This window comes from Stenella coeruleoalba (assembly GCF_951394435.1).
Source record: "Stenella coeruleoalba genome assembly, chromosome: 16".
Lineage (NCBI taxonomy): Eukaryota > Metazoa > Chordata > Mammalia > Artiodactyla > Delphinidae > Stenella > Stenella coeruleoalba.
This window is the reverse complement of record NC_137162.1, coordinates 15,292,293-15,536,085: the sequence shown is the minus strand read 5'-3', so window position 1 is coordinate 15,536,085 and position 243,793 is coordinate 15,292,293. Positions and strand designations below refer to the sequence as shown.

At 39.6% G+C, this 243,793-nt stretch overlaps 3 protein-coding genes across 17 annotated transcripts in view; all 3 read left to right on the top strand.

Moving 5' to 3' along the window:
- Positions 1–1,455: 1,455 nt before the first annotated feature.
- On the top strand, positions 1,456–55,914 carry FHIP2A (FHF complex subunit HOOK interacting protein 2A). 2 transcript variants are annotated; one of them, XM_079899547.1, is made up of 17 exons: positions 1,460–1,881; positions 9,160–9,238; positions 13,561–13,730; positions 15,433–15,537; positions 15,978–16,100; positions 20,673–20,966; positions 21,142–21,338; positions 22,712–22,826; positions 23,455–23,531; positions 23,612–23,804; positions 23,988–24,157; positions 24,537–24,680; positions 25,570–25,660; positions 27,703–27,846; positions 33,571–33,711; positions 34,058–34,161; positions 34,266–37,585. In XM_079899547.1, exons 1-17 carry the CDS (start codon positions 1,837–1,839, stop codon positions 34,369–34,371), a joined length of 2,298 nt encoding a protein of 765 aa, XP_079755673.1. In that variant the 5' UTR covers positions 1,460–1,836; the 3' UTR covers positions 34,372–37,585. The 2 variants fall into 2 exon arrangements, with proteins under 2 accessions (XP_079755674.1, XP_079755673.1); XM_079899548.1 differs by lacking the exons at positions 33,571–33,711; positions 34,058–34,161; positions 34,266–37,585 and adding an exon at positions 55,701–55,914 and having other exon boundaries at positions 1,456–1,881.
- A 43,578-nt stretch (positions 55,915–99,492) lies between these two features.
- Positions 99,493–211,440, top strand: TRUB1 (TruB pseudouridine synthase family member 1). Of its 7 annotated transcripts, none has more exons than XR_013824403.1 (13): positions 99,493–99,801; positions 103,011–103,109; positions 109,375–109,430; positions 115,817–115,898; positions 122,916–122,988; positions 124,303–124,442; positions 126,355–126,411; positions 127,213–127,413; positions 152,131–152,205; positions 154,254–154,525; positions 158,431–158,651; positions 169,504–169,632; positions 211,155–211,440. XR_013824403.1 is itself a non-coding variant. In XM_079901004.1 (9 exons), the coding sequence occupies exons 1-9, from the start codon at positions 99,522–99,524 to the stop codon at positions 211,163–211,165; spliced, it is 999 nt and encodes a 332-aa protein (XP_079757130.1). In that variant the 5' UTR covers positions 99,493–99,521; the 3' UTR covers positions 211,166–211,367. The 7 variants fall into 7 exon arrangements, 2 of the variants coding, with proteins under 2 accessions (XP_079757130.1, XP_079757129.1); XR_013824404.1 differs by having other exon boundaries at positions 169,522–169,632; positions 211,155–211,439; XR_013824405.1 differs by lacking the exon at positions 152,131–152,205 and having other exon boundaries at positions 211,155–211,438.
- Positions 211,441–228,239: 16,799 nt separating this feature from the next.
- ATRNL1 (attractin like 1) overlaps positions 228,240–243,793 on the top strand; it is a 696,391-nt gene continuing 680,837 nt past the window's right edge. For 7 of the 8 annotated variants that reach the window (XR_013824302.1, XR_013824303.1, XR_013824304.1 and 4 more), the window contains exon 1: positions 230,442–230,854. Coding sequence is in view for 3 of the 8 variants with exons in the window: in XM_079900307.1 (XP_079756433.1) it covers positions 230,562–230,854 (293 nt within the window). In the remaining 5 variants the exon portion in view is untranslated. Of the gene's footprint in view, positions 228,675–230,441; positions 230,855–243,793 lie in introns of those variants that run through there. The other variant, XR_013824301.1, reaches the window with a different exon arrangement.

The window sequence follows — 243,793 nt, the reverse complement described above, 5'->3', positions numbered from 1 at the left end:
AACTGCTGAATAATAATAATGATAATAAACAGTATGTACTCTTGGTTGAAGCAGACACAACTACCTACACTTTGATAAGGAGCACATTTCGATCTTTAGCAAATGACAGAATTTGCCTCCAGCATTCTGGGGACTACTATACAGGGAATTAAGGTCAAATTTACCTGCTATCCAAGGACAGAGGTAGCAAAAACAGGAGAGAAAAGAACACAAGACTAGTTAAAGTCTCCTCCTTAAATCTTGATTTCTGGCCCTATTATTTTGTTAAATACTACTATTACTAATAACAACAACAATAATAACAATTGTCCATGCATCGCTTACTATGGACTGGGCATGTTAAAGCATTTTACGTATATTAAGGAATTTACATACAACTTCATGAGGTAGGTGCTACTCCCATTTTACAGATGAGGAAACTAAAAGCACAAAGAGGTTAAACAACTTGCCACAGTGAGTGGCAGAACTGGGATTTAAATCTAGGCTGCCCAGCTCCAGAGACTGGCCCTAAATACACTCTGCACTGATGCTACTTTTTCTGCCTTTTTCCTCTGTTCAACTAATTCAGTTACAAATACATGTTTTCATCACCAGTTATGCAACACTTACTTCACCCTCATCTTATCAAGAATTTAGTAGTTCTTTTGATAAAATGCCAATACAAGCAAAAACAAAGTTCTCCAGGATATGAACATTTTCATAATTTGTATCAACCCAACCTAAACTTTACCAGCCCGAATCTTGTTTCTTCAAGGCTTGACAAATATACTGTTGCATCGTATTTTAAGAAGCCTCCATCCGAGCGCTTACATTGTAGCTCCACTTATCTGTCCTGTGCATTTCCTAGAAACCCTTCTGATTCTTTTCCCTCACTGATGTTTCCCAGTATCAACTGATAAGCTGAATAGAAAATGCTATACTGAATGCATTTTCTAACTATCAAACATGTTACAAATTAATAACTGAATCATCTTACCATTTGTCCATCTGGGGCTTCCTGTTTTAATGTTGAATAAATAAATAACTAAATAAAATAATAACAACGACAACAACAATAAAAATAATAATAAAGATTTACAGTTAGCAAAGCCATTTCATCTGCATTAGTGGATTTGTTCTAATTCTTAGCATTTAAACCCACGGTTCCTGTTTGCCTTGGGAATACTGTGCTTTTTCTTACCGGTCTTGCAAATCTGCCCTTAAAAGAAGAACCTCTGAATTTTATATACATACATGTCTACGGTTTCATACAAAATCGGCATGTTAACTTCCATCGGAGAAACAAAGTGAATGAGAACGGCCGAATTTTTAAGACGTAAGAATGACCGCCTCGCCGTAAGAGGGAGGCGGCTGCGCCCAGGCCCGACTCCCGCCCCAGGCAGGCCGCGGCCTCTCTGTGCCTCTCCCGCCCCCGCGGCGTGTGGCCCCCGTGGCGCAGGGCCGGCCTGGCCTGGCTGGGCGCCCCACCCCCGGGCCGCGGCGGCGCCCCCTGGAGGCCGCGGCGGGCAGAGCGGGCGGAAGGAACCCGAGCCGAGCTGCCACCGTGTCCGAGCGAGAGCCGCCGCCGCAGCCGCCGCCGGAGTGTCGCGGGCCCGGAGTCCGCCTGGAACGCCCTTCTCACCGCCCGCCACGTCGCAGCGCCCGCCGGAGCCGCCTCGCCGCCCGCGCACACCCGAAGCGGCCGGGCCGGGCCCGCCTCGGCCCTCTGCTCGTCCTCCCCGCCCCGCACCGGCCTTCACTCTGGAGCGGCCCCGGCAGCCGCAGCAGGGGCGGCGGCGGCGGATCGAGGAGCTCTCCAGGTCGTCCCGGGAGAGGCTGCTGCAGTCCCGGGACAGGATGTTCTCCAAGTTCACCTCCATCCTGCAGCACGCCGTGGAGGCGGTAAGGCCTCGGGCTGCGGGCGCACGACAGGCCGGGGATGGCGGCCGGCCTACGCTCCCCCGCCGGCCCCGGGAGAGCCCGGCGGCCTCGGCCCGGCCCTCGGCGTCCCCGGCCCCGCGGAGGGGCGAGGCCCGGGGCGGGCGCCGCGGGGTCGTGCGGGCGCCGGGGCCTCGGGCCTGGCTCCGAGCGGACCCCCTGCTCTCCTTCCTGCTCCGGGCCGGCGTGGAGCCCTTTCCTTCGCTCAGGAGGGTGGGCGGGGGTCCCCGGCAGGACTGGCCCCCCGGCCCGGGTCGGGGGTCGCCCGATTCCTCCGGTGGGGACAGGGGAGTCGGGGAGCACCTGACAGGGCCACAGGGCTCTCCCCCGGACTCCCTGGCCGTTAACCTCAAGTGGTCAGCGTTGACCAAGACAAAAGAAACGGCCTAACACTGCTTAGGTTTGTTTTGTTTTGGGGGGTGGGGAGGCAGGCAGGGGTGCTCTTGCCGGGGGCGCGGCTCTGGCGAGGAAGCAGCCCACCCGACCCAGTTTCGTAGTCTGGCCAACTCTTGCTTTCACAGGCCTTGCGGCCGAACTCAGCTGGACCTTACTGATTGATGTGAAATAGGCGTTTGGAGGGTCTCGTCGAGGGCGCTTTAGACAGCTTCCAAGCCCTCACACAGCACCGGGACCATCTGTTTCCTTTCACCTCTTCCTTTCCTGGACGCTCGTCGTTTTTCCTGCAATTGTACCCTCCTCTGAGGATTTTAGACACAAGCATAGGGAGACATTACTCAAATATCTTAACACTAATAAAAGAGAAGTAACTAACAGGAAAATGTCTTCCTGCTGTTTCAGTGAAAGGGGTCGAGTTGCTTTACTCTGGTTGTTTTGCTTTATTTTATGCTGGCAGAATTGCCCAAATTGAAAAATGCACCCTGTGAAGTTCATAACAAGTGCAGTTTTGCTAGTGTTACTTTGCTAGTTTTAAAAATGTCATTCTCTTTCTATGTTCGGTTTGAGTGATACAGCACATTCAAATCTACACAACTTTAAGGAAAAAACAAAACAAAACCCAATTACAATAGAACAGTTTTTATGGCCAGATAAAAATAAAATGGATTTTTAAAACTCAGTAATGGAAACAAAACTTCGATACAATTTTTATTTTAAGTGCTGTGTGGGAAATGTTTAAGAGTCATTTTAGCTCTACTACAAGTTCTTGAGAAAATGAGTGTATCAAATCAAGCAAGACAGGGTTTTTCATAGATGAAGAGCAGTATTACTCATGAGGGAGATGACAGTTTTAGACTTTAAGGCAACTTTTAATTTTCCTTTCTTGGCTTCTACACAATCAGTCTACAGCACCTTATTGTAAGAATTTAACTGAAATTTATAAAAAACAGCGATATTTACATTTTATATTATTCCTTAACTTAAAGTACCAAGAATCATTTAATTTTTAACACTCACTACAGCTAAATACTGAGATAATTGGAAATAAAAGTTTATTAATTATTTATATTCTTTACTAATTCAGGCTGATATTTACAGAAATAAGCAGTTAGAGAAAGAAAGATGGCTTTCATGCTCTCCCAGTAAAGACTCATTTTTGTCCAGAGGCCTGTGTTCTCTGTCTGCGTTATCTTTTTATAACTGTATGTGTTAGCATCTATCAGATTATCCATGTAAATTGTCTGACTCTGGCTCTGTAATATCCAGGTTCTCTACTTTGCTGAGGTTAGTGAGCAAAAGTTAAGAATGGATTATATACACCTGGTCTTAGGAGTTAATGCACTGCATTTAGAAAAGTAATGTTTTTATTTGCTTAGCATTAATGTTTTCAGCTGTGATACTTCCCAGTTTACCTTGATACGAGGTTAAATCTTATGAAAAAATTTTGGCATACTTTTTTTTTCCCCCTTTTAACATTCTCTTGGGAATGAACTCATATGTAATGCTGAATAAGCCACCTTTGTGGTATTTGAAGAATATATTTTTTTCCTAGCCCAAGATTGGTTTACATTTATTCAGTTCTCTTTCTTTATTTGCTTGACATTTTTTTCTGTGTACTAATCTTACCATTCCTCAGTTTCATTGGCTTTTCTCTGTACTCCTTTTAGTTTGTATACCCAATTAGCATTTTCTGATACAGTATTGCAATTATCATAATTATCAGGATTCTACAGAGATGGGAGATAATCCTATATGCAGATGCTGACATGACCTTTTTTCAGTTGTGTCATTATGTGAATCTCTAATGTTTTCTCAACCGTTTTGGTATTATTACTTCCTAGGTTTCTTTCTTTCTTTTTTAAAAATTAATTAATTTATTTTTGGTTGCCTCAGGTCTTCAATGCTGCGTGCGGGCTTTCTCTAGTTGCAGCGAGCTGGAGCTACTCTTTGTTGTGGTGCGCGGGCTTCTCATTGCCGTGGCTTCTCTTGCTGTGGAGCACGGGCTCTAGGCACAGGGGCTTCAGTAGTTGTGGCTCGTGGGCTCTAGAGCGCGCAGGCTCAGTAATTGTGGCGCACGGGCTTAGTTGCTCCGCAGCATGTGGGATCATCCTGGACCAGGGATCAAACCCGTGTCCCCTGCATTGGCAGGTGGATTCTTACCCACTGTGTCACCAGGGAAGTCCCTCCCTAGGTTTCTTGATTTAATTGGATCAGCCTTCAAATGGTTTTTTAGGGTCAACCAGGTACATATTCATTTAAATGCAGTTTAAGTGTAGAGTTTTCCTTATTGTTTAATTAATGGTTTCTTCACATTTCCTGTTAACTACTTAAAAAGGATGAAATACAACTAAGATGTTTTCAAAGATCAGTATTTGAAGATGTGTTATTAAGCTGATAGACTGCATTTTGAATTTAGGAGAGAAATTCACACCTTGATCAAAAACAAAAACTGTAATGTAACTCTTGCCTCCTGTTTCAGAAATGACAGTTTTCCCTCAGCATACAAATGATTGGCCAGTAAGAGTTATGAAATGAATCTGTTCTTTTAGCCAGTTGCCACATGTCACACGTCTGAAATCAGGCCTCCCATGTAGTTCTGAGGTGGATTATTTTAGTACAGCTTCTCCAAAGGATAAATAAAACACCTTCCATACAATTCAACATTTGTTGAGGGCCTTTGTCTATGTGAGGTTATCTGCCAGGGACTAATACCTTTTAAATTCCAGTCAGTTCCATCCTTGAGGGCAGATTTATTCCAAGAGGATAAAGGGCAGTGTCAGGAAAGAAAGTTTCATCTACCTTAACTAATTAATTCAATGGACGTCATCTTTCAGAATTTGAATGCAACATTTTCTTTTTAAATTATAGTTTGAGTTAATGATGATTGTTGGGACCAGCAATTCCTTAAAAATCTACTCTGCACTAGGAATTAAAACATAAGATGAGGACTTCCCTGGTGGCGCAGTGGTTGAGAGTCCGCCTGCCGATGCAGGGGACACGGGTTCATGCCCCAGTCCGGGAAGATCCCACATGCCGCGGAGCGGCTGGGCCCGGGAGTCATGGCCGCTGAGCCTGCGCGTCTGGAGCCTGTGCTCCGCAATGGGAGAGGCCACAACAGTGAGAGGCCCGCGTACCGCAAAAAAAAAAAGCAAAAAAACCAAAACATCAGATGGAACATATGTAGTGTTTTCTTAAGTGTATTCTTTTCCAACAAGTGATCTTTAACTTTAGTCCTTTAGTCATTCAGTAAATATTTTATGAGCCCACCAAGAAAGCATGGCACAGTGTGAGTTCACAGTGAGAATACATTGGGAGACAAAACAAAACACTGGTTAAAGTACAAGCAGTGCACAAGAGTGTGGCCTAGCCCCTAGAGCCAGTCAGAGCAGGGTTCCAGGCTTGCCTGTGTCCCTTGCTTTTTCACTAGACAAGTTACTTAGTCTTTGTACATTTCAATTTCTCACTGTAAAATGGAAATAATTGTATCTATCTGTTAGAATTGTTGTGAAAATTAGAATGAGATTGTATATATGAAGTGCTTAATGCAGTGCCTGGCACATAGTAAGTGCTTAGTAAATGTGAATCATTATTATTATTATTATCTGGATGATTGTTCAGCCAGTGAGTTCTATAGGAGGAGGGGAGTAAACACTTAGGGTTGGAGTAGTTGCAGAAGGCTCCCTGGAGGAAGTGAGACTTGAGCTGGACTTTGGAGAGGAAGAGAAGATAGGATGGGCGTCTGGAAAGTTGCTACAGAGAAGAAGCATTTTAAAAGATCTGGGCATGGAATGTTCATGATACATGTGAGACTGCAGATGTGGCTTTGAGAACACTAGTTCTCATCTGAGTTATCAATGTAGGTAGGTCCTTTTGTGTGGTAGGCATTTTGGAGAAAGAGAGTCCAGGTTTCTAATTACAAGTAGTGTTTCTTTGGGCAGGTCAGTTAATGACTCAGGGTCTTAGAGTTTATTGTGAGAATTTAAGAGCATATGGTAAGTGTAAACTTTGTAGCACTGTGCCTGGCACATAACTACTCATTAAATGGTAGCAACTGCTGTTTGTTCACTCAATAAATGGTACTGAATGCTTACTATTTGCCATCATTGACTAGGAAACGGGATTCAGTGATGAGAAAGATGATATAATCTTTGTAAACTCATTGAGTTTACAATCTAGTGGAGAAGATGGGTAACTCGACAGTTACAAACATGGGATAAGGGCTGGGAGAGTGAGCGGTCAGTCAGGGAGTGGGTGCCACAAAGTGTTTGGAAAGGACTATAACCTCGGCAGGAAGTCTGGCAAGACTTCTCAGAGAAAGTAATATCCAAGTTAGATATTCAGGTCAGTTTTTGGTTGAGATAGTGATCGATCGCATGAATTTTCAAAAATTTAATCTCTGTATTGTAAGAAGTTAACTCAAATTAGAATCCCCTCATCCTGATTCACACATCTTTTTTTTTTAACCCAGAGCGTAAATGTTTTTATGTAATGATAAAGCATATATTTTGCATGTTATAATTTGAAATGAAAGAGGCAAGTTTACTAGGAAGTTTTACTTAAATAAAAAAATTTATTCATGTTTGAACAAGATTGTTACTAAATTATTAGCAACTTAGAACTGTTTCACTGTCTCCGTAAATAGGTTTCTTATTTAAAGCAAATTTCTGCAAGAGATTCACAAGTAAGCAACACCATCCTGCTTTGAATTTGACTGTAACAGCAAAGGCCCCGACACAAATCATTTAAGACCTCTGATTTAGTAACTTTCCTTGTAAATAGAGTTAAATCCCATGGGAGAAATAATGTGGAACAAGGATGCTTTAATTCCATATATGCCCTGGAAATTCCCTTGGAAAAATTTAACAAGTCATAATATTTACACATAAGAAAGTAGGTACATTTTTTGAAACACCAAATTTCATTTGGGTTTGTCCCAATTGTTAATACATAATTAATTAATAATAATTGTCAACACTACATAAAGTTGGTGTGTAAAAAACCAGGCCCAAAAAACAAGAGAAATTTTATGTGTTTTGAGGAAGATTCTAAAAATAAGTAGCTGATTAAAACAGACTTTTTAATCTAAAAATTTCAGGAAGATTATTTTCCCAAGTTAATTCTTTCTTTCCTATTTTTCTTTTTAATTGTCTTCTCAATCTCCTACAAGTTATTTCTTTCCCCATGTTCTTGAAGTGTATAATCCCAAAGGTTTTAACTCCTTTGTTAAAGATCTTAAAGTCTTTTAAAATTTTTCATAGCATTCTATTTGGAAATGAGATGAATATTTATATTTTCTTAATTCAGTACTCTTCAGAGTGGTATGAATATGCACATATGAAAAAGCTAGCATTACGATGTTGATGGTTGCTGAAAATTTTTCAGGTCCATTTTCTTCCTAAGTACAGTTCATCTTCTGGATTGAAACACTTAAGACGTCATGACCAATGTTTATAATTTGCTCAAGAGTTTGGAAATTGTTTTGACGGGTTTCGAACTTTGAGGTCCCTGCAGGAGACTCCAAGAAATCAAAATGGAACAAGTAGAAGTATAGGAGTGACATGGCCTCTTAGGTCGTCTGTTTAGATGAATATATGAAAATGGACGATTACGCTGCCATGGTTTAGGTTCCCGAAATAGAAACCTATTTGTTCTTTTTTTTAAATAAATTTATTTATTTTATTTTTGGCTGTGTTGGGTCTTCTTTGCTGCACGTGGGCTTTCTCTTGTGGCAAGCAGGGACTAATCTTCGTTGCATTGCACAGGCTTCTTGTTGTGGTGGCTTCTCTTGTTGCGGAGCATAGGCTCTTGACGCATGGGCTTCAGTAGTTGTGGCTCGCAGGCTCTAGAGTGCAGGCTCAGTAGTTGTGGCGCACGGGCTTAATTGCTCTGCGGCATGTGGGATCTTCCCGGACCAGGGCTCAAACCCGTGTCCCCTGCTTTGGCAGGCAGATTCTTAACCACTGCGCCACCAGGGAAGCCCGAAACCTATTTGTTCTTAAGAAAACTGGGTCAACTCTGTACTTTCTGACCAGAATTTATTGATGATACTAGGACTGAGAGAGAGTTCTCTCTCTCTTTCTTTCACTCTTTTTAAGGACAAGAAAATGTTTTAGAAGGTACATCAAGTCTTTTTCTATCCATTTAACACCCATTTGAAATACTTGTAAATTTGCTATGAGATGGCTGAAGGGATATAATTTTGGTCTTAAAACTTCTGAAGTAAATTTCAAAATTAAAATGTAAAACATTTTTGACTTTGTGGAATTTAAATTGGTAGTGTCTTGTTCATGTAGTTATTTTGCTAAAAATATGCACTGCCTAATCTAGGCTTAAAAAGAAAAGATTCACTTCTGTATGTCATTGAAAATACGGAACAGTTTTAATCTGATTACAGGGTTGACTTTGGTGATGTGTAACTAATTACATAGCAACCTTTTTACTGTCTTGCATTTCAAAGTCCTAGGTACAAAGATCCCTGGTTATCGATAATTCCATTTTACTGATACTTTAGTAATAGAATATTGTGTTGTCATGTAACGCTGTTACTTTTGAAGCCATATATATAGTAACTAGTGTCGGGGAGTAGAAAAAATACCCAATACTATAATATAATAATAATGCTGATAAATGTGTTTGTCCTATTTCTTAATAAATCATTTTTACTTTCTTGGATGTGACTCATTTTGTTTCTCTTTGATATTGACATAAAGAATCAAATTAAAGCTCACCCCTTACTCTTATGCTGCTTTTGCATCATTAGTAGACAAATACAGAGTTATACTTAATGGGAAACTTTCAATGCCATTCTCTTAATTGCTGTGGTCTTTTTTGTTTGTGTTTGTGTAGCTTGCACCTTCTCTTCCTTTACAAGAAGATTTTGTTTATCACTGGAAGGCAATTACCCATTACTACATAGAGACTTCGGGTAAGAAACAATGCTAATATTAATTAAAAAGAAAATTTGTGAAATGCTAAAATACATTTCAAACTAGTTTTCAAAATTATTTTATATTAAACTTACAAACAGTTTATTTTACTTTTAATTACTCTCATAGATTCATTCAAAAGTATATCTGTTGAACACCTACTACGTGTAAGCATTGTTCTAGGCACTGGGACATATAACAATCAAAGAGACAAAAATCTGTCCTAGCAGAGCTTATGTATTGATTGGGAGGAAGCGAACGATAAATAGACAAGTATACATAGTGTGTCAGATGGTAAGTGCTAAGGAGACGATGAAGCAGGCTAAAAGGGAGAGAGGTGTGTGTTCGGGAGTGGGGGTCAGGGGCAGATGGCTCTTTAAGATTAGAGAAAGCCTTGTTGCCCCAGGTGACTGCTGAGCTGAAGTCTGAAGGAGGAGGAAGCAAGCCTGGGGGCACCTGGGGTAGAAGTTCCAGGAGAGCGCCCAGCGCACAAACCCTGAAGCTGGAGCGTGCAGCACTTGGCTTGTACTAGGAACCACAAGGAAGTGTGGCTAGAGCGAGTGGACGAGGAGGGAAATGGGAGGAGGTGACAAAAGACAGGTGAGGGTGCAGATTCACACAAGGCCTTGTAAGCCATTGTAAGGGCTTTGGCTTTTACTCTAAGACAGGAAGCCGTCAGAGGGTTTTGAGCGGAGGTGTAACGTAATCTGTTTTAAAGGAATCACTTTGGCTTCTGTGAGAAAATTAGATGGAAAGTATGCAGAGGTGAAGCTGGCAGAACAGTTAGGGGACTATTGCAATGGTCTGAGAGATGGCGGTGGCTCAGACTAGGGTGGAGGTGTAAGAAGCGACTGTCCTCTGGGTATACTTTGAAGAAAGCTTTGTTGGTGCATTGAATATTGGGTATCAGGGTAAGAGTCATGGATAACTCCGAATGTTGGGGCTTAGGCAGTTGGAAAACTAGGAGGGCCACTCGCTGAGAATGGGGAGACTGCTGGAGGAGCAGGTTTGTGAGGCACTGTGGACATGTTTAGTCTGAGACGCCCATTATATATGCAATTGGATATGTCAAGTAGACAGTAGGAAATAGGAATCTGGAATTTAGGGTAGAGGCCTAAACTAGACATAGGGAATTGAGACTCATCGGCATGTAAGTAGGATTTAAAGCCTTGAGACTGGGTGAGATTATCTAGGGTTAGCTAAGGATAGGCGGAAGAGGGAAAGTGTTCAGGAACTAAGGCCCTGCAACTCAGTGTTTAGGGATTGGGAAAACGAGAATGATAGCAAAGGAGATTTTGCTTTTGCCAGTTCAGTAGCAGACAGCCAAGAGAGAATGGTGTCCTAGAAGCTGGAGGAGGAGAGAAGGAACCAAGTGTCAAATGATGTCACGCTGATGGAGGCTGGGAACCGGTCATTGGATTCAGCCATGAGGAGCTCATTAGTGGTCTTGATAAGAGCTCTTTTAATAGCAAGGAAGAGAGAGGAGACCTGATTGGAGGAAGTTTCAGAGAAAATGGACAGAGAGCGTATAGAGACAGTGTGTGAAGACTGCTGTCTTGAGGAGTGTTAGTGGAAAGGGGGGCCGAGAAATGGAGCAGCAGCCACGGGGGAGATGTGGCATTGAGGGGGTTTTAAAGTTTTTGTAAAGATGGAACATACTAGAACGATGTACTGGAGAAGGACAGGTGGGTACGAGAGTCATATGAGATCGTCTCCGAGCCATATCCTTAAGTTGGCAAGTGGGGTTTGGGATCCTAGTGCATTAATGGAGGCTTCGCCTTCATAGACGTGTGGACAGTTCGTCCATAACATTAAGGCAGAAAGAAGAACATACGGGTGTAAATTCAGGAAAGGGGTAGACATGGTATAGGGAGTCTTTGGAAGTTGTTTTCCAGTTGCTTCAATTTTTCTTAGTGAGTAGACTGAAGAGTGAATATGGGGAAATGTGAATAAATTAGGTCAAAGGTTGGCAAAATTTTTCTGTGAAGCGTCAGATAGTAAATATTTTAGGCTTTGTAGTCCATGCAGTCTCTGTCGCAACTATTCAATTCTGCTGTTATCGTGCAAAAGCAGCCATCGACAATAAATAAAAGAAGGGCATTCTTTTGTTCCAGTACAACTTTATTAAAACAGATGGCAAGCCTGGGTTTGTCCCATGAGCTGAAGTTTGGCAACCTCTGAAGTAAGGAAACAGAGTAGCCTTGCTACATAGCACTATGGGCTCCTTTGAGGAATGTATAGGTAAATGCTAGTGGGTGTGCAGATTGGACACATGTTTTTTAACTGAAAGGAAACATGAAAAAAAAATAGTTGATCTGATAAGCTGATGGGGTCATAGATAATTCTTTAAAAGAAAGGAATTCTTCATATTTGTATAGTAAGTGAAAATGAGACTATCTATATCTATATATACACCTTTAAGTGTAAAATATAATTTCTACCTTAATTTGGATGTTTAGACCGCAGATCTACAGAAAAGCTTTTTGAGAGGAGCTGCCTTTTCAAATGACTATTCTTAGCCCTTGTGAATTTCTCATCCCTCCACGGTCTTAAGGAAATGCTTTACAGGAAAGCCTGTGAGTTCTTGCTTTCAATGATTTTTTTGCAGTCTCGTAGCAAAAACAAGTGTGTACACTACAATAAAGTATGGACAAAAAGGTGCATCAGGCACAGAGAGAGAAGGAAGAAGGGAGAAATAGGAGGCAGTGTCTGACCTGGGCATTAAAGGATGAGCAGTAGGTTTTGAGGTAGATAAGGAGGGCAAAGGCATTTCAGATAGAAGGAATAGCTTATGCAAAGGCACAGGGATCTAAACATGGTTTGGGATGAGAGTGGATGGCAGAAACTAGATCTTCTTGAGAGCTAGGATTTTAATCCTGTCAAGTTGAATTTACAGTTTGTTTATTTCTCAAAAAAAACAGTCTTTTTGATTATTTTTCTCCATAAATAAGTGTAATCAGACCATGCTTAAATATTCATTCTTTCCTGGGATGTTTATATAAAGTCTGCAGTAAAACAGGTGAAAAAACATTTTTAAAAAGCAGATTTCAAATAAAATTACACACTATTTTTTATTAGTCCTAGGCTACTCATTTTAGAAGAATATGAAGTTATAAGTTAACATTTCTTGAATTCTTACTATGTTCTAAGGCACTGGGCTTTACACAGAGTATTTCGTTGAAATCATGCGACAGCACTTACTGGTGTTGATTAACTCCATTTTATAGATGTTGGTGCTAAGGCTTAAACAGTTTGCCCAGGTCATCCAGCTAAAAGTGACAGAGCCAAGATTTGAATTCAAGTTGTCCAACTCCAGGTCTCATGCTCTTAACAACTGTCCCGTACTATATAAATTTGGTACATATATGTCCTCCTGGGGAACAAGAGTGACTATTCTCTTTCCATTGTTTTCTCCATAAGCCTTTAGTATTATCGTTTGGTCTGTGTGTGTATATATAATACATACATGTGCATATGCACAGACACAGCTTTAAATCATCAGATACATAGTATACCAGGATTGTGTAGTATGAACTGTAGCAGTACTAAGTGAAGGAGAATAGAGACGTAAAAAAGAACTTGTCACTCCCTAATATATTTTGTATTCAGACATTCTATAAAACTTCACATTTTATTGAGAGTAATTTAACCCTTATGTAATAAAGATAGGTTAATAAAACCATGTGTTTTCGATATATAAAAAGTATTCATGAATTTTTATTTTGAAAAATCAATATTTTATAAGAATTCTCCTGAGAAGCAGCTTTTACTTTGGGAGTAGGTATCTGCTAATGAGAGGAGATGTCAGAAATTTTTAATAGAGGGATTTTCTTTGGGGTCCTCATGTTTTCAAATCTGGAGATGAATTGGGGACAGTAAGTGCATTGTTACAAAGCAGTGTAGCAGTGATCAAAAACAGAACCTGTCCTCTCCTCATATCCTACGTTATTCAGCTTAACATTCACGGCCAACCTGTTTCTATATAAAGAGACCTAAAGTTTAGATCTTCTGAACTGGCTAATTGAAAAAAAATTTTTTAATTATAAGTGGGTACAAAATTCTGATGTTACTTATATTTTTTCTGATCGTGTTCCCATTCCGCATATAAATGGCTCCTTTTCTGAATTACTTTGCATGAATATTAGCTTATAGACCATCTTTCAGAATATAGATTGTTTTTGAGTAAGATGTAAGCCTCACTTAAGTATGTGTAGTTCCGATTTTTCTGTTTGAATAGGAACAGGGAAATATAAAGAGTATTTTACGTGCAAATGTGCAGATAAAAATGTTTGAAAATTTGATGAATGTTTTTATTATTTAGATGATAAAGCCCCGGTGACAGATACAAATATTCCATCTCATCTGGAACAGATGTTGGTTATCTTGATACAAGAAGAAAGTGAACGGGAATTTGGAGAGACGGGGCCATGTATGGAATATTTACTTCATCACAAGATCTTGGAAACATTATATACCTTAGGGAAAGCTGATGTAAGTTCCTAATCCACGTGGCGTTCTTGGGCATGTAATATATGTGTTCATGTCTTAGAGATAAGGAAGCTGCCAAGCACTAAATTTAATTGTAGAGTTGTGTGTTAAGTATGGCAGGATTCAAGTCAGTATGTGGAAAAAAAAGAAAATTGTATGGCCTCTGTGAACATGGCTTTGCATAGATAGAGCGAAGCTCCCAAATGCTCTCGACAACAACTGGTACTTAGGCTGCTTAGAATTACATGTAAACATTTGTGAAAATAAACTCAAGTGCAGACGCTCAGAATCAAAGGAAATGAGTAGGAACCCAGTGCAAATTGGGTTACAAAACTAGGAAGTATTTTTCATAATCCTGAAAGAAAATGTCACTGATTATTCTGACATTAACTCTACTGACGAGTGGAGCCAGTTTCAAGTAAGTCTCTTTGGTTAATCTTCCTCCTCTTTAAAAACTAGGAGGTGATCACCAAGGGGCCTCCCCCAGCTCTAAAAATCTGTGGTTCTGTTCTGTGAATTATTATAATACATGATGTGAAAATCAAACTAGAAAAACCCCAAACTAATAGACATGTTTAAACACCAAATAGAATTATGAAGTAGTATTGAAGACAGTTTCCTTTTAACTAAATCTGTAATACTCCATTTCATTTCTAGGTTAAATTCATTCTATTTATATTTTCTAGGCTACGTGTTTGCTCCCTAACATCCTCCGATTCATTCCCCTCCTGCCTTCTTTTTCCTGTTCTGTGGAGAGAGGGGTTATGCAACATTATATTGAACAAATATTAATTGACTTTTGAGCAAATATTAGTAATTATACTACTAGGAAATTTAGTTTGATATTGGTGATTGTAAGTATTGTGTTTCACCTGAATAATTGAAGGTATTTGCTATCTTAAGATATTATTGTGCTTAAGATTATAGCTTATGCTATTTCCAGATAACATGTCTATGATGATGTTTTGGAAATACTTCTTTTGTGACTATATTTTAAATCTGAGGCAGAATAAGCAGGTTAACTATAGAACGTATAACCTTGTTAACTCATATTCTCTTAATCTACAACATGAGTAATCGTCATGTTTACCTACTTTTCAGCAAATATTTAAAACAATTGGCATGTTATCAAAACTTATTTATTAAATATTCATTGCCTATAATAATCATAATGTAAATAATTTTGCAACTAATTTAGAACAACATTGTTAGAATAAATCACAGCAGTTTATACATAGGATTCCTTTATTTACATCATATGTGTTAGAAGGCTTTATTACTGCTACACGTGTATGATGGAAGGTTATTGATTACCTGTCATTAGCGTAAGCGGTAAGATTCTGCCTTTGCTTTGGCTGGGGAGTTTCCTGTTACCCTAGCGTTTAGACTACAAACAGGTTGGCATTGCCTGAACCAAACTCCAGTCTCCATGGCACATTATCACCAGGCTATTTGTAATTACATCAGCCTGTGGTCTCATACACTATATTATAGTCCCAGATGTGGTTTTATTTATACAATACCAGTCAGTAATAATATGGTGGAGAATTTTATTCTGATAAAGTCATTAACTGGCTAATTGCATTGATTTTTGAAGGGGGAATATGTTCACGTACATTGCCTCTCCTATTTTTTAAGCTTTTGAGTAAGTATGTTTGCGTTGTCTGTTTTTTTCTTGTTTGCTTTTCTTTTCTCCTACCCCTAGTGTCCTCCGGGGATGAAACAGCAGGTTTTGGTGTTCTATACCAAACTTCTGGGGAAAATCCGGCAGCCACTACTTCCACATATTAACGTGCATAGGCCAGTGCAGGTATTTTGTTCCCTTTACACAAAACTTTTTAGTTTGCTTCTTTTCGTGTAGAAATAATTTTATATGGTTTTTCTAAAATAACATGCAAATTAGCAAATACTTGAGCTTTCTTTATGCATGACGATGTATTAAATGCACTTCATGTCTTTATATTTCTCTTTTAAAATTTTATACATTAATTTTACCATTTACCTATTTCCATGACATCTCAAGGAGAGTTTATTATATAACCCCTTAATTTTTTAGAGTAACATATTTGAAAGACCTACGACTAGCAAATGTATTTTGATAGAGGTGATTGTAAATAGTGTTCTTTCTGAAAAATGCAAGGTATTTGCATTATTTGAAAATTTTAAATATCCTGAAGGTAAATGAATGGCTGTTTACATGTTTATAAAAAGTAACCTAAGTTTAAACATTTGTTTTAAATTTTTTGACAGAAATTAATTCGACTGTGTGGTGAAGTCCTTGCAACGCCAACAGAAAATGAAGAAATTCAGTTTCTCTGCATTGTGTGTGCAAAGCTGAAACAAGATCCCTACTTGGTTAATTTTTTTCTGGAGGTATGGTATCCTTCTTGTCAACCTTCAAAGTATGTGCGTATTAAAATTATTATGAGAATTGAATTCTGTGAATAATATTAGAAGGAATTACTTCTTTGGGAATCAGATAGCTTGTTTTACTTCCCAGAATTTTCATTTAAGAGCACTGTCTTATTTTAACCTGAAATCTCCTGAGAAAAACGATTCTCAAAGAATGTGATTGAGCCAGATGTATGGGGCGGTATAGGGGCTGGACAAATACAAAGCCAAGGCTTAGTACAGCTTGAAGGGCAAATCAGGGAGAGAGAAGTCACGGGAATTTATAAGCTATCATATTTTCAGCCAGGCTTGCTCAAGTGCAGAGTGTGGGTAACTTGACCTGGGGTAAGGATGGTGTGTGCAGATTTGGACATGATGCGAAGCGTCATGAGTTACCTCCCCACCCTCGTGTAGCAGTTGGAATTGCTCTACTATCTTGTACTATCTTTTCATAGCTGTAGTCACCGAATCATAGTTTATGTAAATCAATTGACATTTAGATTTTATTTCCAGTTTTAAATTAGAAAATAACTTTTATGTATTTCCTGCTTTCATTTAATTTTTTTCAGCAGTGAAGTCATTTAGGAATATATTAGAAAAAATGTGTTTTTTTAGTTAAAAAAAAAGTTTTTTCTTCTTTTTTTTTGTTTTTTCAGATTGAGGTATAAGTTAGAGTACAATTCAGTCTTTCTGATCCACCATTCTATGAGTTTGACAAACACAGTCGTGTAACCACCAACACAATCAAGATATGCAGTATCTCCATCATCTCACCATATGTCCTTTCCTGGTCATCCTGTTTCCACCTCTGCCCCAAGCAGTCATTGATCTGTTTTCTGTCCCAAGTTTTCTCTGTTTCAGAAAGTCATAAAAATATAATCAGGCTTTTGAGTCTGGCTTTTTTTACTTCATATAATGCATTTGAGAGTCATCCATGAGTTTGGTCCTTTACACTGCTGAGTAGTATTCCACTGTATGGATGTACCACAGTTGTTTATCCATTCACCAGTTGAAGGACTTATGGGTTGTTTCCAGGTTGGGGCAATTATGGTTGAGGCCACTGTAAACATTCACAGATTTTTGTATGGATTTAGATTTTCATTTCACTTGAGTAAATACCTCAGAGTAGGATTTCCATATCATGTAGTAAGTGTATATTTGCAAAACTCGTCCCAAGTGGGTTTTTCATTTTGCATCCCATGGACACTGTATGAGAGTTCTGTTGTTCCGTGTTCTTGTCAGAGTGGGTGTTGTCAAGTTTTTTTGTTTTGTTTTTAAAACTTTTAGCCGTTTAATAGATGGGCTCATTTTTAATTCACTTTATTTAATGAGTAATTCAGGATCTTATTCTGCATTCTTATTGGAGGTAGGTAAGCAATGAAGCTGCAAAATTGCATAAATTTAAATTTCTAGGTTAGTGTTAAGGACTCTGAATGCCTGATGTTCATGGTATGCATCATATTTTGAAAGTTTGCTTCAACATGGCTGGAATAGCTTTATGATATAAATGTATCAAATATCTTGATTTGGCTAAGTGTGAGATTTTTCTTCTCAAAGTTTTTTACTAAAGTTTTCTTAGATACCTAAGTTACTTTATTTTTTTTTAATTTTCATTTATTATATTTTGGCTGCATTGGGTCTTCATCACTGCGTGCGGTCTTTCTCTAGTTGTGGCAAGCGGGGGCTACTCTTCGTTGTGGTACGCGGGCTTCTCATCGCGGTGGCTTCTCTTGTTGCGGAGCACAGGCTCTAGGCATGTGGGTGTCAGTAGTTATGGCACGCGGGCTCTAGAGTGCAGGCTCAATGGTTGCGGTGCACAGGCTTAGTTGCTCCTGCGGCATGTGGGATCCTCCTGGACCAGGGCTCCAACCCGTGTCCCCCGCGTTGGCAGGCGGATTCTTAACCACTGAGCCACCAAGGAAGTCCTGATACCTAAGTTACTTTAGATGCAGTAGATTTTTTTCCAAGCTTAAGCTTTAAGGAGTTTTTCTCAGAATCTCCGAAACTTGTTTCAAAAGTACACAGCCATAGACCAGAAGCAGAGAAAATTTGCAAGCATATGTATGCCTGCCTGTTTTCAGAGGAACATTTACATTTAGACCTCAATACCAAGAACACCTTTCTGATAGTGTCATGACTGCTGTAATGCAGCGTGTTTATAGCACATACTTCTCCAAAGCATGAGGTGGTAGGTATCTCCATTTTCTGAACTGATCGGACTACTTATACGCTTTTAATGTCAGTTATTATAATCTCCCTAGCATTAGAGTTATTTATATGCATTTTATTTTTTCTTCCTGGTCAGTAAGCTCCTTGAGGACAGGGACTCTATCTCATTAATCTTTAGGTCCCCACAGCTTCTCTGGTATCTAGCACAATGCATAGTAACTTTAATTAACTCTTATTGAATGAATGAATCTTTAGAGAAATGCAGCTTTATTACTGGTAAGTAACAGATAGTAATAGAAGTACTTTGCAGTTCTTGAGCATGTATCCCCTGAAATCTAATCTCTCTGTTCATTTATATCAGCTAATAGATACATTTGCTGTGAATTAAGTGCAGATAGTAGATAAGTTAGAAACATTTTTGCCCTAAAGGAGTTTGTAGTCTGGTGATGAGGGTAAGACTAATGTTCAGATACTGTAATCTAAGGTAGAGTAAGGTGAGTATCATAAGAAAGATACCCCCTAATGCCCCCTAAATGTTCATAGGTTGAAGAGATTACATTGGCCCTGGTCATTAGGAAAGGCAGCATGGAAGAGGTTGTCTTTGAAATGAGCCTTGACAGTTGTTTAGATAGGAAGGAGTGAGCATAAGTAAAGGAGTGAAGGAAGATATGAAAGTTTGTGGTGTGTTCACATAGTTTAATTAGGCCATGTGGTAAGAAAAGGGCCTAGACAGATAGGTTGGAATCGTCAGAGGCTTTGAATGGCAGGATGAAGAGTTTGTACTTGCTTGCAGAGCTTTTTCAAAATGCAGATTCCTTGGAGGTTCCACCTCCAGATATTCTCATTCTGCAGGTCTAGGTGAGACCCAGGAATCTGCCTTTTTATCAAGCCCCACAGAAGACCACATGGCCGACAGTCCTGAGTCACACTTTGAGGAACACTAGGGAGTGAGTGCCGTTCTAGGGTTATTCTTCCTCTTGCCATTCTCATCCCAGATGCCACTCCCAACAATAGTATTAACATTTTAGACGGAATAAAATATTTTACATTCATAAAGACTATGATATGCAATTGACTTTATAGAAAATACGGAAGTTGTTTGGGATATTCATGGAGTTCCTCAGCATTGTTTCCTTTTAATGTATGTGCTCTGAGCTCAATTTCTCAAGATTGGTCTAAACTCTACTTTTAATAGTAATAAAAGTGATTTATAATAACTGTCATATAACTTTGGAAGTAGAACTTTGAGTTCATTCAGCATTTAATGCACTTCTGTGATGGGTGCAACACTCTGATAGGCCCTGCAGAGAAGCGGGTTTATGATGAATTCTAACTTGTGTGAGTGATTTGACTTTTGCTCTTATGTTTTTTTTTTTTTGTTTTTTTTTTTTTTGCTCTTATGTTTAAATGCAAAGCAAGATACTTTTACCTGGAAACTAAAGATTTGCTTCAGTTTAGATTCTTTTTGTGTTTGGGTGTATGTGGTGGGAGGAACGGTCACAATATTTCAAGCAAATCTTAGTTTTATCCTCAAAAACACGAGTAAGGATGCCCTCAGAGTGTTGATTTATATTTACAGAGCAGAAGTATAAGGAAAAACCAGAAAAATCATCTTAGAAAACTGGTTTTAGAAGAGTCAACATTGGGGCAATATATTTTTAGTAGCCCAGTGATTAGAAAACAGTTAACTGCAATTGAAACTTCTTGAATCTTTTTTTTCCTCACTAACATCAGTTGTTTTCAGTAGTAGTCAAATAGTTATCGCTAATATTGTTCATTGTTTATAGTCGGTGTAAAACAGTTGTTTGTCGTCGGTGTAAAACAGTTTGTAGATCGTGTTCTGAAGAGTATCAGAAACGCCTATGTAATTTTTTTTTTAACATCTTTATTGGGGTATAATTGCTTTACACTGGTGTGTTAGTTTCTGCTGTACAACAAAGTGAATCAGCTATACATATACATATATCCCCGTAGCCCCTCCCTCTTGCGTCTCCCTCCCTCCCACCCACCCTCCCTATCCCACCCCTCTAGGTGGTCACAAAGCACCGAGCTGATCTCCCTGTGCTATGAGGCTGCTTCCCACTAGCTATCTATTTTACGTTTGGTAATGTGTATATGTCCATGCCACTGTCTCACTTCGTCCCGGTCTCCCCTTCCCCCTCCCCACGTCCTCAAGTCCATTGTCTACGTCTGAAACACCTGTGCCATTTTAAAATATCTAAAGCACAGTTTGTTTAAGTCTGGGTATTTTCATTTGTCACAACACGTATCCATTGCTACAGTGGCTAGGTATTGAGTGTTAATTATAGAAAAACTCATTAAAGTATGATTTCTGTTCCATGAGGCTTTTGACGTGAATCTTACAAAACATGTATTCCTTTTCAGAACAAGTTTAAATCACTGGCTTCTAAAGGAGCACCAAACGCAACTTCAGAAGATGTATTAAAAGGTCAAGATTCCTTGTCAACAGATACAGGACAGTCCTGTCGGCCAGAGGAGCCGTCTGGTGCCTCTGGAATGGAGCACACGGAGTTAGAAGACGAGCCTCACGCTCAGATGGATGATCTGTCCACAGGCTTGGACAGCCTCAGCATCGCTGCACTGCCAGAGGCCACGGTTGTTCGTCCTAACCAGGATTACAACTTAGTGAATTCTTTGTTAAATCTTACGAGAAGTCCTGTGAGTCATCTGCTTTACCTTCTTTCCCTCTAACATAATCTCAGTTATTTGCATAGAGAAAAAAATCTATTTTCATTTTGGTGTAAAACTTTAAATCCGTTTAAGTTGAATTTTTCCAAACAAACTGATGTATGTCTAATTCAAGCATTGAAGAGGTATGTGTCTTTCCCCTTAGGATGGCCGAATAGCTGTGAAAGCCTGCGAGGGCTTGATGCTGTTAGTGAGTTTGCCAGAGCCAGCGGCCGTCAAGTGCCTCACGCAGAGCACCTGCTTGTGCGAACTGCTCACAGACAGGCTGGCCTCCCTGTACAAGGCCCTACCTCAGTCAGTGGACCCCTTAGATATTGAAACAGTGGAAGCAATTAACTGGGGGTAAGAGCTGCTATATCTGTTTTCCCATAAAAGTGACTTCTTAAACCTACGCTTTTAAATCCATTTCCATTTTGCAATGATAGAAATCTTTAGTTTTGAAAAATACAGCATTGCTTGTGAACATTAAACAAGATTGTGTTTTGAGGCTTGTTTTAAAATTTGTTATCAGGAATGAATTGGCATGGGAACAGTCCATCTGTTACATAGTTAAGCTATTTTCCCTCTGTCTGTTAATAGTGATCAATTACGACCTTAACTGTGTTAAGATCAGTAACTTTATCTGACTATATATATATATATATATATATATATATATATTTTTTTTTTTTTTTTTTTTTTTTTTTTTTTTTTTTTGCGGTACGCGGGCCTCTCACTGCTGTGGCCTTTCCCGTTGTGGAGTACAGGCTCCGGACGCGCAGGCTCAGCGGCCATGGCTCACGGGCCCAGCCGCTCCGCGGCATGTGGGATCCTCCCGGACCGGGGCACGAACCCGTGTCCCCTGCATCGGCAGGCGGACTCTCAACCACTGCGCCACCAGGGAAGCCCATCTGACTATATTTTTTAAAAAACAAAAAACCCTGAGAGAAGGAATCTTCTCTTTTATAAATCAGCTCCACTGCCCCTGGGGCAGTCTCATAGTTCATGGCCTGCCTGTGTGGAACCTTGCCTCCTACCTCTTTGTTTCACCCCTTCCCCCCAGCTTTTAGGGCTCCCCCCTTGATTCTCATATGAAAATATGATTATTGAGGAACATTTATAAGTTATTAAAAACTGTAAAGCAGCATAAATAAAATTACCCATAATCCCACCACCTGTAAGCAGTCTAACATTTTGACATAATAACCTGTTATTGTTTCTCTGTGCATTTTTAACCGTGCTTTGGTTCTTACTTGTTTTTTTCCACCCTGTATTCTGTTAACATCTGCCAGACTCACTTGTTAACTTTACTACTGGGTGGTACTTTAAGGCAGGAAGAGAAGCAAACCATTTATTTCTTCTTGCAGTCCCTTCTTTATGTTTCTTTCCTTCCATCCTAGTGGCTGAGAACCTCCGACTTTTCATTTCTGTTACTTGGTCAAATTCATGGTGGAAATATGAGGACCTGTCTCAATGGTTTTTCTGCTGCAGCTCCATTCTGCTTCAGTCTCTCTCCACTTAATGAGTGAAAATTATTCACAACTTTCATTTAAAAGGTTTTCTCTTATCTGTGGCTTTTATTTATAAAACCCTCTTCTGATTGACATCCAGCGTCGCCTGTGTAAATGTATCATATACCGTGTGTTCATTCACATGCCTTCATCTCCCCTTTTGTACTGAACTGGATTAATGCTTTCGGATAACTTTGGACTTCAAATTTCTTCTGTGTCCTGTAGCTTGGACTCATATAGTCATAAAGAAGATGCTTCCGCATTTCCAGGAAAACGAGCCTTAATTTCATTTCTGTCCTGGTTTGATTATTGTGATCAACTCATAAAGGAAGCACAAAAGGTTTGAATATTTGTTGTTTTTTACTGATAACTTAAAACTGTAAATATCAACTAAGTAAAATTTGAATCCTCAATTTATATTTTTGAATACGTCTTAATTGTCTTAGGATAGCACAGTTAGTAGTTTATATCCCTAAGTATTATCTTAATTGTCTTAGGATAGCACAGTTAAATAAATAAAATGAAATAAACCCCCAAAAAGTGTATATATACGTCTGTGTGTGCGTGTGTGTGTGTGTGTGTGTGTGTGTGTGTGTGTGTATTACAGCTCTGGAATGAATCGGAGTTCAAGTTCTGCCCATATGTTTCTTTAAGTATTATAGCATAACCCCTCACAAGGTAACATTGGCCTCCCTCCATTTCTCCTCTTTGGGGAGATGTTAATACAATAAGTGATTGGGATAATATTTTTATCCTGTTTGTCTTTGTTCTTGGAAATTTAGATAACATGTAAAGGACCCAATAGCTAATGTCTAATCTAGGTTTATATGCCATCAACAAGATGGTCAGTAGGCAAGTTTTTTTTTCACATTAATTCAGATGGAGAGTGCAAACTGGCTTAACTGATGTTATAAATTAATCTCTTTCGCATTTTAAAAAAAGATGATGATACTTATACTATGTTCTAGACTGCTGCTGTTGCTCTTGCCAAAGCTGTTCATGAAAGATTTTTTATTGGTGTTATGGAACCTCAATTAATGCAAACGTGAGTGGCCTCTTTACTTAAAAAAAAAATCACTGTGTTCATGTTATTTTTGCCCACTAATTACTTGTTTGTTTTGCCAGTTCTGAGATGGGTATTCTGACATCAACTGCTCTGCTTCATCGCATTGTTCGGCAAGTAACCTCTGACATTTTGCTTCAAGAAATGGTGTTTTTCATCCTTGGAGAACAGAGGGAACCAGAAACTCTGGCAGAAATCAGCAGACATCCTTTAAGACATAGGTTAATTGAACATTGTGATCACATATCTGATGAGGTAAGCTATGTAAGGATTTAGAATTGGACTTAGATTCTTTGACATACTGACTTTGATGTACTTGTGATGTTTTGAATATAGCCTCTTTTTTTATGTGGCTTTTTATTTTGAAAATTGCAAGCGTGAAGAAGAATAGTTTGTTTAAACTATTTTTCAGTTACCCTTTATCATTTTGGGTTTCAGATAAGCATAATGACATTAAGAATGTTTGAACATCTTTTGCAAAAGCCCAATGAGCACATTCTTTACAACTTGGTCCTAAGAAATCTTGAAGAAAGAAACTATACAGAATATAAACCTGTGTGCCCAGAAGATAAAGATGTAGTGGAGAATGGGTTAATAGCAGGAGCAGTGTAAGTTTCATCCAACTCTGTGAGTTTAGCATTTCATATAGAATCATAATTTTCTCCCCTCTTATTTCCCTTCCTTATTCTTAAAAAAAATACCTCTAACAGTTTAAAAGTTTTTTAAAAATAAAATTTAGATGTCCTGATTTTATTGTCCCTTTAAATTACAAGTGTCAGTATATAGTCATTAAACCTAACAAAATCATATAGCCTTGAGTTTGATGTTAGTATAAAATGTTAATTTCTCTAAGAAATGTAAATACATTCATTCCTTAATTCTTGTATTAGCAAAATCATGTAATGTTTTCTAAGAACATAGCAGAGAATCTTTTGGTTTAGAAACTATAATAAAATTTTTTTTTATACATCGTTAAATTAAACTTAGAGATCTGGAAGAAGATCCTTTGTTTACTGACATTTCACCAGATAACACTTTGTCAAACCAAGAGTGGCTTAGTTCTTCACCTCCTGCTTCTCCAGACCACCCCAAAAATGATGGGAAAACTGAAGTCCATAAAATTGTAAATAGGTGAGTTGCTATATTAATTTGACTTACATCTCTTTTACTTATTTTTATAACAATGTAATAGCTCTGCTCCTTGATCATTATAGAGATATGTTATGAATTCAGTCTTCCCTCCTTTAAAATCTTTAATGTCAGCTTTTTGAAATGCTTATGTAGCTAGTGACGGCCTAGGGGCAACGATCCATACAAAAGAGAAAAGCTGCAGCGTAGTAGTGGTTAAATAAATCTTCAAGGTCCTCTACTTATTTTTAATGTAAAATATTTTAAGTAATTCCCAGTGGGAACAGCGCTGAGAATTTCCAGTTTGGCAAATTGAACTTATCAGCCGTGTACTCACATGTGTTAAGCTGAGGGCTATTCCTTTTTTTTTTTTTTTTTCTTTTTTAGCGTTTTTATGTTGTTGTTTCTTTTTAAGTGCCCTTTCCCGGCAATTTTCTTCTTTTCCTTCCTTTGCAATCCTGTCGCTGATATGCCTGGTGCTGGGAGGTGACTTTAGAGAAGACTGCATGTGGTGTAAGATGCACGGTTTAGGGTGCATGAAAATCGAAGTTTCAGTTACTTAAAAGCCAGGTTCCTGAGACTAACAAATTTCAAGGCAATCGATCATTGTCCTGTAATGTAAAAAGAGTCGGGTTTTCTTGTGCTTGATTCTACTTTTAGTGGAATGAGTAATTTTTAAATAAAACCTTCAAAATAATGACAGAGTATTTAACAGTGAATTGTAGTGCTGATTCAAGATTAAGTACTTACGAATATACAATTTTACTTTTCAAGTTTCCATTTGCATTAATACTTGGCTAAACTGAAGATATTGCTAGGTATTTTAACACATATAGAGATGTTGAATTGTGAGAGTATTCGTATTATTGATTATGGCATTTTTTCATTTAAGTTTCCTCTGTCTGGTACCGGATGAAGCAAAATCATCCTACCATGTTGAGGGCACTGGATATGACACCTACCTCCGAGATGCTCATAGGCAGGTAAGAGAAGTAACTAGTTTTTGACATGCAGTCTAATAAGAATGCACACACATTGTCACATTGCCCACAGTCGTTTCTCCAAAGGTTTCCCTTTCTCTGCAAGACCTGAACTCCACTCTCACCACTTGAACTTTTTGCCGGTGACCTGACTTTGCATTTCACTAACTGTGTGTCTCTATCTCAAGATTTCTTTATGGTCCCTTCCCCACCACCCCACTCCTTTTCTTCCCTTTCTTCCTGCTCTTGAAATTATATGTCCCCCACATCCTTTCCCCTGCTAATCTAAAACATGATTTTTAAATAATTCTACCCACCGCCCACCATGGCCCCCAGCCCACAGGCTATACCCTTTCCTCTTCACTGTTCATACTCATCAGTAATTCACAAGTGCTGGCTCTTCATCCCCTGCATCCCAGCTTTCCACCTCACTGAAAGTACTTTCTCAAAGGTCTCCTCTTAGTTATTAAATTAAATGGCCTTCTCTCAGTCATCTTTCCCCTCTGTAGCATTTTACATTTTTACCAAATTCCAAATTTTGAAATGTCTCAAGTCAGAAAAATATACATTTAATTTTCATTTAAATCCTTTGGGTTGAAGAGTGCTCTTATTGATAATTAACTTGCATGCGCTTATCGTTAATTCATGATGCTTTAAGCCTGAATTCAAGTCCACATTACTATGTGAATAACTAGAGTAATGCAAATACATTCATGTAACAATAAAATAGAGGCAATAAAAGTAGTACCAACCTCAGTAGTACTGATTGGATTTTTAAACTGCTTTGATTCTTTCTGTAATGTTTCATTTCCATATTCTGATTACAGTTATGATTGTTTCAGAAATATTTGACAAGACACAAAAAGAATAGAAAAAATTTACACTATTACTTTCTAGCTCAGAATTTCGGAAGTGTTAATATAAAAATGCTTTATTAAATATTGGGGTGTGGTTTTATAAAGAAAATTTTCTATTGAAAGACAAATAGTTTAAAACTCACAAAATATTGAAGAAGTTTGTTTTTTAATCATTTTTAATATGTTTTTCTTTTAAAAGTTGAAGTTAGTGCTTTGTGTAAGAATATGTTTTAATCTCAGTTAATTTGTAAACTAGAGATGATAAGGTAATTTTGCTTTATTGAATAAGGAAAATCTGAAAAGGGAGAAAATATGGAAGAAAACTATGCTCTAAATTTCTTTTGTTTAAATTCAAGTAAATTACATGTCAGGGAAGACTTTAAATTTTTCTTTTTATTATAAGAGATATTCTTGTGCTTATAAAAATCCATATTGTGTATCCTGCTGATAAACTGTGTAGTGAGGACCAGTTTCCACTTATTTCCAATCTGTCACTGACCAATGCTTTTGTAAAACATAAAAAAATGAAAAGAAAAAACACAAAATACAAGCCCTGATTATTTTATAGATTGAACAGATGTAAAATGTACTCAGTGAAATTGCAAGAGAAGTTTCTAAACTTGCTCTTAGTTTTTGTACTCGTCTCAAGAGCAGTGGTAGGGGACAGTTTTCGGACCACACTTAGAGCAGCCCTGTTTCCTCCTGGCAGTCATGGCAACGTGCCTGGGTTAAACACATCGTAGCAAAGTCAAGTTTGCCTTCTCAGGTGCTGTGTATCTGTTCACCTATTTTATATATGATATATATTTTAGAATAGATTTGAAAATGTGGCTAAGACTTGCTTTGCTTTTTAAATACTCGCTAAATCTGTGACAAGAATAAGTAAAAGTTTGAACTCCTCTAAAGGAAAGAGCATAAGCTCAGCAGTGAAGGGGGTACTTTGGTAAAGTTAAAATCTGCCTGCTTTCGCATCAAGGTGCTGGGACTGGTGGTTGTGACCTGACCTTGTGCCTCTCTCCAGTCAGTGTGTTATCCGGGTCATCCTTTTCCCCTCTTCCACGGCACCTCACACTAGCAGACACTTAGCATTCAAGCGGATTTCTATGCCTGTTTGGGAAAATTATTTCTATTTAATCTCCATTTGTTTTTGTTCAGTTCTTCTTTAATGATCCAAATATTTCTCCCTAGTTCCGGGACTACTGTGCTATCTGCTTAAGATGGGAGTGGCCTGGGTCTCCAAAAGCATTGGAAAAGTGCAATTTAGAAGCAGCTTTCTTTGAAGGTCATTTTTTGAAAGTTTTATTTGACAGAATGGGAAGAATTCTTGATCAGGTAATAAGTTTTTTTTTGTTTGTTTTAAAATTTATTTATTTATTTTTGGCTGTGTTGGGTCTTCGTTTCTGTGCGAGGGCTCTCTCTAGTTGCGGCAAGCGGGGGCCACTCTTCATCGCGGTGCGCAGGCCTCTCACTGTCGCGGCCTCTCTTGTTGCGGAGCACAGGCTCCAGACGCGCAGGCTCAGTAGTTGTGGCTCTCGGGCCTAGTTGCTCCGCGGCATGTGGGATCTTCCCAGACCAGGGCTCGAACCCGTGTCCCCTGCATTGGCAGGCAGATTCTTAACCACTGCGCCACTAGGGAAGCCTAGTAATAAGTTTTAAAATATTAATTTCCATATTATTTTGTTACCATTCACCATGAATTCTACTCACATCTTAGTTTACATCTTCAGTCAAGTAGTTTTATTGTTTTCTTTTTCCACTAGATGACTTTTTCATAAAGCTAGATTGCCAACAGCTGGTGGGTTTCTGATGCATTCATTATGTTAAAACTTTTATTTGGCCTGACAGCTGTTACAGAGTTGTATGTTTACTTCTCATTGTAGGTCATTGTCTTAATAACCTTAACGCCTTTCGGCAGTGCCTAGAGTGCTTTCTTAGAAAGGCTTTTAGTTAGTACAGTTAGTACAGATACAGGTAGAGTGAAACTTGTTAGGTTTAATTCAGAAGACCTTAAATGTCATTTCAAATCGAATCTTGAGAGCTCTGGTCTCACTAAAGTTATGGAACAGTATCAGATGAACCTGCTTCTTCAGACAAAGAACTTGTGAATATACTCATTTTCAAATGGGGAGATGCAATTTAAAAAAGGTTAATTTACTTATTCCAGGGTAAATAAAAATCACCATTGGCCGGTATGTTGCTCTGTCTCCATTGATTGTCAGGAGAACTGAATTTGGGATTATATCAATAGAATCCCTCTCTCCGTCTCTCCTTGACATACAAAGTGACGATAGAGTTTTGAAATGTTTTATGCACTGGGATGGACACTTGAAATAAAACAATCTGGCATTAAACTTGCCTCAACATGGAAACTGAGTTAGCCAATTTAGAATTAATTTAAAACTGTATATTAAAGTACTTGTTCATTTTAGCATTTTAGTTAAATATTTATGTGACTGTAGGGAGTTATAAAAGAAATTTACTCCACAAGCAGGCTGTCTTCAATAACCAGAAAGCCAAATAAAGAAATGATAAGAAGTGTTTCACTGTGTTGGACTTCAGTCAGCACTGTTTCTGATAGTAATCAATAAAGACACAGAGTAAAGTCCTTTTTTTCTTTTAACCTCTTAACAACATGTGCTGAATTTCTAGTGTTTCATTGTTTGCTGATTTGTTGGTTGGTTTTTAATACTTAACAACCAAAGTATTTAAATCCAGCTACTGAATGTATTATGCTGTAATACATCACGGCTGTGTAAACCTCCCAGGTAATGGGGCTCATCAGTATGTTGTGTTTTTGTGCTGGTTCTCTTGGCATAGTTTGGATCTGATTAAACTAACACAGAAGAGACATTAACAATCAGTATTAAGTCAGTAATCTTTAGAAATTTTGACCGAAAGCACTAACAAGGAATCTAAATTTTAAAAAGTAGTTTCTTTTTTCTTCTTGCGGTACGCGGGCCTGTCACTGCTGCGGCCTCTCCCGCCGCGGAGCACAGGCTCCGGACGCGCAGGCCCAGCGGCCACGGCCCACGGGCCCAGCCGCTCCGCGGCATATGGGATCCTCCCGGACCGGGGCACGGACCTGTGTCCCCTGCATCGGCAGGCGGACTCTCAACCACTGCGCCACCAGGGAAGTCCTAAAAAGTAGTTTCTGAATTGAGTGGAAAGATCCTCTCTGAATCCTCATCACACTTGAGCATTTTTCCCTTCAGTCTGTAGAGTACTGACACAAAAGGATTCTGTCGGAGACAGAATATCCCGAAATGCTTACAGTTCTTTTTCGTTCACCAGATAGCTCTTCACAGGGCAGAAGCGATTCATACACAGTGTCTCACTTATTCTTCCTAGAATCCTGAATGATAGGCAAGACAGTTCCTTGTATTATTGTATAAATGAGGAATCCTTAGTTTCAGTTCATGTGACTTAGTGAGCTGTGGAGCCTAGCCTCAAACCTTCTGTCTTTAAAACCCTTGATTTTCTAAGCCTTTTTGGATAAGGACATTATAATCAGATCTCAAAGATAATCATGAGTCCTGGTGTGCCTAGCGTGCTTGGTTTAATTTCATTTTCTTTCTTTTCTAAATGTTTTTGCTGAAGGTGATGTTTGCTTGTATTTTCTTGGTACATATATACCCCTAATAGGATCAGGGTAACCAGGCTGGGATTAAACATTACTATGGATAATTAATAAAGTAGCTAATTTCTGCATGTATAATTGAGAAGTTATGACATCAGGTATTCATGATACTATTGTGTTGTCACAATGTTAATTTTTGAAAAATATAGTGTGTTTAGTATTGTTTTTAACCTTAGTGATTTTAAAAAGATAGTAAAAACGAAAGTCCATAGCAGAATGTAAGGAATACCAGGGAGAATATAGGGAAGCCCAAGTTCTTGTCCCTGTTCTGACGGTGAAAAATCTGAATTTGGGCAACTAAACTTAGCTGTTTGTCACATTTTCTTATTGTTAAAGTGAAGTTGATATTACTTGATTTGCTTGTAAGAATTATCTGAAAAACAATTTAAAATACTTTAAAAAATATAAAATCTTGTTAAATGCAGGTGTTATAAGAAATCTCCGAGACTATCAAGTTGTTGAGATTTTTAAAAATTTGACTTATTTCTTATTATTTTGACCATCTACATACTTGGCCTTTAATAAAAGGGTTGCGACTGAGTTTGCAGGTGACATCCGTATGCTTTTTTTTTTGGCTGCATTGGGTCTTCATCGCTGCGCGTGGGCTTTCTCTAGTTGTGGCAAGCGGGGGCTCCTCTTTTTGTGGAGCATGGGCTCTAGGCACACAGCCTCAGTAGTTGTGGCGCACGGGCTCTAGAGCACAGCCTCAGTAGTTGTGGTGCATGGGCTTAGTTGCTCCGCGGCATGTGGGATCTTCCTGGACCAGGGCTCGAACCCGTGTCCCCTGCGTTGGCAGGCAGATTCTTAACGACTGCGCCACCAGGGAAGTCCGACATCAGTATGCTTTTTTTTTTTTTTTAATTTTTTTTTTATTTTTGGCTGCGTTGGGTCTTCGTTGCTGCACGTGGACTTTTCTCTAGTTGCTGTTGTCTTCGTCATGGTGCTCGGGCTTCTCATTGCGGTGGCTTCTCTTGTAGTGGAGCACGGGCTCTAGGCACGTGGGCTTCAGTAGTTGTGGCACACGGGCTTAGTTGCTCCACGGCATGTGGGATCTTCCCGGACCAGGGCTCGCACCCACGTCGCCTGCATTGGCAGGCGGATTCTTAACCACTGGACCACCAGGAAAGCCCTCAGTATACTTTTAAGTCAAAGTTTATTGTTCCAAAATTCATATCTTGTATTTAGGGTGAGCTCAATCAAAAATGGGCCAAGTGCACTTTAACGTGTCAGAAAAATCTGGTTAACTTTTATTTCAGGTGAATACTGTATAAAGTACAAATGGGAGGGATTCAAAATAATAGATACAAACAGTTGCTGTTTGCAACCCTCTAAAAGGCCAGCTTGTTTTAAAGTTACTACTTTAAAGTAGGAGAAAGAGACTAGTGAAGTAAAGACCAGTTCAGAGTATGGTGGAACAGTTTCTATCTAGCTGAAATTTATCTTCATTTTCACAACATTAAAATATAATCTGGGACTTCCCTGGTGGTCCAGTGGTTAAGACTTTGCCTTCCAGCGCAGGTGGTGCTGGTTTGATCCCTGGTTGAGGAGCTAAGATCCCACATGCCTCCGGGCCAAAAAAAACAAAACATAAAACAGAAGCAATATTGTAACAAATTCAATAAAGACTCTAAAACAAATTTTTTAAAATATAATCTGAGTCAGCCTTAAGTTTCTTAAACAACCAAAGATATAGATTCTTGTTCAAAAAAGCTTAAAACCAAACTAACAAACACCATATAGAGAAAATACAGAGTTTAAGTGGCAATATATAGTTGTTTGAAGCCAAATTTTCTCAATTTATTTAAGTACCTGTAAATGGCAGAATTTAGTGACCTAAAACTCTGAACCATCTGAAATGAAGTCACATACAATACTGTACTTACGTTGTATTTTAAATGATTTTGTCCACATTTTACCAATTGCATTCTTCTTAAAGATTTTTTTAAATGTTTTCCTTTGTGCCTAAAATACAATTTAATGTGAATTCATTGTTTTGAACTGAGTCTTGGAGAAGGCTGTTCTCTTGCAAATATTATCAAGTAGGAAAAGATGCCCTTCAGACTATGTTTAATGTGAATCGTATCTCCTTTCATTTATCTTGCTTAAGGCTAGATTGTGAATAAGAGTGACTTAGGGGTAGTTTTTCTTCTTTCAGAAAATCTGTGTTCATGTATCTAGTAGTAAGCAGAAAAGACTAAAATTGGACCTTAGCACAGGACTTGAGTTTTTGTTCAAATAACAGTATCTTTGATATCTTCTGGCACGTGCTCAAGCATTTGCTGTCCTTTAAATGTCAAATATTCACTTCTGGATTGGTATTCATTATGATCAAGGGCTTAAAAGCTGCTCAGTGAATGAGGGTAAAACATTCAGATTCTGTTGTCAATATCAACTTGGTCCTGAATCACTTTTCCCTTGCTCCTGCTGCAGCATCTGTTTCTCACTCATCCAGTCACCTAGGTTCTTTCCAACCTTCTCACTGAAGTCGGTTTTGTTTCAGCCACTCAGTTGCCTTTAGCTGCTTAGAAGAAGAAAACTGGAAGGGATGAGAGATTTCTGTTGAAAGTTCTAGGCACAATAATAGCAAGTCTTTTTGTACATTATGCATTTTGCTTGGATTTTGACACATACTCCGTAAAGCACCTCCAAGCTGCTTCCTACGAGGAATAAACAGATTAAATATTAAAAAAACAGAATTCAAGTAAAATTGTGATACATACAAAAAGGTATACACAGATGTACACAGACATTGTTTTGGAAGAGTTAATGCTCTTGCACAGTAAAGGAGGTGATCCCTGTCTGTAATCATGATTTTGAATCTTCTCGTTCACTTTTGAGGCATATGGTAGTTATTTCCACCCCCAAGTACTTTCATTCTGTTGACAGGGTCCTGTGATGTATATGACTTTGTTGTATACATGCTTTTGGTAATTGGCAGTAGTTGAATAATTTAAGAGACGAGGATTATCATTTCTAAAACTAGACTACTATAAAAGATTTTAATACCTTCCCTTCTATCTTTGGTCTTACATGTAATGTCTTCTATTGTTTGTAATTAATATTACATATGACTCTTCGGTGAGTTTTGATGACCTCTTGAACTATTTTACTACATAAAACCACCTGCATAAAACAGAGACATTCTGACTTTGTTATACATTTACTTTATTCTGTATGTTTATGTGCATACCTTTTATTTTAAGTTTTAGGACTGTGATATATGCACTTTGACTAAGGTGGTGCGAGCTAGAGCTAATTTAGTTATAGATATTTTCATTGTAGAAGAGCATGTAGCAGGAGGAATGAGATGGTAGATTTTCCTTTTTCTTAAGAAGACAAATGGAAATGGTAAATTAAGTGCTCAGGTATATACATTATACATAATGTCAAATATCTTTTTGGTTTTTCCCTCTCCGTAGCCATATGATGTCAATTTACAAGTAACATCAGTGTTATCTAGACTTTCTCTCTTCCCTCATCCACACATACACGAGTACCTTTTGGACCCGTACGTGAACCTTGCTTCTGGCTGTAGATCTCTCTTCTCTGTAATCGTCAGGGTGAGTTATCAGTTTTGTCATATTCTCTAGGATTGATAAATCCGACCAATTAACATCTTAATATCATTGTGTGTAATTAGTGTCACATAATAAAAAATGTTACATATTTACTGTTCAGAAATAATTATTTTACTACAGAATGTGGAGAATAAAGATTCATTCTTTTAAGTGGTATATATAATTTCTGTATTTTAAGGTATAGCTATGAGTCCTTTGTCAAAGATTGTTATGTGAATAGTGAAAAGTGACAGTCTTCATTTAGTAATAGGAAATGGAGTATTTTTTTATCCTGAAAATCCCCATGGAGGTGTTTAGGGACTGAGCTCCTTTTGTCCCTGTGACACAGGTTGTTGGAGACCTCATGGTTCGAATCCAGCGTATTCAAGATTTTACTCCCAAGCTTCTATTAGTCAGAAAGCGATTACTTGGTCTGGAACCTGAAGGCCCTATGTAAGTCAGCGTTTTACATGTTGTTTATCTAAAACTTTTGCCAAAACTTGATGATCTGCTAATACCCTGCGTCGATTGATTGATTGCCTGCTTTCCCTTTCCAGTATCGAGCACATCACGTTGCTGGAGGGTGTGATTGTGCTGGAAGAGTTCTGTAAGGAGCTGGCGGCCATCGCCTTTGTGAAATACCATGCTGCCTCCACACCATAAACGGCATCTTGCAAGTAACCAAGGGAACAGAACTGTTGTATGCATTTCATCAAAAAAGCCTCAGTTCCACCCAGCCACAAGAGGATAAAAAGGCTTTTTAAATGAAGCATTGCTGTAAACTGGACAGAACCATTCAGAACCCACTGAGTGGACACTCAGTGCAATGTTGTGTGATGTTGACTTTATCGTAATGGTTCTAGATATAAAGTTGCACATCCTTGAGTCCAGGATACAATCAAAGGAACTTCAGGAAATAAGCATTTCTAATGCCTGTATGAAAAGCTGCAAAATTTCTGATGTCATGACTTTGATGATATTTCTGTTAATTTAACATCCTTTTAGGTAGCAAGGCATTTTGACATTCTCTGGGACTCAAATGCTTATATTCTTTTGGATTAATAAGTAGCAGAAAAAAAAAAAACACCTAATTTTATAACTTTTTAAGGTCAATTCTTATCAAACAAAATATTGAAAAAAACTGTAAGTGAGAAAAAAATACAATTTAGGAACCATCAAATGAATTAATAATGGAAGATAAAAATGTGTAGCGCACCGTTAACTTTCTTCAGCTTTTCTAAGAAAAACAATTTAATATGATAATGAAATTCTTGATTAATATAATATATATTTTTTAAAGAAACCTTCTTTTACTCTCTTGTGCACATAGCCTCGTTAGTGATTGATTTTCATGTATGGGTCCCAGTTTATTTAAACTTTGTCATTTTTGCAACAATGTTGAATATGTGCCCACTGTTGGTAGTGTTTACTAAAATAGTATTTTTTAAGCTAATTAACATGTATTGGGTTGAGACCCTTTTTTTTCTCTCTCTCCCTCCCTCTCTGAAAATCGCTTTATCATTTGATTTTCTTATTGAAATGCATGGTAGCGTGTAGGTGGCAGCAATCAAAATGCCAATGGCCTCCTGAATGTTTACATTTTTTTTTCCATTTTGTTCAGTCTTTTGTTTTAAATCATTCTGAAGAGATTTTAAAACAAACCAGCAAGTCTGACCCGTTTACATATGAAAGGACTTGGGTAAATTGGTCTATGTGTGGATGGGTGCGTGTGTAGGAGCGTGTGATGTGGGTAGCTGGCAGGGCTGCACTGTGCACGGCATGCTGGTACTTGATTTACAAAATGGCGTTTGCTAATCCACTTTCTCTTCTTCCTTTAAGTGATACTTATCACTCAAATATTGCTCTTAAGCTTCCTTGGGTTTTTGTTTTATTTTTTCAGTTGGAATGTTAAGCAGCAGCACTTTCCTCTTTACCTTTTCATTTACTGATATTCGGGGGAGCAGACTAGGCAAACCTTCCAGCCTGAAAGGAACTGTAGCTGCCCATTCTAAGAAGTTGTTTTGTGTAGCATGTTTGTATCTATACATCGTGTAGCGTGTGTATGGAAGCATATTTTACACCTACTGCTAATTTTGTTGTATTCGTTTTCTGATTTATTTTATAGTTAGTTGTTGCTATTTATTAACAACAAAATGTTGAAAATTATGAATATTCTTGGCTCTAGAATGCTTACCACTGTTAAAACAGCAACAAAAAAACTAAATTTCTAATTTAATGCAAATCTCTGTTAGCTCACTCTAGGAAATTTATTGAGCGAAACAATGAAAAAACAGGTGGGAGATAGTTACTTTGTGCATGATTTTCTTTAAATGATTTTTAACGATAGGAAAGCATTATTCTGTTTGCTGTATTTATTGATGAAGGAATGCTGCAACATCTTCATTTTTAGATGTAGTTGTCGTCTACTTTGATGTAGGTGTACTTAAAATAGACCATTAAGAGATTAGATATTTCTTAATGTTTTTGCAGCATTCGATAGGTGTAATGGCAATGATGTTACCTCTCGAACCAAATACGATTTTATTCTTGCTTTCACCGTAGGACCTTTTGGCTAATCCATGAAACCAAGCTCAGAGAAGCTTTAATTCATATTTGTGTGTTTGTATGCTGCTTCTTAAAAGATAATTATTTTCCTAAGTTATTGTAATGACTTTGATTTGTAATCAGCTAAAGCTTAAGATATAATTTGTTTCTCTTCTAAGTTTGCTACTGTCTTTCCTTCCTTTCTTCTTCGTATTTAGTTCAGACCTAGAGCCAGCACAAGTTCTCACAGTGAGTTGGATTTGTTGGTGAAACATTGTCCTCCATGACTAGCCATTTGTGTACTGTCTTTCAGAAGCTATTTCTGTTCCTCAGTATTTGCAAAACAGTGACTGATGTGCACTGTGTTGAGTGGGCAGTACCACCCTAGCAATCGATTGCCATGACAAATTCCAAACTGAATTTTAGCCTTGCTTCACATTGGTGTAAATGGGCATGCACATTCTTTTTTTTAACTTTCTAACAGTATAGTCTTTGGGTTTATTTTTTTTAGTAATGAGCCACATTCTTTACGTGATAGAACTCAAAATGTGTCCTTAGCCAGCCAGTTATCATTGTAGTACTCACATTGACTATGTAAGGTACTCATAATGTATCTGTCTGTGCAATATATAAGCTATGAGTCGATTCATAGCTTTTTGGTTTAATTGTACATTATTGTGTGTGTACATGTGTGTATATATATGTGTATATATCTGTAAGGACCAAAATCCTTAGCTTGCTTACACTGTTGCTAGTGTAAAGATTATTACACTTAATTTTACGGGGCACAAATTATGGAATTACTTCATAATTCATGGTAACATATTTCCATAAATTATTGCATTAATATACAATTACCATTTAATTATGAAGTTTATAGGTATTGACAGAAGTTACAGTGAAGTGCTGAAATCACAATTTATATGGTAATTATATTTTGGGTTGTACAATTAATGAAAATATGCATGTCATTGTGACACTTGTTGTGTTGAAACATGATAGATAATCATATTTCTGGGCCCTGTAAAATAGTGTTACTATAATACTCTGTTTTGCCTCCTGCCTTGTTTACATTAAACAAAGGATATTTGGTAAATTTTTCTATTGTACATTGTATAGGTTACTGACAGTGTTACCAAGGCCTGGAAATCTTGGGCCATCTGTGAAGAAACTCTTCAGATGGTGATTATGTACCTAATATCTCTTCAAAGGAGGTTGTGATCAAGTTCAACTTTTTGTGCTAACAATGCATGCAGGACTAAGAGGGATGATCTAAAAATAAATAACGTAATTTAAACAAAATGTTGTCTTGTATTTTTGTAGAATTGTAATTGGAAACATTTCATTCCCTGATAAATCTAAAATAATAATTCATAACATACAAAAGGATATGACACACAGCAGTCAGTGGTTCATTATAGCATTGATTCCAGAGAGAGAACAAAAAGGAATATATCAGAATATTTGTGGAGGGGGAGTGTATAGCTTGAAAAATCCCTCTGGGTGAGCCTTACATGTATTGATATTTTCCACCCTACCATAATAACCATTTCCCTAAAGGAAGGAATGGTTATATAAGTCTTAGAAATATAATTCACTGTAAGCATTATTTCTTTTTTTTATATAAGTTTATGTAATTTATTTATTTATTTTTGGCTGCATTTGGGTCTTTGCTGCTGTGTGCGGGCTTTCTCTAGTTGCAGCGAGCGGGGGCTACTCTTTGTTGTGGTGCGTAGGCTTCTCATTGCGGTGGCTTCTCTTGTTGCGGAGCACGGGCTCCAGGCACGCGGGCTTCAGGAGTTGTGGTTCACGGGCTCTAGAGCGCAGGCTCAGTAGTTGTGGTGCACGGGCTTTATTGCTCCGCGGCATGTGGGATATTCCCGGACCAGGGCTCGAACCCATGTCCCCTGTATCGGCAGGCGTATTCCCAACCACTGCACAACCAGGGAAGCCCTAAGCATTATTTCTTAATAGATTTATAACACATAAAAACTTCTCTCTTTAACTGACATTTAAAACAATTTGACTCTAGGCTTATTCCATTCACTTGAGTATTTGCCAAAGTCCCTTAGTTGGAAACTGAAAGAAACATGTACTGCATGGCACAACGAGAAAGAGAAAAATCTAGTTACTAATCCCTCCTACCCATGATTCTTTTCAGCCAGTGTTCCTCAAAATAGTTTTAGAAGGAAATAAAGAAGGTAACAGGTTTAAGGATGCAAGGGAGGTAAGGTTTAGGCATTGAAGAGTTAAAATTACCTCCTTATCTTGAGCTCCTTCGAAAGAAAACTGCATTTTAGGAATGCATAATCAGATCCCCAGTCCAAAAACCTGGTTCAGAATTCTGCACTCTTCCATCTAGAAAACTAGTTATCTCAAGGGAATTTAAAGAATAAAGTTGTTAAGGTTGAAATTTTGTTAAAGTCTTTCAGGTAAAAGCTGTACCTCTTTATCAAAAAAAAGACAAAAACACTCTGTGACTGTTTGATGCTGAAGTTTCCATGGAAGAAATAGGTTTTAGTTGGTCTAAAGCCAGTTAGGAAAGTTATTGCCTATGGGCCTCGCCTCATAGGAGACCGGTTTTTAAATTTACTTGATCTACACCCTACCACCCACATTAGAAAGATTGCATCTAAGCCTGTCTGACATACTCTTACGGTTTGACTGTTGTGCGCATTCGGGGTTTTATTTGTGTTATAATGGCATTTCTAAAAATGTATCAGAAATAGGATACTAACATGTCATCTAAAACCAAACCAAAACAATAATTTGGTCTCCTCGACAAATATTGGGGACTTCTTATGAACCAAGTTTTAAGATGCTAGGAAAACAAATAAGAAGCTTTTCTGCCCTCACCAAGTCACAGTCTCGGTTCAGTGTGCTGACAAAAATAAGGAACGCTGCACACCGGAATACTGTTAGAGAGACGGCGCCGAAGCATTGTGAGAGCACAGGGAGAGGAAGTCGCGTTGCAGGTCATCAAAAGAGAAAATCTAAAACTCAAGTCTTGACTGAATTATATCCTTACTTGTGAGTGCAGATAGGCCAGATACTCTGAGAAGTCGTAATGATAAAGTCAACTCAGCGATAAATAGACAACTGTTCTGTATCCTCTTATATTTACCATGATTAACCGTTGCCTTTCACCTTCTTCATTCTGAGATTGGTATAAAGCACCAGCCTAAATAATTGTGCCTTTGGGCCCACATTTTCTCAATTGCTGAGAAGTAATTAACTGTTCTGATTTAAATGATCTCTTTCTAGAACTATTATATAGAGAGAAGGCAAAAAGTCAATTGAAATAGTAAAACCAAAAGATTTAAGAAGGCTTAAAAAAATGATCGGAACATGAGGGTAAGATTTGGTTTAGTAAATCTGCAGAACCAAACCTTGCTCCCGGCTTGAACTCAATGCTCCTTTGACCGCATTCTTTATTCTCTGCCGGATTGGGGCACAGGTCGCTGCGCATCCAATTAAGAGAGAACGAAATGGGCTGATGGAGACAGAAAAGGTGAATTTGGAAGCCACATGCTGGATGTGTGTGAAGATGGAATGTGTAAACTTCCACTGTTTCTCATAACTCCATCCGTTCCTGAAATTGAAGGCAGGGGTCAGGCTAGAAGGCAGGTGGACAGGCTGGGGGTCACACCTGCCAGGACAAGATGAGGAAACCTGACTTCTGTTTCCTTTCCTAACCTCAGCCTTCTTGAGGTAACCTCAAGGAATTACCTGATCTCCCAGGAGTGAGTCTGAGGAATTAAAGGAAATGCAGTGTGCCTTATAATTTTATATGACCTTACTCTTCCCTCTAGTTAGACTAATCAGTATATGAAGGAATTAACAGAGATCCTCTTATAAAGGGCCTTAAGGTATTGATTCTCTTGACTAAGTAGCCAAATCCTGACATGAATGTAGGACCCAGTAGGAGCATCAGGAATTCAAATACTACCATGGGTTACTTTGCTCTCATTGCAAAGGTGAGGAGAAAAGACATCCTTTGAGTTTTGTAGCTTAGTTTCATAATGGTACCCATGTTATATACATTCATTTGCATGGTGATCATTCTATTAATTCTTAACAAAATATTTAATACCAATGATGTGCTAAAGTTTTCAGGGGAGATATCCAGGTTGGAAGATCTAAATAAGCCAAGAACACATTCTGGGTCTAACAGATCAGTCTTTCTCAAAACACATTTTTCGGTTGAGAACTATATCCAGAATTGCAGGCTTGAGGAGCTATCTGTGGCTCAGAAAAAAAAAAAAAAGAAGAAAAAAAGAGCAAGTGACGTGCGCAGCCCCTGAGACTCGAGGAGACAAAGCAAAAGCATCTCCAAGTCTGTTACTGCCTCAGTCCTGTAATTTATGAGTAAGGAATCATAAAATCAATTTCACTGTTATGCAGAAAGATGAGATGGCACCCAAATTCGCTATAGTCTGGGTAAAGTTATATTTCAAAGCCCTGAAGATGAGATTCATTTATGTAATAACACGAGAAATGTATTCCTCATTCCACTCATAAATAGAATAGCACGTAGGGCTTTAATTGATCAGACTTCCCAAGAGAACCATGTACAAGATTTCTAGAGGGAAACAAATTGGCCATTCCTTAAACATTATTCTTCCATGTTTAAAATATGCTTTCCTTCTTAAATCTCTTTATCCTGTTGCTATTATCAACAGTGTAGCAAGTCACAGAGCATTTTATGGTTCTGTAATCTTTGTTGGCCGCTTCAATTATTTGGGTGTCCTGCGATCATTATTTCAGTTCCGTTTTAGAAATGATTAGGAATAGAACATCTTTTTCTTAAGTCGAATTGCTTTTGGGCTCCAACAGAAATGGAAGTCGGGAAGGTAACGACTACTTTTAGGATATAAATATTATCCCAATAGTCTGTATACCCTGGACTCCTTGACAATAGGTTCTGTTTTACGAAGACGTGCATTTTCCTTAAAATGAGTCAGTGTGATGCAGCTTCAGGAAAGCCTTTCCCTGAAAATACTGTCAGCAAGAGCACATGACTCATTGGAGTCTGGGTTCAAAACCACATCCTAAAAAGAAAAGCTGTAAGTGCAAATGTGCATAGCAATTTCTAGGTGTTTTTCTTTGGAATTTGACACTGAAATAAAATTTGCACAGTTTTTCTTTTTTCTTTTTTTTACATCTTTATTGGAGTATAATTGCTTTACAATGGTGTGTTAGTTTCTGCTTTATAACAAAGTGAATCAGTTATACATATACATATGTTCCCATATCTCTTCCCTCTTGCGTCTCCCTCCCTCCCACCCTCCCTATCCCACCCCTCTAGGCGGTCACAAACAACGGAGCTGATCTCCCTGTGCTATGCGGCTGCTTCCCGCTAGCTATCTATTTTACGTTTGGTAGTGTATATATATATGTCCATGCCACTCTCTCACTTTGTCACAGCTTACCCTTCCCGCTCCCCGTGTCCTCAAGTCCATTCTCTAGTAGGTCTGCGTCTTTATTCCCATCTTACCCTAGGTTCTTCATGACATTTTTTTTTCTTAGATTCCATATATATGTGTTAGCATACGGTATTTGTCTTTCTCTTTGTGACTTACTTCACTCTGTATGACAGACTCTAGATCCATCCACCTCACTACAAATAACTCAATTTCGTTTCTTTTTATGGCTGAGTAATATTCCATTGTATATATGTGCCACATCTTCTTTATCCATTCATCCGATGATGGACACTTTGGTTGCTTCCATGTCCTGGCTATTGTAAATAGAGCTGCAGTGAACCTTCTGGTACATGACTATTTTTGAATAATGGTTTTCTCAGGGTGTATACCCAGTAGTGGGATTGCTGGGTCATATGGTAGTTCTATTCGTAGTTTTTTAAGGAACCTCCATACTGTTCTCCATAGTGGCTGTACCAATTCACATTCCCACCAGCAGTGCAAGAGTGTTCCCTTTTCTCCACACCCTCTCCAGCATTTATTGTTTCTAGATTTTTTTTTTTCTTTTTGCAGTACGCAGGCCTTTCACTGTTGTGGCCTCTCCCATTGCGGAGCACAGGCTCCGGATGCGCAGGCCCAGCGGCCATGGCTTACGAGCCCAGCTGCTCCGCAGCACGTGGCATCTTTCCGGACCGGGGCACGAAGCCGTGTCCCCTGCATCGGCAGGTGGACTCTCAACCACTGCGCCACCAGGGAAGCCCGTTTCTAGATTTTTTGACGATGGCCATTCTGACCAGTGTGAGATGATATCTCCTTGTAGTCTTGATTTGCATTTCTCTAACGATTAATGATGTTGAGCATTCTTTCATGTGTTTGTTGGCAATCTGTATATCTTCTTTGGGGAAATGTCTGTTTAGATCTGCCCATTTTTGGATTGGGTTGTTTGTTTTTTTGTTATTGAGCTGCGTGAACTACTTGTAAATTTTGGACATTAATCCTTTGTCAGTTGCTTCATTTGCAAATATTTTCTCCCATTCTGAGGGTTGTCTTTTCGTCTTGTTTATGGTTTCCTTTGCTGTGCAAAAGCTTTTAAGTTTCATTAGGTCCCATTTGTTTATTTTTGTTTTTATTTCCATTTCTTTAGGAAGTGGGTCAAAAAAGGATCTTGCTGTGATGTATGTCATAGAGTGTTCTGCCTATGTTTTCCTCTAATGATAGTTTCTGGCCTTACACTTAGGTCTTTAATCCATTTTGAGCTTATTTCTGTGTATGGTGTTAGGGAGTGTTCTAATCTCATACTTTTACATGTACCTGTCCAGTTTTCCCAGCACCACTTATTAAAGAGGCTGTCCTTTCTCCACTGTACATTTCTGCCTCCTTTATTAAAGATAAGGTGACCATATGTGCGTGGGTTTATCTCTGGGCTTTCTATCCTGTTCCATTGATCTATCTTTTGTTTTTGTGCCAGTACCATACTGTCTTGATTACTGTAGCTTTGTAGTATACTCTGAAGTCAGAGAGCCTGATTCCTCCAGCTCCGTTTTTCTTTCTCAAGATTGCTTTGGCTATTCGGGGTCTTTTGTGTTTCCATACAAATTGTGAAATTTTTTGTTCTAGTTCTGTGAAAAATGCCAGTGGTAGTTTGATAGGGATTGCATTGAATCTGTAGATTGCTTTGGGTAGTAGAGTCATTTTCACAATGTTGATTCTTCCAATCCAAGAACATGGTATATCTCTCCATCTATTTGTATCATCTTTAATTTCTTTCATCAGTGTCTTATAATTTTCTGCATACAGGTCTTTTGTCTCCTTAGGTAAGTTTATTCCTAGATATTTTATTCTTTTTGTTGAAGTGGTAAATGGGAGTGTTTTCTTAATTTCACTTTCAGATTTTTCATCATTAGTGTATAGGAATGCCAGAGATTTCTGTGCATTAATTTTGTATCCTGCTACTTTACCAAATTCATTGATTAGCTCTAGTAGTTTTCTGGTAGCATCTTTAGGATTCTCTATGTATAGTATCATGTCATCTGCAAACAGTGACAGCTTTACTTCTTCTTTTCCAATTTGGATTCCTTTTATTTCCTTTTCTTCTCTGATTGTTGTGGCTAAAACTTCCGAAACTATGTTGAATAAGAGTAGTGAGAGTGGGCAACCTTGTCTTGTTCCTGATCTTAGTGTAAATGGTTTCAGTTTTTCACCATTGAGGACAATGTTGGCTGTGGGTTTGTTATATATGGCCTTTATTATGGTGAGGTAAGTTCCCTCTATGCCTACTTTCTCTCAAGTTTTTAGCATAAATGGGTGTTGAATTTTGTCGAAAGCTTTCTCTGCATCTATTGAGATGTTCATATGGTTTTTCTCCTTCAATTTGTTAATATGGTGTATCACGTTGATTGATTTGCATATATTGAAGAATCCTTGCGTTCCTGGGATAAACCCCACTTGATCATGGTGTATGATCCTTTTAATGTGCTGTTGGATTCTGTTTGCTAGTATTTTGTTGAGGATTTTTGCATCTATGTTCATCAGTGATACTGGTCTGTAGTTTTCTTTCTTTGTGGCATCCTTGTCTGGTTTTGGTATCAGGGTGATGGTGGCCTCATAGAATGAGTTTGGGAGTGTTCCTCCCTCTGCTATGTTTTGGAGGAGTTTGAGAAGGATAGGTGTTAGCTGTTCTCTAAATGTTTGATAGAATTCGCCTGTGAAGCCATCTGGTCCTGGGCTTTTGTTTGTTGGAAGATTTTTAATCACAGTTTCAATTTCAGTGCTTGTAATTGGTCTGTTCATATTTTCTATTTCTTCCTGATTCAGTCTTGGCAGGTTGTGCATTTCTAAGAATTTGTCCATTTCTTCCAGGTTGTCCATTTTATTGGCATAGAGTTGCTTGTAGTAATCTCTCATGATCTTTTGTATTTCTGCAGTGTCAGTTGTTACTTCTCCTTTTTCATTTCTAATTCTATTGATTTGAGTCTTCTCCCTTCTTTTCTTGATGAGTCTGGCTAATGGTTTATCAGTTTTGTTTATCTTCTCAAAGAACCAGCCTTTAGTTTTATTGATCTTTGCTATCATTTCCTTCATTTCTTTTTCATTTATTTCTGATCTGATCTTTATGATTTCTTTCCTTCTGCTAACATTGGGGTTTTTTTTGTTCTTCTATCTCTAATTGCTTTAGGTGCAAGGTTAGGTTATTTGTTCGAGATGTTTCCTGTTTCTTAAGGTAGGACTGTATTGCTATAAACTTCCCTCTTAGAACTGCTCTTGCTGCATCCTGTAGGTTTTGTGTCATCGTATTTTCATTTTCATTTGTTTCTAGGTATTTTTGATTTTCTCTTTGATTTCTCCAGTGACTTCTTGGTTATTTAGTAGCATACTGTTTACCCTCCATATGTTTGTATTTTTTAGTTTGTTTCCTGTAATTGATATCTAGTCTCATAGCGTTGTGGTTGGAAAAGATACTTGATACAATTTCAATTTTCTTAAATATACCAAGGCTTGATTTGTGACCCAAGATGTGATCTATCCTGGAGAATGTTCCATGAGCACTTGAGAAAAATGTGTATTCTGTTGTTTTTGGATGGAATGTCCTATAAATATCAATTAAGTCCATCTTGTTTAATGTATCATTTAAAGCTTGTGTTTCCTTATTTATTTTCATTTTGGACGATCTGTCCATTGGTGGAAGTGGGGTGTTAAAGCCCCCTACTATGAATGTGTTACTGTCGATTTCCCCTTTTATGGCTGTTAGTATTTGCCTTATGTATTGAGATGCTGCTACGTTGGGTGCATAAATATTTACAATTGTTATATGTTCTTCTTGGATCGATCCCTTGATCATTATGTAGTGTCCTTCTTTGTCTCTTGTAATAGTCTTTATTTTAAAATCTATTTTGTCTGATATGAGAATTGCTGCTCCAGCTTTCTTTTGGTTTCCATTTGCATGGAATATCTTTTTCCATCCCCTCACCTTCAGTCTGTTTGTGTCCCTAGGTCAGAAGTGGGTCTCTTGGAGACAGCATATATATGGGTCGTGTTTTTGTATCCATTCAGCCAGTCTGTGTCTTTTGGTGGGAGCATTTAATCCATTTACATTTAGGTAATTATTGATATGTATATTCCTATTCCCATTTTCTCAATTGTTTTGGGTTTGTTATTGTAGGTCTTTTCCTTCTCTTGTGTTTTTTGCCTAGAGAAGTTCCTTTAGCATTTGTTGCAAAGCTGGTTTGGTGGTTCTGAACTCTCTCAGCTTTTTCTTATCTGTAAAGGTTTTAATTTCTCTGTCAAATCTGAATGAGATCCTTGCCGGGTAGAATAATCTTGGTTGTAGGTTTTTCTCCTTCATCACTTTAAGTATGTCCACCGGTCCCTTCTGGCTTGCAGAATTTCTGCTGAAAGATCAGCTGTTAACCTTATGGGGATTCCCTTGTGTGTTATTTGTTGTTTTTCCCTTGCTGCTTTTAATATGCTTTCTTTGTATTTAATTTTTGACAGTTTGATTAATATGTGTCTTGGCGTGTTTCTCCTTGGATTTATCCTGTATGGGACTCTCTGTGCCTCCTGGACTTGATTGACTATTTCCTTTCCCATATTAGGGAAGTTTTCAACTATAATCTCTTCAAATATTTTCTCAGTCCCTTTCTTTTTCTCTTCTTCTTCTGGAACCCCTATAATTCGAATGTTGGTGCGTTTAATGTTGTCCCAGAGGTCTCTGAGACTGTCCTCAGTTCTTTTCATTTTTTTCTTTATTCTGCTCTGCAGTAGTTATTTCCACTATTTTATCTTCCAGGTCACTTATCCATTCTTCTGCCCCAGTTATTCTGCTATTGATCCCATCTAGAGTATTTTTAATTTCATTTATTGTGTTGTTCATCGTTGCTTGTTTCCTCTTTAGTTCTTCTAGGTCCTTGTTAAATGTTTCTTGAATTTTCTCTATTCTATTTCAAGATTTTGGATCATCTTTACTATCATTATTCTGAATTCTTTTTCAGGTAGACTGCCTATTTCCTCTTCATTTGTTAGGTCTGGTGCATTTTTATCTTGCTCCTTCATCTGCTGTGTGTTTTTCTGTCTTCTCATTTTGCTTATCTTACTGTATTTGGGGTTTCCTTTTTGCAGGCTGAAGGTTCGTAGTTCCTGTGGTTTTTGGTGTCTGTCCCCAGTGGCTAAGGTTGGTTCAGTGGGTTGTGTAGGCTTCCTGGTGGAGGGGACTAGTGCCTGTGTTCTGGTGGATGAGGCTGGATCTTGTCTTTCTGGTGGGCAGGTCCACGTCTGGTGGTGTGTTTTGGGGTGTCTGTGGCCTTGTTATGATTTTAGGCAGCCTCTCTGCTAATGGGTGAGGTTGTGTTCCTGTCTTGCTAGTTGTTTGGCGTAGGATGTCCAGCACTGTAGCTTGCTGGTTGTTGAGTGAAGCTGGGTGTTGGTGTTGAGATGGAGATCTCTGGGAGATTTTCGCCATTTGATATTACATGGAGCTGGGACGTCTCTTGTGGACCAGTGTCCTGAAGTTGGCTCTCCTACCTCAGAGGCACAGCACTGACTCCTGGCTGTAGCACCAAGAGCCTTTCATCCACATGACCAGGTACATGGGAAGTTTCTTGCCTTTTGGCAGGTCTAAGGTCTTCTGCCAGCGTTCAGTGGGTGTTCTGTAGGAGTTGTTCCACATGCAGATGTATTTCTGATATATCTGTGGGGAGGAAGGTGATCTCCACATCTTACTCTTCCGCCGTCTTCTGCACAGTTCTTAATGGTTGGAATCTTTATATGCATAGCTTATAATATAATTGATATTCATTGAGTTCTGAGTCTTTCAAAGAAAAAGCTGATATATATCTTGCCAAGTAGTGTTTTGCTCATTTATTATCATTTTTATTTCAATAGAAAGAAAAAGACTAGAGAAGTGTAATTAATTTGACGTAGATAATTCTGGGCTGAGCATTTCAATATCAACACCATTTTAAGGCCATTATGAAAAGTTCTTTGTCCTCATGATGCAGCCTGCCTTTGCTATACTTTCTGATCCAAGACTATTGTATTTTGGCCCTTCCTCCATTGATCTGTGTGATCAATCACTCAACTGATGCCATAATGCCTTAAAACAGAAATCCTCACTCTCAGCCTTTTTTGGATAAGAAAGATGTTGGGTAGATGTAGATGCTGAGCTTTTCTGCTGGTTCTAGGATTATATGTAGAAAGACCTTACAAGTTTCTCAGACCCTGCATTACATTTTTTTTAATCTGCAAACTCTTCAGAAATCCCCACATCACCATGGAAACTGAGCTGATCCCTGTTCCTTACAATGATTTAAAAAAAAAAAGAAGAAGAAAAAGGTATTTTACAGGAGTAGTTAAACTACTTTCAGCATCTCTGTGCATAAAGACCACTGACATCAAGAGGCTGTGCCACTTATCAGAAAGGCAGGGCTCTGCTCTCCTGATGTGACTTTCTAAAATGATCCTGAATAGAGTGGAAAAAACCTTTCTCGCTAAATACATAAAACACTGTCATTGAGTGCTGTGTCCATAAGTATTGAGATCTGAGATCCTGAATGGATTGTGCTGTGTTGCAGGATTATAGTCATATCGTCCGTGATGCTCAACCAATATTTACCAAAACCCTGTCTGGCTATGGCAAGGGGAGGGCAGTCCAAGAAAGTGTGTGTCTTTGAGAGGTTTGCTTTTTAAAGTAGAGGGGATGAGGGGAGTCTCTTGCAGGTTATGAAGTTCTTGTCCTTCTGTTCCAAATCCACTCTTCTCTGTTCTTTATGATGTAGGGCTGGGATTCCACACATTAGATTTCTTCTTTACTAGCTAGCTTTCTAGCTTTTGTCAATAAGGGGTTCCAGAGGAGAAGGGGAAACCAGAGGAGAAAAGGAACTTCTCTGTGTTTACTTGCTGTTCCTGACATACCAGCTCAGCAATGGGTTCTCAGCAGTTGGTTTTGGCCTCTATATTACTTAAGCTCTCCCAGAAACAGCATCAGTCCTTCCAGAGGCAGCAACTGCAGCATGCGGCACCCCCTGTCAGAGGCCTGAGCCCCAGCTTCCCAGGGCGCATCCTGGGTTATTACTTCCGGATGACCACAGAGAATGATCCTCTTCCTCACTCAGCCCTCCAACTAATTCCCGTATTAAATTCCCTCTGCTGAAATCTCTACGATATGGTTCCTATTGTCCTGACAGGACCTATCTCAATGGCAGCATCTTCCCCCATGAACCTCAGCCTAGGGAGCATAGCCCCACAGAACTTTCCGAGGATACTGATATATTTCTTCATACCTTGGTGAGGACATTGCCAAATGGATTCCACCCGGAGATACGGTTGGGTATTCATGGCCTACGTAAATCTACGTTCCCGTCTCCCTAAGTCTTTGGATGAGTTTTCTACATCACACTAGGAAGTTCTAGCATCTCACCTCATCGGATGTAGGCACCAATGAGTACACACATCATTAAATCAACCACGAAAACTGCTAGAGCCACGTCCAGCTGGGTGAGCTGACACATTAAATCTAGACTCAGATAAACGCACCCAAGTGCATACATTTGGCCTGGTTTAATATTATATTTTATCTTCCCTTGACTGCATTCCCACATGAAGTTACTCCCCACCTCCTTCCACACTGCCCTCTTTGGAACCAAGTTGCTATGCGTAGCCCACACTTAAGAACTGGGAGTTGCATGCTATCTTGTTGAGGGTGGAGTGTCTACATAAATTATTTGCAATTCTCCAAGGAAAATGTATGTCCCCCTCCCCCTTTATTTATTCAATCATTGGTATCAATATAGACTCATGGATATTTATTTTCTACTTTGGGTTATAAGCCAATTCTGCTTCCTTGATTTTACTGCTCAAATTGCTCCAGCTTTGGCCACTGGGAGCTCTTTCAGTTGGTTCCTATGTCCTGTTGACAGTCCAATCAATGTAGGGGTTTCTTTTGGTTGGTTTTTGATCATTTCCTTACTTTCTGGCACTGCAAGATGCTCCAGGCTCATCTCCTGTATTTCCTACCCTAATCCTAGAATCAGCAGTTTCATCAAGGAGCACCAGGGCCATTAAAAAAAAAAAAAAAAAAGAGTTCTGCAGCAATGCATTGAGTTGGCATGCTGCTTTGGATTCAAATAGGCTAAGAAAGGCTGTTGGACTAAATATATGGTATTTATAAAGCCCTTCCAATTTGAGCATTCTTAAGACAGGCTAGAGGACGCTAATATAGTAACAGAACGATTCCGAATGGGTGACACAGTAGGAAGAGCGGTAGGACTTACTCAAAGACAAGAGTGTCCGTGTTAACAGAAGGGAAACCTCCACGGTCACCAATATCGTTAGCTTGAACATGGCCACGCAAAAGTTTTCCATTTTAGACTTTTTATGTTATTTCCAAAGGAATGATACACTGACAGGATTGAAAGAAGTTTTTCAACATACAGCTTTACCCCATGTCCTGTTACCTAAGGTGCACTATGAATTATTACTTTCTACAAATCCAGTAATTAGCTTGTAACTAGAACAATTACATTGCATTATATCTTTTGCGTTAAAAATATTAACTTGCTAAGGAAGCATTTACAATCCACTGCAATTTTTACAACCCAATTTGGGCATTTCTTCATTTTAAAAGTACTTGGGAGACTCAAAAAGTGGAGGGGACCTAGACCTCTCTGGCCCACAGAGGCCCTTGGGCATATTGATTTTCCTTTTTTCTGACAGAACTGGTTTGCTTAAATCTGTACAGATGAGAACACAATTATTCTAAACTAGGAAAACCCACACTGGTTGTGTATACTTCTGTTTGCTCTGTAAAGGGCAGCATTTAGGTATCTCAAGCTGTATCTTGAAAGCCTTCCTGTCTCAGAAGCTCACTTGCATTAAACATGAGATGCTGCTAAGTGCTGTTGCCACAGGGAACTGCAGGCAGCTCTTCTCAGCCCTGGATGATCTCAGCTCTGTGGGAAGGCGCCACCGAGGAGGGCTTTGGGCCAGCTGAGGATGTACGCGCTGTGGGAAGAAGACGGGTGGGGATTTTGATTGCAAAGAGATCGGATTTTGATGTTTTCCTTTACTTAAGCAATTGATTGTTCTCTTTGACATCCTGTGAGGAGTATGTGACATGCTGGGAGGACACGCCTTGGATCTCTGAGGGAAGCTAAAAACCTTCCTCTAACGGGGAAGACAAGAAACAGGAAGAAAGGAGAAGTAAGAAAGGAACATGAAAAGATCCAGAGGAAGAAAGAAGCTCAAGGAGAAAGGACTGCAGGAGGGCAGGGGTGCAGAGGAGTCCCCAGCCCCCTCCTCCAGCGGACCAGTGCTTGGCCTCCATCACCACCTCCCCCTGTGCTTTCTGCAGCCTCTGGTCTGACTGGTTTCTGGGCCCGGCCTCCTCTTCCTCTCTCTACCTTTTGGTCCTCCCTCCTTACATCCCTACCTCACCCCAAGATTTCCTTCACTACTGAGCATAGGTTTGGCACCATCCCAGCTCTGGGACCACACCTGTGGTCTGTCATATCTCTGGTCCTGCTCTGACATTTGGCACCAGGCCTAGTAATGAAGGATTTGACTTGTTCTCGTGTCTTGTTCCTGTGAGCAGCTCCCTGCCACCAACTCCCTGCTACCTGCCATTGCCATCCAGGCCCCATCACTGCCCAGCTGTGAGGCTTCAGGCACCTATTGCCACCTCCCTGAGCCTCAGTTTCCTCATCTGTAAAATGGGAAGAGATCTACCTTAGAGAGATGTTGTAAGGACTCGATAAGGGAATAATGCGGTAATGCTGTGCCCGGGACCAAGTAGGCATCAGACAAATGGTGGGTCCCTGCCCTGCTTCTCAATCCCCTCAGATTCCTAGACCGATTGAATCAAACTGGTGGAAAAGGCCTTCACAGAAGCTTGCTGAACAAGCTTCCCAGGTGGTTTGGATGTGTGATAAAGTTTTCTTCACTGAGATTAATCTTTCCCCCCAGGCCCGCTCCAGGACCTAGGTGGGCACTATGGCCCGTTGTCCCTGTTCACCCTGGTGACACTTCCTCTCCTCAACTGTCCCCCCAACCTGCTAGTGTACCCCACTACCTTGGACTTCTGCCCCCCACACAAGGGACAGTGTTAAACTGAACCTTCTAAAGAGTTTGTTTTGCTAAATATTTACACTTTCTGTCCTTCCCAGACCGTATGACTGTTGATGTGATATTATTTTTCCCCCCAGTAAACTGACAGGAACAATTCTGGCTCAGTTTAGCATTCCCGGTGTCAATAAGCAACTCTGCAGCTCTTATCACCAACTGTTACTCCTGACAATTAAGAACCAGTCTGGAAACTTTGTCGCAGGTTTATGGCTCCAAGTCTGCTGCTGACATGTCAGGAAAGGGAAAACCTATTACTAATTCAAGGGAACTTTCAAAGTCAGGCCCACGCCCAGCCGGTCAGTGGCTGAAATGGAGGCAGACTCCATGGGAGGCTCGGTCAGGCAAGGTTCAGAGCCCGATTTGGGACCGTTTCTAGAGAAACAAGGGGAAGAGTGAACCCAGGCCTGGCTAAACAGTTACCAAGTGTCGCCACAGGAGGGCGATGTCTCCAAACAGTCTCTCTGGCCACCTGGCATGGCAGTGCGGGGGTCGGGCGTGGGTGGGGGGGGGGGGGAGTTCCAGCCTGAATTTCCAATTCCCTCAGTCAATAGGACGTCTGGAAATTGTGAAGCTCTTTCTGAAATCCTAACAAATATGTATATATATAGCTTCAGACAACGAAATAAATGAATGCAGAATTTTTCATTCAACCAGATAGACTGGGTCAGTGGTTCTCAATTCTGCCTGAAGATTAGAATCACTTAAAGAGATTTAAAAACTATCGCTGTCTGGACCCCAGAAAAGACCAATTAAGTCAAAGTTTCTGGAAGATGGAGCAGTGGTATTTGCATATTTTTAAAGCTCCCCAGTGATTGTAATGTTCACTTTTTAAGATTCTAGTTCGAACATCAGTGGCAGGCATCAAAGGAAAATTTACGGGAGAGAATTTTAATTTTGGAAAATTCTATCATGTTTTCTCCTACAAACTAGGAAATCACTGTTGATATTTGCTTTTAGAGGTAGAACTGCTTACCTCTCACAGAAGGGATCCTCTGGAAGGGATCAGTGGTTGAGAACTTCTGCATCCTGCCTATGGAAGTCCATTTTCAATAACACCTTTCCAGAGCTAACACCCAGGTGCAAATGACTTCCTCTGAGATCCAAATATCTAGGATTCTGACAAAACTGAGGCCAGAGGAGTTTAATTTTTTAAAGAGAAGGGGGAAGAAAACTTACACTGGCTTTTCTTACCCCTGTATATAGGCTTTTCTTGAAAAGTCAGAAAGTATTAAAAAATAAAATCATCTACAACCTCTCTATTGCTATTGATATTTTTATATATTTCCAGTGTTTTATGAATATATGTATACTTTTTAATCTGTGAGGTCTACATAATTTTGTTCCATCCTTTTTGCCTTACCTCACCTTTATAATATGTACATTTCCCGTGCTTTAAAACATGCTTTAGAAGCCTTATGAATAGCTGCCTAGAATAAACCTTATGAATATACTTCAAATCGCGCAGTGACGGTGGAACGGGAGAGCATCTGTTTTATGCCCACACCCCACTGTAGGCCTTGGAATTATGCTTCTAGTAGAAAATAGCTGCTACATATTGTTGTAGGTTTACATAGTCTGTTTCAAAGAGACCTGGAGACACCTGCTGGAATCTCTTGGACCCAATTACAAATTCCCAGGAAAGAGACTCATTGGCCAAGCTTGGGTTGGGAGTCCTTACCTAATGCAATCAGCTGTGGCATAGGAGGAATGGGGGTGAGTTCACACTGTTACAGAAGCTGCTGGGAGCTCACGGCTATAACCTTGTGGGTGGCGGGGTCAGGATAACCCTAGGAGAGCAGAGCCTGGGCTGGTAGCCCATGGGTGTTTTCCACAACCTGCCCTTCCTTAACCCTCTCTTGGCTCTTGCATATGAGATGCTACGATAGGAGTTGTGTGGGAACCAAAGGACTGTCCTCAAAGAAGCTTAGAATCCAAATGAGGAAACACAGGAAGCATGAAATGAGAAGTAACATAACAGTAATATTTGTTACTTTTTACTGAGCAGATATTTTGTACCATCTTGTATACGTTTATTATGTCATTTACTCTTCAGAATCATTCTGTGAGCAAGGTACCAATAGTCCAAATCTACAGGCTGAAAGGGATAAAGTAACAGTTATTAAAGGTAGAGCAGGGCAGCCACAGCCCTATTTCCACAATGCCAGGCAATCTCGAGTAGCCCATAATTATGTAGTGATGTGATCTTAATGTAGGATCAGACTACTGAAGGACTCTTATAAAGTTGGATATTGTTTTAAAATGTCTCAAAAAACCCTCCAGCAAGCGCTTTAATCCGCATTTTACCTCCTTCCCTTGGGACTTGGCTTAGGCAAGCCCCAAAATTGGATTAGAGAAAGGAACTGATCTCATATATAAAATGCAGAGTTATACCAGAGCCAGACTAAAGCACATGTGAATAAATCCATATGGAATGCTAACACACACACACACACACACACACACACACACACACACTCACACACACTGGGGCACTTTTTTTCAAGAAAGGCAGTGATACGGGAAAAATTGTCTCTGCAATAGAGCCTTTTATAGCAGTTCCCAAATACCTGTGTGTATTCTCACTGTATCAGAGTCACCAGAGGCACTCGTTTAAAATACAGGTATTTGAGCCCCACATATGATTGACTGAATCTTTGGGAAGGGGCCTTTCCTCTCCCCCAAATATCAACAGATGGGTACTCAACTACCGGATAAGGAGAAGTGGGCATGGCTCACTGCAGGGTTTTGGTTTTTCCTAGTAAACTTTTGTTTGTTTTTAAACAGTTTTCTTAAGATGTAATTCACATACCATACAATTTACTCATTTAAAGCGTACAGTTCAGCAGTTTTCAGTATGTTCACAGAGCTGTGCTTCCACCTCCCCAGTCAATTTTAGAACATTTTTGCTGATCCCCCAAAGAAACCCTCCTTGCCTTAGCCATCACCCCAACTCCCCCACCCCAACTCCCAGCCCTAGACAGCCACAAATCTGCTTCCTGGCTCGATGGATTTGTCTATTCTGGACGTTTCGTGTAAGTGGAATCATACGGCATGTGGTTACCGAGCGAAGTTGGCAAGTTTGGGGCAAGAGCAGATTCGCTGCAGACAGCAGAGGATTCGTCCCCACTTAACACCAGGTGTCTCTCCTCTAAATAGGTGTCGAGTACACATTTAAAGAACACTGGCGGACTCCCCTGGTGGTGCAGTGGTTAAGAATCCCCCTGCCAATGCAGGGGACACGGGTTCGAGCCCTGGTCCGGGAAGATCCCACATGCTGCGGAGCAACTAAGCCTGTGCGCCACAACTACTGAGTCTGCGCTCTAGAGCCCATGTGCCACAACTACTGAAGCCTGCGCGCCTAGAGCCCGTGCTCTGCAACAAGTGAAGCCACCGCAATGAGAAGCCCAGGCACTGCAACAAAGAGCAGCCCCTGCTCACCACAACTAGAGAAAGCCTGTGTGCAGCAACGAAGACCAAAATAAAATTAAAAAACGCAGCCAAAAATAAATAAGTTTATTAAGAAAGAAAGAAAGAACATTGGCTTGAAGGAGGTCAAAGAGTCAGTCTTCCCGGGACCCCTGCAGGGTCAGCCCTGGATCACAGCAAGCAGTCACCAGGGCCGTCCGTGCACTGAACAGGGGGGAAAGCTTCTGCCCACTGTTTCTCGGGCCCAGCTGGGCAACTGAATCACCTAAAGGGCTTGTTTAAAACACAGAATCCAGGACCCCTTCTCTGGGATTAATGTGTTTTGGGTGAGGCCCAGGTATCTGTATTTTAAGGAAGTGCTCTGGTGATTCTATATGGAGGGCATCAGACAGGCATTCAGGAATCCCTCTAAAAGGCCCTGCTTCCTCTGCAGACAAAAGCTTCCTCTGCTCATACACCTTTTTATCCATCTTCCTTTCTTTGCAGTAGCTGCAACAGGGACTTTGCTTCTGCACAGGCCAGTCCAGTTATTATATGGAAATTCCATTCTTCCAGAGACCAGGGGAAATATTCAAGTATAAAACTTTCAAGTATAAAAATAACTTCCAAGTATAACTGTTTGCCTGGAAACAATTGCAAACTGCTGACCCGCTGGACATTGCTGACCTTGAGGAGGATGGCTCCGGGACTTCAGATAATCACTGTGCCTGAACCAGCGTGGGTGTTAGTGAGGTAAACACGCCTGAAATCTCTCCTCAGCCTCCCAGTTCCCCTTCCTGGGCCTGAAACTCATTTTCTCAGTGAGAGGAAGTACTTCCTTATCTGAGTCCCTCTTTCTAACTTTGATTTACAGAAGCTTCCCAGCAAATAAATACGAGTTGATTCCTAGGTCACAACCTCTGGAGAGCTTCCCAAAAGCCTTCCAAGGTAAGGCAGAGAAACTGGAACAATATTTGGAGAAGAATCCCTGTGGCTTGTTTATCATTTTACTAGGGGCTGAGACCCTGCTTATGTCATGCCTCCTCACGGTAACCCTGTGGGGTAGACAGGGATTTTGAAGCTTAACTTTTTGCAGGTAAAGAGAGCAGATTCAGAGAAGTTAAGAGGTTTGCCCAACATTATCCAGCTGGCTTCGTTCTGGGCCCTCGTGGTAGATTTCCAGGCCTCGGGGCTTTACCATGTTGCCTCCCGGCCATAAATATTTTAGAGAAGACTAAAGGATGGAAGAGACTTCAGAGAATTTTGTCCCAGCTGTTTAGCCACAGAGGCTGGGTTTACAGAGCCACTAATTCAGCCTGACAGTTCCTTGTCTGCAAAGCCTCAGAAGAATGAGGAAGATCTGCACATTTCAAGGATGTCTAGCCCAGTACCCATTCTAGGGTATCACACACACACACACACACACACACCACACACACACACACCACACACACACACACACACACACACACACATACATACACACACACGCACGCACACAGTGTCTCTTTCTCTCCCTCCCTCCTGGAAAAACCAAACCTGACCTGGTTTATTTGTAGCTTTACTTAGCCCAGGTGGCCAATCTATTTCAAAGACAGTCGAGACCTAGTCATTAAATCATATTTTTGAGCACAGGCATGTGCGTGTGTGTGTGTCTGCACATGTAATTTGCTTATTTGTCATGTCTTTCCTTTAATGAGGCCGCGTACGGTTCTTCCTGTTTGGCCTGACATGAGCAGTGGGCTCGGGCTTGCTGACCCGAATCAGCACTGTGTGCGGCCACGTGTACGTGTCTGATCACCAGGGAACCGAACAGATGCTCATGGGCTTTTTCTGAGCAGCCTCAGCCAGGCGGCAATTGCTCATCACCTTCCAGGAGCCTGCAAACCTCCAGCAGGAACCTCAGGCAGGCACCTCTAAGTGAAGGATGGAGCAGAACCTGGCCCCTGGCATTTCGGTTTCTTTTACACGACAGGAGGAGCTCTAGTGGTTGAAGAACCTAGTCTGTGCCATGGGCTTTGCTGGCATTAGCTCCATCCTCCTAACGACCCCACATGGTGCATACCCCATCATGCAGATGAGGACACAGGCTCAGAGAGAGCAGACGGACATTAAATAAACTCCTACGAATACAGTAAGGACTACAAAGGATCTCCCAGGAGGAGCTGTGGTAGCGTCAGGGTGTAGAAGGAAGATTTGGTCTGCGGGTCAGGAGACACCTCCGAAGTTGTACTTAAGCCGGGTCCTGAAGGATAAAGGGGTAGTGAAGGTGTGAGGTGGGGGTGAGATGAAAGAGCAGTCCAGGAGGACGAGGTAGTGTGAAAGGCTTGCGACAGAGTGGAGCATGGGAGGCACTTAAAGAAGGCCAGTGTCACACAGTTAGTGGGCAAAGTAAGGAGGAGAGTTGAGAGACTGGGAAGGAGAGCAGGAGCCAGACTGGGAAAGGCCTTGGAGGCTAAGGGGTCATTTTGTGATAGTACAGGGTTAAATAGTTTTTATAGATGACCCCTGGAATTGCAGGACCTTATATCACATTCTTCCTATGGGGAAATATTCCAGGTTTCACAAGTCAATTTTCCAAGGGACTTTAGGAACACATCCAACTAACTGATAAGATATGGTGGGGCTCTACTGATTGTTTTAATTCTCATTTTTTTCATATCTGTGTATATTCTTATCTACATCGTAAATTCCTCGAATTCAAAGATATCATGCTTTTTAGAACACCCTCACCCCAACACATACCCCTACAACCCTAATTATTGGCTGTTAGAAGAAACAACTTTTGATTCTGCCTTTATTTGAGAGTAAAAACAATTAAGAATCCGATTGGTTTGTACTGGAAGAACATAAATGCAATATTCCATCCCAGCTTAACATAGTACACAATAGATTTTCTTTTTTTTATGTTTATTTTTTGTTATTTTGGGTAAACTTTATTTTTATTTTTTCACACACACACACACACACACACACACACTGTATTTTATTTTTACAAGAGAGAAATAAACTGACACCAAGCATTGTAAATGGATGATCGCAACAAAAGCAGCAATGATTGCAACTACCGAACACGAAACACACTCATACTATGTCATGATATTGACATTCAGTCCAGGAATCCTCCACTGCAACAGCTCCTTTGCAGTGCACAATAGATTTTCTTATACTACAGACCAAATCATGCTTCCCTCAGAAAAGGTGTGACTGATAGTAAAGAGTCTGGTTGCCATCCTTCACACGCAAAGATCCACTTGATTTCAGTTACAACATGTACAGAGTAATACATCCATCTCACTATGTAATCTACCAGAAATGGATTAATGCCCTGCCACGTCATTAAAATTGCAGTGGGGATTGAATTGGATACATTGGGTTGCAAGTGTCAGGCACTCAACTTGAATTAGCTTACAAAAAAAGCCGATTTATGAGAAGGTTCATGATACAATGAGGAGAGCCAAATGAGTAGGATCTGAATAAAGATGATACCTCCCATGCAAGTAGAATGATCCCTTCCCAAGAGAAAGGAGATGTTTCCTGGACAAAAAGTTAATGTTAACGAAAGACATCTACTGTTTGAACTTTGAAACTTGTTCTATAATGTTATAAGAATACAGTTATTGTGGTTAAAAAAAAAAAAACATGACATTTTGGGGTCGGGAAAAACTGAATTGAACCACTAATCTACAACTTATCAGTGCTGAGACGTTAGCAGATAACATAAACTCTCTGAACTTGTTTTTCTTCAGCTGAACAAAAATGACCATTTAAGGATTTAATGAGAATGTGTATAAAAGAACATAGCACCGTGCCAGACACTTAACGAAGCACTTAACAGATGGTAGACCTATTCTCTCTCCATTCATTAGGGAATGAGGATTAACCACCTGCATTAAATGACCCAGTATGTGTAAAGTACTAGGACAGCACCTGATGCGTAGCAAGAGCTCAGTAAGTATAGCTGCAATTATCATCATTTTGATTATTGTTTCCATTTCCCTATAAGAATATCCCTAAATGAGTCCAGTGGCTTCCCAGTACTGCTTACCTTCCTGGGGGAAATAAACATGAAAAGATAGTTACTTTTTTTCTCTATGCTCTTTTTATCTTAATGCTAGCCGTTGTTCTTGCTCTGCAGTACCCAACAGACTTTGGACACTTAGTCAATATTAATTCATAATGTTGGTGTTTGGTGTGCCAGCTCGTTGACACTAAAAATTTTTGTGCCAACCAAGCTAAGGTAGAATTAAGCAGCTGTGCTGCAAGCTTGTCTCAGATGTAATCACCATGTGCTTTGTTCATATTTCCCATGCTGTTTATGCCACTTAATTAGTCAAGTTTTGTTGGCTTTACTGATTGTATTGACATAGCTTCAGAAGCCCCTTCAGGAATAATCCTCCCTCATTTTTCTCTTCTGTAGCTGTGGGTACTACAAGACCAGCCTCTCTCTCAGCTGGGGCCAGAATATAACCTGTGGCAAAGAGGGTATAGAGGAAGCACCAGGTTTTGCTATCATGCTGCATTAGGCATGTCAGAGTTTCGTCTATCCTCATAGTTTACCTGTCATTATTTGTTGTTGAAGGAAGCCTTCCTAGCAACATGAAAGGATGGCATGGACACGGTTCCATGACAGAGGCTTCTCGGGTTGAAGACCACAGTCTTCTTGACGGCAGTGGCATTGTGTAAAGCTTCTTAGTATCTCTTCTAATGATCCGATAATAACAGCAACGATAATGGAAGGAATAGCCAACGCTTATTAAGTGCTTACGGATGAGAGGCGTTCTTCTAAGCACTTCACACATTATCAGTTATTTAATTTTCAAAACGACTCAGAGGGAGGGTTATTATTCTTCTTCTCACTTTACAGATGAGGAGACTGAAACACAAAGAGGTTAAGTAACTCACTGATGGTAACCCGACTATTACGGGGTGGTCCTGGTTCTTGAACGTCAGCAGAACACTTTAGAGTTTGTGAGAGTAAATGCTCAGTAAACACTTACTGACTAATTACTTTTATTTTTTATTTTGTTCTTATCAGTAAAGTGTCCTTTAAAGTTTTCTCAGAAAGAAAAGAAACATTTATTGAATGTCTGCAGTGGGCCACATACAGTATTAGGTGCTATCACGTGTATTATCTCATTCAATTTTCCAATAATCCTGCAAAGTAGATGCTATTTTCTCTGTTTGTACACGTGAGGACTCCAAGGGTGAGAAAAGTAAAGAATTGTCTTAAGATTATACAGTTAGTAAGTGGGGAAGATGGGACTTGAGTCCTCATAAATCTGTCTGACCCGAAGGCCATAATTCCGTGCATTTCCTATAGCTGCCAGCTTTGCACCACAGATGGAAGCCACGGAGGCATTTTCTGTACATTTTCCCACCGCACTGTCCTTTTGACGTATATTTAACAGATTAAGTAGAAACTTTTATGTATGTGCACATTTGCCACGATTACTCTACTGTATGAATATTGTCCAAAAGACCCAGGGGTACCACAATACTAGAAAAGCAGCTCCTTTGCAAGATGGTCCACAACTGTAGCCATAAATAGCGAGACCAATAATTGCAATATTTTACATTTTTACGTTAAAATTTCATTAATAATAAGCACCTTACAATTTTACGATGCTTACTATGCATCTGATATTATTCTAAGCATTTCACATGTATAAAATTGTTTAATCCTCACCAAAACCCTATGAAGTAGGTCTGCTATTACCTCTGTTTTATAATGGGAAACTGAGGCACAGAAAGTCAAACCACTTGCCGAAAGTCACCCAGTTAGGAAGTGATGGAACCAGACCTAGACCTCGGTAGTGGGGCTTCGAAGCCTGGGCCCTCCCTCTCGTTAATTAATTATTTCAGAAATGGTAGTTCCATTCCTCTCTTCCTACGTTAAGCAATGGGGTTAATAGGAGAATTAATCATGTGTATTGCATGACCTAATATGTGTGCTGAATTTGCTAAATATTTATTTATTGAGCATTTACATATACGAGCCATAGTGCTAGGCCCTGAGAATGTAGCACCTGCCTCCAAGGATTTGAAATAAACAAATCAGCAAATATACACTATGTGTTAAAGGACTACAATAGGACTATAGTAGCTGTTGTCCATTTTCCATCTATTCTCTACACGACTCTGTCAAACCTGATGCCCAGGAGACTGACCCGGGCTTTCTTGCCCTTTGACTTCTGGTTAGGTAATGCCTCTGGGCAGACATTGGAGTGAGGGAGGAAGGAGAGAGAAGTCAGTGTATTATTCGCCAGCCCCCCAGCCTTGCCTAGTCTCAGTTCTAGCAGAGGTGATGATTCTTCTATGGCTATAATTTCTGTCAGGTGACCCCTCTTCTGTTGCCCAGCTCTTGCAAGGGTGTCTTAAACACCATTCCCTCCCTTTGCTTCTTTAGGTTTAGGAGCCGGAGTGGTCCCCAGATGCTTCATCATCCCTTGTGGGTTCTCTTGACTCTTGAGTGTATGTTTGTTTCCTGCAGGGAGCCTGACTGATATAAGGTGTAAGCAGAGTAGGCTGTGAGAGTAGCATCAGGAAGGGTGTCTCACCTAGACTTGCAGGGACAGGGGAGGCTCCTCAAAGGAAGTGAAATCTAAGATGACTTCCAAAGGACGAGTAGGAATTATCCAGATTGGGAAAGGGGATATAGGGAGAATATTCTAGAAAGAAAAAATCGCAAGTGACAAGATAAGAAATCTAGAGCATAGAAACTTCTAAGAACCGCAGGTGCTACCACATGCTGTTCAAGGTGGAGAGTAGTGAAGAGGGAGCCCAAGAAAGCAGATTCCAGAAGGTGGGGATTCTGATATAGCTTTGCTGTGTAGTTTGTCATGTAACTTCCTTTCCATTTCCTTATGAAGCATTTGGCAAGATCTATGTGACTTACTATAAGTTCTGGAAATGGGCTTTGAGGGAGCTGAGTGAGACGAAGTGCTGAGTCTGGTTTCAAGGAGAGCATGGGAGTGATCTGGCAGTAGAGTTTAGATTGCTCTGTCAGGTTTTGAAATTGATGAGGCCACACATACCATTGCTAATGTGCAGCTGTGATGGGGGGAGAATAGGTGAGGCCAGCAAGGTTCATTTAGGACAAATAATTTGGTGATGGAGAATCGTCAAGGGAAAGCTCAAAGGAAAACAGAGCAGCTAGTGCTCACATGCTATAAAAGAAAGCTTGCTCTCTGCCTCTGCTTGCATACTTCTTAGTAAAATACACCTGAATTATTTAATTATTTAAAATACTATTTTAAATAATACTATTATTTATAATAAATAAATAAATAATACTATTACTTAATTATTTAAAATACTATTTTAAAAATTATGTACAAAACAAAAACAGACTCATAGACTTAGAGAACAAACTTATGGTCACCAGGGGGAAGCGGGGGGAGGGATATTTAGGGAGTTTGGGATTGACATGTACTCACTGCTATATTTAAAATGGATAGCTGATGCGATGAAAGCCAAAAATCTGTCTTCATATCCCCTGGATAGAGATACAAAACTTATGTTTCAATTTCAAAAAAGTTAAAAAAAAAAGTAAAATGGATAGCGAACAAGGACCTACTGTATAACACAGGGAACTCTGCTCAATATTCTGCAACAACCTAATTGGGAAAAGAATTTGAAAAAGAATAGATACATGTATATGTATAACTGAATCACTTTGTTGTACACCAGAAAGTAATACAACATTGTTAATCAACTATACTCCAACATAAAATAAAAAGTTTAAAAAAATAAAATGCATAAAAAATAACACTCAATACTGATGAGAGCCACGCACTTTCTTATACTGTGTCTCTATTCCTGCCCCTTTTGTGGTTACAGATGTTAAGCACCACCCTTGCTGGCTTCCTGTCTATTTTGTACCAAGAGATGCCATTCTCTATCTGTTATCTCCATACCTCCTTGTGGGTCAAGCCCCCTTTGCTGCCCCTTCTATAGTGCTAGTCATTACAGTAATTATGGCCTGGCTTCTTTGAGGCCCCATCATCCCTGTGGATATTAACGAGCCCCACTTTGAGACCATCTTTCGACCATCAGAGAAGGACCATCCCTGAACTTGCTAGCAATGCTGGCATCCTCTCACCAGCACATGCCTAAAGGCCTCAGTAAATGGCATGTCACTGGGCTCTCCGAGGATCAGAAAGCTCTGACGGGTCTTCCAGCCTTATATTAAAAATCCATTCCAGCATGCCTACTCCCCTTAGCCTCTGCCCCTTAGCAGTCCTTCCTCCAGCATCTGTCAGGGCCCCTCAGGCATTTCCACTCTCCTGAGAGTTGGCTGTTGCTTTTGCCAGGCTTCCGAGAGCCACTCTGGCAGTGATTTTGTTCTACTCCCTAAGGTTTTTGCTAGGTATTGTGAAATAATTGAAAATATATATAAACTTAGTCTCTGCCCCCATTCCCTGGCAGAGAGCTTCTCAAACCCTTGTAACTTCCTAAGTGATAAGAGCATTAGGAGCACCTTTTGTTCTAATATTTGGTGTTTGACTCTGGTTCTGAATATAGAGCTCTTAAATCTCTTGGAATTTCCTGGGTGATAGGAGCATCTTCTGTTCTAATGAGGTGATGCTTGGTGGGCTCCTGGATGGCTTCAGGTGGGTCCTGGTCATCAGAAAGATCAAGCCATGATTAGAAGCTTAGAACTCTCAGCCCTACCCCAATCTTCCAGGGAGGGCAGAAAGTCTGGAGATTGAGTTAATGATTGATCATGCCTACATGAGGAAGCTTCCATAAAATCCCAAAAGCACTGGGTTCAAAGATCTTCCAGATTGGTGAACACTTCTATGTTCCTGAAAGTTGGCATATACCCCAACTCCACAGGGACAGAAGCTCCTACGCTCGGGATCCTTCCGGACCTAACCCTATGCATCTCTTCATCTGTCTGTTCATCTATATCCTTATCGTCCTTTATTACATAATAAGCCAATAAATGTAAGTAAGTGTTGCCCTGAGTTCTGTGAGCCATTCTAGAAAATTACCAAACCCAAGGAGGGGATCCAGGGAACCTCAGTTTTTGCTCCACTGGTCAGAAGTATATGTGACATTCTGAGACTTGGTGATTGGTATCAGAAGAGAAGCAATTCTGAGGGACTGAGCCCTTAACTTGTGAGATCTGATGTTAACTCCAGCTAGATAGTGTCATAACTGAATTGAATCGTAGGCCACCCAGCGGGTGTCACAGAATTGCTTTGTGTGGAAAACCTACATACCTGGTGTCAAAAGTGTTGTGAGCATGTAATAGTATGAAAGGAAAGGAAAACAGAGTGGTTTCCCAATAGAGGTGTTAAATCCTACCTCCTGAGAAAATGCCCCTAAACCAATGAATTCTTGTTTTTTCAGTCAAACATTTCTGTCCCTTTCATCAATCACCCTCAAAATTCATTTCTTTTACCAGGACATTTTTCCAAGTGAAATCTTTAGTAACTGAGCTGCCACCTGTGCAATAGACTGTCCATGCCCCACTTACCAGTGAGGATGACATTTTCTTTGTCTCTTGGGTGACTGTTTTCTCAGATCACTTCCATTAGCACTTGTGTTAGTACAGGTCCTCCAAGAAGCATATGCCAAAATGGGATTAGATATGCAAGTATTTATTAGGGGGAATGTCTATGAAGGAAAATGAGGAGAGAGCCAAGGGAAGCTGGAAGAGACATCAGGCCATGACGCAGGTCTCACGCTGGTGGAAGGAGAACCGAAAGGAAGGAGGTTGGGTGAAAGAGCCTAAGACTGCAGTGCAGTTCTAAGAAAGTTTGACACGCCCAATGTAGTGTCCAAAGTTGCCCATCAGAGGAGTCCCATGACTCTTAGGAACAGGCCTGCCTTGGTATTCCTGCTGTACTCAGTCATTGGCTGGAAGTAGACCGCATATGGGGAAGGTGGCCTTTATCTATGGAATGTTCTTAACTGTCCCTGGTTTAAGTATTGCTTATAGTAAATAAACCTAGAATCCATGGATTTATGGGGTATGGCTTCCTGGACAATGTCATGTAAACTGAAAACGGATGTTTCATATTCTAAACACTCCCTGGGGTGCAAATCTTTATGCTTAGCTTTGAGACTTTGTTCTCTCTAGGCCAGAGATCGTGTCTATTCTAGGAGTGAAGGACCTAAGGAAGCTTCCCCTGCTGTCCCTTTGTCTGAGTCTCTTGTAATTATTCTTGTAGTTATTTGTGGAGTTTGAATACTGGGTAAGACCTTTGATTGTGTGAGTCTAACTTGACAATCCAATGCTTTGTGGTGTTTTATGTACATACGTACATTCATATCTATATCTATCTATCTATATATATATAGTGTTATGCATGTAAAATATGAATACTGACTGGATATTTAAAAATATTAAGGAAACACTGTAGTACTTTTTGATGTGGTAGTGGTTTTGTTATGCTTTAAAATAAATACACATACAGAAATATTTACAGATGAAATCATTTGATGTCTGGGATTCACTTTAAAATAATCAAGAGTTTGAGAGGGAGAATGGGGAGTACAGAAAACATAAAATGGACCGTGACAATCATTGAAACTGAGTAGTGAGTTCATAGAAGTTCCTTATACTATTCTGTCTAGTGTTGAATACAGAATATGATAAATTTGAAATTGTCCATAATGAAGAGATTTTTAAAACGCTAAAAACAAAATTTAAAGCAAATCATAAGATGGCTGAAATACCACAAGGGTGGATATATTTTATATAAAGTATTCTATTGCTTATAATAGCATTTAAAATAATAAAATAATAATTATAATAAAATAATAAAAGGAAAAAGAAAGCAGGAAGCTAGGCGGGCAGGCAGGCAGGCATGAACAAAAAGAAGGAGGAAAGGAGACTTGAAGATCCAACAATAGAAAAAAGCTAAATAAATTGTATTATATATGGATATAGATACACACATTATTATTCAGCCCTTAAATGACACTATATGATGACAGGGAAAGATATCCATAACAATTCATTAGGTGAAGAAAGCAAGCTGAAAACAAGTACTATCGATATTTCTTATTTGTGTTTATTTGTGTAGATCTAAACAAACACAGAAAATGGATGAGAAAGATAAAGATTAAACAGTGATTATATGGTGGGGAGAGGGTGGCTTATAGATGATTTTAATTTTCTTCCTTTTATGCATCTATATTTCCTAAATGTTCTATAATGAACCTGTATTACTATTATAAAATTTTTTTGAATCCTCTGTTGAATCAACAATCCATTCAGGAATCTTTTTTAAGAAAATAACCAGATATATGCTCAAAGACTGCTTAGGACAGTCACTGCAGCATTATTTATAATAGTAGAAAAACTATAAATAATCCAATTATCCCACAGTAAGAGAATGATTAAATAAATTATGGTATTGAGATGACAAAAATTTCTCATATTCCTAGGAAAATGCTGATTGTTCTGTAATCATGGTAACAAGTACCACTATAACCTGGTTTTAAACCCTTTCTACCCATCAGTGCAACTTGCTTCGGTGAACATGCTTTGGCAAACCAACCAATAAGTGACAGTCTTACATCCCAAAGTCAGCCAATCAGGAATGACGTTAGTCCAATAAATATGCTTCTCAATGCCAACCAATCAACAGAAGTCTCACTAGAATAACCGCATTTCTAGAGTTGCTGTCAACCTACTTTTGCCCTTGAAAGTCTGCCAATCCCTGAACTCCACACTCTCCCAAACTGTGCGTGCAGTGATCAGTCTGTTCTCTTGGTGAGATTGGTTGACCAGCATACTGCTCCCTTACTACAATCACCAATACATTCAGCTTCGCTGTGAGCAGTATTGGTGTGTGTATCTGTGTACACACTGAGGGAGCACACATAAGCACATATGTACAAACCTATTATGAAATAACATGCATTTATTAAAATTTTTATTTTCAAAGACTATAATGGCAAGTAAGATGTTCAAAATACATAATGTGAGAAAGCTGAATACTGAACTGTGTATTATATAATCCTAATCAGAGAGACAGAGAGATAGAGGGAGGAAGGGGGGCTAAGAGAGACAGAGAAAGTGGAAAGAAAATGTTGAAAGTAGTTCCATCTGGATTTTGAGACGATGGGTGATTTTTATCTTCTTTATTTTGTTATTTTATTTTCAAAAAAACCTACAATGACCAGTTACCACTTTAATAATGACGGGGGAAGACTGTTTCTAAACAAAACCTTAATTTAGCATTATAGAACTAAACCGGTTAATTTTTTTTTTTTTTTCCGTACGTGGGCCTCTCACTGTTGTGGCCTCTCCTGCCGCGGAGCACAGGCTCGGGACGCGCAGGTCCAACGGCCATGGCCCACGGGCCCAGCTGCTCCGCAGCATGCAGGATCCTCCCAGACCGGGGCACGAAGCCCTGTCCCCTGCATCGGCAGGCGGACCCCCAACCACTGCGCCACCAGGGAAGCCCTAAACCGGTTAATTTTAAACGCTATCTGAGACCTCCTATGAGTCTCATAAGATTCTTTCATTGATGAAGTAGGCCATGATAGAAATCCAAAAGCCTACATTCAACACATATTTATTGTGTGCTTCTATGAACCAGACACTAAATTAGGTTCTCAGACAGGTGTAAGAGAGTGGTCCCACTTTACTGATGTAACAATTCCCTGAAAACCAGGTGGAAAAGGGCATTTTCATAAATTGCACTGAGCTTCTGAAGTTATGCTTCTCCCTTCAAACACATTCACGTTCTTATGATTAGTGGGGACCATCAATATAGGAAGTAAAGGCGAGAAGCAAACTATAGGTGTTTGTGGCAGGACTGTGAATAATGATCTATGAAATGTGGGACAATTAAAACATAGACGCAGCCAGGACTGGGTATTAGAGAGCAGAAAATACATTTTACATCTCCTACTATCTTTTTCTTTATTTTGGAGGGAGAGAAGCTTTAACTTCTCCTTTTCTTAATAAAAGTTGTGTCATGTTCTAATTACATTTAATTAAGCTGTATTTCTCGTGCTGAAAATATGGAAAGAAGCACTGGAGCCTGCTGGGTCTCCACTTCCTAATTCATGCAAGCAGCTCTTAAATGGGTAGGAAATGATGATTGAATATTGTGAACCGGCACAATAGTTAATCTTGTATGAATAGGCAGTAGGAGGGGAATGTGTTTGTCTTGGGTTTGTTAGAAAGGTTTTCATGATCAAACACTGAATGAGGATTTTCCCCATTTTCTGCCTGCTGACAGTGCATTGCTGATAGTTTGACTTAATGAGGTTCTTAGATTTAATAAAATAGAAAAAGGCAGTGAGCCATTTCCCAAAATGACTTGAAAGAAATATTTGGCAAAAATAATGGAGATTCAGAGATTACTGGTACAAAGAGCTCTATCAATTTCTTCCACCAGACTATGCTCACTTGCTCTGTGTTTCCTGCTGATTTTAGAATTTACTCCATTTGCTGCCCAGATAGCAGCAACTCCCCTTAATAGAGACCATTCTTCATAAACTATGAGGTGCTAAGGAATTAATCAAACTTTTCAGTGGGTAAGCAGTAAATGGAGAGTCTGTACAATCCTTAATAATGATACCTTCGTGAAGTCAGCTGAGTATACATAGTGCTTTCACAGACTGTTAACTCATTCAATTCTCGTTCTAATCCTGTGATTTGGGGACTATCATTATCCCAGCTTTACAGCTGAGAAAACTGAGGCTTAGAATAGTTAAGTGATTTGCCCAAGGTCTCTCAGTGAGTAAATGCTAGAGTTCAGACCCAGGTCTGGGACTTGATCCAGTCTACCTGAACCACCACGTTTAAAAGAGCAGAAAGGAACATTCAGATCTGAGGTCCGAGGATCTGGGACACTGCCTCTTGTTAACAGGTGACATGAGGCACACCAATCAACCTCTCTGAACCATAGTTTTCTCGTTGGAAAAACAGAGATAATTATGCCAGTTATCAATTTATTATTATCTCTCAGCTTCACATCCACCCTTCACGGCCGTGGTTTGTGATCCTGCAGCTTACTGGAAGATGAGACTGCCATCTGGCCATTTTGGGCTTCTTATGCCACTGGGTCAATAAGCAGATAAAGATGTTAAGCTAATGGCTAGAATGACTGATCCCAATCACCCAGGAGAAATTAAGTTCCTGCTACACATTAGAGGTAGGAAAGACTATGTCTGGAACACAGAGGATTCTCCAGAGTTCCTCTTAGTACTTTCCTGCCAATAGTAAAGATTAATAGAAAACTGTGGAAGCAAAAACACGAAAAGCAGGATGACGGAGGACTCAGAACCTTGGGGAATGAAAGTTTGGGTCATCTCACCAATGGTCAGCAGGGCAGCATTCCTTCTGGAGGCTCTAGGGGAGAATCTGCTCCCTTGCCTTTTCCAATTACTAAAAACTATGGGTATTCGTTGACTCATGGCCACCTTCCAGAAATGTCATCACTCCAACCTCTGCTTTCATCATCTATCATCTTTTTAGACACTGACTTTCCTCTTACAAGGACCTTTGTAATTACATTGTTCCCACCCAGATAATCCAAAATAATCTCCCCATCTCAAACTCCTTAGTTTAGTCACACCTGCAAAATCCCTTTCCCACGTAAGGTAGCAAGTTCACAGATTCCAGGGTTTAGGACATAGGCATCTTTAGGGAGGCCATTATTTAGCCTACAGTTGAACCAGTGTATTCATTCATTAAAACAAAAAAAACAAAAAACCCAACCTGTGTTGCCCAAATAATCTTGTAATAAAAATAATGAGAATTTTGAAGTCACCCATTTAAAGGAAATGTTTGTCTTCTAAGCAAAAGTATCTCTAATTCAGATGTTTGTCATCTGCTTTACCTTTGGGTGAAGAGCAGTGGGGTTTCAAGAACTCTTGCTTCCTCTGCAGAAATGATACTGCTCATAGTTTTCTTAAAATATACTCATTTTAATTTTTAAATGAGAAAAATAAAGATGAGGAAAAGAAAAGAAAAAAAAGGTTTGAGCAAGATGCAGAGTAGAAGGTAGACAAAAACTCAGAAGCAACTTCTTAGCACCACTTCAGAAAGGGAGAAAAATAAAAGAAAGAAAAAAGCAAAGCATACCAGAAATATTTGCCATTCTCATGAAATGGAACTCAAGTGAGAGGAAGGTATAAACTCTGACTTGGAGGACGCTGAAGGCCAGGGGAAAATCTTCTTTCATTTGACCATACTTCAAAACAATACAGAACAAATGAGTGTCTCTTAGAGAAAATGGCAGAAGGGATTGATTTCTAAATTGCTTTTAAATCATAAAATCCCACGATTGTAAAGCATTTTGGGTAGTCATCCAGCAGTATACCAGGAACTTTGTTGGAGAAGAAAATCCAGGAAGACATTTAATGAGAAGCACTAATAAATGCATGTCTCTGTTTTACTGAAGCTGTCTATTCTTCTTAGCAGTTGAGTTTTCATCCTAGAGAAGAATTATTTATGAAAGGTGAGCATTGGAACAGTCTGTCCTGAAAGTCTAGCAGAAAATATGACATTTTATAAGTTTCATAAAAATCGTATGTAAAGAGATGCCTGGCTGAGAGTGGGTTAAAATATTTTCTGCAACTTTGATGTTTGTAATATTTAAAAAGTACCAATTCATTTCTCTAAGCAGGTTGTGTTTCTCTCAAAAGGTAGAGGCTTGAATTCAACATACATTTTCCACAGTTATGTCAGTGTTCTTTATTCTCTAATGGAAATTGAATCACTTCTGGGTGAATTATCTGAAAATCAATTTGCCTAATGCCAGTTTACAGAAATTCAATTCATCCAGTGACAATTTACCAAATGAACAAGTCTCCAAATTTATTGAATGTACTGATTTATTAAAAAAACTTTAAAAAATTATTTTAATATTATTTCTGACTTTTCAAACATTAAAGAGTATCCCAAACAGATGAGAAGTACATTATACAATCCTGTCATGTATTAAACGCTAAAAAATTTATTTCTAACCAGGAGAAATTCTATACATAGACTGTAGCAGTTTGCAGAAAGACTTAACGTGAAAAAGGGAAATTATTAAACTGAGTGGAAAGAATGCCTGGGAGGGGTTAGCATAATGTACTATAGGATTAATACTTCAAACTTAGGTTACCTTGACAATAAACATGAAATTGTAAAGGAATAATTTTTTTTTTACATCTTTATTGGAGTATAATTGGTTTACAATGGTGTGTTAGTTTCTGCTTTATAACAAAGTGAATCAGTTATACATATACATATGTTCCCATATCTCTTCCCTCTTGCGTCTCCCTCCCAAAGAATTTTTTTTAAAGTTTTAAAAATCCTTAAAAGTTTAAGTCAAGAAATGAACCCGAAAGTGACAAGGACAATCACATCGCATAATAAATTCAAGCTACAAATAGCTAAAAGTAACAAACATTGATTTGTTACTTGGAAAAATAAAGTGTCCTAAAAGTGCTAAAATATTAGAAAAACACAGGTAATTCCCTGGAGGTCCAGTGGTTAGGACTCTGAGCTTTCACTGTTGAGGTCCGAGGTCGGGGAACTAGGATCCCACAAGCCGCAAGGCAGGCCAAAAAAATTAAAAATAAAAATAAAATATTAGAAAAACAGAAAATCATACTTTTAAAGTGACATTTAAAGAATTAGAAATCAATGTAAACATAAAAATTCCTAACTGAAATGTTAAGGTGTCAGTTACAGTTGAATTTTGATATAAAATATATACATAGAAGACTGAACCACTCTACAGTCCGGAGTGGTTGGCTACCTGATTGTTCCTTAAAGTGCTGTTATGGAGACAAAAGAGAATCAGTCAACTAAAACATCACAGGAATATTCAAATGCTGTTAAAACTGTTGCATTCAATTCTAAGTAACCATAATGATTATAAATGATTATAAAAACAAGATTTTTGTTAATGGGTAAATTTATTGAACAGGTCACCTTTCAGTTGGACCACATGACACATAATTGAAATCCCAGATGGCTCCTCATTGTGTTACAAAAACCCAAACTCTTGACCTTAATGTACCAGGTCTCTCATAGTAAAGCTCCTGCCTACTTTTCTGTTCTCATCTAACTTCAATTAGTCATGTTGGCTGCTTTTTGTTCTAAAATGCTACTTCTGCTCTTTCTGGCTTTGTGACCTTTGCTCTCAATAGTCCCTCTGCCTGGAAGACTCTTCTCATGACTGTCTCCTTCTCTTGTCTTTGCATGCTTATTATCGATCTTCCTCTCTAGAATGTAAGCTCTATGAGAATTAAAGTTATACTTTAAACCAAGCATCTTCTCCTGACACACAGAGTAGGCACAATGTAAATGTTTGTTGAATAAATCAGAGGATAAATAAATTTATCTTTGAGAACACACCTCTTTTTTATTTAAAAAAAGAAATCACTTGACTGGGTCTTTTAGCAATGTGAAAATAGAGCAAAGAACTTCTTTTGGAATGAAGACTTTTGAGACAATGAATCTTCTGCCAGTTATCCTTACCCCACATCCAAATAAATGGAAGCTTCTCTTTCCACTTGAGGAACATTTCCCCACCTAATGGGAAAGTGCTTGACTCCAGAATGTACTGACTGCAGGGATTTGGAAGGATCTCAAACTGTCTATGAAGAGTCCATGTAAGAATGACTCATCTAGTAAGAGCTGCCATTGAAGATGATTCTGTGACAGTGTAGGTGCATAGATCAGTATAAGTCAACCAATGGCCCATGTGGGAATTGTATCTGCTTGTATATATCAATACCTTCTTTGGGAGGCTTGGTTCCAAAGCATGCTTTAAAAACAACAGTATTAATTCCTGAAATTGCTTCAGAGGAAGAGATGAAAGAGTTGTATTACTTTTGTAACCTGTGGCCCCAGGTAACCTCTGTGATTTTTCACTTCCCACTGAACTCTTGTTATTGAAAAAAAGCTAATTAGAAGTCAGAGGAGGTTAAAGTTCCCCCAAAGACAGACTTTCAAAGAGAAAAATTGGGGAAAGTTTTCCAAGCTTGATAATAAGAAGAATTTTGATAGCTATTAAGGTGACCTCAAGTTCACCTTCAAGCAAAATTTTGAGGAAACAGATATAAGCCTCAATCTTTTTTACTCAGTGAACTGAAAGAAAAAGGGAAAGAATCTAGACATTGTCTCGCCTGTCCTAGGTAAATCAATAAGGAGGCTGCTCTTTTTTTGAAGGCTTGTGTAGACTTAATGATCCTCAAATCCTGAGTTCAGAATTCAAAATTTATATGTATGTAATTATTGCAAATCTTACTCAGAAGCACAAGTTCAAAATACAAGACACAATGAAAATGCATGTGGAATGCTGACTACAAATTATCATATATATTGTCATTCTCTATTCAAATATTTATCTTTTCTGGGGACTCTGTGCTCACGGGGATTGGTAATGAGATATTGAACCTTTTGCTGTTAATATTCTGTTTCAAATTGAGCCCGGCTTTACAAGGAAAAAAACACTTGTCATCTTCGTTTTCACTGGCTGCCTTCTGTAAAGACATAGGAGGATACTGTCAGAACTGGCTCTGGGGGAAAATTGCAAAGTTGAGGTTGGCTTTCACTCTCATTTCCTCAGAGTCGTCCGTTTATTTCCCCCCAACCCCCCATTCCTGAGAGTTTGCAGTGTATTGCCCTAAAAAGGGAGCCCCTTTGCTGGGACCTCTATCTTCCTTCTCTCCCTCCTTCCATCAGAATATGCTCTCTGATATTTTTTTTGTTTTTTTCTTAAATTGCTAATGTTCAGCAGGAGAAACCAAGGCTTCGCAATGAGTACCAGGCCACCTCTTAGCAACAAGAAGACATCTCGTAATACCAGGCCACCTGGATGTCAGGAGCTCCTAGCTAGCTAGCTATCATCTGTTTGTCTATGGTCCTATCTATATCTGTCTATATATAATCGTAATTTGCATATATAACATCTTAGATATATATGTATATAATCTTACACATATACATGTATATGTGTATGTGTGTTTTTTGGTATCTATGTTTTTATGACATATGATGTAGATATATGATATAGGTATAAATATGACATGGATATATGATTGATAGATAGATAGATAAATAGATAGATACAAAGTACCAGTGATTCCTAACTGGGGGTGATTCTGCCCCCACTCTCCCATTGGCCAGGGATGTTGCTAAATATACTATAAGGCACACAATAAATCTATACAACAAAAAATTATCTGGTCCAAAAATGTCAAGCTCTGTTCTTTTTGAGAAAAGCAGAGAAACTGAAGAAAAACAAAATCTCTTCAGTGTGGCTGTCACTGTGTTCCTCAAAACCTTGGATATGAAGTTGCCGTCTCAGAGTTAAACTAAAAATGAATTCCTAATGGATGGGAGCAGAGATTACTAAGTACCTTAATGGGACCAAATGGTTCCCAAGGCAGTAAGAATGGACATTAATCAGATTGAAACCAGTAATACACATCTAAATAATGAGGACAGGGGAGGAATTGGCCAGCCAAGGAGGTAGAAATCACTTGTCAGAGACAAGGCTATGAGTGCCCATCTAAGCACTGGTCGCAGATGGGGGCCCTTCCGGTTGTCTTCTTACGGTGGTCCTGTGTGGATGCCACCAGATGTCCAAATTGCAAAACTCCTGCCTCCTACTCCGACACCTCCAGCTTATTCCATCCTTCCCAAACAGTGTCTGATAAATTGTTTCCCCACGTGGCTTGCCTACATGGAGAAAAAGCATTGATCAGGCTTACACAAACATTCAGCATGTCTAATGATTATTTTTCATATTAAAAATTATAAGCAGGGACCCTGATTATATGACAATGCAGGGTGAGCTATCCAGGTGCATCACCTAGGGAACCCCATGAGGTTTCTGACGCTACCAGGCTAATATGGAAGGGATGCCCCAACGGGACATGTCCACATGGTCACATGGTCTGGAGTTAAAAGAAATCCAGATTGCACACTGTTACAGGTTGAATTGTGTCCCCAAAAAAGATATGTTGAAGCCCTAGCCCCCCAGTACCTCAAAATGTGATCTTATTTAAAAGAGGCTCATTGCAGATGGAATTAAGTTAAAATGAGGAATAGGGCTGGCCTTTAATCCAACATGACTGGAGGCAAGATTGGAGTGATGCTAACAGAAGCCAAAAAGCACCTGGGGCTATCGGAAGCTGAAGAAGCAAGGAAGGATTCTCCCCCGGAGACTTTGGAGGAAACACGGACCTTGATTTCAGATGTCTAGACTTCAGAACTGTGAGAGAAAAAGTTTCTTTGTATGTAAAGCCACCCAGTTTGTGGTCACTTGTTATGGCAGCCCTAGGAAATAATACACCTGTTGAAGAGGGGAGGACACCTAACGGTCTCACAAGCCCGCGGTGCCAGCAGTAACGTGTTCAAGGAGGAAAGAGTCTATGAGACCTAGAGCTGGGTCCAAGAGGAAGTTTGAGAACAAGAGGGTTTGAGATAGAGAAGCGGGTGAAGTCCCCTCTTAGAAGTATAATCTCAAAGCATGGAATTCATCTGGGCTTCCATTTACCATGACTGAATACAAGAAGGGAACCAGGAATGGAAACTTTAGAAGTCCTTAATATCTGTCTGTTTTCCCTATATGATTATCAGTAAAATCCTTAAGGGCTACAGAAGTAGCAAGAAAAGTAGAAGGAGGGGCTGTGGTCTTGAGAGTTAGGTAACTGGAAAGAAGATTGCACCCTGTAGCCTGGTGTGGGGAGAAGAATTCCAAACGAAAGAGATCATGGAAATAGAAACAGAAAATCGGGTATCGGTCTCACAGTCTCCCCCTTGACCAGCTTCCTTAGAGGGGGATCCTGGAAAACCACTCAGGAATCACCACTTCATTTGCCTCATAGGCAATCTTTCCTTTACTTCACAGATCTTACTCAGGCCTGTAAATTATATAACTATTCCCTCCATTGCTCAGAAATCTAGGAGTCTTGATTCTTGATCCTTGATTCTTCCCTTTCCTTCCCTCTCTCATCCCCATTTATCAGGAAATCCCAGAAAGTTTACCTCCAAATGTGTTCCCTTTACTTATCATCTGTCCTTTAATCACCATCTCCATAACCCCACTGTAGTCTAATTTTGTAACATCATTTGCCTGGACACCACGATAACCTTCTCCCCTTTTCTAGTCTTCCTCCTCTAATTCCTTCTGCACTCAGCAGCAAAAGCGATCTGCTTAAAACAAAAATCTGGTTATATAACTCCCCTGCTTAAAACCATCCATTTAATTGAGAATAAAATTCCACCTTTTTACAATGGATTACAAAGCATTTTACTATTGAATCCTGCCTTTCTATGCACTGTTCCCTTGGTTCTAGCTGTACTGTTCTTTCTTCAGTTGCTCTGCCTGAAACTCTTTTCCACCCCAGGGCCTTTGCACAGGCAATTTCCTTTAGCTGGAATGTTCTACCACAGCAGCATGGCTAGTTACTCCCTATCCTCAGTTTTAGCTTAAATGTCTCCTTGGGGAGGCTTTCCTTGGTGATCACGCATGTCTATTGATCTTTATCTGTCTCAGCATCCCCTTTGTTCCTTCATAGTAGGTGTTATAACTTGTAATTACTTTCTCTCTCTCTCTCTCCTTCTCTCTCTTCGTTGTCTCTCTCAAAAAATGTAAACTCCATAAAATTAGGGATTATGATTTTTTTTGTCCACCACTGTATTCCCATTGCCTAGCACAGAGCTATAGTAGGTGCCCACAAACTGGAGGGTGAAAGTGAGGTGGGAGGGGGATGGTTAGAACCATTTGCTGGGAAGAGGATTTTTTTACCATGTGCATGTGATAATTAATTTTATATGTCAATTTGACTGGATCAGAGAATGCCCAGATATCTGGTTAAATATTATTTCTGGGTGTGTTTATGAGGGTGTTTCTGGATGAGATTGGCATTTGAATCAGTAGACTGAGTCAAGCAGATGACCCTCCCTTGTGTGGCTGGGTATCATCCGTCCAATCTGTTGAAGACCTGAATAGAATAAACGTTGAAGGAAAGAAGAATTTGTCCCTTTTTTCTGCCTCGTTGCTTGAGCTAGAATCTCCTACCCTCAGACTGGAATTTACATCATCAGCTCCCCTAGTTCTCAAGCCTTCAGACTCAGATTGAATTACTCCACTGGCTTTCCTGGGCCCAGCTTGCAGACGGCAGATCTTGGGACTTTTCAGCCTCTGTAACTGCATGAGCCAATTCCTCTTAATAAATCTCCTTTACATCCTATTGGTTCTGTTCCTCTGGAGAACCCAGGCTAATAAAGTGCATGAAATGTAATTTCACTCAATGTGACAATAACTATATTTGCAGTCCAAAATTCTGGAAAAAAATATTATACCTAAATATATTCATTGAGGCATTATTTATTATAGCAAAAAGTTAAATAGTCTCTTGGCTACAGTGTAGAAAAGGGCATATTTACTAATAGTCACCATATGGAACTTTTAAAACTATCAAAGAAGATATATAGAAGCAAATCTCAATGTGATCTTTATTTATGATATTAATTTGTCAAATAAAAGGTCAAGTTTTGTGGGGGTTTTTTAATATTTATAGCTTAATAGAATATAACAAATTTGCTGTTGGTTAACAACAATATTGTTCATTAATCCTGATGAAACCTAAAGAGTGGACATGTCTCTCACAAAAAATACAAGTGAGTTCAGAAGTTTTCAAACGATACAGAGGCACAAAGTCATTACAACTGGTTTATAAGAGGGAGAGCCTCGTGGTTCCCCACGAGGTGCATTCTCAGAGTGGTCCCCAGACCAGCAGAAAGGGTAAATTGTCAGGCCCCCTTTCACACATTCCCTCCAAGTCATTCTGATGCCTGCTAAAATTTGAGAACCACTGCTTAAGCATCAGTCTAATTACTAATTCTCTGTTTACTGAGGTCTGACAAAGGAGTGAAGTTCTGTTCTTGAACAAAGAATGGGCCAGTTTCCCTGTGGACCCTGGATGAGTAGAACAGCCCCAAGAGCCCTTCACCTTGGGCATGCCCCAAGTCCACCAAGAGTGGGAAGATTCTGTACCCCTTAAACCCCCTCTTTAGCCAGGGATCCACTTCTTTCTTCCCCCCTGGGTCTTAGGAGGATGAGACTTAGCAATGAAGCTAACTTTGCTTTATCCTTGCTCTGCGAATCTGTGTCTCTGAGTAAAAAGACACTTATTAAGGGGGAAAGTCTACTTTTAGCACCTCTTCTGGAATTAGAAAACAAGTTCTTAATCTAACACATACTCTACACACGTACTTGGATTAAATTGAACAAAACCAGGTCTAGAGCTCCCCAGAGCTGAAACAGAGACTCAACACGCTCCCATTATGCTTCTTAACAAAGGAGGACATGGAGACTCAGAGAGCCCAAGTCTCTGAGATCACACAGCTTCTAAGTGACAGACCTCAGACTAGCTCCTGGGGCTGCTGCTTCTAATTGAGTACTTTCATAGCTCTACTCAATCCAGTTCCCCTTCTATTTCCAGACTTGACACCTCAGGGCTTACTTTCTATGTCTGTGGAGCAGGGCCACTGTGAACATGCATACAGTTCTGTACTGAGCCAGAAAGGCCCTGCAAAGGCCCCGGCAGCACAGCACAACCTGAGCTGAGCCCTGACCCCTGGCTTGAGGCTGCATCTGCCCGAAGGAAAGACTCTTTTACACATTTGGAGGCCTTGCTCGTGCTTCTTCAAATACCGATGTCTGAGTCACACCTTAGACCAGTAGATCAAAACCTCTGGAAATGGGGACCACCAGTCACATATGTAGTATTCAGAGCTCATCAGGTGATTCTAATGTGCAGCCAGAGCTGAGAACCACTGTCCAAAATGATTTCCAAGCTTCCTTTACCACACTGTTTTTTAAGTGTCTAATCTTGACCTTGTCATCAAAGGCAAGAGACACTGGAGATTTACTCAATAAGTCAAGTTAGTATAATCTGGTGATCGCCACAAAAAAAAGCACTGGTTGATGAAGTTAAATATTTCATGCAATCCTGTCTGAGCCATCAAATCAATAATGTATTTGGAAGGATCTTAAAAGTAAGGTCTGTTTTAAGCATAAGGACGGTTTCTATTTTTATACCTAAAGACTGAAAACTGAAATATTAAGTTCCTTGTTTTGAAAAGCAATGAGACTTTTGGGTACGTGGGCTCGTGTTCTCCTTCTCCCAGCTTCCCAGCCTTGACTGACAAAGTGGGAACTTCCAGGTTCTTGGAGTTATTAGATAGAAGCTTCTGCCTTCCTTCTTTTTTTTTTTTTTTTTTTGTGGTACGCGGGCCTCTCACTGTTGTGGCCTCTCCCGTTGCGGAGCACAGGCTCCAGATGCACAGGCTCAGCGGCCATGGCTCACAGGCCCAGCCACTCCGCGGCATGTGGGATCCTCCCGGACCGGGGCACGAACCCGTGTCCCCTACACCGGCAGGCAGACTCTCAACCACTACGCCACCAGGGAAGTCCTGCCTTCCTTCTTTTGCTGGCTCCTTCCCACGGTGGGATTTCTAGAAGAGTACTGAGCTGTTGGCATCCATCTTTTCTCAGTGAGCCTGTCTGCTGGACACACATGTTCTTCACTTCAGATGACAAGCGTAAGGGCAAGCCCTACCCTGCAGAGAGCATCGGTTTGCATCTCAGGAAGGAAGACCAGGGAGTCTGGTTTTGTCATAGGTTCCAGCAGCTTATTCTAGTCCAGCTTTACTAGCAATAAATTTCATATTATGATCTTCATTTGGCTTCTGGGTCTACTGCTGAACTAATTCAGCAAAAGGATGTGACTAATTAGCCCCCTTGAATCCTAACAGTTTCATCTACATGACCAAAATGACCCGTTCGACAGCCTTATTGGTTGTGTTTCCACGAAAGCCATGCTGTGAAGTGGCACTGCAAAGCACTTGCTGCAACTTTATTACTCCAGCTTGCAGTCAAACCAGTTGGTTGTGGCTGAGAGAAATGATGGCTGGATTAGTAGAGGCTGGGAAGTATTGGTCACCCACATTGTACTCCTGTGCTGATGACCTGGGGTTGATTAATTCAGTGGAATGTTTCTTTTTCCATGTTTTGTAATGATTCTAGACTGAATACATGAACACAGCCTGAATTGATTTATAGCTCCCACGAATTGACAGAATAGTTTGCTGTTGCTTTTTGGCATGGGGTAGTTAGAACTGGTAGAGTGAGGATTATATAGGAGTCTTCATAACTTTTATGGTCTGACTTTCATTATTATTCTTGCTCTATTGGAAAGAAATAATTGCTACCATTCTTAGAAAAGGGCTGGGATACAGAAATTTTAGGTTGACTGACTAGAACAACTAATTTAACCTTTTTTGTACTGAGATGTTTGCAATTGTAGAATAAACTTTTACTGGCCAAGTAATCTTATAATCATTGCTACCATGGGACTTACATTGCTCATAGCTGCAAAACTAGTAGAATATTAATAAAACTTTGTGCCCCAAATCCATAAGACAAGAATTTTAAAACAATGTGTAATAAACTTAGATGCTCTAGGTACAGAAACAGATTGAGCTGAAATTACTACCTGGATTCTAGAAGCCACAGATTGATATTTAAAATAACAATTCCCTTTCCTTTCTAAGAAACTGATGTGATTACAATGTTTCTTAAAGGTAGGCTCAAGTTTGAATCTTACAATGAAGCTCAATTTCTCAGATTTTGAATTCTGAGGATTTCACTCCAGAGAAAATTGTATGTTTTCAGCCACAATAACTGATCAAAAGAAATTTCTGGGAAGAGAATATATTATAGAAATCATGTAGCCAAATGTTTATGTAAATTAATTGGCAAAAGACTCTTTAATGTCCCCAGCCTACATGATTAATAATTTAGAGCCAAATTTAGGGGCACTCCACCCGGAAAGAATTACATTACCCAATATCTGTTATGTTACCCTGAAGTGTAAGCAGCAAAAAGCTCATTAAAAATTAATGAGGTAATCAGACAAATTCTATGACTATGCGTGAGCTTCTCATTAATGTTTCACTAGACAGCATTAAGAAAGACTAAATAGACTGCACTAGATTTAGAAGTAATAAATGGACTTCAAAAGCAAAGCAACTTAATGACCTTCCAGTAAACACAGAGACCTGAAACAGAAAGGATGAAGGATTTTAGAAACCTATCCGCTATGCTTTCCGGCTGAATCTACAACGGAAAAAGGGAAATAGAGCGTGATCAATTACCTGCTAAATTTGATGAATCAAGAGGCCAGGTTTAACTATTACTTTGGAGCCTGAAATAACTGATTGGACTGTCATCAACTGTTTAAAGTGCCCAATTCTCCCTTCACTAAGTACTGTTTGACTAGAGCATGGTTCCTCAACAGCAACACAATTGACATTTGGTCTGGATAATTCTTTGCTGTGGAGAGCTGTCCTGTGCATTGCAGGATGTTCAGCAGCATCCTGGCTTCTATCCACTAGATGCCAATAAAAACACCCGATGTGATAACCAAAAATGTCCCCAGAGATTGCCAAATGTCCCCTGGCATTCGTATTCCAGGCTGGTCAAGGGAGTCATACCTGTTAGAGGCTGAGAACTCTAAGAAGACAAATACCACATTCCCAATCAGAGTGGGAGGACCTATACAGCATTAAATGAAAGGATTAACTTGCAATTATTTGGTCAATTTGGATTTCGCAGACAATTAAACTAGTTAATTCAGATCAAAATTTCTTCTTCGGGATCTGACTTATCAGTATTGGCCTCTACATTAATTCAATTAGTGGACTAATGGCTCGGCATATTTTTTATTTGGGCTTCAGGTTTCAAGCTCAGAAATACTTCAAGTGCAACGATCAGGGCTAAAAAGCAAACAGAGCAGTACTCATCAGCATGATACTATTACATACCCCTCCAAGAGTTCCTCCCCTGGCTTCTGGTCACCTGGTTCTTACTGTCCCTCCCCAAACCCCACTCCTTCCCAACCTTGTCTATCCCAGCTTGAATTACCAAATAGCATGAAAATTGAAAGTATGCGCTTTAGAGCCACACAAAACCGTGTTTGAATTCTGACTCCATGATTTGTCAGTCCCTCATCATGTAAAAACTGGGATCAGTCATAATAATAATTCCAAGGTTGTTGTGACAGTTACATAAATTGATTAGGAGGTCAATGCTTCTGCCAATAAGAGACCCGACTACAGTGTTAAAGTAGGTAAGGGTTGTCATGTAGAATTCTGATGGAGGCAGCCTGAGATGGCATGGATGCTCCAGGAAGTTGCCAGGAACCAAGCTGCTTCCTGTATTTCTGCGCTGCAACCTTTAGTAACCTTCTGGGTCAAAAGATAGCTGTTGGATTTCCAGACATGTTTTCTTCATTCCCAGAAGGAGGAAAGAAAACTCCAAAGAGCAAAGGACCTTCTTCAGAAGTGCTTCTCAACTTCTTTTTATTTTCATCAGCCACATACGAGGGAGAAAGACTAGGTAATGTATTTTTGTAAGGCAAGTACAGTTGCCTCCAATAACTTAGCAGTTTTGCTAGTGAGAAGGAATGCATATTGGGTAGACATGGTCATACTGTGTCACTCAGAGACTCTCTCCCTCTCGCCATTGGGTCATAAGAGTCCAAGAACTTATATGACTCTGGGAACACAATCAGGGCCCTGATTTTATGATAATTGCCATCTTTCCTGATGCTTCTTTAACTACATTCTCTGCTACCAAGCACCAGTGTTTTGGATGGAATCCAAGAATGCTGTCACAGAAATCCATTGGCCATAGGTTGTCCTCTAGACCACAGCGCTAGAAGTTCAGTCTCCGTAGGGGCATCCATCAGATGACCAGTCACCCTCAGAGTGCTGGGTAGGACTGGATGTCATACCTGGTCGAACTTGCCCAATGTCCTACCACCCTACTCAGTCTGACGGAATTTAACGCTCCCGTGTAGGTTCACGTGTCTCTCCCTGAACCCCCAGAAACCCCTCTTTCCCCAATCCGGGATAATCTGTCTGAAACCCCTATAAGCTTAGGTTTTGAGAATTCAGCTTAGATTTTGAGAATCCAGGTCAAATATTTCTTCTTGAAGCTAAGGAAATTCAAATCTTCAACACAGAAGGCTTAATTGCTTTATTTGGGGCAAGAGAGGGAGGATGCATACAATAGGGCACACAGATTTTATGATTGGGGGAAAAATAAAGGATAATTTTACATTGACCCATTAATGTCCTTAGCAGTTTAAATGGAACAACCAATAAAAATGTATTTTCATCTATGTGGGAGAAATGCAAATTATTTTACGATTATTTGAATTTTAGAATAATTGGGATTTTTGGTCCTTTGTAATGTACGCCAATTGTAATGCGAAAAGTCTAACGCTTAAAGAGTACTGATACTATTCATCAAAAGGTAACTATTCTTGGGCTTCCCTGGTGGCTCTGCGGTTAAGAATCCACCTGCCAATGCAGGGGAAATGGGTTTGAGCCCTGATCCAGGAAGATCCCACATGCCACGGAGCAACTAAGCCCATGTGCCCCAACTACTGAGCCTGTGCCCTAGAGCCTGTGAGCCACAACTTCTGAGCCCACGTGCCACAACTACTGAAGCCCACGCACCTAGAGGCCGTGCTCCGCAACAAGAGAAGTCACTGCAATGAGAAGCCTGCGCACCGCAACGAAGAGTAGCCCCCGCTCACCGCAACTAGAGAGAGCCCGCACGCAGCAACGAAAAACCAATGTAGCCAAAAAAAAAAAAAAAAAAAGGTAACTATCCTTTAATATTTCTACAGCTGTAGAAATAGAAATCTGTGTGTTAATGCTTGATGATTCACTGTCTGATCTCAGGCTTGTCTTTTGCCCTTTAGAAAGAAAATGCTATTTAAGTAATGAGCAAGGTATCATGGCATTTCCTAAGTGTTCACAACTCAGGAGAGCAGTTGTAAATCACTGTGTTTTGTAAAACAGATGAAGTGTGACAGACATAAACCTTTATCTATCCAATAGCCATTTTCCCCACTGCCTACCTCCTTTCTTCCTTGGTAGGGGAGCCCTGATCTTGTTCAGGTAATTACCTTCCCGCACACTCAGCCCCAGGAGGGAATCGCTGATTCATCACTTTAAACCAATTGTTGTAATTCCATTACCCTTGCTAATGATTGGTTTAAGCATGGACACATGACACCCCATGAGTCAGTTGGGCGGTTTCTACCCTGAAGGGACACAAATGAGAATTTACCCTTCCAATGTTTGGATGTTGTAATGTGAAGGCATGATGCAGCCATCTTTTGAAGAAAAAAAAAGATACTGTTGATATATTATGAATGGCATAGCAGAAAGATGGAAGGTACCTGGGTCTTGACAACATCCTTGAGCTTCTCAACCACCCTGACTTAGTCTGTAGGATAAAATTTACTGTTTAAGCCACTTATTGTTAGATATTTTGTTATTTGTAGCCACAAGCATAACTGTTAAATGACATAAGAGACTATGCTGTGGAAGAGAGACTGCTAGCTGCCTTGTACGGGATCTGTTGTCCATTTTTTTTCTTGTTAAGAGACCCCTGATTATATTCTTAGTAACAACTGCATACATTTTCCAGCTTCTCTTGAGGGCTTAACTGAGAGTCAACAAAAATTGATGGGTGTGTCTTTTGGGCTTGCTCCCTAAAGGGCTCTAATTTGGCTAAAATGCTCTCTCTTTCCCCTTCCCTCTTTCTTCTCATTACTTGCCTGGAATATAGATGTAAATCGTGGTACTCCGAAGGCCATATTTGACTGTGAGTAGCCTTTAAGGATGGAAGCCACTCACAAAGATGGTAGAGCAGAAAGAAGGAGCTTCCGTCTCTGATTGACCATGGAACCACCATGCCGGCACTGGACTATCTATCCCTTGACTTTCTCTTGTTTAAACCACTATTATTTGGCGTTACTGATGCATGTCACCGAACCTAATTCTGACTGTTGCAGCTGCTGAATGGCATTAAAAGTGATACTTTTTGGAAGAAATTAAGTTAGGAGCAGAAGCCTTATTTCTTAGGAGACAGATTCTTTTCAAATTTAAATATTGTCATTGAGTTATTCTGAAAGAGCAAGGAGCTACTCAAATTGTATTTAATAATTCTATTTTGCATTTTTTACACAATCATCCTAAAAAATTATCTTTTGAAGCTGATTGAGAAAGCAAGGAATAGAAATCATTATAATTTGTTACCATCTTCCTGTGAATGCCAAGAAAGGAGTCCCAAATTGGGTCTCTGAATTCATTCATTCTGCACAGACTTATTGAGAACATAAGGTATTACAGGCAGTATATGTTAGGCACTGTGCGTGTGTGCGTGTGTGTGTGTGTGTGAGAGAGAGAGGGAATATCAGATATAGATCCTACATTCATCAAACAAAATGACTGTTTCCTGGCAGGAAACAATATGAAAAAGATAATGCCAATTTCATAAAAAGCAAAAATAGAAAAATACAAATAATTGCCTAAGGAATAGAAGGAAATAAGCTAAAATATTAACAGTTTATATCTTATGAATATAGCTTTTTCTCCTTTATATATTTTTCATGTTTCCTGTAAAGAATATGCAGGTTTTAGTCAGAAAAAAAACTTGATTAAAAAATTTTATTCTTAAAAAAAAGATGTAGTTGTTACAGGCAACGAATTTGCAGGCAAAGCCCCCCACTCATTGTGTCCTGGGAATTCTTGGCTTTCTGCAGTTCACTTCCACAGCTGCTTAAAATTCTTCAGTTGATCATAGTGACTTTAGCTGCAGGTTTTGAACCTATTAAAGGGAAGGTCCAATGGGAGGCCAGTATTTCTTAATCAGGAATGCTTAGAGCTTTTACAAAATAAAAATTCCTGGTTCCCATTCCTAGTGATTCTGATTCACTAAGCCTGGAGTAGAACCAAACCACGTGAAACTTTACTTCCCATGTGATTCTGATGGGCACTCTGGGTTGAGAACCATTGCTTTAGGTTGTTATCTGTTATTTGAACCTTAGTATAAATGAGAATCCAAAGAAAAGTTTGATAGGGAATGAGGGGGCATAAAAGGATAGTGGCGCCTAAAACTGAGTGGATGTGAGGCAGTCAGCATTGGGGAGAGCGCAAAAGCCTGCAACCTCACCATTCTCCCAGGACCCTGCATGCAGAGATTATAAAGGAACAAAATGTATGAAAATATACGCTCTATAGTATTTCAGCTTATTGCAACAATGAAACAGCCAGGCTTAGAGAGGTAGGATGCAATAAAGAGGAAGAGAGAAACAGTTTGGATCTTCTGATGAACAATATGAAATCATCTCTACTGTGTCTCAGTTTTGAAAGCTTAAATCAGGACCAAAGATCAGGAGAGGGTCACTGGAGACACATGGAGAGGGAGGGTGTGATCTGGGTATCTCCAGATATCACTAAAAATTGGGAGATGATGTTTAACACAGGACACTGCTTCCTCAGGCTATTTAGGGGACCTAGCTGGGGTTCACCACAGTTTCAATACAGAGCCACATTCTGCCCCATGGTTTTTGTAAATGACTCTTTTCGTAAATGACTGGTGTGTATGCATGCCAGGATGGGTCCTAATCTTCATCTTTATTTATCACTGACAAAGGATGAAAACTATAGAAATAATTTTTCTCTCATATCTTGCCAGAACAAAAGAAGATCCATCATCGGCCCTAAATAACCAGTTGTTTTTTTTTTTTTTTTTTTGTGGTACGCGGGCCTCTCACTGTTGTGGCCTCTCCCGTTGCGGAGCACAGGCTCCGGACACGCAGGCTCAGCGGCCATGGCTCACGGGCCCAGCCACTCCGCAGTATGTGGGATCTTCCCAGACCGGGTCACGAACCCGTGTCCTCTGCATCGGCAGGCGGACTCTCAACCACTGCGCCACCAGGGAAGCCCTAACCAGTTGTTTATATTGAAGCTCTATAAAGCTCTAAATAAATATAGAGCTCTTAAAGCTCTATATTCCATTGTGTTACAGTAATTTCTTCCTCAACTCTTAAAGTATTACTATTTGAAAAATGAGCATATCTTTATTGCAAGTAGAATGATCATAAATCTTATAAATTTAAACCAGGAATGAATGCCCCCCCTGAGTTAGGAAGAAATCAAAGGACTGTAAAATATATTTCATTCATTTTTCCCTGAGCAGTCTGATTCTTCCAATGTCAGGATCTGCCTGCTATCTTTTCATAATAGGCTGAGCTATGCAGAAATTCAAGATGAGATATTACATTGTACATTACTAATTATATACATAGACCCTGATGCTCACAAATGTTTAATGCATTGAAGGGAAAAAGGCCTTTATTAAAGACCTTGCTGTTTATCAGCTTCTAGAGCTTATCATTTTGGATTTAGTTTGGAAGGATTTATCCAATTGAAGAATTATTTTTAAAAAAATAAATTTAAAGGAAACTAACGAACTTTGTAAACTCAATATGATGAAACTTAGAATTCCTTGTAGGAATGGAGACTGATTCCTTAGTGCCCTGGAAGGCCTACATATTTTCCTTTACTCATCCCTAGAAATAAAAGAGAATTATTTCAGAACAAAGCAGCCATTATCAATTCTATCAGAAGTAATTACCATACTAAATATTCTCACAGCATAGAGCATTGCAGTATTACTGATAAGTGAATATTTTAGTTTAGTCTCAGTAAAAACTAAAATCTTTCTCTTACCAGAAGTACCAAGTTAAGTACTGAATCACAGAAAAGCTTGTCTTGTATGTACAAGAAAATGTACATTGTGTTATAGACTTCTAGGGAAACACTGAAAACGGTGACTCTTTCTTTGGAGGAACAAAATGTAGTTTCTCCAAAGGCAACTCTTCCCTACAAAAGAAGAGCGAAGAAAAGGCTGTAGTCTTAAAATGAATCATGGAACACTAATACCCAGTTGCAGGTTTTATTACTGTAATCGCGAAAGGCCAAAGACCAATATCATTCCTGTCACAGCTGAGGCCAGTTACAACCTTTTAGAAAAGACCACGTTACAAGAACACACACCCAAATAATTGACGTCATCTGCAAAACGAAATAGTACTCTGCAGCTTCCATCAGCAGCGCTGAAATGGTGGCAGGTTATAAATAACCTCAGCCTACACTGCCACTTCTGTCTGTGAAGCACACTCTGCTCCACTAGATCAACCTTCTGAATAATGATACCCAATTTCACTTACATTAAAAACCACTGAGACACTTTATTTGTTCATAAAAAACTGCTACATATGTCTTTTTGGAGCTATGGACAATTTCTAATTTTCAATATGATATCGAGTTATGTAATTGTCCCCCCACCCCCAATTAAATAGGTGTGTCCCAAGGTCATCCAACCTCATGCTCTGTATGCCTAGCAGAATGCTGGGTACCTTGCCCAATAAATACCACTGACTGATGGATTGTTCCAGGGCTGCATGTGGATTAGCCCAAGTGCGTGTCCAATGCCGGATTAAAAATAGTGACCCTACTTTGAACCCTCATTGGCAGCTAACCAAGGAATTTACGTCTCATCCATTCCAATTTCTGCAAATTATAAGGAAGCACTTTCTGAAACGCATTAAAGGAAGAAAATCTTTGATTTACCGCTACTAGCATTCCCGTCCTCCTTTGCTTTCTTGTTTCTTCCCTTTTCCTTCTTTCCCTTGAGCTCACTTTCCTTTCCTTTCCCTTTCTATTCATACCCAGAAGCATTTCTTGCTGGCTACCGAGCTAGGAGCTGTGCTTTTTCCTCCAACCTGCTTCAAAGGAGCTCCCAGTTTAGTGAGCAACCATTTATAATAATGTTAGCTTCGTTTATTGCACATTTGCTTCCTTCCAGATGCATTCTATCCATTGTTTTATTTAATCTTTACAACAATCTCGAGAGGAAGTCATTTGCCCACCGCATTTGACAGATAGAAAAGAAGCTTAGAACAGTTAATTAGTTTTCCAAAGGTCACACAGCTAGTAAATGATAGATTTGGGATTCAAACCCAGACCCATTTGGATCCAAAACCAATCTTTATTCCATAATAATATTCTGTTCCTAGAAAACAAAAGATAAGCTCCACATTGGAAGATATTTACCACTGCACTGAAGAGCGATTTCTACTCTTCTGAGGTTTCTCTGAAAATGCTTACGTCTCATTTGATTATAATTCATAAAGTCTCACACTTAAAACTCGTAAGGATATTTAAAGCACAAAGGCTATGATTTAGGTCAGTGATACTTCAAGCCTGATTCACAGACCAGTGCAAGCAGGTGATGTAAATATTATCAGTCTGTGATGAGCTAAATACAGAAATTGAAACTAAGCATTTAGGAACTTTTATAGCAATTTGACAGAGTAATTAAATAATATAATAATACACAATAACATAATAATTATAATAAAAAATAATAAACCACATGGCATTATATTGGGGGATTTTTAAAATTTAATTTTTCTAGTAGTTCCTTTTTATTATATTTTACAAAAATATCAGTCCACATGAATTGGGCATTTAAAAAAACTAGTCCACAAATAGTTTGAGAAGCACTGCTGTAGGTCATTCTGAATATGTAAAATTTAAGTCATGTTAGCTGGCTATCAATATGATTTTTCTGGAAACGCCACTAGGACACCCAGAAATAGATTTTTTCTCTTCCTGCACCGATAGACTGCTAACTGATTACTGGATCTGTTTCTGGGGGATATGGGAGCACTGGGCCACTCGAGGGAGCACATCTGCTCCGAGCTTCTCTGGCTTGGTGCCTGGAACAAAGGGAGTTTCAGGAGGTGCTTGATGAATGTTAAATGGAACAATTAGTGACCAGTGACCCATGAGGTAAAGTTTCTCCTGAGTTTTAATTCATAGTGCTTGGTGAAAAAAGAATTAAGTGTGGATATATCAGTGAACCTTCCAGTAATTTTGATCACAGGACTTAGTGACAGATGTCGAAGATGCTTTTAAATGGTGCGATTTACAGACTGTGTTGATTGAGAGCGGTGCTCTTTACCCTACCTCGCTGGAGCATTTCAGTGAATAATACAAGGCTGTAAGATAAGCTCAGGGCTCTTCTGTGGGCAGAAGATAGACATATAATTTGGTACTTGGAAGAAACATCCTGGACAATTTATGTACCCAGGAATCAGAATTGGCTTATTCATGACTTCCAAGGGAAGACATGCATTTAAGGAACTGGTTATTGCAACTGGTGATAAAATGCTGCTGGTGGCAGAAAATGTTATTTTATGAAAGCTTTTAAAAGATATCTTTCCCCACACCCTGAATGAAAATATATTTAAGATTTCAACTGCATGTGTCATTTCCTTATTTTCAGAGCTGTGTCCTGGCCATGAAAACATCTTCTGCTTATAGTGACACCTTAACTGAAGTTGATAGGGTTGGTTTTTTGCTGGTTGGTGGCAAGCATGAATCCTTCATGGAAAAATCTAAAGAATAGAGCTCTGTGGCTTTCTCTGCCCCCAGAGATTTGCTGTGAGAGCACAAGACTGCTCTTTTATCTGTGACTGCAGAAGCTAACAGGATGTCTGGGAGGCCAGGGGAAAACATGCTCTAGGGATCTCTCCTTTCAGACCCTAAAACGGGAGAAAGATTAATGGCTGGCAAAGTCACACTGCAGATTATAATTCTCTTCAGGCAGGTTATAAAGGTGCACCGACAAACTCTGTGAGGTGGGGGAGATGAGGGAAGGGGGAGGCTCACAGCTGCTTTCAAAGCCATTTATCAGGAAAGAAAGTATCTCTCAATAAAATGACACCATGTCTAAAAATTCTTGCCTGGCATCCCTATCTGTTATATGTTGGAGTGTGAATGAAATATGCCTTCATAGGGACTTCCCTGGTGGTCCAGTGGTTAAGACTCTGCACTACCAAAGCAGGGGGCCCAGGTTCGATCCCTGGTGAGGGGACTAGATCCCACATGCATGCCGCAACTAAGAGTTTGCATGCCACAGCAAAGGAGACTGCGAGCTGCAACTAAGGAGCCTGCCTGCTGCAACTAAGATGCAGCACAACCAAATAAATAAGTAAAATAAAAAAGTCTTTAAAAAAATATATTCCTTCATAGTAATAAGAAAATAGAATTTAGGCACATGAAATACATAAATATTAGATACATATGTTTAATAAAACAAGCTGGCTTGTTCTAAACGCTGAAATGAATCAAAATTAAAATTTCATATATGTGGTTGCTCATCTATTTGATGAATTACACAGACTGGCAGCTTTATGAATACCGTAAGTGCCCCAGCTTTCTGATATAATATGGAATATTTATTTTGTAAGATAGAGAGCAGGATCTCAATATTATTCTAAAAACTATATATATTAGAGAGAAAGAGAAAGATAGAGGGAGATGTTTCCCTGGAAGAGTTATTTATTATCAAAGATAAATTTGTTGGGTGTAATGGGATTCAGGACATGCTACTCCAAAATATGCCCCCTTGGCATATTGAATATCTTAAGCTGAAGGAATTGGAGAAAACAGCAGAAGCAGGAAGGTCACTCTGACCTTCCTGCCTTGTTTTTCTTCCCTGAAAGCAGGAGATAAAATCTCCCAGGTGAAAGGTACCCTCCCTGTATCAGGAGGAAGGAAGACTTTCTTATCGCTAGATCCTAGAATTTGGGGCCTAGAAATCTGTACAAAACAAACCTGGTTAAACTAATCCTTACTAGTTACCTCTTCACCATTTGCCACCCCAAGCCCAAATCCCTTTGCCTTGTCAATTCTTCATAAATACATTGCTTCTTTGTCTAAAATGTATAAAAGCTTCCTGCTCTGGTCACTTCTTCAGGTCTTCACTCTCTTGTGAAGGCTCCCACATACATGTAAAAATTTAATAAAATTTGTACGCTTTTCACCTGTTAATCTGTCTTTGTCAGTTTAATTTCCAGGGTCATCCAGGGAACCTAAGAGAGTGAAGAAAAACTTTTTCCTCCCCTACAGGGGAGATATAACCTTTAGCAAGATAGGCTAAAATAAGTCAGTTCGACCATTACCTGAGATGTCAGGGTTAATTCACAAGCCATTTATAAACTTGAAGTTCCCATCCTATAGTTTAAGAAACAGATCAAGGCCCAGCCGCATTGAGTTTGAGTATGATCTTAACTAAACTGAGAGAAAATTGTTTTCTTCCCTTTTGTTACTGACCCTCCAGAGTCAGCCTCCAGGAACAGTCCTGCTACCCGGTGTCGTTCAGCTCAGAACAAGACCAAGTAGTACCAGAAGCAAAGGAAAGTTTTATTCTTTGATCAAAAAATGGAGAGATGCAAGCCCTAGTTCCAGAGCACACCCTCTCCTGGACAGGCCTTGGGTGGGGCTGCTTTTTGGGGATCTCACCTGTGGAGTAAGGGACAGGGCTCTTGTTGGTAGGAGCAGGTATGTTGCTTAGGGCTCCAGGTTGCACGCCAGGGGCAGCATCTCTGCACACCGCATGCTGTTGTCATGGTGAATTGAGGTGTCGGGTGCACCGCTTCTGCACACGGCCCACCAAGTCACGTGCCAGGTGCAGCGGTTCTGCGTTGAGAAGGCTGATTCCACGTGTTAGGTGCAAGGCCTCTGCACGTGCCCCCGGTAGGCAAGTGAAACTAGACTAAGCACAAAAGAAGAGGTTAGACCTTATCTTATAACCTAGATTCCATCTTATTCTCCACCCCAGTGGGCTTTGCCAGTGACACTTTCAGAAACTCTGTGAAGTAGACATTAATTTTATTTCTGGGGAAAATGACCAGAGTATTCATGGTGAATTAGTGCTTACTCAAAGTGGGAGAGTAGAATAGAAAATAGAGAAAAGAAAAAAAAATTATGTTCATTATGGATTTAGATGCATGTCAGAGCTTATTTTTGTGATCCCTACCATAAAGTCTGTAGGGTATTGTCAATGAAAAATTAATCAGTCGATCTTAGAAAGAAATGGAAAAAAACTTTTTAGAAGTGCAAATTTTTCCAGTTTTATTGAAAAATAGTCGACTTCCATCACTGTATAAGTTCAAGGCATACAGCATGATGGTTTGATTTATATATACTGTGAAATGATTACCACAATAGTTTCAGCTGGCATATATCTTCTCATATAGACACAATAAAAAAAGAAGAGAAGAATAAAGAAAAAAATTTTCTCCTTGTGATAAGAGCTCTTAGGATTTACTGTCTTTTATTTATTTTTATTGAAGTATAGTTGATTTACAATGTTGTGTTAGTTTCAGGTGTACAGCTAAGTGATCCATATATATATGTATATATGAATATATATATACTTTTTCAGATTCTTTCCCATATAGGTTATTACAAAATATTAAGTATACTTCCCTGTGTTTCGCAGTAGGTCTTTGTAGGTTGTCTATTTTATGTGCGATAGTGTATATATGTTACTCCCAAATTCCTAATTTATCCCTCCCCCCGACCTTTTCCCTTTGGTAACCCCAAGTTTGTTTTCTATGTCTGTGAGCCTGTTTCTGTTTTGAAAATAAGTTCATGAAATGGATTTTTTTTTTTTTTTTTTTTTTTTTTTTTTTGCGGTACGCGGGCCTCTCACTGCTGTGGCCTCTCTCGTTGCGGAGCGTTGCGGAGCACAGGCTCCGGACGCGCAGGCTCAGCGGCCATGGCTCACGGGCCCAGCCACTCCGCGGCATGTGGGATCTTCCCGGACCGGGGCACAAACCCGTGTCCCCTGCATCGGCAGGCATACTCTCAACCACTGCGCCACCAGGGAAGCCCGGAATATTTTATTTGAGCCAAATTGAGGACTATAACCCGGGAACAGTCTCTCAGACAGTTCTGAGAACATTTCCACCGGTTAGGGGCCAAGGCACAGTTATATAAGTTTTTGAGACAGAGGGCTGTACGTTAAATGATGTATTATTGACTGTTTACACAGTCTAGTGAGTAGTGGGTCATGGGTCATCATGGCCCCTTACAAGATCAAGAAGGAATGTTCTCTTTTAAGGAGTTGCCTTGTTGATGCTAGGAATATATTTCTCTTTATGGTGGAGCAAGCATTTTTGCTGATTGGAAGGTTGGTCAATACATAATGCAGATACACAATGTACAATAGTGGGAAAAGAGGTCAAAAGGAAGAGAACATTTTTTCATGTTTAAATTTTTCTTGTCTTGTCATAAAATATGAATTTTATTTCACAATAATAAATGTATAATATACTATATGTTATCCAATGTGAAGTAGTAAAAAGTAATTTTGGAATTTCATACTCAAGCTTTGCTTTTTCCAAAATAGCTTTTCCTACTTAAGGCTAACCGCAAGAATCAGACATTTTTGGAGCCAAGGTATATCTACATAATCAAGAACTTATGCAGATGTGCCTTGGCTCCAAAATATGAGAGCATACTTTTATTTTCTAACGTAGCCAAAACATTCAGATGTTTTTCAAATTGTGGAATAGATAGCAAATCACAGATTAGAATGAACACACCCAAACATTCTCCAGCCCCCAAAAAAAAGAAAAAAATCAATCGTACATTTAAAAACCTGTAAAATATTCAAAAGGAAGATCATAATTTTCTAAATTCAATTAAGTAGTAATAGAATAGGTTGAAATCTTCAGGAGTTTTGAGATAACTGATGACCGGGCAAAGCTTTCTTCTTCTGCTAGCCTCTAGGCATAGTCCACGCTAAGTAAGAAGCTTTTCTTTCAACCTGGTAATGGGAAACATCCATCACCTCTGTCTCTGAGTCCAGCCTTAAACCCTTCCTCAAGTGGAGAACATTATTAAACGTTTAAAGAAAACTGAAGTCACAGAATGACATTTCCCCCGCTTATGATAGCATAGATTAATCAATGAAGACAATTTGTACATTATCTTTGGAATGTGAATATAGAACGGTTTTAAATATTCCAAATCCTCAGAGCCTACTTAAAAACAGATACTGATAACACTTTCTCCAGGCTGTTTATAAATGACTTTATTTGCAGCAGTGGTCAATATGAAAGTTATTTCACGTGCCTATCACAGAGCATGTGCCTGATAAATATTTGTTGTACAAATGAATGCTAAATAAAATAAAAGCAATCAGATCTACTGTGTCGCTTTGGCAGCATTAAAGGCAACATTTGACCAATCACAGAGTAATTTGTTCTTTTGTATTTGTAATTTACCTAATATATATAATCACGTATATGTAGTTTGTATTAAACTATCAATATTTATATTATTCATGCCCTTTAATACAAATTTAATATTTATACTTGTATATATTGATTTAATTTCAGAGTTTATTAAATGTCCTTAATGTATCTCGACAACATTGTGTACATTGTAGGGAATCAATTGTGCTCTTTGAATAAACATTCTGAGAGCTCAGGAGTAATTACAATCATCTCTTTATAGACCTAAAAACACAAAATGTCAAGCACTCTTATTTTATACATTGTAAAACGTCTGTATTGTTCCAGGTCTTTCTTCATTGTATCTCCTCTTTTCCATCTCTTTGCCCCTTAAAACTTTTCACATTTGTTTAACCTGAGCTACTACATTGGGCAAGGGAGGGCATACTGCTCCTTTTAGCTTATTACTGTGAAAATGTGCTTTTTTTCATAGAGAGGTCATGTGAGCCAGCTAATGCATTGGCATGTGAACTAGCTTTTACTGCCAAATGAGTCAGCTGAGATGGGAACATTAATTTATTTGAATGGGTACGAGTTGACAATGCCATAAAGAGATATTGGTACAGCTTAATGGAACAAACTGTCAAGAAAGTGTAGGTTGGGTATGGTATAATTCGGCAAGCATCTGAATGTTTCCAAGTTCACAAGTATCTGCCTTTCCTGATCTGAAATGTTGTCTCTTGTCTCTTGGATTCCTCCACTAAAATGGAAATACCCCTAGAGAAATGACACGTAAAATTATTATCAGGTGTTAATATTAGATTGAAATTGCTGATATTCAAACATTTTGACCTACACAAGTAGTAGTTTTATTTGATTCAACATCATACCTTCATAGGGATAGTTTATCAGATTGCCTTGTTATTTTGTTTTAATTAATTAATTTATTTTTGGCTGCAATGGGTCTTTGTTGCTGCACGCAGGCTTTCTCTAGTTGTGGTGAGTAGGGGGCTACTCTTGGTTGTGGTGCACAGGCTTCTCATTTCGGTGGCTTCTCCTGTTGTGGAGCACAAGCTCTAGGTGCCTGGACTTCAGTAGTTGTGGCTTGCAGGCTCTAGAGTGCACGCTCAGTAGTTGTGGTGCATGGGCTTAGTTGCTCCGTGGCATGTGGGATCTTCCCGGACCAGGGCTCGAACCTGTGTCCCCTGCATTGCCACGTGGATTCTTAACTACTGTGCCACCAGAGAAGTCCGCATCAAGCACTATTTTCTATGATTCTGTCATCTATAGAAAGTTGCACAGATGAGCAACAGTTGGAGAAGCCTTTGTAAAGAGTAAGCTCTCCCAGGCACACATACCTATAGCAAGGACCAGAGAAGTGCCCCAGTGATACAACCATGGGAGAGCCAGTGACAGATTTGGAATAAAACCTGAAAGTCTTATCAATTTTTGATTCCCATTAATTAACGATCTTTGGAGGCACATGGGTAGTTGAGGACAGCATGGAAGCTAGTCTAGAAAGCCGAAGTTTTACATAGCAGTAGGTAGTCTTATTTTTTCTTTGCTTCAGTTCCATACAAATAAAATGGAGATAAAAACATTTGAGGCCACATGAGATAAGCTACACTGGGACTATACATATTTTACGTGTCCAGCACTCTACTTTTCTGGGAACTGGCGCTATTCCCCTCTATCTACGTGGTTTCTGCTGGAGCTGCCATGTTTATTCATTCCTTTATTCAACTACTATTTATTGAGTGCTATACCTGACACCATTCCAGGTCCTGGAGATATAGCAGCGACTAAAGCATACAAAAGTTCCTCACAGAGCTTACATTCTGATGGAGGAAATAAGACATTAAGCAAAATAAGTAAATATTTGGTATGTCACATGAAACACGCTATGGAGAAAAATCAAGCAGGAAAATAATCAAGGAAAGTGCTGTGGTTGAGGAATGAAATCAGTGAAGTGCTATGTTCATTAGGTGGCCAGGAGTGGCTTCATCCAGGATATTTTTGGAATTGGATCAAAACAGGATGGTCTAAACCAAGAATGTGGAGTAAGGAGTAAGTAGAAAAAAAGCCTGTTAGAAGCAAAAGAGAAAAATGAAAAAAACACAAGAGAGTAGCATGAAAGGAGGATGTGGGGAGAGAGGGAGAAAAAGAGAGAACTTCCCAGGTTCTGCATAATATTCCAGTACACTTCTGATAAACCCTTTTTAAAAAGAATCCTTCTGATAAATTCTAAGCTGATATGAATCAGTTTTGGTCACTCCCAACCAAAGAATCCTAACTCACACATATATTAAGATAACTTATAAATGCAAGGCTTGCCCAATGTGGGAGATGTTGGTTACCTCAGAAAATTAGAACTTGATGCTTCTGATGCCAATAATATAGATTTGATAGCAGAGTTGAATTAATTTTGCTGTTCCCTAGCATCCAGGAAATAAAATGTACAAGAAATACTTATTTCTTTGTTTTCTATTAATCAGATGAGCTCTGATTCTGCAATGGGCTTGTGGAAAATTCAAATGAAAGCGTTATTTTTTCACCCCTAGCTATGCCCTCCCTCCACTCCCCCATCGGAGTCACAGCAGAATTAGGGAAGCTTACTGATGTCTGGACAACTGGGAAAAGGCTCTCTAATTTCCAAGTCATCACTGTTCAAGCCTGCTTTAAACTTTCTCTGCCAAGAGGAGAGCACAGAAATCTTACCGAGGCTAATGGACGCTTTGCTCCCTAGGGTGTAGCCATCCCCTCTGAAGCCGAGCCACCTTCCTGGAGAAGGGAAAATCCTGAAGCAGGCTCAGGTATTCACTAATCATGGGACCTGTCAATCTTTCAGTTTCTCTCTCCTGATTCTCAAAACAATTCTCTTCTCTTCTGGCCTCCAAGGCATCCTGTGCATAATGTTTTCAGTTAGCTTAGGTTTTTATAATAGACCACAAGAGTAAGTAAACTGCTTCTAGGAATTTCAGCTTTCCACCCTACAAAAACTCTCCCTCCCTTTCTCACCCCTCCACAGATGCTGGGTTTTTTGTTTTTTGTGGTATATTATACATCACATAAAATTTTAACCGTTTTAAAGTGTACAGTTATGTTGCATTAAGTACATTTACGTTGTTGTGCACCCCATAGATTTCATAAGAGTCCGGTGATCTGACTGAGGCAGAGAAGGGTGGAAATATAGGAAGAAATAATAATTGTATTTAAAAGGTTTTTTCGTTTTTCTTGAATGCATGGGGCAAGTTCAAATGGGATACCATAATTGGTGATTGTGAGTAGCTAAGAGGCATCATTAGGATAATAGATATAAACGTGAGAAAGGATGATGAGGAGAAAGGGTGGCTGTAAGGAAATTTGTAGGAACAATGAAGACAAACTTTATCTGTCTCACAACACTTGTGATACCATTTAATATATCTGATGCAGAAGTAAGATGAAGAATTTTTCTCCACTTTGCCTTGTGCCAGGATCAGAACAGTGTTGCTGAATTTTGTTGGGAACAAAACAAATAACTTCCAGAGAGGTCTCAAATCTAAAGTAAAGTTTAATTTTATGAACTGCAATAATGCCTAAGCAATGTGTTACTAAAGGATGCAATCCACAGAAGACTTAGTATTAAATATCTTAGAATCCTTAAGAATTACATGTGAGTTGTGTGGTTTGGGGGGTGGAAAGGAGTGCATGAAGGGCATCAAAATAAGCCTACGTGATTTAGCACTGGCTTGGCCTAGAGGTTTCTTTCAGGAATTTGAAGAACTCGTATCCATTTATCTGTTCCCAAATATTTAAGTGCCTGCTATGTGTGAGGCACTGGAATACAGCAGTGAACAAGGTAAACATGTTCTTTGCTCTGAGATTACATTCAGGTGTATTTTAATTCTGAACGATGAATCCAAGAGCACAATAAATTGAATAAAGCAGTGAACCACGGGAGCCGTGGTTCTTCACAAGCTGCAGCGGAAGTCAGCATCTTAAGTTTTCTATTCTTGGTTGCTGACTTCTGCTTAATTCTTGAAGGGGGCGGGGGGAGAGATGTGAAGAGATTTCTCGCCGAAAATATACACAGACTTGGTGTTTGGGTTCGGCAACCCCAAATTACACCTGCGGCACCGAACTAACCCCACCTAAGAAGCAGGCAGTATTATACGGGAAAAACTACTCCGTCAGAGCCCTCGGAAGACTCAGCGACTTTCGGCCAGCACGGGAAAGCCATGGACTACAATCCCCACAAGCCCTTGCGATCCCACCCCGCCCGGGCAGCTTCGAAGCAAGGGGAAAGACTGGGGGTTGTTGGGTGCACTCCTTTTGCGTCATTAGTGTGCGACTCCACGAAACAAAACAGGTCTGGGCTGCAAAAGTATGGCAGCTGCTGAGGCGGCGGTGGTATCGTCGTCATCCTTGAAACCAGATACAACCCCAGTCCCCGAAAGTGCAGGAATGGCTGCAGCCACGGCCGCCACATCCTCAGCGATGGCTGCAGCCGCGGCGGTTGCGGCCAGGACCGGATCCGAAGCCAGGGTCTCCAAGCCCGCGTTGGCTACTAAGCTGCTGTCTCTGAGCGGCGTGTTCGCCGTGCACAAGCCTAAAGGGCCCACTTCAGCCGAGCTGCTGAATCGGCTGAAGGAGAAGCTGCTGGCAGGTACTGCAGCCGGGTGGGGACCAGGCCGAGGCGAGGCGGTCGCCGTGAGAGCGGAAGCCGCACAGAGCACACTGGGCTTTTCGCGCTCTCGTGGCTCAAGAGATAAGAGGAAGGGAAAGGGAGAACGGCCACAGTGTAAGCTCTGGACAGAAATCTGGGGCATCTCCGGCTTGGACTTGTCCTCACGTGAACTCCTGTAGCCTAATTGGCAGTTGTCGTTCTCAAGGGAAAAAAAACGAAAAGCAAAACCCACACATCCACATAATAAACCTCTGCTCTTGGGCCTGCAGACGAGTTTTCTACAATCTGATCCCTCAGAAGCCTTTTGTTTGGCTCACGTAGATAAACTCTACCCAACGGAATCACTGGCTTTCTACACCCCAAAGTTGCATTCCTAAAAATATGTTGGAAATGCGGATGTTAACCAAGACTCAACACAGTGGTTTTCATAGAGTGGGCAAGAGTCCCTTGTACAAATGCAGATTCCTAATCCTTGCCCCCCTCAGAGACTGTGATTCTGAGGATATGGGGGTATTTTTAGGAAACTGCATTTTTAAACTGTTGCTCCGGGTGATTCTGGTGTAAGTAGTTAATGGACCACATTTTGACGAGCACTAAATATAGTGCTAAATATATTTGTTTGTTTCCTCATATACACTGGGAGAATATTAGAAAAGCCTGAAGGATCTCTCAGTTCATCAGTCCAGTAGATCATTTCAGACAATGGAATCAAGGAACCTTGGATTTTTTTGGATCTTGCAATAAGCCAGACCTGTGCTAACCTATGGAGAGGTGAGGGTGAAAGACACTGTGTCTTGCTAAGCTCATAGCAGTAATTTCTGCAAACTTTGGTGATAAAACTATTTAACTGGGTTTTCAAGGCCCTCCAGAGTTTGGCCCTGGCTTATTTTTCCATGAAATCAGTACAGGAAGTTTCTTATTTGTTTAGTGTCCCCTGGCAAATGTTACCACCTCCCCCCGCCCTTTTTACTGCAAAAGCAAATATTCTGGTAGGAATTTGTTAATTAAAACTGACACAATACAGATTCAAATGTTTATTGGCAAAGGTACATTCCTGAAGATGTTTAATACCTATGTTATATCTGCTTATTCTTTTGTTATACTTTCATTATACTTTGTTAGGATAATGTAAGGATGGGTCATATACGGGATGCTGAAGGAAGGAATTACATCAAGGACAAGCTTTGTGGTGTCATCATGGAGTTGTTTCCGTCATAGAATTGCTTTCATTTGGCCTGATTTGTTAGCTAAGCTAAGGCTTTTTTGATCCTCAAGGTAATGATTATCATTCTTTCTTTCAGACAAGTTTCTGATAGGATTAAAGCCATATCCTGGCCTTCTGGTTAATCTGCCTATCAAGAACTGAAATTCCTCTTGAAACTTAGTTAAAATTGATTGTTTCAAGGCGATTGCTGGACCATCTTCTGGAAGCCACTCACTCAGAAGTAGACATTCTCATTACTCTCCATTTCTATATTGCTTGTGATTGGCCTATTCTATATTTATGTTAGCCAGACCAGGGCTTCCCAAATGCCATTCTAACTGGCTGGCAGAATTGTCTGGGAAGGTTCTCTTAAAGTTACAGATTCCAGGGCAAGACATTCTAATGCCAGCCAGGTGTGACAACCGCTGATTTAGGCCACAGTCAGTTGTCATGCTCTCTACTAACATTCCTTGCCTTTCCTTACATTGATTCATGTCGTACTAAAATCTCTGCTCTTCCGTCTTTTTGAATCCTTCAAGGACTAAAACATATCAGAATTTTATAGCTAGAAAAGGTCTTAATAAATATTCATCCATGAATGGTACCAATGGGGTGAACCAAATTCCAATATAGTAGAGACGGTGTGTCTTCAGACTTGAAAGAAGTAAATTTGGACACAAAGGGAAGACAGTAAATTTTAGGGCCTCCACACTCCAAGGACCATCAAGTTAAAAATACAAAGAGTTCCCCAAAATATTTCTATGAATACAGGACGAGATCCATAATGGGTTGCAAGTGAAAGTGAAGGGTTTGAAGCCTAGGCCTCCCCTCACAGATTTATGTTAAAGCATATGGTCATGTCCTTCCAAGCAGGGTGATGTTGTAATCACAGAGTGACAATAGGACTGTGTTCCAGACGGAGTTCTGACTCAGTAAGACGGTAATTACAACCCAACTTATCCTTTGGGCCATTTAACCTGGCTTCTTCACTGTTACTCTGCCTTCCCTCCTTTCCTGTCTCTGTCTTCTCTTTTCATTTTCTTTTACTCTATTTTCCATCTTCTCTGTGTCAGTGGTAATAAGGAAGGTTTGATGGGTTTGGAGGGGTACAGATCAATAGAGCTCTTCCTGCTGTTCTCTCCTTTCCCATTTGAAGCCTAGTAGCCAATATTCTCTCATTACAATGTTATATGCCATGATGATGAGGATGATGATGATAACAGCATATTGTTATAGTGCTTTGAGTTTCCAAAGCACATTCAGATCGCATTATTTCATTTTATTTTTTACAATAGGAATATGAGATAGGCCAGGTTGGCTTTTTTTTTTCTTTCTTTTTTAATATCTAAATGCTTTGGAGTATAAGTGGCAACTTAAACTGTTACCCTCTTCCCACATAACCTTTTGTTGAGATTAGCTTCTTTAAGGAATTGAGAGTTTTGATTAGGAGAGGAGGACAGACCTACAGATAGTTTGGGTACTTAGTGTTCTCAGAAGTAACCCTGTATGAGATGTACTCCCAACATTTAGGTAGCTGGAGAGACCAGCAAAGAGCACCAGGGAACAAAAGAGATTTTAGAAATGAAATTGAGGACTTTGAAAACTAGCTGCCTATGTAAAAACCAACTTCTTCTCATCATTCTCTGTCTCCCAGCCCACTGCTACCGGGAATTTACTAGATCTCTGTGGGTTCGTGTGGATATTGACCCACTTTAAAAAAAAATTTTTTTTCCCTTGGAAAATGAATTCTAGTTTCTAGACAACTAATTTGGGAATACTATTTCTTTGTAATTTAGGGAGCGTCTGTACATTTTAAAGTCTGTTCTTTGTTAGTAATATCGTCCTAATCTTAACATATTAGGTTTGTACAGTACTTTTTATTTGTCTTGAGTACTCCATCCACACTGCCTCATCCCGTATTTATGGAGATTCTGCTTCGTCTGTCTCAGTACTTACCTTTTTTTCATCCCAATTACTCTTACAGAAGCTGGAATGCCTTCTCCAGAATGGACCAAGAGGAAAAAGCAGACTTTGAAAATTGGGCATGGAGGGACTCTAGACAGTGCAGCCCGAGGAGTCCTGGGTAAGAGATACGAATGGAAGTTTGATGTAACTGCCACTTACATCAGAAAGAAATATTGATTAAGAACAGATAAAATTAACTAAGGCCATGCCATTTTCAGTCTACCTTGGAATATTTCAAAATATCCAACCTTAGGATGGATTTATAGTGCCATCTTCTCAAGAAGCCCTTGTATCATTTGGCACGAGGTATCGAAGGCTGTTAGAAATAGCCACTTTTATGTCTGGATGGACTTTGAGAAAGGGTTTGTATCTGTGCAGAAAAGAGTTAACACAACAGGCCTGAAATCACTGTCTTTAGAAAGGCCTGCTTGCATCTGGGGAGTTGGATTTGGTTGTGTTCCCACCCTTCCCCATCCAATAAGGATGGGTTTACTGTCCCTTGACTGTTTGTGTGAACAGTGTGGTTTATGCTAAACGCCTGCTTTCTATCTTGGAATCTGGGATTTTGTCCCACCATGCAGGCAGAGGGTGTCTGGGTGACCATTCCTCTCGTCCCCTCCAATAAAAACTTTGGGTGCTGAGTTTCTAATGGGCTCCCTTGAGCAGGAACATTGTACACATGTTATTCCTTGTTGGATTGTTGGAGGAAGGAGCGTGCTCAAGTGTCCCCCCTTATAAGAGGGAGAGAGAATAAGGAACCTGAGCATGGATTTTCTCCAGTGTCTTTACCCTTAGGATACAGCTGTGTAACCTTAGGATGTCACGGTAGGTAAATCTTAGCCATGGATGAATCTTCCAGGGTGGGGTAGTCTTGGGGACTCCTGACAAGGTATATGGCTCTTTGTTCTGCCTGTATCGAATCTAACTCTGACATTAGCTCTCTTGAGAAGGCGAACCTTATAGTTCTTCAGAGGCAGTCACTCTGTCTTGGGGACATTAGTTGAATGTCTTATTGCATGTGGAGGAAAGTTGATAGAATTGATTGAGGGGAGAGGAGTGATTTATCCTTTTTTCTTCCATCCTTTTTTTTTTTTTTTTTGCATCTAGTAGAGGTTCTGAAGTCTTATCTTTATAGACTGCTAAAGTGTGTATCCACAGGACAGGGTATGTTCTTAGAAATTTTTTGTAACTGTATCCACAGTCACAGAAATACATATGTTGGGATTCTCCCTATCTCCCCCTTCCCCACATACTAGAAAAAAACTTTTATGGAACAATCCTTACCTTTTTACATGCCCTGGTGTTTTATATTTTATTGTATTCCATTTTTTAAAAATGTTGATCATAATCCAGTAAATTGATTTCATGCTGCCCTAATGGATTGTGACTCATGCTTTAAAAAATACTGTGCTACGTGATCCAGTCCATTTTATTAGAGCTAAAATTAGATACAAATAAAAACAAACCTGATCTAAGCCAGCCAAAGGAAATGAATGCTTACTTAGAAGAAAAGGATAAAATTGGTGAATAAAATTGTATTTTTCAAGGAAATTAGAAGCAGTTTATGATTTTGCATTTTCTGAAATTACAGATTTTATTTGATGCATGTTGACAAAAACATCTTTACCTGAGGTTAAAATAGAAAAAAAACACATGGAAATTCATTTTCCTGAATTAGAGAACTTGAATAGGCAAATTCTGATACCTTAATTACTGTTTCTTACCATAACTAATAATAATCATTATTGAGCACTTATTGTATGTGAGGTCCGTCCCATGGTTAGTGGCAAGGTCAGGAGCTGAACCTGGACCTGCTCAGTTTTAAAGTCTCTGTCCTAACCTGGGATGGCAAATACCTGGCACTCCTGCCTTTGTTCCCTGCTCTCCATGTCCATAGCAGAAATTACCAATCAATCACAGCACTCTTTGCCATTGGTTCTAGAAGTGGCTTCAGGATTCTTATCAGTTCAGCTCTTCTAGAGTTGAAGCCTATTTATTATAACCTTCTGTTTTCTAAGGCACAGCACCGTAAATCCAAGAAGAAAGAGGATAAAATGTGCTACTGTGATAGGCAGAATAATGGCCCCCTGAAGATGTCCGTGTCCTAATCTCCAGAACCTATGAGTATGTTAGGTTATGTGACAAGGGGGCATTAAAGTTGCACGTGGAATTAATGTTGTTCATTAGTTGACTTTAAGAGATATCCTGAAATATCCTGGTGGATCCAGCATAATCAGAAGGGTCTTTAAAAGTGGAAGAGGAGGCAGAAGACTGTCAAAAAAGATGTGGCAATGGAAGCAGAGTTTGTAGTGATGAGATTGCTGGCCTTGATGAGGAAGGGGGCCATGAACCAAGGAAGATGAACAGCTTCTAGAAGCTGGAAAAGGCAAGAAAACTCCTCTAAGAAGGCTCCAGAGAAAGATTCTCCCCTAGGGCCTCCAGAAAAGAATGCAGTTGTGCTGACACCTTGATTTTTACCATAGTAAAACCCACCTCAGACTCCTGACCCCTAGAACTGTAGGATAATAAGTTTGTTTTGTTTTAAACCACTAGGTTGGTAATTTATTACAGCAGCAATAGGAAACTAATATACCCATCTATTATAAATCGCTTAAAATGGAAATTGAGTTTTTATACACCATTTTATTTGTTTTTTGTTTTTTTGTGGTACGCGGGCCTCTCACTGTTGTGGCCTCTCCCGTTGCGGAGTACAGGCTCCAGATGCGTAGGCTCAGCGGCCATGGCTCACGGGCCCAGCCACTCCGCGGCATGTGGGATCTTCCCGGACTGGGGCATGAACCCGTGTCCCCTGCATTGGCAGGCGGACTCTCAACCACTGTGCCACTAGGGAAGCCCTATACACCATTTTAGAAGTTATTTTTTAACTTTAGAGGTTAGAAAATCACAGTGAAAAAATTTAGAAAATACAAAAAAAGTTGAAAATAAAACTTATACATTTTCTACCTTGCAGCAATAGTCACTGTTAACATTTTTGTTATATTTCTTCCTAGCTTTTTGTCGATGCAGAATTTTTAAGTTGAGCTGTTTTACTGTATGTATGTACATTGTATCCTTTTTTTACTTAACATCATAACATAGCATTTTTTTCATGTTAATTAAAAATATTTGTAAACATGATTTTTTCTTTTTTTAGACTTTATTGAGGAATAATTGACCAATATAATTTTGTATGTTTAAAGTGTTGAAATCATATCAAGTATCTTCTCCAACCACAATGATATGAAACTAGAAATCAATTACAGGAGGAAAACGATATTAAATAACACACTTCTGAATAATCAGTGGGTCAAGGAAGAAATCAAAAGGGAAGTCAAAAAATATCTTGAGACAAATGAAATGCAAATACAACATATTAAAATTTATGGGATGTGGCAAAAGCAGTTCTAAGAGGGAAATAAACATTATTTTTAATGGCAATATCATGTGATGTCATATTGATTTAACCATTTCCTTATTTGAGGTCATTGGAGATTATTACCAGTTTTGTTAGTAGGACTGATTTTGTAAGGATCATCTTTATGAATAAAACTTCCTCTTTGTTTTGGATTATTAAGATAGATTCCTGGAAGTGGAAAGATACTGGTCTTTTCAAGTGATTGCAAGGGTCTTGGAGAGTTAGATAAATGGCAGTAGAAACTTCCAACTGCAAAATGCTTTGGAATTACATGTGTAATAGACTTGCCGGCCTTAAAGTGACTCTCATCATAAACAAGTTCAATGATTTGAGAATAGAGTATTAAGACGTTTGTATAGGTTTGGAGACAGTGGCTTTATTTTTTTATAGAGAAACATCTGAGCACAGAAAACTTGGGAGATCATAGAGTAGTAATTGCGAGACAGTACTTGGAAAATCCTGGTTTTCATTCATTCTTCTGATTCTTTACACTTTTTCAAACTGTTGCGTATTTGCTTATGCTTTTCCTCTCAGATAAACTGCTCATCTCTGTCTTCTTTAGTTGTAGAAATCCTACTAACCTTTCCTGATTTGGTTGAAATGCTGTCTCCTACATGTGAATCCTGCCCACTTGCTTTTTTATATTGCCAATGTAAAACTTCACGGTATTCTTTGGTTTTGTTAACTCACTGAGGGCTAAAACAAGGTCTTATTTATTTCTGTACCTATACAACAAAATTTTGAATGGTTGAATGGGAAAAAGCTGAATAAAAATTCTGTCCTATAAACTGTCCCTTGAATGAAAAGCTGCTGGTTGGCTAGGTCTCAACTCTAGTTAATTTTTCTATATACCACTTCTGTATTAGTCTTCCTAAAATTCTGCTTTCACTAATCACCGAACTTCAATGGACCTTGGTCTTCTTGGGTATAAAATGAGAGCGTTAAGCTGGGTAACTCTAAGATGCCTTGTTGTTTCATTCTGGATCACTGAACTAGCAGAGAAATCATCATCAGTCCAGCATTTAAACCATGATAGAATCAAACACATCAGCCTGCTCTTAAGACGCCCTGCACTCTGGTTGAGAAACCCACTGTGCTCATCCTTGTATCTGAGAATTTGTCAGTTTGTTCCTTCTTTAGAACATGCTTCTCTCTTGTCTGCATCTTCATATCCTGTACATCCTTTAATCCCTAACTCACACTAAATGTTTGAATGAAGCATTCTCGGGCCTCTGTAGCCATTTAGAGTGCTCCCTCCTTTGACCTCCTACAGCAGTTATTCTCTCTGTGTTCATTTTGACACAATCATATACCGTTGTATTGTTATTTAGAGTTATTCACTCATTAATTCAGGCAACAGGTTTTTGAGCACTTGCAGTTTCCCTTATCTGTATTGTATTTTCCCCATGAGATTATAAGCTCTTTCAAAGTCAGGAAATGTGCTGTTCCATTAAAAGTGTTCTTCTTGGCATTGAGTGCATGGTAGCTCCTTGCAAAATATTGATTGGGGATTCTTGAATGGAATAAAATTGAATTGAATCTTTTATTATTGTACAAAGTTTTTGCCTCAGCAGCAGCTGCTGTTATTTGAAGGGTGCTATGCTCAACAGAGGATCCTGAAGGCAGACAGTTTCTATGTTGGTCCTTGAACCAATATGCCTGTCAGAGAAGCCGAGAGGGGTGGGGGTTTGGGATGGACTTGATGAAGGAGTTGGGATGCGAGCTGTGTTTCAAAGGATGGACTTTGAATACTTTACTAAGGAGTTGGTACTGTAGGCATTGGGACCCTATTGAGGATTGTTTGGGGGCTTTGTGCAGTATAGGTTTTCAGAAATGGTATGAATTGGGAGAGGAAGGGATAAGATGTAGAATAGCTAGGTTTACAGTATATAGGCTGCTTTAGGCTGGCGGCAGTGGGAAGAATGCCTAGATGAGTAAGGTGGCAGGGAGGATGAGAGGAAGGGGGTCTGCTGTTAGTCTGGTTTGAACTTTAACTCCACCATTTACTAGTTGTGAGATGCTGGGCAAAGTTCTTAGTCTCTCTATGCCTTAGTTTCCTCACCTATCAAATAGGGATAATTGTATTATCTTTCAGGGTTGTTATAAGGATTAAATGAGCTAATGAATGGAAAACATCTAGAGTAGAATTTGATTCATAGTAAACTCAGTGAATCTGCTATAAATATTCATGATAATTCTTTTAGCTTGCCAATTGTTTCTCCTTGTTGCTTATAATTCTGAATTGTGGTGGTTATATTGTGTTCTTTTACAAAATTGTATCCATTAATGAGAAATACTTCAATTCTTACAAAAATTTGCGTGCTATTAGGTGAAGAAATGATTATGTCCTCTCATCCTCGGCTGGTGAAATGTGTTGTCATAAGGATAATGTTTGAAATTGAGGAGACGTGAGCCATTGTACTTTGTGTACGGCCTACACGAACATACACTCTCCCGGCTCTCATTTTACCCTGTATTCTTTTTTGTGTTGGGTTGATTTGTTGTTTCTGTTTTCTTGATTGTATGCTACTGGGCACTAATCATCTTTAAATGGTTCATTAGTTATGATGATGGCTTTTGCTTTGTTTAATAATGAACTCTGTCAAATATTTTATCATACCAAGATTAATTGTACCATGTATTTTCACTGATGCCCATATAAAATTCCAGTGAGTCCTTTGAGGTTTTTCCAAAACTTTTTGTTATCTGATTGTCTGGACTGAGGTTTCTAGTATGTTTCACACTTCGGAAAAGGAAAAAAAGTCTCCCACCTGCACTTCAGAATTTCTTACTTGCAGGACAAGTTCAACCAATTGGAGTAATAGGAGCCCTCACATTATGCTAAATAAATGGTTCTCCAACTTTACATTACATATGCCAAGAAATTATGACCAATGTATGTCATAAAACATTTTTAAAACCTAGGTTTACAATAGAGTGTCATGATATTTCTTTCTTTGATTTGTAGTGGTTGGAATTGGAAGGGGAACAAAACTGTTGACCAGTATGTTGTCAGGGTCCAAGGTAAGAATACTGGAATGGTTCTGTTTTTCTTCAATGTTTTCTTAATGACCTATGTGTTGGATTTTATCAATTCAAAAATAAGCTGTATAAATTGCATGAATGTCAACACTGAGTATTAAACACAATGTCTATAATCATGATATCTGAGATTCAAAATATTGAGACTATAAATTAGTGATTTAAAAACAAATTTGACTCATAGAAGCAAAACTTTTGTGATGCCCATAATTTAAACATACATGTATTTAGGTTCTTTTGGGTTTTTTTGTTTTGTATAATCGTATTTCTTAAGTGAAAGGGAACTTACAGATCATAAATTCTACCAGAAGATTTTTTTTTTTTTTTTTGTGGTGCGCAGTCCTCTCACTGCCGTGGCCTCTCCCGTTGTGGAGCACAGGCTCCGGATGCGCAGGCTCAGTGGCCATGGCTCACGGGCCCAGCCACTCCGCGGCATGTGGGATCCTCCCGGACCGGGGCACGAACCCGTGTCCGCTGCATCGGCAGGCGGACTCTCAACCACTGTGCCACCAGGGAAGCCCGACCAGAAGATTTTTTTAAACCTTGGAATTTTTGTAGAAGCAATACCATTTTGTAAACCATGCAATTTCCAACAAAAGATATGCTTTTTTCAATGGTTATAAAATGTTTACTAAATAAAAGAATGGGGCCTCTTTAAGATGATGTTACATCATTCCTTGACTAAATCCGAAAGCATCTTTCCTGGTATTTGCTAGGAGAGGGAGGAGGGGTTAGGAAGAGGCAGGAGAGGCTCTAAACCTGTTGAGTGAGAACCCTCATCGAAATAGCAGGGGAGCCCTAAGACAAGTCTAGATGTCAGTATTTGACCTCTCCGGGCCTCTCAGTTTTTCCTTAGGACAAATGGTTTTGATTCTCTCAAGGGTCTCTTCTAGCATTAAAAGAGATAATAATATCTGTATTCCAATTAGCAACTAGGTGCTGGTTATGATAGTTGGGGCCAGGGGCCAGTGAAAATGCCTGTGGAAGGAAGATTAATATGCCACTAGTTAGGGAAGAATTTCAGCAATTTCCTGGACTAAACTTTTTATTTGTTTTAAAACCCTTGCTCCAAGCAGGATATAAATAGTTTGGATAAAGTGGTTTTGTCTAAATTGTTTCTTTAAAAAAAAAAAAAAAAGTGGTCAAAGACCATTTAAAAAACTTCCCATTTCATTGCAGACTGATTGATGACTTTTATAAAATACAGTTAAACTGTTATGGCAATGTCAAATTGCTAAAGAAGTTTCTAAGCACCTTCATTTTCTGAACTTATCTCATGGTGGATACCGGCCCTTGGGCCATACTCTGAGTGCCAGGGGTCTAAGTAAGCTTTTCTTAAAATAAAAAGCCCTGGAGAGCCTGTTGCCTTTGACATCCCATTTTAGTTATTAACTGGCATAAAAACCTGTGTCTTTCAGTTGGGAAGGATCTTAATACCTTAGATAAATGGAAAAATTTCCATGCAGCTTGCTCTGCAGTCTTCAAAATATTGGTGTTGAAAAATCACAGAGTATAAAAATTGTGTTAGAGTGGAGGAGTTTGACAGTTTTACAGTAAATTTGAACATTGTACTGACCCATGGAGTTTAGAATCTGTTTCTGTTACAGGATTTGCCAGTTGCTTGATATATGTTCCTTAATTCTAAAATATAAACAGTGGTTACCTTGATACAGGATTATGGATGATTTTATTTTCTTTTTTCACATTATTTGGTGTTCTCCAAAATCTTTACAATGAAAAGTCACTTTTATAATAATAGCAAAAAGATATATTTGCATTAAGGAATGTGTTTGTTTTCTTTTTCCTCCCAAGATAACATACGTGAAGTTCACTGGAATATTCATTATCCAGCCCTCCCCTCCAAAACCACAAGTACATGTAACACACTATATGTTGTTGAAAGGTTTTACATGTAAATTCCAGGCATATTTCCAGAAATATGATGACTGGAAATATAAATACATCATTGGCTCTGGCTTAAGTTTATTTATCACAAACCATTTTGGTATTCAGCTAGGAAAGCTGAATGTCATACAGTGAAATCACCGATCCTCAGATGACTGTAAAGTAAATAGAAAATCCCAGGTGCATCTTATTATAGAGACCTAGTTCTTGGGTGTTTCATGTTTCAAAAATAAGCGTTATTGGGCTTCCCTGGTGGCGCAGTGGTAGAGAGTTCCCCTGCTGATGCAGGGGACACGGGTTCGTGCCCCGCCCCGGGAAAATCCCACATGCCGCAGAGCGGCTGGGCCCGTGAGCCATGGCCGCTGGGCCTGCGCGTCCGGGGCCTGTGCTCCGCAACGGGAGAGGCCCCAACAGTGAGAGGCCCGCGTACCACAAAGTAAGTAAAAAATAAGCGTTATTATCTTGTTAGCTATTTGTGTTTCTTATACTTTTAATTTTAGATTATGTACTTGTTGAAAAATTAAATCTTTTAAATTTTACCTTTAAGTATGTTGGACATTACACTTTTATCAAAAGTAGTTAAAAGCTGTTAATGAATTTTTTAAAAATTTATTTATTTTATTTATTTTTGGCTGTGTTGGGTCTTCGTTGCTGCGCTTGGGCTTTCTGTCGTTGCGGCGAGCGGGCGCTGCTCTTCGTTCCAGTGTGCGGGCTTCTCACTGCGGTGGCTTCTCTTGTTGCGGAGCACGGGCTCTAGGTGCGCGGGCTTCAGTAGTTACAGCACCTGGGCTCAGTAGTTGTGGCTTACGAACTCTAGAGTGCAGGCTCAGTAGTTTTGGCACATGGGCTGAGTTGCTCTGCATGTGGGATCTTCCCGGACCAGGGATCGAACCCGTGCCCCCTGCATTGGCTGGTGGATTCCCAACCACTGTGCCACTAGGGAAGCCCTGTTAATGAATTTTTAAAAATAGATTTTGTTTCTGGCACTGGCTGTAATCTTGGAGATCTTATACAGTGACTTACAAAAATTTTTTGAGGAAGACCCATAATAAGAATTTCATTTTACACATGACTCTATATATCCATTCATGTATAAGAACCAAAAATTTTATCAAACAACTTTAACCCTATGTACAGTGTACTCTTGATATCTTTCTTTCATTTAAAAAATTGTCTGCAGCCTTCTAATGGGGCACAGGCCTGCTGTTTGACCTCATATTTACTTTTTCCACTTTTACAGATGAATTTTTTTTTTTTTTTTTGCGGTACGCGGGCCTCTCACTGTTGTGGCCTCTCCCGTTGCGGAGCACAGGCTCCGGACACGCAGGCTCAGCGGCCATGGCTCACGGGCCCAGCCGCTCCGTGGCATGTGGGATCTTCCCGGACTGGGGCACGAACCTGTGTCCGCTGCATCGGCAGGCGGACTCTCAACCACTGCGCCACCAGGGAAGCCCTACAGATGAATTTTTATTTGCATCACAGTGCTACTAGAAAAATTAGCCTTTTAGTATGTGTAGAGTGGGGTTACCTCAAGAGTAGAAATACTTAGTTCTAGGATGGCAGATACTCGCTGTTCATGTTATAGCCATATCGTAATACACCGTTGCCTCACCATCCAGTCCTAAGGAGAGACATTGTTGATTGAATGTGACCTAACACTCTTTTCTGCTGAACCAAGAAATATCCTTAGAATCCTATTCAATGTAATAAATACCAGTTCATACAACACTATCAATTAATGGGTGGAGTGCTGACCTTTACCTAAAATCTTTAGGCCATGAGATTAATTTGCCTCCATTTTGTGAAGACCACAGATTATTTAGACCACCCCACTCCTTTCATGCATTCCTTCCCAATCAGATTGGAGTAAGATTTAAGAAAAGAGCCCTTCCTTGTCTTCGTCATTAGCTTTCTCTTTGTCATATGGTAAGCCTTGCTCTGCCAATGATCAACTTTCTCTTGAGCCATTTTTTTCTCACTGCATTCTCTTTTGGGATTATGAGTGTAATGTGTGCATAAAGCATGTAGGTTTTCTGTACAGTGCCTGTTACACAAAAGTTGCTCAACAGATACTGTTATTACTATTCTCAAGTGTTTCACTATCCCCAAATCTCTCTCTCCTGAGTTTCAGGCCTCTTGGGTCCCTCTGGCTACATGTTCCATAGACGTTAATTTTATTCAAGCAATTTCTGTTGGAAATCTTGAATACAGTTAATTTCGTTGCTTTTATTTCTATCTGTGATTTTTGGTGGCCTAGGCAAAAATATGACATTCATTAGAAAGAGAAAGCATGCCAGTTTTTTAATGAAGAGACTTTACCCTGGGCATTATAGTCAGAAAGAAATTTCTTACAGTAAGGAATATTGAGTGACAGATAGTGGATCTCAAAATAGTTTACAACAGGTGAAGAAGTGGATCTGCATGAAATATAACTTTGGTAAAAGGATTCTAAGGGGGTTAGGCTAATACATCCCTTTGACCTAACTTGATCTAATTATGGAATATAGATTACCTAGAAGAAGGCAATAGATGCATAGTCCCTTTACTCTCTTCCCTAAATTATACTTTCTTTGAACCAGTCATTCAGCAGAATCTGGATGGCAGATGTACTTTGAAGTAACAGACTTTGATGAGGTTTTGGAGTATTATCTTTATTAGCTTTCTATATTGCTGATTAAAAGTTGGTTACTTATATGTGCTTTTGAAACCAGTGAGCGATGGAAGGGTTGATGTTCTATTAGGAAATCATTGATGCCATATAAAGACTCTTACCTAGCAATTTACAGGTATATAAGGTATATATATATATATGCAGAGATAAACCATAATAGTACCTGTAGGCAAAGCCAACATTTCGTCAGAAAGCTGCTTTGTATCCCCCTCCAACCCTTGAACAAGTGTTATCATTGGGATATACAAACTTTTCCCCTGGGATATTTCAGAGGGCAGTAATTTCCCCCAGGTATACAGTAGCATTTTTAGGTTAACCAGTCAATGTCAATTCTGAAGTGTGACTTGAATAATGTTCCTCTGAAACTTAGCAACTCTCGGAGATTAGAGCATCTCTAATCTACTTTCTCCAGAGGTAGTCTAATTTGTACCTTTTCTTTACACTCTATTAATATTCATACATTTCATAAGTACTATATTGAAAATTTTGAAGGACTTACATTTATGAACTGTATAGAGCTATTGCTTTTTAATGAAGATATTCAAAACCACATGTTTTCGGTGTGGTAGCGTAATAAGCTTATCATTAATAAACATAATTCTGCAAAGTTCTCCAGCTTAAATTACTCAGCGTAACTACATATTCTTTTCAGTGGGAATTATATTCCTTGCATTTTTCTCACTACTTCATGTGAACCTCCAAATAAAATTTGAATTTGATCAAAAGAGAGGAATACAAAGAATATGTAGTATAAGTGTGGCCTGAGATGGGAAGCAGAACAATCCTCAGTTAACTCAGTGATCTACTTCTTCATTTGTGAATAATGAGCAGTTCTGAGAAGTGACTTTTATCCTTTCAGAGAGCTTAAGAAGTAGATTTTCTCTTTATTAAGAAACACATATGTACATTACTTATGCTATACTAGTTTTGCCTTATTTTCTACATATTTAGCTTTTGTTTAAATGCATAAACAAGTTACTAAGATTACTCTTGGTATTTTATGTAAGAAGTAATAAATTGATTAATTAAAAATTAATTTTACTTTTAAGTATGGTAAAATCATTGAATCTTGAGATGACTAGGTAGGGGATTATTGTACCATTCTCTCTACTCATAGGTGTATTTGAAAATTTTCCTTCAAAATCAAAACTGCCTAGTAGAAAACTCGTTAAAAAAATTTTTTTTTACAGTAACAGTATATTTATAAGCCATGATTATCAATAAAATCAGGCTTTTCCTTGTCATGTTGGCTGGTGTGGGAAGTTTGTGAATGTTCCTCAATCTGTACAATACTTCCCACATATCAGAAACTAACAAAGCGGGGCTTCCCTGGTGGCGCAGTGGTTAAAAACCCGCCTGCCAACGCAGGAGACACGGGTTCGAGCCCTGGTCCGGGAAGATCCCACATGTCGTGGAGCAACTAAGCCTGTGCACCACAACGGCTGATCTTGCAGTCTAGAGCCCGTGAGCCACAGCTACTGAGCCCGTGTGCCACAACTACTGAAGCCCGCCCGCCTAGAGCCCGTGCTCCCAACAAAAGAATCCACCACAATGAGAAGCCCACTCACTGCAACTAGAGAAAAAAGCACGTACGGAGACCCAATGCAGCCAAAAATAAATAGATAAATAAATAAATTTATAAAAAAACTAACAAAGCAATTGCAGTCTATTGATTTTTGCCTTTATTTTGTATCAGGTAGTATTAGTAAGGTTCTGTATAAACTTTAAGACATGCATAACAGTTCTTCTTTACCTTATGGCCTATTTCTCTCCCTTGTTTCTCTTCCTCTAGAGGTATATTGCCACTGGTGAACTGGGGAAAGCTACTGACACGCTAGATTCTACAGGGAAAGTAACAGAAGAAAAACCTTACGGTATGAAGTTCATCTTAGGTAGTCCTTGTTTTTAATATTTAGAGAAAGTTTCTCTGAATTCAGAATTTAAAATAAATCTCATATTCCCAGTGATTTTAATTGTCAGTACATTTCTTTGGGTTAAGAAGGTTGGAAAAACATATTTGCTTATTTGGTATGTCTGTTAATAAAGATTTATAATAATTACCTCTTTTCCTATAATCAGTTTTTCTTTAATGTGCAGAATTCTTCCAACTAACTCCCTTGCCAAAAACCATTTATAGCTGGGATTTAGGACATTTTTCCTAATGAATGTGAAACAAAGCAGAGAAACTCTCTTGCTAGATTTTACCTGCATCTTGCCATTGTTGTTGTTTTGTTTTTGTTTTTTATAATTATCTCTTAGCTGTTGAGATAAATGTACTAGGTTTAGTACTTTTAAATTGATCATATTTCTATGCTTTTGGAGTATGTAAAAAGATAAGACAAAAGGAAAGCTGTTTCTCTAGCAGTAAAGCAGAACTCATTGGGGCCCACCTTAATTTTTCTACCATTCCTTCTTGCGCTACTTTAAGAAAGGATAGATAAATGGTTTCCTAGCAATTCTCATAGTGCTTATGCTATTTATAATGCAGCAGTTGTGGTTTTTGTACAGTCAGTTCACCCACATTATTGTGTCATCAATTGTGAATTATTTGTAAGCTTCCTGGGTTTCTTTTCTGCCTGGACTTAATGTTATCTTTTTTTAATGTACCTATAGGCAGTCTAGCATCTGCTTCCCTATGTTTTTGTGTTGAGTGGTCTTAATATATATTACATATTACCCTAGTAGTGAGACCAACCTTCTTGTTCATAATAGCTTCACTTGTCCTGTTAACATTTATATGTGGCTTAGTATCTTGCATGATTAATCAAGCACCAAAATGAAAAGAAAAATCACTGATTTATTTCAAATCTTTTAAAAAATAGATGTTGAATTAGCCTTGAAATTATTATTATTATGGAATAATAGCAGATGCTCACTTAATGGAAACCCAACTGCAATCTTCAGCCAGAATGCTTTTAAGATTCAGGCGGCCTAGGAGGATGTCAGCGATTTCCAGAGTATCCTACAGTATATGTCAGTACACATATAATTAGAAGAATGGTGAGGAAGTGAAATTGGTGAGACTTGGTTGGATGAGGTAATGACAGAGAGGAGGTTGTTAACTACGACCTAGGTTTCTGGGTTGTAAAACTGGTTACATGATGGTGCAGTTCGTTGAGTAGGTGGTATTAAAAGAGGACCAGGGTGATGAAACTACTTAAACATACTCTTCCTTCCTGCCCTTAAGCATTTTGGAATTTTTACAAACTCTACTTTGTATTGTATCATTTATAACCTTATTTACTTACCTTAAAGAAAGCGTATTAGTTTGTTAAAATCATCTCATTATAATCTTGAAAAGCAACTTTCTTTAGGCCCTGAAAGGGAGAGCTCCCTATAGTTTATTGAATAGTATTTGTAGGCCCAGAAAATGAGAGCTCAGAGAATTTTGCTGATTGACATGATTTTTCTGTATGATTTCTGTAAATCAGTAAATGTTTGTCATCTGTTTAAGCTGTACAGCAGGGTACCAGGGGGAAGATAAATATAAGACCTACCCTGTTTCCTTAAGGAACTTGTGTCATATAGAGAACTGGGACCTATGTTCTCAACCCTCTGTGAACTAATACTAAGACCTATAACTTATATTTTCTAATGGCTTCTTTATTATCCTGAAATAAAAGTCAGAGGTATTCTCCACTACCTACACGTTAAAAAAAAAACAATGTTAATACAGTAAGTGGACTATAAAGAAGAAATAAAGGTAATTTATAGTAAAATAGACATATCATTATGTAAATACACAGATATTACTACATGCAAAGTCTTCATGAAGTAGTCATATATATACTATATATAACAGATACTTATACGTAAATCACTGTGAATGCCACAAGTCAAATGCGGACTGACAGGAATGTGGTATTGATGACTCAGTACTGGAAAGTTCAGTGTACGTAAGACTGTACAAAAAATTCTGCGTTTAAATGGGAAATGGAGTTATGTTCTAGCCTAAGGTAATTATAAACAGACTTTCACCCACATGAACATCTGGCAGACCTCCAGAAGTCATGAAGGGCATAGGACAGTTCTTCACTGTGCTGTACCACTGCACATTGCAGGAAATCCAGCATCCCTGGTCCTCGCCTATTAAGTGCTGCTGATGTCGCCACCCTACCCAATCATTATAACAATCAAAAGTACGGTTCTTAATTAACCTGTTGAGAACAACTGACATCTGGTTAAAGTAAGGCAGTATGCAGTAAATGGCAAGTGAATGATCTTAGGTCATTTTATCCTATCTAGACAAATAATATTTTTAGCCATAGAAAATGAGTCTGTAGCTCAGTAGACGCAACGTTCAAACCATATTAATAGGGCCCTTTCTTTTATTCTCTATCCTGACACCTTCTGTTATTTCTAAACAGTGTTTTTCACCATTTATTAAAAATCAGTCTTTGTGCTAATACCAAACTATCTTAATTGCTATAGTTTTAGAATGAGTCTTGTTATCTGAAAGAGCAAGTTTTCCTACCTTTTCTATTTATTTATTTATTTTTGGCTGCGTTGGGTCTTTGTTGCTGTGTGCAGGCTTCCTCTAGTTCGGTGAGCGGGGGCTGCTCTTGTTGCGGTGCGCGGGCTCCTCATTGCAGTGGCTTCTCTTATTGTGGATCACGGGCTCTAGGTGCTTGGGCTTCAGTAGTTGTGGGACACGGGCTCAGTAGCTGTGGCTCACGGGCTCTAGAGCGCAGGCTCAATAGTTGTGGTGCATGGGCTTAGTTGCTCTGCAGCATGTGGTATCTTCCCGGTCCAGGGCTCGAACCCGTGTCCCCTGCATTGGCAGGTGGATTCTTAACCACTGTGCCCCAGGGAGGCCCTGCTACCTTACTTTTATAGATTTTCTTTTATAGGTTTTTTTATAGCTTTCTTATCAAAGTAAGGAAATTGTTTTCTATTCCTAATTTGCCATTTGTTTGTTTTTTTAATCATGAGCAGCCATTGAATTTTATCAAATTTTTTTTGTATCTGTTGATTTTCCTTCTTAGTCAAATATTAAACTAACTTTACATTTGCAGAATAATCCCAACCTGATCGTAATATGCTATCCTTTACCTAAATTGTTGGATTTAGTTTGCTAATATTTAGTTTAGAATTTTTGCATTTTTGTCTATGAGTGAGATTACCCTGTATTTTTCCTTTCTCTTAATGTCCTTGACTGGTTTTGATATCAAGGTTATACCAACCTCATAAAATGGGGTGGGGAGTATTCTCTCTCTCTTTTTTTTATTCTCTGGAAGAATTTATGTGAGATTGGCATTATTTCTTTTTCTACTGTTTGGTAGAATTTACTGGTAGACATCTGATTCTGGAGTTTTCTTTATTAGGAAACCTTTTAATCATGGATTAGATTCCTTTACTAGCTATCAAACTTAATATTTTTTATTTCTTGTGTCATTCTAGATAATTTTTCCCCTAGGAATTTGTCCATTGCATCTCAAATTTCCAAGTTATTGGTATAAAGTTGTTCATTGTATTCCTTTAAGACTTTTCTTTTTATGTTGAAATAATATCAAACTTAGAGAAAAGTTGCAAAAATAAAGCCATATTTTTGTAGATTTCAGTGTACAGATCTTTCACTTCTTTTGTATATGAAATCTCTAAGTACTTCTTTTTTTTAACGCTATTATAAATTGGATTTTTAAAATATCAATTTCTGATAGTTCATTGCTAGATATACATAGATGGAGATGACTTTTGTGTATTAATCTTATGCCTTTCAGCCTTGCTAAACTCACTTATTAATTCTAGTCGCTTTTGTATAGATTCCTTGTTAGGATGGGTCTAAAGTAGACTTTTTTTTCAGGTCTGCATTAGCCCTACTCCAAAGGCATGGCTTTTCTTGGGTGTCTATCGAGTGCTGGGGTATTCAGCAAAGTTTCTTCATTCTGAGGGGTTGGAATTTGGACATCTTCCAGCCTTGTAAGAGGTTTGGTAGTAGCTCTTTTTTTAACTTTGTTAAGACTCACTTATATATGCACAGCTTGGAATTTAACCAGTTTCAAGTGGACCCCTATAGACATCACTTTCTCTGTGTAATGCTCTCAAATTCCAGCTGCTGCCGCTTCCCCAAATTCTGATCTTTGCTCAGAGCTTTGTTTGTTATTCCCCTCCCTGCAGTACAGTTCAGAAAGCACCCCCAAGCAAAAGCAAGTGACTGTGGGCCTTACCTTGTTTTTTTCCTCTTCTCTCAGGGATGATAGTCCTTGCTATGTGTTGTCTAATGTTTGAAAACAATTGTTTGCTGTATTTTTTCCAGTTTAACAGCTGCTTTTGGTGACAAGGCTTGTCCAGTAACCATTTAACTCTATCCTGGGTGAATTTTTTTTTTTAAGTCTTTACTGAATTTGTTTACAGTAACGCTTCTGTTGTTCATGTTCTGGTTTTTTGGTCATGAGGCATGTGGAATCTCAGTTCCCCGACCAGGGATCGAACCCACACCCCCTGCATTGGGAGGCAAAGTCTCAACCACTGGACTGCCAGGGGAGTCCCTGAATATCGTTTTTAAATCCATCATCCTGCTTTTAACTCCATAGTTCAGTTAAGTACCAGCTTTCATGTTGGAAGTTCACTGGAAGAGCCAATAAATTTTAAGCAAATAATAACATGTAACATGGTCTTGTATATATTAATTTTATGGGAGTGACTTAAAAAAATTAATTTCAAATGAATACTATCACATTGATGATTTATTAATTTGCTAAACAAAGAATAATTACTCAAGTTCTATGGTACTTCTGTCGTACCTATCATCTTCTACCAAAGGTCCTTCTTTTGGCCAGTTATTGGATATACTTGCTTTAGAGATTTTATTCTTGATTTCTTTTTAAATCCTTTGGAGGTAGAGTCTTTATTCTTACAGGGACAATTATTATTATTTGGATCAGACTAGTATCATGTTTCAGATACAGCCAGCATGCTTCACTACGTATTAAAAATATCTAAAATATTATATGTGCTTTTATTGTAAAATAACTTGCTGCACAGGCTTTCTGTCTGGTGATTTGAACATCAAATGAATGATTCCTTGGTGACTTTTAAATGCTCTTTTAACCTTGAGATTCTATTATTCATCAGCAAATTAAATTCAGCAAAAATGTCTTTAGTACCATCTTAATTGTGTGCATTATGTAAGAGGAAAAGCTATCTTTGCCTTTAAGGAGATAAGAATTCCATTGGTGAGGTAATACCTACATATATATAGTAGGTAACAGTTAAAAATTGTGAACGATTAATTTCAGAATGAACAGCAAAACCATAAATGCCTAGGATGCATGGCAGAAGTAGAATGAGAAAGAGTACATCTTGTCACCTTGTGGGAGGGAATATCAGTAAAAGAGAGCCACTGAAGCAGGACAAAGGAGTACACATTGGCAGGAATGTCGGTAAAGAGACCAATTTGGCGGAAGTAGAAAGCTGTTTGGTCTTATTTTTAAAATGTGTGGCAGACTAGATTGTGAACTATAGCAATTTTATCAACAGTGGCATTTCTTTCATCAGTTGCCAGCATGGTGGTAATGTTGGCTGTCCAGATTTGGAAGTTTTGCATAACTAAGGTGCCACCAGTAATTATGTTTTAATGTTTCAGTAGAGTAAAAAATTTTCATGGAAAAATCCATTCATATCATGAGATACATCTGTTTGAAAAGCAGTTTGAACAGAATAGGCTTTTCAGATCTGCCTTTTTGGAGCTAGGTGTTAGAGAAATTCTTTTGAGTTCCGTAGCTCTCCTCTGAGTCTAGTAGATTCTGGTCTTTTGTTCATGTTTAGCTTGTAAGGATCAAGGTCACACTGAAGTTAAGACTCTCTTGCTGCATTGATGTTGAAATCTGGACATGTTCCATGCTGTCTTTTAATTTTTATTCTGGTGTTCGAACAGTAATTCAAAGCACATTAGTTAGTTTTTGTTTAATATTGTTCAAATAAAATCAAATCCTTTGACATGTATACACCAGAATAAAAAAGTTTAAATAAATTTCCTACAAAGTGAAAAAGAAGACTGTAATTTCTTTCCATTGCTATAACCTAAACAAGTTATAGAATATTTCTGTAACTTAGTTTATTAGTGAATATGAAATACGGATAGTCATCTATCTATATGTGAAAATCCCAAATATTGAATTTCAGTGTGTTATAGTTTTCAGTTGTTAAAATTATAGAACAGTGCTTTAATATTGCATCATTTTGTTTGAAAGAGTATCAAATACAAGCTGAAAAGCTTTATCTGACTAAGACAGATAAAATCTTTGCTATGTATATTCTCTTTTTGCACTGGCTTATTTTTGAGGCAAAAGTCAGACTCCTGACTGCAATTCCAAGAGCAGTGAAGGAGACATAAATACAACTTTACTTAGGGACAAAGTTAATGTGAGTGTGGAAAATGTATACCATACAACAGTTTTGAAATCTATCAGGTCAGATTTTAAATGTTGTTAGTACTTGATAATCTTCAATAATTTATTCAGTTATTTATAATATTTGATGCCTGGAAAACCTTAGAAATGAACTTTACAGGTATTTTTCTACTTACTTTCTGATCACTGCAGGACCATTCCGATAGCTTTATGCAACATTTTTCTCAGGTCTTCTGAAGGCCATAGTAAGTATGTAGTAAATGCATATAAGATGATTGGATCATTTTTAATGGAGAAAAAGTGAAGCAAAGGAAATTAAATTTAGTCTTAATATTGGACGATATAAGACTTTCCCCCTTTTATCTCATTAGCATGTATTTTATCCATCTCAACAAGGTAGAATTTGACCTGCAAAACGTACATTGTAATAAATGCTTTGTTGGAAACTTTTTTTAACTTTCAGAGTTGTCAGTGCTGTAAAAATAGCACATGTACTTCTGTGGTTGTTTTAGTGTCACTTTTTTGGTTCATTTTTGGCAGATAAAATAACACAGGAAGATATTGAAGGCATTCTACAGAAATTTACTGGGAATATAATGCAAGTACCTCCTCTGTAAGTTCAATTAATGAATTTGAATAAATGTTTAATTTTATTTTCCAGTGGCTAACATCACTTTAATGAAAAAAGAAAAGAGGAGGGACTTCCTTTTACTATATGGTGAGGCAGGTTTGATGAAGTAAGGTGAACCTGATTCAGACAGGATGCAGAGCTTCTGACACTCTCTAAGAGGTAGTGGGATGTAGTCTCCTCTGTCTCTGGATATTGCCACAGCCTGACATCTGTGCTCTTCCAGGATTTATTGGTTCTTCTGATTCCATCTGTAGACATCAGGGCAGTTCTGGAGAGCAGAGATGTCACTTTTCCCAGAATTGCTGTGAAGGGACCAGTCCAGTCTGGTACAGGCATCAGAGCTGTGATTCAGAGTCCAGTTGGCACTTCCTGTCAGGTGTTGGACCCATTCCTTTTGGACCCAGAATCTTATACTTCACAATTCTCGGCAATAAATGAAACAGATGAGAATTATAACTTATTAAAAGTATAATGATATTGATTTACCATTTCGCCATATTTTTGTGTATGTTACCATTTCAAGCAAATTGCTTCTTTTTTTTTTAATGGCTTATAGGATGTGTCAGGATATGTTACTAACAGTTCTTTTAGAATTTAGAATATATTTTGTGTTTTAAAAACATCTTAAGTTTTTTCAAGAACACTGAAATATCTATGGAGAAATGTTTCTTCATAATTTTGGCTCAAATGTGAAGACTTAAAAATTGTAGCAGGATCTGAATAAACATTATTTTGGATCATTATTGTTAAGATAGAGTAAACATTTATAAGAATCGTTTTAGAATTTTCTTCTCTGTGATTGTTCCAAGGATTTTGTGGTCTAGTAAAATTTAATCACACAAAGATAAGATCTGTTATTTGTTTATTTGCTCTTTGTAAACATTCTGGTAACATATTTGAAAATGAATATTATTATAATGGAAATATATTGTTTCAAGGAAATATAGCTGAGATCATTGTGACTGGAGACCCTTAACCCAGAATGAGGACTAGTGAAGACATGAATAGACCATCTCCAGGAAGATGGTTAAAGAGAAATATTGACAACATTGCTCACTGAGTGCCAGAATGAGCTGTATTAGCCTCAAAGATATTTAGGAGCTCTATATGTGACACCATTGTGAAGTAGATTAGAAGAAAAAATTAGTTCATTCTTAGAAGGATTTTCAGTTTAAAGAGCTGCTAATCATCCTTTCTTTCCATACTGTAATCTGGAATTATTCTCTCTTTCTTTCTCAATCTCTCTCTATTCTTCCTCCCTCCTTCTCTTCCTGTCTCCCTCTTGTACCTTGCAAGCTATTCTGCATTAAAGAAAGATGGACAGAGACTTTCAACTTTGATGAAGAGAGGTGAAGTAGTAGAAGCAAAACCTGCCAGGCCAGTTACCGTGTACAGTCTTTCCCTACAAAAATTCCAGCCACCATTTTTCACATTAGGTAAGATGGAGAAATTTGAAAACATTTGTATTTACATGTGCCTTTATTTTATATTTGGCTACTTTTGTGTAATGTTAATGGATCCCTAGGATATTGGAGATTTTTAAAAATTTGAGTTTAAAGAAGGTTAGAATTTGTTAATACCTTTTTGACAGCACAAATAATGAGAATACCTATAGCTATATGGAGGTTCAGAAATGTCCTAAATAGTGTGAGTTTTTCATATATTATATTATCTTACTATAAAGTTGGAAGTAACATACTTTGGATCTCTATGGGGAAGAATAGGTAAGGAGTACCTGTTTTCAAAATTTTGTATTTTATTATCTTATGGATACTTGTTCTCCATTTTGGCTAGTACCTGATAATTTACACTCAGTTTTTTATTGACATTAATTTGTCCTTTTAAAACGATGCATTTTCAGTTTTTGGACGAGAAATTCTAAGAGTGGAGTGACCCCCCCCCCTTCTTTGTCACCAATAAATCACTGCTAAAGATCATGAAAATATAGGAGTAATGGGTAAGGCAGAAGTGTATTCCTAGACGTGTGGTAAATTTTAACTCAAGTTATCGATTTGAATTTATCTATAATCCATATTTGAAATAAATTTAAAACCGAAAAAGTTTTTTTCTATTGTTTGGAAATTTTATGATCTCCTAGCTAAAGCCCTGAACGTACAAGAGCTGTGGAGAATCAAAAGCTGTATTTCTTATTAATCCTCAGGCTCCCTGAAATTGACCCTGCTCCCAATTTCATGGTGCATACTGAATGGGATTCCTTGTAGACATAATTTCCCAAAACCTTTTTTCCTGAACTTCATTGCTTTTTTTCCCATTGACATTATTATTTAGTGTGTATTAAGTTCCTGTAGATTGTGGGTTTTGTACAATTTTCTTAAAAAGTCACTCCTTAAGTTTCCTGATTCTAAAATATTAGGCGAACAATGAAACAAACATACTCAAAAATGTTTCACTCCATTCCATGAAAATGCGGCCTCTGTGTTGGCACAATAGATATTATCTATGAAAGTAAAAAAAACCTCAAATTTTTCCAGTTGCATTTGTTCACTGGAATTTGTAGTAGTCCAAATTTGACTCTTTTCACCAAAGTCAAATATACTGCAAGGATATAGAAATTCCCTCAAATAGCTTTATTTGTATGCTAAGCTAGAAACAGAAAGTAGTCCGTTTGTGTGAAAATACGGTTCTTTTCAGGATGTCTTCTGGATGAATAAAAATAATCCAGAGCCCTGCTCTTAACCAATAAACTTGTATTATACTGCGTTAAGAAGATGTTTAGTTATGCATTCAGTTCTGGAACATTGTGTAATTTTAAGTTATTTCATGATTTTTTCAGGAATATTTCCAAGAGAACATTTAAATATGCGGAGTTCTCCATGTAGTATATCACCCCAAACATAATTCCTGTCACTGAAAAGGGTTTTTTTGTTTGTTGTGTTTTTTTGAGTGTACAAATCTGAAAATATTTTAAAAATCTACAGCTCATGATAGCAAGGCTGAGATGTCTAAGCATTTAAAGCCTATTAAATGAAAAAGATGTACAAATCTGAAAATAGTTTTTTAAATCTGCAGCTCATAATAGCAAAGCTGAGATTTCTAACTATTTAAAATCTATTAAATGAACAAGGCTGAAGTATTAAAGTGGTATGACTTGCCATGTAATTTAAAATGTGTTCAAGAGTTTCTGCTGTTTGCTTTCTCCACACTCTGACTTTGCAGTCTCACAAACACATATGCTACTGGATGAATAATTTATATTTTAGCGCATAAATGTTTTATCACTCGATTGTTTGCATAGTGCATTTTTACATTTGTTTAGGGGCATCATTTCTATGTAAAGTGGATTTCATAGGCGGTTAGCAATTTACCATGTCACTGTTAACATTCCAGATGTTGAATGTGGAGGAGGTTTTTATATCAGAAGCTTGGTCAGTGACATTGGCAGAGGTAAGCATAAAGATGAATTATGAATTATCATTTAGAGAATAATATTCCTTTTTGATGGGAGGAAGGAATTTTCCGTTTTCCATGTCTCTGAGTACTGGCCTTAGGAACTGGATTCTTGCTGCCCTTCCACCTTCGAAGCGTTATAGGTTTATGGAAGACAGTTATCAGCGTAAGCAGCTGCAGTGAAATGCTTGTAATGGGAGAGAGGAGAAAAAGAGGAATAGAAAATAAAGATGTGAATAATGAATCTCAGGACCAACATTTTTTTCAAGTATAAAATATTTTAACTCAAAGTAAGGATAAGAAGAAAAGATTAAGCCTTCTAAAAGTTATTTTTATCGCTACAAGTCAAATGTTTTTTGAAAACTGGAAGCCATAGTCTTAGAAACAGCCAGGAAGTTGCAGTTCTGGCCCTGCCATTTTCTGGCAGTCGTGACACTGGACAGGTCACATTACCTCATCCTCAAAGTGAGACGAATAGTAACCTCATGGGGTTGTTTCATGGGTTAAATAAGAAGAGTGTGCAACTTCCTTGTAGACTTTAAAGCAGTTTATTAGGTCAGTTATTAAATGTTATTTTGCTCCTTAATCATTTCTTAATCTCAAGGCTCTTGGCTATTATAATGGATAATTACAGTTTTACGTTTGAGGTGGTTTTGAGAGGTCTGAATCGAGTTCTGTCATTTGCAAAATTATAGCCGATGAAATACTGAATTACTGGATCATTTATGTTGCTTCAGTATTTGAATGAAATGCTGAATCATTTATCTTTTGTTTTCCTTTCACCTTTTGTTGCCATAGAACTGTCTTCCTGTGCCAATGTGCTAGAGCTGACCCGCACCAAACAGGGACCCTTTACACTGGAGGAGCACGCCCTTCCCGAAGACAAATGGACAATTGACGACATTGCACAGTCTCTTGAGCAGTGCTCATCCCTTCTCCCAGCAGAGACGGCACTTAAAAAATCAAAACCTGAGGAGTCTAATGAGCCAGTTTTGAGCTGTGAGTACATAACTCTAAATGAGATAAAGGGAGAAGATGATGTGATTAAGACATTTTAAGTTTGGCTTGGGGTTGTCTTCATTTCCTGGTTGACATTTGCATCCTGTGTGCAGAATGACAAGCTGTGTGTGTGCCAAGACAAACGATTCTTTTTTTTTTTTGCATGAGGAAAAATGTCCATCATTTATGGTTTCTACGGTGCATAGTTTATCTGCTGTACATTATAAATAGCCTTGCAGTTGTTCAGTTCTTGCTGTACTATAGAATGTTCTTCTAGGATGTTATTATGTTGTTAGATTGGATTCAGGAAAATCAACTTTCTGATTTTGATCTCTCATCAAAGTCTTTTCCTGTGAAAAAGTTGACCACATTTTCTAATCAGAGGAAAAAAAAATATGAGCTAAATGTTTCTTTGGTGTGACAAAGTGAATGTATATTAGTTTCTTTGACTTTATTTTGGCTTCCTCGTGACTCTGGTTATTGAAATTCCTTAACTATGTTTGAAAAAGCCATTATTTAACTCATGTTTTGGAGAGTTTATGATTATTAAGAACATTTCTTTGATAAGGCTGCACTTATCTTGGTAATAGCTGTGTTTGTTTAGATCTTAGAAGCTAATAAACTTCTATCGTAAATATTTGTAGAAGAATCAAATTATTGCTGCTACCACTAATGGAATGTAAATAGAAGACTAAATGTTTAATTAAATTCACCTCTACTCTCCCATTAGCACAGAACAGCTCCTATGGCTTATGTTTTGGCAGCTATGAGATAGTTTCCTGGTAATTTAATCAGTACAGTCGACCACCCTGTACCAGTTTACTAAATAACCTAATTAAAATTAAGCTAAAGAATGCCTTCAATGAAAAACTTCTTTTCTTTATTCTTTAGTACTTGTTCATACATCTTTATAGGGTATTAATTCCCATGATACTTTGCTTTCAATTTGCTCTTTCAAGTGATGTTTATATATGCTGAGATTGCTGCCCTGCATTTCCAGTTAATCCCTTCTGCTCTAAATGTTTAAAAACAGTTATTCTCAAACGTTTTCATTCAGGTAGCCTACTGAAAGTTCCCTGTCCCTCTCTACCATAGTTTTGAAAACAGTCACATTCTGAAATAGTAAATTTCATATGTAATGAGTACGTCATATTTTTGTTATAGGAAAGCAATATATAGTGCAGCATCTGTAGAAATTTTCAAATCCCCCTGCGTTTATCCAAATAAATAGTTTCAAAAGGAAGACTTGTTAAATTTTTCATCATATAAGAGTTTTTACATTTTTATGGATTGTCTTTCTTTTAAAGGTGGTTGCTTTGCAACCTCTAACTTATAAATTTTAAATATGTAAAGAAACGTGATCTTATTTGTGGTTAACCTAATATAAACTCAATATAAAAAGTTATATGCTTCAATAGAACACTTTCAGCGTATTGGCAACATTTTTCAAGTGGAAATGGAAATATTAAAACATTCTTAGTATGACACAGAAAATTATAAGGAAGATTTAATTATCATAATGCCTTAAATAAAACACCAAACACACAAAGTTGTAAATTGAAGCTTTTACAGTTTTACATATTCATATCTAGTGCCCTGCAGTTTGTGTAACCAAAGGTGGCAGTGGCTGCCTCTTTCTGTTGGAGTGGTACAGGTTACAGTATGTCTTCATACACTGCCAGCTAAGGTCCAAATATAAAACAACTAGGGCCTCTCTGCTCTATTTCTCAACTTAAAATTTAAAATGTATAATTTACTAATGGAGAAGAGTATAAATTTTTTGAAAAGACAAGTGACTTTTTAAAATGGTAACCAATCTTTTTCTTTTATCGAAAACATTGAAGAAAATGTTGCCAAATGGAAAAATTACCAAATCCTCACCATCCTGATACAGTGACTTCAGAACTTTAATTTCGTATTATTCTTTTCCCTTCTTTTGTTCACATAATTACAGTCTGAAGACACCTATACTTTTTATTGACTATTTTTTAAATTTCATATTCTTTTACTATTTGTATTTAGTTTTGACAATGATTATCTTAATCATATTACTTCAGTTTGTTTAAACCATTTCTCTATTGCTGAATACTTAGGTTATTTTCAATTTTATTAGGGCAAGTTCCTGGGAGTGGGATTATTAGATGGAATAATATGAACAATTTAATTTTCCTCAATGAGTTTGCCTTATTGCTTTCCCAAAGAGTTGTAACATTTTACAGTGTCATCATTTGAGTATGTCAGTTCACTAAAAGTCGACAGCTTTGGGTGGGGGATTTATATGTCGTTGCTCATTTAGTAACTTATACGGGTTCAGAGTTGCTCTGATTTGCCTTTGTGTGACTTTTTCACATACTTTGTTCACTTATGTAAATAAATGTCTTAATGGTTTCTTTATACATTTGTGTGAGTTATTTGTGCAGTAAATACTTGTAGAAGCATTTTCATGGCCTGTTCTTTCTTATTTTAGTTTCATTTTCCATTTTTACTAACCACATTTGCTAATATTAAGAATTCTTCCCCTTTTAGAGTCACCAGATTTATGAGTATGAATAGTTAATATTTATTGAAAACTAAAGATATTATTCTTAACTTTCATAAGCAGCTGTAACTGATCAAGATTCTCTAAAAAGTTTAAGACTCATCCATAAACAAATTAGTTTTCTCTTGAGTCTAGTATTTGAATACCAACTGCTTTGTTTTTTTCATTTTAATCAAAATATTAAAGAAATAGCTGTGCCTTATATGTTTCTAGGCCTAATTCTTTATGTAATAATAAAGTTGTTTTACTTGTAAGAAAACGTGTTAGAAATTTCTGGAAATGTTTCAACCTGGAACATACAAATGACTTCATATTGACACTTAGTTTTTTATATTTCTGGAAAATATTGTCTTAAAAGTCATCAAAAGTGGTCATAGAATTATTTACAGTTTTAAGATCCATGAGCATTAAAATAATATAATTTTTTTCTTTGATAATTCAAAATTATAAAATTTGCAAGGGCTAAACTCACATTTTCCTATACTGACTAGGTCTTTTCTTCTTAAATACTTGAATTAATACAAGCTACTGATCCATCATCAGAAATGATTCATTGTACTACATAAGAAAAGAATGCTTCAGTACGTTAAAAGGTCTTCGGTACATTTTATGCCGCTCTGATCAGTTAGAAATTTGTATCAGACTTACAATGAACATTTAAAGGTTTAATTAGTTCTATTTCAAAAGAAGAAAGTAATTTACCTCATATCATGATGTATATAATAGAAAAATTATAATTCAAAAAGCACTCTAAAATATTGAAACATTTAAATAGAGGAATATGATAAATATAAGCTTTATGGCTTGAAATGATTGTAATGGTCTTGTAATTAAATTGAAATAGAAGACTTGTCTTGAAGCTGTTTCTTTAAGGTATGTGTGGGCAGCTGTAGCCTGGCCTAATCATTTATTAAATGTCACTTGTTAAACACTTATTACATGGCACTTGAATCAGTAGTGCCTTCATAGTTTCAACCTGAGTTAAAATTCTCTCTTTGAACAGGAATATTGCTGTTCATATTGCTGTTCATGTTCATCTTGCTGTGTTACATAATCATACCAGTAGGAAAGTTGAAGTCAGAAACTATATTTTGCTCCTCTTATTCGTAACTCTTAAAATATAACATATTAAGATGATTTCCGTCTCCGCTAACAGTCAGTTTCTTGATCCAGGCAAATCACTTAATCTTTTTAGGCCTCAGCTTTCTTATATTTAAAACAAAGGAGACAGACTAGTCTATCTCTAAGAACTTTTGCAGAACTAAAATAGGCTGGTGAGCGTAGGTGATTTGTATTTATTCTGTTCAGAGCTTGTTCTTTTTAAGCCTGAATTTTCACGTTCATCAGTTTTGGAAAATTCTCATCCCTTACCTCTTTGAATATCACATCTTTTCCATCTAGTACTTCTGTTAGATTTATGTCTTCTCATTTTATTGTGTCTAATTACTCTTTCATATTTTCCAGTGCTTTATCTCAGTGCTTCTTCTTGGGGAATTTCCTTGAACCTTTTTCCCAGATATGAATTCATTCTTCTGCTATTTTAATTTACTGTTTATGCATGTATTTATTTCAGTGATTACTGTGTTTTTTTTTGTTTTTTGTTTTTTGTTTTTTTTTGCGGCACACCGGCCTCTCACTGTTGTGGCCTCTCCTGCGCAGAGCACAGGCTCCAGACACGCAGGCCCAGCGGCCATGGCTCACAGGCCCAGCCGCTCCACGGCACGTGGGATCCTCCCGGACCGGGGCACGAACCCGCGTCCCCTGCATCGGCAGGCGGATTCCCAATCTCTGCGCCACCAGAGAAGCCCTACTGTGGTTTCTTAAAGTTTATAGAACATCAACTTTTTTTTTTTTCAAAATCCTTCTTTTTGTGTGTGTTGTCTTTCATCAGGGCTTTAGTTTAAATATATATCATATATATATATAAGTATCAATAAAAGTTTTATATGTGTGTGTATATAATTTTTACTGATATTTAATATCTATACAGAAACTTGTACATATCATAAATGTATCATCTGAATTTTTACAAAGCAAACATGTGCAACCAACAACCAAATAAAAAAAAATACAACAGATCATTACTAGTCCACTAGAGGCCCTCTAGAGGTTCCCCTCCAGTTACTAGCTCCCAGCCCCACCCCACTGCCAAGGGTAACTATATCTAACATTATAGATTGTTAATTTTGTCTGCTTTTGTGCTTTATATAAATAAAGCATACAGTATATACTCTTTCCATGTTCGGCTTCTTTTGCTCAAAATTACGTTAGTGAGGTTCTTCCATGTTGTTGCACACGTTCATAGGCCATTCATTCTCATTATTGTTTAGTATTCCATTGTGTGAATATACCTATATTTGTCCAAAATTATGTTAGTGAGGTTCTTCCATGTTGTTGCACACGTTCATAGGTCATTCATTCTCATCATTGTTTAGTATTCCATTGTGTGAATATACCTACATTTGTCCATTTTACTGAATGATGGGCACTTGATTAGCTTTCAATTTTGAGTATTTTTAGCATTCTATTACATCTTACTCATTATTTCTCACTCTTGGCTTGTTAATGTTACCTCTTTAAAATTTTTTCTTACTGTTTTCTGTAGAATTTATGATACATGTCTTTAACTTATCACAGATTACCTTCAAATAATACTGTACCACCTCATGTATATTGTAGAAATCTTACAAGAGTATATTTCCATATCTTCTATTGTTTGTGCTGTTTTCATACTTTTTACTTTTACATATATTATAAACTCTGTAATATATTGGGTTTTTTCTGTTGTTGATGATCTTTATTTTTACTTTATTGCTTTAGACCAGGGGTCAGCAAACATTTTCATTGTTTTGTGAAAGTAGCCCTTGACAAGACACATAAATGAGTGGATGTGGTTATGTTCCAATAAAACTGTATTTACCTTCATGTTGTAGCTTGCTGGCCCCTGACTGTCAGTTATCTCCTAAAAAGATTTGTAAAACTTTTATATTTATGTACATTCTGCTGTTCTTCATTTTTTAATGTAGATCCAAATTTCTATCTGGTATCATACTCCTTTCTGAGTAATTTCCTTTAACATTTCTTATAACACAAGTCTGAGAGCAATGAATTTTCTCAGCTTTTGTCTGTCTGAAAAGTGTTTTTTTTTTACCTTTGTCTTTTGAAAGATATTTTTGCTGGATATATAAATCTGGATTGTTAACTTTTTTTTTTCTTTCCATTCAGCACTTTAATGTTGTTAATTATCTTCTGGCTTGTTTAGTTTCTCTGGCTACCTTCAAGGTTTTATCTTTGGTTCAAGGTTTTTATCTGTGGTTTTTGGCTGTTTGACTCTGATGTGTCTAGGTGTGTTTTCCTTTGTATTTATCCTTGTGAGGGCTTCTCAATTTCTTGCATTTTCAGTTTATTTTCATCAATTTTGAAAAATTCTCAGCCGTTATCTTTTCAAATATTTATTCTACTCCTTGCTCTTGCTTTTCTCCTGAGACTCAAATTATTATGTTCAACCTTTCGATATTGGTGCATACCTCCTGGATGCTCTGCTCTTTTTTTAAAAACTTGTATTTCAGTTTGGACAATTTCTGTTGACCTGTCTTCAAGTTCACTGATTCTTTTCTCAGCCATATCTAGTGTGCTGATACACTTGCTAAAAAAATTCTTCATCTCTGATATCACGTTTTTTAATTCAGTGTTTTTTTCCGGTTTCCATCTCTCTACTGAAATTCCCTATTTCTTCATGCATGTTGTCTACCTTTTCCACTATATAGGTCCATTATATTAATCAAAGTTATTTTAAAGTCTTTGATATTTCTGACACCTGGGTCATGCCTATTTCTGTTGATTGCTTTGTTACATACAGTCTTTTTTATTACTTATGTGTATGTTTCATATTTCTTGATTGAATGCCAAATATTGTGTATAAATATACATTGAAATAAATAAATTCAGAGATGGGCACACATCTTCTGTCAGGCCATTAGTGTGGGGATTGGGGCAGTCTAGTCAGTAGTTGAAAAAGGTTTGGGTTTATTGTTGTTATATTTGCTGTCAGTGTACCAGACTTCCAATCACTGTAGGAGTGGTCTGCTGCTACTTTGTATTCAGTGGGAGTCTGGATTGTGGAAGGATTTTTCGCAGTGTTCCTCTCCATGCTCAGATTTCAGCAAGTCCATCATACCTATGGAATGGAAGGAATCTGACCCATGCTTTTTCACCTCTCCCGGTGGTAAACTGCTATTGCTTGTTACAATAGTGAGGTTCAAGGGGGTGTTTCCTCAGTTCTCTCACTCCAGCCTCAGTCTTAGGCCCTGCAGCCCTGGACTTCAGGGGTGGAGTCTCTGAGCAATTCTGCCCCTTCCCCAGTGGTAGCAGATCACTGCTTTGTATCAGTGCAGGATCCTGAGCTGAACTTACTTTCTCCCCTTCCTCCAGTAGTGGGCAGTTTTTTCTTCCACCCTTTCACCAGAGGCAGTGCATCTTTGCTTGGATCTCTCCTCTCCCCCAGCACTTGTAGCTTTTCCTTCATATAAGAGAAAGGTTCATGTAGCAGGTGGGTTTCATGACTTGGTGCCACCTACAGGGTCTTTCTCAGGTCTCCTGTCCTGCCCCTAATCTTTCTTACGAGCGACTAGTGGAAACCCTTGGAGAAGAACTAGGAAGTGACTTCTTTTATGTGTGGGGCTCCCAAAGTTTCTAAACTGTCACTCTTGGCCTTTAAGAATTCATTTCAAATTTCAGCTGTTGTCTCACCTGCTTTTATGATGACTGGCTCTTCCTTCTGTATTATGCCCAAAGTGAAACAGTTCGTTTCCCATCTCTCCTCTGAGGAGTGTGTCACCCGTTTGAACTCGTTTTACCTCCCAACCGTAGCTCCCTGGTGGGCTCAAGAAGTTACACAGTTTTTTCTTGCTGTTAGGGTGTGATTGACATTCTCTTAAAGCTTTTTATGTCTAAGTGAAAGAAGAACCTTAAAAATTGCTTACATGTAATTTCCCCAGGATTTATAGTCGTGCGGATTTTGAGGTTATTTTATCTTTTGTTTTTGCTAGAAATGAAACTCTCCATATCCAAAGAGCGATTAAGACAGATAAAGTTAATGACTTGCAACACCATTACATTGTAGTTAATTTTATATCCTCAGAAAATAATCTGTCAAGCCCTTGACAAATGGCAAAGCATTTAATAAGTTAGCATTCATCTATTCAGGGTGCTTTGAAATTATTTGACTTTTAATTCTTCTATTATAGGTGAGAAAATTAGGACATAGAAAAATAACTTTTCCCAACTCCAGGTTAAGGCATTAGTAAGGATAGGACTTAGAGGCCAGATATCTTAAGTCATGACTATTCTTTTGGCTTGTAGAATTGACTATATTATCTAAAGGTGTTGACTAGGTGATTTTATTCCATATTATTTAAATATGTCAATAGTCAGATATTCACCAGTGCCTTTGCATGGGGAAACAATGTATGGCATACAAAAGAAGTCTTGAAGACATGGTTCAGGCCTTTAAGAAGCTTTCACTTTACTTCAAATAGGAACTCAAGAAATGTACATATAAGAATGTAAGTAGCACCATAAGACAATGCATAAGTATCAGTGAGTGATATTGCCAAAAAATGCTGTTGATGTTTAATGGAGCAATAATTTCTGCAAACATTTGTTGAGCTCCTACTGAGAACAGAGGAAGGAGAACATGGATGTTCAGTACAGCTACATTGAGAAGGAAGACCTGATTTGAGCCTTGAACAATAGATACTATTCAAAGAAGAGAAAAGTCAGACAGAGGGGAGAAGAGTTCCAGTGAAGATGGCAGTGTACAAGGCATATTCAGTCAGGAAAGAGGAGAATGGTCTGGGTGGAGAGGAGGATTTATGCTGATATGTGGTTGGAAAAGCAGATTGGCATTACATCGTTCGGAGCCTTGAAAGGCAGAATTGAGTAAAGCTTCAGAGGAGGGACTAGTTCATATGGAAGCTTTGTGTTAAGGAGGTTAATCTGGCAGTGGTGCATGGCAAGAGCTAAAGAGGTGGGAACAGGAGGCAGAAAAGTCCAGCTGGAACTGAATCTAGTACAGTAATCCAGGACTGAGGTAATGAAAAAACTCTGAACTAGAGTATTCTCAGATAATAGATCTTTGAATGGACAGTTTAAAGGAAAATAGATGATATTCAGTGATTTATTAGATAATTGACAGCCAGGGAATTGGAGGAAAAATGATTAGCAATAGTCATCAAATAGTTTTTCTTAAAAGAAACAAATCTGAGTTTTTGCATAGGCGTAAGCATTTTCTTAGGCATCGGATAGTTGGTACAGCTGCCTATGATAACGATGACCACTTGCTTATTCCTTTTTAATAGCCATGTGTTCCGTGGCCAAACAGTGAGCCTCCTGGAGAGAACTACGCCGTTTCACTTCTCCTCTAAGCGTCTGGCTTATAGTAGGTTTGTTGAATTTTATCTGTAATTAGGGGTTCCTGATTATTATTTGAAATATTATATAAATCATGCCCGTGGTTGAAAGCACGGGCTCTGGAGTTGTTAGGTTTTCCAAGTTCTACTGCTTACTCAGCTAGTAACCTTAAGAAAGTTAATTAACTTTCTTGAGCCCCAGTTTCCTCATATGTAAATTGGGGATATTAATAGCGACTACTTCATGAAATTAGGAAGTCTAAATTAGGACATTCAGGTAAAGTGGTTAGCATACTTCTTAGACCTCAGTAAATAGTAAACAGAAGCAAATGCCATATACCTGATTTACATTTAAGTGAAGGATAAATCTGAAATTCTCACGGCTTATGGATTCCAGGTATGTATGTCTAAGAGGCTTTCTAAGATATTGCTTTGGTGGGAAGAACTGAGCTGAAATAAAGAATTTCCTGACAGCAAAGATTATTAAATGGTACAGTAGGCTATTGGTGCAAGTAGAAAAATCTTTAGAGAACGTAGATGTTCACCTTTTGTATATTTAGTGTACTAATGTAGATATACACACACACACATATAAACATACATGCCATTAAAGTTAGTGAACCTTTTTCATTTACATCCCCTCATTTGACCCTCCAACAATCCAGTGAAGTAGGAAGAATTAGTCTTTATCTGTTATTTAGGTGAAGGACTCGAAGTGGCTCTGAGTGCTAGGGGACTTGCAGGGTCACATCGCCAGAGTGGCAGAGCTGGGTGCCTGTACTCTTTTGATTCCCAAATGCTGTCATATTACATCTGGAGAAAAGTGATCTGAAGCACAGATATTTTGTGGGAAGAATGAAACACATGCTGTAATGCCAAAAAATAACTGGGAATAAAAGCAGATAACAAGACATTTGTTTCTGTTATAATGTGACAGAAAGCAAGGCTCTTGTGGTTTGGGATTGAGCATTCAGAGGAGAAATGGGCAGCAGTTGAATTTGGGTGCGACTACTCTGGGAACACTGCATCTGGTTCTGGCCTCCTCATCGCTGGGCTTATGGAAACCAGCTGGACAAGGTTCAAAGCAAAGCACCAAAATGATTAGGAGCTGAGGGCACTGTTGAGTAAGGGAAGATTAAAAGAATTAAATATGTATAGTTCAGCTAGGTACAGACTACGGAAAGAGAAGCTAACTATGTACAAATATCTGAAATGTGTAGACATTAAAAAGGTAGATTAATTATTTAGCGTGATACATGGGGGGTGTAATATGCAGTAATAGGATGTAAATTTAAGCTGAACGTAAGGAGAAATTTCCTGATAATCTAGGAAAGCGCTCTGTGGCATAGTCTTTCCCTAGAGAAGCAATAGAGATTGCAAGCCTTCTGACTTCTAAAACTTTCCTGTGAGCTAGGTATTAGACGATGTTAGAGACTTATTAACATGGTCAGGTGTGATAGTGATACTGTGTTTATATAAGAAAATGTCATTTTTTAGTGTTACTCTGAAATCTAGAGGTAGAACAACATGATGTAAAAGATTTGCTTAAAAGTACTACTACACAAAAGAAAGGAGGGAGGAAGGGAGGGAAAGAAAGAAAGAAAAAAGGAAAGGCAAAGAAGGAAGAGAGGGAGGGAGAAAGAAAAAGGATGAAAGAAAGGGACAGATGAAGCAAGAGTGATAGAATGTTGATAATGTTGAATCTGAAGGGAGGACATATGTGAGTTCGTTTTACTCTTTTATGTCTATTTGAAAACTTTCATAATAAAAAATCTAAATTTTCCTGAACAAAACTCAGTAGTGTCTTATTACTCGCTGGCCTCCCTGAATAGAAAAGCCTTACGGCCCCACACACAGACTTCTGGTTGACCCGGGCCTCTGCTCACCGCCTTAATCTGAGAGATAGATGGGGCTGGGCTGAAGGACTCTTTGTAAAACTGTAGAGGGATATCCAAGGAAATTCTTAGAATTGTAGGCCTCTAGTGGTAGCTTCAGGAGGTTGAATTTCTAGTGAAAGAGCAGAGAGCAGGGTTGTTGAACCATTAACTGACCTCTCCTGCTCTCCTGTCCCTTGTTCATGGAAAGTACTGGCCATTGAGCAGAGAACCAGGTGCCTTCAGAATGGCCATATCCTATTCTCTTGAATGAAGAAACATTGCCCCCTTGTTTGTAGAGTTTGTGAAGCAAGAAGTGGGGTAACTCACGAAGTGAATGATTTCAAAACCCAGCAAACATCTATGAAGCTGAAGCTTTTAAAAACTTCTTACAAAACCATCGTCCCTTCTTTAGCCTCACAGGGCAGATCTCACCTTACCTTGCAGGTGAATGTTTAGGGCAAGAGATTTAGGGAACATTTGAAATGTGTATCCCAACTTTGCTCTTTTGTTTGTTAGAGGAGTATAAATATTTTATCTGAATTTCACTAATGGCAATCCAGCATGAATACAGACCCAGCATTTGAGGACCTGTCGTGTCTGAATTTCTCCAGAGTGCACCACTAGGCCAGCAAACGTGAGGCGGATTCCAGCTCAGTGTAAGAATGGATCTGGGAGCCACTGGAGCTGTCTGGAAATGTCGCAGAGACTGAATGGTGGACAGGTTTGTCTGAGTCTCTCTCGTGTCCAGACGTCCTTCCTCCAGCCCCAACATCACTCGATTAGCTCAGGCCCTTATCATCTCTCACCTGGGCTATTGCAGTCACCGTATTTAGACTTCCTCACCGCTAGCCTCTTCCCTCTGCCATTATCCTCCACTTTGCCTCCAGCGTGGCTGTTCTGCAACACAGCTGATCGATCATGTCATGCCTCTGTTTAAACTCTTAGCACCTATACCCAGCGATTTTTCAAGACTCCAAGTGTATAGTAATGAAATCTTTCATCAGGGCTCAGTCAGAATCAATCCATCCTCATCTCAGTTGCCATGGTACCTCGTATACACGTTCATTACCATACTTAGCACCCCATTTTAATCATATCTTTACTTGTCTTCCCCACCAGACTGAGGGCTCTTTGAGGGCAATTACTATGTTTTCATCTAATTTCCCCAGTGCCTGGCGCATTCTAGGCACTCCGTGTCATCAGATAAGCCTTAGGAGCCAGAATATGCCAAGTATAGGAAGACAGTGGACACTCAACAATTTTAAGGGCATGAATAAAGTATAAAATAAATAATTATTTTATAAATAAAATACATTTTATTTTTTATATTTTAAAATAAATATAAAGTATATTTTATTTTTTATATTTAATAAAATAAATATTAAAAAATACATTTTTATAAATAAAAATGTCCTGAATAAAGGACATTCATTCAGCCCTTATTTATTGACCAGAGATCTAGCTGATCTCTCAATTAACCTTTAGCCTATCAGTGGTCCTTGAAGGCGGAAGCGTTTCCCCCCATTTCCGGTGTAGTTGGGACAGGAATATGAGTAATGCAGTGAATGATACAGTCTAGAAATATTTATTCCTCTACACTAAGCTGTCTTTCAACTTTCAGATTCTATGAAAGAAACAAGATGATATATAGCTTATTCTAATTTGTGGTAACATTGTTTATTTGTTTCCTTTTTAAAAATATTTATTTATTTTTGATGCGTCGGGTCTTTGTTGCTGCAGGCGGGCTTTCTCTAGTTGTGGCGAGCGGGGGCTACTCTTGGTTGCGGTCGGTGTGTGGGCTTCTCATTGCGGTGGCTTCTCTTGTGGCAGAGCACAGGCTCTAGGTGCACGGGCTTCAGTAGTTACAGCACATGGGCTCAGTAGTTGTGGCCCGCGGGCTCTAGAGCGCAGGCTCAGTAGTTGTGGCGCATGGGCTTAGTTGCTCCGTGGCATGTGGGATCTTCCCGGATCAAGGCTCGAACCTGTGTCCCCTGCACTGGCAGGCGGATTCTTAACCACTGCGCCACCAGCGAAGCTCCTATTTGTTTCCTTCTTAAGGAGGAGGTGGAATTGGATTGTTTGTTTGGTTTCTTCTTCAGTAAGAAGCATCTTAATATAACTAGTCTGGACATCTGTCCCATTTTCAAAAATTACAAGTTTCGATCATTGCTAAACTGTACAGATCCCAATCTGTCTGCTCTGCATATATTTGCATTTATAAAAGCAGAAGCAGCCTAAAAGTTTTTCTAATGCAATCCCCTAAATGCATGAAGTGTTAGATTGCTTTCCCCCATTGGTTCATGCATTGCTAAGGGCTTAAAAGGATCATTGATTTGAATTATTGAATGTGAACAGCAGGTTGAGTTTCTTTTTTTTTTTTTTATAAGGACCTTTGGGACATTGCCTTAGTTTTTTTGTTTTTAAGTTAAATCTCATTTTTCTCTGAAAATAAGAAGTTAAAGCTGTATTCGCATAAGCTCCCAAAGTGCCAGATTTTCATTGTGTTTTTAAACCATATAGGAAATGTTTGATTCTGACGGAACACTGCTGCTGAAAATTGGGCTGAAATTTCTAGGCTGAAAATATAGTTATAACTACTGTTATTCAAGTGTTGTTTTATTTTTCTTTCTTTTTAAAAAATTTTATTTATTTATTTATTTATTTTTGGCTGCGTCGGGTCTCCGTTGCTGCATGCGGGTTTTCTCTAGTTGCAGCGAGTGGGGGCTACTCTTCGTTGCTGTGGGCGGGCTTCTCATTGCGGTGCCTTCTCTTGTGGAGCACCAGCTCTAGGAGCGCGGACTTCAGTAGTTGTGGCTCGCGGGCTCTAGAGCGCAGGCTCAGTAGTTGTGGTGCACGGGCTTCATCGCTCCGCGGCATGTGGGATCTTGCCGGTGCAGGACTCGAACCCGAGTCCCCTACATTGGCAGGCGGGTTCTTAACCGCTGCGCCGTCAGGGAAGTCCTATTTTTCCTTTCCTGAAGTTGATGCAGAAGAAATAAAAGAGAGAGGGAGAGATCCTATCTATAATAAAAAGCCATCCTCGATTTTTGCTGTCTTGAAATTTAAGCTCGTTTTGACTTAAATTCAGTAAACACAGTTCTAGACTTTAAATGTTGAACATTTTTATTGTGTAATTTAAATTTTAGTTCCTATTGCTTTTTGATGGTTTACTCTTTCCCTGTGGAAAGGCAGTTGTGCCGTGTCAGCACAATTTGTGATGGTAACATCTGGGTGAATGGATTTATTTCAGTTTGTGTTCTGTTCAGAAAGCTTGCCAAAAATAGAGACTTGTTTGTGATGTCTAGTGTGGCTTCCTAAAACATAGCAAAGAGTCTTACTTAATTCATTTGTCAGGACACTACACAAATAAAAAAATGGAAGTCTCATTCACATAAGGCAGTCATGTGATATAAAAAGTTTAGGTAAGGGGATTGATAGGGTGACCATATAATTTAGTATCTCAACCCCGATGCTTGTGAGAGTGAAATGGGAGTCCTAAAATAATTGAGACATTATTGATCCACAGCAGGTCTAAACTGGGGTTATCCAGGACAACCAGATGCCATTGTCACCCTAACTACTTGCAACTACTATTTAAAGTCTCATTTACCATGGTATATAGCAAGTTCTTCTGGGAATTCTCGTACGTCATTGATGTAGCCGTGTCAAGGAGTGATGTGGTAGGCATTCTAATATATCAGGCAGTGTAACACTTTCCTGGATTTCTAGTAGGTAAAAGGCGTGTTAGGGCAGAAGACAGAGCAACTGGGACTTGACAAAGGCTTGAACGCTGCCTAATGAAAAACCTGCTATAGCTAATGGTTAATTGTTATTGGCTAAACATCTTTCTTAGTAAATCAAATATATTTAGCACTTGTAGGAGGGCACAGAAATTGATAGCCTACAGGGGAAAGTTGTGATTTGGGTTGCCTGTGGCTTTGATTCCAGAATCAGAAATATTAGCCAAGGATGTCAGCAAATGAAATACGTTTTCTTTGTCACATGTCATGAGATGCAGCTACTGCCCTATTTTCACTTACAGTCTTCCTTCTGAATTAATATACCTTAAAAATAGCTGCGGATTCTCAAATCTGTAAGAATAGTATATGTGGCCTGCCACAATTTCTTTTCTCCTGAAGATCTCTTCAAGGTCTTTCAAGAATGCAGTTTAACTTAGCAAATATTAGGGGACCTACTCTGTGTGTTAGATGCCTCTGAGATACAAAGAGGAGGGTGAGTCTCTGCCCTCAAGGCATTTTCTATAATACAAGAAAATAAAGTGAATGCATAGCAATGCAATACTACAGAGGCAGTTGCCATTAAAAAGATACATACGTTACAGCGGGGTGGTGGGTATAAGGATATTTACAGCACAAGTCTATAATTTTCTGCATGTTTGAAATATCACTTAAAAAAATTTTAAAGCTGTATATCGCTATATCTATATAGTACCAGGAGAATTCAGGGAACTGGGCAGTTACATCCGGTTATGAGGATCTGTGTTGGGTTTATCTACCCTTTCCTGCAACATTCCATTTCCTTTAATTGTCACTTAGCTTCCCTAAAAACTCTCTCATGAAAAGAGTCTTCTTTCTCCCACACCTATTCAGTGGTAGGCAGCACAACACACATTCTTTCGGGTGCCCAGAACATCCCCCATGGTTTGCCGCTAAGAGTCTTTGATGTGAGGTTCACTCTGTCTTTCTCTCTTAACCTTGCCCATCTCACATACACTGTGTGTTGGCACCTGCCCCCAAGACTGCCTCTCTCCTCACCCCATCCCTTGCCAAGGCAATCTGGTATATGCCCACTACTCACCTTCCCCAGAGCACAGCTCCAATCCAAGCCACACACAGCTCTTGACAGGACTCTGCAGTGGATTCCTTTGTCTCCCCGTACAGGTCTTGTTCTCTGAGCACCTGAAGGAGGTGAGACTGGGGGAGAAGCAGGTCTGGAAATCCGGAGGATGTTGAGAAGTGCCTGTGCTGGCTTGAGAAGTGTTATATTCAGGAGTTGCGGTTGGGTTGGTCTCAAAGGAGAGATGGAGGCTGAAGAGCTGAGATTCTTCAATGTGTGACGGATGTTCTAGGGAGAGTGTAGATGGAGAAGCTGAATGACTTCTGAGTCCTTAGTCATCCCAAATCAGGCCGATGTGGTAGAAGGAAGCCTGGGGAGAATGAAGGGGGTACTGGTCAGTGCTAATGAGAGAACTGGTCAGGTCGGAGCCAGTGATCACCGAACCTGGAGAACTTGAGTTTGTTGGTCATCTTGAAAAGAGTAGGTTCAGAGACCATTTGAAATTATTTGTAATTGCATTATTCTGGGCCAAATGACCAGAAAAACAACCAATACTTACTGAGCAGTTACTGCATGCCCCGCTCTGTATTATTCCCACTGAGGTCTCCCAGCAGCCCTCTAAGATAAGTACCATATCCCCATCTTACAGATGACAACACTGAGGCACAGAGAAATTAAGTCGTTTGCCTAAGGTTACACCAGCTGATTAGTGCAGAGCGAAGATTTGAACCCAGGCACCGTGACCCCAGAGCCCATGCTCTTAATTACTAGGCTGATGCTCACAGAAGATTGTGTGGGGGCTAGGGGGAGAAGGGGAGGAGAGGGGAGAGGCGGGGAGAGGCGGGGAGGGGAGGGAGCACCTCTGGACTAGAGAATTAGGAGTTGTTTACACAGAAGTAAAAATGAAAGCTGTAGTTGTGCATGAGATCAGTGAGGAGAGTGAACTTAAGTGTGTGGAAGAGAGAGACACCCAGTAATCACAGGGACAGTGAGCTGATCACTAGCTGAGGATTAGACCCTTGAAAATATCTACGGATAGACCCAGGTTTCTTAGACTCTGAAGAACTCACATCGCCTTTGATGAGCGCAAGAACTTCATATCCTCCTGTAATGTTATTTATAATGCAAGTCACATTAAATGCTGTGAAGGAAATCAAAGCAATGGACAAAATGCCACTTTGTTTTTGAACTCAACCCTTACTCCCAGATTCTGATATGTGTCTATACGGGGGCTGACAACACACACACAGGAGCAGCCCTGGCTTGGCAGGTGGGAGGAGAAAGTTGAACAGGATGAGCCATTTGAGAGAGGGTCAGTCAGAGGCCAAGAGAGGAGACCGGGACAGGGTTTCGTAGTGGAGCCCAGGGGATGAGGCCTCTCATCTAAGAAGAGAATGGCAGCGCCGCTGGATGCGCAGGGCAGGGTTCCTTCGGGGCTGCTGAGATCTGTTCACCTTGGTAATGACACTGGTGCATATGCAGTAGTGTAAGGAAATGGATATTGTGTTTACAAGCAGACAACGTGGTGGGAAAACATATTTTCAGACCTATAATGGATAATAGAACAACAAGCTGAAACCCTCCAATCCATTTTCTTGCTTTCCTGAGAGAACTGATCATTAGAATTGCGGGTAACCTTGAGAAAGGAAGAAAAAAAGCTCCACTGGAGCTGGGCTCATTTTCAGCTGTCAGCGGAAAAATACAATCCCGTACCAGCCTCCAGCAAAGCTCTCAGTCTTGGCCAGCCAGTAGTTGTTTTCCAACTTCTCTCTGTTACCTTTAAAATCCAAACATTTTTCCATCCGTTCTTTTCTGCTGTGCCAGCACTGATCAAGCTAAGTGCGAGCATTTGCAACATCAAGATACCAAGATTACTCACTATGTCACTGGACATGCAGATGCGGACGGCCCACCTCCTGCAGCTGCCGGATCAGGCTGTGCTTTTTTTTTTTTTTGGTAGAAGTTCTTTACATATTTGCATTGTTAACCCCTTGTCAAATATATGGTTTGCAATTATTTTCTCCCATTCCATAGGCTGTCTTTTCTTTTATTAAAAAAATTGTTTTATTGAATTAATTCAACATGTAACGTTGTGTAAGATTAAGGTATACAGTATGTTAATTTGATACATTTATGCATTGTAAGATTGTAATATGATGTTTTAGCGGTATTTATCACATTACATAATTATAGTACAATATTATTGTCTGTATTCATTATACTGTGCATTAGATCTCTATGGCTTATTTACTACTTGTTACACATTTGTACCCTTAAACACCATAGATCTTATCCACACCCCATCTCCCTGGTCACCAGCATTTTTACTCTACTTTTTACAGGTTGACTTTTTTAGATTCCATGTATAAGTGACATACAGTACTTGTCTTTGTCTGACTTGCTTAGCATAATATACTCAAAGTCCATCCATGTTGTCACAAATGGCAGGATATCCTCCCTTCTCATGACTAAATAATATTCTGTTATGTATATGTACCACGTGGTTGTTTTTCCATTCATCTGTTGATGGGCATTTGAGTTGTTTCCATGTTTTGGCTCATGTGAATGTGCACTCCCATATTTACTGAAGCATTATTCACAGGCCGTGCTTTTGAAGCGATATGGTAACAGCCACGTTCAGTCAATCTTGCCTTGAACTAATGGACGAAAAGAGGCAGCTGACCCTCCACTGTAAGGGATAGCAACACTATAAGAAATCATTTTTTTTTCTGTGTCAGTTTCCTACCTTTCCCTCATTTCATAGATGAAATCACATGTGTAGAACCAACTTTGCAGTTTAGCTCTGAAGTCCAGAATGGCTACATGGGAGTGCCGTGCCTTTTCAGATACTTATTCCCTTATGTGTTAAATCACCCAGAAAGCTGGAGGAAGATGCTTTCCTGCTTGAGCAGGTGCAAGAAGGGTGCTCTCTGAAGGATATTCCAACATTTTACAGTTGAAAGGATGTGGAAGGTCTGGGAGTATTAATAATAACTATTACTTTTTATTTTTTTAAATAAATTTATTTATTTTTGGCTACATTGGGTCTTCGTTGCTGCGTGCGGGCTTTCTCTAACTGCAGCGAGCGAGGGCTACTCTTCATTTTGGTGAGCGGGCTTCTCATTGCGGTGGCTTCTCTAGTTGCGGAGCATGGGCTCTAGGCACGTGGGCTTCAGTAGTTGTGGCTCGCGGGCTTAGTTGCTCCGCGGCATGTGGGATCCTCCCGGACCAGGGCTTGAACCTGTGTCCCCTGCATTGGCAGGCGGATTCTTAACCACTGCGCCACCAGAGAAGCCCCTATCTTTTTATTTTTAACCTCAGAGGCAGGGAGTGGAGTCAGTTATACTGCTCAGTTCATGGCACACTTTTATTGCCATGCCTTACAATGCCTGCTCTTCTTTCATGTATTTATTCCCCATTCCTGTTCTCTCACTGACCACGCCCCCTTACCCCCATAGGTGATTTGCTCTAATGTGTTTACTGTGTATTTGTTTATTTGTGTGCATTCTTACAAATTGTGTACTATCAACCTACATAATGCTGCTTACTGTGTTACGTATCTTTCTCTTTCTTTTTTCACTCAACTAGGTTTTTAAGATTTATCCTTGTTGCTATGTGCATATCAAGTCTATTGATTCTAAGTGCCGCAGAATATTCCACAATTCTTATCTCTTCATTGGGTGCTTAGTATATGCTAGGTTCTATATTAAAGTGCTTTAGATGCGTCATCTCACTTGATCTTACCGACAACCCAGGAGCAGGGTACTGTGATTTTGGCCGGATTCCCAAACCGAGTGAAACAAATCAGAATCATGACAGGGGATTCAACAGAGTGAAACCAGTGTGCCAGGAGCCAGGTACTATTTGCTCAGCATAACTCAGGGGCTGCTCTAGCAGCCCCTTCCTGCTTCATTTCTTCTCTTGGACTCTAAGCACGGCTGATTTCAACTCATGAGTTCAGCAAATGATTCTTGGGAATCACCTAATACCCAAAGACAAAGGAGCTGCAGCAAGCATTGGGATCCATGTAAATTCTCTCGAAAGAATAATTTTATAGAAGCTAAGGTGGCCTCAGTGCCCCTTGAACATAGTGTGCTCAGCCCAGACTCAAGCCTAGTGGTTCCAATAGGAAATTACAGAAATTTTGAGCTTCATAGCAGGATCTACATCTTCAGTGGCACAACCAGTTGGGTAAAGAGACAATTGCCTGTGATCTCAGTTGCCTCCTTTTCTCCGGTGGAATGGAGAGATGGTGGGATGTGTCACTTGAGTGTTGCCTAACAATCTCATGCAAGAGGCTGGAAACTGTGACTGCAGATCATAAGTATGTAAAAATTAATAGACTCTTTATGCAGAATATGAACTCCTGTATGGATATAGTTAAAGGGTTGTCCTTTATGTCTTGATTCCCACCTGAATCTGGTAGAATAACATATACCCCTTAAAAACTTTTTGTCAACAATTGCACTATATCCAGTGTAACTCCCAAATCAAACTCCACGAAAATGCTTCAAAACCCAGTATAGGGAGATTTTTAACCATGTGTGACAAAAGAGAGCTTACTTCAGTGTTGAAATTCTTCAGAGAAGTATTTAATTATGTTCTCTCAGATCTTGTATTTTGTTTCTCAAGCCTTCATTTCTATCTTATTCATTTTGGAAGTAATGCATTTAAGTAAAACTTTCAATGATCGAGTATCTTTGGAAAATTCTCTGGTTCCTTTCATATTTCTGTAAAAAATAATGCTGATATTACATTTCTTTCAAATTGTTTATTTCTCTAAGGATTTAAAGCATATGTCTAATTTGTATCGACTAGTTTTCACTTCTGGTCATCAAGCTTCTGTTCTCTTATTACCCAGTAAATCCAACTGGCTAATCTAATAAAGAGCTTCTAACAGATTCTTTTTTCCAGTATGTCTTATCTTTTGACTGAATGCCAGTAACAAACTTAACTGTTAGGATTCTTTGCAATATTTCCCAGAGCACACTGACTACTTCCCTCTTCTGAGAGTAATGCCAAAGTATGATGCAATAAGATAATGTGAACCCAGCATGGACATAGCAAAAATTGGAAGGAAAGGAACCTCTCTGGGCTTGAGCCATAGATGATAGGCTCACTGAATCTAGGCTCTGAAAGGTCCCCAGGTGAAACAGACATAGTCTGTGCCCATGAAGTACAGAGGAGGGATGGAAGAGTCATGCCTGATGAAGCTTGATACACACCAGGGAGGAACTCAGAGCTGCCCTGTGCAGCCCAGGGGTCAGGGAGGGCCTCCCATAGGGAGCAGCCTCGGAGCTGCCAGGTGATGGGGAAACTCTAGGTGAGCTCTTCTGACTTCCCAGAGCTGCTTTTTCATATCCACTCATTGGCATTGGAGTGTGACCACCTTCAGGGACCCACAAGTCTGCTGGGTCCTCTTCTCTGCAGAGTAGTAACACTAACATGGAACCAGGCCCTAGGAAAGGGCTGTCACCATATCCTACTCAGAAACTAGTTCACTGGAAGGACCTATGGGCCACTCACTTTCTGACTGCAGAAGCCCATGGACATTTCCATTGCTAGGTCTCCTTTTCTCCTTCTCTTCCTTAGAATCAGAATTTAGAGAACACAATGTGCCAGAAAGTCATCCCTTCCTTGCAGGCCAAGACCTAAGGGCCTTTCCCAGCAGGAATAAGAGTGGATGCAAGTTTCCTCTTCTTCCTGTGGTGGATAGGCTCTCTGACAGCCCAGAAAATTTTAATTACTTGGGTTTTTTTTTTGCCACACCCCAGGGCTTTCGGGACCTTAGTTCCCCGACCAGGGAGTGAACCTGGGCCGTGGCAGTGAAATCACCGTGTCCTAACCATTGGACCGCCAGGGAATTCCCAGCCTGGAAAAATTTGACACCAACCTGGCAGGCAGCCCAAAGTGGTGGGGCGGGGTGGTGGTGGGATGAATTGGGAGATTGGGATTGACATGTATACACTAATATGTATAAAATGGATAATTAATAAGAACCTGCTGTATAAAAAATAAAATAAAATTCAAAAATTGAAAAAAAATTTGGGTCTTTGTGTTGGGTCTTTGTTGCGGCGCGGGGCTTCTCATTGTGGTGGCTTCTCTTGTTGTGGAGCACGGGCTCGAGGTGCGCAGGCTTCAATAGTTGTGGCGTATAGGCTCAGTAGTTGTGGCTTGCGGGCTTTGTTGCTTCGCAGCATGTGGCATCTTCCTGGACCAGGGCTTGAACCCGTGTCCCCTGCATTGGCAGGCGGATTCTTAACCACTGCATCACCAGGGAAGTCCCTTCTTCCTTATTCTGAGCTCTATGCCTTCAGAGCCTATTCTGATTATCCTATGATGTCTGCCTCTCCCTCTTCTCTGTTAGAAATGGAAAGACATGGAAGCCACTTGCCTTTTACTGAATGAAGAATTAGTTAAAGAAATAAAAATTGATAGGAAAAATGAAAATATAAATTAGGCAGTATACTAACAGGAATGAGAAGATAGTTGACTCAATTAAAAACTGACAGGAAGGAAAAGAGAAAAGAGGGAAGAGAGGACCAAAATAATAACCTGAATGACCTATTTGTTAGAAAAATAACATCAGAGAAAGTAGATATTGTTTATACTCATGTATATTTCTATAGAGTAAAATTTATAGATATCATATCTGATCCTTTCTGAGTAAAGAGAGCTGCAGGTAGAATTAAGAAGAGATTCAAAGAAATGTAAAACCCTAGCACATGCTATGTCTACCTGGAATGGTTACTCATCTGCTCTAAACTATGAAGTGTTTAAGACTCAGCTTTAATGTAATTAAGATACATAAACTGTATTCACATGTAAGTTTGTACACTATGTAAATTGTAAAATGTAAATTGGTACAGCCTCTATGGAAAACAGTAGGGGGGTTCCTCAAAAAATTAAAAATAGAAAAAAAAAATTAAAAATAGAACTGCCATATGATCCAGCAATCCCACTTTGGTGTGTATACCCAAAGGAAATTAAATCTCTATCTCAAAGAGATATCTGCACCCCCATGTTTACTGCAACATTATCTATAATATTCAAGCCATGGAAACAACCCAAGTGTCCATCGATGGGTGAATGGACAAAGAAGATGTGGTATGTATACAATGAAGTATTATTCAGCCGTAAAAAGAAGAAAATCCTGCCTTTTGCAACAACATGGATGGACTCTGAGAACATTAGGCTAAGTGAAATAAGTCAGACAGAGAAAGACAAATACTGTATGACCTCACTTATATGTGGAACCTTAAAAAACCGAAATATACAAACAGAGAAAGGATTAGTGGTTGCCAGAAGCAGGTGTGAAAGGCAGAAGAGATGGGTGAAGGTAATCAAAAGGTACAAAATTCTAGTTAGAAGATAAGTTTTGGGGATGTAATATGCAGCATGGTGACTGTAGTTAACAATACTGTATATTTGAATGTCACTAAGTGAGTAAATCTTAAAAGTTCTCATCACAAGAAGAAACATTTGTAACTGTGTGAGGTGATGGGTGTTAACTTACTGTTGTAATTATCTTGCAAAATATACAAATATCGAATCATTATGTTGTACACCTTAAATGAATACAATGTTAAATGTCGATTATATCTCCATAAAACGGAAGAAAAGGAGACTATACAGAGAGAATGAAAGAACGAGGCAGGAGAACACTCAGGATTTCTTACTTCTCAGTCTCCAAAATCACAAGTGTCTCAGACAAAAGAGGAAAAAAGCAACTCTGTGAAAGAAAAGCTTGGTGCTGTAAGGTTTAAAATGTACTCCTGACCCAACTCCACTGTTGAAATCCTCCCCAGTGTTGCACAGCAAAGGATCCCAATCCTAGGAAGTGTTAAATTGAATTTCTGCAACATAAAATACAAAATATCAAAAAGTACTGTGAAGCAACAGTTACTAAATCTGAACTGGTGCAGGAATAAATCAACAGATCAATGAGGCAGATCAAGCAACAGATCAGTGAGGCAGAAATCAAGTCCAGGAATAGACTCAAATGCGTAAAGTAATTTAATATAAAATAAAGGTAACATGGTGAACCAGTGGAAGAAAATTGATCACGCAATAATTGATATTGAGGTAGTTGGCTTGTCACTGGGAGAGAAGTAAGCTTATTCCCTACACTAAATGAATTGGAGATGGATAAAAGACATCTGTGTGTGCTAAATACATTGAAAATATAGTTTTTAGAATATCTGTTGGAACCAGCCATGCCACTGATCAAATAAAGATGCAGAACTGTAAAACAGACCCAGTTTATCAAAGCATTTTATTTAAAAAGTTTGTTTACTTTTTAAAAAATTTATTGAGGTATAGTTGATTTACAATATTATATAGGTTTCAGGTATACAACATAGTAATTCACAATTTTTAAAGCTTATACTCCATTTATAGTTATTATAAAATATTAGCTATATTTTCTGTGCTGTACAATATATCCTTGTAGCTTATTTATTTTATACATAGTAGGTTGTATCTCTTAATCCCCTACCCCTATCTTGCCTTTCCTCCCTTCCCTCTCCCTAAAAAGCATTTTATTTTTAACATTCTGCACTGACTCGCTGAATGAGGATTAATATGGAAGTTGCCTTTTCCAATGATGAACTCAATCTTCCCATTCAATGTAGGAACCTCTAATATTTAAAAAATAACTGGATCAGTTTTTTTTAGGCCCGGTGAGAGCTAAACGTTATACCTGAGGACCAGGAGATTGGTAGTTCTTTGCATAGAGGGTCAGAGTTAAAGTTGAGCTAATTCTGACATCTATTAACACGAAGCAAAATTAGTAGAGTATACCTGCTTGGACGCTTTTATGGTTAAATTTGTTTATTGAACCAACAGATGCAGTTTATATTGGGAATTTTTAACATATCAACATGATCTTGGCTTAGCCTAGCAAAATAATATATTTTGTTTATGTTAACTATTTTCCTCAACAGGCTGATTTTAGCTGCTTGAAGAAAAGACATACACACAAACACATACATTTAGAAATTATATAATATCAAAATTCAGTCCTAAACGTCAGGGCGCAGAACTACATCCTAACAACAGAGATGCATATAAAATTTGTATTTTTGTGTTTCAGAAATTACTCATAGGAATTTGATAATGATTTCTTGGATATGATACCAAAGGCACAGGCAACAGAAGAAATAAGAAGGCAAGTAGGACTTCATTAAATTTTGTGCAACAATACACTTTCAACAGAATAAAAAGTCATCCCACAGAATGGGAAAGAATATTTGAAAATCATACACTTGATAGGGAACTAATATCCAGAATATATAAAGAACTCCTAAAACTCAACAACAACAAAAACAAATAACCCAATTCAAAAATGGGCAAAGGACTTGAATAGACATTTCTCCAAAGAAGACACACAAATGACCAATAAGTGCATGAAAAAGATGCTCAGCATCACTAATCATAAGGGAAATGCAAATCAGAACTACAATGGAATGCCATCTCATGCACATTAGGATAGACACAATTAAAACAAAACAAAACAAGACAGAAAACAGCAAGTGTTGGCCAGGATATGGAGAAATTGTATCCCTTGTGCACTGCTGGATGGGAATGTAAAATGTAAAATGGTACAGCTGCTGTGGAAAAGTGTGGTGATTCCTCAGAAAATTGAAACTAGAGCTACTATATGATCCAGCAATGCCACATCTAGGTATATACTCAAAAGAATTGAAAACAGAGTCTTGAAGAGATATCTGTATACCCATGTTCATAACAGCATGATTCACAATCATAGCTAAAACGTGGAAGCAATCCAAGTGTCGACAGATGAACAGATAAGGAAAATGTGGTTATACGTACAAGGGAACATTTTTCAGGAAATAAAAAGTAAGGAAATTCTGATATATGCTACCACATGGATGAGCCTTGAGGACATTATGCTAAGTGAAATAAGCCAGTCACAAAATACAAGTACCATATGATTCCACTTACTTGAGGGACTTGGAGTAGTTGAAATCATAAGAGACAGAAAGTGCATGGTGGTCACCCGGGGCTGCAGGGAGGGGAAAAGGGGAAATTATTGTTTAATGGGTACAGAGTTTCAGTTTTACAAGATGAAAAAAGTTCTGAAGATGGATGGTGGTAATGATTGTACAACATATGAATGTACTTAATACCATTGAACTGGACACTTAAAACCCATCAAGATAGTATATTTTATGTTATGTGTATTTTACAATTTTTAAAATTATTTAAAAAAATTTCTAGTAAGCAAAATATCAGTAGTTCCACAATCAACCCTCAGTTACCTGAGGGAAAATTAATGTGGTTAAAGACTCAAAATGGCATAATGAAATATACCCAAAAGGACGGAAAAAAGGAATGAAGAGTAATAAATGAGGACATTAGGGCACAGGCACCATGAGGGCTGGGAAATGAACTTGCTTTTGAATGAAAGCAAAAGGTCAGACTAACACGCAGAAGTACCACAAATTGATAGCTGAGCTCTTATGATGTAACTGTTCTAATCACTTGACATCCATTAACTCATTTCATCCACACAGCAGCCCTCTGAGGCAGACGTTATCATCCCCATTTTACAGATGAGGAACACACCCAAAGAGACTGAGCAACTGGCCCAGGTTCATAGCTGACACGTGGTGGAGGTAGAATTTGAACCTGAAATTGACTCTGATCCATGTTCTCAGTCGCTGCACGAAGTGAATATCAACGTTGGCAGAAGTGGGCCCCACATCTGCCTCTGTGTTTTCCAGTAGCCAAAACAGAAAGTGTGATCAGATCTCACTTTAATAAAAAAAAAAAAATCTCAAGGCAGAGAAATAGTGTCTTGATGAACACACCCTGCTGTGTGTGTTTGTGTATATACCAACCTCACTGATACTTTCCAGGTGGCCCACGCATTTATGCTCTAATGTCTTACAGAATAAAAATGGCCAGAGTTAAGGTGTGGTTTCTAGGCCCTGAGGTTCGGACTGAGCTTTTGTTTTTATTTTTCCTTGTAGACTTTATTTTTTAGAACAGCTTTGGGTTACAGAAAAACTGAGAAAACAGTACAGAGTTCCCGTATACCCCACACCCAGAGTCCATGATTATTAGCATTTTACGTTAGTATGGTACATTTGTTACGATTGATGAACCAATACTAATACATTATTATTAACTCAGGTCCATCCTTCATTCAGATTTCCTTACTTTTTACCTAATGTCCTTATTTTCTTCCAGGAATCCACGTGACGTTTGATTTTCATGGCCCCGTAGGCTCCTCTTGGCTAGGACTGAGTTTTCATCTGCCTTAGGCAGAAAATGAGGATGTCAGCTTAGTTCCTTTGAAGCATCACAGCTCCATATTTTCAAGCGCTGTACAAACAGCCTAATGTTATGATGGCTCATAACAGTGTTTCAAGGTGGTGAGCATCTCTGTTTTCTGTGCCAACCGAAAAATCTGCTGCTTAGTCTCCTGCCAGATGACTGGGTATGCAAGAGCATTTTTCCAGGTAAAGTATCTTTCCTGGGATTTCTTAAAATGCAGGCTTATATGCAATAATTGTCCAGTTACAAGACTTATGTTCACATTTCATCCATTCTATTTTCACTATATCTCCAACTCTGAAAAGTATGGTTTTAATCACTCAGAAAATTTAACATGACTGTAATTATATTTTCGCCATCAGCTTCCCCTCCATCAACTCTTTCCCTTTTGCCAATTTGCTTATAAACACACTCAGGATTCCCCAAGCTTTAAAAAGCAAAGTAAAAGTTTCTTAGTATCCAGTTACTGTCTGATTCCATTGTTCCATTCATTGCTGGAATTCTTGAAAGTCTGGCCTGTATCATTATTTCTGTTTCGTTTCCATCTTTTAATTTCTTAATCCAGGATAGTCAGGCCTCCTTCACTGCTTGAAACTTCTCCCTGAGGGTGACTCATAAGCTCCAAATCTAGTCACCTTTTCTTGCTTCTCTTCCTTCTTATGCTCTTAGAGCATCTGACTGTGTTGTTTATTTCCTCCTTTAGAGCGTCTCTCATTTGGTTTTCAGAACATGAAGTGATGAGGTTTTCTCTTCCCTTTCCAACCATGCCGTTATCTTTTCAGCTTCCCTTCCCCTCTCGTGTCCTCGATGTCATTGTTTCCCAGGATTGGCCTCACCTCTTTGCCTTCCCCAGGCCATCCTGTCCACACACGTGTTTATGACATTGTTATATCTATGTCAATAACTCCCGTCTTTCTCTAAAGCCCCAGTTTCCCATTTACAAAAGTCCGTAGACATTTCCAATTGAATATCTCTCTAATATATTTAACCTGCTGAATATCTAACAGATAGTCTTTCCCACCAAATCAGTTCTGCTTCAGCTTTTCCTGTTTCCTCTTGGTGATACCACACTTCTCCCAGGAGGCCAGACTTGAAACCTTGAATTTTTTCACAACTTCCCTCTTGTCTCGCATAATTAATCAACAACTGCTATCAATTTTTCCTTGATAAAATCTTTCTATACTTCCTTTTCTGCTATTATAATTCATTCATTCATTCAGCAAATATTTATTGAGTGCTTACTATACACCAAACATTTTTGTTTTGTTTTCCTGTCTCTAGTTGGTCCCCTGCCAATCAATTCAAAAGTACTGCCAGGTGTATATTCAGAATATTCTATTCTGATTATGTCATCTCCATGCTTAGAAACATGCAACGGCTGCCCTTTGCCTACTGCAAAATACAGAAGCACTCTGCAGAGTCCTAAGGGTTCCGTGGAGCTCCTTAAAGGTACCAAAGTATGTGAGATTAATGGGAGGAAGCACTTCAGCTACAGCAGCTCTGTCTGCTCCCATTTAATAATTGTCTTTAAAAGCTAAAAAAATGTTTTCAACACTACTGTTTTAGCCTTAGCCTAATACTTAATGCCATCTTCAATCAAACTCTAAATGACTTTCCAGACAGACAATCCACTTTTTAACCAAATGAGACTACTGGTTGTCACCTATGGAAATCAAGTAATCCACCACCCCTTCAAGCCTTCGCTCCACCATCACCTTTTCCTGGAATGTCCTGTGCTCATCTAACCGTGTTGAATTCCATACCCTAACTTTTATTTTATTTTTTAAATTAACTAATTTTTTTTTTTTGGTGGTACGCGGGCCTCTCACTGTTGTGGCTTCTCCCGTTGCGGAGCACAGGCTCCAGATGCGCAGGCTCAGCGGCCATGGCTCACGGGCCCAGCCGCTCCGTGGCATGTGGGATCTTTCTGGACCGGGGCACGAACTCGTGTACCCTGCATTAGCAGGCGGACTCTCTACCACTGCGCCACCAGGGAAGCCCCATACCCTAACTTTTAAATGCTGGCTCAAATTCCAAGAAGAGTGTTCCTTTTTCTGAAAGTCTATGAACTTGGTTTCACAAATCTTTTTGGCACTTATTACAATACTTGATTTTGTTATTTGTAAGTTCATTCCTTATATGCCCTTAGATGATCTCAAAGCGTTTTAGGCTCCTTGAAGGCAAAAGTGATGTTCTAAATAACTTTCTATCTTCCATAGTAGCTAACATAGTACCTCATCTGTCAAAAGCAAGGGATAGACATTTGTTGAATGAACAAATCTGTTTCCCTGTGGTCTTGCCATGAAAGATCCTGTCAAAAAGAAAAAAAAAATTTGTACAGTCAGTCTTTTGTGTGTATTCGTGTAAAGGAGAGCAAGAGAAAAGAAAATGAGGAACCATGAAAACGAGGGGCAAGTAAGAATAATATGTAGAAAAACCATATTTTCTTATTCAGGAGCACCCATGAAGGTAAATTGGGTAAGCAGTAATCTTTCTTCACTTTGTATTTAGTTCACTTTTTTTTCACCTTAGTTTTGATGAATTCACATAGGAGACAGTAAATTATTAAAGTTTTCAGTATCCCTGGAGATAAGAAGGGCTGCTATGTTCATTAGATAGATAGGGAAGCTCAAATTATCAGTGACTTAAACAAGGACACGTGGCATAGAAATGAAGCATAAACCTCCAGGTGCGGGTTATAGAATTTGGATTCCCAGCTTGTGACTCTTCACCTTTCGTCTCTCTCCCCAGAGTTCTGATCTTTTCTTGTGCATAGGAAAATCATGTTTTTTCTCACCATCCTTAGGATTACAACAGCCCCTTTAAAGCCTCCTTTATACATTCAATAACATCACCAGTCAGTGTTCTTTGAGACGCTGACTGTATATCATTATGTACACACACGGTTCCCACTTTAACACAGAAAGTCCGCAGCACTGTACTCTCAGCAGGTCCCACCAAGACCCTGCTGAAGCAGGTGGCATAAATAGCTAAGCGCGCCATGCTGACCTTGAGTACTCAGGGGATGCAAATGATGTCTTTCATCACCTTTTGCTGGCTTATTTATTTTGCCCATGGGGGAGTGGCTATTGCATCCATGTTATATCCATGTAATGTTGGACGGTGAGCCTCACTTGGCTTTTTCCAAGCAGAACTTATAGCTGATGACAAGCTGTTGCTGAGAAGATGAAAATTTTTCTGAATTCAGTTCTGCATGGAAACAGCTGACGAATTTTCATTGCTGCAATGTAGCTCTTTTGCTCTTGGTTGAGTTTGAGTAATAGCTTCACTTGTGTAGCAAAGAGATTTTATTTGAAGTCCATTCAGAGATTTGGTTCAACAAACTGGACTACAGGTTTCAGAAAATCTCTTTTGAACCTTCCAATAATAGACTTTTTCATCTATTATTCCTGGAACACTTTATCCTTCACAGCCAAGCATGTGGATAGCTTTGTTGTTCACTGTGTTCTGTTTGCCGTTATGACCTACATTTTCAACTTGGGATAAAGAATAAAATTTCTTTTATTTTTCTGATTAATTACTTGAATTCCCACTTTCCTTCATCAGCAGGAAGCCCAATATCTTCTTGAAAATTTCCTTTTCTCAGTCCAGGAACTTACCTGGTCTGTAAGGGGTCAGTCTTCTTTCTTAATATCAGAGAAAAAAAGAACTGTAGCTATTGTCATCTGCAAAGTATCACTTTGGAAAACTGGTCCTATGTAGATCTTTAGACCCTTGTCCACTTGGTAATGGTACACTGGCCAGGCCAGCTTCCTGTTCAGGCTGCAATCGTGTTCCATGTTTAACTTGTAAGTTACAGCAGGTACTGAGTAATCAACTATACACAGCTGGTAGAGCAGTAGAGACTACCAGCTGGTTATTAGTCCTGGTAACAGTCCTTTTCAGTTCCTCTGCAGATGGTCAGCCCTTTTCCACCAGAGAACTCCCACCATGCTGAAGTGGCTGAATCTGGGGGCACCTCCAGCCCGGACCACATGCTGTACTAGAACCAGCCTACCTCCAGAGCTGTGGAAGAGCTAGATCACCATTCTATTTTTTTTTTTTTTTTTTTTTTTTTTTTTTTTTGCAGTACGCAGGCCTCTCACTGTTGCGGCCTCTCCCATTGCGGAGCACAGGCTCCGGACGCGCAGGCTCAGCGGCCATGGCTCACGGGCCCAGCCGCTCCACGGCATGTGGGATCCTCCCGGAACGGGGCACGAACCCACGTCCCCTGCATCGGCAGGTGGACTCCCAACCACTGCGCCACCAAGGAAGCCCCTGGATCACCATTCTTGACACCCTTTCTTCAAGGTATTTTATTTCGGGGATATTTTTACTTTCAACAGCCACGGGGATTATTTAGACTCTTGGGGCGCAGGAGTAGAGTGCCTTTACTTCCAGAATGCCCCCGTATTAGTGTCCTAGGGCTGCCATAACAAAGTACCACTAGGTGGCTTAAAACAACTGACATTTATTCTCTCACGGTTGTGGAGGCTAGAAGTCTAAAGTCAAGGTGTCGGCAGGGCCATGCTCCGTCTGAGACACGTAGAGGAGGATCCTTCCTGGCGCCTGGCAGTTTGCTGGCAATCCTTGGAATTTCTTGTGTTCTCCCCTCCTGTGTCTCTGTGTCTCTCCTAAACTTCTTATAAGAACAACAGTTATTTTGGATTAAGGGCCCTGCCTTACCCCCGTTTGACTTCATTTTAACTAATTCCATCTGCAATAACCCTATTTCCAAATAAGGTCACATTCTGAGGTACTGGAGTTAGGACTTCAGCATATCTTTTGGGGAGACGCAATTCAACCCATAACAGCCCCTGTGCTATTTTGCAAATACATACACCTCCCCTTCCCAAAGTTCTTCACAGCTGAAAGCAACTCTTATACCAAGAAACAAAATACCATGTTATGTAAGCTTCACCTAGGATAATAGGTCCCTGCTTGCCTGCACTTTCATAAGCCTCAGAACCACCCAGGAAACTCAGTATTAAGACAAAGAAGGTCCTCTCCAAGGAGACTTTCTGTTACTGCCTGTCCAGTGAATTTCTCTTGGGAGAAAAAAATCAAAGTAAATTTTACCCCGCTATGTATCATATTAGACTTGGTTGGTCAAAGAAATTAGCTACATGAATGCAAGGACTCCCATACCAAATGGAAGCTTTCCTCTGCTTTTCTGCCCCAATAGAATCTAGGGAAATTGTCAGAACTCTTGTTTTAATTAAGAAAATTAAGATTCAGAGAAGTGAAGTGGCTGTCCAGGTCACTCAAATGGTAAGTGACAGAACCGTGATTAAGAATCTTCACATCTTCATAGCTCTGAACACCAGACCATGCTAAATTCCGTCCATCTTTTCCAAAACCCAGCTGAAGACCCTCAACTTTGAAGACAGTATTTTTTGCTTCCATTGATGGATCATTGATCTAGGAAAGTGAGGTTAGCATGAGATCATAAAAGGCTTGAATGAGAGCCAGAGGAGTTTAGATCTTATTTAGCAGGAAGTGAAGACTTTTCTAAAGAGAAGAATGACATGATTGGGATTGAAGTTTTGGAAGATTAATCTGTAGGGTATATTCAAGTATGATAGAGGAGAATCAAGGGGGCGCATTAGAAAACCAGTAAGAAAGTTCAGGAAAGAGTAAGTACACAATGAGATAAGGGCATTGGCAGAAGTCAAAGATGGTTCCAAGGTTTGAGCCTTTCGGAGACAGAGCTTCTTTAAAAATAGGGAACACAGGGCTTCCCTGGTGGCATAGTGGTTGAGAGGCCGCCTGCCGATGCAGGGGATGCGGGTTCGTGCCCCGGTCCGGAAAGATCCCACGTGCCGCGGAGCGGCCGGACCCGTGAGCCATGGCCGCTGGGCCTGCGCGTCCGGAGCCTGTGCTCCGCAATGGGAGAGGCCACAACAGTGAGAGGCCCGCGTACCACACAAAAATAAATAAATAAATAGATAACAGAATTTCAGTCTTAGAGAACATAAAGTTTTCATGCTTATAGGAACCATCAAAGGCCGTTCTCCTCCAGCCACCTCAATTTACAGTTAAACAAATAAAGCCCAGAAAGCTTAGATGGTTTGCTCAAGGTCACACAGATAAGCTAGGACTAAAGCTCCCAGATTAATGTCCGAGCTCCTGTCTCCCCAGTGAAGAAAACTAAGACTCAGAAAAAGAGAATGACTTGCTCCAGTCACCCAGTCCATTAGCAGCACTTTTGGGTTCTTAGCCCGGTGCTCTTTCCTCCACCCCATAGCTCAGTGCTATAGACTGAGTGCATCCCCCCAGTAAACCTAATCCTCAGGGTGATGGCATTTGGAGGCTGGGCCTTTGGGAGATGATTAGGTCATGAGGGCACAGCCGTCATGAATGGATCTGGGCCTTTGTAAGAGAGACCCCAGAGTGTTCCTTCACCCCTTCTGCCACAGGAGGACTGTGAGGTCTTAGTCGTCTATGAACCAGGGAATGGGCTCTCATCAGACACCAAATCTGCAGGCACTTTGATCTTAGACTTCTGAGCTTCCAGAACTGTGAGAAATAAATGTCTGTTGTTTATAAGCCTGTGGTATCCTGTTATAGCAGCCCAAGCAGACTAACAAAATCACAGAGGTGAAGCAACTGTGAGAAATCACGAGAGCAATGCCCCAGTCATGCCTGTGATGTGACTGAGAGGAGGCCAAGACAAAGGTGCTGAAAAATAAGAGTTTGACGAGCTGTGAGCCCAGCATGTGGGGAACACGATTAGCAGGGATGTTGGAAAGTCTTCCGGAATAACAGCAGAGAAAAAGACCGTGAGCCGTGTTCTAGAATCATCCAGGAAGCTGAGAAAGTGTTCCAGAGGTAGAAGAGAATGGAGAATGGGTGGAGTGTGCAAACAATGAGGGCTACCTAAGAGCAGCCATTATTGCAAAACAGAGGTGGGAGGACAGCCTGGAAGGGGTGGTGGGAAGCTAGGTCCCCTGAGGTCTCCTAAGGAGATACTGACAAAGTGGTCATAGAGAGGAGTTAGAAACAGAGAGAGGGAAAATCTCAGGACATAGAGTATAAGATTAGAAGCTCTAACTAGGAGAGCACGAGAAAAGGTGCTGTTGAGCCCCAAAGGAAGGAGAATGTAGCTGGAGCTGGGGGGGGAGAGGGGGTTGAAGGTAGGATGGTACTTTTTTGAAAGCAGAGTTAGAAGAAGGCAGAATTCGAGGAGTCACTCGATGCCTGTGCTTGTGATCAGTGTGACACCGTTTTATGTCAGTTATTAGCCAGTTACTGGGCTAAGTGCCTGAGATGCTTGTCTATTACCCCTTGCCAGATCCCTCTGAGGCAGGTACAGTTATCCTCATTTTTCAGATGAGGAAATTGAGGCACAGAGAGGTTAAATAACTCACCCAATATTACAGAGCTCGTAAGAGATAAAGCCAGGATTTGAACTCTATTTGACTCCAGAGTCCAAGCTTGTGACTACTGTGCTTTACATCCTCTACAAAAGGGGTCAGCACAAGAAGAACTGAGGTGATGGCAATGACCAGCCCTAAAATTATGATAGGGTGTTAAGTGTCTGTAAAACTTATTCCTTAGGACTTGAAAGGATAACATGGGTTTGCATCCCGTCTCTGCTATTAGTAGCTTAGTGACAGGATAAATTACTTAAACTAACCGAACTGACCTTAGCTTTCTATAGAGATGCTGTAATGAAAGTAATAATCAAGGTACCAGTTTTAGCAGAGCACCTGTAGTGTTTCTATTAAAATATAAATCACATCCTATCATTGCTCTGCTCAAAACCATCCAGTAGCTTCTCAACTCAGTAAAAACTGGTCTTTACCATGGCCTGCAAGATCCTAGTCTATCTGGTCTTTGACCTCACCTGCTCTTTCTAGTTCCCTCCCTTACTTGTTCCAGTCACATTTGGGTCTCCTTTGTGTTCCTTGAAGACACCACGTGCTTTCTTTGCCTGGGATACTTCCCCTCAGATATCTTAGTTCATTCCCTAACTCCCAATTCATGGATCAAATGTCTCAGTGAAGTCTTCTCTCTCACCCCTAAGTGAAAATGTACTCTATTCCTTTCTCCACCACTCCAGTTATCTTTTGCCATGTAACAAGTCTCCCCCAAAATTTAGTAGGTTAAAATGTCAACACACATTTTATTCTCATGGTTTCTGAGGGTTAGGAATTCTGGAAGGGCTCAGCTGGGAGGTTCTGGTTTTTGGATCTCTTATATAGTTGTAGTCAAATGGTGGCTAGAACTGGAACAAAGCAGGGTTCAAGTAGCTGGGGCCATCTGCATATGTCTGTCTTTGTCTCTATCTCTTCATACAGACTCAGGGTCCCTCCATTCAGTCTCTCCACTTAGGCTAGTTTGAGCGACCTTGCAACATGGTGACCTCAGGGCAGTGAGCTGTTTATATGGGGGTGGAGGCTTTGTAGGTGAGCATTCCAGCAAGTAAGGTGGGAGCTACATTGTCTCATGATCTAGCCTGTAGCCTTGGAATTCACATGGCATCACTGCCACATATTCTATTGGTTGAAAAGGCACAAAACCCCATCCAGTTTCAAGGGGAGGAAACAAAGAACCCATCTCTTAATTGGAGAGGGGTCAAAGTCCCATTGTAATTAGAGCCTGTAGGATGGGAGATATTGTTGACGCCACCTGTGAACAATTCAACCAGCCACACCTCTTTTACTTTCTTTTTCTCACCTAACGGCTATTTAATTGACTTGTCTTCTATGTTGCCTGTCTTCCTACACTAAAATGCCAGCCTGTTTTGTTCACAGCTCTAGCCCCAGAGCCAAGAACAGAGCCTGGCACACAGTACTCAATAAGTGCTTATCGAATGAATGAATTATGTCTACCAATCCTAACAGCAGGTGTCTAAATTAGATGTTAATGCAACCATTTTACAGATGAGGGAAATGAAGGTCAGGCAGGTTCAGTAACTTCTACAGGTTCACTCAGCTACAAAAGGGAAGAGCTGGCATTTAAATGATGTCTTGCTCTTTCAACTGTTCCAGGCTGCCCATCACATAATGGCATCTCTTTGGACTCCCCTCCACCCTCTACCCCCACCCCTGCAGGAGACACACGGCCACAGTCCACCACTGAAATTCAGTTTGTCCCCAGTTGGGTGCTCTCAAGCTGAGAGCAAAGCAATTGCACTTTAAATCCCCTTATAGCAGATATTTTGGAGCGTGTTCGGGGTAACCAGCACATTTTGCGTTCAACTCTTATGTCTGGTTTGCTGCAAAAAGGCAATTAAATGAAAGGTTAGGAGGCTTTTTAAATAGCCAACTCAAACTTTTGGCTTATTTTCTGCCTTGCTGTCTTTATAGGCATTTTACCAATATCTATCACTATTTCCCTTAGGGAGCCCTCAGATCTGTGATATTTGAGATAATAAAGGCCCTCCATTGGCCCTTTAAAAGGTTTGTGGTAAAACTGCACCATTAACATTCACAGTTCCTCATTTATGAGGCCGAATTGCACTTATTTCCATATTCCTCACTGTTTCTCCAACAAGGATTTCACATAATAGTGTTTGAAGGCTAAAGACTTCAAAGCAAATTCTTTACCATTTTTGTCTTGAAAAATATTCAATATTTTTATAATTAAAGTTAAGTCTTCTTAGAGAAATGACAACTCAAATAATCTTAAATGTACCTCCAAGAAAAAAGCTGTCAAAATGACAGTTAGCTGTACAGTCACATTCTCTAAGGCCTTTTCTTCTCCTCCTGATTTCCTGTAATCTTTGAAGGTTATGTCATGGCTGACTTCAGATCACTTTCTAAATTATTATGACCTCCTTTCAGTGTGAGTTCTGAGGGTGAGGAGTTCTGTCTTCCCTTTGCTCCAGATTTCGTCTGTTGCACTGTTTCCAAGCAGTTAAAACAAAAGCCAAAAACAAACAAAATCTTCCTCCGTCCCGATTTTCCCACTATCTAACCATCCTATTTCTCTTTTCCTTGGCACTAAAGGTTTTTAGCAAGTCTGTCTCCATTTTCTCATCTCCTAAATTATATGGCAAAGATTTGCCGATGACCTCCAATCTCATTGGCAAATTTAAAAGAATTTTTCAAGTTTTCTTTCTTTTTTTATTTTTTTAACATCTTTATTGAGTATAATTGCTTTACAATGGTGTGTTAGTTTCTGCTGTATAACAAAGTGAATCGGCTATATGCATATATATATATATATATATATATATATATATATATATATATATATCTCCCCATATCCCCTCCCTCTTGCGTCTCCCTCCTACCCTCCCTTTCCCAACCCTCTAGGTGGTCACAAAGCACCCAGCTGATCTCCCTGTGCTATGAGGCTGCTTCCCACTGGCTATCAGTTTTACTTTTGGTAGTGTATATATGTCCATGCCACTCTCTCACTTCACCCCAGCTTACCCTTCCCCCTTCCCATGTCCTCAAGTCCATTCTCTCCATCTGCATCTTTATTCCTATCCTGCCCCTAGGTTCTTCAGAACCTTTTTTTTTTTTTAGATTCCATATATATGTGTTAGTGTACAGTATTTGTTTTTCTCCTTCTGACTTACTTCACTCTGTATGACAGACTCTAGGTCCATCCACCTCACTACAAATAACTCAATTTCGTTTCTTTTCATGGCTGAGTAATATTCCATTGCATATATGCACCACACCTTCTTTATCCATTATCTGTCAATGGACACTTAGGTTGCTTCCATGTCCTGGCTATTGCAAATAGAGCTGCCATGAACATTGTGGTACATGACTCTTTGAATTATGGTTTTCTCAGTGTATATGCCCAGTAGTGGATTGCTGGGTTGTATGGTACTTCTATTTTTTAAGGAACCTCCATACTGTTCTCCATAGTGGCTGTATCAATTTACATTCACCCCAACAGTGCAAGAAGGTTCCCTTTTCTCCACACCCTCTCCAGCATTTATCGTTTGTAGATTTTTTGATGATGGCCGTTCTGACTGGTGTGAGATGATACCTCATTGTAGTTTTGATTTGCATTTCTCTAATGATTAGTGATGTTGGGCATCCTTTCATGTGTTTGTTGGCAATCTGTATATCTTCTTTGGAGAAATGTCTGTTTAGGTCTTCTGCCCATTTTTGGATTGGGTTGTTTGTTTTTTTGATATTGAGCTGCATGAGCTGCTTGTAAATTTTGGAGATTAATCCTTTGTCAGCTGCTTCGTTTGCAAATACTTTCTCCCATTCTGAGGGTTGTCTTTTCGTCTTGTTTATGGTTTCCTTTGCAAAAGCTTTGAAGTTTCATTAGGTCCCATTTGTTTATTTTTGTTTTTACTTCCATTTCTCTAGGAGGTGGGTCAAAAAGGATCTTGCTGTGATTTATGTCATAGAGTGTTCTGCCTATGTTTTCCTCTAAGAGTTTTATAGTGTCTGGCCTTACATTTAGGTCTTTAATCCATTTTGAGTTCCAGTTTTCTTTTTAATTGAGTGTCCCCTGTCTACATTTCCAGTTTTTACTTCATGCTTCTCACTTTGCACTCTCCTCAGTGCTTGAGCATCCCCTCATCTAGGATGTTTTCAGATCAGTTGCACAGTTAGTATCGTAGTGTGTGTATTCTTGTACACGGGCTTGCTAAGACATTGATGGAGAAGAAGAGGAAGCTGGAAGTAGGTCAAACCAAAGCTAGGGAAATTGACCCATCTCCAGGTGGGGGACCTGGCAGCGTAACACTTGGTATGCAAAAGGGCTTGGAAAACTTGTGCTAGACCTGGACCAGTACTAGTTCTTAGGGTCCAATCCAGTCAGTGTTCAGTAGGGATTTCCAGGCAATACCTCTATTCATTCAATGAGAATTTGCCATGTGTCTATTCTGTATTAGGCATTGTGCTAGGCACAGGGGATGCTAGGATAAGTAAACACAGTAACTGTCCCAAAGTTGCTAACAGGGGAAGTAAAGAGACAGAAAAGTGAGCAGGCAAGTGCAAAAAAATATACAGAAAAATATATATGCCCATGGAGGTAAACATTATTAACTTTTTTTAATCAGATGCTCACTCGAGGGTTTGATATGGGACTTGTTGAGTATTTTATTGGAGAAGTATGATATTTATTGGTTTTCATAGTTAAACACACGAATAAATAAATTAAATGCATTGGTATTTTTATAAATAGCTGTTAAGAGCTACTAGAAACCTGGGAACTCAAAATCTTGCCACGCTACTTCCTCTAAGACCTTTTATTTTATTTTGCACATTTCTTTACCTATACAAACACCACTGTTGTCTTACTGCTTAGTCTTTTTAAACCTCACGTCCTTCCATCATCTCTTAATTATTCATTCCCATCCATTAATTCTCCTGACCAGAATGAGACAAAAATGGTAGAATGTCTAATTAGGGAGAGTAGTTTTTTTTTTAATTTATTTAAATTAATTTATTTATTTTGGTTGTGCTGGGTCTTAGTTGCAGCATGCATGCGGGTTCTAGTTCCCTGACCAGGGATCGAACCCGAGGCCCCTGCGTTGGGAGTGTGGAGTCTCACCCACTGGACCACTAGGGAAGTCCCGACAGTAGATTTTTGATAGGCAGTATTCAGAAGTAGAAGGAAATAGTTAAGACAGATTTGATGAACAACAACAAAAAGCTAATAATTTTATAGTATAACAACTTCTAGCCATACGTTTAAAAACATTTTACGACATCAAGAGATGTGTCTGAAAAGGAAGAAACAAAAACTGTCATAAACAATTTAGAAAATAACGAGAACAGTGAAGTTTTAAACTTATGGGGTGTGGTCAAAGCTGTGCTTATTGTCAAATTCATAATCTTAAATGCTTTTATGATGTAAAGCATAGGTGTTAGGCTTAGTTAGACCTGGATGCAAATCCCAGTAATGTCACTTATTGGATGACCTCAAATGACTTTGCCTCTCTCAGCCTCTGTTTCTCCACATATAAGACAGAATAATAATGGCTTGCATTAAGGAATAAACTTATGAAGTGTCAAGAATAGTGTCTAATATGAAATAGGTACTTAACAAGTAGTAGCTGCTACTGAAGATTTATTTGCGTTATAGTTTTGTACTACAAATTATTAAATAAAAATTTAAGGGCTTCTCTGGTGGCACAGTGGTTGAGAGTCCGCCTGCCGATGCAGGGGACACGGGTTCGTGCCCCGGTCCGGGAAGATCCCACATGCCGCGGAGCGGCTGGGCCCGTGAGCCATGGCCGCTGAGCCTGCGCGTCCGGAGCCTGTGCTCCGCAACGGGAGAGGCCACAACAGTGAGAGGCCCGCATACCGCCAAAAAAAAAAAAAATTTAAAAACTAAAACTCGTAAATATTCTTAATGATTCAAAAGCTCTGCTCTGATCTAAATGTGTTTTCATTTAAGAAATTCATCTTTGTTCATTTATTCTGACTTGATATGAGTGCTTCTGGCAGCTCTTAAGCTCTCACAGATTTTATATCATTGGTTATGTGATAAACACATTATTTAATAAAATAATATTCTTGCTTCCTTTTGGGGAATTTCCTCCATTGAAACAGTTTGGACACAGCAATATTAAGCGTCAAATCTGATTGGCAACAGTTTCAGATGTTTTCAAAGGATTTTTAATTTGAGCAGGGGTCCACTTGGGTTATTTAGATTCTGAGAACTGAAACTGCTTTGTTAGTTCTGTTTTTCTGGCTTCTGGGAGAGGAGGAGATATGAATTCAATTAGCACCTTGGTGTTTTCTTTATCCTTCATTTCAGTAGCAGAGATGCTTCACATGCACAGTGGTGTCAGGTTACATCAAAACAGGGGGGAACAGTTTCTTGGTTTTTAATTTTCTACCGAAAAGGAAAGGCACCCATTTTGTTCTGCTCTAATTAGTATGAGAGCTAGTGCATGACTTTTGAGAGCAGGCAGATGCTTTGAAGGCGGTGTGACACAGGTCTTCGTTAATCTCTGTGCAGGATTTTTGCTGCAAACTGTCGAGACTGGAGGTAACAGATCAGGAAGACAAGCAATCACAGAGCCTTAACCAACCCAAGCCAAGATTTATAAAGAACAAGTCAAGAGGGTTAGAAAATAGAATTCTCATAACCTCCCACTTTCTTATACATCAGAAAGACAAAGTTGATTATTTTAATTGGAATTTAGAAATTAAAAAAAAAAAAACTATTTTAAAATAAAGTCAGTAACAAGCTTAATTATAAAGACATTTACTGTGAAAGCGCTGGGATTAACTCTAGTTCACCAACCCCTCTTCTGGAGGAAGCCAGAAATGGAACCATGTCGAATGTTCACTCCACCATCAAATCTTTGCTTCTCTAATGAGGAAGCAGGCCCACAATGGTAAACTGTGGATTAAATGACTAATTAGTGCTCTGGTTCTTTTATTAAGCACTGAAATCTTGACTCAGTAATAAATTTGTCCAATGAAAGGAGTATCCCTAACATGCTGGTTCTAACTGGTGTTCTCCAAAGGGCCTGCACATCCTATACACATATCTGGAGGGGACTTCACTTCCACAGCTGAGAGAGCAAAGCCTAAAATGTTGTGAGTGACATTCTGAGGCTCCTGTCTTAGTAGCACTCATGTGCCTGAGCTTCAGCAAGGCCACCTGGGGTCTGTCTCGCTCAGATGTTCCATCCATCTAATTCACTGGGCACTTCATTCTAGTTACCTGAACACCTACTTTGTCTATAAGGCGCTATGGAGGTGCATGAAGATTCATCCGAGATGAATGAAATTCTGATATTCCACCATATCCTGTAAACCAACACTTTGGGAAATTTTTTACATGTGCATAAGTTCCAGGGCTTCCTTTAGGCTAGAAGTCACAAACTCACACGCCTGCAGAGGCCTAGCTGACAACATAAGTGAATGATTTTGGCTGGATGTAAAACAATTATGGCCGAGTGGGTGGGAGCGAGGGCTGCTGCCAGCTGGAGAGCTCACACTTGTTTTAAAGGGGCAGCTGCTACTCATTTTCCAGCCAATTGTGTTCCCATGTAGAAATGCAGGCTGAGTATGGCCAGTACTGAAGCTTTCTCAGGAAAAGCCAGAAATCTCGATTTTTGTGTAAAATCTCTCAGATTTCCAAAAGGACTGTACAGGCCAAATGTACCCCGCTCAGTTTGCAGCCTCTCACTTAGCCACGTGCAGGAGGGTCACAGAGAGCCGTGAGCAAAGCCCTTGTAATGGTTTTTTCCTTCCTCCTTCCTGCCTTCCTGTAGCCTTTCTTCTCCCTGCAGCCCCCTTGGGGCCCCAGGCCCAGGTGCAGTGAACATTCCAGAGAGGAACACTGGGTGTCAACTGCGGATGCGGTAGCGGTATAAACAACGTTGAGATCCATTACTCTTGTGGTAAGCACCGTGCTGTAGGTTTTTAATTTTATAAAGGGCAATATTGATGATTTGCTTCTTTCAGGGAAGAGCTCTATCAGTTTTGGTAAACACTTCGAGGCTGAGACGCCTTGAGAGAGTTGTGCAGGGATGCACGGTAATGAATCCCATTTTGATATGAGTGAAAAAAACATCAAATGTCACATGAAACTCACTGCCTGAAGGGTTACATTAGTATTAAAACTGAGTTTAAAAAATTCTAAAGGGACCGATGGGCCAGCCATTAAAAGACCTGCGTGTGACCTTTCTCCTCTCTCTCTCTCTCTAAGAGATAATGGGACTGTAAGAACAAATAAGTACATACAGACAGTTGTCTATTGTATTTAAAATACTGCCTATTATACAGGCATTAGGTGGTGATGGTTAAGAATCCACTGTGGGGAGCACATTAGGAGTCAGTGAGAGATGGTAACAGGAGGAATGAAAGGAATCAGAGGAAGAGAACGGTCCAGATGCCCATAGAGACTAGAAAAGTAGAATCAGCAGAGCATCAAAGGGCATGGGATTGAAGGGTAGTGTTACATATATTATTGTGAGAGCTGACTTTGGGTACAAAATAGGAAGGTAAATGAAATCAATAGGGGATGATGGAGAATAGTTAGGTGTGAAGGGATTCTGGATAATAATGTAAACATATGTAAACGCACACAGCGTTATACTGGAAGATGGTTAGCACCTGGCTCTCCTGGGGTGGAGGGAAGTCCTAACTTGTAGCATTTGCTTATTTTTGCCATGTAAATATTCCCGCTATGACTGGTTTCAAGCTATCAACGTGAAGTTACTGAAAGCAGAGTTGGGAAGAGATGTGCACGACTGGTCCCCAGCCAAGGAGGAAAGTAAGGAATGTGAAATCAACAAGGTCAAAGGAAACTCGAGATCTTGAGGTGCCTCAGGTCTGAGGGGTGATAAGCCCCTAAAGAGCGGCTGTACTGAGGGTGGCTGTAGGAGTGACTGCAGGGGTCATGAAGCTGAAGAGCTGGAAACAGAGGTTAGGAAGCACCCGAAATCTATGAGGGTGAGCATAGGTGGGGTGGAGGGTGGCATTTTTGATCCAGGTCCAGAAGCCGCAGAAGGAAGTGTGACATTGTGCTCGAGGCCAGCAGACATTGGAGTCAGATCTCATGTGATGTTGTGGGCTGTCATTCGTCACCCATTATAGAGCCTCTTCTATGGGCCTGACACCGTGTGGATTATAAAGATGCAGACGACAATAGCCCTGTCCATTTACTAGGGAAATGAGGCCAGTACACCGGTATTATGGAGTATCTTGAGACTGGTACAGATAAGGTATGCTATAGGTTAAAAGATGAGCCTCTTCATATTAATGATAGATGCTACTTATCAGAGCCTTTAGAATGTGCCTAGCATTGTGTTAAGTTTCCCTGCATTCCATTTAACCTTTAGAACAACCCATTTCATAGATGAGGAAATTGAGTCCAAGGTCACACATTTTTGGCAAGTGGCAGAACCAAGCCTGGAACACAGGTCTTTCTAATGCCAAAAAGTCTGTCCCACAACCACTGAGCATACTGCCCTTCCCCACCCTTAAAGATAATACTCTGATGGAGAGGAAGGATGGTGTAATAGGAGATTTGGAGTTCCTTTTTAAAAAATTACTCAGCTTGCATATTCCTAAAGAGTCGATTCATGTTAAGAAATAATTTCCCTTGTGCTCGCATGTGACATGTATTTTTAGGATCTGCTGTGAGCAAGTGTATTTTTGTGTGATTGAGTGGGAGGGTGGGAAAAGTTTTGCAGAGCTGTTTAAGCCAGAATGCAGGGGGCACAGCAGAGACTGTAAAATCTCTACCACCTAAGGTCTCGGAAAAATCAAGGAGAGACGTGTTCTCAATTTATTATTCTATGTACATCCCCAGATGAATGACTAGCTAAAGGTATTGTTAAAGCGTTTTAAATGACCCACTTCCAGCAGTGAACAAAATCACTTACCGTGCCAAGCCAACTGGCGTTTCTGAGATTATAAAACCACAAAGTGAGGAAAACATTAAAACTGCTAAATCAAAAATGATACACAGTAGTGGAGAAGGATAAAAATTGAGCTCCATTGTCTGCATAGACAGATGGCTGACCACTAGGTGGGCCTCGGTGTAACGTCCAGGGTAATTGGCTGCTGGGGTTTTTCTGGCGAGGGCGATTCAGACTTCAGCTTGGTGCACGGGTCCTGGCTCATTCTCTGCTACGTCTTGCTGCCTTCCTTCTCCCCACAACTAGATCTGATGGTTGATCCAAGCAGGCAATCGAAAACAGAAAGTGACCTTTACCTTAAAACGCTTTTCTGGAAAAAACGACATGAAAAGTAATGAAGGACCGGATTTCCTACCCGTCATTCTCTTCTGCATGTACAATTATCTGCAGATATAAAATTGCCTGCTTTGATAATTACACCCTCCAATTGAGGGGCAAGTGGCTAATTATGCCCACATGTGGCCGATTGCACTCTCCATTAGCCAATTATGGGCACTATTATTTGTGCACATAAATAATTGTACTCATGGAAAATAGCAGCCCTCCTTTCAGATCCTCCTGCTTGGAAAGGCTGATGGAGTAATCGTCAGACTGAAAATGTACTTGGTGGGTAGTGAAAGAGTATCAGATCCCAGGAGGCGCCTAAGTGACCAGAGCTCGCAGATGTGCACTGAAACAAATGGCGTGAGGAGCCAAAGAGCCTGAAGGACCCCAGGACGGGACAGGGCCAGCCTGTGAGTTAGGAAACCTACTTCTGAGGTTAGCTGAGCTTCTCACATGTGGTGATCTTGGGCTAGTCATTAACCTTCCTTTAGTTGTTCTGATTCTGCACACACAGTGAAGATGATAATAAAGCCCAATTCCCAGCACTACTGTAGGACGGATCAGACAATCCAGAAGGATTTGCAATCTAGTTCTGTGTAAATGTACTACATAAATATGGGGCATTCTCGTGTCAAATAAGCTCATTTCCAATTGCTACAGAAAGGTAAGGGTCCTCCATAGTAAAGCAGGGTCACTGGGTTGGAGAGGGTAAGGTTTGATAAGGACAGGAAATGTTCCCTGGGCACTGATATTTCTACTGATGAGGTAACAGAAAGTGATACGTGGTCATACTGAATCCATTCATTCATTTAACAGACACCTATAGAAGTCTTGCACTGTCCTGGGCATTTGAAAACATGATGTAAGCCTTGGTCCTGCCTTAGGAGGTCACTGGTATGTTAGCCCGTGTCAGCCTTTTAGTAAATGCTGCTCTGATTAGTAAATGAGGGGGACTTTCACCTCACATCTGGAAATCTGGCATGGATTTTCATGGTCTGATTAACGAGTAAACTCAGTGCCAGTGAATCTTATTGGGTACGGTTACTTTTATTAACCTAAGAACTGTGGTTTTAATGCCAATGCTAACAAGTAGTAGATGTCACAGTGTTACTGGAAGGGGGACACCTTCCAGGGCCCGAAAGTGGGCTGTTTTCTAACACTTGGAAATGAATTGTCTGAGGAGACACAGATACTGACAAAGGAAAAGACTTTATTATGAAGGGGCACCCGGGCGGAGAGCAGCAGGGTAAGGGAACCCAGGAGGACTGCTCTGCCACGTGGCTCGCAGTCTAGGGTTTTATGGTAATGGGGTTAGTTTCTGGGTTGTCTCTGGACAGTCATCTTGCTTGTGCCAATATCTGGTCCAAGTCAAGGCCCTTCCTGGCAGCACGCGAAGCTTTCAGCCAAGATGGATTCCAGTGGGAGGGTTTCTGGCAGGTTGGCAGGACATATTATGGGCTGGCATCTCTCCCCTCCTTTTGGCTGCTCTCGAATTCTCCCAGTTAGTTTTCTGTGGCAGCACTGTACTCCTCATCAGGACCTTCTGTTGTGAGACAACTCATGCAAGTGGCTATTATCGTGCCTGGCCAAGGCAGGGAGTTTCGGTCAATGGTTCCCTAACAACGGTGTCGGGGTCGGGGGGGACGGCCAAGAGGCAAGACTACAGCTTTGCCACTTGCCTGTGCCCCTGTCTCTCCTCTTACACACAGTGAAAGGAGGCATTCTACTTCATGGGGGTAAGGAAAGGGTTCATGGAAGCAGGAATGCTAAGCTAGCCTTGAAAGAAGAGGTGTTTGCTAAATGAATGGGACATGAAGGCTGTGGTCACATTATAGAAAGCCAAGGTATGAAATAGTCTCATCTAGGATTAAGAGTGTGAACTCTGAAACCAGACTGTGCCTGAATTTGAATCCTGGCTGTGTGATGTTGGGCAAGTTCCTTAACCTCTCTGTGCTTTTGTCCACTCTTCTATAAAATGGGGCTTATAAAATACTTGTGTCATAAAGTTGTTATAAGGGTCGAATTAGTAAATATATAAATAGAAGTATTTAGAATGATGACTAGCACAGAGTAAGCACTGATTGCCATTATTTTTATTACTTGACTGAAAATACACCAAAAAGTCCATCCAGAAAACAATACCAGTGGTTCTCAAACTTTAGTAAATCTAACAGTCACATGGATAACACCTCAAATAAAGCAAATTCCTGGGTTCCATCCTGAGAGATTCTCATCCACTAGGTTGGACTAGAGCCCAGGAATCTTCACTCTAAACAAGCATCTCCCCACCCCCACCCCACGTGATTCTGAGCACTAGGCTTTGAGAAACAGAATTACACGGAAGCATCCCATTTCTTACCTGGCATATCTATAACAGGAGACAAGGAGGTTCTAAGCCCTTTTGTCAAAGGTCTTCTTCTGTACTTTCTGCTCTTTTAGTTGGGCCTCTTCTGGGACAGGCAGTGAGAATCTTGAGAAGTACTAGCAGTCTCCTCCTAGGCAGAGCTGTGTCTCACTGTCATGGTTGGATCTTGTGTTGGGCACACTTAGCAGTTTCCTTCTCCAACTCTTCTGTATTCTCAGGAGACGATTTTTTTTTTTAACACTAACATTTTTATTATGAGATGAATCCCATTTCACTAATTCTGAAAATAAGAAAAATTCTGAACGCTGCGCTTAGAGGAACAAGTTACCAAAGCTGAACGTTTTCAGCTCCAGGGGATTCACAGTAGTGGAGATGGAGGTGGACTGCAGTCACAGTGGAAAAATATTGGTCAGTTGTTGGATGCTCTGCATTTTCCAAAAAGAATTGGTTCTGCCTTTGTGCTTCAATGCTTAAGGTAAGTAGTTCACCAAAACACTAGATTTCTAAGCCTAGCTTCCTTAAGTAGGAACACTCTAATAGTGGCAAAAATAAAAACTGCACCTAGGTTAAAAAGGGACTCAGTGCAGGAAGGTTGTCACACACCTTTCCCCTTAGATGATGAGGATGACGAGTGGATTGAGGGCCTCATGTATTCCATAATATCTCCCAGGGTCCAAATGATGAAGCAATTGCTGAAAAGATACGGTGCGTACTTGACACCTTTGGAAGCATTTTGTTGGCATTAAAAGAAGCATTGATCAGTTATAATAAGAATTGTACTTACATACTATCAAAAAACGAAATTTGCTTTCCCCAGATCTACATCCTAAATTTTCATGAAGCCAAGTTCCCCTAAATACCCAGTAACACGAGAAAGTGTGCTATGCTTTGTAATGTATTCACACAGATCCCATAAGCTCTCAGGAATAACAGAGATAGTAAAGGTCATCTACTCCCCATCTAAGGGGTATCCCCTACATTAAATTCCTAAGAATGGCTTCTAGCCACTGCTGGCAGGCAGGTTTAGCAGCCAGCTGGGGATGACCACGTCCTCAGTCTGATCCTAGTCAATTTCTATCCATGGTTTTTAAATGAGAACACTGGGGGCATAGTTATCTGAAAAGAGCTCCTCAGGCTGGAGTGGGGGATTGAACCTAATAAGATGATATGTGATATGGATAACTGTGAAACCAAACTCCAGACCCACAAAAGCTAGCATCATACTTTTGAGAACAGCAGAGTTGAGCTTTGGTTGATGGGAACTTTTCCTGCTAAAGCAGCCCACTCCATTTAGACAGCTAGAAGTGTTGGAAAGTTCTTCACAAAGCACTCACCTGGAAAGTTCTTCACAAGGCACTTATCTGGCCTCCATTCCTTTTTTAAAATTTTGGCTGCATCAGGTCTTCGTTGCGGTGCGCGGGCTTTTCATTGCGGTGTTGTCTTGTTGCGGAGCGTGGGCTCTAGGCGTGCGGCTTCAGTAGTTGTGGCTCGCGGGCTCTAGAACGCAGGCTCAGTAGTTGTGGTGCATGGGCTTAGTTGCTCCACGGCATTTGGGATCTTCCCGGACCAGGGCTCGAACCTGTGTCGCCTGCACTGGCAGGAGGATTCTTAACCACTGCGCCACCAGGGACGTCCCGTGGCATCCATGCTTGCCGTGGTCTGGAAGGCTTGCATGCCCTGCTCCTCTCCCTCTCCCTCCCAGTTTTAGTTTGTGTTACCTTCATGTCTTACCTCCCTCCCCCTGGTCACTGCGTGCCAGCCACACTGGGGCCTCTTCTCTGGTCCTTAACAGACCAAGCAGTTCCCTGCCTCCACTGCTGTCCCACCTCCTCCCAAAGCTGCCTTCCTCTCATCCTGCAGGACTCAGCTCAGATGTCTTCTCGCCCTGCCTCAAGTGACCCCCTTCCAGGCACTCTCCCTCTTTTTACCCTGTAAATCTCCTTCTAGCACCCACCATAACTTATATTTATTTTAACTTTTAAAGTATATTGCTTGGTTATTTGTTTACTGACTCTCCGTGTCTTCCTTGTTCACCGTATGTCTTTGTTAAGCCAGTAATTTAAAGTCAGTTAATATTTATCTGACACGTTCCTGCAAATAATTGTATATAACTTTTGGTCCATCCTGAGTTGATACATTTATTTTAATTGTATTATGGTATGAAGAGAGCAAGAGTATTTGTTCACCTATTCTTACCTATTGATGCATCTAAATGATGCAAAGTACACATTTTGGGGGCCTGATATATGTGATGACCGGGCAGTCTGATATTCCGGAATATCCAACTCTGTGGCACACACTACAGCCTAGGCGCGTCAGGCCATGGGTCCTGTTCAGACTGTGTGGTCTCGGAAGCTGTGGCTCTGCAGGGGTGGCCATGTGGATCGGGACTTGCCTGGTCACCTTTGCTGCCCATTGCACAGTGGCCAGCTCAGTCCTGACTTGGTCAGTGGGCCGGAGCTGTCAGGAGACCAAGGGGTGCGTAGCTGTTTCTGTGAACTGCTTTCGCCAGGACTGCCAAGTAGCCATCAGACAGTGTTAGAGACTTTTGATTTAGGTTTGAACAGAGCAGTCCCCTGGGCCATTTACTGTGCTGCATCATCCTTTTTGGAAAATGCTCTTCAAGTAACTGCCCAGCAGACTGAGGAAATGAAATGCCCACAGAGGAGAAAAACACAGAAAGTCTAACTTCTCATGACACGGTATTTCAATGTGGAACTGCATTGTGAAAAGACGCTTACATTTTCTATATGCAGGGCAGGGAACGCACTTATCCCCTCCCTCCCCTCCCACCTGCCTGTCTCTGTCTCTCTGTCACACACACACTTATTCATTGCCAACAGTAATAGAGTTGCTTCTCTACCTCTTGGAAACCTTATTCGGATGAAAACTGTGCTGACTAACTTTGCTCTTAATCGAGGAAACAATGCTTTACGCCTTTATCTTTGCACAGCTAGAAGACCTGGTAGCAGGTCCTCTATATGATATAAAATAGAAGGATTCCTGCCAAGAGTTGGCAAAGCTGCAGTCTTCTCTCCCCTCACCCCACACTCATGGCTTCTGAAGCGGAGGGAATTTGGGTGAGGGTCACTCATGGGCAGGGCCACTTGAAGAGAAGATGGGTGATGAAATGTGTGTGTAGGTCGGGCTGGCGGTGCTGACCATGAAATAAAGGATCTACCCCTCTAGTAACTTTATCACTTTGGTAACTGCTGTGAAAGAACTTGGCAAAATTCACAAGGACCTATTGCAGCTATTAGAGGAAATTCTTAAGGCCGAGGTATTTATTTCTGCATAGACACACGGAACGTACCTTGTGTATTGGTCAGCATTCTTGCTCTGACAATGGTGAAGGGAAAGACTGAAGGACATGGCTATCCTCCCAGAATTATAATAGAAGGTTACATCTCCTGGGTGTTCATTGTGTGCCAACCGCTATGCTAAGTGCTTTACTGTATAATCACATCTAGTCCTCACAGCTATCAGAAGGGAGTGGGCATGGAGCAAAAAGCAATCAGGAGGTTCTAGAATAGCTACCCTCTTCGGACCCCTACAAAAGTAGGAATATGTATTCTCTTCTCCAAACCCCACCTATTGCTTCTATCTCGGAGGTATTCATTGTAGAATGGAGACTTAGAAAGTAATCATGTATCAGGGTGCTAGTCAAGACAGTCAGTGATCAAATGATCAAACGTGGTGCTCGTTGAAGGCTGGACTAAAAGTTCCAGCTTCTCCATTATCCCAGAGTGCAGATTGCCTGACTCAAGGAAAAGCCAGGTAAGTGGCTGCTCCTCGTTATATAAATGTTGGATAAGCAGCCTTCAAGAAAAGTGTAAAGAGATCTTTGTACTCAAAAAGCTGCCTCACTCTTTGGGTGAAGTGTGGCCAGGTAACAGTCGTCCAGGTAAAGGGGGCCCACTACATCTGGTTCTGTGAAGTGGCAGACACTGACATGAGGTCCACACTTGGAGCCCATAAGCCCCTGACTCTGAACTGTAAGAGCTAATCACAAGCAGCTGTAACTTTCAGGACGAGCGCGCACATTGCTGGCTAAGGTGAGCCCTGGCAGAGAGGGCTGTCCTGCAGAGAACCATTGCATTTGTGCTTTCGTCTAGGCTAGAAAGGGCATGATCAGACTAGTAAAAAGACTAGTAAAGGGACTGTGACATCTTATAGAAGTGGTGTCCCAAAGAACCTCCATTTTCTTTTGGTGTTGGAAGAAGACTGACCCATCTCTGTGCTCAGCAAATCCCAACAACGCTTGGGAGAAGGAAGCCTATGAGGAATATATTGCATTCTCTGGGATGTTGGTGGTGGGAGAGAAAGGGTGTGTGCTGCTTCAGGATGTCATTCAGGAACCCAGGCTGACAGCAAACCTGCCATTTTTGACATTTGGTTTCAAGGTTACTCTGGTCATCGACGCCCCTACTGCAGCCCAGATGAAAGAGAAGATGGCTTGGAGGAGCAAATGTGGGAATTTCTATGGGCCAGACTTGAAATGCACATACACTGTTCTGATCATCCTTAGCTGGGAGGGAAGTTTGGAAATGTGGTCCACAGAAGACAGATTTTGTGGACAGCTAGTAGTTACTGCTACCTAAGATATGGGGATCTCAAGCAATTAATTAGAAAAATATAATGAAAAATGGTGATAGCTAACATTTATTCAAAACTTACTATATACAGTTGACCCTTGAACAACATGGGTTTGAACCGCACAGTTCTACTTACAGGCGGATTTTTTTCAATAGCAAATACTACATTACTACACGATCCAAGGTTGGTTGAATCCAACCGATGTGAATTCCGATGTGAATTGGGAATCATGGATGTGCAGGAAACGCGGATACAGAAGAACTGGACCAATGGACCATAAATTACGGGCAAATTTTTGACTGTGAAGAGGGTCTGTGCCCCTAACCTCGATGTTGTTCAAGGATCATCTGTAACAGGCATGGATTAACTCATTTAATCCTTACACCAAACCTATAAAGTCAGTGCTGTCATGATCCCCATTTCATAGATGAGGAGACTGAAGTGCAGAGAGGTTAGGAGAGAAGAGGCCATATTTGTACTCTCAGTTTTTGAGCAGTTCCTACAATATCATCTGGAATCTGGGGTGAGAAATGCTCTAACAAGGTGTGAGCAAGAGGCTGAAGAGAACTAAGTTGGGCAGTTGGGGATGGATGGATGGATGGATGGATGGGTTGGGCTTAAAGTTTGATGGAGAAGCTGATGCTTGACTTCTGTGGGGCCTTGAAGAGTGAGAGGGACTTCACCACAGAAACTGGTGGGCAGGGGGGAGAGGGGGTGGAGGAGGCAAGGAGGCAGAGGAAACCATCCCACAACGGAGACACTGAAGATACTAGAGCATGTTCAGAGGGTTAAAGCATACTTTTTAAAGGTCAAATCATGACCTCATACAAATATAAAATGAACACATGCCAAAGATTTTATTTATTCATTTATTAACGAGGGAACCAGTAAGATGTTACAACCAGTTCAAAGGAGCATTCAAAGGACTATGCATATATAGGCAATGAGGAGAGCTGAAGTGAACTTGCAAATGGATGCGCAGTAGGTTTATCCATAGAGCGGTAATCAATTATTTTCCACCAGACGTGACTCTGTTGCATTTCTACGGACAGGGATAGTTTGCATCGTTATCAATTTTCTACACCTGACAGAGCTGTAGAATAGCTTGAAACCGGTGAAAGGCTGAGATAACACAGAAGGGTATGCTAGACAGGACACCCAGTATCTTTTCTCTCATTCCAAAGTCTTTCACAATTTTTCAGTTGTAGCAGTGATTTTGTGTGGCGGGAAGTAAGACTGGGAAAATAGGCCAAGTTTTAAGGAAAAAAAGGCACACAAAGGTTTGTGGACACTATCCTACAGGTCGGTGAGTCTCGAATTATTAATTATTAATACATTATTATTATAATATATATATTATATATAATATATATTATATTATATATAATATATATATTATATATATATAATATATATAATATATAATATATTATTAATATAGTGTATAAGAAACACCTGTTGAGCTTGTTATACATCCACATTCCCAGGCTCGACTCCCAAAGTGTCTGATACAGTAATTTTTAGATGAAATACGCAAGTCTGCAATTGTATAAAAAGCAGCCCAAACTGATGCTGATGCACTTTGAGAAACACTCAAAGTGTTAGAGAGACATTGAAGGCTTTTAAGCAGGGTGGAAACCAGAGGACATCCAGGTTGGAGCAGAGGAAACGATAAGATGTGGTCTTAAAAGACTGGAAAGCAATAGCAACAACAGTTAACATCTGAGCACTTATGATGGGCCAGGGAATGAGCTAGGTGTTAGACCCGGTGGAAGCCTGAACTAGTTCAGTGTCAGTGGGGTGAAAGGAGGGGCTGAACTGAGAGAGATTGAATCCTGACAACTCAGCCTCCTCCGAAATTCACACTCAGCGCTGTACCTATGGATGTGCTTCCAGGCTCTTTCTGGGCCTCCAGGGACTGGCCCAAGGTCCTAACAAATGGGGAGCCTTGCCAGCAGTGTAATGCCTGGGCTCTGGAACTCCCTGGATGTCGCTCATAAAAAGAATCCAAGTTCCTCAACTCATAAAGCCGCTCATCACTTGGAAGTGGTAAAGCACCCGCAGTACAATGCACGTCATTATTTTCAGTCATCCGTGAAGTGAACATTCTGGGAGATACAGTGAGTTGCTGCATCACCCTCAAGTAGGGAAAAATGAGGAATTCCTCACCAGGAATGAATTCCTCACCAGGAATTCCTATGAATTCCTCACTATGAATTCCTCACCAGGAATACATAGTATTTTCAAAGGATGGCCAAGGGAAGAAGAGCGGAGGCTAGGCAAACACTTTAAATAGGTTTCCCCCAATCATATATTGCAATTGAAGATAATTAAGTTATAATTTTAATTAAGCACTCATGGAGCTATTATTATTTGAGAATGAATTGCCTCCTAATTGTTCGTGTGCGAATCCGATACATTCGACTTAAGCTCTTTTAATAAAGCATCAGTTTTCAGAAGCTATACTAGGTTCTCCCAGGTTAGATTTGATAAGCCATAAAGAACAAATATCAACTCATATTTTTTTCCATGATAATGGGAAATAAAGAGAAATGGGTAATTCAAACCAGTGGTTTAACTTTAGCCAGTAGCTTGACTCTCCGCCTCTCCTGTCCTTCTTCCCTAAGCCATTACCAAGTAACCACGCTGGCTGGCTTGAGTCTCACCTTTGTGTTCACAGTCTCCCGACCCTCCTGTGCAGAGACTTGTCATCTGTTAAAGAATGGTTATGTGAGTGGGCTCTCCTGAGTTAGGATTTCCAAGGTCTGGGTTCTGGTTTGCCCTTTACTGCTAAGTCTGTGAATGACCTTCAGCAAGACATCTGAGGTGTGTGCAGAACTGCAGGCTTGTCATCTCTAAGATGGCATTGAAAATTCTCTACCTATCTTGAGCCCACACTGAGAAAAAGATTACATGACTGTATGTAGTTATTGCAGGGCCTCATGGAAAGATGTCTTATAAATATTGTAATTAATGTTATCCTTAAGTGTTGCTTCAATGCAGATCTTCCAAGTATAAATATCAGCTGAGTAAGAAGTCAGTTTTCCCTGAAGCAAAAATGAAATTTGAAAATGCAAATTTGGGGAGCTGATTTTGCCTTATATGATTACAAGTGTTCTGCAACACATACGTAATTTTTTTCTACATGGACTATTTCTTTAACATCTTTATTGGAGTATAATTGCTTTACAATGTTGTGTTAGATTCTGCTGTATAACAAAGTGAATCGGCTATATGTATACATATATCCCCCTATCCCCTCCCTCTTGCGTCTCCCTCCCACCCTCCTGATCTCACCCCTCTAGATGGTCACAAAGCACCGAGCTGATCTCCTTGTGCTATGCGGCTGCTTCCCACTAGCTATCTATTTTATGTTTGGTAGTGTATATATGTCCATGCCACTCTCTCATTTCGTCCCAGCTTACCCTTCCTCCTCCCCGTGTCCTCAAGTCCATTCTCTATGTCTGTGTCTTTATTCCTGTCCTGCCCCTTGGTTCATCAGAACCATTTTTTTTTTTTTTTTTAGATTCCGTATATATATGTTAGCATATGGTATTTGTTTTTCTCTTTGTGACTTACTTCACTCTGTATGACAGACTCTAGGTCCATCCACTTCACTACAAATAACTCAATTTCATTTCTTTTTATGGCTGAGTAATATTCCATTGTATACATATACCACACCTTCTTTATCCATTCATGTGTCGATGGACATTTAGGTTGCTTCCATGTCCTGGCTATTGTAAATAGTGCTACAATAAACATTGTGGTACATGTCTCTTTTTGAATTATGGTTTTCTCAGGGTATATGGCCAGTAGTGGGATTTCTGGGTCATATGGTAGTTCTATTTTTAGTTTTCTGAGGAACCTCCATACTGTTCTCCATAGTGGCTGTATCAACTTACATTCCCACCAACAGTGCAAGGGGGTTCCCTTTTCTCCACACCCTCTCCAGCATTTATTGTTTGTAGATTTTTTGATGATGGCCATGCCGACTGGTATGAAGTGATACCTCATTGTGGTTTTGACTTGCATTTCTCTAATAATTAGTGATGTTGAGCATCCTTTCATGTGTTTGTTGGCAATCTGTATTCTACATGGACTATTGACAACAAAATCTGACTTAAAATGTTTTATTTCCAGGAATGTTCAGAACCTTAATAATAAACCCCAATGAGAGGTTTTTTAAAATGTTTTTATCTAATGGTTTTCATGACAATTAAATTTTCTATATAATATCAGTTCATACAAATGCTCAGAACTACCACATGTTAGATTGATTAAATATATGTCTATATTAATGAGAACATTAATTTATTATATGTAATAAATATTTACAAATATATACACAATATCACCTTTTGTCTGGTCAATTTAGAGGTCAGAATAAACTATTGCAATATACAGTGGACGTTACTGCAGTGGACAGAGTACAGAACTAGAAGTCAGGACACCTGGGTCCCCAGGAATTAATAGGCTGCATGGTACACTTAGGGCTATTCAAAGAGTGGTGCTCAGACAAGCATCAGAGTCTCCCCAGGGAGCTTGTTAGAAATACAAATTCTTGGGTCTGACCCTAAACCCAGTGAATCAGCATCTCTAGGTGTGAGCCCTGAAATCTGTATTTTCACAGGCTCTCCTGTGCTTCTGAGGAGCATTAGAGTTTAAGAAGCGCTGTGTAGTTGATCCTCACTTAGACACACCAGGGACATGATCTTGAAAAAATTACATAATCACACTGAGTTCAGTTTCCTCGTATTTAAAATAGGCCCAAGTATATTTATTTCATAGGATTGTTTTAAGGGTTAGCCAAGATGTTAATGTTTAGTCTACAGTTGACATTCAATAAATGGTAGTTTCCTTGTTTCTCTGCTCTGCCGTATCCTAGCTGGTTAACTGTGAGCAAGTAATTTAGCTGTTCTCAGTTTAGTTTCTTCATCTGTAAGTGAGGGAAATAACTGTTACTCTCCATGCATGAAATGGTTATAAAAATCAGTTGAAATTATATGCATGACAGATCTTTGTACACTATAAAAAGAAGGGATTAATGAGACCAGGTTGATGATTTTTAAGCTCAAGTGGGTAGTAAGATTGACCCTGTTCTATGTCCACATAGAAACTCTAAAAAATATGCACATTTGGAACAGAGGGGCCATCTGGGGAAGGGGATCTGCTCACCCAAACTAGTCCATAGAAGTTAGTCCTCCAGTGGTGTGCCGGAGCCAGCTTGTAGCAGCTCACGAGAGCCAATTGTTCAATTTTCAGGAATTTTGTAAACTGGCTGTTAAAAACAGTTACTATTTTAAATTAACATATGAATAAACTTATTATACTATTAAATAAAACAAATTAAAACCAAGGCAATAGTTACTCCATATTCTTCCCTTCGTAATTATTTTACTGTCTATGCCTCAAGATTATTTATATTTATTGTATACATATGGTGACAATACTTTACAATGAGGTGCTCGCTCCCTAACTCCACATAAACTGCCATTGGGCTAGTAGCTTGACATTGACCCTGGTGGAAATGTGAATATTTGCACCATGGAGACTGGTGCTTTTTTTTTTTTTTTTCTTCTGGAGTGCTGTCTGTTAAAATTTGCCAACACACTGTTAGCGATTAACTTGTAATGGAATACAAAGGATTTTCCCTATTACAAGTATACATATAGTCGTAAAAATTTACCCCAATTTAGGAAAATGAAGTTCTAACCCTGACTCCAGGTCAGTAGTCACCTTTTCAGTCATTTCCAAGAAGGGTCCACCCATTACGATTGTTACCCCTGGTGATGGAGGTAGAAACACAGGAGTGGAATTTGCTTTACATGAAATCTCAGTGTACACAAGTTGAAGTGCATAGCTTTTGCTATCATCTCTAAGAATGAAAAGAATAAACTTGTGAGTAGAGACTGGCATTTTATCAGAGGGAGAGTCATTCTAGCTCAGTGGTTGTTAACTAGGGGTGAATTTGTCTCCAGGGAACAGTTGGCAATGTTTGGAGACATTTTTGGTTGTCACTGGGGGTTGCTACTGGCATCTGGTGGGTAGACACCAGGGATGCTGTTAAACATCCTACATGCACAGGACAGTCTCACACAACAAACAATTATCCAGCCCAAAATGTCAATAGTTCCTAAGTTAAGAAACCCTATTCTAGCTTCCTTTTCCCTTTTATTACATTCTAGTCAATTGTTTCAGCATTAGGATCCATCCAACAATCTCTTGCCCCAGCAGTTTCTGAAGAATTTTTAAAGGTTTGAATTATTTTAATATCACAAGAAAAGAATAAATTCCCATGAAAGGATGGGTCATTTCGCTTAATGATGTTTTTGCCTTTCACATAGCAGGAGCTCGATAAGTATTTTTTTTAATTAAATGGATGAATAAATTAAAACATTACTTTTATATGTATTTTAATAAATAACAGGAGGATGACTTCTTATATGTTTAACTTGTTCTTGTATTTGTCTTGAGTGGATCGTTAAACGTAGGCTACATGCATTTCACTTTGAATGGATCCAATAATAATGCTCTTTAAAAAAGAAAGCCAAGTGGCTATTATTTGCTGAGAGTGCGGTGCTAATAAAAGCCAGCCGTGAATCCAACTCCCCAGATCTATTTAAAGAATTCAAAGAATGTCAGAAAAGCATGTGGCTTCAAGGTTAATTTGTAAGATTTACAGAAACTGGAAAAATCACTATGACTAAAAAGGAAGTATGATCTCTCTGCATGCCTTTAAATTAGAATGACAGCCAAAACCAGTTAATTATAAAAACAGCTAATTTAAAAGGTTTTTGTATTTGCCTCCTGCCCTACCTAGCGTTTAATCAATAAGCCTTAAAGAGAAATAATGAAGAAAGGGAAGCTCTGAACCAAATTTGCTTTATTGTGTACACGCAAAACATTGAGTTTTCCATCTGCAAATTGGGTGCTTCCATAGTTTAATAGTCACAAAGAAACGGGAATAGAGGCAGAGGTATAACTGCAAACTGGATTTAGTTATAGAGAATTACAACAGTCATGAGTGATTAGGGGGACTAGAAAAAGAAGTTAAAAGAAGCACTAGATAAAGGATCTCGTCATTGTCATAACATAAAATCATGGACCCTTAAAAAACAACTGATACGATTAGACATTTTAACAACCCAATTTCTTTAGTTTTCAGCTGGGAAAATGGATGGCCAGAGAGGCTAAATAAGTGGTCTAAGGACACAAAGCACAGATCACCCTACAATGCAAACCCCTTAACATAAACATGCAAGGCCTTTGATCTTCCCAGTCAGAATTAGCTCATACTTGACAGGGTCTCATTTCTGCCTCGGTTTAGCACAGTTGCCAGTCTGAGTAGTTTTGGAGTTGTTTAAATATCTGTCCCCTCTACTATACTGTACTCTTCTCATTCATTTTCATTTTCCAATGCTTTGGCCTCAATAAATATCGGTTAAACCAAACTGAGTTGAGCCCAGATTTCTTGATCATAGATCATAGTCTGGTGCACTGGGAACTAGGATCACATGTGATTTGTCCTTAAGCTTTTTTTCTTTTTTTTTACTCATATACTTTTTCCATGTATAGATGTTCTACAATTGTTATTAAAATCTGATACAATGCTACATTTATTTATTTATTTATTTTTTAATTTTTGTTTTTGCGGTACGCTGGCCTCTCACTGTTGTGGCCTCTCCCATTGCGGAGCACAGGCTCCGGACGCGCAGGCTCAGCGGCCATGGCTCAAGGGCCCAGCCGCTCTGCGGCATGTGGGATCTTCCCGGACCGAGGCACGAACCCATGTCCCCTGCATCGGCAGGCGGACTCTCAACCACTGTGCCACCAGGGAAGCCCTACAATGCTACATTTAAACTCCCGTGGTTAGATTCCTCAAATGTATCATAGTGATCTCTATACATCAAGTTGTTTTAAATTTTAAAATGTAGCTGGGTGAGGCTTGGGGATGTGTAAGATACCAAAATATATTTTTGTTAATTTTTATTTTAATTTTAGATAACTTTGTCTTATTATAAAAATAATTCCTGTTCATTGTGGAAACCTTAAAAATAGTAGATAAATAAAGGAATAAAATAAACATTACCCATAATTGTACCATACATTCTGATTTTTTTTTTAAGCCCTAAGTAAATGCTAGGAATACAGTGTAGCATTGAAGGGGTTGAAGTTTGGAGAAGCATATTTGACTTAAGAAATTATCTAGGCTAGGCATTTTCTTGCTGGGGTTATTTTGCAGATGATGTAACTGAGAGGGTAAGTGACTTGCCAACCTCACACGGCTAGTAAGGGACAGGGGAGAATACTGGAACACAGATTTCTAGTCTCCAAGAAATAGTCAAGAGTGAAGTGCTAAAAAGCTAACAATATCCCTCTGGATGGACATTTATTCTGTTAACTACAATAAGCCACATGGTAAGTCCTAAGGGGCATTTTATTCTTCTAATATGTCTCTACTGTATGTAGAATCTGATAATACCACTATTAGAATTCACCTCTTTAAGAATAAAAGGAACCGAGGAACTAAAAAGAGGGTTGGAATAATCCGTTAATTATATCCGTTAAGCTTCAGTTACAGCTAATAAGGAATATCACGTGACCACAGTGTGTGTACTTGTTCTGAACAATAAAGAACAGGAGGAAAGATAAGAGGACCAAAGTGTCCTTCAGCACTATGTAGGTAGTGGTGATGAAAGTCATTAAAGAAAAATTGATTGAGGTATTTTTAGTAAACTAAAGAATTCACTGCTTACCCATCAGGAAGTATATTGTTAATATAGCCTGTTCAGCCTACTGGAAGAAAATGTTTCTTTATGCTTCTCTCTTTAGCCTAATTCTTATCCTGTCACTTTTCAGAAGAAAAAAAAAAAAAAAGATTGAAAACCATGGCCCTGTTTTGTTTGCTTCAAAAGAAACAGTCTGTTGCATTGTGCTTGGAACAGTTTACTCTTGGCCTTGATGTAAGTGAGAGAGGAAGACCATGTAATTGACTAGGCTGTCTCTGGGGAGACAGCAAATATAGTGTTAAGAATATGAACAGGCATGAAAACAATGGCTGTTTGATAAAAGTAAATAATTTCTGCAGCTAACATGCTCTCAGACATATTTTCTTTGATCCCGGACTTGCTTACTAGGACAATAGCAGAAGCAGACGTAGCTTGTAGGCATCGCCTTTCTGATATATTGCTTTTGCACGATTGAATCTATAATCACTCACATTTATATTACCTTTGGGTTACACGGAGGATCTGTAACTTTTAGAAAAATCTGGAGCATCCAATCCCTGACATACATCTGCAGCCTCTGAAGTCTTAGGACTGAACTAGAACATTCTTGTGAACATCAATATCAGATATCAAAATGGAAGTTTCGTCTAAGACTGACCACAATAAAAATACCAGATTCCAAAATGAACGCCAGATCACCATACAGAATTTTTTTTTTTTAAGTGTGTTGGGGGTGGGGAGAGATGGCAGAAAATCAGTTTTACAGCTCCTAAGTATTTCACCCTTGATAAGAGGATGCAAGGGTGGAAGTTGGAAATCAGGAAGTGAACATTTTTGGAGAGAAGTGTTGGTTTGCTGTGAATGAGTCCCACCCCCTCTCCCCTCATGGAGCTAGGATAGAGGAGGCTGGTCCTTCCCTTCCAGTCCGGTTGGACAGGGCCCTCGACAGGGCCTCTTCAAGAACCTACTCTGGGGAAACTGTGGCTTAGGGAACAAAGTGCTCTGGTTTCTGACTCTCAGCAAAAGCCGGGGAGACCGATTTGCCAGTTGCTTTGATGGTAGAGTCAAGATCGCCCCCACTGGGGGGCGTCTGAAATGTTGCCTTGGGTCTTGTCCAGGAGATGCCCCTGGAGGAACCAGCACACAGCAGCAGAGAGAAGCTTGAGGTACCTTCAGTGTTGAAGGAAGAGTAAGCCCCCAATGAGGACCTGAATTCATTCACCCTGTGGAGAGAGTGACATGGGAAAGACCCCCGGTAATGGGGAGTGGGGATACCTCTGACAATTACAACCCCTCACCACACACACACACACACACACACACACACACACAGAGCCAATCAACCAGTCAGCTGTAAACTCAGGCCAAGCCTTGAAAAACTCAGATACTAAATCACCACCAGGATACCTGACAAGTAAGAACTTTGCTGTTCCCTTATCTCTTTCTCCTTTGTTTTCTCTAATTGGTAGGGTTAGCAAGAAGGGGAGAGGAGGAGGAGAAACTCTGGGTGGGAAAAAAAGACCAGAAGCTTTCCTCCTTCTTCAACTGCAGGATTCTCCCTTGCCACAGGTTTGGGCTGGGGGAGGGAAAGAAATGTTACTTTTAAACTGAAAAACTTAATGTTATCATTTAATTTAAAAGCATTTTATAGCTTGACTATGGTGGGATTGGATATTTTAATTATTAAACCAAGACCATGTTTTGAAGCTTGTAGTGATAAAAGAGCATCCAGAAAAGTCGGGGTCCTGACTGAGTGTTCATGAAGGGGCAGGGGAAGAATGAGGTCCTAGAGCAGATAAAAAGGGCAGTGAGAGCCTCTGTAAACTCCATGAATGTAATGGTTACACATGCAGACTTGTGAACCATAGAAATAAACATTTTCTATCTTTCCTATTCCTTTTTAGAGAAGAAAGTTCAACTAGCATAAACGTCCAATTCAAAACCCAACAGCTATATTTGCATGTTTAAGTCTAAGACATACCATGTAAGCACTGAATTATGACATTCATTATTTCAAATGACAAGCTGTGGGGGTGGGTTCCCTTCTAATTTAACAAATTAATTTTCCTTGGAAACTTTAGTTTGGATTTTAAGGTTTTAAGCTTTCATCATGAAAAGAAGACAGCACTGAAGATTAAAGTGTGTGATTCGTCTCAAGATGTTCTCAACCTGGCACTGCAGAAATACAAAGGATCATGAGAGATTACTACAAGCAACTCTATGCCAATAAAATGGACAACCTGGAAGAAATGGACAAATTCTTAGAAATGCACAACCTTCCAAGACTGAACCAGGAAGAAATAGAAAATATGAACAGACCAATCATAAGCACTGAAATTGAAACTGTGATTAAACATCTTCCAACAAACAAAAGCCCAGGACCAGATGGCTTCACAGGCGAATTCTATCAAACATTTAGAGAAGCGCTAACACCTATCCTTCTCAAACTCTTCCAAAATATAGCAGAAGGAGGAACACTCCCAAACTCATTCTATGAGGCCACCATCACCCTGATACCAAAACCAGACAAAGATGTCACAAAGAAAGAAAACTACAGACCAATATCACTGATGAACATAGATGCAAAAATACTCAACAAAATACTAGCAAACAGAATCCAACAGCACATTAAAAGGATCATACACCATGATCAAGTGGGGTTTATCCCAGGAATGCAAGGATTCTTCAATATATGCAAATCAATCAACGTGATACACCATATTAACAAATTGAAGGAGAAAAACCATATGATCGTCTCAATAGATGCAGAGAAAGTTTTCAACAAAACACCCATTTATGATAAAAACCCTCCAGAAAGTGGGCATAGAGGGAACTTTCCTCAACATAATACAGGCCATATATGACAAACCCACAGCCAACATCATTCTCAATGGTGAAAAACTGAAACCATTTCCTCTAAGATCAGGAACAAGACAAGGTTGTCCACTCTCACCACTATTATTCAACATAGTTTTGGAAGTTTTAGCCACAGCAATCAGAGAAGAAAAAGAAATAAAAGGAATCCAAATCGGAAAAGAAGAAGTAAAGCTGTCACTGTTTCCAGCTGACATGATACTATACGTAGAGAATCCCAAAGACGCTACAAGAAAACTGCTAGAGCTAATCAGTGAATTTGGTAAAGTAGCAGGATACAAAATTAATGCACAGAAATCTCTTGCATTCCTATACACTAATGATGAAAAATCTGAAAGTGAAATTTAGAAAACACTCCCATTTACCACTGCAACAAAAAGAATAAAATATCTAGGAATAAACCTACCTAAGGAGACAAAAGACCTGTATGCAGAAAATTATAAGACACTGATGATAGAAATTAAAGATGATACAAATAGATAGAGAGGTATACCATGTTCTTGGATTGGAAGAATCAACATTGTGAAAATGACTCTACTACCCAAAGCAATCTACAGATTCAATGCAATCCCTATCAAACTACCACTGGCATTTTTCACAGAACTAGAACAAAAACTTTCACAATTTGTATGGAAACACAAAAGACCCTGAATAGCCAAAGCAATCTTGAGGAAGAAAAACGGAGCTGGAGGAATCAGGCTCCCTGACTTCAGACTATACTACAAAGCTACAGTAATCAAGACAATATGGTACTGGAACAAAAACAGAACGATAGATCAATGGAACAGGATAGAAAGCCCAGAGAGAAACCCACACACATATGGTCAGCTTACCTTTGATAAAGGAGGCAAGAATATACAGTGGAGAAGAGACAGCCTCTTCAGTAAGTGGTGCTGGGAAGACTGGACAGCTACATGTAAAAGAATGAAATTACAACACTCCCTAACACCATATACAAAAATAAACTCAAAATGGATTAAAGACTAAATGTAAGGCCAGACACTACTCTTAGAGGAAAACATAGGCAGAACACTCTGCGACATAAATCACAGCAAGATCTTTTTTGACCCACCTCCTAGAGAAATGGAAATAAAAACAAAAATAAACAAATGGGACCTAATGAAACTTCAAAGCTTTTGCACAGCAAAGGAAACCATAAACAAGATGGAAATGCAACCCTCAGAATGAGAGAAAATATTTGCAAATGAAGCAACTGACAAAGGATTAATCTCCAAAATTTACAAGCAGCTCATGCAGCTCAATATCAAAAAGAAAAACAACCCAATCCAAAAATGGGCAGAAGACCAAAATAGACATTTCTCCAAAGAAGATATACAAATTGCCAACAAACACATGAAAGAATGCTCAACCTCATTAATCATTAGAGAAATGCAAATCAAAACTACAATGAGATATCATCTCACACCGGTCAGAATGGCCATCATCAAAAAATCTACAAACAATAAATGCTGGAGAGGGTGTGGAGAAAAGAGAACACTCTTGCACTGCTGGTGGGAATGTAAATTGATACAGCCACTAGGGAGAACAGTGTGGAGGGTCCTTAAAAAACTACAAATAGAACTACCATATGACCCAGCAATCCCACTAGTGGGCATATACCCTGAGAAAACCATAATTCAAAAATAGTCATGTACCAAAATGTTCATTGCAGCTCTATTTACAATAGCCAGGACATGGAAGCAACCTAAGTGTCCATCAACAGATGAATGGATAAAGAAGGTGTGGTACATATATACAATGGAATATTACTCAGCCATAAAAAGAAACTAAATTGAGTTATTTGTAGTGAGGTGGGTGGACCTAGAGTCTGTCATACAGAGTGAAGTAACTCAGAAAGAGAAAAACAAATACCGTATGCTAACACACATATATGGAATCTAAGGAAAAAAAAAAAAGGTCATGAAGAAACTAGGGGTAAGACAGGAATAAAGACACAGACCTACTAGAGAATGGACTTGAGGATATGGGGAAGGGGAAGGGTAAGCTGGGACAAAGTGAGAGAGTGGCATGGACATATATACACTACCAAGTGTAAGATAGATAGCTAGTGGGAAGCAGCTGCATGGCACAGGGATATCAGCTTGGTGCTTTGTGACCACCTAGAGGGGTGGGAAAGGGAGCATGGGAGGGAGGGAGATGCAAGAGGGAAGAGATATGGGAACATATGTATATGTATAACTGATTCACTTTGTTATACAGCAGAAACTAACACACCATTGTAAAGCAATTATACTCCAATAAAGATGTTAAAAAAAAAAGAAAAATCAAACCTGAAAAAAAAAAAAAAGCTATTCTCAAACCCTGCAAAGGATTCTGTGCATATTCGAGCTTCTTTCCTCTCTCTCATCACCTGTGTTTCTCGATATTCTCTTTATATTCTGTAGGATTTTTTCAAAAGAAAAAAATCTTCTGTGGTTGAAGGACATGTCAAAGAATAGAGGATACAGTTCTTTTTTTTCTATAAATTTATTTTATTTATTTATTTTTGGTTGCGTTGGGTCTTCGTTGCTGAATGCGGGCTTTCTCTAGTTGTCGGGAGCAAGGGCTACTCTTTGTTGTGGTGCACGGGCTTCTCATTGCGGTGGCGTCTCTTGTTGCGGAGCATGGGCTGTAGGTGCACAGGCTTCAGTAGTTATGGCATGCAGGCTCGGTAGTTGTGGCTTGGTGGCTCTAGAGGGCAGGCTCAGTAGTTGCGGCACACAGGCTTAGTTGCTCCACATCATGTGGGATCTTCGCGGACCAGGGCTCGAACCAGGGTGCACTGCATTGGCAGGTGGATTCTTAATCACTGTACCATCAGTGAAGTCCTGAGGATACAGTTCTAGATCAAAAGAAGTTTCATGGTATGACTTTAGAAGCTCATTTGACTTATGGCCCATCTTTCCTCATGGAATCATTAAATAGCTCTGTACAATAAGGCTGGCACTCTTTCTGTAAAATACAGGTATTTTTCCTCCTGTTCTAAAACAATGTGTATTTCAAAGTGTGCATATCAGCAGTTAGAAAGCCATATATATATACATATACATATATAAAACTTATTTTTCAATGTACTGAAAAACCTGTACCTAATCATGAATATATTTTTCTTCACCGATTGTTTTTTTCCTTTCCAGAAACTCATTTTTTACTTTGTTTTGCAAAAAGGCCCTTCTCTTTGGGAAAGGTAATTTGTTATTCACAGTTTCCTTGTCCTCATATTATTAAGGGAAAAATTATAGATATTTTAAAGAAAGCTCTAGGCAATGTTTTCATTCCTGAATCTTTGGGGAGTTATAAAAACAAACAGATGACTGAATCTACAAGAGAAACAATCGTGAAGTCATTACATTTAAGCATAAGCAAAATTTCCTCTTGGATCATTAAGTTATAGAAGAATAGAAAGATTGCATTTTGAGATCCAGATAAAGCTATGTAACGTCAGTCAAACAAGTAAAGTTTTACATTTCAGGGGTATTAGCAGCAGTTGAGTTTAATAGACTTCTGACATTCTAAATTTAAAGCTTCCTTTACTGTGCTAATAGATGTCTGCCCTTAAGAAGAAAGTAAATAGAATGAATAAACAAGTTAAAACTATAATGTGTCTTTTTTTCATTCTCTTTATTTACATAAAAATTTTAAAACATCACAAAAAGTTTGAAAGAAGGAGGGAGCAAAAGATAGCCCACTTTCTCTCTCCCCAACTATCTCCTTCAAAGCTATGCCTTTTCCTCAGGCCATAGCCCCTACTTAGTGTGCAGCCCATGTCCCACAAGACGGATGTCTGGGCAACTCAGTCCTGATCAGACCAAAGCCACTGACCCTCCCATTTCCTCTCCTCCAACACGTTCTCAACAGTTGACTTTTGACTTTTTTTCAGTTCAAGTCCTAGGACCTGATTGGCTTATTGATGGTTAATGCTCCTCCTTCCCTCTGGTTGGTCTAGCCCTCTGCCTCTACCCTCTTCTGGTAAGTAGGGACCACTCCTTCAGAACCAATGCTAAGCCCTAGACCTCCCTCTGGCTTTAGTCCATGAGGCAGGCATCCCTTTTGGGTGGGCCTAAGTCAGACAGAAACACACCCATTCACAAGGATCTTTAGTGAATTTCCTTCTAGTCTTTTTCCAGTATCTTTCTTCCTTCATAGTTACAATAGTACACCCACACACATATCTGAATATCCTGTCTTTTTCTTTAAAGTTACATTATAAACATTTAATATCATCTATATAATGTCATTTTTAAGGTAAAAAATTACTCTCCAAATGATACATAATAATTTATTGGGTCATTCTGCCACAGTAGTGAACATCTGTTGTTCTTTCTTCTCAGCATCTCTCTTTTCTTTCGGGAAATGCCTCTCCCCCTTTGCATGTGATCTGAATAAGATTGTTGATCACAATGTTTTCAACTCCTCATTTTGCCTATAATCCTCTTAAGAGGATTATAGCAATTTACATTTTATAAGCAGGTAAGCAGATGACGCAAGCCAGGCCAGGCCAGTTAGATATGATCTGCAGGTAGTCTTGAGTAAGGCATTACCCCACTCAAAGTTTGGTTAGTGAGCAGCAGGTAACTGAAGTTGGGTCATTCTAACAGCAGTATCCCTAAGAAATACTGTCCATCATACTGAGATTCCTGGAGTTACCCTGGTTCCCATCCTTCCTGATGCCATTGATTTGAGGAACTACCTGAACTTTCCAATATATTTTTTTGCTGAAGATTGTTAGAGTTATTTTCTGTTCTGTGCAACCAAGGAATTCCAAATGGTAAACTTGTTGCTAGGCATCTTTAGTTATTTTTACTATTTTGAATACTTCTGTGATCAACATCTTTGTGTGTATGCTCATATGTATGTATAATGGCTTTTTATACATTTTAAATAATTTCCCAGAGGTGGAATTACTCAGTCAAAAGATATGAATATTTTTCTGATTCTTAATATAAATTACTCAAAGGTTTCTTAAGAGGATTATAACAATTTACATTTTATAATACATGTTACAGAAAGTACTATCGAAAAATATTACAAAAATTTTCTTCTCTGTTCAGAGGACCTTAGTAGATACTATGTTGAAAGTACTTGATGTAGGAACATAGAGTGCTTTCAGTTTAACTTTTAAACCATTTAATTGGGTTGTTTATGAGATATTACACCGTTTTGGCCAAACAGGCATTTATAGGTTGATCTATACCAAACGTAGGATAATAAACAGATTGCTTGTTCAGCAAACTTAAATCTGTAATAAAAAACTGACACTTACTGAATATTTGATGTACACTTTGCAAATGGCTTTGCATCATTCCATGAACTTCTCAAAATGACCCTGCTATTATCCCTAACTTATAGGTAAGGAAAGGAAGACTTAGAGACCTTGATTAACTTTCCCACAGCTTGTACTGGGGCCAGAACCCAAATCCATGTGGCTTTTAACCCTACTATAAAACTGCATCTCAACCATCTCTTCCTATAGAACCTGGGGTCAGAAAGCCAGTTTGGACTCCTGACTCCACCACATAGTAATTGGATAGCCTTGGGGAATTCACTCCACTTCTTTGAATCTTAGTTTTCTAATCTATAAAACTAAAACAATAATACCTACTCCACCTACCTCATAGGACTTTGTGAAACCCATAGCGATAATGTGGGAAAGTGCTCTACAAATGTAAAGTATTAGCATGATTACTTAGAGTAGTGAACACCATGGAGAAATATCTCTGACCTCTGTGAGAGGTCATAAAGAATACTGGGGCCTTGGGATACCCACTCCTCTTTTTCTGCCTTGAGTTTTGAAGCAGTTGAGATACATACACAAGTCCGATAGATGAGAATGAGCTATCAACTGGACTGGGGTGGGGTTTAAGTGTGGGGCCACGACGGGCTTCCTAATACTTCATGACTGAATAAGGAGACAGATTACTGACCTGCCACTGGCAGGTCTGGACACTTTGTGTCTCTCCCACAGGGCAACCCCTTACTGCACGGCAATGGAGGAGAAAATTGGCTGAGGACAGCCTACTCCAAAAAGCAGAGCGTGAATGGCACTGAGCCACAGCTGGTCAGGTCCTCCTTCCCGAGTAAACAATCACATCATTCATTCTGGACAAAGCCCGTGAGGTGGTGCAGAGACAGAGAGAGCAAGAATTCCTCCCAAGTTTTACCCACCTGGGAATCTTTATGGGGACGTGGAAATATGAGGTTTGGGAGAAGACAGTTTCCCTCTGAACAGTGAAGGATCACCATCCTTATTAGTAACAGGAAAACGAGGATCAGAGGGTGTCTTTCCTCAACTCTTTCTGCCTCCCATGTGGCTGAGCTGAAGGGAGACATCTGTGGCTGCTGCATATGATTTTGTCAACTTTGTAATTCCACACCCACTCCTTAACTCCCCACCATGTGGCCTTCAAATTGTTCGTTTAAAAAATGAAATGTGTTTCCTCTCCTATGAAATACAGACCATTGTCAGAATGCTTGCATTGTTCGCTCTCTGATGTAACCCTTTCACAGCGTTTGGGCTGCTTTCTTTCTCTGTGGGGTCCCCTTCAGGTCCAAGTGTGCGCCAGCCGCATCTGGGCAGCAGAAGCCCCGTGGAAGGATACTGGGAGACAAGAGCTGATGGGAATTTTGTGATTAGCTGTCATGGTTGCCTGGTCCTGTCAATAGTACTCAGTAAAGCCACAAGGCCAAGTGTTCCCTTCTGCATACTAATTGCTGGATCAGATTTCTCAGTGCAGAAGCACTTCCCATGCAGTCAGTTTTAGAATATTAGTCTTGGTTCTTAAGTGGTTAAAATCCCTAGCTGGTCTTTAATCTGGGTGTGGAGAATTCTTACTTATGGCTGAGATTCTCCTAAGATATTTTTGCCCTTAGTATACACAGATCTGTCCCCAGTTTCTTAGCTCCCTGAATCAGTTATATCTGATCAACTGTCTCTTTCCAGTCTCCAAGAGTGTTAAGTGCGTATTCTACCAGGTTTAGCGGACAGGAGAGCTTCTAAATGTCTTTCTCTTTGCTCCCTTTTCTTTCTTACTGCCTCTCTGCCAGTCAGTCCCTTCTCTCCAACTACACCATCATGATGACCACTAAGGAGGTCTTCTAGGGCCACCCTAGTTCCTGTCCATCCAGAAGTCTGTTGTTCAACCTTTTTGCTGGTTCTATGAGCTGCCCCTTCACTATATTCCTATTTTGGCCTAAGTTAGCCAGAGTCTCCTTGCAACCGAACACCAGTTTGCAACGAGCTATGTCACTGCTGAACTGATGCAGCTTTTCTTGTCAAATCTCTGTTTGTGTATGTTTGTGTGCATGTCTTTTCTCCTCAGATAGAATGGGGTCTTCTCAAGGGTGCTGGACCACGTTCCATCCATCTGTAGATGTCATACAGCACCTGGCAGTGCCTCTCACAAAGGAAGTATACAACAGACATTTATTGATTGATTGTTCCACTTTCTCTTTTATCTTCAGCAACTCCCCACTCATATCAAACATCTCCGCGGAGTACCGGAGAAAGCACTTAGCTTTACCTGCAGCTATGGTTCCATCCCCTCAGCAGCTAAATGGTAACCAAGGAAGGCAAATATAATCCTGCCCTGGCATCAGGCCCTCGGTCTTCTGAGGCCCCATGGCAAATAGCAGAGTTTGTGGGATCTTTTTTTTTTTTTTTTTTTTGCAGTACGCGGGCCTCTCACTGTTGTGGCCTCTCCCGTTGCGGAGCACAGGCTCCAGATGCACAGGCTCAGCGGCCATGGCTCACGGGCCTAGCCGCTCCGCAGCATGTGGGATCTTCCCGGACTGGGGCACGAACCCGTGTCCCCTGCGTCGGCAGGCGGACTCTCAACCACTGCGCCACCAGGGAAGCCCGTGGGATCTATTTTTGATCATCTCCTCTTCTGCTCATCCTGTGGACTCACTCTGGACTCTCTGTGGGGATTAAGTCCCTAGAGTAAAGGGGCCAGATATAGAGAAAATCATTATTTTATTTTATCCTAACAGTATAAATACTGAGTTGTCTGGTGTGTGTTTATGATAAGCCCATCTTTCTTTGTATGAGAGAAACAGAAAAAGTGAAAACTAGACTGTCATGGATTATTCAGAACTCTTTGATTGCGTGTGACATATACTCAGTTCAAACCAACCTGAGTCAAAAAGGAAAATATGTCGGTTCATATAACCTTGTCACAGAGAGGTCAGAGTGGATAAGGCCTCAGGGACAAGGGAATGGGATACTAGGATTAATCCAGGGTGGGTTGCCCACCTGCCCCAGAGGTGGAAGTGGTGAGAGTGGAGTCCGATTAGAGGGGGGGGTGTATGGTAGGGTGGTGGTAAGCACACAAGGACAAGGGCCACCAAACCATTTTAAAAAATGGTTTCTTTTGATCTCTTCTTAAATTTTGCAAATACTTCCAACAAAGTAGCACGCAGGGAAAAGAACGCAAGGGCTTTACTGGCCTGTGCTGTGCTTGTGTCATGAGCCTGGTGCCGGCCTTGAACAGCTCATCCACTGCCTTGCCTGAGGCTGTAGGTTCCCTGTAAAAAGCTTCTACAAAGTTGTTCTCGAGCTGGGCTCCTCATACGGTTCTGTCCCTTCCCTGTTGATTCACACCGGTGAGTTCCCTCATTTCCTGACCCCTGGGACTGATGACTTGTTTGCATGAACTGCCTAACTTTGCTTTTGTTTTCATCCTGGAGGACAAAGTCTTCAGATTACCCTAAACCAAATAAACTATAGCCACTGGGCTACAGTCTCCCCCTGCTCCAACTGGGCCATGCTCCCAGTACCTGTCACCCTAGCTTAGGTCAAGCATTCCTGATTAGTGAAAAACCTAGTTCACAGTAGACATTCCAGAATCTGATTGTTTTTGTTTTTTTTTTTGATTGTTTTTGACATGCTGTGAAAGTTATCCACACTTTGGAACTAAAGCATTACCCCACTAAAAGCAACATCAACCAGGCTGCCCCTGAACTGTAGTGAGGGCTGAATGTGGAATGTTCTAGAGAGCAGTATTTTGGGCACTTAGCATATTCTCCAAAAGGTGTGCTTAGGGCACAGCACTGAAATTAACACCACTTAAGTCTGTCATATTCATGGAGTTGTTCTCATGCAATGCAGCTTCAGAAGTGGAGCCAATCTCTTTTGTGTGGCCAGCCTGCCTTCCTCCAGAAGTCAGCTGTGTTTTCTGCTGACTCTCCATGGAAAGGCAGTGCCTGAATCCTCAAAATCATCACCTGGAGTAGCAAGTACTCCTGACAGTACCAGAAAGCATCCACTGCGGGAGCTCCAAAGCCTGTGATAGATTATGGGAGTGAAATGAGAAAGCTGAGCTCTTCAGATAAACCTTGCTTTTTACAGGCCCCCTCATTTTATTGCATAATTATTCTGAATCCACTGATAATTTGTACAATTTTCCTGTAAGTCATTCATACATAAATCTCTCTCATGCGACGCTTGGCTTTGCTAATACATATGTATTAATGAGAGCTACTTCTTAAGTGTAAATGTTTTACATGTGTTATGGCTCTTGGCTTACATACAAAGGATATTGAGTACTAGGATACCAAGATCTTTTCTCTACATATGTAAAGAATTCATTGGATTGCTGAGGTAGACTGATTTGTCCATTTCTCTGCTCACTTGTAACAAAGGCATCATTAGCTCAGGAACAAAAAAGGAAAATCCATGCAATTAAAAGAACAGACTGACTTTGCCTGATGTAAAAATAAGACAAAAGAAACCGCATGAAAGACAGTATTTTTTAAATGAGATCATTGAGAATCTAATAAAATATTTTTTTCTTTATGATGAGAACTATCTTGAATCAAGTGGTAAGTGATAACCTCTCTGGCCTTTTGTATCTACCTAGAATGGTGGCTTTGCCGTAAAATCTCACCTGGCATGAATACTGAGATAAGTGCCCTGGCTTGCTTTTAAAAGCGCTCTGGATTATATTTTAGTCTTTCAGTGAACGAAAGAGAATAAACAAATCTCTCCGTGAGAACACCTCTCCCATCCTTGGGGAAGTCATTCTGCCAGAGTTCTATCTAGTAGTTACTTTTTCTAATTCATTAAATGTTGTCCCAGGCCCTGACACTGCTAATTTTTCTCTCATTTGTGATCAGTTTAAACACAGGGACTTAAGTGTTCAACTTATTTTTTTCTTTTCATTATATGAGTTTCAGGTGTACAGCCTTATAGTTCAATATTTGTAAACAAAAGTTCAACTTGCCTTCCAGGATATACTCAGCCTTACTGCAAAGATCTAGGGAAGAAACTTAGATTTCTGCAGAAGCTCTATCATCCTATCCATTACTCAAACCCATTTACTTGTTTATTCTGTCCACAAGTTCTGGAAGACAGACAAGAAGAAAATGTCCCTATCCTGCTCCATTTTCTGTACTGGAAAAAGCATTTGTGGCAAAGCTGACCTTACAAAAGTGCATTAATGCTGGATGACATGGAGGACCTTCTATAGGTCCTTTCTTTAAAAAAAAACAACACACATGCACACACAATATTGCTGCAAAACAATGGTGATGACAGTTTACATACTGAACCAGCTGTTTCCTAAGAATGTTTTATCCAATATCCTCCATAGACAGTGAATGCAAAGGACTTAGGTTGGAAAAGTACATTAGCTTTTGATTAAAGATTGGGTGAGGGCCAGTTAAATTTTAAAATCTGAATGAACTTGCTGACTCAGGCTCCTTAGCAGCGTAATGGACAGAGAGTCCTCAAAGCTTTCACTAAAAAGGTTTCTGGTAACTGATGTCTAGAGAAATGAGTTGAAATATAATTCACTGAGCTACTCAGCTTTCATCTGAAACAGAATATGTAATCTCAAAGAAGTCAACTGGTCTCTTGAAATTTTTAGGTGAAATTAAATTTAAAGAAGCTAGAGCTTAAGTATTTTGAAGAAAGGAAACCTCCAGTAGCTTTGTGATTATATCATTTTATCCTTTGGAATCCTGTATTTAATTCTGTTTATTGCATTTTAAGTGCAGCTAGAGTCACCGATCTGTTGATAACAAAGTCTGGAATCATTTGTGGGAGGTTCTCAGGATGTATCAAAGACTGATTTAATTTGAATTTTGTTTTTAATTTTGGGTTCTCTCTCAACTCCGCCTTCTCTCTTTTGTCTCTTTAACCTCAGCAGTAGAAACAAACTGTGCCTTTGCAGAAATCTCCCCAGGAGCTTGGCTACAAAAAAGGCCACTGAAACTACCCTGAACTTGGAGGTGGTTTCATAAATCAGGACAATAATTCTCACCCCTTAGGCTACAGCCCGAGATCTGTCAGCTCTCCTTTGCAATGATCCTAGAGGTGAAGGGGTTCTCGCTTCCGTTTCTTACAAAGGAATATAAGTGTTATTAATAGTCTTCTTTCCCAGTCCTGTGATATCTTGCTAAATTTATGGGAACACAGCAGCACTTTGGGAAGGTGCAGCAACGATGGCTACTTTAGAAAATGGGGGAGTTCTTTGCAGTCAACTCTGAGTTGAGGGCTCCTTGTATAACTTGTCTTCCCAATTAGGTTGTGAACTCCTTAAGAGAGCAGCTATATCCTTTACTCCTCCCGGATCTTCTCAGCCACTCCCATGCCACAGGATTTCAACAATCTGTTACCAAGCCATCTTAATCCTTTTTCTGAAGTGTGTCTTAGCTTCCTTTTATTTAGAATGTCTGCCAGTTTCCAAAGACCACTGTCTTCTCTTGAAATCAGACTTACCAGCCATATTTGTACTATATGACTCTTTCAGAGGCAGTAGCTGATTGGAAAAGTGATGGACAATTGCCACAAACTGAACCAATCAAATTCTCTCTCTCTCTCTTGGATTTTGAATTGAGATTCAGAAACAGCCATTTAGTCTCTACATGTGGGTAGAACTGAAATATATGAACTCAGAGATGGAGGGATGCAGTATTCTAAGAAGTGGAGAGAGAGGCAGAGGAAGCCAGCCTGCATAGAGAGAATGAAGTGGCAAAGAGAAGCAGACATGAATTCAAAGAAGCCTGATACCTTTCTGGTTACACGCTAGCCACTTCAGAGGCCCAGATGCATTCCTGTCTGGGAGCATTATGGTGCACTTGCATAAATCTATAATACATCCTTTCCCATCCCCTTTGCATGTTAAAGTTCTTTTGCTCTTGAAATCAAGAGTTCTAAATGATATAAAAATGTCTGTTATACAGAAAGTAGAATGGCGGTTACTAGAGGCTGTGGGGAGGGGAAAATGGGGAGTTGGTGGGTATAGTTTCTGTTCTGCAAGATGAAAAAGTTCTGGAGATGGGTTGCACAACAATGGGAATATACTTAAGACTACTGAACTGTATGCTTAAAAATGATTAGGAAGGTAAATTTATATTATGTGTATTTTTTTCACAATTTTTTTTTTTTTTTTTTTGTGGTACACAGGCCTCTCACTGTTGTGGCCTCTCCCGTTGCGGAGCACAGGCTCTGGACGCGCAGGCTCAGCGGCCATGGCTCAAGGGCCCAGCCGCTCTGCGGCATGTGGGATCTTCCCGGGCCGGGGCACGAACCCGTGTCCCCTGCATCGGCAGGCGGACTCTCAACCACTGCGCCACCAGGGAAGCCCTTTTTCACAATTTTTAAAAAAACAGTTTTAAAATATATGTTATAGTCAGCTTCCTTTTCCTCCTCACTGCCACAGTTCTATTCAGGTTCCACTGCCCCAGGTATGGACAATGATAGCTACCAGTTTAGTCTCCCTTACCCCACCCCCTTGAAGCTGATCCCCAGCAATCTACCCTGCTTGCATGGAACAATTCATATTCCTAAGCCTGCACTCAAATTGTGCCTTTCTCCAATATACAAACATTCATGGCTACCCATTGAATTCAGGATCAAGTTTCACTCCCCAGCCTGGTACACAGGACCTATGGGACCTTTCCAACCTTCTGATCTACTCATCCCCAATAGGAAGCAAACGCTAGTCAGGTTGTTCTACCTCATCCCCAGAATAGTACTTACTCAAGCCATTTCTCCACCTTGGATACCTTCCTTCTGCTGACCACATCTTATCCTCTTTCAAAGCCCAGTTCCAGGCCCACCTCTTCCATGAAACATTTTCTGATCTATTTCCCCAAGGACATGTATTATTAGAATCACACTTCTTAGCACTTAAATACACACAGTTTCCTATGCCTCTATCCTGTTCCTTTGTTTGTCTGCAAATTGTTTGATGATAGGGACTGAGCCTTAAATTGTTTGATTTTTTCCTAAATTATCTACCAGGATACCGTTCCCTTGGTAGGCTCTTAATAATACTTGTTGAATGAAATCAGAAACAACGAAGGGCTGCTTTACCAGCTTGCCTCTTCAGGACAAACACTTGTAGAGAAGTAGCAGAAAAATTTATTGAATACTAAGTATTTTCCAGATACCACTCCAAGTGTCGTACAAGGATTGTATATCTCATTTAATCATTCCAACAACCCTATCCAATAGACATGATTATTATCCTTCTTTTACAAATGAAGAAATGCAGGCACATACAGTTAAATAACTTGCCCAAGATCATATCAGTAGGAGGCAGAGTAATGATTCTGAGCTAAATCTATTTGGCTCTTAAACCTAATGTTCTTTATACTTTATCACCACACACTTCATACTCTGTTGTTATTGCTAGCTTTCTTGCCTGGTTTTCCTGTGAATTATAACTTCCGCAGAGGCAGGAATCTTGTCTTAGTATGTGGTAGAGGCTCACTAAAAATCTATTAAAGAAAGGAAAGATAAAGAAACTAGGGGAGAAGAAACTTTGGGGTAGAGCTTGTCCTGTTCCTAAACTTGGCAAGATTCAATCTTGCAGGGGGCTTGGCTAGAAAACTTCAGCTCATCTTTCTGAACCACATTCCCAATGTTCATTGATCCCTTTCCTCTGGGGAGTTATTCAATCATGTGTTCACTGTGTGGGTGATAGTTGATAATAAATATTCTCTTGCCCTGGTCTCTTTGGCCAGGGTTCCTTGGCTTCCAGCCTGCGCCCTGCCTGCTTTAAACAGACAGTACATGGCCTTCCTTTCTGCTGACAAATGCAGAACTTTGGCCTCTCTTAGCCATCAAGTCTCCAAATCGAAAGAAAAAGATGGGGTTGCCTGCCCTGCCCTGCCCCTGTACCCCTGACTAGTTATCCATGGAAGCTGTAGAATATGGCTGCTGACATAGGTTTAAAGATGGGTAGGCAGATAACCCTAGCTACAGTCCCTGAAATTACACTGCTGGGGATTATTCCTTTGGGTTAAGAGGCTCCTCTCTCTCCCCTGCCACCCCCTCATATCTCCTAAGAGAGATAATATTAGGGTTGTTGTAAGTATTAAATGAGTTAATACATATATGTGCTTCGCACGGTACCTGCCACTCAATAGATAGTAGCTATGGTTGTTGTTGCAGTTATTATTATCATTAGCAACAGTAGTATTAAGATGCGCCATAACCTGGGGAAAGTAGCACATTAAGCCGGGATTAGTCATGAGCTGCCTCAAGAGGATTAGTTTACTAGCCTTTTCATGCTGTGTCCCGAAAGGATGGTTCGTCAAGATGAGAAACTGGTAGAGATGACTTACTGCAGCTTTGGAGTCTGGAAATGAGGAACGCTGTGTATCTAGGTGCAGTGTGAGGAGACAGGAGAGACCTGGGCAGGACACAGCAGTGTCTAGTGAGAACCCTTTGGTTCCAAGTGACAGCTAATTCAGACTAGTTTAAGCCGTAGAGAACTTCTCAGAAGAGTAACCGCAGAGACCAGGAAGCAGGTGCCTCCTCTCACTCCCAGTTCTCTTGAATTCTGCAAGGCTTTACTCTCTCTTTCTGCAAACAGACTTTTATCCATGATGGTGATGACAACCAACAATATATCCTTCCAGCTTTGTGACCAAAAATGCAAGACTTTTTTCCTTCCGGCTTCAAATTTTGAAAAGAACCCCAGGGAAGAATATTTATTGACTCGGCCTGGTATACGTGTCCAATTCCCCTTTGAGTCGGGGAATTCAACCAGCATTGGTAGTTCCACCAGACTCACAAGAACAGAGCAAAGTAGGAACTAGTCAAACAGAAAACAACAGATCTCCACGGAGTTTATAGTACTTGGTTCTAGGAAAGCAGATATCCAGAGCGGAGGTGGCCTAAACATTTTCTTTGAGGCAGATGAAAATCCACATTCTTCCAGCTAAAATGTTTCCATTCTCTCTGTGAGGAGTTTCCATGGAGAGGCTTCCTTCCTGGGAGAGTAGGAAGAAGACAACTCATGCTGTTTCTTTTTTTTGTTTTTTTCATGCTGTTTCTTATTGGGGCACATCCTACTTCTAGGTTAGTCCTGTCCTTCCCACAGCTCGCATGTCATTCCTCACTCTTGTGACTTCTGGGTTTTCTCTTTTCTTTGCATACTGCTCATATTCCCTTCCCTAAAAGTGACTCTCTTAAGAGGGAGATCAGTCAAGTGGGCTGGTTTGAGTATGTGTTGATTTAACTCATAATCATATACCTGGAAGAGAAAATGTCAGACACACTTTAATAGCTCAGTATATAAAACATGGAGTACAAAGCAAACTGTAGACTTTCTCATTGCCAACAGACACATGAAACAGGCAAGGAAAGAACATAGTGAGGAACGGTATTTAACAGCAATTGTAGCAATGTCCAATTTTGTCTGGGAAGACCATGGCAGTGGGGGATAGAAGGGAATGACATACAGCCTTTAGAACAGTGTTTATAGGTTTAGAGCCAAGGTTAAATAATGAGAGAAAAACAAATGAAGTACAATTTCATTGGCTATCTGATTGGGCCCAACATGAGCTGTGTCTCCAGTGGTGCTGTTAATTTGGAGATGTTGGACATTGTCCTTTCCTATTTGGCAAGGGCCTGACTGAGATGAACAGAAACCATCACATTTGTACAGTTTACAAAGCACTTTCCTAAAGAATACGCTAGTTTAATCTTCCCAACTAGTTTGAGGGACAGTAATGTTATTCCCATTTCACAGAGGGGGAAACTTGGACTAGAGCCCTTGGCTGGTGAGTTTGGAAAGCTGAGCGCCAGTGATTCTTAATTTTAGTGCACAGAAGCACCTACAAAGCTTCTAAAATGGATGTTCCCGTTCTTGACTTCCAGAGTGTCTGATTGAGTGTCTGTTTGGGAAGGGCCAAGGACACTCAATTTTTATCATGTACCCTAGGTGATTTGAAAGCTTGTGGTCCACTGGATATACTTGTGAGACTTTGCCCTAGACACTAACTCAGGTGACTGTATGAGAAACTGAAGCACACAAATTATGTGACCAAGTTGTTTTTTTTTTTTTTGCGGTATGCGGGCCTCTCACTGTTGTGGCCTCTCCCGTTGCGGAGCACAGGCTCCGGACACGCAGGCTCAGCGGCCATGGCTCATGGGCCCAGCTGCTCTGCGGCATGTGGGATCCTCCCGGACCGGGGCACGAACCAGTGTCCCCGCATCGGCAGGCGGACTCTCAACCACTGCGCCACCAGGGAAGCCCCACCCCCCACCCTTTTTAAAAAAAATTTTATTTTATTTATTTATTTTTGGCTGCATTGGGTCGTCGTTGCTGCGCGCGGGCTTTCTCTAGTTGCGGTGAGCGGGGGCTACTCTTGGTTGCGATGCGTGCGCGTCTCATTGCGGTGGCTTCTCTCGTTGCAGAGCACGGGCTCTAGGTGCATGCGCTTCAGTAGTTGTAGTGCATGGGCTCAGTAGTTGTGGCTCGTGGGCTCTAGAGCACAGGCTCAGTAGTTTGGCACGCAAGCTTAGTTGCTCCGTGGTATGTGGGATCTTCCCGGACCAGGGCTGGAACCCTTGTCCCCTGCATAGGCAGGTGGATTCTTAACCACTGCACCACCAGAGAAGCCCTGTGACCAAGTTTTTTAACCTTTCTGAACCTTAGTTTCTTCAACTGAAAAATGGTTAATGATAATAAAAATAGCTAGGCATGATGCTGAGTGACTTACACATGTCACTTCAATTAATCCTTTCTATAAACCTAGGAAGTTGGTGCTATTGTTGTCCCCATGTTATAGGACTTAAACCCAGGTCATTTGTACTCACTTCTTTGCAGAATTGCCAGGAAAATTAGAAGCAATACATAGGGAGTATCTAGCACATATTCCTGACAAATGAATGGCAGCAACTGTTATAACTAACTACTAAGGCTGACCATTCTGACAATGCAGCTACTGCTGAGATGCAAAAGTTGAACCAGATAATCTCTAAGGTCCCTTCCAGCCCTACAATGCTGTGATTTCAGCATATCAAGTAGTTTCTATTTAGAGGGGTTTCTAGAAAGAATGTGGCAGCAACTTAGCTCAACTCTGTGTGTGACCCAGTTCTTCTTTAAACAGAAATTATGTATTTTTTAAGAGTGAGCCTATAGACAGAGACTAGACAGATACAGAGAAAAATGAGAAGAACTACTGTGCTTTGATAGTATGGTATGGATGGTGCTTCTTATTTGAACAGTTTCTTTTTACATATGTTCATCTGGTTTCTAGAACAAATAAAAATTTGGCAGAAGAGCAGAATATCCAATTTGTCTTGTGCTGCCTACTTACAGTATATTTCTTAAATGTATTTTTTATTACAATCAGCAACTGAAAATCCTCTATAAAAAAGAAAACAGTAAAAGAAAGGTATCAGAGCTAAAAGACTTCAGAGCTGAAGGACCTAAACCTAATTTATATGCTCATTAGCCTTGGCTCATCTCAAAATATTGGAAGTAAACTATGATTCAATCTGTATCCCTTGCACAGTGTCATGTCATTTAAATAGAAAGTTCTCAGAACAATCTGTACTATCATTGTAACACTTCACTCAGTTCTTGGGAATTAAATTTAATTTCCTGTTCCTGCCCCATATCATTAAACAATGTTTTAAACTTCATTGCAAAGTCAACTATTGAGGCCTAATGCTGTACTTTTTACATCAGACGTGAAACATAAACATTTACAGTTCTGAACCTGAGGTTTCCTTTTGTTTAGAGTAGACGGCCGGGGAACAAGAGTGGAGGTGGGAAGACAAGTTAGGAGCTATTACCACAATCTAGGTGAGAGATGATGGTGGTTTAGGCTTGGATGAGAGCGGTAGAGGAGGTAGGAGTTGGATGATGGGCATGTCTAGCTGATTCACTCTTATACACTTTATGTCTAGGCATAGTACTTGGCACATAGTAGGGACACAGTAAATATTTGTTGAGTGAATGAATAAATGAGAGATGAATATGTGTAAAGGTAACTTCCCTAAAGCTCTGTTTCCTCACCCCTAAAATGGAGGTTGGGGGAAGGAGATAGTAATAGTAACTACCTTTGAGGGTTATTGTGGGGATTAAGTGAGATAATTCCCTTATCACATGACTGAAACATAAGAATGCTAAGATGTCTTTATGAAACACATCAATATAAAACATTTGGGGAAGTGTTTACCTTTGGAGAAATGGAGGAGGGCAGACTTTCACTCTTGACTTTATATTCTAAAAATAAAGGAAAGAAAAAAGTATTGGAATTATGAGTCACTTTTTAACATCCTTTTTGTGCTTTGCGCTACTTTTTGAAATTTTCCTATAATGAATATGTGGAGTGAAGACAGAAATGAAAGGATAGGATCACTCAGAATTTCAGATTTTTAAAACTTCAGAAATGTAAGACTTTTTTCTGCTTCTTCCACGTGGCCCATTTCTCTGACTCTTTGAATGTGGATATTAATGCTTATCATCCTCTCCTCCTGCCTCTCTTTTTAGTTAAGAGTAAAGTGAGCTGTTGAAGCTATTACAAAATAAGAACAATAACCTAGTTCATCCTTCAAGGTTTGGAGTCTCTCATTCCTTCAAAAGAACAAGCACATCTATTTAGTGGTTAAGAGTCCCTTGAGCTGAAACCATTCATCATGGTAACTATACTCCATCTGTCTGAAATTTCACTTATCACTAAAGAAATGAGGCTCCTTGTTGGAATTTACAAATTGAACATCCAAAGAAGGGTTCTGGTGCTCTTTAAATGGGGGCGCCAAAAGGTAACCGTAAGACGCTTGGTTGGAACCAGAGGAAAAGGCAGAGGTCACCAGGAGACTTGGTTGTCAAGCCTAATCTTAGGGCCACATCAAGAACTAATTATGCTAGAATGAGCCCTGGGATGCAGGCACATCAGCATGGCTCTTCCTCCGCAAAAAGAGAGGTCCTCCCGGCAATTTCACTTACTCTCCTGGACTTCAGTGCTTTGTTTCTATCTGCCTTTCTGGTGCTAGTGTGCTTGTTCCTAAGGTTTTCCCCCCGGCTCACGTCCAGCTGTCCTTGCTAAGATCCAGCTGTCAGTGGTTCTCAACTCTGACTGTGCATTAGCAAACTCCTGGGGAAATTTTTTTAAAAACTGGGTGTCTGGGCCCTACCCAAGACCTTTTAATTTAGAATCTCCTCCTGTGGATCCTGGGCATTGCTTCCCCTCCCTCCCTCCCCCACCTCCCGCTACTTTCTAGGTGATTCTAATGTTCAGCCAGCGTTGAGAACCACACTGATAATTAAAGCTCAAGGGGTGGCCCTTCCCAGGGAGAGTTCGCTTTTCTTGGAGATTTGGAAGACCAGAGAACTGTTAACACCCAGGGGAATATAAAAATAATATTAACAATAACAGTAATAATAGTAATACTGTTACTAATATGAATCACTGATATTCATTGACATTACAATGTGTTAGCCAATTTAATTTTCAACGACTCTATGAGATAGTTACTATTATTATTAATACACTCATTTTACAGGTGAGGAATCCAAAGCACCAAAAAGTTAAATAACTTGCCAAGCAAGTGAGCGCTCAAGCTGGAATCCAAACCCAGTCTAGCATCAGTGCCCATCCTTCACTACTGAGATCACAGAGAGTGGTGATCATACTGCAGACACACTGCTGGCATTTTATCTCCTCCTTGTTAGGCCGATCCATTCACACTCCAGTGGGCTACACTTTAAAAGCAGAATTGGCTAATATATATGCAACTTCTCTGATATAATTTGATCTAACCAAGAGACTCCATCCCCTGTTTTTAAAGCAATGTAAATTATTAACCAGCATTCTGAGATTCTTTTTGGAGTCTAATTCATGAAATAAATTCATGGCATAAGTTAGCATCATGCGTTTTCTATAAATTGCTCATCAATCAGTATGTAATATAAGATAAAGCAGTAAGCATTTTCCTCCAAAGAATGGTCTTTCTGTTTGTGACAAATTATTCTTGGCAATGTAATTAGCCGGTTGGGTTATTGAAACAGATGGGGAATGTTTCTTCCAAAATTTTAGAACTGAAATGATTCTTATTCTGTCTTGTGATAAATGTCAATTTAAATAGTCTTCCCTTCATAGGAAAAATTAAGAAAAAAATAATTTAAGAAAGTATCAACTCTGATTGCCAGGGGAAATTTGTTTCTGCAGTAAAACAAGCAAAACAAATCAAATGTAGTCTGAAGTCAAGTTTACATCTGGAGATTTTTATAAAATTTATCGGAACAGTTCTGGTTACCTTTATTTCTATTTATTTATTTATGTTTGGTTACCTTTATTTTTTAGCAAAACAAAGATTCTTATTCTTGGTTGAATTTGATCTAACATGTTACTTTTAGACAAGTCCTGACACAGCTCCTACCATGGCTGGAAAATATTCTCTGTGTTGACAAAGAAACAAAGATCTTAGATACTGAAGCCAAAGTGGACCATCAATCAGCTGGGCACTCTTAAACATTCTTTCTAAATTATGTCTAATGCCCTTCACCACGGGTTTGATCAACAAGCAAAGAGCTGACAGCAAATAGCAAACTTAAAGACTATCTGGTAAGTACACTGTGTTTATTAATGCTCTTTAAATACATGATCTTTATTTGCATTTAAAGAATGCTACTTATTCTGGGAATTTTTGTCAAAAATATTATTAACTATGGCATCAGATGATAGAAATCTAAATAGAATTTATTTAAAAGAACCTGGAATGACTGAATTCTCATCCATGCAAAATTCTAAGTTTAAATGATTGAAATGTTCTTTCTAACTGCAAGATAACTGTTGGTTATATAGGAGTTTACATGCTAAATTTTTATTTTTTAAAAATTAATGAATATGAGTTAAAATCCATATTTCACAAGTAAATCACTTTTTTCTTTTTTTAGAGAAAAGGCACGTAACCATCCCCATCCAGCCCCCTAAGTCTAAGATTAATATATTGACATTTTGGCCAACATTGAAAACATTCACATTTTTTTCATAAAGAAGAAAAATTTTTCTTCATTATTCCTTTTTTCTTTAAATTTATTTTATTGAAGGATAGTTGATTTAAATGTCATGTTAATTTCTACTGTACAGCAAAGTGATTCAGTTATACATACATATACATTTTTTTTCATATTCTTTTCCATTATGGTTTATCACAGGATACTGAATATAGTTCCCTGTGCTATACAGTAGGACCTTGTTGTTTATCTATTCTACATATGCCAGTTTGCATCTGCTAATCCCAAACTCCTAATCCATCCTTTCCCACCCCCCCCCCCCACCCTTGGCAACCACAAGACTGTTCTCTATGTGAGTCTGTTTCTGTTTCATAGATAAGTTCATTTGTGTCATATTTTAGATTCCACACATGAGTGCTATCAGTGACATTTGTCTTTCTCTTTTTGACTTACTTCTCTTAGTAGGTAATCTCTAGGTCTATCAAGTAGGATAATCTCTAGGTCTATCAATGTTGCTGCAAATGGCGTAATTTCATTCTTTTTATGGCTGAGTAGTGTTCCATTGTATATATATACCACATCTTCTTCTAAATGCTCTTCTGTCGATGAACATTTAGGCTCTTTCTATGTCTTGGCTATTGTTAATAGTGCTGCAATGAACATTGGGGTGCATGTATCTTTTTGAATTATCATTTTCCCCAGACATAAGCCCAGGAGTGGGATTGCCCAATCGTATCTTCATTATTTCTTTGTGTGTGTGTTGCTTTTTTTTTTAAGTTTTTTTTTCTTTTACAAATTTATTTATTTTTGGCTGAGTTGGGTCTTTGCTGCTGCACGTGGGCTTTCTCTAGTTGCGGCGAGTCGGGGCTACTCTTCATTGCGGTGTGCGGGCTTCTCATTGCACTGGCTTCTCTTGTTGTGGAGCACGGGCTCTAGGTGTGCAGGCTTCAGTAGTTGTGGCTTGCGGGCTCTAGAGCGCAGGCTCAGTAGTTGTGGTGCACGGGCTCAGTTGCTCCACAGCGTGTGGGATCTTCGCGGACCAGGGCTCAAACCCGTGTCCCCTGCATTGGCAGGCAGATTCTTAACCACTGCATCACCAGGGAAGCCCCTTCATTATTTCTTATTCTCGGCATATAGCAGATTTTTATTTGTCTTTTAAAACAGGAAAAAATAGACAAACACAGTCTTAAATTATTATTTATTATTATTGTCATCAATAGTAAAGATGAGAGTAGGAGCACTTTGGAGGACTAAAACCTGTCATCGTGAAGAGTTAGAGTTAGTACACAGCGGCACAGATGGAGGGAGCATTCAGAAAACTGCCTGGGATAGACATTTAAATCTAGGCTCAAGAGCAAACAGGTCAATTTTCTTTGACAGAAACATCTTTGCCACAGATCCTAGGTAGTTACATTGGTGGAACATTCCCAAGATGTTGGAATTTGTGGGATTTCAGGTTGAGAGGTAGGTAGGGTCTCAGCAAGCTCAGCTATACATGACCTTGGCACTGAATGTGAAATACAAATGTTCTGTGAGCCAACTGGACATTGCAGTTATCCTATCTATCAGGTGACCACAACTTAGGATGAGCTGGTTTAGTCTGGTTAGGTCTTATCTCAGCAGGACAAGATAGGTGGCACTTAAGCCCACCTAAATGCCAGAACCCAAAGATCACTGCTGGGACACTGCTTTCTAGATTAACGTATGTAACCTTCCTAGGATGAGGATGAAGCTGCTCCACCACTTTCTGTCTAGCATCCGGGGGCAGGGCTGAGTCCATGGCAGGGAAATTCAGGCCTAGGAGATGGATCGAGTCATGGGGGCTACGTAAATGATGAGTATATTCCATGAATGAAGGGTCATTGGAGTGGCTCCACGTACAGGACATGTTTATAAATCATATTAAACTGTTTTGCTTTCTGGTAGCCCATTGAGGATGAAAACATAGACTCAGTGACTTTACAGAACGATAGAAAATTGAACCAGGTCTGAAAATGGCCCAGATAGCTCTGCACCAGTGCTGGGCACCATGGTGAGGACTCGATGTATTCTGCTCGCACAGAATTAAGACAGTTCAGTGTTTGGTGAGACAACCTTAGAAGGTGGCAAGATACCTGTCCTGGGAGTTGCAGCCTGGAAGTGGCCAGCAGGGGCAGCGGGGGCCAGCCCTCCCTCTGCTCCCCACCAGTGCTCACACCATCATGGCCCTTGATGGGAGACTTTTCCTAAAAGAGTGCCTCAGAGCCTTCCTTACACCCTCGTCCCTGATTCTTGCACCTCTTTTTCTAGATTTTGCCACATTGGTATGTATCAGTAACGAGAAGTACTTATCAGACAAGCTGGCTGACCTGTATCTATTCACCTCCCTATTTTTCCTATAATTTTTTCACTTGTGCCCATCACTCCACTCCTTCCCTCTTGTCTCTGGTGTCTTACCCTGGAGGCAAATTGGAAATGGGGCTGCTCTAAGAATGAAGGACTAAAGGAATAGTAAGTCTTCTATTTACTAACAAGCTTTCCCTTTTACTTCTAGGTCAGTGTCTATGTAATAGGAATTATTGGAACGTTAAAGGAAAAGAATGAATACGTATTAAGTGCCTACTGATAGATAGGGGTTAATACTAGTTTGATGACATTATGGCCTGGGATCCAGGAATGCTAAAATCCTACCTTAACCTACAGCCACCCCTCTGCCTTGAAGTTCCTGAGGTGCGATAGATATATGTACAAGGACTAACGGACAGTAGAAGATCAAAGCGCCACTTTGTTATTATCGGGGTTTGTGCCCCACATAACAGTGCAGAACTTGCTGGTAAAATGGACTGGATTACAGGGCTTAGAGACAAGATCTAAGGGGGTGGCATGAGAGGTAGAGAAGGAAACCTCTCTTTCCTTCTAAGCCCAAATTTAAATATTACAGCCACTCCACTGAGATAAAAAACGAGAGAATCCAAGCACACTTGGTCAGAGAGGAGAGGGAGATGATGACTTCTTCTTGTGGGGAGGAACGAGGCCATCTTCCTGTTGCTCTAGCTACCTGATCACATGAAGCAGGAAAAAATAAAACAAAACAAAAAACTGCCACATCCACATATGCAGTTTTTTTTATACACACAGTGATCCTGAACACTAGTATAAACAATCCATCAGTGTCCTGGAATCTGACCAATCAGATTACAATTCCTGATTTTTTAAAAGGGAGTCGGGAAGTGTGTCGAATCCCCAGGAGTCTACACTTACTGTGTTCATATTCTACACGTATTATTTTCTATAATCTTTGGACCACTTCTCCATTTATTTTCACTCTTGGGTGATCTCATTCAGTGTCATCTTTTAAAAAACTTTAAATGTAAATACTATACTATATACTATGCTGTATATGTATTTAATAATGGATATATACTATATCGCTATACTTATAGTTCTCAAATGTATATCTTCATTCCTGATCATTCTCCTAAATTCCAACCTCTAGTATCCAGCTGCCTGTTCAATAATCTTCACTTGGATATCTAATAGGCATCTCAAACTTGTCATGTCCAGAAGTGAAGTTCTAATCTTTCCTCCCAAACCTGCCTTTCCCACAGTTTTCCTCATCTCAGTAAATGGAAATTCCATCCTTCCAGGGTTGCTCAGAAACCTTGGGGTTACTCTTGGCTCCTCTCTTTCTCGAGCCCGGCATTCCATCCTTTAGCATACTGTGAAGCCTCTAACTTCAAAACATATTCAGGGCTTCCCTGGTGGCGCAGTGGTTGAGAGTCCGCCTGCCGATGCAGGGGACACGGGTTCGTGCCCCGGTCCGGGAAGATCCCACATGCCGCGGAGCGGCTGGGCCCGTGAGCCATGGCCGCTGAGCCTGCGCGTCCGGAGCCTGTGCTCCGCAACGGGAGAGGCCACAACAGTGAGAGGCCTGCGTACCGCAAAAAAACAAAAACAAAAAAAAATACATCCAGAATTTGGCCACTTTTCTCCACCTCTGCTGTCACTATTTTGGCCCGTTATCTCTTACCTGGATTACTGTAATAGTCTCCTTAATTTACCTCCCTTCTTCCATCCTTGTGCCCCTACAGTATAATCTTAATGAAGTGGGTTGAATGGCTGCCTAAAAAACTTTAAAATCCTAAACCAGGTCATGTTACAGGTTTATTAAAAACCTCCCAGTGGCTTCTCATGAAAGTCAAAGTCCCTACATTTGGTCTGTAAGACCCTATGTCATCTGCCCACACCCTCCACCCTTCTGATCTCATCTCCTGCTGTGCAGTCTCTCAGTTCACTCTGCTCCAGGGACTCTGGCCTTCTCCTCAAACATGCCACACACAGTCCTGCCTCAGAGTGTTGTCATTTGCTGTATTTTCATCTGGGACCCTCTTCTTCTAACTGTCACCCCTGCTCAAATGTCACTTTATCGGGGGGCGCTTCCCTGACGACTCTATTTAAAATCACGATTCTCTCCTGCTCCTGCCCTCTCCGTTGCCCTTTCCTGACTTCTTTTTCTTGTTAGCACTCTGTTTATCTTACTTGTTTGTTATCTTCTCCCATTAGAGCAGGGAAGTAAGAGTGGAGAAAATTGAAGTTCAGATTCATTAACTTGGTCCGTTTATGTACCTAGGGGAACACAGGTCTTCTAATCCCCAATCTTTCCCAATACACCATGCTATCGGCTATAAGGATTCGTGCTGTTGTTGAGCAAAACATACTCCATGAGGTTTAAATGCTAATATATGTAGTAAATCTACAAAACATACCAGCAAAGAGTACATTTCTAGGAAAGAGTGTATTTTCAGCTTCCCAGGGCTCACTTTTCTCCTTTTATTGAGTTATAACATACATACAGTTTAGTGCTCAAATATTAACTATATATAGCTCAATGAATTTGTACATTTCTATGCTTCTGTGTAACCCCCACTCAGACCAAGTTATAGAATATTTCCAGCACTTGGTAATCCCGCCCGAGGTTACAATGATTTTGATGTCTGTATACACACGCATCAGTTTTGCCCATTCTTTAACTTTATTTAAAAGGAATAATACCTTATGTAGTTGGCTGCACCTGGCTTCTTTTACTCAATATCGTATCTGTGAGAGTCAGCCATGGTGTTTCATATATCTGTAGTTCTTTTTTTTCTTTGCTTTATAATGTTCCATGACATGAGTATATCATGATTAATAAATGTATGTGTGTGTATATGTATGTATGCACGTAAGTAGGTAGGTATTTAAACTACTGTTGTATCACCTTACACTCTCATCAGCAATGTATGAAATTCTGGTTGCTCCACATCCTTGGAAATGTTTGATGTCATTGGTCTTTTTAATTTTAGCTATTTTGATCATTGTGTTGTGGTATCTTATTGTGGTTTTAATTTGCATTTCCCTGATCACTATTGATGTTAGGCATTTTTTCATATATTTATTGGCCATTTGGATACTCTCATTTATGAACTATCTATTCAAGTTTTTGCCCACTTTTTAATTGGATTGTTTATGTTTCCAATGCTCACTTCTAAGTTTAATATATTTATTAATAATCTGGAGGAGAGAATAAATTAAAGTATAGTTATAGAGTCATTCACTTATTCACTTAGTTTTACAGCTATTAATCAAGTACCAACTATTTTCCAGCACTGGAACAAGGCAGTCTCTTCCTCCGGTAGGCTCACTGTCTATAAAGGAGACTATATAACATGAAATGATGTAGATGTTATCGTAGAGGTATGTAGAAGACATCATGGGAGTTCAGAGTGGGAGCACAAGGCAAGGACAGGTGACATAAACTGGGAAAAGTGCTTGTAATGGAAGGTGACTTGAGCTAAGATTTGGATTGGAGTGATACTCATAGTTAGGCTCTTGGGATTTCTAGGATAAGAAACTCACTCAAGCCAGCTCAAGTAATGGAGTTATTGGATAAATATGTATACAAGGTAGAATCTCGTGAAAATCCATGAATGGGAGCCATGGAAATGGGAACTCAGTGGCCATTTTGAATCCAAGGCAGCTCTAGAATTCTCAGCAGCAGGAATTCATGGCTCATCACTCTACTGCTTAGCTAGCAATACGATTCAACAACTCTCCATGTGTCTGATTCTTTGTCTAATTACTAATAGAGAAACATCTCCTTATCGTCTACTTTATCATTTCTCTATGTCAGAGTTGCTACTTATCTATAATTTCTCCTTTCTCATAATTTCTACCTTCTCATATCTTGAGTTACACCCTTTTTGCCCCTCCTCTACCCAATGGTCTCTCTGCCTTTTTCTGCACAAATTTTCAACCTGAGTTGCTGCTCTCAATTACTTAATTCTTTCTATATTTCCTAATTCAAATTCTCAAATGTGAGAATTTGATTGATCCAGTTCATTTCTGTTTGATTAGTGCTTTTGTATCAGGTTACCTTGTAAAACTGCTGGTGAGCCTAAAGATTGGCTGCCCCCAGGTTGGTGCATGCATCTGTGCTAATTATCAGTATTTAAGGAGAGCAGAATCATGTGTACAAAACATGGCTGCCTAAGTAGGCTTTATCAGTGGAGGATATGGGAAGGACAGTTTTCCTCAAAAGAAGTTGAGGGCTTATCTCTAATCATAATTATCTAGTGCAGATGGGAAAGGAATAGTGGATTACTCAAAACCCACAATCATGGAAATCTAGAAGTACCTAGATGTTTTACTTAACTAAATAAATGATCACACCAAAGATGGAAATTAACTTGAGATTCTTTGATTCTAATACATCTCAGAAAGGAATAATTTAAATATCCTTATGGGTATTGAATTTGTTCTAACCCTGTTGGAAAAGCATGCAGACATCATCAAGAATAGTTCAAAGAATACATTTTAAAGAGTAGTGGTAAGGACTTCCCTGGTGGTGCAGTGGTTAAGAATCTGCCTACCAATGCAGGGGACACGGGTTCGAGCCCTGGTCTGAGAAAATCCTACGTGCTGGGGAGCAACTAAGCCCATACGGCACAACTACTGAGTCTGCGCTCCGGAGCCCGCGAGCCACACCTACTGAGCCTGCGTGCTGCAACTACTGAAGCCCGGGTGCCTAGAGCCCGTGCTCCACAACAAGAGAAGCCACCACAATGAGAAGCACGCACACCACTACGAAGAGTAGCCCCCGCTAGAAAGCCTGTGCGCAGCAACGAAGACTCAATGCCAAAAAAAAAAAAAAAAAAAGAGTAGTGGTAGTCAGATAAGTAATAAGAAGCTATTCTAGTTAAAAAGGGTTATAGGAAATATTGTACTAAATTTATGTTCATTTTACAAAATGCACATCCTAATTTTGAATGGTCTGTTTCAGTTTCTCTTCTTTATCTCAAAAATGACTGAGATAGATAAGAAATAAATTAGACAAGGTCAGCTAAAATAATTACAGCACATATAGCAAGACAGAACCCGGAGATGAATGGCTAGGACTTTTTAGTTACGGGAAATATGGTAGAAATCTGATAAGAGCTATAAAATGATAAATGTTAAAGAGAAGGATAATTGAACACTTTTATTTATATTTTCTAATAATTAAGAACTAAAAGGACACTTGATAAAATGAAAAAGCAGAAAAATTTTAAGCTAATAAAAGAGTCTATTTTTAATTTAACAATTAACTTTAAGAATTAAATCATGGGATAATTGCTGCAGGTAGTTTGGGATGATTTAGAAAGATCAAGCATTCATGTGAATGAGGATAGTGTTTGCAGCCACAATGTTAGTGTTAATGTTAGAATAAAAATCATGAGTACTAGCAAGTCCTGAGGCTTTAGGGCATATACACTGATCATAAGCCAGAGGAAATATTCCACCTGATGTAATATTGTCCACCCACTGGGACTGTCGGGCATCTACAAGCCTTCTGAGCATGTGCTGGGGTGCTGGCACTGGCTTTTTCAGTGGTTTCCCTTGAGTTATTGCACAGTATTGCTGCTTTGCTGTTTATTCCTACATATTTTTGGTGTCTGGCTAGCTCAGAATGCCCATATTTTTTTATTATTAATGAGGTTGATTTTTTTCTTATTTTGAGTGATCATTTCCAGTTTCATCCTTTCCAGTCTTTCTCTAATAAGTATTTCGTTTTGACTAGTCTGCATGTTTAAAAGAAGATCAGTTGGGCCAAGAATCTGTCGGCAATGATGTTATTATTTATGCAGAGGAGACTTGGGGTAATCTTAGAGATTGACATTTCCTTAATCATCCTCCTAGCTGTTAAAAATAGTCAGGATTTTTGCTGATGATTCCTACCAGAATCGAGCTTGCGGAGGGTGTTTCCAAGTAAATACCTAACCTCTTATTCTGATTCTTTCTTTAAACTCATTCATTGTGTAGTCAGAGATGCCAAAATCCTACTGCTAGTCCAATCTCCACCTAAAGTAGGTAGCTATTCACCATGAGGTACATGTCAAATTTTTCACCAGGTGCCACTGTCTAAAATCCCACCATTACTATTTAATTCTTTTGTGTCTGTTCTCTTGTTGGACTTCTTTAATTATTATTATTATTATTTTATTATTATTGGCTCCGCCACACAGCTTGTGAGATCTTAGTTCCCCGACCAGGGATCGAACTCGTGCCCCCTGCAATGGAAGTGTGGAGCCCTAACCACTGGACCACCAGCGAATTCCCTGGACTTCTTTTAAAACATAGAAACATTCCTTCCATTGACACCATATTATACTAAATCACTGAAGGGTGTTACTGGCATCTCAGATTCATTTACTTTCGAACAGGCCAGGTAGTAGTCAAAGAATGTTCACATTACATACGTGTGTGCTGTGTGTTCTGGGTAGCGGGGAGGGGTAGATGGGGAGGTGATACATCTTTATACTTTTCTTATATTCCTTATGAAAACTATTCTCAGGAATAGGTACAAAGTCATTCATACTCACATGTTATTGACTGGTACAAACTAAGCACATTAGCCCTTCGAAGGCGTTTGCAATAGAGCAAGTGCCCCAAAAACCTTAAGCTAAAAGACAAAAGCATTGAACTTGAGTTCCAAGTTTTAGCTATAGTGTGGGGATAGTGTGTTTTGTTCTCTGGGCCTTTCCAGTGGTCACTGCAGTCACCCACACGTGTGGCTCCTTATCTCACCTCGGCATAAGGCAATGCACTGGGCTGCTGCAACGGGGGATCAAGATGCTGAGGAATTACTGACCTTGCTTCATGGCTCTTTAGTGTCACATGGCCCCAGTGGGTCCCAGTGCAGTGTTCTCCCAGAAAGAATAAAAGGAGGCACAAAAAGGGCTTCACAGTTTTTCAAAAACTTTGACATTTTATCTCATTTGTAATTTTGATTCTCCCTATAACATTAAGGGAGGGCTAATATTTTTTGCTGTTTTACAAATGCAAGAACTGAGAGCGAGTGAGGCACATACTGTTTGGTTGTAGAGTTTGGGTCTAGTGGCTCTTTGTCTAGTCCTCTTGGCACTATCTTGTGCTACCTCCATAAACTAAAGGACTGTGTCCAGTGATGAAGAGCATGGCCATAAAGCATGTTAGAAAATGTCTGTTACCAAGTGGTTTAGATAATTTAATAAATACAACTCTTGCACATGCTTCCTAGTTGTGGATATAACATTTTCTCTGTTTACTGTAGAAGCAATTATCTTAGAAAAATATACGTCTTCTTCATGTGCAGAAAGACTTTCCGACTACATTCTAATTTAAAAATAGAAAACTTGGGGTTTTTGCTTAAAATCAGCAATGTTCATGTTGACCTTTTTTAAATTTAATTTTAAATTTCACATCAGCTTTGCAGAGGAATACGGGTGAGGGACTTACAATAAGAAGAATCATAAGGCTGGTTTTAATTTACTTGTGTACATTTTCAAAATTACTGTGCCTGGAGTCGTCCAAGACTGATGTTTTTAATAAGTAGAATGTCGTGTTATCAGGATTTGTGGGGCCTGGCTATCATTTGTCAGATATTTTTCTTTTTTTATATGTGTGCTGTTTTGTGGTTCTTCTCTGTGTCTGAGCTCTGTTCAAGGAAACCTTGCTGCACCCTGATGGCTTAGTCTCTTCTGATCAGAGAGTCCATAATTCTCTTTCATGTTCTTTTCCACTAAACATAAACATATTTTCCTAGGTCAGGACCCCAAGCAGCTTTCTAAAAGCCAGTATGTTATTGTTCATATGAATTGTTTATTTCGCTTGGGAGTTTTTGTTTTTTAAGTACTTCCTGTTTTTCTTACTGTGACTCACTTTTTCTTAAAACAGAGGGAACATGAAGCAAACCTCAACTCAACTGAGGTTTATAGAAATTCTACCTATTTTATCTACATATGGGCAGTGTCTTAAGAGTGTGTAGCAGTTATTGGGTTTTCTCACAACTAAAGCAGTTCTTTCTGTTGATCAAAATTACAAGTACCTTTGTGTTCAATGACACTATTTTTTCAGTGTATGACCTTTCTTAAAGTTGGTTTATTTGGAAGTAAGGTGATACAGCATAATGCAGTGATAACTAATGAGTCATCTGGAGAAATTAGAATTATCTATCGGGGAAAAATGATGACTTCTGGAAACAAAAGAGTACAATATTTTCTTTTTTGTTACCTGATTCAAATTGAAATTTTGTACATTTCTATTGATAGAACTGAATTTTTTTTAAAAAAGGGTTTTGTTCTCCTTTTGCAAGAAGGAAGGTACTAGCAAATGACATCCTGGGGATGGAATAGAGAAAAGGTCCTTGACATTTTTATCTCCCCCATGCCTAATTCCTTTCAGCACTGTCCCAACAGGGAGAAGATAGGGAGGCCTATTAGTTGTCTTGGAATACTTTGGAGATTTCTAAATTTAGTCACCCTTTCTTGACATTTTTTGTCAATCACTGGGCCATGCCCTTTCCTCCTTTGTTTCCTTCTCTGTTTCTCCTTCTCCCATTCAGTAAGTCAAATTCTTTTTTATTTTTTTAATACATTTATTTTTTTTTTATTTTTGGCTGCGTTGGGTCTTCGTTGCTGTGCGTGGGCTTTCTCTACTTGTGGCGAGCGGGGCTACTCTTCGTTGTGGTGTGCAGGCTTCTCATTGTGGTGCCTTCTCTTGTTGCAGAGCATGGGCTCTAGGCGCTTGGGCTTCAGTAGTTGCGGCACGTAGGCTAAGTAGCTGTGGCTCATGGACTTGCTCTGTGTCATTTCCCCAACCAGGGATCGAACCAGTGTCCCCTGCATTGGCAGGCAGATTCTTAACCACTGCACCACCAAGCAAGTCCCCATTAAGTCAAATTCTTATACCTTCATTTTCAAGAGAAATTTTATTGCTGACTTGGCTTTTTCTATTTGTCTTTTTTTTTTTTTAAAGTATGTCTATTTCCTCTCTGCCTTTTCTCTCCATACTTAGGCAGGAACTTTAGTTAGCCAGTTAATTGATATTAATTGATAATCTGTATGTTGCAGACTCTGAGCTGGGCTTTCAATGTCTGCCTTTAGCTCTGCTGGCAACTTTTCACTCTGTTCCAAGTGTTTGATACAGGGTTCAATCTTTGACGGTCTGTCCTTTGGTTTAGTTTTGCCTCTGCTGTCGCTAACTTATTATGGATGTTGGGCAAGTCACTTAACTTTATTGAGCCTTGGAAGGCCTTTCTGGAGCTAGGTATGGATGACCAACCTGAAAATTTCTCCTATTAGCCTGAATTGTTAAGGTATAGGATAAAGAAAACTGGACTGCATTTCAGGAGAACTAGGGTTTCAGACTTAGCTCTGCCACTGTGTGAGTTTGCATAAAACTTCACTTTTCTGGGCCCCAACATCTCATCTGCAAAATGAAAATCTTGGACTAGATTCATCTTTAAAATAACACAGTTTTCTTACAGCTCTGTCTCATTCTTTGTGTTTTTGTATTGCCCAAATCTCTTTCAATAATCCTTTCCATCACATGGGATTAGGATTAATTCTGTTCCTAAGAGTAATTTTTGAACATTAAATGTCAGTATTATTAATATATCTTAATATATTATAATACAAAATATAGTATATACTATATTCATATACAGTATTAATTTGTATAGTACTTTACCATTTAGTAGGCTCTTTCATATACTATTCTGTTTGGTCCCTCATCTCAGCTCTGAAATGGGCATTGACAGGTAGTTTGATTATACCCATCTTATAGGTGAGAAAACTGAATCACAGAAGTTAATGGATCATGAAAGGGTAACCAATATACAGGTGGAAGAATTAGAAATCAAACTCAAGTGTCTATGAGTCTTAGGCTCCATGCCATCTTTTTTATTTTCTTAGGGGCGCATATTTTTGTTTATTTATTTATTATTTCTGTATATTTTAGAAGTAATTTTTAATTTTTTTTTTTTTTTTTTTTTGCGGTACGCGGGCCTCTCACTGCTGTGGCCTCTCCCGTTGCGGAGCACAGGCTCCGGACGCGCAGGCTCAGCAGCCATGGCTCATGGGCCCAGCCGCCCCGCGGCATGTGGGATCTTCCCGGACCGGGGCACGAACCCGTGTCGACTCCCAACCACTGTGCCACCAGGGAAGCCCTAATTTTTAATCAAAGAGTACTGAAAGCTTTATAATAAAATGCTGCATCTCCTTCTCCTCTTCCCTATCCCCTAAGGGAAAGCAGCTTTCAACTTTTCTTCAGTGTAGTATACTTATACTGCTATTTCTGGATTTGGACTTGCAATTACTTCTTATTAAGGAATTAAGATTTAGCACTATCCTTCTTTATCCCCTCCCATCTTTTTAATAGAGACATTTTATATATTTTTGGTTAAATAAATAGTGAGCATTTATTACGACTATGTAATTATCGTTTCCTGCTGAACAGTCTTGTATAGGTTTCCTTCCTTTCTTTCTCTTCCTCCCTCCCTTCCTTCCTTTCTTCTAGGCAACAATCACTTCATTTTGTTCATTTACTTAGGTCTCTGTGGGCTTATTCCGTTTTTTCTACCCAAATACCTTCCCTTCCCTCCCTCCCTCCCTCCCTCCCTCCCTCCCTCCCTCCCTTCCTTCCTTCCTTCCTTCCTTCCTTTCTTCTAGCCAACAATCACTTCATTTTGTTCATTTACTCAGGTCTCTGTGGGCTTATTCTGTTTTCTACCCAAATACTCCAAGATCTGTCACATATTGTTAATATTTTCCCCAAAAGCTCCAACAGTTTCAAGCACTCATATGCATTACTTTCCTAGATACCTCCCTCCCCAGCCTCTGTTTCCAGGTTGGACTGGCTGCTGGGGCACAGCTGTCCATCATTCTAGGATATCCCTTCACAGTTGTCTTATGTTCAGCCTCTTGTCCCTTTGTTTCATTCTCCAGGAGTTTCCTAAAGAAGGGTCCCTTAGGAGACAAAATTTATGAAGGTTTGTGTGTCTGAAAATGTCTTTATCCTCATACTTGAGGATACCATTGCATTTGCCTGTCTCCTTCTTCCCTCTCCTCCTGCCCCCCAATATGTGAGTCTTGTTAAACTCAGTGTTTTAGGCATCTGGAGGCTCAGTCTAGTTCTGGGAAATATTCTTATGTTGAATAAATTAATCTAGACAATTTTTTTCTGCTCCTACATAGGAGTTGTGCATTAATGTACTATCACATTAATAAATGTACTCATATGATAAATAATTTATAATCATACATAATCTTAACAAAGCTTCTAATTTTCTTAGTTTTTCCCTTCTCTATAAGTGGAGACACCTTCTTTTTCTTGTATTCTAATTTCTAGATGATTTCCTACACTTCACCTTCCAAACTTTCTATTGCATTTTAATTTTGGCTGTCCTATTTTTTATTTTTCTGTTTCCTGAGTGTCCTTTTATATTTTTAAAGAGTATCCAGTACTTGTTTCATGGTTGCAAAACCTTCCTTTATTACGTTGACTATGTTTTCTCTAATTTCCTTTTCTCTGTTTTGGTTTCTGTATTTTATGTCTAATGAACTTTTGCTGTCTATATTTAAGAGGGAGTCATGAAAAACATTATTGAGTGGGGCTTATTGACTAGAGGCTTCATTGTAGGGTGATCCATTTGGCTTCAGTCGTTGTAGGTTTGCCATTTGGTTGGGAGACCCTGAATGACAGTATCTTTTCTCTTGGACTATTCAATTTTTGCAGATAGGTATCAGGTTTCTGCCTGGGGTTATTCAGTTGGCTATAGTGTTCTGGGAACAGGTAGGCAAAGGAGGCAGCAAAATGATACCATTCAATATATAGATTTTCACTTAATCTCTCCATTTTCAGCTGTGTACCTCACTCCCTCCTTCTATAATCCCTGGTGCCCCAAGTCTAGAAACTCTCTGATTCAATTTCTCAAGAGATTTAACCTCCTGTCAGCGTTGGGTCTGGGTTAGTTTTAGCTGCTTAGGGTGAGGAAGGGTACTGTGGGTCCTTATATTGCCCTCATCCATTCCCCCCAGTTTTCATCCTAAAGCCCCATTTTTACCTTCCATGGTAACTCTTGCTTCTGAATCCTGAGGCTTTCCTGGGCTCTTCAGGAGAAACAGGCTTGTTCCTTATTATAATTCATCTTTGCAGGCATGTACCAGTTCCCCATTCACTTTCCTCCTTCCAATGAATCGACTCTTCCAAATACATTGATATCGTTCATCTGCTAGTTGGTTATGTTCTCATTTTCTTTGTCATTGTGAGTCTATACCTTTAAAAATTAAACAACATTTTCTGCCATGTTGGTAGAGTTCAGAGCAGAGGTAAATACACATACTTAGTCCACTATGCTTAATAGGAAGTCCTAGCCCATAATTTTATTGAATTAGGTTTCACAAAAGACAAATTTTTGCAATTGACTGCTGCAATCAACTTTTTTTGGTAGCAAGTCTGAATATTTAGGATAAAAAGTTTAGTTTTTAAATTTTATTTCCCAGTTAAAAAAAAATGTATTAGCCAGCATAGTAAATTTAGAATCTTTGGATTTATTCCCTTGGATTTACTTATGACAATATGTTTGAAATGTGTTAAGTTGAAAAATTGGCAGGATCAGACTGTACGTGTGTCTTTGCAAGTGTGACAGCAAGAGAAACTGATAGAATAAAAGAATGAATCCAAGCGAAAGCAGAGTGTTAGATTTTGGTGGTACGGGGAGGGGGGTTTCAGGTCAAAGTCATATCAACATTTTCAATATGATCAATAATGTTTTAATGAGTACCTAAAGGTGATTTTTTTTTTTTTTTTTTTTTTTTTTACTGTCTAATCTCACAGACCATTAATGCTCTATCAGTGTCTTAAAAATACTGCCCCAATTGCACTAAGGGTCCCTTTGAATGAATGCATTTCTGGCTCTTGGGGCCAGGCTATCTACAGCTCTCATTACCTTAGCTGCTTTCAGGAGCCTCCTATGAGGCAAATGATGAATAAAAACCAGAGTAGAGATCATTCTTCAGTCGAGCAACTGAGAAGGGGCTCCTTTGGTTCATTAGCCCAAATAGGATCTTTGACTTTGTGAATGGCGATCAACAGAGCAGTGGATCTATCATTTTTCTAGTTCTTAAAAAAAAAAAAAAATTTGCATTTCCTTCAATTTGGCAACGTGAAGTCTTAGATTTTTGCCTTTTATAGTACCATTGTTAGATGGTATGAATGGAAATGAAACACACTCACCCAAATATCTCAAGGTCCTGATATAAGGCTAATTGTTGAGAAAATATACTTATCTTTCCCCTTGGAGCAATTTTAATAGATAATTCCAATCTTAACAGTTTCATCCTACTTCAGTAAAACTGACTTTTTCCCTACCACCTCTTTGGAGTAAATTTTCACCTTTCTGCTGGATTTATGACTGCTATTACCAATACTATGAATTATTGTAGTGTCGTGTAGCACAGCTAGGATGCTGACTCTCCTTTGGAAAAAAGATAACATCATGTAGGAGTTTTACAATTTCTTGATCAGAGAAAATACTGAAACATCAGTCAAGAGTCTGGGCAAGCTTTATCACTATTTTGTGCAACCATTGTAAGTCATTTAAGTTTTCTGGGTCTACATCTGTAAAATATGTGCCACTCAGCTGTACAAGGAACTCCCAATCTAGTAAGCCTAATAAAAGATAAGCTTATCCAGGGGTAGAAATCATGTTTTATTCATCTTTGTTTTCTCCTGCTTAAATTCATAATAGTTACTCAGTAAATGCTGACTGAAAAACAGGATATAGGGCAAGTGCAAATCCTGTGAGATCCTTATGAGAATAATTTTATATAAATTTAATATATTCAGCTTGATTCTAAAGGCAACGTTGAGAGGAGGCCTGTGGGGCTGCATGTTCTTCAGTGTAACCTAAAGTACTGAGCTGATTATAGTGGTTAGAAGATTAAAAGATATATATTTTTAATGGGCAAACCCTTTGCTTAAATATAGCCTACCGTCAGTAATGTGGCTGAGCAGTGATCTCTCTTGTTAAAGTGGCTCCTGTGTATCGAGTTACCTTCACACTCAGTGATGGTTTTAAGAGTTTGGCCACCTTCCACATGTCTGAAAGCAACTCTACATTAGATGTGAGAAAGATGTGGCTGACTTTAAACTTTGTTTGGCGTGAGAAGAATGGAGAAGGCAACAGGGCTTGTTCATGCATGGTTAATACTAGAAAGAGTTCCGGATTTTACAGTCATGGAAATTAAAAGGTGTGATCCAGAACAATTTCCTCCTTTTAATTATCGTTCCAAAATGTTCTCCTCTCCTTCTCCCCCATCCCAAGCAGTCTCTAAGGGGCATACTGATATCGAAAAGATGTGAAAAGAAAGAGCTGTCCTTTTTAGGGTTGAGACTGACATTTCTGGTACTGATATTTTGGGGGAATTGTGATTTGTTTGTTCCATAAATGAAAATCATGATTTTCCTTTTTCTTTTTTACTTCCGAAGGAGCCACGTCTTTCTGGACCTTTTTTTCCTCCTTAAGTCATCGCCGAGGTGTTTGCAAACCAAGCCAACACTTAATTTTTTCCCCCAAACTAGAACAAAGCCAATAGAAACAGCCTAGTAAGTAGTGGAAAAAGCACAGACTTGTGTTTAACGCTCGGTTCATTGCTTTCTTCTAACCTGTCTGACAAATCTTTCAACCTTTTTGAGTCTTTCTGTCTTCATCTGCAAAATGGGGTTAATGGAGGATTTCATCTGCAAAGTGGGGATAACAGATTAAAAGAGATGACATGGGTACATTATGCCCCAAATATACATGAGTTGAATCTTAATAATAATATTATGACTGTGTGGTTACAACAAAAACTTTTTCTCCTTTTGCTATCAGAAATGCTTTTGGTAGATTTCAAATTCTTTTTCATACTGCCTGCTCTTCTTTGGTGGGGATCCAAAAATAAGGCTGTGACTCGAGTGTACGAGGCTGCAATTTGTGTTCGGCTTCCTTTCTCAAGGGTTCAAACAGCCTGTTTAGTGAAGGCACAAAAGTACAAAGCAAAAATTTCAGCATATGCCATCAAATCTTGGAAAGTCATCTAAAGGAGGAAAGCTTGCTACCGAGGAAGGAAAAACGGCTCTTTTCTGGGCATCATTTCTGCTCTTCTGAAAAAAGCCCCGATGTTGCAGTATTTTTCAAGGCAGAATATTGTCCCAGATGGAGGAGGAAACACTGACAAGCAGAAAAGGAGATACCTGGGGTTCCGAGGCAGCGTCGGAGAGGGGCGGCGCGCCCGGGGCTCAGAACCTCGCAGCTCTTTGTTGGGGGCGGGGAGTCACTGTTTCCGCGCAAGAAATGGCTCCCCCTGGGAGCGGCCCCTCTGCGGAACCGGCTCCGCGACCCCCGCAGGCCCTAGCCCCCGCCCCTCTCCGTTCTTGCGGACCCCACAAAGTGGTCGGAGTGCGGTGCCTTTAAGACTTTTGCCTGCTGCACATGCTCAGCTCTTTGTGTGTTGTTGGAGTTTTTCTCTTTTCAGAAAAAAAGAAATAGGCTGGAGGATGGGACGGAGGAAGCGGGGAGCGCTGGGGGAAAAGTGCTGCACTTTTGCAGCTGTAGACAGCGGACGGGAAGGGCTTATTTTCTGCTGAAGCTGCAAAGCCGGTCCCGATCTGATCTTTCGTCTGGGGGGGCTCAGGAGGCGCGCGGTGCGAGCGGGCCCGACGTCCCAGGCACGCCGAGGGGAAGGGTACGGCGGGCCCGCGTGCCACACCTGGCGGGCCGCTCTCCCCTCAGCCGGCGGGCCGGGTTGTGCGGACGCGCGGAGGAGTCCCTGGTCCCGGTAGGGGCGGGGCGAGACCACGCGCAGGGCCTGTGTGGGGAGGAGCGGAGACACGCGCGAGTGGGGGAGGCGGCGCAGCACCCCGCGGGCTCTAAAGGCAGCACCGGCATCTGGCTAACGTTACCGGAGAGAAAATGGCTTTTGGGGGGCCGCCGGCGGCCGGCCGGGGCGGGCGAGGCTGAACCCCGCTTCCCTAGTCCCCCCTCCCGCGTTGGGCGCGCCCACCTCGGGGCTCCCGTGGCCCCCGCCCTCCCGGGCGCGCCAGGCTGGGAGCTGAGGAGGTTGGCGCGAGCCGTGGGCGAGGCGGGGCTGCGCGCTGGGTCCCCCTCCCCCTCCCGCAGGTCCCCTCCGGAGCGCCCCGCGCAGCCTGCATCTCCTGCTCCCCGCCTCCGGCCCGGCCCGGGGCGCCGTGGCGGTGGGCTCGGCCTGCCGCGGACAAGGTCAGGAGACGGAGAGGCGATGCCCGAGTGCGACTGGAGGGAGCCGAGCGGAGGCGACAGCGTCTGGGATCTGTCCCTCCTGACCAGGGAGCGGGACTGGAGCAGGCGCCGGTGAGGAGGAGAAGCGGCGGCGGCAGCGGCGCGGTGTTCTCCTCTCCGGCTAGATTTCCCCTCCGAAGCATCCCTGTAGGCGCCCGAGAGCGCATCCCGGCCGGGCAGGGGCGCTGGGAAAGATGGAACCGGGGGGCCGGGCCCGCACTGGTCCCCCGCAGCCGGCGGCCCCGGGGCCGTGGAAAGCTCGGCCGGCGGGCGGCGGTGGCGGCGGCGCCTCCTTCTGGCTGCTGGACGGGAACAGCTGGCTGCTGTGCTATGGCTTCCTCTACCTGGCGCTCTACGCGCAGGTGTCCCAGTCCAAGCTCTGCGAGAGGACCGGCTCCTGCTTCTCGGGCCGCTGTGTCAACTCCACCTGCCTCTGCGACCCGGGCTGGGTGGGGGACCAGTGCCAGCACTGCCAGGGCAGGTTCAAGTAAGTGCCTTCGCCGGACCCCGAACCTCAGCCCTGCCCCGCATCCGTCGCGGCCTCCCCCCTTCTCTCGGCCCCGGGTCCCCCGACTGGGAGCGACCCGCAGCGCTGCGGGAGCGGGGCCCGCGCTGTCCCCCTCCAGCCCTCGCGCCTCGGGGACTTCGGGCCCTGCGTCTCGCACCGACCGCCGTGGATGCGAAGCCTTTCCCGATGGTCCACCTGTCCGCAGCGACTCTGGTCCCCTGATCGTCAAAATTTTCACATTCAGTTACGGTGCCAAACACCATTTTGTTAGGACACTATTTTTTAATCAAAAATTGTGCACGTAACTCGTGAAATACTTGCGCATTGTGAAGCATTCAAACAATACGGAAGTTTAAAGGTTAAAAGTTCTGGTCTACCAGTACCTCCCTTTTCCCCATCCTACTCCCCTCTCTAGAGGTAAGCACTGCTAACATGTTAGTGTATTTAGTAATAGTGATCATAAGTAGAGTTTATGATGGCCTTACTATGTGCCAAACACTGTTCTGAGCCCATTACGTGGGTTACCTCGTTTGTTTCTCACACCAACTCTGAGTTACTAGAATTACTATACCGGTTTTACAGAGGGAAATCGAGGCAATCCAAATCAGCCAGTCTAACTCTAGAACATTTACTTTAAGCCAATATACTATGTTGAATTTGCGAGGACAGTCTTGAATTGAGAAATACAAGAGTGACTTCGGGTTAGATAAGAGGATGAAATACCTGGACTTTTTAATGTGGTGGAGATAAAAGATTTTTCTAACTGGTTCTTTGACTATCAGCTGTTGTGTGGGAGCAGCACTTTCGTTTTTTTGAAGCTCAAGGCCCTAAGCAGCTTGCTTTACAACAGTAAAGATACTTTCCTCCATTGGTTGATGTTTGTTGCGTTGCTGTCTGATATGAAAAGAAATGGGTGAATGTGGGGGGAGCAGCAGATAAGATAGTTGAGGCCAATAGGGTGTCCATCTGACAACTTGCACATAACAGTCACTAAGTACCTCAGCTTCTTGGTTTTCTAGGTACTTCACATGAAGTTTGCTGGCTGGGTTAGTAGCTCTGAAATTGCACTACGTAGATTACTTGTTGTCAGGGTGATAGCAAAATCTAACTGAACTGTCTCTTGGGCTCTAAGGCAAAGATAGGAATATGGTTCACCTGCTAATAATGTATTATAGGAAAATTTCCTGGGAGTTTTAAACAGCATATTTTCCTCTTTTTGAAAAAAAACTTGCCAGTTAAGACAGTGCCCCTGAAAAATCATTGTAAAAATGTATTTTTAAAAATGGGACTTTCTAATTTAAGTAGATCTTACTGTTTAAATTAATTGACAGGAGATTTTTGGAAGTGAAATCTCAGAATGAAGTTTTATGAAATTCATCTGTAGCAATAAGTTAAAATGTTTCCTAGCTTCATAATTTCACAAAGTAGCCATAGTACTGTAGTTTTATATTTAAAAAAAATTTGGTGGAGGTACTAATTAAAAGTTTAAAAAAGTGTTTCAAGGTCTGCAAAGATATCTTATCGAACTGTGCTTGTGTTAGCAGTCTTTATAAATTAAATGTTTTTAAACTTTTGCTTTGATCATAACAGCCAGCCTCTTTACCTAGCAAGAGAGGATTTTGAACATATGAACTGATAGTCAACAATGAAAAAAGCCACATCCATTTTTTATATCCTTTGGTACATAAATAGGAAGATTGCCTGGTTCATGTGTAAGTTAGGGACATTGGCCTTTGGGTGGGTGGAATTGCTCCATTTCTCTAAAGAGGACAGAAATTGCTGCAGTCCTGAGAAGCTTCTGTCTACATTTTATAGTAGTGGAATTGCTAATCAGCCAGATCAGCAGCCTGTAACCTCACTAGCAGAGGTTGTCTCAGTTAGTAGGAAAGATCACAGATCAAGTTAAAATCAGCTTAAATAATATAGAGAGATGGTTGGTGTTTGTGAAAGATACATTAGTGAGTAAAAGAGGACTAGTTTTTTTTTTTTATATAGATATAGTTAAATAACAATAAACCCTGGACTAATCATTGAATATTCATTTCCTTGGAAGCTGTTTCCTATGATTCATTGTACCCTATTAGTAAGTACTTTTTCATTTCTCTGTGGAATACAAGCTATTAGTTAGAGTAAATATAACTGGTACAACTCTGTGTTTTGTTATGTATTCTCTTAGCGTCAAGAAAAAAGTGGTATTTAATGTTGAACGGAAGAATCAATTTAGAAGAAAAGATTTCTTCCTGGTAAAGTACATGCTAAGCTAAGAAAGGTTTATTTGAGGATGGTGGCTTGTTTTATCCAGCATTTGAAGTAATAGCACAGTGGGAAAGACTTTAACTGGAAATTCTCACTTCATTAATTATCTTGAAAATCTTTTACTTAACTGAAGGATAGCCACCTAACAAACAGACATCAAAAATGATCAATCTTGGTAAGCAGGTGTCAAAATTAATTGGCTGGTTCCATGGTAACATAGCTTTTTTCCTACTGTAGGGATTTCACTAGGGAATGAGTATCCTTCAAATGCTTCTTTAGAACAGAAGATTGATGGTTGGAGGGAGAAATGCAGAAGCAAATATGGTATCCAGAGTGGTACTTCAGTTCTCTTAGGATTGATTTCAGTCTTCTGTTTCCATTTGAAAAGAATAAAACTCTCAGAATTACAAGCCATTCCTCTCATAGGTAAAACAGAACAAACACTGATCATCAGCTAAAGCTGGACTAAAAGACTTAGGACTGAGAATCAGAGAGGACAGTGCCAATTTGAAATATAATAATCAAGGATATGATATATGCAAATTTGAATTACATTTACTTGGGTAGCTTAGTATCACATTGGAGTAGAAAATGTTTTACTATAACCTATTTGAATGAATAACATTCTCTATTAGAAGCCAGTTCTTTAGAATTATTTTTGTAGAGTAGTTGAGATTTATGTTTATATAAATTAATAATTTGAGTTCAAACTCAGACATTTTCTTGCTTATGTGACTTAGAAACCTAAGACTTCTAATTTCTCTTAGGTAAACAAAGTAGCTGATATTAACGTTCTGAGATTGGAAAATAACTCATTATATTGTGAATATTTTATAAATGTATATTTATTATTAAAACAGATTTATTGACTGTTTCTCTAAAATCATCTATTAAATCTTATTGTGTGTTTAATGTATATAGATATTTTCAAAATCTCTTAAGTCAGTCAAGTATGGTTAATGAATTTCACAGATTTATAATGGAAGTAGTCTATTTCTATTTTGACAGCAAAATGAAGATATAATATCAGGAGTGAGGTTGCTATTGTAAACAGAAAGTGGCAGGGTTAAATGTGTCAATATTTTCCCTAAGTTATTATTTTTTGCAGTACGCGGGCCTCTCACTGTTGTGGCCTCTCCCGTTGCGGAGCACAGGCTCCAGACGCGCAGGCTCAGCGGCCATGGGTCACGGGCCCAGCTGCTCCGCGGCATGTGGGATCTTCCCGGACCGGGGCACGAACCCGTGTCCCCTGCATTGGCAGGCGAACTCTCAACCACTGCGCCACCAGGGAAGCCCCCATTCCCTAAGTTATTATTAAAAATAAAACAACCCCAACATATGTGTGTATACACACACACACACACACACACACATACACATATGCACATATTTGGAATCCTTTTTAATAATAATAGGGAAGCTATCAGTAACTATAAAGTTAAATTGAATATTCCCTGTCCCCAGGTCTTCTTTATTTCAAACTAAGATTATAATATGTAATTTATATCCATGGGTTCTTTTTACATTATTAAACCATAAAATCACACAATAGATTTTAAAATAATTTAAATTGAGTGTTTCTAGGATCCTAAATTGATAAATTGCTTGTACTAGCATGGTTTTCAAGACCATGTGTCTACATAATTTGGTTCCTTTAGCAGATCAGACTCACCCTTCTTGTTTTCCTGCCTGGGTCTTTTAAAGTTCCTTGAAAGTGTCACATTCCTTTTGGACTCAGGGCATTTTACACATATGCATACATCTCTCTGAACCGTCTTTCCTATGTGGTCTTTGCTTGACTTATTACTAAGCATCCTTTGAATTTTAGCTTATACTAGTGTCTAAAGGAAGCTTTTCTGACTCCTCAGACTATGTGACCCCTCGTTATGTACTCTTATAGCACTATTTTTACTTTTTAGCACTTTCATAATGAATTATTACAATTGTAATTTTTTCTTAAAAATTATTTTTAAGAGCTTTATTGGGGTATAATTGACATGCAATAAACTGTACAATTTAAAAAGTTTGGACATATATATGCACCTCTTAAACTATCACCACAATCAAGATCACAAAAGTATCAATCAGGGCTTCCCTGGTGGCGCAGTGGTTGAGAGTCCGCCTGCCGATGCAGGGGACACGGGTTCGTGCCGCGGTCCGGGAAGATCCCACATGCCGCGGAGCGGCTGGGCCCGTGAGCCATGGCCGCTGAGCCTGCGCGTCAGGAGCCTGTGCTCTGCAACGGGAGAGGCCACAACAGTGAGAGGCCTGCGTAACGCAAAAAAAAAAAAAAAAAAAAAAGTATCAATCACACTCAAAAGTTTCATGTGCCCCTTTGTATTCCCTCCCTCTCCTTTCCGCTGCCTCTCCCTGTCCCCAGGCAACTAACTGAGCCGCTTTCCTTCAGTATAGATTTCTAACAAAATGACAAAACTCTTTTTCAAAGTAGTTGTATCTTTTACATTCCCACCTGCAGGGTATGAATGTTCCAGTTAATTTACACCCTCATCAACACTTGGTATGGTCAGTCTTAAATTTTAGCTGTTCTAATAGGTGTGTAGTGGTATCTCATTGTGATTTTATTTTGCATTTCCCTAATGACTAATGAGAGCATCTTATGTGCTTACTTGCCATCTGTAGATCTTCTTTGGTGAGGTATCTGTTCATATCTTTTGCACATTTTTAAAATTTTTTCTTATTATTGATTTTTATGAGTTCTTTATATATTCTGGATACTAGCTCCTTATCAGATATATCATTGGCAAATATTTTCTCCCATGTTGGGGCTTGTCTTTTCATTCTCTTAACGGTGATTTCAAAGAACAGAAGTTTAAAAAAAAAAAAAAGAACAGAAGCTTTAAATTTCAATTCCAGTTTATCATTTTTTTCCTTTTATGGATTGTGCTTTAGGCACAATATCTAAGAAGCCTTTGCCTAAACCAAAGATTTTCTTTGATTATTTTTTTTTCCTAGAAGTTTTGTAGTTTTAGATTTTACAATTAGGTTTATAGTCCATTTTGAGTTAATTCCACATCTAGTGAGAGGTATGGATCTCAATTTTTTTTTTTTTTGCATATAGATATCCAATTATTCTAGGACCATTTGTTGAAAAAAACTATCCTTTCTCTACTAAAGTGGTTTGGCATCTTTGTTGAAACCAGTTGTTCGTATATTTGTGTGTCTGTTTCTGGACTCTGTTCCACTGATCTATTTGTATGTCAAGATTATTATAGCTTTATAAGTCTTGAATTCAGGGAGTTTAAGTCCTTCAATTTTGTTCTTTTTCAGTTATTTTGGCTACTCTATGTCCTTGGCATTTCCACATGAATTTCAGAATCAGCTTGTCAGTTTCTACAAAAAAACCTTCTGGGATTTTATTTGGGACTGTATTGAATCTATACATCAGTCTGGGGGACAGTTGACACCTTATCGATATTGAGTTTTCTTACCTGTGAACATGGTATATCTCTCCATTTATTTAAGTCTTCTTTAATCTCTCAAAAATATTTAAAAGTTTTCAGTGAACAGGTCTTACAACTCTTCTGTCAGATTTTCCCCTAAGTATTTAATATATTTTGCTGCTATTGTAAATTATATATACGTGTGTGTGTGTGTGTGTGTGTGTGTAAAATATGAAAATACAACTGATTTTTGTATTTGGTCTTGTATCCTTCAATTTTGCTAACCTCATTTATTAGTTGTAGTAGTAGTAGTTTTTGTAGATTCCTTATGATTTTCTACATAGATGATTGTGTTGTCTGCAAGTAAAAATACTATAAGCCTTTTCTGTGCAATCTGGATGGCTTTCATTTCTTTTTCTTGCCTTATTTCACTGGCTAGAACCTCCATTACAGTGATGTATACAGGTGATAAGAGTGGTTGGCTGTGTCTTGTTTTTTGATTTAAAGGAAAAATATTCAATCTTTAACCATTAAGTATGATGTTATATGTAAGATTTATAAAACCTTTCTGATTTTCTGTTTCTGTCAGTTATTGAGAGGGGGTATTGAAATTTTCAATTATAATTTTGTAACTATCTATTTCTCTGCAGTCACATCTATTTTTGCTTCATGTATTTTGAAGCTCTGTTATTAGGTGCATGAAATTTTCTATTATATCCTATTGGTAAATTGATCCTTTTTTCATTATGGAATGACTAGTTCCTGAAAAGACTATCCTTTTTTCATTGATGTTTTTGCCCCTTTGTTGAAAATGAGGTGGATGTCTCTCTCTCTGTATCTATTTCTTGATTCTGTTCTGTTCTATTGATTCATGTATCTTTACTTTGGGAAATGCATTTCTTTTGACTACTGGATCTTTATAGTAAGTCTTTTTCCTTTTTAAATTTATTTTTGGCCATGTTGGGTCTTTGTTACTGCATGAGGGCTTTCTCTAGTTGTGTCGAGTGGTTGCCTCTTCATTGCGGTGTGCGGGCCTCTCATTGTGGTGGCTTCTCTTGTTGTGGGGCATGGACTCTAGGTGTGCAGGCTTCAGTAGTTGCAGCACATGAGCTCAGTAGTTGTGGCTCACGGGCTCTAGAGTGCAGGCTCAGTAGTTGTGGCACAGGGGGTTAGTTGCTTCGTGGCATGTGGGATCTTCCCGGACCAAGGCTCGAACCCGTGTCCCCTGCATTGGCAGGCAGGTTCTTAATCACTGTACCACCAGGAAAGTCCCTTTATAGTAAGACTTAAAATTAGATAGTGAGATTCCTCCAACTCTGCTTCTGTTTTTGAAAATTCATTTGGTTTTTCTAGTTCATTTGCTTTTCCACATAAATTTTAGAATCAGTTTGTCAATTTCTTAAAAAAAAAGCTGGGATTTTGATTGAGATTGTGTTGATTCAAGAGATCATTTTGGGAAGAATTGACATCTAGACAATATTGAACTTTCTTGTCCATCAACATGATATATTTCTTCATTTATTTAGGTTTTCATTGATTTCTTTTTTCAGATACAGATACTGCATACATTTTGTTAGATTTATACCTAAATAGTTTGTATTCTTTGATGCTATTGTAATTGATAGTTTCCTTTAATTTCAGTTTCTAATTGTTCTTTTTTATTATGTAGAAATGCAATTGATTTTTGTATATTGATCTTGTATCCTGCAATGTTGCTAAACTCAGTTTCAGTAGCTTTTTTTTTTTGTAGATTCTTTGGGGCTTTCTATACAGACGATCATAGCATCTGTTTTACTTCTTCCTTTCCCATTATATGCCCTTATTTTTTTTCTTGTTCTGTTGTACTCGCTAGGACTTCAACCTGATGTTGAATATGAGTACAAGAGTGGATATCCTTGCCTTGTTTCCAATCTTAGGTGGAAAACATTCAGTCTTTAAACATGAAGTATCATGTTAGTTGCATGTCAGGCTTTTTAAAAATAAATGCCCTTTATTAGGTTCAAGAAGTTCCCTACTATTCCTAATTTTGAGAGTTGAGATAACGGAAAAATGTATATTGGTCTCTGCCCCTGGTTCCTGGCACAGAGTTCCTAAAACCGTTATAATTTCCTAAGTGATAAGAACACTAGAAGCATCTCTTGTTCTAATGTTCATCTTTTACCTTTGTTCCTAACACAGGGCTGCTGAAACCCTTGTAATTTCCCTGGTGATAGTAGTAGCTCCTGGATGGCTTCTGGATGAGGGCTAGTTACCAGAAAGGCCAAGTCATGGTTTGAAGCTTGGAATCTTCAGCCCTGGGCCCCGTTCTGTTGAGAAGGGAGAATGGCTGAAAGTAGAGATATGCTGAATCATGCCTACATGATAAAGCCTCCATAAAATCCCCAAAGTTTGGGGTTCTGAGAGCTTCTAGTGAACACACGAAGGTGCTGGGAGAGTGATGCACCTTAACAGGGCAGGGAAACACTGAACCCCTTCGCCCATGTATTACCCTATGTAGCTCTTCTACCTGGCTGTTCCTGAATTATATCCTTTTATAATAAACTAGTGATCTAGTAAATAAAATGTTTGTCTGAGTTCTGTGAGCCTCTCTAGCAAATTAATTAAACCCAAGGAAGGGGTCCTTGGATCCCCTAGTCTATGGCCAGTTGGTCAGAAGCATAGGTGGTATCTGGGCTTGCAACTGGTTTCTGAAGTGGGGCAGGGTTCAGTGGGGGGGCAGTCTTGTGGGACTGAAACCTTAACCTGTGCGATCTGATGCTGTTTCCTGTTAGATAGTGTCAGAATTGAGTTGAATTCTTGGACACTCTGCTTGTTGCCTGTGAATTCCTTGGTGGTGGGGAAAAACCTCCATACATTTGGTGACCGGAAGCGAAGGTTGTGTGAATAGTAAAGGAGACTTATGGGGAAGAAGCACACAGTAGAGAAGAACTGGATTTTTTCCTACACAGGAGGAAAAAAAGCTGAGAATGTTTCCATTTACAGTTGTGTATGGATGTTGAATTTTGTCACATGTTCCTTCTATATCTATTGAGACAGTCGTTTGGTTTTTCTTCTTTTTGTTTGTTAATATTGGTGAATTAAATTGATTGATTTTCAAATGTTTAATCAGCCTTACATTCCTGGGGTAAACTCCACTTGGTCCCAATATATTATACTTCTTATATATTGCTGGATTTAATTTGCTAATATTTCGTTGAGGATTTTTGCTTCTGTGTTCATGAGAGATATTGTTCTGTAATTTTCTTTTCTTGAAATGTCTTTGGTTTCCTTATGGTGTAATGCTAACCTTATAAAATGGGTTAGGAAATGCTCCCTCTTCTTATGTTTTCTGGAAGGATTTATGTAGACTTGGTATTACTTTTTTCTTAAATGTTTGGTAAATGTTTTTCTTAAATGTTTGGTAAATGTTTTTCTTAAATGTTTGGTAAATGTTTGATGCCATTTGGGCCTGGAATTTCTTTGTGGAAGGCTTGCAGCTGTGAACTCAATTTTTTAAATAGATGCAGGGATATTCATTTTATCTATTTCTTGAGTGAGTTTTGGCAGATTGTATCTTACAGAGAATGGGTCCATTTCATCTGAGTTTTCAAATTTATGGGCATAAAGTTGTTTATAATATTTCCTTATCATCCTTTTAAAGTCTGTGGGGTCTTTAGTGATATTTCTTCTTCCATTTCTGATATCGGTAGTTTATGTTTTCTTTTTTCTTGCTTAGTCTGGCTAGACATTAATGTTATCGATCTTTTCAAAGAATATGTGTTTCGTTTCATTGATTCCTGCTATTTTTTCTTTTCTTGTTTTTTCAGTTTCATTGATTGCTGCTTCTTTATTTTATTTTATTTTATTTTTGCCACGCCACGCAGCTTGCAGGATCTTAGTTCCTGAGCAGGGATTGAACCCAGGTCCGTGGCAGTGAAAGCCCCGAGTCTTAACCACTGGATCGCCAGGGAATCCCTGCTTCCTTTGGTTTTAACTTACTTTTATTTATTCTAGTTTCTTAAGATGAAAAGCTTAGATCATTAATTTGAGTTGTTTCTTCCTTTTAATAAAAGCATTTGAATGCTATACATGTTCTTCTAAGCACTGCATTAGCTGAATCTCACATATTATGGGATGTAGTACTTTGATTTTCATTCAGTGTAATTGAACTAAATTATGATTTACCTTGAGACATTCTCTTTGGCTTATGTAGAACTGTTTTGTTTAATTTCCAAATATTTGGGAATTTACCAGAGCTTTTTCTTTTATTTATTTCTGGTTAAATTCCATTATGTTCAAAGAACATACCTTTTATGATTCTAGTTTTTATAAATTTGTTAAGACTTGTTTTTTGGACAGAATATGGTCTATCGTGGTGAATGTTACATGTGCAGTTCAAAGAATATACATTCTGCTGTTGAATGGAGTGTTACAGAAATGTCAAGAAGGTCAGTTGGTTGTTTATGTTGTTTAGATCTTCTGTATCCCTAATGATATTCTATCTACTTGTTCTGTTGATTACTGAAAGAGGAGTGTTGAAGTCTCCCACTGTACTTATGAATTTATCTGTTTGTTTCCTTTCATTTCTGTCAGTTTTGCTTCTTGTATTTTGAAGCTTTTTTTGAGATGCATATACAGTTAGAATTGTTATGTCTTTTGGTGAACAGACCCATTCATCATAATATAGTTTCCCATCTCTTTTTCTTTGGTAATTCTTTTTACTTTGAAATCTACTTTGATATTAATAGCCACACTAGCTTTCTTCTGCTTATTGTTTGCATGATTTATCTTTTTTGACTTGGAAAGAATGATGTGTGTGTGTGTATATATGTATGTGTATGTGTATATATATATATAAAATCCAGTCTAATAATCTGTCTTTATATTGGTTTGTTGAGACTATTTACATTTAATGTATTTGGATATTTTTTAGCATTCCATTTTAATTTTCTGTTGGCCCTTTTGGTATATGTCTTTGTATTATTTTTTAGGGGTTATGCTAGTGTGATAGTGATTACACTATGAATAGCTAACTTTTTATAGTCTATTTAGAGTTAGTAATATATTACTTCAGGAAAATTAAGAAATTTTGGAACCATATAGGTCCATTTATCTTCACCTGCTGACCTTTGCTATAATTGTCATATAATCACATCTACATGTATGGCAAATCTCATCTGATAAAGTTATAAATTTTGCTTTCAACAATCATACATACCTTAAAGAACCTAAGAGGAGGAAAATAGTCTTTTATATTTTCTCAGATATCTGCTCTTCCTTTTGCTCTTTGTTTATTTCTCAAGTTATAAATTAACTCTTAGTGTCATTTCCCTTTTGTCTGAATCACTTTCTTTTGGATTTCTTTTTGAGCACAACTGCTGCTGATGGACTTTCTTAGTTTTCCTTGTTTTGAGAATATTTTGCCTTTTTTACTGAAAGATATTTTCCCAAGTACAGAATTCTGGGTTGACAGTTCCTTTCTTTCAGTGTTTTAAAGATGTTGCTTGACTCTCTTCTGGCCTGCATAGTTTCTGAAATCTGCAGTCATTCTAATGATTTTCCCCCGTATGTATCATTTCATTTTTTTTCTAGCTACTTCCAAGCTTTTTATGCAACTTTTGTTTTTAGCAGTTCAGATTCTGATGTATCTGTGTGTAGCTTTCTTTGAATTTACCATGGCTAGGGTTTGCTGAGCATCTTGAATTTATATTTATGTCTTTCACAAATACAGAATTTTTCTAAAAACCGTTATTTCTTCAAATATATTTTTTCTGCACCGGTCTTTTTCCCTTCTCTTTCTGGGACTTCGGTGATACTAATGTTAGGCTTAAACAAAATTCTTGAGGCTCTGTTCTCTCTCTTTTTTTTTTTTAACTCTTTTTTTTCTTTCTTTAGATTGTACAATTTCTATTGAACTGTCATCAACTTCACTGACGGTTGCCTCTGCAATCTCCACTATGCTTTCGAACCCATCCAGTCATTTTCAAAGTTAAGATATAGTTTTCAGTCCCCACATTTCTGTCGTGTTCTTTTTTATGATTTCTATTTCCCTGTTGAAAACTTCTCCTCCCATTTCATTTAAGTGTCTTTACCTTTATCCCATGGAGTACAGTTTTAATACCTAACGTCTTTGTCTGATGATTCCAATTTCTGGATTTTCTCAGGAGTGACATCTATTGATTATCTTTTCCATTGAGAATCTGTTACATATTCCTGGTTCTTTGTATGTTGAGTGATTTTGGATTTATTCTGGATGTTCTGAATGTTATGTAGGTTCTTGGTCCTGTTATTCCCTGGAGAATGCTGATTTATTGATTTACTTATTTATTTTTATTTAGTAGGCAACTAACCGGTTAGGTACAAGTAGCAAATTCTCTGTCTTGCTTTCGGAGGGCAGTGGTTCTAATCTTCGTTCCATTTTCAAAGCTTTGGATCTAAATGCACACATGCCACTCAGGGATTAGTCTGAGACTTTGTGGTGTTTTAAATTTTAATTCACTTCTCAGAGCCTGTGATAAGCTGCTTTTTGGTCTGTCCCACACGTGAGCAGCTCAGATTGAGCTTGAGTCTTATGTGGGTTCATATACAGAATTAGGGTATCTGCATCTTCAGCTCCCTCTTCCTTAGGATTCCCCCCACACTCTTTGGCTTGAAGGGGCACTTTTCCCCAGTTATTCTTGCTTTTGAAGAGACAGAATTTCTCTTAGGATTTGATCTGCATATGCATGTGCTGCTGCCGTTCTCTCAAGGTTTGCCACCCTTGCCATCTCTCCGGCCATCGTTTTTGTAAAGTCCTGAAGTTTTCTTTCTTGGGTTGTTGCAGTAGCCCTTTTTTTTTTTTTTTTTTTTTTGTGCAGTAGCCCTTTAATTGATCTTTCTGTTTCTGTTTTTTTCTCTTGCTCATCTGTCCTTTATTGCTGCCAGAGTTTGCTTGATAGAACACAAATTTGATCATATCTTCCTTTGCCTAAGAACTGGAGTATTTAAGGTAGTGAGTGGTGCCAAGGTTTCTGATGAGGGATCTGTTGTCATTCAAATTGTTGTTCTCCTCTAGGTAGTGTGTCATCTTCCTCTTTCTTTCTTTCTTTTTTTTTTCCTCTTAGGTTTTCAGAAATTTGGTTATGATATGTGTGGGTGTGGAATTCTTTGTTTACCTTGCTTATTTTTTGCTCAGCTTCTTGTTCTGTAAGTTTACATCTTTTTCAAAATTTGCAAAAATTTCTGTTATCATTTCTTCAAATATTGTTTTCAGCTCCACACTTTTTCCTCTCCTTCTGTGACT

What these genes read in the sequence shown, in the direction of transcription:
- FHIP2A (XM_079899547.1), top strand. Translation starts at nt 1,837, where the DNA reads ATGTTCTCCAAGTTCACCTCCATCCTGCAGCACGCCGTGGAGGCG. An exon ending in ATACCTTAGGGAAAGCTGAT is followed by an intron (nt 13,731 to 15,432) that starts GTAAGTTCCTAA and finishes TCCTACCCCTAG; the next exon opens with TGTCCTCCGGGGATGAAACA. An exon ending in TGGGAAGAATTCTTGATCAG is followed by an intron (nt 27,847 to 33,570) that starts GTAATAAGTTTT and finishes CCCTCTCCGTAG; the next exon opens with CCATATGATGTCAATTTACA.
- TRUB1 (XM_079901003.1), top strand. Translation starts at nt 99,522, where the DNA reads ATGGCAGCTGCTGAGGCGGCGGTGGTATCGTCGTCATCCTTGAAACCA. An exon ending in GTATGTTGTCAGGGTCCAAG is followed by an intron (nt 109,431 to 115,816) that starts GTAAGAATACTG and finishes CTCTTCCTCTAG; the next exon opens with AGGTATATTGCCACTGGTGA. An exon ending in GGTCAGTGACATTGGCAGAG is followed by an intron (nt 126,412 to 127,212) that starts GTAAGCATAAAG and finishes TTGTTGCCATAG; the next exon opens with AACTGTCTTCCTGTGCCAAT.